We start from the raw sequence: 239,206 nt of genomic DNA, 5'->3' as shown, positions 1-239,206 counted from the left end.
AAAGACAGAATGTAATAATAATAAAGACAACCTCAGGTGTACTTTCCGAGGTTTACAATAATCTAATTCTCATCATGTTCCTATACATAGACATGCAACAGCATAAATGCTGTGGTACAATGTGGCAGCTGTTTGTGAAGGTAAGCTACTGCAAATGCTCCATGTGTTAGAATTATAGTTATATTTTTCCAGTTGGGTCATTTAATCACGTCAAAACAATGCATGAACCTGGTTCTTCATCTTTCCTTAGTGTTCTGTCAACTGTATGTGACACTGACTCTGCATGTGCACCTCATATACTGTATCTGCACATTAAAAAAAACAAAAAAAAACAAACTTCTTTTTAGAAGCTGAAATCACTAAAAATCTGATTAAAACAGTAATTGATGACTCATCGATCACTTGTTGCAGTGCTGGGTGAGTCAGCTAACATCCAATGAAAAAATCCAATGAAATATCAAACTTAGTTTATTTTCATTTATTTGTTTTAAACGGTTGCTGTAATTTCTACAATCTTTTCAGCAAATAGGGCAAAAGGTCTCCGTGTGATCGTGTGTACAGCTCAACACGACGGCCTATAATAATGACTTTTATCACTTAGTACAAAAGGGAACAAAAGGTATATAATATATCAAAACAGCATTCACAATGTCTTGCACATTGATTTAAAAGAAGAAAAAAGCTTCATAATGCTTTTAAATTCAAGTGCTAATGTCATCTGTTAAAAGTCCATACATGTTATAAAAGTGAGTTATTGTTGCGATAACTGCTTTACAAGCTTGTTAAAAAAAACAAGCAAGAAGGATGTTATTATGGCTCCACTGCATTAGTCATTGATATACAGTATATTATTAAACTTGGAAATCATTGGTGTGAATGAAAAAGACAGATTTTTCAACTCTAGCATAACTAAAAAAGCACACGATCCTGAAGCAACTTCTTCATGACTTCTGTTTTCAGATTACTTTTTGGTTAAAAAGACCTCAGAGGCGTCGTCCACACCATCATAACCTTTCTCACGCAACACCACAGCCTTCAGATTGGGATTATGTTCGTCAGCCACAAATCCCAGGAACTTCGATGGGTACAAAGTCGACTCAAACATGTACTTGTCGCATAGTTTTGTCATGTAGAACAAGCCCTTGTGTTGGCATTCTTCAATTTTCTTTGGCAGATCCTGCTGGAAAAACATATGTGGAGTCAATTATTGTTCCCTTCATTTAACCAGGAAAGTCTCATAGATTTGTTCACATGCGCAAAATGTCTTCAGTCCCAAAAGATTTGCTCTGATTGGAATTTACATGCAAAATGAAAGGATCTGATTGTCGTGTGCCGCAAGGTTATTATAGTTAACGAAAACTAAAATAGAAAAAACATTTTCGTTAAAGACGCCATATGTAAGGATGTGGCCAAAAACGGTTACTACACTCAAATTCAAAATACCGAGGTCTTTTAGGTTTAGTTTTCTCCGCCCATTGTGGCTCAGACGTAACTGGCAACCTGTGGTTGCTCGGCAGCTGAGACTCTACTGACTGCAATGATTGGTAGACGGCGGTGGGTGGCGCCACATGCCAAAACATGATTTCAAAACATAAACATATATGATTTGCCTTTCGCAAAATATTTTTTTAAATACTAATATTTTGGCTGTAGATGTTGGTGAGTTCAGTATGTTATATGAACATCATTCCTGTGTCTCTGTGACATATTAGGAGGATTTTATGGCCAGTTGCTTTAGATGTATTTATTTATCTAAACTCAGCATTATTTATGACGCACATTTTTCACTTCGGCTTGCTTTCTTGAAGACTGTTATATTTGATTCAGGGATGGTTGTTTATCTGTCCTCATACATTTTTAAAATGGCTTCTTATACTGGATTTTTTTCTGACCTTTTTGAAGCTTGCACCTGGCTCCATATCACACAAAACTAAACTAACACTAAAACAAATAACTAATAATAATAGACTAAACTATTATAAACTTGGTTTGCATAATGAAGCATAACAAAATAACCCATATGTCACATTTACGTGGATCAGAGTTTTGATAGCACTAAACCAGGAAGTGATTATCTGATCGACTGTCACACCAGCCCGTGGGGGCTGTATTGGATCAGAGTTTTTAGATTGGCATGGTTACATGACTTTTTTTTTTAATTCTGATGACTTCATGTAAACATAGAGATTAGAAACCTCTTTTTTGAGAGTGTCATGACCAAAGTAGGCGGCAGTACATTAAACATGTCAAAAGTCAACATGTGGTTATTACGGTAATGTCACTCGCACTGTTGCAGGAAGCTACAACTACAGTGTTTGTTTTTTTTCTAAATAAAACATTTTGTTTTTCTTCATTTTAAATTGTTAATACACCATTTTAACATGCAGTAAATTGTAAATAACTGTCAGATGTTGAAGTTATTCTGGATAAATGGGCAAAAGCACTTACTCACAGGACATTTTCTAGCCCTTGAAATAAGCAAAAAAGTCCAGGTGGACATTTTAAGGCTTATGTGTTAATGGGTTAATTATTTATAATGATGAAATTCATCCTGAGAAATTTGACTATTACAAAATGACTACCCTACTATTACCATATTAGCCCCATATTGTTACTGTACAGTCATGTTAAATCAGGGGTCACCAACCTTTTTGAGACAGAGAGCTACCTTAAGGGTAAAAAATAATATGGAGGGCTACCATATAATATTTTTTTGTTTGTTTACCATTTAAATGATTAATATTATGCATTCAACTGCATACACATTCATTCCAGTGCTTAATCCTAACGATTACCAGTTTTATAAACAATATCAAAGATATTTCACTTTGTGATCATACGGATACATGCAAGTGAGGTGAAGTGAAGTGAGCCCGCGGGCACCGTATTGGCTGCCTGCTGGCTACCAGGTGCCCGCGGGCACCACGTTGGTGACCCCTGTGTTAAATGTTACCATTTAGCACGCTGCAGCTGTCTGCTCCTCAAAACTGCTTCATTGTCAGGGCTACATTACCATCAACTGTAACTGTCTGTCTCTCACCATTGCCTCCGGATAGACCTCATCGTTGCTCCTGCAGCAGGCCACCATCTTCTTGCTGTCTTTGTTGACGTAGAGCATGACAGGTATCCCCTGCCTTGGCTGCAGGCTGGAGTTGTGGAATAGATGGATGTTGAATTTGCAATCTGAAAAGGGAAATTAAAAGAGAGACTGGTGAATATGGGTATGTAAACTTTTAATTATAAATGATCTTTAGAAAAAGTAAAGCAGCTTTATTGTACATTAAAACAACTTTTTTTTATGGAATTCCTGTTGATTCCTGATGAGAAAAATAAGGTCCCATATACTGTACGTCCAATGGGTTTGCACAGGTACCTGGTTTGCCTTGTACTTACAGCCCCTCACCAGTGGGTGCTGCTGCAGCCCACTCAGCACCTGGTGCTTAACACAAGGATATGCAGTCACAAGCCAACAGGAAAATCAGCCACTGAGTCTGGTACATTCACTTGTGTTTGCTGCCTCAGTACTGAGCACACATCCTGAGTTGTGGAAGGCACTAGAAGCCTTGATAAAAAAGATACATTATTTATTTGGCAGCATATTACCAAGCTGACTCTGCTCATTTGAGGTCAGGTCTTCAAGCTGAAACTCGCCCTCAGCGTTGAGATACAGGAACTTGTTGTCCTTGCAATGGAGGTGATACGTGTACCACTCAGAGGAACTGGCGAAGGCGTCTCCGTCCACTTCTGCCATTTTGAGAGATGCACACGTTGTTATATCGGTCACATCACATTTTCATGATCACTTCCGGGTAAGAGGGACACATAAGAAAGTGAGGTGGCCACAAATCTTTTTAATATGAGAGTGACCTTACCTGTTTCGCCAACTTAAAAGAGAGAAAAAGCACAACAGCACATTAGATATAACTTATTAAAGCATACATATGCAACAGAAATAATATGTACATCCCAGATTGAGGGAATATAAAAGCACTTTTACCACTTAAGTAGAAGGTGTCATTGCGTATACCCAAGAAAGTAACAGGGATGCAGTCACTTGTAGCCATCATGCACAGCTGGTAAAAAAAACACAATAAAATGCATGTATTAGAGACGAGCTGATAAAATACTAAAAATCAGACACAGATATCGGACAGATAAAGATTTAAAAACCCGGAAATCCTACATATCACATGCTTGACTATACCCAGACTTTTAAAACGTAAAAATCAGTATCATAATTTTAGCTAAGTCTTGTTGTGGGCTGTTTATTTCTTCTTTATGGGAGAATAATAGTTGTTACACCATTGGAGAATTATGTCTTTGAAATAGCTTGAAATGATTAGCACAACTTTTAATTCTGTGTTCACACGACGCACATTTTCTGCGCTGCGAGTTTACATACAAAGTCAATGTGCATACGGGGATAGATGAAAATTTGCCGTCGACCAGGCCACGCGACACAACAATCACACGACAATCACTCCAAAGCTCCAGTTGAAAAAAAATTACTTCTGTCTTCTCTTACGGCCAAAATGTGCCGACTTCCGGAATGCACTAAAGTGATCCCGCAGCAAAATAGACACCAATGCCACAGCATGAAAATTTGCCTTTGGCGTCAACGCAGCATAGTTCATAGTTTAAAACACGGGTCTCAGAATCAAAATGATTTGGGGGGCCAGTGAACTTCTAGTCTGGTCAGGAGGGGCGGGCAAAAAAAAAAGTTTTGTGATTAAAAAATTTAACTATATCTTGATAATTCATCACGATGTTGCAATTGCAACAAAATATTTAGGATAATATTGCACTATTTCAAAGTAAAGGTGTGTGTTTTGATTATAGTTATAACTAAACATACGTATTTATGATGAAAAATTAATCTGTAAATAACAAAAATAGACAGAAATAAAATCAATCAAAATATTATTTTAATTAAAACCCTAGACAAGCCTATATATAATTAAATGTTGTAATAATGTGATAAATATAACCCAATGTATTATTATTATCAGGAAATATTGTTCACAGTCAGTTTGGGCCAGTTTTCATACTAATGAGTGAGTTTGAAACCCCTTATTTAAAAGGCGATATCCAATATTGGTGAACAAAAAGTGTTATAGTGCCATCCCCAGTGTGTATATATTGCCAAAATAATAACTTTAAAGGGGTCCTGCTGCACATATATGTGAGTTATGGAGGTCTACTTACATACATTAACTTATTTTTATGGTCAAAAACCTCCTAGTTGCTGTAAACGGGCCGATAGAAATCTGTCTTTTCTGACGCTGTGCTGAGCCACGATATTTCAGACTTTCACACCCAGAAGACAGAGTGTGTGATTGGCCAGCCAGCGTAGAGCCTTCCCAACTGTCTTGTGATTGGCCAATAACCGGAAGTGACACATTCAGCCCACCCGCTCTCAGAAGCACAGCTCCCCCTCTGGAACGGTGGATGCACTGCTCCTCATTATCAAAACATTGTTTTAACAATGTTTAAAAATAGCTTCATCACGACTCCCCACCGCAGTACCTTTTACGACTTTGACCCGGAGTCAGACCCAGAGTCAGAAGACAGTGTCGCTCGTTAAACGTTCTTCTTCTGCGGTTCAATGTATGCAACCTGCTTCTATCAGGGGGAAACCCTGATGGAAGCATCTACATTCACATTACCAGGCTGAAATGACTCACATTTGACATTTTGCGTCGATGTGACTCAGATCCAACCTCTAATTCTGATTTTCTATGACTCATCTATGACACATGATTGGTTTGGTTTGGATTGTCTGTTTCTTTTTGCATGTGTGGTGTCATTAACAATCCCAATAATTGAGAACCAAATAATAATGGAGATTTGGTGGAGCAGAAGTGGAGGTAGACATGCACAGACGGAAAAATGCCTGATGTATTTTGAGGGTCGCTCTCCTGTCGTTACTTGCTAATACAAAAAATAAATAATTAGTGACTCAAAAGCGATATAATATTGCTTGCTCCACTCAAGTGACAGATCAAAGTTGTGAAATCAGCAGTTGTGATGACAGAATCAGAGCGGAGATGAGAAACAGCCTCTGAAACACAAAAGTAGCCTCGAAATGTCCCATTTTTAACCAAGAGTGGACAAAGTTTTAAAAAAAAATCACAAGAGTCTGTTTTAAGTCTGATATGGTTCAGACATATGAAGAGACAATGCTAAGTAGAGCATCTGTGGAGCGCGATGCTCATGTTTTGATTTTATGAGCTGCACTTCCTGTCCTCCCCACTCTGACTGTGCGTGCTAGACTCTGCGTGGCTTCCTGTTCGTTCCCCCCATACACCTCAGCTGTCAATCAGGACTACATAGAGGTTTTGATTTCATGATGTGGCTCAGCAGTTTAACAGCTCAATACTTGTCAGATGGTTGTTCACCTTTGCCTCTGTCACCTCCATGTCTGCCTGCCAATGCATGTGTTCAACAGTTCCATTACCAGATCCAGACGATAGAGCAATCAACTGAATGAGTCATATGATTTATTTAGTATGTCTAGCAACTTGAAGGCATATATCTGGTTTCTTGGGAGTGTGGTTTTATGAGGGACTGACACAAAGTAAACAGTACTAACAGTGGTATGAGGCCCCCTGCAATGAGAACCAGTATAAGACACGGACGCTGCCAGCGACTTCACCATGAAAACAGCTTTAAGCCATTAAAAAAAAAAAAACCTGCTTCAGTCTATGATATTTTTGTTCCCCATTTGCTTTCAGAGTCAACACTTTGAAACGACCAATGGCTCCATTGTCTGTTCTGTAATATTGACAAATCCTAACTCAAAGAAAGTTAGAAGAGATGTATATGCGATATAAAATAATTCCCTTTTTTTGTTTTTTATGAATATTTCTTGTAAGCAGAAGTGGGTATATGGGGTAGGCTGCGGGTGACCAGAGGAAGTTTCAGTTCATGCAAACAATCACAGGTGCTGCTTGTACAGACCTTACATTTTAACACTGTTTTAGAAATTCTATATGAAAAACATATCAACTTGCCAGTACAATATTTAGTATCAGCATTTGTCCAGTACTACTCAAAATCACTGGATCACTCATCAGAAAAAGAACTCCTGTATGGAGTTTGCATGTTCTCCCTGTGTGTGGGGGGGTTTTCTCCCGGTTCTCCGGCTTCCTCCCACAGTCCAAAAACATGCGATATGGGGATTAGGTCAATTTGGTCTATAAATTGACCGTAGGTGTGAATGTGAGAGTAAATGGTTGTTTGTCTCTATATGTGATGTATCGATTAATACTGATATCAGTCGATACTGAAGGCTGTGATACTAGCATTGGACACAAAAAAGTGGCATTGAGTCATCGCCGTGAAAAGATATTGATTATTTAATATAATATAATAATATATAATAAAATGAGCTACAAAGTTTCATATGAGTACACAAACAAATCAGCAATCAGCAGCAGTTTAAGTGTTGGACTCAGTCCAGTGCTTTAAGTGGGCCAGTACACACTGGTACAGACTACTGGCACTTCTCAATTTTAGCCTCTGGCGTACCGGGACTTTTTTACAGCGTACCGGGACTTCTCCTGAGCTCATAGTACACTGTCCTGTTCTATTTCTCTCCCCGGAATTCCACCGGGCACGTTACAGCAGCGGAACGTCAGCGGCGCGGTCGCCATTGCTGATCGCTTCCATTCTAATCAATGTGAGCATTTCCGCCGGCAGCGTCCCAGAAGCGGCTCACCACACTGCATCGCTATCGATAGGAAGCAGTTCTATTTTTGCCATTGCCGTTAGTGTTGTGTTAGTTAGTTGAGCTCAGCAGCGAGCGCGGCGGCCCGGGAGTAGAACTGCCGCGATCTGTGAATCACTCGTGAAGTCGTTCGCCGACACTGTCACTCACTCGTGAATCTTCCTCAAACGACGCCATCCAACGTGCCTCGAGCGGGGACAGACTAGTAACAACTGTCTGCCACTCTCACTCACTCCTGGAGGATGTGATTCGTTCGCGCTGTGACTCACTGACTCACTCATGATTCGCGAACGTACTGACACAGAGAACTGTCACGGAGGAGGACGTGAATCACGTTCGCAGCTCGTGCTGAATCGCGAACACAGAACTGTCACGGATTCACGTCCTCAGCGAAACAGTCTATTGTAGAAGACTTCTACAGAAACAAGTGCCAATTTGGCGTCCTTTTCTCCAAGCTAACGGCTAAGGTTGAGTCAAGCTAAGCCACTTGAAAACAAGTGCACACACACACACACACACACACACACACACACACACACTCGCCCCATTTACAGACTTAGGTACACATAAAGTAATGAGAGGCGAGGAGACAGAAGAGAGACTCACCAATAGCTGCAAGATTTAAAATAATAACACATGTATATGTGCATATTAGTATTATCCTCTATGTGCCTCTATAATAATACAAATACTAAAAATAATAATAATAATTATAATGCTTTTATACTTTTACTTTTTATTTAAAGGTGAAGTAGTTTATAGTGCCATCTAGAGGAGAGGCTGAAATTTACAACAAAGAACTGCTCCTCTGCTCACCCCCTCCCTTCCCTGAGCGCTATGGTATCCTCAGCCGGTCAAATGTCGTCCTCGTCGTCTTTCTCCGTGTCAGCAGATGAGGTTCGTGAGATGAGGGAGAGGGCGAGCTACCGCGGCCGTAGCAGACGAAGCGGAGAGAGTGGAGGCGGGACTTCCGCTACAAGTAAAGAGACGCTTGATTTGTTCTCTCGCGTTTGTCTATACAGGCTCCCGTAGAAACATGACGTCGTGGCAATGCAGTAGCGGCCCGCGACCAAATAATTTTACATGACTTTTTGAAACACTACGAAAATGAAACAAAGAATATTATACAGCGACTAGACAATGCAGGAGCAAATAATATGTATACAAAAGTGGATTTTGGGTTATATAAACCCATAAATACTACACATTGTCCCTTTAAGTATTATTATTTTGTATTATCATTATTATAATGTGTTGATGTTTTGCAATTAAACTGTACTTTTATATCAAAACTTGGGAGGGAGGAGGAGTCTGTCAGGGCAGGGGAGTGTAGTCACTCACTCACTGACCCGCGAAAGTACTGACACACAGAGAACTGGAGAACTGTGGCTGAGGACGTGAATCTCGTTCGCGCTGTCACTCACTCACTCACTGACCCGTGCACGTACTGACACAAACTGAACTGTGGCTGAGGACGTGAATCTCGTTCACGTACCAACTGACACACAGAGAACTGGAGAACTGTGGCTGAGGACACGAATCTCGTTCTCGCTGTCACTCACTCACTGACCCGCTAACGTACTGCACTGAGGGAGGACGACGTGAGTCACTTAGCAGGGCATTGGGCTCCTGCTAAGCACTGAACGATTCGGTGAACGAATCATTTTAATGAACGGATTCTAGGAATTCAGTACACTCAAATGAACTGCCGATCCCATCACTAATTGCCGTTGCTAAAACGCGTCAAGCTCCACCAGACATATTTAGGTTTAAAATAATAGACAGTCATTGTCTACTGCAAGACAAGAGCTAGCGACATATATAAAAGAGTAGAATGTAAAGTTTTGACGTGTAGGGTTGAATAAGGACTGTGATATGGGTTAAACAGGTGTGTTATGAGCTTCTTCACGGGTCAAGGTGTGATAATGACGTTCGTGTCTGCGGTCTTGAGTCATTAAATGGTGGATGTGTGTGTGTTTGTGTGTGGGGTGTGTGTGTGTGTGTGTGTGTGTGTGTGTGTGATGTCGTAATGAACATACCTGTAATCATGCGGACTCTGCTCTGTCCTCACGGATGATGCGTTCACGATCACTCTTGCCTCCACACAAAGTAGAAGTGGCACTGACTGTATATGAGAGCCACTTCGCGGGAGTGTGTGTGTGTGTGTGTGGGGGGGGGGGGGGGGTGCGTTTGTGTGTGTGACAGAGAGAGAGAGAGAGAAAGAGAGAGGCGCGCGTTCACCCACCTTTCCCGCTTCTCCGCTCTTGTGCGCGTGGGTCGGACCCGCGCTTCCCTGTCTGACGTTGCACGGAAGTGAAACTTTGTACACATTTGTAAACAACATTGACTGAAGAAAAGTTTAGTACTAGTAAACAAATTGAAAGAATCCATAATCATTTAAAAGTGACACCAATACAAACTGTCCTTTTACACCTTTGTTGGTATTGCTCAGGACAAGGTGAAACGTCAGCATATTCTCATTGACCATATTTATAAAGACGTTTATATTATATAGACGTATATATATATATATATATGTTTATATTATGGGAGAATTTGGTATTTTGCTTTTATAGAAGTCAAAGTAAAGAGAATATGTACTTCATTATAAATGTATTAATTCTGTTGGCAAAATTCCACATTCATAAATGTAAATTCAATGGTAAAAAAAAAGAAATAATAATGTGTACCTTTTCTCCATGAATTTGTGCATTATATTACTATGATTTCTAGCTCCAACAACAAAAAGGCAGTTAAAAGTCATAATATGGTGCTCCTTTTCTTTCTCTTTTTAATAACTTAAAAAAAGTTGTATATTCTCCTGTATGTTCATTCACTAGCATGTATGTTTCTGTTAGTCACATGTGTATTGTAAACCATCTTTATTGCAAAAAGTCCTGTTTCTTCACTGACTTCCTTCCGCGTGCTATCTTTTAAATGTGGTATTTGCTCTGACAACGAACAAGTTTTTACTCTTTCACTTCCATTTAATTATAAATAATAAAAAAAATTAAAAGTATGAATAAAAAGCAAATATATATGAAAACCAAATCAAGCAGGGTATGTGATCAGAGTGGAGACGAGGAATTTTGACTGGAATGTGTAGAAAATGAAACAAATAAAAAGTAATGAATTAAATCATAATAATTAAGAGTCACCTTTTCTCTCGCTCCATCTTAATCGAATTTCACTATACCAGTGTGTGAAGTATATGTGAGGAAGAGGATGATGATGAGAGAGCAAATGATCTTATGGGATTAAATCTGCCTCCTGTGAAAAGTCTGCATCTGACTTTGATCGACCTATTTACACCACTTTATTTAACGTTGGCGATAATGGTGTCACTTCAAGAGCTCAATATCTTTGAAAGGATTTGGAAAAGACTCTTATATACATAGACTATAATCTAACAACAACTCATTAACTAGGTTTCCATTCAAATGTATCCCTTCTTTGATCAAATTGGCAAAAATGAAAATAAAATGTTTTCATCCACTGCTGTTATGTGAAATTAGGGACTTAGATCACCAAGATAACCAAAACATTAGCAGGTTCACCACAGCAAAATAAGACAATTTAGTTGCTGCTGCCATTATTATAATATTATGGTTTCCTTATCAATCCACAGCAGTGGCTATCAATCAATCAGGATGTCACCCATGAGTAAATGAACTCTCGTTTAACAGCAGTTTCAGAGGCATCGCCTGCAGCCAGGTTCTTAAGAATTAGAATGATTAATATTTGCACACACACACCCATAACTATTACACACCAGTAGTGAACACACACACAAGCCTGGGGCGGGAGCAGTAGCACTTTTCTGCACTGGGGAGCAATGGGGCATTAGGTGCTTTGCTCAGGAGCACCCCGAACCAGTTACAAGCCCAATTCCTAAAACTCATCTCTTTTCATTGACCTTTGACACTGTTTAAGTTGTCGATTATATTTCTGTTTAATTTTTGTTTTATTTATTTTAGCTGTTTGTTTATTTTTTATTATTGTGTTTGGCTGTTGACTGGACAACAGAGCTAGTGCTGACCCTCTTGCTGCTTTTCATGAGCCATATCACCTATTTTATCCCTGGTCTGGTGATTGAATATTCTCTGGCTGCTGCCTTGACACTGGTAAGATAAGCAAACACTAACCTGACAACCTGTTTTACCAGTTTTGTATTTTATTCACATAATGGAGGTGTTGTATTTGTACCCATGTTCTATTATCGCTTTCCTTGTCCAATTCTATATATTTTTTAAATAATTTTGTTTAAAATGTTGTCTCACCATTGCACCATATTCTCTAACCTACATGGTTTAAATGACATAATTAAACATCCTCCCTTGCACAGATGTGTTTTCCTGTGGTTGCTTTATGGCCACAGGTGGTACATGTAGTGCTAGTTATTTTATGGTAAATAACTATTTTTACAGATGGTTAGCAGATTATTAGGTGCATACATTTTGTTTAACATCTGACATGTGACTTAATGGTCATTGTTCTATTAATGTAAAACGCAGAACCTTCAAAATTAGAAAAATGAGAAGTTGTGTTATTTCAAATGTAATTGTTCAGCCCTGTCACTTGTAGGAGAGTCAGGCAGGTGATGACATGACGATGTTAACAGCAACACAAATATTTAGATCAACCAACGCAGATGTTTTCTTCCTGCCCTCTGCCAACACTGTCAGCATCTGCTACTTGTGTAACTAAACCACAACCACATTTTTTTTTTACTTGAAAAGCCAGTGTATGTATTTATCCAGTGGTGTAATTTGCTGATCCAGGTGCACATCTTCACAGTTCTATCTATCTATGAGGAACAAATAAAAAAATGCACTTTGAGTTACACCTAGGTCAATATGAATAACATATTTTCATTTTTAAAAAGAAACCATTTCTACAGCTAATACTGGGCAATATTTTGTTTTAGACACTTTGAGGGGTTTTATTTTGGTCAAAACATATTTTTTTCTTGGGGGGGGGGGGGATCCTGCTTTTACCTTAGATTATATTCAGACTCTGATCTTTTAGTCAGAAAGGATGATGTACCTGATGTCATGTGCTAGATTTTGACACAATTTAAAGGGCTCTGGCTGCAGAGATTGTCTGGTCCAGTTCATTTCTTGGTACAGGTTATTGTCACCTAATTAGCACAAGGCTTGTTATACCAGATATTTGGAAGGGCAGGGGTGAACATTGAAAGGCCACCTGCACACCCGTGGAGCAGGCACCTCTATAGGCAAGCATGTCCAAAGTGCAACCTGGGTCCAAAGACAGCCTGTCCCTGGGGACTGAATTTCAAGTGGACCTCTTTATGGATCTCCACACATTACTGTTTCATTAAGCAAGTTCAAGTTGCATTTTGTAGAAATGTTTGTCACCTTTTAACATGCTGTGTTTTTATGCAAGAAGCAGCTGGTCCTCACATAATGTTTTACCACTCTAGAGGGCACTCATCCCCCCTTTTATAAATGTCAGAGCTGTCACTTCATTGCCTTTCTCTCTCCACCACTGGAAGTGGGAGATTGAGAGCATTGGTCTCATGGTTAGACAACTCAGTGTCAGATTTCACTACCAGACCATACCATGATGCAAATGTCCTCTTTGGAAGTACCTTAGGGCCATAGAAATACATTTATCCTAAGACACAAGTGATTTATATCTAAAATACGTACATTTTTTCAAACCATACTTGAGAGGCCCATAGCTTTGCTTCTGTTATAGTTATAATAACACATTTGGTGTGAAAGTGTACATTTTTGGGGTCAAGGAATCCAATAAAATAGGTTCCAAGACTAAAAAACAATAATGTTCTCCTTACCATGACAACAACTAAGATGATTGCCTAGATGTCACATATAGAGCAGCTCCTGACACCTGATGCATGTATCGGGTTCTGCAAATGTGGTTTACACTAGGGATGCACTGATTGATCGGCCAGTGACCAGAATTGGCCAACTTTCACGTGATCGGCCATGAATGGCGACCGGCCGGTCAGGCAGAGATATGGCGGTCAAATGCACTTGCATGATCAACAGCAACACGCGCTGTGACATGAGCTGGTGCAGGTGGAGAGGCTAACGGGATTAGCAGTTAGCAGAGGCTCCGGATAGCAAGTTAGGTCAGAGAGTCGACATCAAGCCCAGTTTGAGACAGTTCAATGGTCTCTGGAGGCCATCACAACCAACATCAGAGACATGGCTTCCCAGCTGCAGCAGATCCAACTGGCCCTGGTGCCTCCACTCCAGCCTCAACTGCAGCTACAGCCCAACCAGTCCGGTCCATCTGGTAGTCCAGTCCGAGAGCCCCGACTACCAGCCCCTGCACTGTATGCTGGGGAACCAGGAACCTGCAGATCTTTCCTTTCTCAATGTTCGTTGGTGTTCCAGTTGCAGCCCGCCACCTTTCCATCGGACCAGTCCCGGGTTGCATATGTCATAACCCTCTTGACTGGCCGTGCAAGAGAGTGGGGAACTGCGGTTTGGGACTCTCCAGTCTGTCTCAGCTATCAGGCCTTCATAGATGATATGAAGAAAGTCTTTGATCGCTCAGTGCATGGGAGAGAAGCATCACTAAATTACCAAGGTGAAGAACCGCTATCCTCTGCCTCTGATGTCCTCAGCCTTCGAACTGTTGCAAGGAGCCAAGATTTTCACCGTTGGATCTTGGTAGTGCTGACCACCTGGTCAGAATAAGGGAGGGAGATGAGTGGAAGACGGCCTTTAATACTCCCTCCGGTCACTATGAGTACTTAGTCATGCCATTTGGCCTCACCAACTGTCCAGCCGTGTTCCAGGGTCTGATTAATGATGTCCTGAGAGATATGCTCAATAAGTTTGTTTTTGTTTATCTGGATGACATTTAAATTTTTTCCCCGTCTGTTTCCCAGCACTCCCAGCATGTCCGTTGTGTTCTGCAGCACTTTTTGGAGAACCAACTGTTCATCAGAGCGGAGAAGTGTGAGTTTCACAAAGAAACCGTTGCCTTCCTGGGATATGTCATCACGGCAGGAGGGGTACAGATGGATTCCCATAAAGTAAGAGCTGTCACTGACTGGGCGCGTCCACTTTTACCGGTGATTCATTCGCAATTATGGGTCAGTTGCGGCTCCTCTAACCACTCTTACCTCCTCTAGAGGGAAGTTCTCTTGGTCACCAGCTGCCGAAGCAGCATTTAATGACCTGAAGAGCCGTTTCACTTCAGCGCCGATTTTGAGCCAACCTGACCCCTCCCGTCAGTTTATAGTGGAAGTGGACGCCTCGGATGTTGGTGCTAATTACTTGAGTATTTAAAGCCAGTCTTTTCAGTTGATTTTGTCAGATCGTCACTATTTGTACTGCCTGCTACCTGACTGCCACGAAAATGAGACTAGTGTGAGGATATTCTTAGAGCTTCAGAAGTTTGATGTTTTGTTTTCAGTTTTTGACTCCTGTCTGTTTTTTGACCAAGTCTTCCGCCTGCCTGTTTTTTCGGTGAACTTTACCTGAACCTGGACTTTGTTTATCCTGCTGGACTTTTGTTAATAAATACGATTTTCAAGTGATTCCCGTTCTGAGTTGTGACAGAACTACTTTATATAATTTCTAAAAATGTGCATATATAAAAAAAATAATCATAACTTTGACACAAAAACAAATTTTTCAAAGCCTGAATATGTGACCTATAAACACCCAAATAGATTGTTTTTATTCAAAGCTCTCTACTTAGAATTAAGATTAAAAATAAAAAAAAAAGTAAAGTTTTTGGCTGTGTAAGACAAACAATTTGCAAATGTAAAACATAGGCAAAGCAAGTTTATACAACACATTTCAACAACAAGGCATTTGAATGTGCTTTACAATAAAAAGAAAGAGAAATCCAGAAGCATGAAATATATAATGGCATGAAAAAACACAATAAACATATTTAGATAGAGAGGTAAAAGAAAGAAAATAATAATTATAACCGTTATGGCTGAGGTGCTGCAGTGATAATAATTTTATTTTTATTTAAACACAGTGGCGAAACAGATATTTGTTCAGGCTAGATTTAAATGGTAAATGGTCTGCATTTATATCATATTTTTTCTAGTCTTGATGACCACTCAAAGTCACATTCACTCACACTTTCATACAAGCGCACCTATGTGCAGCACATTTTCTATCACTCATCTAGCTAGCTGAGCCGGGAATTGAACCCACAACCTTCAATTTGAAAGACGACTCGCTCTACCACTGTCATCTGCAAGTGAACTGATATAGTAGACCTGAACTCTTCTGGGAGATTCCCGATATTTGGGGCATAAAAACTGAAAATGGCTTCCCCACATTAAGTTCTGGTTCTGAGGACACAGAGCAAACCTGACCCAGATGACCTCAGTGGTCTGGATGGTTCACAGTTAACCAGTAGGTCAGAAATTTATTTTCGGCCATTAAACCATTCTGAACTGGAGTTATGTGTTCCACGTGTTTGGTCTTAGTGAGAACACAGGCAGCAGTGTTCTGAATCAGCTGCTGCTGTCTAATGAAGAACAGCATTACAGTCATCTAATCGACTGCAGATAAAGGCATGGACCGCCATAAGTCCTTTAAGTCTTGATATATTCTTTCTTCTTTTGATGATAGTACGCAGACTTTGTGACTGTTTTACGGTGGCTTTTTAAAGTCAGATCCATGAAAATGGCAACATTTCTTGATTGGTTTTGGGGCTTTAACGGGAGTGACTAAAGGTAAGCCTCAACTCTGACTCTTTCCTGCTTAGCTCCAATGTCACCGTCCCAATCCATGCTCCGCAGTGAGGGCGCTTTCATACGAAGTAGTGTGCAGTGCTCTGGTGCAAGGTGATGGAGTGAGTGTGAAATGATACACAAAGTGATGTGACTGTCCAAAAATCTGCTGTCACACATTAAGGAAAATTTTAACAAAACCTGCAGCATTAACATGAAAGATGTGACCTTGCAGTGACAGACATTATCACTTTATCTCCTTTAAGTGCAGATTGACGACTATCTTATCGGGAAATATACAGTCAGTTCTGTAGGCTTGTCAAACGGTGGTTTATCTGAGTCTGACAGTCACTCATGACCGATAAAGAAACCCATAAAGCCAGTCACTGAAAATTCAAGGGGTCAGGTAGGGTATGGTGAACTTATGACTGACAGATTACACAGCGTTGAAGTAGCATAGTGTGTTTTTGTTTTTTTCTGCCTCACCAAATGTTGCTTCATGAAGCCACATATTGTATTATCAGTAAGGTGAGTGAGGCGTGGCATTCAGTAAATCAATGCCCTGTCTTTTGGTAGCAGATAAGTCCACTACTGTCGTCTGATGTTGAAAGAACTGGTAATCCCAAGTTATGTTATAGATGTTTGTGTCGGTCCCAGCACACTGAGAGAGAGAGATCATGGGTGAAAGTGTGAGAATGATCACATGATGAGAGGAGACAATAACGCACAGTAAAACATGACATACATTAAATATCAGTGCCGGCCAAGCCAGTATAGTTATTGTTATTTACAGTATACCAAACCAGTGCCACTTTTGTAAAATCACAAAATGGCCTAGTATTAAATTGCACTTATCGTATTCAAAGTGAAGCACTAAGTGAGGTTGATACTGAACAGACTATTACACCAATCAGCCCCAATAGTGCAGGGCAGCAGTGGGTAAAAGTATATTTGTTACTTATAATAAAACTAATTTTAAAATGTGCTTTATAAAATAAATCACTCTTATCAAGCGAAAACGACTTTATTTTGAAAGTCAGATGCCACTCGCATCAATGAAGGGAGAAAAAAAACCTTGCACACTCACTGCATTGCTATGAGCAATGAATGTGGGATACTGGAGCGGTCTTTTTGTTTTCATTATATGTCTTTTGGTCTCTTTGAGGCTTTGTTATATTTTGTGAGCATACATGGAGTGCATTATTTATTTTATTTATCTGTTTTTGGATTTTTTTTTTTTATCATTGTCAGCTGTGGTTCAGAGCTTCACATGTATGGCAGGTGTGGGTGGACCCGTGTATTCTATGTTTTACTTCCCTGTTCGGAGGAATAGTCTCCAACTTCCTCTTGGCTTTCAGCCTTCTATATGTCATCTAATCTCAACTGCAGACCTTCATTTTACTTGTCCCCAGTTTGAAATGTTGAGAGGGGTTTTGAGGCTTTTTAAGTTTGGTAATGTTCCAACGTGTAAAATGCTGTCTGCTCTTTGCTCTCTGCTCACACTGCTGGCATCCTGAATGCCGAAGAGCTCACAATTTGTTCTATATTTGAAAGAAAAAAGACGCGGTCCTTATTGAAGAGATAAGCACTCTGTTCCTATTTTTGATCATCAAGTCAGTGCAAAGAAAAAAAAATTACAGATTAGTGAAAGCGTGTGATTTGTGTGAGGGAAAATCAAATCCTTCTGTTGTCAGACCGTCTCCATCTATTCTGTCATTCATTACTATCCAACAGAAAATGGGAACTGGTTTAATTGGTCGTCTGATTCGCTGTCAGTCCTGTGTATCAGATTGTGAGATGTAAAGGTAAAATGGTAACAGGAGGATAAAATAAAATAATATTTTTTCCTCATATTCTTATCAGGAAGTTGGCAAACCCTAAGCTACGAGCTCTGGGTGGTCGGCAATGGTTTGGCGGTAGGTGGCACTGCAAATAAAAACAGAGTTTGCAGCCCTCAAATTTAAATTTAAATTGTGAATAAACTGGCTGCACCGTTGTTATCAGTGAACTTTCCTATCTCTGACATACCATGTCCGTTTTTTATCTAAATACAGTATAATACATCTGATGTTTCAAGCGTGAAACGTCATGAAGATTTGGATTAATCCAGCACCTTTGAGGTGTTTTACGTATATCCATGAGATCTAACAGAAACCCTGTTCTTGTTCACAAAGGTTAAAAATGGAACTTGTAAGTGTTGCAGCCACCTTTGCATGAAAAAAAGAGTCAAAAAGTCAGAGAGAAAAACATGTGTGATTAGCAGTGTAATCTGTCATTGCCATGCTGTATGACCCATTGCATTTTCACTGACTGTCTTTATGGGTTTTTTATCTACTCTGACTGAAGTCAAACAGAGTTCAATTGTGTGTTTATAGTGTGTAACACACAAAAGAAGAGGTGATTCTGAGGTCTGCGAACACAGGACTGTGTCCACAGTGTTCAACGATACAAGTGCAGTGCATAACTTTATTTCACTGTGTTCCAGTCTTGGATTTCATTCATGAAATTGATTTTTTCAACGTATTCTCGTGAAAGGGTTCGTATGGAAAAGTACGAAAAAGTATGTACCCTGTTTTAGCGACAATCCCTTGGTGAACGGATACTATCTTCTGTTCCTCAGTTATTACGAATATTTTTCAGGTCTCTAGGTCGCGTTACCGTTTCTGTTATTGGTAGGGTTAGGGAAAGGGACAGGGTTAGGGCATATAGCGTATCGTCACGTGACCACGAGTCTGTGGTGAAAAATAACGTGCGAAAGCATAAGAAAACACCACCACACACACCACTTTTCTTAGCTTTCAGTATGAACCTTTCAAAGATATATTTCCGGTCATTATGTGCAACAAAATTTCACCCAATCATTTGTTTTGGACAATACTGTGGAAAATGAAAAACAATTATTTTATTATGTTATTTTGTCACTTAGAAATGGGACACCCCTTAAATGCAGACACGTCTTCAGACTGTGGGGGACAGAATAACGCGAAAGCTGCGTCCAGTCTGTCAACTCCAAAAAAGAAGAAGAAGAACAGATTTACGTCACGATTATTTATTACGATCCGTTTGTCAGTCAAGTTATTAGGTTGTCAGTTAGTTATAAGATGATACTCATACAAATACCACGGACATATTCAGCTGACAGTTACTGCACACCACGGCTTATTGAAAAGTAAACGATAGCTAGCGATCGATTGTCCGCATCTGCCGGCTATTTACAAAAGATCGTAAAATAAACGTTACGCAACAATTACGTCAGTAATCCATAATATGGGCATAAACTAAGATAATACAATGGTTTTCATCATTTATATATCTCTATTAATAAAGAAAATACTTAACTTGTTTCGCTGCTTTTGGCACCATCTTTGTGATGTCAAAACACGCAATGCATTCTGGGTAGCCCTTGCTCCCAAGGGTGGTCTTGGAAAATCTCAATATTGAGGGCGATACAGCCCTTAAACTTGCCCCTCAACTTAATTTTTCTGAGAATCAGGACAGCACTTGCACTAGAGGGAGCACGCATTTTTGAGATTGAGGGTTAAGATTGAGGGTTAAGCAAGGAATTGGAATTCACCCATAGAATCTTTTGACTTTTCATTCCATTGCCTGGCAGCGTTTTTTTTACTACATTTCCAGAGAACATGCCAGTACACGTCACATTTGTACACGTCTGTTTGCGCCTCAGGACACCAAGTGTGATCTTTAAACATTAGTCATCCGGTTTGCATTCGTATTTGTGTGTCACTTCAAACCTTAACCTTTTTCTTCATCTGTTTTCAGACAGACGCTCCCTTATGGCCCTTTTCCAGCTGTATGAGAAACTTGTAAAACAGTTGTTTTCAGTGTAACTAATCATTAGAATCACTGAAAAAAGGATATATCAAAAGCTTATATTGATCAGGAAATGACTATCAGTCATATCTACGGTGTTCATTTTAGGACATCCTCAGACTCAGGTGTCAGAAAAACATCTGTCAGACTCAGACAAAACTGCCTCAGCATCAGCAAAACTTGTGTCAGAGTCAGAAAAACTTGTGTCAGAGTCAGAGAAAGTTGAGTCAGAGAAAGTTGAGTCAGACTTAGGAAAAGTTGAGTCAGACTCAGGAAAAGTTGAGTCAGACTCAGAAAACTCAACTTTCTCTGAGTCTGACTCAACTTTCTCTGAGTCTGACTCAACTTTCTCTGAGTCTGACTCAACTTTCTCTGAGTCTGACTCAACTTTTCCTGAGTCTGACTCAACTTTCTCTGAGTCTGACTCAACTTTCTCTGAGTCTGACTCAACTTTTCCTGAGTCTGACTCAACTTTTCCTGAGTCTGACTCAACTTTTCCTGAGACTGACTCAACTTTCTCTGAGTCTGACACATGTTTTTCTGAGTCTGACTCAACTTTTCCTGAGTCTGACTCAACTTACTCTGAGTCTAACTCAACTTTTCCTGAGTCTGACTCAACTTTTCCTGAGTCTGACTCAACTTTTCCTGAGTCTGACTCAACTTTCTCTGAGTCTGACTCAACTTTCTCTGACTCAACTTTCTCTGACTCTGACACAAGTTTTTCTGACTCTGACACAAGTTTTGCTGATGCTGAGGCAGTTTTGTCTGAGTCTGACAGATGTTTTTCTGAGTCTGACACCTGAGTCTGAGGATGTCCTAAAATTAACACCGTACATATCAGTGGAGAAGTCATAATGCAGTCAGAAAAGGACAGCATGTATACAGACACATATGTATTCTCATATAGCTCGGCAGACCTCTTAATGTTTCTTATAATATTTTATAATCACAGTTCAGTTCAGTTCCTCCATCGCTCCAGTTTTAACTTTGTTTTGAGGGCTTTAAGATTAGGTTAGACTGTGTCCACTTATTATGTACAGTCTGTCGCTGACACAGAAATGCAACCATTTGTTGAGAGACTATCTCATAAGCATTGTTTGTGGTGTATTGCCTTGAGAATTTCCCATCATGAGTTGGTTCGGTGAAAAGACAACATCACCTTCCACGCCTGTGTGAGATGTTTGTGGAGCATTTTGCCTGGAGCGCTGCGTGCAAGAACCTTGTGCACTGGGAGAGCAGTGGCTGGGCTTTTCCCTCTATTTTCTGCTTCACATGCATTTAGCATCAGCAAAAATAATCATGATTCTGCAAATAAATACAACAAATCAATAGACAGTGGTGATAGTGCGGCAGCACATTGTGACTCCTGCTGGCATTTCCCACTTGTCTGTGTTTAAGTCAACACTTTGGGGAATTCGGTGATGAGATCATTCTCGAGATGAGGCGATATGGAGCAGATGCCTTGGAGGAAAATCAGAAATACTGTTGTACTGTATATACCAGGGGAAGTGATCAGAATGGAACAAATACAACAAAAAATAATACATGAAATAATAATATTTAGAGTCACCTTATATCTTGCTCCATCTTAACCCTGAGAACACAGAGCATTAGGCTGCTTTTGCATTTTTTTAGGCTGCAATCCATTTCCTTATGTGACAAAACAAAAGAAAGTAAGAAAGAAAGTTTTTTAATTGTTATGTGCTTTAGTCTTCTTGTGCTACAGCGGCCCCATAGGTTTGTCCACTGGACGCCCTCTGCAGCAGTATATGGACATTGGTTTATCATTGATTCAGTAATTAGCTGATTATCTTTTGCAGTTTTCCACCAGCTCTGATTCTTCAGCTCCTGTCACAGTCAGGCACAAAGTGACTCTTTGTACTCCACCATGTCAGAGCAGAGTGTGCATATTTGGGGTCGCTGTGTCCTAAATGTGTCATAGATGGGTGAAAAAAAGAGCTTATATTTGCCGTACAATGAAGTTGTTGTGATGTTGTGGGAAATTCACAAGGACAAGGTCCTGATTTCTTTGCCATCAGACGTCTTTGTTTACATCGACCGAGAGACCCAGAGGTAAGGAATTAGGCTTGTAAAGGTGGCTGGTTCAAATCCTGGGATGGGTCAAGGGCTGGGGTGTCCTTTAGCAAGGCACCCAATTGCCCCATCTTGTACTGTGTGTATAAAGGTTGGGTTGAATGCAGAGGTCAAATTCACAATCACTAATTGGTATGTGTGGGGAAAAAAAACTATTTCATAAGATTCACACAAAAACAACAACATTCACAACCGATTACTGGGGTCACTGTCTAATGGCACACAAAGGCTCCAACACTATACATTCTCTAAATGTGGCTTCCTGAGATTCACTCATGTCCTTATTACTGTGTTTGTTTCCACTTCAGAGCTGTTTCTGTTGGAATTTCCATGAGATACAAATAACTGCCTAAGCTGAGTAAAATACATTTAGTTTGTACCTTCAAGTCAAGTCAAGTCAAGTTTATTTATAAAGCACATTTTAAAAAAACCTCAGTTGAACCAAAGTGCTGCACAGTTATTTGAACACAATACAACCACACACAACACGACAACAAATAAAAAACAATAAAGGAATAGTAAGAGCTTAGTTTAAGACAAAAACTAAAATTAGAATTAAAAACAAAAGTAAAAATAAAATAAATAAAATAGGAAAGCCAAGGATTCTCATCTAGCTGGGACTGAACGCCAGGGTAAAAAGATAGGTTCTATTTCATCCTTACTGACCGCCAGAGGCGGTGCTTAAAGCACTGGATATCTCCACCTCGCGCATGCGCATTTCGAGTACCTAATATCAACATAGTCACTTGTGACCCTCCCCGTGACACCGGGAAGGCTATAACTTCCGGTGTCATCGGAGGCTCAGTTCCTTTAATCTTCTCGCTGCGCATGTACCGTCTTGCACTTTGTGCTGAGAGAAAAAAGGAAAACTTCGTTTACATCTGGCCGCGTGCAGCTTCGCGACGACAGTCGGAGCCGCGGGGAACCCGTCCTCCAGAGGCTGTGGCCAGCCGATCATCTGAAACCTGACGACAGAAGAGAGTAGCAGGTCTGTGTCGGTGTTTGTTGGCGAAGGCAGCGTGTTCGCGCCCTCTCCCAGCGTTCGCTGTCCTCATTGCTCTCAATGTTTGGGTTATCGTTGGTGTGTTAGCCGTTAGCTTGCTCGGTTCTAAAACACCGCTCTGTGTATCTTACTGGGACGGTAGTGTTCTCGCTCCCGCCTCCAGTAACGCTATCATTTATTGTTTCTATTGGCAGCAGCGCTCACGCTCGGCCTGATTGATATGCTTTATCGCCGTAGTTATTGGTGACGGCGGTGTATTCGCTCGCCCGCTCCCAGCGCTCATAGAATTTTGATTTTGCGTTAGCGGTTTAATACTACCGCTTCAATTATTTAATTGGTCTTTACCTTACCGGTGACAGTAGTGTTTTCGCTCCCGCTCCCGGTAACGCTATAATTTGTTATTTCTGCTGGCGGCAGCGTTTGCGCTCCGCCTGTTTCTATACTTTGTCACCTCCGATTGCTGGTGAGGGCAGTGTGTTCGCTCCCGCTCCCAGCGCTTGTAGCGTTATTGATTTTGCAGAAGATTAGCGGTTTAAGACTACCGCTTTGATTATTTATTTGTTCTGTACCTTACCGGTGATAGTGTTTTCGCTCCCGCTCCCGGTAACGCTATAATCTGTCATTTCTGTTTGCGGCAGCGCGTGCGCTCCGCCTGTTTACTGTACTTGTCACCTCCGATTGCTGGTGAAGGCAGTGTGTTCGCTCCCGCTCCCAGTGCTCGTTGCAGATATTGATTTGCGTTAGCGGTGCTAGGCTACCGCGCTATTTATTTATTTGACCATACCGGTGACGGTAGTGTTTTCGTTCCCGCTCCCGGTAACGCTATAACCTAGTTATATTCTGTTGGCGACAGCGTTTGCGTGTCTCCTCCGATTGCCTCTTTGCTGTGGTTTAAAAAAACAACGCAGGCTTCCTTATATCTGTTCATTGTTGCTAGGCAGTGTGTTCGCTCCCATTCCCAGCAACGCTGCTTCGGCTGCCTTCTTGATGGCCCATCCTTGTGTCGCCTGTGCGGCTCCTCTTGTTCCAGAGGACGGTCACGACCACTGCCCTCCTTGCCTCGGTCTCGAGCATTTGAGGGAGGGCCTCACTGAAAGCGCCTGCATGAACTGTGGCCTCCTGCCCTGGGGGCTCAGGGTGGCTAGGGTGGCGGAGATGGAGCGGGCGATGACTGACGACCCTTCCACCTTAACCGGTCTCCCCCCACATCAACCCGACCGTTCTCGGCGTCGGCGTGAGGGAGCTGCGGTGGTAGGTGCCCCCCCCAAGAAAAAGGGGAGGGGCGGGCTGTCCTCCAAGGTGGATGGTTTGGCGGCTGATATGGAGCAGATGAAGTCGCTCCTCCTGGCCCTTCAGCCTGGGACTACTGGGGTGCTGGCTGGGCTACAGCCTGGCCCTCCCTCGGAGAATGTGCCTATGCTTGATGATGCCTTATCACTGGCCGCTTCATCCGGTCTCTTCCATGAGGCTGTTACAGAGGACGATGCCTCCCGCACATTGGGGGAGGCCTCTTGCTCTTCTGTTCAGAGCTCTCTGCAGGGGACAGCAGACACTTCCATGGGGGCCATCATGCGTATGGCTCTTGCTCGCCTACAGCTTGACGTTCCGCAGACTGACTCGGCGCAGGCTAGCGCCTTCTTCAGGCGCAACCCTGCCGTTGAGCCAGCCATTGCCTCCCTCATTTTGGCTCCTGATGAGGCCTTGAGGCCGGATGCCAGATGTCCCCGACCACAGTGCAGGGTCACAGACGACCTTCTTTCGAAGGCCTATGATGCGGCAGCACGTATGGGTCGTATTGGGAACTCCCTCTCCCATCTACTGCTGAGCCTGTCAACCTCTCTGCAACAGGCTCAAGTGGATCCTTCACTGCAGAGTCTAAGCGATGCCTCTTTACAGGCATTCGCTTTCATGTCGAGAGAGTTAGGACGGACAATGTCCACTCTTGTCCAGACTCGCCGCCAGGTTTGGCTTGCTCAGTCGCCCCTGTCTGAATCATGTAGGAAGGTTCTTCGTGCTGTGCCAGTGGAACCAGGGGATCTTTTTGGCCCAGCTGCCTTGGAAGCACTGGAGAGGGCGGCCCAGGCCACGCAGACCAGGCAGCGGCTTTCTGGCCTTTGCAGAAGAGTCTCCACTCCTAGCAGGTCTAGGGGCCCCGCTGCTGTTCCCCGGCAGCACTCTCAGCCACCTGCTGGTGGCCTACGGAGGTCTCAGCGGCCTGCTCAGCGGCTTGCTCAGCAACCTGCTGAAGGGTTTCGGGCCCCTGAGCGCCTGCCGTCTTGGCAGCCTCGTGCGCCGCAGCCTATCCGCCGTCCCCCCAGAGCCTCCGGAGGCCGGGGGGGCAGGCGCTAGGGGTGCGGGGCCGGCCGTCGGATGTTTTTCCCATCAGCAGCTCAGTTACTGGGCTGCCTGTACTTCAGACCCGTGGGTGGTTTCCACCTTGACCCGGGGGTACGAATTGCAGTTCCGACGCCGGCCCCTAGCCTTCGGCCGGGTCAATATGACTGTCGTCAGCGACCCGGCGAAGGCCTTAGCTCTAAGTCAGGAGTTGTCTGCCCTCCTGGCCAAGGGCGCAATCGAACCAGTGGACCCTCTGCTACGTCCCGGGGGGCTCTACTCAAGGTACTTTCTTGTGGCGAAGAAAGATGGCGGATTCCGTCCCATTCTCGACCTGAGGGGACTCAACAGGTTCCTGAAGGTTCTGCCTTTTCATATGCTGACTGTGTCAGACACGCTTCGTGTGGTTGCCAGGGGAGAGTGGTTCACCACTGTCGACCTGAGGGACGCATACTTCCATGTCCCAATTGCATTGCACCACCGGCACTTCCTCAGGTTTGCCTTCCGCGGACAGCATTTTCAGTTCAGGGTACTTCCCTTTGGTCTCTCCCTTTCCCCGAGAGTTTTCACCAGGGTTGTAGCAGCAGCTCTGGCACCCCTGCAGAAGCAGGGCATGAAGGTCCTGCCGTATTTGGACGACTGGCTGGTATGCGCACCGTCCCGACCCCAGGTGGCTCAGGATACAGCCCGGCTAATTATGCACGTGGGCCGGCTGGGCCTGAACGTGAATTTTCAAAAAAGCGGCCTGGACCCATCCCAACGGGTCATATACTTGGGGATGGTTCTGGACTCGGTAGCCATGATGGCCTCTCTGGCACCTCGGCGTGTGGACGATATCCTCCTCCGCCTTCCCCTCTTCAGGGTTGGCAGGATGGTGCCGTTTATTCAGTTCCTCCGGCTCTTGGGAAAGCTGACCGCTGCTTCGTCTGTCGTTCCCTTGGGCTTGCTGTCTCTGCGCCCTCTTCAAATGTGGCTGAACAACCTCCACTTGGACCCGAAGTGGCACGGTTACCGGAAGGTCAGGGTGTCTCAGCGGTGCCTCCTCTCTCTGTCCCCATGGGGACAGAGGGAGTTTCTGTCTATGGGCATACCGATGGGAACTATTCCATCCCGCCGGGAGGTGGTCACAACCGACGCCTGCCTCTCGGGCTGGGGCGCGGTGTGGCAGGGCAGGACTGTCCAGGGTCGGTGGCCGGCCCAGCACCACATGCACATCAATGCACTGGAGCTCCAAGCTGTGCAACTGGCACTCGTTCACTTTCTGCCTCAACTGGAAGGCAAACATGTGCTTGTTCGATCGGACAACAGGTCCACAGTTGCCCAGATCAACCACCAGGGGGGCACCCGGTCTGCACAACTACTCCGGCTATCTCGGAGCCTGTTGACTTGGGCATATCCCCGCCTGGCCAGTTTGCGAGCAGTCTTCATTCCGGGGGAACAGAACCAGGTCGCAGATTTTCTGTCGCGACAAAAGCCCCCACCGGGGGAGTGGCAGCTCCACCCGCAGGTGGTGGAGATGATATGGGGTCTTTTTGGCAGGGCGGAAGTGGACCTCTTCGCCTCGGCGGAGTCGGCACATTGCCCCCTCTGGTTCTCCTGGATGGAGGTGACCAGCCCCCTCGGCCAGGACGCTTTGGCTCACGATTGGCCGCAGAGACCACTGTATGCTTTCCCGCCACTGCCCCTGATTCTTCCTACGCTCCAGCGGGTGCTTTTGCAGGGCCACAGACTCCTTCTGGTGGCCCCCTTTTGGCCAGGGAGACTCTGGTTTCCACTGCTGCGCAGCCTCTGCTGCAGCTCCCCATGGCGCCTCCCCTGCAGGAAGGACCTCCTTTCGCAGCGGCGGGGTCAGATTTGGCATCCGGATCCCGGTCGCCTCCAGCTCTGGGTTTGGCCGCTTCAGGGCCCGACCCTCTACTGAGGGAATGTACTGCGGGAGTCAGGGGTACTATTCTGAACGCCAGGGCCCCATCTACCCGGGTTCAGTATGAGAACAGGTGGAAGCTGTTCTCTGACTGGTGCAGGGATAAGACAGAAGACCCAGTGCGTTGCTCTGTGGCGACTGTTCTTGAGTTTCTGCAGTCTCTGCTGGATCGTGGTCGTTCTCATTCCACTTTGAGAGTCTATACAGCTGCTATTTCTTCCAGACATGAAATGGTCGAGGGTTCTACAGTAGGGTGCCACAGACTGGTGTCCCTCTTCCTTAAAGGGACACTGAGGCTGCGTCCTCCAAGGACCCTGAGGGCTCCAGCATGGGACTTGCCCCTGGTGCTGGAGGCCATGCGGTCACCTCCCTTTGAGCCTCTGACCCAAGTGGAGCTGAAATGGCTTTCTATGAAGGCTACTTTTCTGCTCGCCATTACCTCCGCGAAGAGGGTCGGGGAGTTACATGCCCTGTCAGTGGCTGATACCTGCCTGCGATGGAACCCTGATGGTTCAGGTGTGGTCCTGTGGCCGAATGTGGCGTTCCTGCCCAAGGTGCTTTCACGTACGCATCTCAACCAGCCTATTCAGCTTGCACGCTTTGGCTCCCTGTCTGAGGAGGGTAGGTCGGAGCTGCTATGCCCGGTCCGGGCACTAGAAGCTTATGTTGCTGCTACGGCTAGTATACGGCGGTCGGAGCAGCTGTTTGTGTGTCATAGTGGCCCTAACAGAGGTTGTGCACTTTCCAAACAGAGGCTGTCCCACTGGGTTGTCGATGCCATCATGCAAGCCTTTAAGGCCAGTGGCTGCCCCCCGCCATCCGGGGTGAGGTGCCACTCCACCAGAAGTGTCTCTACATCATGGGCGGCGCTGAGAGGGGTGCCCTTGTAGTCAATCTGTGCTGCGGCATCATGGACGTCGCCTGGCACATTTGCGCGGTTTTATCGTGTCAACGTCGCTGCTCCCCATCCGATGGATGTTATCCTACGTCCGAGCTCTACTGTCTCTGATGAGTGAGGTGGGTGTCGGATTCTTTGTGACCTTGTTGGTATGAGTCATCCAGTGCTTTAAGCACCGCCTCTGGCGGTCAGTAAGGATGAAATAGAACGAAAGTTACGAATGTAACTACGGTTCTATGAATCCTGGATGACCGCCAGAGCGTCCAGTCACTCAGAATCCTTGTGTTCTCGCGAGAAGATTCTGGGAACTGAGCCTCCGATGACACCGGAAGTTATAGCCTTCCCGGTGTCACGGGGAGGGTCACAAGTGACTATGTTGATATTAGGTACTCGAAATGCGCATGCGCGAGGTGGAGATATCCAGTGCTTTAAGCACCGCTTCTGGCGGTCATCCAGGATTCATAGAACCGTAGTTGCATTCGTAACTTTCGTTTTTAGTAGTGTTTTAAAGTGCTCAACAGACTGTGCAGCTCTAACCTGGAAAGGTAGGCTGTTCCACAGGTTGGGTGCCGACACTTTAGGTGACAGGACCTGAAACCAAGTCCACACCTACATCTGTGTGCTTTTTTGTTTGTCATTTCTATGTTTTAAGACAATGTATACTTGTATATGTATATTCTAAAATGTAATATTTTAATCAAATGTATACCTGAAATTAAAACAAAGAAAAAAATAATTTGTTTATTCTAAACAAATAATAATGGTCAATTAAAGGGCTCGTTTGTGACTTTGAAGAGAACAAATACTTGCTTACCAAGTCTGTACTATACCTCAGTATGGAGACGAGAGTCAAGGAAGGCAGCTAGTCTGTCATATAAGGGGCTAGAATTACTTCTCGTAATTTTTATTTATTTATTTATTTATGTGAATATTAGCATTTTGGCTCAATATCTTCCAAGTCATGTGACCTAATGACTGCTGATTGATTGATTGCAGGACCATAGTACTACACTACCTAGTCAGGTCACACCTCTTTTTATTCAATTTTAATACTTCCCATATTTTTTTATATTTTTTTAAAATGTAAATATTAGCATTTTAGCTCAATAAAAATGTCCCATACAGCTTGGATAAGAATTAACATTAAAAATAAGTGCACGTGCATTTGTCTGTGCTACTTTTTTTATAAACACACAAGCCTTTAGAATGACCTGGTTTCCTGCTAGGTCATTAAATGTGGTTAGTCGAAGAACAACCTGTCTGTATGCGAGTACAAGTGTACAACCACGCTCATGTAAAAAATGTTTAGGTTTTTGTAGCCTGAGAATACGCTTCTATCCTCAAACAGGCAGATGATGATGCTATCGATCAGAAAGTGGGACCAATGATGCCAGCGGAGACAAAAGTCTCACCTCATTAAAATCTACATCAGCTTAATTCTAATATCTTAATCACATGCTGTTAAACTGGGAAACTGTCACTTTGCAAAACACTAACACTTTCTGTAACACCAATCTGCCTGACAGTGGCTGGATATATTCACTGCACTCATACACACATTTACAGCTGTATACAAAGGTTGTGCAAAAGTTAAAAACAAAATGAAGTAAAAATATGTTGGTTGCATGTATAGGCCATTCAGTAATCTATCCTTCCTTACACTATGGTGCTAAAAATTCAAGTCAAAATGTATTTCTATGGCACATTTTAAAACAACCTTGGATGAACAAAGTTCTGCACAAACAATACAAATATACAAAATGAGAGTGTATTCTGTCACCGGTCCCAAACCTGGAAAATAAGTGATGTCAGAAGGTGCATTGATCAGAAAATCTATGATAAATCGACAATACCACTGTGGTGACCCTCAATGAGAGCGACTGATAAAACTGTCCATTAAAGATCATTATTTTGAAAGAAAAACACAAAAATTAATATCTATATAATACAAAATTGTGAAAATATATTGACTTTTAATGTGTCGATCAGGATCAGGATCAGGATCAGGATTCCCATAGCCCTTTACAACAAACCCACAGGCTTTACAAAATAAAACTGTTACAGAAACACAACCTTAAAAACAGACGGTAAAAACAAGAGTGGACTCAAAGAATAAAAATGAGTAAAAACAGTGACATAAAGTATATGGACAAAAGTGATCATGATCCTTACGCCAGCAGAGACTGTAATGACGTATTCAAATAAATATACAATACTTGGAGTTGCTCTTCCTTTTGCAGATGTAACAGCTTCCACACTTCTTAGAAGACTTCCCTGAAGTTTTTCTACTGTACATACATTTGAAAATATGTTGTAAAATATTTACACATGCACACAAATATGTGATTATATTACATATATTACATTTTGCATCATATTTTTTACTGGCCGTACACATAAGTGAACACACATGTTCCCATATAAACGTAAATGTACACTTTATGTATAAGGTCCATATTGTTTGGTTGAACCGAAAATGAGCACTGTAGGCTGGAATTTTTTTCGTCTGAAAAAAATAATAAAATTGTAATCCCTGCAACACATGACACACATGTTTCAACAGTGTTTATGGTGTTGTCATAGATAACACTATAAGTGAACAGTTATAAAGCTATATAGATAAGAAAAGAATATTCTGTACTTCCACTTTGAAAGATATGCTTTCATGTCAATTAATGAAAAAAATAATAATAATAATGTTGAACTTGGCCTGTAAGTAATTCTGTAAAGAAAAGAATATTAGATATTACATTTAGTGATGATGAAAACATGCCAGATGTACTCCACTTATGTTCCCTTTTCAAATATCAAACACAACTCATTAAGTGCATTAAACTTAAGTTTATTAAGTTTATAACATCAGGTAAGGGCATGGTTTATTGATGATGATAAAATAAATAATAATACATACCAAAGATACATGCCACATGTCAAACAGAATAAAAAATAACAAACAGAACCATAATGTGTTTTCATGAAGAACATCGCAGATATGAGGCAAAAATTCCCAAATGCTTTAATTCTCCCAGAAATAGAAAATGAAATAAGAAAAAAAAATCCCTCCAAGCAAATCATTCCAGTCTCCCTTTTTTCTTGCTTTTCCCCATCACTGCACATCTGCATGTATCAGTTACCATGACAAAACAATAATTCTGTCAAATTATTTGAATTGATTATCTCTTAATGAATGACCCCCTTTTATAATCTGTTTATGACAAAGTACTTCTTTTTGAAGACTTGCATAAGCAAAAAAAAGCATGGTTTGATTGTGTACTTATCTGACTGGTAGGGGGGCGTGACGCCCAGAGGAACCATATAAAGCAAAGTGTCAGACTCGGAGAAGTCAAGAGTGCAGGCCTTCGACACATCAGCTGCAAACTACTGAGACAAAACTACAGCCATGACCTCCATCATGCATCACCAGGACGACACCACAGGTACATCTGATTATAAAAGAATTCCATATTGCATACATTTCTCTTTAATAATATCATGTTTTGTGGATGAGGATCATGACTATGGTTTGCACATATGTCAACTTTGCATTTTTTTTTTTTTCTTTCCCTGCAGTGCTTAAGAACTCCAAGTCGAGTCAGAACCTCCACCATTTCACAGATGTGCATGGTCTGCCTTGCATCGAGAAGATCGTGAGTTCAGTGGAGGAAATGCCTGAGCCCATCAGCACCAACATCACTGGCACCATCCCACAGTGGATCAACGGGAGCTTCTTGAGAAATGGACCGGGAAAGTTTGAGATTGGAAATCACAGGTGAGTGCTACCCTTCTCCAAATCATTGACCTAAGAGTATTTTATTTTGACATCTATTTATTGAGTTTCAACTGTTTTGAAGAAGTAATGAGGCTATAAATACACTAGAGTGGCAGGAATAATCAGACACCACAGGTGAGACTAATAAGACACAGGTGAAAACAGATCAGAAGACGGGACAGGAAACACAACTCAAGAAGGTACGCACAAAATAAAACAAGAAATGAGGAACAGAACGAAACAAAACAACACACATTTATGGAAATAAATCAAAGGTCTGTGTTAGGATCGTGACAATATTTGCAAAAGCCAGTGATACGATACATTTAGACAACAAATAGACCTCAATTGGATCTTCCTGGCTAAATAAAGGATAAATGAGGATAAAGAGATGATTTAGAATTATTGGTGACACCTCAAAGTTGAAGGGGAAGATTCCCTCTGAAAAGCCTTAGCCATGACTCGTTCCTCCCCACTGTCTGCATTCTCACCAGGTTCAACCACTGGTTTGACGGCATGGCTCTCCTCCACCAGTTCAAAATATGCAACAGTCAGGTGACGTACAAAAGCCGTTTCCTGTCCAGTGACAGCTACCAGGCCAACAAGGAGGGCAACCGCATAGCAGTGTCCGAGTTTGGGACGGTCAACATGCCAGACCCGTGTAAAAACTTCTTCCTGCGCTTCCTGTCGAGATTTGAAATTCCAAGTGAGTTTCTCGTAAATCTTTTTATGCATTAATGAAAAAGTTTTGTTGTTGTGCTTGTGCTGTGTTGTTAACCTCTACGTCGACATGCCTCCTCCTTTTCCAGAGCCCTCAGATAATGCCAATGTGAGCGTTGTGACCTACAAAGGGGATTATTATGTCAGCACGGAAACCAACATTATGCACAAGGTGGATCCTGAGACGCTGGAGACAATTGGAAAGGTAACGTAAAAAAACACAATCTGTCCAAGAATGACATATTTGGTCATAAAAGTAAGTTTTATAAAGTATGTATAATTACCTTTGTGATAAAAAAGAAGGGCATTTCAGGGACATGTGTATTACATTTTCCAATCTTTCCCAAGCTCCTCAAATTAGACATTTTGGAATTTTTCTTTACCTTCTTTAGTAATGTATTGTTGTTCTTTCTCAGTAGTAATTAATGCTTTAATAAAACTACAATCAAAACAGTCTGATGACAACCTTGTCAGATCACATTTTATTCCAGTACAGTAGTTTGGAAATAATGTTTCTGTTTATAGATGACATTTAAACATTTTTTTATACATGACGTTAGTCTTACATTTAACTTGAAACCTGCAGGAACTCAGCAATTATCATCTAATAAGTAACATCAACACCTAGATCTACTCTTTATACTCATACGGTATTTGTTCCTGTTAGGTGAACTGGAGCAAATTCATTGCTGTGAATGGAGCCACTGCACATCCTCACACTGAGCCTGATGGAACAACATACAACATGGGAAATTCCTACACTGTCAAAGGTTTGTTATGAGTCGTCACCTCAAAGTTTCCAGCGCCACTTTCCAATTTCAAGCTGCTCCTCCGAGCCTCATGAATGTGTGTCAACAGGAGCGTACTACAACATCATCCGTGTGCCTCCAACCAAGAAAAAGGCAGAGGAGACACTGGAGGGAGCCACTGTGCTGTGTTCCATTCCCTCAGTGGACAAGAGTAAACCTTCATACTACCACAGCTTTGGTGAGTCAAATAAATACCAAATATGTCAAATAATAAAATGAAAATATGATGTGATTGCAGAATTTCTTCCACTTGTTTGTGTAGGGCCAGGCCTAGCCTTTATGTTGCCCTAAGCTGAATTGGATTTCCCCCCCGTCCCACCACTTTATAGTAACCATTGCTTGACTATATTGCATTAATTACAGTTGTGTTATTTACAACAAACCAGTTTCACTCTTGTTTTTAAACCTTTAGAGGGCAGTACAATCAAGGTTATTTTGCGTTTCCGTTAGCAATAGTACCTACCAAGGTACTTTTTAGTATCTGCTCTGGCGAGGTTCCAACGAGCTGAGTCGAGGGCCGTGTGTGTGAGGATCGGCATCACAAACCCTGTTACTGTATTTCAGTTCAGTGACGGAGAGTTTGCTCTGCTCATGGAGGAAGTACTGAACACATTTTTTTAATGAACTGATTGTAATGATTTAGATACACTGAAAACATCTGCTTTAAAAGTCCCTAGTCACTAGTTTGTTACTGCTTTTGTGATGGAAAACCAACCAAACCGTGTAGAGGCGAGAGCTGGGAAAATGTAGTGGAGACACTGCAAAAGTGTGGTGATACTGAACTTGAATTAAACTAATTAAATAAACCAAAAAATAAACCAAAAACTAAACCAGTTCAATGACTTTGGTTTTTAAAATTTAGAACATATGTGCAAATGTGCACTAAATGAGCAACTCCAAAATAAAACAAAATAACTGAAGCTCAACATAAAAATATCTACATTTCTTTAAGATGGTAAAATGTTTTGGTTTTTTTCTCAGCACACTGATCCCTGGTGATCAGGAAGCCCAAAACAGCCACATGCTTCTGCCTTTGGCACATTATATACAATGTGGTTCTGTACATGTTTTAATTAAGAAAATCAAGAAAAAACTGTTATAAAACTGTTATAAAATAATATATAAATTCTCGCCCCTGTCCAGCCATGTCTGAGAACTATGTGGTGTTTATCGAGCAGCCCATTAAGATGGACCTGGTAAAGATTGTAACGGGGAAGATGAAGGGGAAAAGCATCAGTGATGGCTTTTCCTGGGACCCAACCCTCAACACCATCTTCCACTTGATTCACAAGAAGACGGGAAAGGTAAAGCTCAAACTCTGGACCTGGACTTCTCTATAATACAGTTCTTGAGGTTTGGGTGTAGGTTTCATTCCTCTGTTCACTCCTGTGTTTCAGGTCAGCGCCGTCAAGTATTTGGCCAAACCAATGGCAACCTTCCACCAGATCAACGCGTACGAGGAGGACGGCTTCTTGATCCTGGACATGTGCGCTTCAGACGATGGACAGGTCATCGCTAACTACAACATCCAGAACCTGCGGAAGTCTGGAGAGGCACTTGATGAGGTTAGCAGGTTAAGTTGAGCTCCACATTTCACACTTTAATGACTTTCCTACCAAAACCTTGGTTTAAAGTACATTTAAAAAGCTTATGTTAAAGCTATGACAACCAAACAATTTGTATGTTATACATTTATATAAATGGGTTGTATATGCAATTTCTTCCACCAAAAAGCCCCTCATAAATCTGGACCTTTATTGGCAAGTTTAAAAATATGAAATGAATTACTGCCATATATTTTCCCTATAGCATAATTAATCCATTTAAATATGCATTTATTAATATTTTTAATTGTCCAATCAGCTATAATTCAGAAAAGCTTTATTATCTCTTTTGTGCATACAACATGAAGCACTGCTATGCTTTAGGGCAGGGTTTCTCACTCCTGGTGCTGAGGAGCCACTGTCCTGCATGTTTTAGATGTTTTCCCTGCTCAAACACACCTGATTCAAATGGTCAGCTCGTGAGAAAGCTCTGCTGAAGCCATTTGTTTTAATCAGGTGTGCTGGAGCAGGGAAACACCTAAAACATACAGGACAGTGTCACTCCTAGGACCAGGAGTGACAAACACTGCATTAGGAGTTAGTCCCTTGAACTGCATGCTGCTGCGTGTGAGTGATGCGACTCACTGAATGTGAGTTTACTGAAAATACTCATGCTTCCTCAGGTGTACAACACCATATGCAGAGCGTTCCCACGGCGCTTCGTGCTACCCCTGAAGGTGAACCATCATACACCCAATTACCAGAACCTGAACACCCGCAAACACAGCATGGCCACTTGTATCAGAACTGAGAGGAACAAGGTAAAGACACCAAACATGACTGACGTGTATCTGCATACACACACACACACACACACTGGTTTACATGACTTCAGCGAACATTGCATCGACTTACATTTCCTGGAGACTTACTCTAACCTTAATTACTACTGACCTAATCCTAACCCTGACCCTAACCTCAGCCTAACCTTGTGTCTTCACCTGTCCCCATAAGGAAGACAAGTCCTCATAATGTGACTGTGTAAACAGATTTAGGTCCCCACAACATAAGTAATACTTGTACACACACACACACACACACACACAGTTGTGCCAGGCCCATCAGGGGAAAAGGTGCCAACTCCCACTGATAGCACAAAAGAACATAAAGTTCCTTCAAGGCCGTGGCTTGATAAAATTCTATCACCCACAGAAAGGATATGAAGTGTTGTAAACACAGTTTTGTGTGTATACTGTACATCTTACTGTACATTTTTTCCATATGATAGTATAGTTTCTCACTTCACACACGAATGAACGTAAAATAAGATTATAAAGTTAAACTGCACATGCAATAATCCACACATTTTATTCCGTTTCCTATTTAACACTTATACATCATGTCATGTTTAGTTGTTTGATTCATAAAATATAAGAATATATTGACAAATAGTCAAATTTAAGAAGCCGAAACCGAGTTATTATTGAGTTATTTATTTTATTCATTAATCGCTCAATTGATCAAAAATACTTGGTAATTAATTCAGAAGTTGAGTATAATTGATTGTTGCAGCCGTATAATAAAACATGATTTAAAAACTGTATACCTTATAACAGAATAATTTTTGATGCACACAATTTTTTTTCTTAAGAAGAATTAGAAGTTTTTTTTTTGTTTTTTTTTAAATCTGTCATTTTTGTCATTACTTTATCTTATTATCTGCTTTGGTTTACTGTTTACTGTGCCAAGTTATATTCATTTACTGGCACCATAAACAGGTGCTTCGCTCAGGGAAACACGGATGGTGGTTGGTGGTTATTATTTTTATTGGCTTATCTCAACCTTTCTTGCCGTTATCACATTAACAACCAAACCAACGACACCTGCACATCCTTACAACTTAAATTTAAAAAATGAACTGTACTACTGTGACAGCCTTTGTTCCCCATGGCTCATTTGCCATTTTGCTTTTTTTGTTCCCTGGGTGCAGGTGGTGTGTACCCACGAGGACCTTCACGGGGATGAGCTTCATGAGTACGGTGGTTTGGAGTTCCCTCAGATCAACTACGGTCAATACAACACCCGCCCCTACCGCTACTTCTATGGCTGTGGCTTCAGGCACCTGGTAGGAGACACGCTCATCAAGATGGACCTGCACGGGAAACACATGAAGGTGAGTTCCTGCTGTAAGATAATGACAAAGTTGTCTTTTAATATTGCATGTAATCTTTAACATAAGTTAGTCGTGCAAATTGTTCTCTCTGTTGTGGAAAAATAGAGAAATCCTGCACTTGGGATGAATCGCTATATGATTGTCTTGCGGTATATTGATTATCACAGAATCATCGTACTGTGATCGGTATCGTGGGCCGTGTATTACGTATTGTGAGATTCCCTGCTGTGACTCCCACCCCTAATGCAAATACATTTCCATAAAATTCATATTTAATCTTACTATCAATATTATCACAACCAGAATGAAAATGCTCATAATTTGCTTGAAAATGTAAGACCTTCTGAATGAATTGAAATTGTGTTTTATTTTTCTTCAGGTGTGGGAAAAACCTGGTCTCTATCCCTCTGAGCCAATCTTCGTACCTTCCCCTTATGCCACAGAGGAGGACGACGGTGTCATCCTGTCTGTCGTCATCACTCCAAACAAGGTGAGTCAGATTAAACTTGGACAGACAGATTATTTCTCTGTACCAGAAACAATTAAAAAGCATTGTCACCCTACCCACTTATTTTGGCATGTGAAATCATTGTACTGTACTTAAGATGTACTTTACATTATTTCTATCACCTTTTACTTCACTACCTTTCCCCTAACTATCTAAAATCAGAAGAAGAAGAGTTGATCGTGGTCTGTATTTAGTCTTGATGTGCTGCTTTACACTACAGTTTTCGTACCACAACCTTCCAGTTGAAAGACAACTCGCCCGACCACTGAGCCACCATGGCACCTCACTTTTTTAATACTTTTACTTTTAGTTCTAAACTTAAGTACATTTTATATCAGAAAATGACTTTTGATACTTAAGTACACTAAATGTCATATACTTTAAGACTTTAAGTATATTAAAGTGACTTCAACTTCTACCAGTCATTTTATGATAAGACCTTTACTAAAGTATTCCTTTAAGGTATTTTATAGTAGACTGAAATACATTTCATGCTTTTGTCACAGATGACTCTAGCATATTTTATTTTATTTTTTTTAAATCAGCATTGATACAGGAGGAAGTAACTGTACTGTACCGATGACTATAAACTACTTTGTTTACAGGTTGTTTTTGAATGACAAATACTAAATACATACTGTTTATAGTGTTGCGTCAGTATAGAATATCACTTGAAATGCACACTGCTGGTGACTGGAAATCTTAGACACTAATCTGTTATTATTCTTTCAAGGACAAGAGTACATTCCTCCTGGTTTTGGATGCCAAGACGTTTGAGGAGCTGGGCCGAGCTTCAGTTCCTGTCAACATCCCCTATGGTTTCCACGGGACATTCAAGGCTTCTGCGTAGAGACATGAGAGGATGAGAGATGATGGAAACTCTTCGGAGCTCACACATTCATGCAAAGTGAATATATTGTTTCGTTAATAAGTTTTGCTTGTCTACTTTGTAGCTTTTTTACATGTAGTTTGGCATAGTTTGCTTGGACGGAAATCAAAAATGTAAAAAAAAAAAAAATGTTTGTAGATATAATGTTTTATACTGATGTTGCACTGTGTCACATATTTACACTTACTTACTTAGCAGATGCTTTTGTCCAAAAGTGAGTTCCCACTGAGGAGAAACACTGAGCACAGTGAGACCTTGATGCGTAAGAGTACAAAGTCTGCTCAGTAAATCAACGTGTAGAGGATCTTGTAGCTTGGATCTTAGTGTTGTAGTTTGTATTTTCCGTGTGGTGGCAAAACAAAATGCACTACATGTGCTCATCTTCAAAAGGTGTGTGATTCAATTAGTTTTTTCCCACCACACGGAAACTACAAACTAGAACAGCCTGTGACTGAAGACAAGCAATTGTGACTAAACCAGACACAGCACTACACTATTTAAAGGTCTCGTGTGTAAGAATTGCCATCTAATGGTGAGACTGTGAACTGCAACAAATGCACTATTCCACTGGTCACCCCAACCTTTCCATTGGGAAACACACTAGAACACACTGGAAAGGATGTTGTTGATTTGTATTTTAAGCTCCCATTTCAAAATGTGACTAGTTTGAACACTGAGGCTACCATAGAATGATGGTCTGGCTCTTGCCCAAAGTACATGTAAAGGGCTTATTCTAATGCTACAAAAATCCAACGCCGTATTTCACAGTTATACATTTACACTACACTATACACTTTATTCTATAAAGTCCTCGATAAGAATCGAAGAAAACAGTAGCTGATAATTCATGTCAACAAGAGTAAGAGCTGCATCCACCACATGAGACTGGATTGCACAAAGTTGCTAAAATGGCAATCGATGCACTGGAGCTGGTTCATAAAGGAGACAGGAGAAACAGAGTGGATAACCCTTGACATAAGCCGGGTCACAGGGCCTGGGCCTCAGCAGTTTGCTGGATGGTGTTAATCAGTTGTGGGTCTTGGGGCAGGCAGATTAGAGTGAGCTGCTTTGGTAGATTGGTAGAAAAATTCCCAACATCTATACATGAGGTCAATGTGGAGTTAAAGGACTCTGCAGTATCACTGACCTCACTGAAAAAAAAAGTGAAGGAGGAGCAGACGCAATCACTAAGGTGGAGAAGGTGCAATTTAAACTAATGTGTGTACATACATATAAAACAAGTCCCAGAGGAATAAGCTATGTGAATTTAAACCATCAATTATAAATGGCTTAATGAAAATGTAAGTTTCTTAACTGACATTCATTAAAACTGTAAATATTCTCTGATCTTTTGTGCATTTGTCTCCTCCTTGTGAATCTGTCCACAATCAGTCTTTTCTTTTGTATTGTCAACATTAATGGAACATTTAAGCCCTAATTACATAAACTTTAAACTATAACACTGACTCCACAATCATTATCAAAATGTTTCACAGTTTGGATAGTCACAAACTTGGTGTGTGGACCAACTGTGCCCTCTGCTGGCCACACACTGAACATGACGTTGTTAGGCATTAGTCCTACTCACCTATTTTGATAGGGATATCTTCTTCCATCCGTTTTCCAAAATAACTTTGTGCACACATCATCATTTTCAAAAAAGTTTCAGTTTTTTATACTTTTTATAAACTGAAACTTTTTTGAAAAGGACTCATTATAAGCATATATTATATGCTTATAATAAATATATATATATATATGTATATATTATAAATATGCTGTTGAGAGACATCATAACTACGCCAAGCCTGTGGTCGGGCGGAAGGGTAGGAAGAAGGAGAAAACCATACAAAACAGGTGACGCCGGCGGTGATCCAGGAGTTTTACAGACACGCGAGGGTGATGGTGATGCTATGGATGCGGCCTTCACCATGCAAGAAATGAGAAGGGCTATAGAAACAAACCTGGGTTAACTGCTGGGAAAGATAAAACGTGTTACATAATGTTAAAGCGCTTAGGAGTTCAGGCACAAAGCAAACTATTAGGAATATATAATAAAGTATGGGAAGAGAGAAGACTGCCAGATAGTTGGAAAGAAGCAGTTATTATACCGTTAGTAAAACAAGGAAAAGACCCAACAAATCCAGCAAGTTATAGAACAATTGCGTTAACATCGCATACTGGGAAAATAATGGAAAGGATCATCACAAAGAGAACGACCTTCTTTATAGAAAGTAAAGGATTGTTATCACCTTACCAAAGTGGATTCAGGAAGGGGAGGGGAACAATAGATCCAGTAATCTGTCTTGAAACAGAAGTTAGTAAAGCTCAAGTAAATATAATCCGTCCTAGCAGTGTTCCTTGATGTAGAGAAAGTGTATGATATGGTATGGAAGGAAGGATTAATGATAAAGTTATACAATATATATTTATAAAATGGGCATATCAGGAAGAACTTTCAATTGGAATAAAAAAAACATTTTGTTTGATAGATATATTCATATACAGACTGGAACAACACTTTCTACAAGATGCAATGTTGATAACGGAACTCCTCAGGGCAGTGTGATCAGACCTTTATTGTTTTCTATAATGATTAATGATGTTTTTTTCTGAAATCAGGTATGATACTGGAAAGTCATTCTTTGCAGAGGAGGGGGCCTTATAGAAAAAGGGGGAAAAGTTGAATAGCAATTTAAGGGAAAGTACAGGAAGCAGTTCAAGTGGGTGAACAGTGGTCATACTCTCGGAGATTTAGGTTTTCTGTGGCGAAAACTAATATAATGGTGTTTACTGGAAAGAAGAGGGACTGAAGTGCAAATATATGCGAAATTATATTTCAATATTTGGGGGTTGTATTTGACTCAATGCTAACACGGAGTGATCATATAAATAAAATAGACAAACGGTGTAAGTTGGTTTTAATGGGAGTAAGTAGTTGTGCTCTGAAGAATATATATACTTCCACTATGGAAGTGTAGTATACTGATTTGCAGCAAAAAAATAAATAAGGAAACTAATAGTGAGACAAAATCAAGCACTGAAGTTATGCTGTTGGGCTAAGATACATGCAGATAGCAATGAGTTATTGGGCTAGTCTACAAGGCCATAAGGAAGAAGATCACCCAGCTGCGAAAGACCTTAGAAGGTCACTGAAGCAGGACAGGATTATGGAGGTTACTCAGTAAAGCAGAAGCAAAAACTCTCATGGTTGAATGGCAAAAGCAGTGGGATGCAGAAAACGAAAGGACGTCATCTATACAAAATAAAGTCAAAAGTGGGAGGATTGGAAATAATAATAAGAAACTCCAGAGAGCAAGTAGTGATAACAAGATTGAGATTAGGGCATACAGGGTTAAACAGTGCAATGCACCTTATAGGGAAGCATGTGTCAGGATTATGTGACTGTAATTTAGGAGAGGAAACAGCTGAACATGTCATCTGCCACTGTCAGAAGTATGGAGCGAACAGTACGGAGCTCAGACTACAAACTAATGTCTATGCGCCTGTGCATCACATAACTGTCTGTTTCCCGCCCATCTACGGCAGACACGGTCGGTCCTCCTCAGACAACCAGAGAGCCCAGCGTCCCCTCGTGGGAAGATGGATAAACTCAACAATAAACTATCAAAACTTGACAAACTCAAAACATGAAAATAACATATCAGACATAACAATCAGGCAAAAGCACGTACTGTACAGAGACAAACAAAGACACAGATTGGAATTCCAAGTCACGACCTAATTACTGAAAAAAGTTTCCCAGTGCCTCACATTGACAAACTGTTGTTGTTCCCTCGTTCCCAACAGTCTAATTCAGCATGTATTTTATTGTTTTTTTTATCAATACTGCACAAAAAACTGACTCTGTTCACCATGTTATTTTATACGTTTTCACCAGAATTCAAAAGCCATGAGCAGACAACACACTGACATTTTTTTTATACGCTGTATCATTTGTCAGAAGCTGAAAACCTTGTAAAACAATAAAAATCAGAGACCGCACTCAGACAGTGCACTCCACCACTCAGTTCCCCACAATATCAATATTTCAATTTCAACCACAGTAACATAGACCTATATAATGTACAGTTGTACAATTTTTATTTTCAAAGCAATACTGACGTGTTAACTCCCTTTTTTTTTTTTTTTTTTTTTTTCAATAAACAAAATCCTGATTCCACACCCACATTTGGATCACCACTAAAATCACACAAACACACAAGACAAACAAATGCAGAGTAAAAACACAACCACATAGTGAATGTTTAAGACCCTATTCATAAAATAAGAAAATGTGTGTGATTGCATTCTACATACTTCAGTCCAAACATGTATTGGAACTCAAAAAGAGCTTAAAAATAAAACAAATATCACGACCACATAAGCAACTTGGAGATCCTTTGATATCCATTTGGTATTGGGCTGGTTCATTTATGATGGTAGGCAGCAAAAGGTGAAGATGTCTTCAAAGGCAGTTAGGTGTGTGTGTGGGGGTTATTTTTTGTGCACTTTGTATTTATGCAGATCAGAGTTGTCACCATGTCACTCAAGTCTTGTCACACTTGATGGGGCGGCGATAGAAGCACACAGGCAGCTATTGTGACGGCTGGATATTCCTGAGAACGCTCAGGGAAGGAAGTCGCTGTTGTGCCTTCTTAATCAAGCACTTTTTGTCCATGTGAGGTCCTCAGAAATGTGGGTGCACAGAAACCTTAAAGTTCCTGTGAAAAAATGTCCTAAGAAAACAGTGAATTTGTTTCCTTGTGTCTGTGGCATTGTTAATGATAATTAAGGCCTACATTTTGGACAATCACATTTAAGACATTGAAGGATCTGCTGACACCACGGAAAAAAACAAATATCTTTGTCTGTACACAAGGAAAAAAATAAGTATGCATGTAAAGACTTGTAATGAATTACAAACAGGAAAGAAGAAGAACTACACTTCTGCTGGTCACAGCCCATCCCTCATGTTGTGTGTGTAAGGAGACTCCACAGAGACAGAAGCAGCACGGGCCACATGGCAGCAGGAGCCTCACTTGCATTAGAACACCGCTTGATCCTTTCTGGAGACAGAGAGAGAAAGAGAGAGGGAGAGATGAAGCTTAGGGTTGAGTCATTTACCACATTCTACATGGAGAGCAGCTGGAAAGCCTGTTCATACTTTAACAAGGGTCCACCCCAGTCTAGCTTTCCATGAGTGGAAATAGGAATCACCCTCGCCCTTGTGTTTTCTTGTATTCTTTGAGCGCTGACTTATACATGTGGGGTTACTAGTGGATGTCCTTATAAGCTCAAGCACGTGTCCATGGTTACCATCTTCTTCGCTGTCTCTTTTGGAAGGAACTCCAGGAAATGGGTGGATGATGCATTTTAGGTCAAACCCTAGTGGACCTCTGTGCGAAGCAGACAAGGAGCGTATGACCTGGTCCTTAGTATCAGCTGAACCTAATTTATCGGATCCATTTATAGTCAGAGCTCTGAATGTCCAAGGCCATGGTACATTACTTCAATGGAGACAGTGGAACCGGTAGGCAGTAGTAAAGTGTGCTGATTAAATGCCACCACCAGCACCAGCTGTCAGGTACGGCCACCATGAAGGGGGAGCCTCCATATAACTCTAATTACTCAGGGGGCAGGAACTTGGATTTCCAACTCAGAGCAACCACACATACCCTGAGTTAGGATTTCAAGATGGCTGCCACCATACAAACATTGTTTGTTTTATACCATTAATATCACTGATTTATTCAGGTTACGGTAGCTCAACCTCTGTGTTCAATCTGTCAAAATGACGGACAGGCTTCAGATTTGGAAAAAAAAAAAAGATCCGTTAATGACAGAGAATTCTCGGTTAACACGACACCTGGTCAGGTCTACAGACACATGCGTGATTGTCAGGTAACTTTATGCATGATGGCTATCAGGTGAAGAGAAGTTCAGCAAATAAGATTAAATGTTTTACTGAAACAAATTACCTACCATAGCTTTAATTAATTAATGTAAATTGATTTACAGATGATCAAGGAAGATTTGAAAACGAAAGATCAACAGCTACAAGTTCCTTAAGTTAAATTAAGGAATTAAGGAAAGGATAAAGGAATTCGAATTCAACAGCTATATTTTGTTAGTTGTTTTTTTGTTTTTTGTTTTTTTTTACACTCATGAAATGACTTTGCACCAATTACTTAAAGGGGACATAGTATACCCTATTTCTCCAAGTTAACCTAGTACCCTGGTGTCCTAATGAACCATAGCAGTTCAATCACCCTGCCAAAACAACCCTTTTCAGAACACTCCATTTAGTAGTATCTCTTTAGGTCCACCTTAAAAAAAAAGGCAAAACGAAATTTAAGGGACAGGAAATGACATCAGACACAGAGGCTACTGGGAGCTAAAAGCAATTAGCATTTGGAAAAGTGATCATTTGCAGGCTCTAGCAGGCACATTGCCGTCATATTTAACATGTATCCACTGGACAGATAAATCCTCTGAGGCTGGAAATTTGTGTAGAACTGCGAGACAACAATTCCAGGAATTTAGCACATTGTGACGTCCCAATGAGTACGGAAGACAACATCGCGTGTTTTATCTCCTGTACTTAGGACCACAAAAACATGAGTGAGTCATTTTTTTCACACTTCACACTTTTTCACAATCATAGGGCCTCCAGAGTCCCAAATATAAGGATTGTAATGTTTAAAAAGTTGATTTTGCATAATATGTCCCCTTTAACAAGCAAAAGGAATACTTATACTTTACTTATAGTTCAAGCGCCTTTAAACCTTTCAAGCTAAGGGAAATGGTCAGTGAATTGTAAATGCTCGGCCTCTTTGACGAATGAAACTCAGATAAAGGATTATCTGGACTCAAGCCAGGAGTTTGTTGACTTTAATGCACTTTTTATTCACTAGTCATACATTTTTGCTGGACCGCACTGTGAGGGAGTCAGAGTTTTTCAATGATTTTAAGTGACCAGTCTACTGCACTTACTGTATCAAGTAGAACCACCCTATGTGGGATGTATGTAGGATGTACATACAGCACATGCATGCTTATACATATACAGTACATGTAGGCAACAGGCCAGAAAACAGTGACTCACTACATTATACTGTAATTCTGTATTCCAGCCAAACACATCAGCCCAGCCAGAATAACATTATGTGCATAATTAGATCAGGACAGGAACTGCAGTACATCCTGAATATTAAGTTTGCTTTTCTGTACACTGATGCTTCAAGATGCATCTTTTAAAGTGGAAACATTCTCTCCAGCACATCAGTAGATTGCTAGCTGTTTTTAAAAGAAGCCCATGTGAATGTGAACAACTATTTTGCCACACCTGCTCCGACCTATAGTCCAACTGATACACAGGTGAAGTTGTTCCACATGTGGTATACTGTGCTTAACATACTGTGCTTAAAGGTGCATTATGTAAGAAATATAAAGCAACTGGCCATACAATCCTCCTTAATATGTCACAGAGACTCAGGAATAATGTTCATATAACAAACTGAACTCACCAACAACAACAGTGCAGCCAAAATATTTGCATTAAAAAAATATATTTTTAGTCTTGAAAGGCACCTTCAAATATAATGCATTATTATTATTATTATTATTATTATTATTATTATTATTATTATCATTATTATTATTATTATTATTATTGTTATTATTAATAACAATAATATTAAATAATAATAACTGCAGAGCAACCACAGGTTGCCAGTTACGTCAGAAAACAAACCTAAAAGACCTTGGTATTTTGAATGTTAATGTAGTAACCGTTTTTGTCCACATTCTTACATATGGCACCTTTAACTGTAAATGTTATTGTTATTAATTTGAGCCGGCTCAATGGGCTTCTATGACAAGTCAAAAATGAATGAAGCACAACATGCTGTGCTGTTCCTGCTTCTCTGTTCAGGAATGCAAGTAAATCACTATACTATTTACTATTTGACGTCTTAATCTCTTAAACAGTTAATTTGAAAATTAATGGATAACAATAATAATTATATTTTAGCATTAAAAATATAATTTCGGTGAAAGTGCTTCTACATACTGGTGTATTAACTGGTTAATTGATGGTTTGTGCTGTTAATTTAACAGCAGATGTTTAGATGTGTAATGCATTCACAATAGTCGCATGACTCGGACTCTATGAACTGCCATTTTGGCAGCCTACGATTCCGCAAAAATGAACAAGGCTGGTGCTGAATGACTTTAAATCACAGAGATCGACTGATAAATGCCAAAACTTGATGGACGGAATATTTCTTATCTTTATAATGCCCCGGTGTGCTTTTTTTACGATTTTGGAAACAGCCAGACGAGACATTATTCCAGACCTGCAAATTCCTGACATCTTCAACTATACCAGGGGTGTCAGCTACCGGAGCTCCAGAGGATGCATATAGGGATGCATATTATTTTTTGATCAGCAGGAATACGGTGTATGTATCCGTATTTCATCCTATCACAGCAGAACAAATCTGAACTATCACTTTAACATGAAACACTGCAGACGTTGCATGCTGTATGTAAACTTAACCTTTTCCTTTTTTTATAGAGTAGTTGATGGTGATGTTCTTATCCTCCAACCGATTCTTTCGTTTCAGGGTGCAGTTGTAGCTCGTGATGTTGCCGGCATTCTGCTGAGCATGGTCTGCGATAATAAACTTGCACGTGTGGTCAGAGCGATTAGCCAGTGAATACCCAGTCGAGGTCTTGAACTCGCAGAAAAAGGATGGAGAGCCTGAACAGTTTGGATACTTGCACTCCAACCTTCAATGGATAAAAAAAGTCATGTTACAATTAACTGAATGTGGAAAGGGTTAGATGTGTGTGTTATGAATCAGTTAACTGGATGCTTGAACCTGAGACTTTCATTCTTGGTGATGCAAGCCGTAAAAAGGCCAAAATCCCCTTGTTTTTTGGCAGATGATGAACCTGCAATAAAATGGCACACAGTTACAAACCATATTATAATGTGTTCAGCATTTGTAAGATCCACATCTATAAACCATGCATAGAAGTTGATTCCATGGCAAAGTAAAAGTAGAACTTGCATGTACATAGCTTCAGCTGTTTTAATTATATTTAAAAGCCAAGATGCATTGTGGAGCCCATGCTCTGTTTAACTCTTAAGGCCTTTGCACACTGGACAGGACACATTGCAGATATACAGAATGAATGTCCTCATAGTTTAGATATGAATTATGATGCACCCTCCCATACACATCAAGTGCGATCCAGACATACAAATAAAGTTTGAAGGCGAGGTTTAAAAAAAAAAAACGCTCACGGCCTGTAACCAGACAGCAGCTCAGAGCAAACGACAGTGAAAACTGTCCCCCCATGTACCTGATATACTGCACTTTACATAGGCTACATTGCTCCTACACACTACACACTTTCACAGCTGAGTAAGATATACTGTTTTACAATGGTATTTATATGTATGTAACTTTGTATCAACCACATATGAGTTAAAAAATCGATATTATATTTTTTATTGTATTTTTTGCAATCTTCTTTTTTTTTCACCTGAGCAGTATCCGACCTTTACATCTCACATGTCTCTGTATACGATACACAGGACGAATCGTGAGTGAATCGGACGACCAATTAAAAGTCACGGACTGATGGAGAGGGTCTGACAGCAGCAGGAGGGAGATTTTAAAATCGCACAATCCTCATTAATGAATGTGTCATTTTTCTGCCATGGGTTTGCAATGAATTGATTATCAAAATAAGGAACAAAATCTTTCTTATTTTATGGAACTCTAGTCCCTGTCTCAGAACAGTATATCTTCTGACAGCAGGTAAGCCTCTGTGGGTAATAACCTGATCACAATAGCATCTGATTCAGCATTTCATCCATGTATAAAGAGATTTATTTATTTTATTTTTATTTATTTTTTTATTAAAGTACATGGAAGTTTACAAAAATAAAGCAGTAAAAGTGGACATGAAATGAAAAGGTAAAGATTATTAAGTGATTTGATCCATTTAAATGGATTAAAACTGCTGTAATATGATGTTTTTACATACTTTATGCAGAACACCCAACTGACAATCATTGTTAAGAATGGTTGTCAGTACTAACTTATTCTACCTAATGTCATTCAAAGGCCACACCCACTAACAAACTGATTATTGATTGGCACTGAGCTTGCAGTGGGTGTGGTGTTGACATCAGAGAGCACCATTGCTTCAAACGTTAATGAATGAAATTTACTCTGTTTTATAATTCACATACATTTGATTACTTCCACTATGGATTTGTGAGCATGTCAATCATTCACCATTCTTAACCTTGAGGTCGCTGTCAAGATGAAAATCATCTTTGAATCAATCACTTTTCTTTATCACAGCTTTTTTATATTTTCATTTCATGCTCATTTCAGCTCACATGCATTCATTCATTTGTACCATGTCAGTAGACAGGTATCATGGTCAAGAAAATTGAATTACAATTATGACCAAATTTGCTCCAGCCGATCAGTAAGCAACAAGAGTGTAAGGACTGGGAGTGAATGATGGCCATGCACGAGCAGTAATTGAATCCAGTCTTTCAAATCTACTGATGTGTTCTCCTGATTGATAAGACTGTTCCAGAAGCAGCCGAAGCCACAAAAATGCTTTTAATGTCCTTGTGAGTCAGGAAGCTAGAGCTTTAACCACCAACTGCAGCTCGTATTCACCACCATGAATGACATTATACATTATTACATTTCTTAATCATTATGTTCCTTGAAAGATAAAATCAGCTTCTCTAGCATTTGACTTACCTGTGAAGAAGAGGAGAAGAGACAGTGTGATGTACATTTTCCAGATCCAACTAAAACATGTGACAGATAAAAATCAACAAGGTACATTCACTAAGGAGAAAACAACATCAACATTCAAATATTTCTCTTTTTTTTCCATTATGACAAAAGTAACACATTTCTTTATCTTAAGTGACTAGAGCAAAACACATCATGTTGAAAACATAGTTAACACTTTTCAGTACAGAAGAATAGTCTGAAGACAAAAACATTAAACCATTCAAAGAGAATAAACACAAGAATTTTATTTTATACTTTCTTTTACAGTCTACTAATTGTGTGCCACATGTAAAAGCTTAAACTTAGTGTGCACCTACTATGACTGTGTAAAAACAGGTCTGTACAGTTATTCAAATAAATGTTAAAGTGAAATATATACCGTGAGTGTCTTACCGTTATTCTGCCTTTTTTTTTGCCCTTATCTTCTCTCGAACATGCAACAGCTGAGGACAGAAATCATCAGATTGAGTGTAATGGGTTGGGCTGGGCATTAGGAGAGAGGCAGCTGAAGTAGAGTTTGGTGGGAGGGTTGGGTGGTGGATGGCTTTAAAGTGATAGTTCATGTTTTGTGTGGCTGTGTGACATTATTTAGCACTGATTTCACTGCGTGCACTGCCAGGACAAAAAATTAATAAATCAAAAATCTAATAGACTCACTGAAAACGTGGCTGCCAGATTTCGCCACTTTACAAAAGGCACATTTCATAAAACCTACAACTGTTTACTTCGAAAACATCTATAACAAATGTTAATCACTTACTCTCACCACGAGGTGACCTTTTCTGACTAGGAAATCACTCACTCCCTGCAACAAAGTCAATTAAGAAAATCAATGGTTATACATCAAGGCACATGAGAGTTATTAATCCCCTGTTGCCTTCATTGTTTTTCATGAGTTTGTTCAGATTGAACAAAAGTGACACAAATTAACCAAACAGGGCAGAGTCACATCCCAGCTCATGTGGAGGATAAAGCAGTAGAAGAATGACAGTCATTTTGGTTAAAAACAATCTTTATTTCTACTTTTGATACTGCACGATGTTATTCTAAATGAAGCACACTCACATTTGGTTCACTCTGTATTCTAACTGATTGTTATGTTAATTATTTTTTCTATGTTTGTATTTGAGTTACCAGGCCTAAAGTCCAGTCGTCCCTCCCGGTTTGGCCAAAAGACGTGGATGATAACAAAGTTGTTTTTCTAAATACAGAGGTCCTGAAATTCAATCAAACCAAGACCTGAAATAGCAAACGGGTTTTGTGTTTGTATTGAATAGTTTATAATTATGTGTATTTAGTTTACACTATCATTTTAAAGTGTTCTGATCAGTCCATATATACAGTATGTATGTCCCTCCTTTGTCGGGTCAATTTGTTGAGTTAGTTCTGTTTAGATGACATCTTTTTTTGCAACCAGGTTCTAATTATTTGCACATTTTGTATGTATTAGTAATTTTGAATTTTCTTGGATAGTAAATCATGTGTTCCTTCTTTCTTTGACTGTTGACCTTTTTTGAGATTACATTGTCATACCTCTGCTCTCAGCCCTAAGACCTGGGTCATACTTTGTGTGTATTCAATAGTGTATACACTGTTCTGTTCAAATGAAGAGCAAAGAAGAAGACCATGAGATGAGGTCCACCAGTTACTAAACATAGACTACCCATTGCTCAAAGGATACAAGGACATATAAATGGGGGAAGTATCCACTACTGGAGATTGAGTTTACATGTGCAGAGGACGTTGGTGCCGTTTTTTATTAGGTAAGTCTTTTGTTAAGTGTATAAAATAATTGTTTTCTTGTGTCCCTGCTGGCACCCTCCATGTTTTTGACTACTTCCTGGCACCAGAGGCTTACACAGCGACCTCAGCGCCTCATGTGTTAGTGCCTCTTACATCCATTATCTACCGCTTTATCCTCCACCAGAGGGTTGCGGGGGGTGCTGTGCCTATCTCAGCTGACATTAGGGCGATAGGCGAGGTACACCCTGGACAGTTCGCCAGTCCATCACAGGGACACATATAGAGACAAACAACCATTCACTCTCACTCTCACACCTATGGTGAATTTAGAGTGACCAATTCACCTAATCCCCAAACCTGCATGTTTGTGGACTGTGGGAAACCCACGCACACCCAGGGAGAACACGCAAACTCCTTGCAGAAAGGCCCTTGTTCCGGAACAGGGTTGCTCGAACCCAGGAACCCGGGTCTTCTTGCCGCAAAGGCGAGATCGCTAACCACTACACCAACCGTGGGCCCGTGTGCCTCTTACAACCAAACAAAAAACTTTCACTTTTAACAGTTAACATCTTTGTTGTTTTGAAATGATCCCATGCAGTCTTGACATTTCACTACTAGCGAAATGCCACTTCCTGTTTAAGATATTTTCTTCCAGCATCAAGCCAGCTGTCCAATATTAATTATTCCCAGCACACACAATAGAGGCTTTATGCAAGAAACTTGTTTTTAGCTTGTGCTGTGTTCTCAATGCACAGTGTTTTTTGTCTGATAAATCATTTATAACTTTTCACATATGAAATGTGAGTCCTAGTCATTAGTGCATTAGGACTAATGGATATGAGCTCAATTATACATATCATTTCCTGGAATTTTCCCTACAGAGAAATTGGTTAACAACCACACATTGAAAAGACGAAAATTACACTTGACTGTAACAAAAAGCTTCTCTGATATCATCTGGAAGACGTCGCTTGATTAACAGTGTACCTGCAAAAACAATAAACACATGAACGCACAGTGATGGCCAGAAATCTGCAGATTTTGTGACAGTTATTGATCAGATAAATAGAAAATATTACTCCAACAATGCTTTATTTTTTTGTCAGTGATCTGCAGCATCAGTCAGAGATCCTCCTCCCTGAAGCTTATGTCGTTGGCCATGTTTGTCTGTCTGTTAAAAAGCAGCATAACTGTGGTGATTAAAAAAAAGTAGGTCAAAGATTTTTGCTGTTCTTGCAGACAGTCATTTAAAACCTAGATCAAACTGAGAAAAAATAAAATTAGACTTGAAGGTACAATATGTATTTATGGGTTTATATAACCCAAAATCCACTTTTTTGGAGGGAGGGAGTGAGCAGAGCAGCAGGTCTTTGTTGTAAATTTCAGCCTCTCCTCTAGATGGCACTATAAACTACTTATTTCCCCTTTAATAACCGTCACAGCAATTAAAGAAGTCTGGCGTTGGAAACAAATCTGACACGGAATGGTTGGGCTCAGAGGTCAGGTTGACTCAAATCCTAACACCAGTGCTGTTAGGGAGTACCAACCCAATGGAGTGGAGCTGGGAAATGTTCAGTGGGCTTGACAAAGTATATAATAAAAATCAATCTACAAAAAAGAAAATTAAGATTGATCCTAAATAAAGTTAAACTTAAAGAAATCAAATTTATGCATAAATTGTTGAAAAATAAATATGTTTTTGTTATTTATTCGGCAAATAAACTAAATTCACCTTTTTATACTGTCATAGCCCTGGCTCAGAGAGCAAGACAAAGAGGGAGACCACACATTTTTAAAGTAACTTAAACTGAATTTTATTTATAAATACAACTCCGAAACAACCTAATAACCAAGTCTGTAATCTGTAAAGTCAGTAATGTGTGCAGTGTGGTTTGTAAGTGAGGTGTGGTGAGGATCAAACAAAGTAACACAAACCAAACCCAAAGCAGGTAGCAAGTGGTCAGAGAGAGAGTGTGGCTGAATGAGGAGCCAGCTAAATAACCTCAGCCCAGGCTTCCCAGGTGCATGACATCCAATCATCAGCTCCACCCCTCTACCTGCCACAAGCCTGCAACAGAAAAACCAATGATGACCAGAACAGAGAGAGAGAGAGAGAGAGAGAGAGAGAGAGAGAGAGAGAGAGAGAGAGAGAGGAGGGGTCGTCACAATACCCACATTTGAGCTGGCTCACATGGCTTCTTCTCTGAGAACTCATAAATGAATCAACCATTAAAACAAATTGAACACAACAAATGCAAGTAGATAACTATAATATGAAATAATAATAATTAATCAAGAAATACTAGTGTGCTTTACTATTTTTGTAAAACAGTAAATTACATAACATAAAAAAAAATATTCTGATAATTAACAGTGCAGTTAATTTAGGGCAGCTGTTGCTTTGGATGGTGGTCTAATAATATTGGTTAAGCACTATATATATTTAATTTTAATATTTAATAGAATAAATGTAATAAAGTGAATATAATATTAAAGTCTCGGCTTTTGTCACCCCATACGAACCACTTCAAATTTGAATGATCAAAAGTCACTTGTTTTAAACAACGAGGTTTCAAATCATGTAAAATTCAACAAATTTAGTCTGCACTTAAGTGGGATCCAAAGTCCGTGTTCCTCAGTGTTTGTACAGAATATTATGTAAACACTGGTATCAAACCACTTATTTCACAAACAACAGTTTAACAACATATAGTACACCAGTGGTTCCCAAACTTTTCACAGTCCCGTACCCCTTCAGATATTTGACCTCCAGCCATGCACCCCCTACTCGTGTGCACTCACCACATAAAATCTCTTAAAGTCAATTATTTCTCACCAAACACACACACACACACACACACACACATATAGATGACAATTTCTAAATGTAATCAGCCTGAAAATCATGTTTTCTTTGTTATATTTTTTTGTTATAGTTTCTTTTGTCTCCATGTATCCCCTCCATGACTTTGCATACCCCAGTTTGGGAATCACTGCTGCACACATAATACAGAGCTGGTTGAGTTACAGTCCTGCTCTCTGTCTCCCTCTTCCTCTGTCAGTGGTACTGCAGCCTTACAGCACACAGCAGGAGTATGTCCTTCTTTCTCTTCTTCTTCTTCTCCACTTTATTTTCTCATCTTTAGACATTTTAAATAAATTAGTGACACTTTTCAATGTGTTTTTGCATCCAGGAAAGAAACATTTTCAAAACAAATACACGTCAGCTATAGCAAACCAAGGTCAGTAGTGTAGGAGCAGGTGCAGTTACTGTCGATCCCTGATTAAGCTCACTGTGGTTTTAAAAACAGAACTGCTTTCATTCTTTACTCCAGTTTTTTTGTTCACAGCCTATATTTTTTATTTAATTTGTGAGTGGGAGAAACTCTGCATTTGATTTTATGGAAGCATTTTCCTGCCACACCAGAAAAATGAAACCAGATCAGTATCAATTTATTGTATAAACAATATACACTTCACGTCTTTAATATAATGTGTGATAACAGTTTATTGTTGGCTAAGATTTGAATGGTTGTTAGGTTAAGGTTAGAGTTTGGGCAATAATTGGTTATGGTTATGGTTATGGTTATGTTTATGGTTATAGTTATAGTTAGGAATAATGCTTTGTTGAGGTCAATGCAGTGTCCTAAGAAAAGAAGAAAAATACTTGCTTAAAGGTGTCATATGTAAGAATGTGGCCAAAAATGGTTACTACATTCAAATTCAAAATACTGAGGTCTTTTAGGTTTCGTTTTCTGACGTAACTGGCAACCCGTGGTTGCTTGGCAGCTGAGACTCTACTGACTGCAATGATTGGTAGACGGTGGTAGGTGGCGCCACATGCCAAAATATGATTTCAAAACATAAACATGATTTGCGGTCTGTAAAATATTTTTTTCAATGCAAATATTTTGTCTGTACTGTTGTTGTTGGTGAGTTCAGTTTGTTATATGAACATTATTCCTGAGTCTCTGTGACATATTAGGAGGGTTTTATGGCCAGTTGCTTTAGATTTATTACATAATGCACCTTTAAGATTTGGTAAAGTAATCCAATTATATAAAAAAAAACATCAGAGACAGCCGCAGCAGACATTGTTCTCTGTTTAGTTTTAGCATCATTTAGCATCACCTGTTTTTACTGCGGGGGAAAAAGTTCATATTCTCATCCCTCTTTGCTCAATAATTAACAGTATATTTCAACAGCTGCATAAGTGTGTATACTACAGACGAGCGTGGGTAAAATAAAATATTTGCTTGGTCAGAGGCCATGATTGCAACACACAGGGGGTGATTTTTTTCTTTCCCCAGTGTACATGAACATTCACTGGAAGGGCTATCTGTCTGCAATGTGTTTTACTACTTACCTTTTATTTAAATTAAGCCATAAGTGCAACCAGACCTGACCCTTTTCAAACCTTACTCTATATTGGTCAGACACTGGCTGATTCTTGTGGACACAAACCAGTCCACTTAAAAACCACGTGGAATACTTAATAATATTAAGTACTAAGTAGGATAGTGTATGATGTATATTATACATCATAGAAAAAGCGGTTGTATGTTTTCTAAAGCGGTTGTATGTTTTCTGTGTGAATAAAATCATATGCCAATACATAGTGTGGGGGTGTTAATCAGAAATCACATCTGTTTCTTCATGTGTTTGTCATCCATCAGCAAAGTTTGAGGACTTAATCAGCCCACACAGGTTTACTTACTGCAAAGTCAACTTTGGCCTTAGTGATCAGGTTAGGAGCTGTTTGCATGACAAAATCAAACATCCATTTCAGGGTAAAAGGGCAATGTAGCAGCTACTGTAAGCACAATATCCCCCAACTGACTCAGCATCATGTTCCCATGTTAAAGACTGTAATCGCAGCCTTGTCTCCGTGGAGGAACTGTGCAGAACAATTGCTTAACATCTCTGTGAGGAAGAAACTGTACATTTTAGGATCGCTAGATACAGATACTGTAGCCCCCACCACACCTTAAATTCCTCATACAGGTCAGGCAGGCGGAATGTCGAGAGAAACAGGTCTTGATAAACAAGCTGCCAATACTAGTTTTTTTAGTTTCTACTGTGGAGGAAAAGATAACACTTAACATCAACATAAACTGTGAATCAGTGGAGACTGTAAAAGTTCATCTTATCCAAAAGCTGGCATAAAACGTATCTCCTTAATGTAAATATTTAACATTCTGAATCCAAACCATTCCAAAAAATCTTGGTTAAACAAGTGGGTTAGCCCACTCAATGATTGACTTACAAAATGCCTGCAAATCAAATCAAACAAATGATGAAAGAGTGAGTGGGCATGTGTCACAGTGTGGGTGTGTGCATGTGAGGGTTGGGGGGGGGCGGGGGATTGTGTGTCTATATCAAGGCCATTTAACAGATGCTGACTCTGAGGATCATCTCATTCAGTCATGGGTCGTCCTGGGAGTCAGATTTGGACATGGACACTGTGTGTCCTCTTCAGCTGGATGTGTGTCGCTCAAGTGCTGGGAGGACCGTAAGTTTGCCTACTGTAGCCTACTGTGTGATATAATAACAATAATGTAGTGTGTGTGTGTGTGTGTTGTGTTTATTTTAAAAACTGGTTTAAAGATTGTGCTGTTTTAAACTGCTCACTGTGTATGTGCGTTCCATCTGTGTGTGCAGGCAGTACATGGTGGCCGTCCCTGCAGTCCTTGAGGCTGGAGCTGAAACCAAATTCTGTGCGAGCCTCCTTCAGCCCAACGAGACTCTGACCATGACGGTCAAGCTCGAGTATGGCGAGACAAAGGAAAAGATTTTCAACAAATCATCCAGCACAGAGTTTCATGAATGCATTAACTTTAAGGTCAGCTTTTTTCAAGCCCTCTATTCAGATAATATGTGTTGTTTGAAAACTACTGAAACAATAAAATTATCTTTAAAAAAATAAGATTAATGAGAATATAGGATAGTGTTACTGTACTGAAACTGAGTAGAAGAGATGGGAGAAATGTGAGCTGTCTCTCTGTCTCTCAGCTGAAATGACTGATTACTGTCATTTATAGATACAAACAATATTCAGTACTTTTATTTTTGTTAGTAGACTATAATGCGTACGAAACTGATGTCGTTCAGAGCTATTCTATGGTAAAGCATTCATTAGACTGGATTTATTCAATGTAACTATCAGTTTTTTGACTCTCCCAATGGCTCAAAATATGTTTCTCTTGAAGGTTCCTTTACTGCCGAATGACAAGGTGTTTCAGTTTGTGGTGCTGTTGCAAGGAAACACTTATTTCTCAAAGGAAATCAGAAAAGTCATGGTCAAATCCTTTCAGCCAATGACATTCATCCAAACAGATAAACCACTCTACCTCCCAGGACAAACAGGTAATTTTGAGCCAGTAATCCACGTTTGGTTTTCTATTATCGTTTCATAAATGGCTTTTCCCTTATTTTACAAACTACTGGTGAAAACTCCATGATGTCATGTTATATATTAGGACATTGTCAGGATAGTTGAATATTTGGCTCCAGAAAAATAACTGCAGCTATATCTTCAAGCTGCTCAATGATGACGCCAAGCTACACATAGTTAGCTTGAATAGCAGGATTTGATGATTAGCACATTCTGGACGTATTGCTACCGTATGTATATGTAAAACCCACTGCTAACACAAATACATGTTCCCTTAAAATAGTTTTTTCTTCATGTTTACCATTATTTTATTTTATTTATTTTATTTTTAGGGCTGGGCTGTGAACAGAGTGCTAATTGCTAATAGCCAGTGTGTATTTCCTAATATCATTGCTCCAATGTCTGGACAAAATTTTATTTCACATTTCTGTTATCACCAGTTCTTTACAATTCAGCCTTGTAAAATGTCAGGAGACTCAAGTTTTTTTTTTAAAGATAAGTATCATAGATTTTGAAACATAAGCCTTTAGCATACACAAATCCCCTATTTACGTAATCAACAAAATATAGTACCGGTATATCTTTTGACCAACCACTACACTTGTTGCTGTGACAGCTTGACTAAAACGATGAAAGACAGCTGTACTTATTCAAAAGTTAATGTTTGATTATCCTTTTGTAAGTTGAAGGATTTTTTATTTATTTATTTGTTTTTTTAAATGTGCTGACTGGTTTACAGCACTTTGTCCCTGCAAAAAGCAAGGTCTCAGGGCAAGACAATCTAACACCTCATTGGTTTAGAATCAATGAACATGCACAAAGTATCATTCTTTTATTTTCTTTTTTAATTGTTCAGTGGTAATTAATTAATTGTATTTGTTAATTTGCGCTTATGTTTAATCAACTTTTTTAACTGTTGAATTGGCATATTTTAGAAGACCATGATGGGTGTACACAGTGTATAATCTCACACACTTCCTTTATCTAATCTGTAGGTTTAATGGGCTTTAATGTATTTGAAGTGATCGCCTCATGAATTTATCTCTCTCTAATTTCTCAGTGCATTTCCGAGTCGTTACACTGGACACCAAGTTCATGCCAGTCAGTCGTGTGGTGAGTGTTTGAATTGTCTCTACTGTGTGACAAGGGTGCAGGTTTTACCTTGCCCAGCTGAGTTAAACAGGAGTTATGTAACGAGGTGATTGACATTAGAGATCAATATGTGTTTGCTCTTTAGCCCGAGTTACTCAGTCTATCAGTCACCTCCTGATGAGGAGTCAATAGAACAACCCAGGGCTCTGTTTGCTGAATGTATAGACCTGTAGACCTTTAACACGTGTTTCCAATATGTTTACTTTCTGTTGACAAAGTGATAACTATAAAACTAACATTAAGTAGCACAGGCACACAATGGAAATGTTAATTTATTTACACAATACTAAATTTAAGTGATTATCTTGGGCCCTGTGTTAGATAGCTATTGGTTAACACACTGCTCATACATGTTGTGATAAAAGTCAGGATTATGAAAACATGATATAAACCAACTTGTTCTTCACAAAAGTCTCTCTCTTTCTCTTGCAGTATGATGTGATCGAAATTGAGGTAAGATAGATAAGATTTGTGATATTAAACAATATTAAACTGTATTGTGCATGTATACCTACTAAAAACATCAAGTGCCTTATGAGCTAGTGTCTTAAAGCGTACTGGTGACAAAGGTATGTACAATTGTAAGAAACAAACGTTTTCAAAAGTAAGAAACAATTGTAAATGCAGTTACATGCTGAAAAGACAGATGCATATACATTTCTTTGACACAGAGTCAATTGTAAACTGAATCTAAATTCATCACCCAAATGTCTGCAGTTTGTTTTTGTGTATTTATAAACACATGTCCCATTAATGTATTTTATTAAACAGGATGCTCATGATAACAGGATTGCACAGTGGATCAATAATACATCCAGTGGAAAAATACTGCAGCTTTCATACTCACTGAATTCTGAGGCCCGTGAAGGAGAGTACCAAGTTATCGTGACTGATGGTAACGAAAAGAAAAATCACTATTTCACTGTGGAGAAATACGGTAAATTAAACTATTCTTTTTTTTTTTTTACTTTGCATCCCATTTCCACTTATTTTTAATGCAACAAGAATGTTTAACAGCTCTATTTCCCCACAGTGTTGCCTAAATTCGATGTGAAAGTAAATACATCTGATAAAGTAAATATTCTTCAGGAAGAAATGGAAGCCGAAGTATGTGCAAAGTAAGTCAGATCTTGTGCTTGGAAAATGACGCCCTAAAAACTTAAAACTGAAATAGATGCAGTTTAATAAGAATCTTTTCAACAACATTGTGATGTTTTGTTTTGTTTTCCTTCATCAGATATACATACGGACAGCCAGTGCCAGGCAGTGTTAGCATTTCTGTGTGCCGACTTCTTAATCGCTATTATGGTTCATACCACAGTGACCCACAGGAAGCCCTTGACATCAAGCAACCCTGCTACACGGAGATAAAGGAGGTACCGTTGTTATATTGACAGGGTCCTTTCTCTGCAGAAACAAAGGAGAATGTACAAAAACCTTTGAATACTTTAAATACACTGAACATTTTCATGGACTTGTCAGTGCAGCAACACTTAACAGAATAATTTTATTTCATAGTAGCTGTATTGTTCCCCTCAACGTTTAAGCCATAAACATTGCCTTGACAACCTCTTTTCAAGTAATGGGTCATTATTTTCATTCATTAAATTTCTAGAGCACTTTTCAAGAGACCTTTACAAATGACCCATTATTAATTTACACATTCTCACTGGTGGTGGTAAGCTACGTGTAGCCACAGCCACTCTGGAAGCCAATGATGGCGCCAAACAGCCCCTCCGACCACCACAATCATTCATACAAACATTCATTTCGAACTGTGAGAGGAAGCCGAAAAAAACCCACTGTCACACGGGGAGAACATGCAAACTCCCTGCAGAAAAGCCCTCGTTCCAACTGGAGCTCGAAGTTGTTCCAACCGGGGTTTGAACCCTGCAAAGGCAAGAGTGCTAACTGCTACACCAACCGTGGGCCCCTGTTGTCAGGAATCATGAGACACCTTGGTCCTTTGGTCCTTTTCAGCACTTTTCTAGGCTTGATGACCACTCAAAGCTGCTTTACACTAAAGTTTTTGCATTCATACCCATTCACAAGCTGCCGTCACAGCTGTAAGGAGCAACATCAGTTTATGTGTGTTGCCTGAGGACACAGGCATGTAGACAAACTGGGATACCATGTTCCATGTGTGTGAGGAATGTGTGACATTTGAACTGTAAATACTAAGAATATAAGAATATGCTATAATTTTGATTAATATTATATAAACTTATTTTACAATGTCTTCGTCTAATCTTACATTTTTGCTCTTTATAGACTGACAAGAAAGGCTGTGCCACTTTTACCATCAAAATGTCGAATTTCAAAAAACTTCATCAGAAGGTGCTGCAAGATGTCCTGGACCTGACTGCTGTAGTAGAAGAGGAAGGCACAGGCAAGACAGATTATATACTGTATTAATTACAATATAATTTTGCACGTATTATTGTAACATGGAGGCTTCTTTTATAGGCATTAAATTCACACAAAGGAAGAGAGCTGGCATTACATACGTTATTGGAACACTGTCCTTTATTGACACACCCAAGATTTATGAAAAAGGAACAAATGTGGAGGGGAAGGTAAGTACAAAATGATGTCATCGCTTCTTCATGGTCATTCTTCACAAAGCGATGTCTTCTCACTAACATAACTGTGTGCTTTCAACAGATTAAAGCGCTCCACTACAATGATACGCCCATCTCTAACCTGGATGTCTACCTGTTCAGGGGGGAGAGGTGGTCAGCAGAACTCCTTCAGAATCTCACCACTGACAATGACGGTGTCGTCACTTTTTCATTTAGCACAGCTAACCTCACTGGGGACATCAAACTTCACGTAAGTCACAAAAAAAAGCCCAATTCCATTTCTCATTTTACCTCTGCCCTTTGCCACTTGACATAATGTTGACCTTTAATGTGTGGGAGTTGTATACCTCAACATTTTATTTGTCCGCCACTCTTCCACCTTAATCACATTTATAATTTTTCTTCCCTCCATTCTAGGTTAGCAATGAACCCACACTGGGCTACGCTGGTTACAGAATCCCGCAATATGGAGCAAATGAGCATGTGGTGTCTATGATCCAAGTGTCCTCTCCGGACACCAAACCAGTCAGCTCCCTGCAGGTGCAGGGTAAGGCTGAATCACTTTCTTGTAACAAAGAAGAAAACATCACCATCAAATACACAGTCGTAGGAGAGAAACAGGGCTCTGCGATGCTGATGTACCTGGTGAGTGATGATTCTCAGCTTAGCCCTCGCTCTTTTTCATTTTATTGACTATCTTTGGCAAATCATTAAAATATGTGTCTCTCTGTCCTGAGCTCACTGAACTTACTGAAAGGGACCTTTTTGCAGAGTTGACATAGAAGAACAGCCAATACAAATGCCTGCTCTTGCTAAACTGCCCTGTGATTGGTCAGATGATCTTGTCACTCTATGAACCGCCCTGTAAACTGAGTGGTCATCTGAGTTGTTAGTTGTGAAGCTATAAACAGAGTCCAAAGGTTTAATTCTCTCTCAGATCACTTTAATTACACTATGATAAACGGTTTTATTGATGAATGAAATCTTGGGTACTGTACCTTTAACCTGGTGAAGCTAGGAGCATGTTGAACAAAGCTGATTTGTTGTTCAACAAAAAGGTTAATTCTTTAGGTTAACTGGCACGGTGAATAGATCATAAACATTGTTGTACCTTCATGTTTATTAAAATCAGGTTTTATTTTTGACACATACATACTCTTCTTCTTCTTCTTCTTTTTCCCCTCTTATATTCTTTAGGTATTATCAAAAGGAGCCATAGTGATGCAAGGATTTAAACAGGTTGATATTCAAGATCAAACAGGTGAGAAAAGACTGGATGAAAAGACAATTTGAAGTTCGGAGAATGATGAGCATGTTCAAAACATATTTGAACCATTGTTTTAGTGAGTGATATATGGAGGCATGATGGGAATGATATGTGGCATGTTCTTGTAGTGACTGAGGGTGAAGTTTCCTTCAAGCTGAATGTGGAACCAGAAATGGCTCCACAAGTCCAGGTCTTGGCTTACATCGTCCTCCCCAGTGAGACTGTGATCGCCCACAGTGCTGACTTCTCCACAGAGAAATGCTTCCGTCTCAAGGTCAGTATGAAGGAAATGCATTAGGCATAAGCTGTAAACAGATACTCAATTGTGCTTTGCAAGAACACCAACTGATCATCACGATGTGTGGAATTTGTTGGCACAAGCATAATCCTGACTGGCAAACTGACCATAGCGTGCATTTCATGTTATGAAGCAGAAGGACTTCAAAAAGTAATGGATTAATTGATTGTTAAAGGTGCATTACGTAATAAATCTAAAGCAACTGGCCATAAAATCCTCCTAATATGTCACAGAGACTCAGTAATAATGTTCATATAACAAACTGAACACACCAACAACAGTACTGTACAACAGTACAGCAAAAATATTCGCATAAAAAAAATCTTTTGCTGACCGCAAATCATATTTATGTTTTGAAGTCATGTTTTGGCACGTGGTGCCACCTACCGCCGTCTACCAATCATTGCAGTCAGTAGAGTTTCAGTTGCCAAGCAACCACGGGTTGCCAGTTACATCTGAGCTACAATGATGGAGAAAACGAAACCTAAAAGACCTCTGTATTTTGAATTTGAGTGTAGGTTTTGGCCACATTCTTACATATGGCGCTTTTAATAGATAACTTAATTGCCAGCTATTTTGATTCATCACTTTAAGTATTATTTTGGATTATTTTTTTCAAACCAAAGTTTGATCAAGGCTTAAGATCTGGGTCTCCATGGTGGGATGTGTGTTTTCTGTGTGTGTCAGGTGTCACTGGAGTTTTCGCCATCCTCAGCAGTCCCAGGAGAGGAGACCAACATGAAGATAACAGCTCTGCGGGACTCCTTGTGTGGCATCAGTGCTATTGACCAGAGCGTCCTAATCAAGAAGCCAGGAAAGACTCTGGATGCAAACAAGGTAACTTTTATTCGACCTCCCATTAACCAGCTTTAAGTCCCTCTGAGATTAAGAACCACTTTTTCAAGAGCAACCTGTCAGCTGAAAGTAACAAATAATTAAATAGGTCAACTTCATGACTAGTTCAACTGAAAACAGAGCCATCTTAGTGAATCTGCATTGAGTTCTTTACTTCACTTTGGCTCAAGTTCTTCTGCAGCTTATTCCATGCTGTAGGTGCATAATATGTACTACAGAAGTCCTTTTTCCAGTTACTGTGCAGATGTTTGGAACAAAAAGTAAAAGATACTTTTGAGAATGCAGAGATTGTTTTTCAGTATTAGGGCTGGCCCAAGGCATAAGGGAACTAAGTGCATGCTTGTGGCCCCCTGGCCGAATAGCGTGTGGAGAAAAAATGTTTTAACGTATTAAAAAAACAATCTAGATATCTTTAGATATATTTAAATATCTAAGTGTTTTGCGTAAGTTATTTGGTTTTATATTGGAGGAGAAGATTGCTCGTTTAGTGCACATTTGCACAAATGAATACTAAGACACTTGTGTCATTTTACTGCCCTCTATTGTGAAAAAAAAACAGTGACACTGGTTTGGTGTAAATAACTAATAATTAATATATATATATTTAATGCAATTTAAAGTGTTACATTTGTATCAGTAAGGGTCAAGTATTTGGAATTTCAAAGATGTGAACCCTATTTTTCTTCACAGATATTTGATTTGTTGCCATCCAGAGGTTATGTTCCACATGAGGTTTCGGATTCAGTGCCATGTTTGAATGTGAGACCAAGAAGATACATTTTGCCACATCCTGGTAACAAAGATGATGCTCATACAGTTTTTCAGGTACTTCTTGCACAATGACTCATTAGCTGTTATGAACTGAATCAGTTTCTATGGTTGTACTGAATGTTTTTTGTATTATCTAGAATGCAGGAATGAAGGTTGCAACAAACTTGTTTGTTAGAATGCCTTCATGCCTCACGTTTAGAGGAAGAGAATACCACGAGGGCAGCTATGGTAGCTATAGTTATTCTTTTGTTTGTGCCTTGTGCTAAGTTTCCAGAAATAAAACATTTCATCGTGTGTATCTGCTTCTGATCTGGAACCCTCTGGGTTCTTTTTGTTCACAGGTTACAGAATGTATGACAGTCCTGTTGCTGTAGCAATGAATAGAATGGAAGCCGTGCCCGGTGTCGGTGCAGGTTTTGGAGGATCCCATGGTGATGCTGCACCAATAGAGACCGTACGCACTTTCTTCCCTGAAACTTGGATATGGGACCTGGTGGAAATCGGGTGAGATTCTTTGAATAAATGAATTAATAAATGGAGAGAAATTATATTTCTTGGCCAGATTACGTTTGTCCATGTTGCAAACTCCAGACATCAGAAACATAAACATTTTGGAGCAAGATTGTTTCAGCTGCCACAACATCTAATCAGTCTCCCATTGGGATTGATGAGATACATGGGCCTTTTTGCATGATCATTTCTGCAATCAGATTTAGTCTCTACAACAATTTGTTCAATGAGGGACCATTTTTTCCCCGCTCACAGTGTGTCTGCACGTGTCTCTGTGTATCTGTTAATCCAGAGAATCTGGAACAAAGGACGTGTCCCTCACTGTCCCAGACACCATCACCACCTGGGAGACGGAGGCTTTTTGTTTGTCCCCCCAGGGCTTCGGCTTGGCTCCACGTAAAGAAATCACTGTCTTCCAGCCCTTCTTCCTTGAACTCACCCTGCCCTACTCCATCATCCGAGGGGAGCATTTTGAACTCAAGGCAACTGTCTTCAACTACCTGTCCAGTTGCATCATGGTAATGAGAGTTTTTACATACGGATGACTAGCAGGTGTAATGTTCATTTTCTTTGTGTGCATACATTTGCTTGTTAGCTCCTAATGCATTCTTGAGGCTGAAGGAACATTTTACAGGGATTTAGTCACGAACCAAAGAACTAAATTAAAAATTTAATTTAGATCTGACACTGCCGATAACCTTTGGAAATGGTATAATGATTAGTCCAAACACACATTACACAGAACATTTTTGAAAGATTTTTGTTTTCATTTCTGAGGAAAATGTTTGCCTGATGCTCTTCTAGAACTTCAAGAATTACACTTCCATGCACTTTTTAACACTCAAATAAACACAACCAATAATTTACTTCAGATAATTTGAAATGTTTATGCCTGTCACAAATCAATCTGCATAATAAAAATGGAACCTTTCTACCCCAGACAATGACCTCTGTTGTTGTGGGCTGGGCCTTTGACGAGAGGGAGGACAGGAAGGAGTGGGATGTATCAGTATTTATGTACAAGCCTTCTGCTGTTAGCTTTTTCACACTTCCAGTCTTTAAAAGGTCAAGCTTATAAGAAATATATTTTTCTTTCAGTGGACAATATGTTTTAGTTCAAATCCCATACATCTCCAAAAAAATAATATTCAGTGATTTTGACCCATAAGCATTTTGTTTTTCCTACTATTTTTTTTTTTTTACAAATTTTAGACCAACAAGTTGTTTACTTTTGACATACACCTCCAACCACTCAGTATACTGTTGTTTTTCTTGAACAGGTCAGTGTCACACCAAAGCCGTCCATAGATTACACCCTCACCCCACTGTCTGGTGACCAGTACTCATCTTGTTTGTGTGGCAATGAGCGTAAGACCTTCATGTGGACCATGGCTCCTTCAGCTTTAGGTGAGTACTGAAGTTTTTGTCAGCACAAATATGGAGGAACTGCTGTCCCTGCCTCCACAGAAGAACTCTCAGTAAATTCAATGAAATGCATTCAAGTTTCAAGCAGTGCTGTATGCACTTTGTTCTCAGGGGTTATGAATGTGTCAGTGACTGCTGAAGCGGTGGCATCCCACATCTCATGTGACAATAGCATTGTGAGCGTGCCAGACAGAGGGCGTATCGACGTGGTCACTCGATCTCTCATAGTAAAGGTTTGTGTCTTTTAAACAACAAAACAAAGCCTCTATCTATTGATGTTTTTGTATCTAATATGAGAGGAAAACTCTGAAATTGTCATCCCTAATCTCTTGCACCCTCAGGCAGAGGGAGTTGAGATGTCCAAGATCCACAACTTGCTGCTGTGTCCTAAAGGTAAGAAAGAAACAGTTGCATGTTAATCTATCTTCTTCTTTGTTCGTCCATCAGGGTTGATGATGACTATGGCATGTCTCAGTTTTGTGGGTTTTGGTGGGTGTGCAGGTGACTATGAAGGCCAAGCTGAGCCCGGAATACTCTTTGGCACATTGGACAGGTCAGAAAGGATGTAGAGCCCTGAGGTGCAGGCACAGTGTCTTTCTTGGCAGACTTGTGCTGCTGCCTCTTCAACACAGCACAGGATTGTTTCCTGCTCTCACTGAGGACTGCACCTTGTTGCACCATTCTTCCTCTTCCAGGCAGATCAGTCCTCAGATGTTCCCAGTGTTTGAGGTTGATATCAAAGCTCTGCAAAGAAGACTTCAGAGTATCCATGTAGTGCTTTTTCGGTCCACCTTATGCTCTTTTGCCATACTTCAGTTCACCAAAGAAGCCGTGTCTTTGTAAGCAGGGTGGGGAGGCTGGGCATCTTGGACCTGCTGAGGACTTCAGTGTAAGGAATTCTGTCCTGCCACTTGATCCTCAGCAGTTTCCTCAGGCAGCTCAGGTGGAGGTGGTTCAGCTTCCTGGCATGACACTGGTAGACTGTCCAGGTCTCGCATCCATACAGAAGGGTTGGTATTACCACAGCTTGGTAGACCTTCAGTTTTGTCTCCTGTTGGATGCCATTTCTTGCTCACACCCGAGTCATGCAGGTGTACATAGGCTGCACTGGCCTTGGCAATCCTGATGTTGATCTCATCATCTATCAGCACAGCATTAGACAGAGTGCTTCCCAAATAAGAAATCTTGTCAGCGGCTGAGAGCTTTTGGTTTTCACAAAGATGATTGGCTCAGTGTAGGTTTTCCAGGAGCAGGTTGGTACAGGACTTCAGTCTTCTTGGTGCTGATTGTTAGGTCAAAGTTGTGACGCTGAGGAGAAGCGGTCCATACTGGCCTGCAGTTCATTTGAACCGGCAACCAGAGCACAGTCATCAGCAAACAACAGCTCACGGCCAGTGACTCCACTTTGGTTTTGGCTTGCAGCCTACGCAGATTGAATAAACCCCCATCAAAACAGTGCTTGACACTAATGCCAGTGTTGTTGTTCTAGCAGAAGTCTTGCAGCATTGCAGAAAACACCATGCTGAAGAGCGTTGCTGCAAGTACACAGCCTTGTATCACCCCGTTTGTGCCATCATGGAGTTTGCGCACTATGGTGATTGACTTGTCTGGACACCAGTGCTTGGCCATGATCTTCCATAGACCTTCTCTGCTGACTGTGTCAAATGCTTTTGTTAGGTCTACAAATGAAATATAGCGATCACCATACCATTTCCGTGTATGGTGATCCCATGCAAGGATTTTTTACTTCTCTGTAAGGAGCGTTGTTCCATCTGCACTCAGGAGAGGTGAAGTTCCAGAGTGTTGTGGACTATAGACCTGCTTGAGTGCATCATAGAAGCATTTGATTTTTCTGCTGTCAGCATAGAATTTAATCTTTATATTTACTTCCATGGTCATTGTGGGATGTTTACCAAGTTTTTAATGCAAAATTGTCGTAATCGTTCACATGCCGCAGTCAGTCATTTGTCTTTTGGCTGTTAGTTGCTCAGACCGCCTGTTTGTGGAGTTCTGGCCCCTGATTACTGATCTACTTTAAGAGCCAGAGACAGAGAGACTCATGTAACCTACATCATTGACGTGTATTTTAATTTCACTGATTGTATGTATTTCACTGGCAGCTGCTTTGTAATAAACATATTCGAACTGATTATTCTTGCCAGTCAGAAGTCCTTATCCACTGTTTGTTCCTTCGATCTAAATGATGTGTGTTTAATGCTGACATTGCCTCTAGTTTCCTCCTCTGAGATGTTTGTTCTCTGTCTCTTACACAGAAGAGGCTTTGACAGAGGAAGTAGAAATACAGCTCCCTGAGAATGTGATCGATGGATCTGCCCGAGCTTCAGTATCAGTCCTGGGTAAGTATTTCAATATACTTGCATGACCACAACAACTTAACACTCCTTGTAGATATACCACTGTTCAAAAGTTTGGAGTCTCCTATACACTTTTTTTGTGTTTTCCATTAAAACTCACACTTTTATTCATCAAAAGAGTTGCAAAATGAATAGAAAATATAGTTAAGACATTGACAAGATTAGAAATAATGATTTTCATTCAAAATAGTAATTTTGCCCTTCAAACTTTGTGAAACTTTCGTCAAAAACCAGCAAAACTACGAAACATAATTGTGCAAGGATTTTCAAGGGTTTTCTAATCATCGAATAGTCTTCTAACTAGCAAACACAATGTGCCATTAGAACACTGGGGAGATGATTGCTGCAAATGGGCCTCTATACACCTACGTACATGTTCCATTAAAAACCAGACGTTTGCAGTTTGAATAGTCATTTACCACATTAACAATGTATAGAGTGTATTTATGATTAATATAATGTTATATTCATTGAAAAAAGTTACTTTTCTTAAAAAAATAAGGACATTTCTAAGTGACCCCAAATTTTTGAACAGTATTGTATGTTGATGAATCATTTATCCAATAGATTAGAAATTAAATGTCGGGTCAATTACATTTTGTTTTTGTGCAGGTGACATCCTGGGTAGAGCCCTGAAAAACTTGGACGGTCTGCTGCGGATGCCGTATGGATGTGGGGAGCAGAACATGGCGCTCCTGTCCCCTAACATCTACATCCTGCAATACCTGAAAAACACAGAGCAGCTGACCCCAGCCATCTTGGAAAAGTCTACCAACTTCCTGACCAGTGGTGAGCCTCTGAACAAATGAGTGGTGCATGGCTGAAACAATGGCTGTTAAATGACAACATACCAGAGGAGGTCTGGGGATACGTCCCTGTGTCATATTTGGCTGGAGACATTCCTTGCATTCCTTTTTTACTTCATTTCAGTTATCTCTCTACTGTCTGCTGTCTAATAAAACCCAAAATGTTGCCAGTACAAAGCTGAAACACTTAACTTTTGTCAGAATGACAAGAATTTCCTTTAATTTGCAGTAATTTCTCACCCTCTATTGTGTTTCCTTGTGTTCTTTGAGCACTGAGTTTTAAATGTGTGGGTACTGGCGGAATGTCTCATATAACCTCGGGCAAGTTTCAATGGTTGCCTATCAAATCTGAATATTAAACCTGTGTTTCTTTTGTGTTACAGGCTATCAGAGGCAGCTGAACTACCAACATCATGATGGTGCTTATAGCACATTTGGATCAGGACCAGGAAACACTTGGTGAGAAAAATATTGATCTGTGAGCTGCATGGAATTATTGTATGTAGGTTTGTAAGGAAAAGTATAAAGTTATATAGCACATTGTTGTTCACAAAAAAAAAACTCACTCAGCAGTGAGTTGATGATGTAATTTTACTTGGAAGTACACTGCTGACAGTATGTTTCACATAATTAAAAAGTAAGCAAGTTCGACTTTATTATGCATTAAAGCTAGGAGCTGTAAATACATCTTATCTGAATCCCAATCAAATTCATGATATATAGAACTAGGGTCTGTAAATCTGGAAAAGCTAGCAACCCTACCAAGGCATCCCACCTTCACCCACTGGCTAACAAATCTCTGGTCTATGCTACTCCATCATGATGGTTATAAGGAAGTGAACAACAAATTAGTTGCAGAAGGACCTTATGGACAATAGCTTTTCGTGCACTAATTAGCCAAAATGTTGTCAATATCATGTAGACTATCATGACCTTTTGTCAAACATTGTTTTGTCTTCAGGCTGACTGCTTTTGTGATGAGGTCCTTATCCAAGGCAAAGTCGTTCATCTTCATCGACCCAAAGAATATTGAAGCACCTCGTTCTTGGCTGGAGAATAACCAACGGGGAAATGGATGTTTTGTGCAATCAGGGAAACTTTTTAACAACAGAATGAAGGTACACTGAAGGTGTGACTGATGACGATTGCAACTGAGGAAAATTCGACGTCTTATCATTCAAAGCTCAGCTCTATCTTATGCTCATTAGTAACAAGTGGGTATTGTTGCAGGTACAATGTAATAATGTGAATGTCAATGATGGTTTCTCTCTACAGGGTGGTGTGTCTGATGAAGTGACGCTCACTGCTTACATCACTGCTTCTCTGTTGGAGATGAACGTTTCCGTTGATGTGAGTAAACACCTCCACAAAAAAACTTCTACTCTCACTAGCTGCTTCATACGTACACTGAAGTCTCTGGAGAGAATGTCTTGGGTGGAGTGGCAGGATGTGTGAATCCAGAACTTCTCCTGCTGTGGTGAATGATTCTCACTCACAAGGATTCACCAGAAGCCTTAAGATTTGAAAGGCACCAATTTGAGGTTTTGCAAATTGAGTATATTTTTCCATCCAGCAGTGGCTATCCAATATATTAGGATTTATATTCTTCTGACTATATCAGACAGTGTTTGATTTTATATAAGTTATCATATTCAAATCCTGATTTCATGTATTACCAGGCTGACTATTTATGAATTTATGATAAAATATGCCTTCTTTTCATCTGTCACAGACTGAAATGGTGAATAAGAGTCTGTCCTGCCTCAAAGGGTCTGTCAATGATCACAGCAACACATACACTGCAGCTCTGATGGCCTACGTCTTCACCCTGGCAGGAGACATGGACACCCGTGCTGACCTTCTGCACCAACTCGACTTAGTTGCAGTCAAAAAAGGTGAGTATTCATTCACGGTTCAAAATTAAATCTTCCTGGCTTTATTCACTGTAAATGCAGCTCACCTTGTGCGCTTCTCCTTGTGCTTTTGTGAATGTTTTAGGCGGTTTCCTCCACTGGACTCAGACAGCAACGGACACATCAGCCTCTCTGTCTGTGGAGATCAGCTCATACGTCCTGCTGGCCAAACTCAGTGCCTCCCCCACTGCTGAAGATCTGGGCTATGGCGCTGGCATCGTCAGATGGCTGACGACCCAGCAGAACCATTACGGAGGCTTCTCGTCCACGCAGGTACAGGCAAAACTGCATAATATTCCATTAGCTTTCTAATCATTTAATTGACTGCACTTTCTCACTGTGACTCAATCACTCATCTGGTTATTGCCTCTGCTTCACTGGTGTATGCTACTCCATCATGATGGTTATAAGGAAGGGAACCTTCTGGAAGGACCTTATGGACAATAGCAACAGACAATATAATCTTTCTATAGTAATCAATAAGTAATTGGGACATAAGGGCAGGTGAATTTTCCACTTCCACTACCATGCTGTTACTGCACTGGAATGTAAAGTGTTACTGTTTAATGTACATTTGACAACTTAGTTTACTCAGTTGTTTACCTTCTCATAAAAAATCTGTTTTCCCTTATCCAAATGTGCCCTACTGTGAGTCAAATCACGCGTTTTGCATCACAGTAGGGCACATTTTGAAAATGGAAAACAGATTTTTTTACAACTCAGTGAAAAACTGAGGGAGGGAAGAACATTTTCTAAAAAATACTACTGCTATTCTAGCAATACAAAGCCACATTCAAATCGGTGAAGTATCCCTTTAAATCAAAAGGGGCATCATAACTCCACCATCAGGCTTGGTGGCCCCAGTGGGTGGGAGGCTGGCTGAGTCCAATTTTCAGATTCCTGCTGTAGATGAGAACAGCTTACGTCAGAATAAATGTCTGTATACAAATGTTTAAAGAAATCTACTGAATCAATAAGTCTGTTTAACCTGCGTGTGTGTTGTAGGACACAGTGGTGGCTCTCCAGGCTCTCTCTCTTTACTCCAGTCTGGTGTTCAGTCCAGACGGCTCCAGCACAGTGAATGTCCACGGCCCCAGTGGTCAGCTGTCGTTTGATGTGAACCAGAACAACAAACTGCTTTACCAGGAGAATACACTGCAGGATATGACAGGAAAGTACAAAGTGGAGGTGAAGGGCAGCACGTGTGCTTCCATTCAGGTCAGTCAACGATGGCACTCTAAAACAGTCAGTATGTCATGCACAATTAAGTCAAGCTATGGTTATGGTCCTTGAAGGCAAACACTATTCGGGCATCAATGTATTGTCTGAAGTTGTTCCCATTCGCTACACTAGGTGGTTGGTGTTCGGTAGTTTGCTGGAGATGGGATTTACGGCTCAAAAGACTGACTCATTTTTATCTTTATTTATTTTTAAGAAGCCAGCCTGGTGGCAACTCATTTTTAAATGAGATGGAATGCTTGATTTGCATCAGTATCATTCAAACTTAATGATACTTAATGAATATTTCATTGTTTTAATTATTCTGAAATATTCTGAAATTTGGATTATAATTTCATTAGGCATGTGTGGACTAGATTTTAATGTCTGCATTCATTGTAAACACCCCATAAGGTGGCGCCATATCACTCCACTTTTACAGTGACATCATTATTCTGGATTTATCCTAATGTGTTATGTGTGTAAATAAAGCATTCTTAACTTATGTTATTCTTATTCATATGTTCCTGCATATTTTCTTTCCTATTTCAGTTGATTGATAGAGGCTCTTGAGATTTGTGTTCACTTTTTTTCGATGAATAAATCTTCCCTTGTCAATTTGTTTCCTAGATTTCTCTCCACTACAACATTCCAACTCCTAAACAACCCGCTGCCCTCAGTGTTTCAGTCATCAACAACTGCACAAGCAGCAACAGACGAAAACTTGTTCTAGAGCTAACGTCTCTGTAAGTAGTTCTTCAAGTTACAGTAGTGTTAACTGTTAGAGCAGCAGCACTTATACTGTACACAATTAAAATGAATTCAGGTTGTTTGAAGTGTGACTGTTTGACGCACTGACACAAAGTCAGTTCTGACCTCAACTCATCTGTTGTGGCCAGAACCGTTTTGAGACACATGCTCAAACATGGCCAAATTGACAAAATAACACAGTAAGGTCTGTGCCTTCTTACATCTATTAAGAATAACTAAGTTTTATTTCACTGTGAGACAGCGTTTTCTGTCTAGAAACTGAAGTTTTTAAACCACTCACTCTCCTACACCAAAGTCTACACTGAAGTAGCAAAATGACACATTTGAACTTACTGATGGAGGCAAAAGTGACAGATCAACAACGCTTGGATGCTGTGATGTAAAATTTATCAAAATTGATTTTGTGCATGGAGATTACAAAGGGACACACTTCTGTTTCTAGATGGAAATGGTTGTTTCACAGCACACTCATGTTTAAGATGCTAGGCTGGAATCAGTTTTTCTTTGTGTTCCCTCTGGCAGCGATATTCATATTCAGTGAGAGTGAGTCCCTGTGTTTCTAGCTGTGTCCTGGTGCAGGGGGTGCACACAGTACAGTCAGAATATCTGTGTCAGTGCTTAGAACACATTGGATTTTCCCTTTAACAACATGGCATGGTCGTATTCAAACCTTTAAAAGGATAGTTCACTCAAAAATCTTCACTTAGACTCCATTCATCCCAATGCTGATGGAGGAGTGGGGGAAATCTCCCAATCCACAAAAACATGTAATATAAGGTGCACCCCAAACCAATGCAATCCAAGTAAATTGAGATGACTTCTTCAAACATAAATGTTCATAAAATGCCCCCTGTGGTGTCACACGCATGTGTCGGAAACCCCAACAATTAAATTCAGCACACAATGGCTTCACACCATATTTTTGGCCTAACTGTCCACTTTAGCCTCCTAACCAGGAACCTGGTGCATGTTCTTGGACACACAGCACACAAGCTCTCACATAAGATAAGTGAGAAATTGTGATAGCTGCACACCTGTGTTTATGTTTTTCTATGCAAGTGGAACTTGTTATAGCCACAAGACAGAGAGAGAGCTGCATGCTGATCTTAGTAAGGCGATAATGAGTGAACTATTCCTTTAAAATCACAACAACAACAAAACACAGTGCAGACTGATATGTTTATCTAACAATGTACTGTATCTGTGGTAAAGGATTCTAACTCTCTCAGTCGTAAAAATACTTTGAAATATTCCAAAGTAAAAATGTGAAGAACAAGGTGAAAGTGTGAAATGTGATGGTTCTGTTGCAGCTATCAAGGACCAGAGCCCACCACAAACATGGTCATCCTGGATATCAAAATGCTGTCTGGTTTTGTTCCTGACCCAGTGTCTTTGACAGAGGTGAGTGACTAAAGAATCTTCAATCTCAACAGAAATAGACAAGTAAATACATAAGCTGTTGATGGGCGACCTGACTGATTATCATCATACCTCCCACAGCTCAAACGAGCCTTGCTTGTGGATCGTGTTGAACAGAAGGAGGATCATGTTTTGGTCTATTTAGAAGAGGTGAGAGGGCATTCACCATGAGGAATAGTTGAGGATTTTTTTTTTTTTTTAACTTATTGTGTCATTTGACTTTTTAATTTTTACCAATAGCTGCCAAAGAATATTTCCATCCACCACACATTGAGCATCATAAAGGAGCAACAAGTGGACAATCTGAAGCCAGCCGTGGTCCATATCTATGACTACTACCAACCAAGTAAGACGCACACAACACACACAACACAGGACTTACCATAATATTATATTTTTATATATTCCTGTTCCTTTTTTCTTTCAGGTGACAAGGCTGAAGCAGAATACACCAACCTTTGTGTTCCAGGTAACATTTAAAGCAATAATGCATATAGGAGCAGTGACTGCTCCTATATGTTTCTCTTCAGTTTCTATAACACTGAAAATAAACACCAGTGCCATCACACAAGCCATAACAAGAAAAGAGAAGTCATTAAGTGAAATTTGACAATCCTGTGGCCTTATGTTGAGTTCACACCAAACACATTTGCAAATTACATCACCAGGCACAAATTTTACAAACACAAACACAAACGCAAAATGTATGCAGGGTTCTCAAAATATGTTAAATATCAAATTCAAGGACTTCCCAGGATCAAATCCCTCAAATTCAAGGACTGAATGTGCTGAAACAGCTTAAGATGGTAGAGCTGCTAGAATTTGGTCTCTCTTGCATAACATTACTCGCTCATTGTTCTACATGGAATCTCACGTCGAACAACAATACCGCCAGTAATTATGACTGGACGTTTGTTCTGAGTAGGCCCAGTCTATGTACATCAAACAATGCAGGGTGCATGAAACAGTAGGTGGCGTCGTAACAAACAAGGGAGACATTGACCTAAATATCAACTTAACTTTCTTGCACAAAATTCAAGCACATTTAATGACACAGGCACGTGATTTTCAACAACTTTCAATTGCCTTGAATACAAGCGTTACCTATCCAGAAATTACTCCTAAAAGTAGCATGAAAAGCCACTTTTTGTCTAGTGTGAACGCACCATAAAGCAAATGAGCATCTTCTGTGCTATAAATCACCACCTGAATTTTTATTTGTAATTCTTTCTTTTGCAGCTTGAAGAGCGAAGATGTTGTTTCCGTCTTCAGTAAATGCTTTTTTTACAGGCCTGCAATAATAAAATAAGGACACATTTTCTTTGTTCCTTGTAAGGCATAATGTGTGTGTTTGATTCAAGTACAGATTTACTCTCTTCTCTCAATCTTATGTGACTGAGATGAAACGTGTGCATCATGGAGAATAAAAGATTTGATTTGAATGTTCCTCCTAAAACGTGCTCTCGTATTCTTCCTTGTATGGTCTATTTGGTTGTTTTATATGGTTTCATTGTTATTTTATGTGTTTTATTTCAAACATTTATATTTATTCACAGCCATTCATTTCAGCACAGCCACCAGGAGCAATTTAGGGTTCTGCCCTGGTACTTCACATTAGCACATCACATCAGAATAGACGGAAGACAAATCACATGGTTTGTTACAAAAAACAAAGTTATGCATTTGTAACCTGTTTGTATAACAAGCATCAAAGCTTTAAGAGTTAGATAATACGACTCAGCAATAAGTGTATAGGAACACAGAACAAATACCGTGGTATAATTATTACCTGTGTATTTTTCATTTGCTACATAAATGCTCAATTGAAACTGTAGTGAAAGTCACATGTGTCTTTAAACACTGATGAATGTATGAGTGCATTAGAAACACCATGTTGGTCTGTCTGTGAACCACAGAAGAGGAATTATAAAGTCATTGGTGACCCTCTTACTTTCCCTCAGGCGCAAATTAAATTAACTTATTTTTTTGTCTGTCTGGTGGATTGACATGATTTTCACGGTTTGTCCCCTTTGGCGATTGCAATAACTTCAGTGTCCCTGTGGTTTTTCATCTGGAGACATTATCAGGTTCAAATTAATGAATGACCAAACACCTGCAGCCTCAGCTGTGCTTAGGGGTCATTAGCATAGCAACATGCTAAACTAAGTGATCACCATGATTAACATTACACCCAGACATCAATATGTTGCGTCTCAGCAGAGTCTGACTGAACTGCAGCTGTCGACTGTTGCTGACAAATCTCTGTCGGCAGAGATTAGAGGCTGAATGAGTTCTCCTTAAACCAGGGATGAATGAGTGTAAGTGGATTCTGATCTGCAAATGAAAGAAGATTGTGTATTGGCCAGAATTAACCCCAGGATTTGTCAATATAAATGATGTAACACAAAACAAAAGACTGGGGGGTAGCTAACATATTGTATGTTTATGGTTCTTGCTCAATAAAACCTTCCAGTATAATGTAAATCAAGTGATCTGAGCAGGAGAACAAAACTTCATAAGGCACTTCTGAAAGAGAGAGAGCTCCTAATGGAACATTCTACCCAGCCCAGGTCACATCAGGTCATCAAGTGACAACCAGTCATGATGTCACCCATAATAACCTGGAGTCCCATTTTGAAGAGGCCAGAATTTCAATTTCATGATGAGGTTCTATTTCCATACTTCTCTTTTCTCCACAGCCATTCACATCTATGCTTAATTTAAAGCAGAGTTCTCAAACTTCAAATCCTCCTAATATGTCACAGAGACTCAGGAATAATGTTTATATAACAAACTGAACTCACCAACAACAACAGCACAGCCAAAAAAAAATATTTTGCAGACTGCAAATCATGTTTATGTTTTGAAATCATGTTTTGGCATGTGGCGCCACCTACTGCCGTCTACCAATCATTGCAGTCAGTAGAGTCTCAGCTGCTGAGCAACCACGGGTTGCCAGTTACGTCAGAAAACGAAACTTAAATGTATGGATTTGCATGTAGTAACCGTTTTTGGCCACATTCTTACATATGACACCTTTAAACTTTTTTTTTTTTTTTAATAGATAAATCCAGTGTTCTTTATTTTCAGCTTCTTTAAAGTGAATATGTTATGATTTCTTTGCTCCATATAACAATGATAAATAAAAACTGATCAACATTTTAAAAAAATAAAAATAAAAATAAAAAATAAAAAACAACTCAAAAAGAGTCCAAAACTGAGTCTTACAATTAAGATATTATGCATTTCTGTGCTAATCTAGTAAAGGGGTACTATTAGTATTTCGTGACAAAGTGTGTTGCTTTGCAAACTGCTCGCTCTCAGTGCCGAAGTCCACAGAAAAGAAAATCAATGATTTTGCACCACAGCACACAAGAGTTGTTAGCCCACTACTGTCTCCATCAGTGACTTCAAACGTGTTCTTTCTTTTTTTTGACATTCTTCAGTGTTTGAAATGATAAACCTAAATACATTATTACTGATTGGATTTTGGTACAGGAGAGTGGGTGGTTTCCAGTCAAAAAAGGTGATCTAATGGTGAGACAAATAATAGCCCTGCCTTCTTAAAGATAGGTGGAAAAACTGTGGAAAAAACTGTTTGGATTGGATGGAGATTTTAAAGGCCTGTCCATTCCACAGCTGACTGACATTTTTCATTTTTGTGATGATGGTGTGAAGAGGATTTTAAGCAATACAGTAAAACTTGCTCCAGAAAATGATCTCCCACCCTTTATCACAGTGATGTCAGTGCAGTCACTTTAAGATTTGCAGCCTTTTCAAATTGATTCTGCATATCTGGGTCAAATCTGACCGATGACAGATTGGTCTCTCTTGCTCTGTTTCTGTTGTTTGCAGCTGATTAAGGCAACAAGTATGAACTCAACTAAATGTAGAAGTATAGTGAGGTATGATGCAGCCTGATCCTGTATGGTTTATCTGTCTAGTGTCATGAGGGATGGGACTCCTGACACTAGACAGATCACTCTATGTCATCGATTGTTTGCAATTAACCTATTGAATCAAGCACAAATCCAGCTGAAGTCACTGGGAAGTTGTCAGTATGAGTCACAGGCCACTTCTTTTGCGGAGGTAGGTGAGTAGATCCAACCTGACCCAGGTGACCCTCCCTCTGTCTACACTGCTGCCTGTTATCCCTGTCCTCGAGGACAGCAGTGCACAAACACTGGACATATGTGGGTGTTGTACTTTGTGTTGTGACCTGTCATCTTTGTTTAAGTATGACCACAAGGTCCACCCACGTTTGTTTACTAAAAGATAATCCACTTCAAACTGAGTCAGCTATTTATATGAAATCAGTCACCTTCACAGATTAAACGGTTAAAGTTTAAAGGTTTTAAAAGTTCAAATTAATGTGTGATTTTGTCAAAGCAAAGTGACAGTATAGACCCAGTCTATTCGAATGGCATATTGTTGTTTGTTCATGTATCTTACACCATGCTGCCCTCTGCTGGAACCAGCTTCCAGTGAATATTAAACAGCCTCAACTGATAAAATCCTGTACTTAACTGACCTATTCCTTGTTGTATAATGTATAGTTTATATCTTGTATCCCATTGACCTGCTCTATTTCTTATTTTTTTATAACGTGTTTGTATTTTTGATGTTACTCTGTTTACATGCTTCCATTCTTTAAAATTGTATGTGTGTGTGTGTTTGCTTTTTATACTCTTAATATTTGTGTAATACACACTGAATAACCCTTGAATGTTTTTCTGTGGAAAGGACCTTGCAAAAGTGATTATTTTATGCACTGCTGAGTCAAATATCTGGTAGTTCCATACTTCAGCCACTAGAGGGCTCTGGAGTGATGGCTGAAATGCTATGCTTTACTTTACAGAGCACGTGACGAGATAAATGTTGTTGTTAATGTTTTTGTGACCACATTTATTTTTCGCTAGTCATTTTCCCCCATTTATATTTATGGGGAATAATGTAACCAGCCAAACAGTTAAGTAAAAAAAAAAAAAGACGCAGTATGAATATGTAAACACACCAGCATTGATATAATTCTTTATTTATGAATAAATACACATGTATTTTATCTTTGTGCATAATAAAATCTAAATCGAATGTAAAAAAAATAAGCATAAAACAAAGCATGACAAATCATGACCATCGCCATCATCTCACTATGACATCGTGACTACTTGCTAAAGGGGACCGTCAATTTAGGAGTGTATTTTTAAATATAGTTTATTCAAGCGATATGGTGTAGGTAAAAAAAATATACACGTAACGTAAAATGAAAAATACCTACCAAAACAAATATATTTTTAAAGGGAAAATCGTTTCCGGCTATCAGGCAACGTCACTTCCGGGATGTAGGGGGTGAGCAAAATGACAGCTGGTTGTTTTCATCAACAAGGGGATTTTGAAGTAGACATTGAAGGTATGTATGACGACGAGCTGCGGGTCATTTCGTTCTACAACGTTCTTTCATAAAGTGCTGTCAGTCGCTGAGTGTTTTCATGTCGTTTTTGTCTGTAATTTTTTTCTGAGCGTCCATCAAGCTGCTGATGCTGCTGATGCTGATGCTGATGGGGGTCACAGTCTCATTCTGCTCGGCTGTCAACAACAGGCACTTTGCACTTGAAATTCCCACACCGTTCTTAGCCGGAAATATAATGGTGGGAAAGTGCTGTTGTTCATGTTTTAATTAAGAAAAAACAAACTCCATTCACAAATGTGACAATTCTGTGGTTTCTACGTCTTATCAGTCGGTATAGTCCGTGACAGGGCCACAATGAGAATTTAACCTGATGAGCGAGGATTAAACATTAGTTCGGCTTAAGTCTCATAAACGAAACAGCACGTGTAATAGTAAAAGATCCATTTTATCATGCGTCAGTGTTGTTGCCACGATGGGGGACCGTATTCGGTAAGACACGCTTAAAAGTTTAATGTTTGTCTAAATAAGTTTGTGGAAACTGTTTATGCCGAATTGAGAATACACTTTGTGTGAATCTGATATTCTCGTGGTCTGTATACGACTCGACGTATTTGTTCACTGACAAGCCAGGAGTTTTATAAATTACCAGATTTTTCAAGGATGTTTGGCGTAATTGACCGCCCATAAATCAGCTGAATCGCATGAATGTCGCTTTGTAGGTGCCTGATGTGTAATATGAATCTACCAGTTTATATCCCTTACGAATCAATATAAAACTGTTTTGTAATTTGAGATTTAGTGGGAAATCACATTTAAATGTTCAACTTTAAATCATATTGGATAAAGCCTAAATCACAAGGATATAGTATTTAATTCTCTTGCATCAAATTTTACAAACTTTATAATATGTTCACCCAAAAATAATAATTGTTCAATTTGGCCCAGTTCCTCAGGGAGTCTGGCACAGAGCAAAACAGATATAACCTTTGTTGTACAGTCTCCTCTGTATGTATGTTGTCTATGGTTTGAAGAAAGTGTGACTCACTGCTAAGCAATGTGCACATTTTCATTCTGCTGACTACAGCAAAAACCAACCTTTGACCTTGTTTGTTCTCCAGCATCATGTGGTAAACGCCTCTTGAGACCTTCCTGTCCTGGGCACCACGCACCAAATCCTGACAACTGACCAAAGAGGAGGCAGCAGTGTCTGTCAGCCCCACCAGCCACTCTGGAGTAAGACAATACTTACTGTATATGTATATGTTCATAGATAGCCTGTCCCACATAGACAGCTTTGTGTTGTGTAAAAGTAATGTCATATATGTTTAAAGTGTGCTTGAAATTAATGGGTAAATTCAGTGCACATGTGTCAGTAGATAGAAATCATAGTAGTACATGTAGTATGGACATGGGCACTAAAAGGGTAGTTCAGGTTGTGCGAGACAGTGACACAGTCTGAGTGACGTGCTCTTTGTGAAAACATGACAAAATGGAAAACACATTTTTGCAATTTCAAAAGGCTCACAAAATAAATAAAGTCTATGCCTGCTAATGTCTCATACAGACTGTGAGATTTCAGATTTCAATCGTATAAGATCATTATAAATCACACTGTGGGACATGGATACGAACTTGCAAACAATATGTTTTCCACTTTAGGAAAACCAGACCACTCCAGACAAGGCTGTATGATGTTGAGATACAATAACAAACCTATTCTTCAGACATTGTGATGATGTTACAATCTACTATCTACTGACTAGCCAATGAAAACCTCAAATGACCTAGAAATCACACTCAAATACAGTGGAGGTAACATCTCTCATCGGAGTGTGAATCATCTTCTTCTGCCATTTTCCAACGGCACATGATTATGATGTTGCTAACATGCGTCATCATGGCAGCTGACATTTTATGCCAGTCTGCATGTATGCCACACAGTGTGATTTATAACCATCTTGACTGCTGAACTCTTGAGGTTGTCACTGAAATTTTTACTTTTATTCTTAATAAATTACACATATATTAAATTAATGTTTAACATTTGGAAATAGCTTGTTTTAAGATCATCCATCCATTATCTACCGCTTTATCCTCCAGCGGGGGGTACTGTGCCTATCTCAGCTGACATAGGGCAATAGGAGGGGTACACCTTGGACAGTTCACCAGTCCATCGCAGGGACACATAGAGACAGATTTACTCACACTCTCACACCGATGGTCAATTTAGAGTGACCAATTAACCTAATCCCCAAATCTGCATGTTTTTGGACTGTGGGAGGAAACCGGAGAACCCGGAGAAAACCCACACACACACGAGGAGAACATGCAAACTCCTTGCTGAAAGGCCCTTGTTCCAACAGGGCCTTGAAGTTGTTTTAAGATAATATTTCATGTTAATATTAAAATAGTCAGCAACAATATATTCTGCGCAAATTTGCTCTTTATTTTGACAATTTGGTCACGAATAAGGGTGGATCAAAAATGTCGATTTGGTGATATATTGTTGTCCTTCCAAGTGTAAAAAACGATAATCGATAAATTAAGGTGGTCTGAAGTAAACAGTCCCTGACAGTTTTACTCGCTGGGCGTCGCTACTTGATGTCTTCTCGCAGTAGTGCTGCTCAGATGAACAAGGGCCTTTCAGCAAGGAGTTTGCATGTTCTCCTCTGGCTTCCTCCCACATTCCAAAAACATGCAGATTTGGGGATTAGGTGAATTGGTCACTCTAAATTGACTTTTGGAATGAGGGAAACTTGGGAGGAAGTTACCTGGATGAAGAAGAGAGTTTACAGCATGATAACGGTGGAGATAGCTACGTTAAGAGATGCTCTATCTACATTCAATATATAGATGTTATGCACTTTATTCTCTGTTGTGAATAAATAGAGAAATCCTGCACCTATCACTATATGATTGTTTTGCAATATCACAGAATGGCTGTATCATGATATTATCGGTATCGTTATGAATATCATACATATATCACATATCATGAATGCTTGTCATTGTTAAAAAAGTACGTCCTGTTTTTGAAAAAGGTATTTGGATTAGAAGTGAAATATAGTATTAATGTGGACGTAATCTGAGTGGGGCGTGTTCTGGTTTCTTTGACAGGCCCCCAGTGAAACAGGAGACAGTGAGCAGTGACAGGGGTCACATCAAGGGAAGCGTCTCTTCAGGTAGGACGCTCTGTGTCAAACATGTGTGTGGCTAATCTTAAACAGGACTCTGGCTGGACACACATCTGTATTTGGTTTGTCTTGTGTCTGTGTGTGAAATGGAGTGGCGTGTTAATGGCTCATAGCACGATTAATTATTATGAAGAGTAACAGATTGCTTTCAGGCATCACCACAGTTTACTGCGGCCCGTTTTTGTCAAATCAGTTACTGTAACCAGATCCTTTTATTATTATTTTTTTCTGCCATAACCACTACATAATTTATGCTTCCCTGCAGCACACTCCAGAGTCAGGCTCTGCCCCACCATCCTTTTAACACACGACACAGACACTTCATCATTTTAATTATGGCATCTTAATTATAGCAAGTTTGCAATATTGTTGTGTTTTTTTAAGTTCAGCTTAATGATCAGCCTTCTTCAGGAATATTTAGACTCTGTGGTTTGCTGATGGAGAGCTGAGGACACCTCCTTGTGCGTCTCCTGCTTCCATTACCACTTTGCCATAAAACAGAGACACATTAGATGTCAGACTGGACAGTGTCAAGAGGATTATTTTGTTTTACTGCTTTGTTCACCTTGGAACAGTAATGTGTGCATGGATGATTGTAGCGACCAAGTCCTGTACTGTGGTGCTACTGATGATATCAGCAATTCATTTTCTGCCCATGTCCACTTATTTGTCCATTTCCATGAAACAAGCTTCTTTCTATTTCCATTAAACAAATCTAAAAATTAAACTTAAACCCGAGCACATGTAGAAAACTGTTTGCCTTGCATAAAATGACAGGTGACCTCAAATAGCCCAGCATGAACCCAGGCTGGTGTCAGCCTCAGGCAGAACATTAGAAATAAAATACAACCCCCTCGTGTTTGAGGGAAAATCTCACAAATAAAAATGAGACATGGCTCCTATAATTGATGTTGTCGGATTTGTAGACAAGAAGCGAAGACTGTTAAATTATTTAGTCATATAGTCTTTGTGCTTATTTAATTAAAGGGATAGTTCCAGTGTTTTTTTTTGTCTCCTTATTTGACATACTAAGCATGTCCCCCGCACCAACACACATGTTGGAAAAACAAATTCTAGCCACTTAACTTAAAGAATCCCATAATAGAATTCTGCCTGCTAATTAGAGCTGCAATTAACAGTTATTATAAAATCTGTCGATAATTTTCTTGATTAATCGTTTGGTCCATAAAATGTTGATCAGTGTTTCTCAAACCTGGGAATGATGATGTTCTCTCGTGTCTTGTTTTGTCCACAAACCAAAATGATTCCGTTTGAATGATTTCCTTGTTATGTGGAGCAAAGAAACAAAGAAAATATTCATATTTAAGAAGCTAAAACAATCAGAAATCTTGTTTTAATAATGAAAAAAAGCTGATTAAACTGATTAATCGATTAACAAAATAGTTGACGATTACTTTAGTAATCGATTAATTGTTTTAGCTGAACTGTTAATGCCTCCTACAGACTCAGGGTATCTGCAGGGTTTTAAAAAGTCTTAAATCCAATTTGAATTTAAGGCCTTAAAATGTCTTAAATTCTCCTAAAATCTCATAAAAGGTCTTAAATACAATTTTGAAAGGACAATTTATCGAGCACCAATAGTTAGTGTGCTGTGTGCGCATTGCAGTGTGTTACAGCTTAGCATAGCAGCGGAGAAAACTTATTGAAAGCCCACATCTGAGCTGAATTGCTTGCATAAGATGAGTAAGTGCAAGTTCTGCGATTTGTGGCTCCAATTTTCCTTTCGTGTCTTTTGTACTTTTTTGCCAGTATGTACTTGAAATGAGTCTTTATTTTATTTAATTATATTCATTATGGTCTTAAAAAAGTCTTAAAAAGTCTTAAATTTGACTTACCTGCAGAGACCCTGAGACTGTGAGATTTCAGCAATCTTATGTAATCTACACCTGCCTAAATTTACAGTATCTTATATCTAATATGTTCACCACATTATCTCACTGTTAGATAGCCTTTTCTGACTGGAAACTGAAGTTTGTGTCCCTCTATAAACTGCTCACTCCCTGCACCAAAGAGAAAATCACACCTGTTGCCTCAATCATGAAGTTCAAATGTGTAATTTCTTTAATTCTGTGTTTTAAATATTTTGTATGGATTGACCAAAGTGACAGAAAATGACTACACTGTCTCCTGACAGCTCCTGTCTCTATGTGAGAAAAAAAATGATCTATGAACTTTGGTGAGGGAGAGGACACTGTTCACAAAGTTGTGTTTTTTTTCACTGTGAATTGCACTGGTCTTGGTTGTTGCATGGTTGAGGCTCTTGTATGTTCTCGCAGCTTATCACTGTGTCTGTCTCTTTCCAATCTGTGGGATTAGCTGAGGCGGAGGCTGCTCAGCGGCACGGAGCCATGGAGCCACTGGAGGATAAATACGGTCGTTCCTTTGTGGAGGTGATGAGTGAAAAGTACAGCCCAGAGAACTTCCCATACCGCAGAGGACCTGGTATGGGTGTGGTGGTTGTGCCCACTGCAGGTCCTCAAGGTTCTCCCATGAAAGGTGAGCTGGAGATTGAAAAATAGTCCTTCATTTGTAAAGGGTCGCAGCTTGTTACATGTCCAGTGAACTCAAAAAGTATTCAGCCCCCGACACTTTTCACTCTCTGATGGTTTTAAGTTAAAGACCAGATTAAATGTGGTCGTTGACACTGACCAACTTCACTGTACTTTATGGGCCCCCAGTGCACTACCGTCACAGGGAACACAACTGCCAGTGGAATCACAAGAAAAACATTTGTTTCCACTTGACAGAAGCCTCACCTAATAAGATCTACTCTAGTGTAAGTCTACAGTATCTGAAGAACATGTTAGCCACTTTATCTTTAGCCTTTTCCAACTAAAGCTATGTCCAAAGTCGTCATTTACTTGCTGGTGGGGACACAGGAGCTGTCTATTGCTACTTAATTTGGTGTCACTTGGGTAAATCTGATGAAGGATAAGGGTTAGAGTAGATCAACAACGTCTGTGTGCCGTGACGTTAAGTTGCAGATTTCTCCTTGGCCTTTCAGTCAGTGGCCGCTGGTAACTCGCGCACACCCCCAATTTCCAGCTGTGTAAAACTTTAATATACTATATAGATATAAGGTTTTATTCTGTTTTACTATAGTGTCTTCCTGTTGTCATATCCTAAAGGAGGTTTTAGCTCTTATTTTGGCCTTTGGCATTGGCACATTTGATTTTAAGGCAATATTGCTCTTATTTAAACCCATTTAATCCCCCTCTTTTTTCAGTGTGACTAATCCATATTCATTCCTCTGTCCTCTTCTCCCCCTTCAGATCGTCTGAACCTACCCAGTGTGCTGGTGTTGAACGGCTGCGGCATCAGCAGGGCAGGCGACCGGTCGGAGATTGCTGCTTTCTGTGCCCATGTCATGGAGCTGGACTTGTCCCATAACAAGCTACAGGACTGGCATGAGGTGGAGTTGCTGGGCTTATTACAGTTAATTTGCATTAAATGATTAAATTATGATTCAATTATTTTTTTTTTATCATTTAATGGAAATTGTCGATAGTAAGTAAGAGGATAAAAAACCACCACTCTCATCCTGTAAGTGATAGCAGGTAAATGCTCCAGAGGAAGAAACGTAGCACAGGCTTTTTCATTTGTGATGATGAGATAAAAAATACCATTGAGCAGGAACACAGTTGTTCATGTGGTTTTGTCTAAATTAAAGGATAGTCCAGGTATTTTGAAGTATGGGTATATGAGGTACCAATTCATAATCTGTGCTGAGTGTGCTGTGTAATCAGTGCAGAGACTCTGATGCTTGCTCTCAGTGGGCACACAAGAAAAAAAAAGGATTTTAGCCTCCTAAGAAAAGGCTCGCCAAATTACATCTATGCTTTGCCTTTGACTGGAAACTCAAGTTTTATCTACCACACCAAAGTCCATAGAGAAACTCTTAGAGATTTTACATTCTGATGTTCAGGAGTTGTTGATCCACTGCTGCCTCCATCAGTAAATCCATAAATGATTTTGGGACTTTTGTGTTCAAAATTCGTGCCACTTAGGCAAATTTGGAGGTTTTTTTATTTGGAGATAATTTACTTCAGTGGCATGAACTTAGCAAAAAAGGCCGCAGCAGTCCAGCAGCAGAGTTTTTTCAATGGACATTGGTGCAGGAGATTGGGCCAGTCAGAACATGCTCTTTAAAGCTGCAAAAAAATGCTTGTTACTGCACATATAAACTTTCATTTAATTTTCTTTGTGCCACCACTGGCAGCCATGTTTTCAGTGAGAGCCAGCCTCTCTGGCTCAAGCTGGTTCTTAACACAAGGTGTGAGAGCTATGTGTCAGTACCTCATACAACCACACCTTAAAAAAAACAGAATTATTAAACCTCCTGGATTGACATTAAAGTAAAGTATAAAGGCACATTATTGTTGTCTCTGGTTTTCAGATCAGTAAAATAGTGTCCAGCATTCCAAACCTGGTGTTCCTGAACCTGAGCTCCAACCCTCTGGCAGGAATGACCCTGGAGCCACGGTGCGCTGAAGCCTTTTCCCGGGTGCGACGCCTCGTCCTCAACAACACCCAAGTATCCTGGGACACTGTGCTGCTGCTCACGAGGGAGATACCTGAGTAAGAACACTCACACATAGTCAGTTGACTTAAAGGGTTAGATGAGGTCTTTTGAAGTGTGGTTGCATGAGGCACTGACACATATTATTGAAAACATGGCTCCCAGTGGGGACGCAAGGAACAACAGATTTTAGCCACTTAACTAAAGACTCACTTAATAACATTGTGTTGAAATGAGAGGTCGGAACTGGGAGAGACGAAACCTCATTGTTGACCACGTACCTGAGAGAAAAAAACAGGGCAAAACAGTACTATGTCTACGACTGATTTACTGTGAATCAAATACAACAGAAGTGCAGTTTATAGTAAATGTAACATTGGAGCGATCTTGGTGAGGTAGCTGCGACTTTCTCAGTCAAGTTGGAAATGCTGACTTCCCACTACAACTGGAATGCACCATAAAATCCACACTGACCTTATGTCTGTAAAATGACTGTAAGTCAGCCTTATCACGTTTTTTGTAGTGTGGTTGTATGAGTTATTGACATAATCATTGCTGACTGAGCTGTGCGCCACCCCAAGGGTGTGAATTATTAAAATGAAAAACTATAATGATAGCTGTATACAATGTTCATGATTAATTCAGTTGGAGAGAGGTGAGTAGGTGTCCAACCTGTGAACGTGTGTGTGTGTGTGTTTTTACCTGTCCCATCCTTTTAAAGGTCCACTTGAACAATGTTCTAATGGTGAGAATGTGAATTGTAAACACAGAATTCCTCCACTCAAAGGTCCATCCATCCAGGTCCATTTTTTTGAGCATGCTAACAAACTATGGTAGCCTTCACATACCAGAAAGTATGGTTTGTCCATTTGGGCTACTGTAGAAACATGGTGGCAAAAGATGGCAGCCTCCATAGAACCTAAAGTACATATAAAATGTAATTACACACTTACTTGTGAGTAGTATATTCAGTGTATGCCAATAAACCCTCGTAAATGTTGCACACCATAGGGCTGAAACCATTACTCAATTAATTAATTATTAATCAATTAATCTTCAACTATTTTGATAACACTGGTCAACATTGTTTAAGTTTTTTTTAGCTCATTCAGGATCATTTTGATGTGCTGAATCCAAAAATCACATTGGTTTTGCTCAATCAGGTCAACTTTCTGAACAAAGCTACATATTTTTATTTTTGTTTTACGTCATATGATGCGAAATTCTTTTATATTTCTTACAATAAACACATTCTGAAGATTTTGCATGTGCCAACTCATGACTAATTGTTTTTTTCTAATATAAATTACAAGTGAATGAAATGGCTTTGACTAGAAGAAAATGTTTTCTCCTAAAACTTTTTTTGGATGAGAAATATTAACGAAAATCAACTGATAATGTCACAAAAATGTTATCAATTAGTCAGAAGATCGGATTTTTCTAAATCATATTAGCATAGAAACCTGACCTGATTGAGAAAAATTGATGTAATTTTTGGATTCAGCGGTGCAAAATGGTCCTAATTGAAGAGAAAAGACATAGACATTACTTTTTTTTGTAACACAGTGTAATCGTTTTAATCGATAAATAATATTTAATATTTAATTTAATTATTCTTCAGATTTGTCTGCTTTTTAATGTGAATATTTTCTGGTTGCTTTGCTCCATATAACAACAAAGTCATTAAAACTGAATAATTTGGTCTGTGAACAAAAGAAGACATTTAAGAACATCGTCATTTCCAGGTTTGACAAACACTGATCAACATTTTTCAACATTTTTCAACATTTTATGACATTTTATGGACCAAATGTTTACTTGATTAATCGAGAAAATAATTGTCAGATTAATGGATTCTGAAAGTAATTGTTGCAGCCTGAGCTTTAAAATCAAAATGTTATTATTATATCTATATTATGTCCATATATAAACATCGGGGTCCCAGTCTGATAAATGTTTCCATTTACATATCACAAATGCAGCAGGACATTTTCTAGGACACTGGAGGATTTCCCAGTTTCTCCTGCTTCTTTCTCACATGAGCTCACTCGGATTTTATCCAGGGATTAGACTGGAGAGCCTCGGTGAACAGTTTCCATTTGCATTCACACATATGGCCCCTCAGACATTCTCCAGAGAATGCACAGACTTTAGCGCATGTCTGAAAGCAGCTATAAAGTACCAAGTCCAAGATAATAGCCGCAGAGACTAAAGGAGAAAACCACAATGACAAAAGTGCTTCTGAAAAACACGTAAACCAATTTCATTGTGTAAAAAAAAATAAAGCTTGTTATTCAAGCTACATTCACATTACGCCCTTTTCATTGAAAAGCTTGTTTATTCTGGTCCAGACACACCCAAAGTCCACAGTAACCTGATATTTTTGAGCAGTTTGGAAATACTGGCTGCATTTTAGTATCAACAGGCAGAAACAGGGATTTTTGGAAATGGAGATGCACTTATTCACATTCATTTCCTGACTGGTTCTGTTTTTGGCTTGATTTGGATGTAAATACCCTCAAATTAAAGCTGAAAGTGTGCAGTTAAAGCACACCTTGTTCGATTCATTTGTAATCCATTGTAGTGGTGTATAAAGCCAAAAAGAAGAGAATTGGGTCGATGTCCCAATATTTATGGACCTGACTGTATGCCATGGTCACATGACCTGCATTTTAGGGTGTGTTGTATGGACGCAGGAAAATACTTGCAGGAAAATACTTGCAGGAAAATATGTTTACATGAGGCGAAATGTAAAATTGTGTTTATTGTGTGTTTTGGAAGAGCTGTAACTAACGATTAATTTTTCCTAATCAATTCATCTGTCAATTATTTTCTCGATTAATCGGTTAATTGTTCCTATTTGGTCCATTAAAATGTCAGAACATTTTTGAAAGAAAGTTGTTTGGTGTTTCTCAAAACCTCGAAATTGTAATATTCTCTCATGTCATGTTTTGTCCACAAACCAAGTGTTAAGTTAAGTTTATTTTTTACATGGCACAAAGAAAGAGGAAAATATTTGTATTTAAAAAGCTGGGGAAAAAATCATGGAGCTTATTTTCAAACTGATTCATCGATTATCTAAATAGGTGATGAGAGGGGCAAGCGACCCTGGTTCGAATCCCGCACCAAGTGGTCTTTCCTGCCTCTCTGCCTCCCAGTTCCTGTCTCTCTTCACTGTGCTGTCCATTAAAGGCAAAAAGCACCCCAAAAAATATTTAAAAAATAGGTGATGAGAGTGGTGCTGAAGTGTAACTCATCTTTTTCCATTTGTCAAACACAACATATTTTGTGTTTTTCAAAAGCCAACGTGTGTGGAGAGGATTATTTTGAAAGTTGAAGGAGGAAATCCTCTGTTTTCAAAATGCCCACCTACATGGAGACAAGAATGTCTACCATGGTGCGGTGGAGGAGCCACCCTGCATAAAGGATTGTCCTCATTGTCCTCCGAAGGTCGAGCCTACATCACACCCTTCATCTGCTCCTTCTGAACTCTGCTCTGTTGTCCTGTAGTCTGGAGGAGTTGTTCCTGTGCCTTAATGAGTACAGCAGTGTGAGTGCCTCCAGCGTGGCCTGCCCGAACCTGCACCTGCTTCACATCACCGACAACAGCCTCCAGGACTGGGCCGAGGTCCGCAAGTTTGGCTCCATGTTCCCCAGCTTAGACACTCTGGTCATGGCCAATAACAACCTGGCATCCATTCAGGACAACAAAGATATCCTCCATCGGCTTTTCCCCAAACTACGCACCATTAACCTGAACAACTCAGGTCAGGCTCTTTGTGTGTTGTTATTTAAGAGTCTTATGATGTATTTTCAGTCTGAAATGTTCCAGATTTGTCAGGACACATGACAGCATCCCAAATTATAGAGTCACTATTAGAGATGACTTTAAAACAGCTATTAAATTTAGCACCAGAAAGTAAGTCACTGTTTCTAGAGGCTTTGTTTTATAGCAACACATTCTTCTCCTGGACAACCTTTATCTCAGGTTTAGTATCTATTTTGGGCTGCATCCGTGGAGAATCTATTTTTTACTCTTTTAGATGAAAAAAAAAAACGATAACAAAAGACACTGAAAATTACATCAACGCTTTATTTTTGCCATATCTTTTTCACTCAAGGAAAAGAAAAACATCCTTCTTGTAAGTAATTTAGTCTCGGATAATTTTATCTAAAAAAAACATCTTCTGCCCACTGACTGACAAAATGATTCATGGATTATTTACTGAAGATGCGACATAATAAGGCAGCAGTGATTGCATGATAGGATTAAATGTCCAATGTGAAAACAGAGTAGGGTTTATTCAGCAGAAATGAAATTGTTTTTGTATTTGTGTATAATCACATGAAAATTATTTCTTCTTATTACTTATCTCATTACACATCATTTAGGCAATGACCTTGCTTTATGGCTTGGTTGTCAGTGCTGTACACAGTCCCTGCACTGGGAACCAGCTTGAGACATAAAAAACATGAAATTAATTCAAAGCAAGTTCATAAAAACGTGTCTTGAGCTGTTTCTTGAAAACTATGAACAGAAGATTGGTTGTTTAATTTGTAGTTGGAGTGTGTTATACATTTTTAGTGCTTGTCTATGTGTGTGTTTGTCAGGTCTAAACCAATGGGAAGACATTGAGAAGTTGAACTTCTTCCCCAAGTTGGTGGAGGTGCGACTGCAGGGCATTCCCTTATTGCAGACCTACACCAACGCAGAGCGACGGAGCCTCATGATCGCACAGTGAGTCCCATGATCACTGAACACAGCCTAAGTCAACAAAGCCTCACATATGTGTTGTTTATTTACATTATGTACAGTATGCAGTACTGGAAAACCACAGAAAATGCCTCTGGTAAAAGTTATCTATTAGAAAACTTCAGTAAATGTTTTCTTTTTAACTCACTGATTCTACATTGGAAACAACTGCTTTACAAGTCATCACTAGTTTGTGTATGTCGCATATAAAACAAAGTCACAGCAGTTTCATGCAGCTGTGCTGTGATGACCCCCTTGAAGAGGTACTATAGTAATGGAAAACCAACCAAACCGTGTAGAGTCGAGCCGAAGCGATGCAAGGCAAGGCGGTACTATGTAGTGGAACCACACTGGCGTGATGCTACACCTGTATCAATAATTAGTCAAGCACCGCCGACTCCGAGGTGGTGGTGGTGCGGTGCCCCAGATCAGATTCTTCTCGGGGCCCATAAAGGCTTGGGTTGGCACTGGTATCTACATTGAAACCTGTTTGTACTTCTACATTATTAATGACCTCAGACTAGCTTTTCCAAATTAGATTTTCTGTCAATGGTCCCAACATTGTAAGGCCATTAGCACCATAACAAAGATGTGTTTAGAGTAAAATTAAAGTTATTACAAATACTAGTACAGTGCCCATAGGAAGTATGTATTTCTATAGTTAGAGCTGAAGAAGATTTTTCAGTTATGGTAATGCATGATAAGGAACGTAAAGGCTAACATAATACAAACACTGTGCAACCTCATTAGACACAACGCAAAACAAATACACCTTGTAAAGAAATTCCAGTGTGGCTGACAGTCACAAAACAGCTTGCCAAGGTTTGCCAAGTTAGCCGCAAAATAGTAGCCTGCTAATGCTAAATAAATAGGTGCTCGCGTATTGGTGAATGGGCACCGACTTCATCTTTTCAGTATAACACCATGTTCTGCGTTGAACCGTGTGAAAATGTCTCAGTGAGGACAGTCTCTTCACTTCCATCTCCCCGCTCCAGACAGCGCAGCTGCTGCTGATGAGCCACTGCCTGCCTGATGTAGCGTGATAAATCAGCGAAATTGCGGCAAGGATAAATCAGCAAAAATTTAAATTACTCCAAAAACACCATTGGGCCATGCTCAACCCATATCCAAAATCTTAGGTGGATTGGACTGACGGTCAGCGATATATTCCCGTCACTGACACACAGACACAACTTGCTTTATAGATAGATAAAAACTGTATGTGCTCTTCCTCAGCCTTCCTGCAATATCACTACTAAACGGTAGTGTTGTGACTGACAGTGAAAGAGAAGATGCTGAGAGGTTTTTCATCCGATATTATTTAGACTATCCAGAAGAGGAGCTGCCATACAGGTACACTACACACATAGTTGTTTTTGTTGTTGTTGTTGTTGTTGTTTTGCATGTATGTGTGTGTGCTTTTAAGACTGACAGCACAAACTACGTTCTCCTCTGTACCTTCACAGATATCATTCTCTGGTAACTAAATATGGGCGATTGGAACCACTTGCTGAGATTGACCTGCGACCTCGCTGTCGTGCCCAGGTGGAAGTTCATTGTGAAGGAAAAGTGGAAAAGGTGTGTTTAGCACTGATGGAGCTATTGCTCTGATCTATCTGCTCTCACTACTGATAAACTGGTGCAGCAACGGAATCTTCAGCATTGGTGTCAACAGATACAATATTATCCAGTTGACATTAATGATATGCATAGGCGTTTTATATATTTACAGTTTATGAAGTTAAACAGAAGTTATTCTGCGAATAAACTCGCTGTTTGTAGCATTTAATTAGAAAAGAATCAAAAAATGCTGTGGACTAATATCAGCCATTCTCATGGGCCGAAGGCAGTTGCCTAGTTTTCCAACCCTGTTGCAGCAATGTACTGTAACACAGTTAAGCTGTGGAGATAAATATTCTCATTCTGTCAACTGCTACGTCCAAGTAACCTACCACTGTCAAAGACCCCCATCAAGCACATCATGGTAAAGGATAAATATACCTTTATACACTCTTCCAGTGGAGAAACAAGGAATAACTGATTTTAGCCACTGAACAAAAGGCTCCCCTTATACAATATTTGCTTAAGTCTTATGTATCTTAAGAATATTTATTACCTCTAGTCTTCATATCAGCGTTAGACAGCCTTTCCTGAGTGAAAACCTTGCACAAAGTCACTAGAGAAAATTAGTATTTTACATCATGGGCATAGGAGTTGTTGAACCTCTGCTGCCTTATTTTGTGATTTTGTTGTTTGAAATCCTTTGTTTTGGATTTGTCCAATTGACTTAAAACCAAATGAGGAAGCAGTAGACCAGCATCTTCTGTGTTCCTGCAAACTAAAAATTCTAATTTTCTCCATTGATTTTGGTGCATGAGAGGGGAAGATTTACAAACCTGTCTTTTAGTCAGAAAACGTTGTCTGATGGCAAGATCAAGTGCTTTATATATAAGATGTTTTAATATTGTAAGACACTGACTATGTGTCACAAAACAAAAAAACTTAAATATCTCTTTAATGTTGTCCACTTGTGATAGACTCCCTCAGGACAGATGTTTTACAAGGCGTGAACACTGTCTATAGGTTTCAGGACAACGGGGTTGATGTTGGTTTAGTCTAATTCATTGAAAGGTCTGCATGATGCCGTATTCACCTTTCTTATTCACTGATCACTTCTCATTTAATATTCCTACATTGAAAATAGTGAAATGAAATCATGTAAAGTGATGTTTGCATTTTACCATTTGCACAGTTATCAGCTACTCTTACAGCCTTTGAATTAATCACGCCATTTTATGTGGCCCGCGAGTGATTCATTGGTGTTAAAAATCTGTGTTAAAATAGGTCTATGCTGCTTTAAGGTATGCATAAACTACATTTCCCACAATGCATGGCGATTGCATTACCCACAAAGTGACGGCACTGCCACTCGTCGCAGTGTATCATTGGATGCATCATGCGAAGAGTGAAATTGAATAAGTAAAAAAATACAGAAAGTTATTTAGCAATATGTTTCGGAGTAGTTACCTTTATTTTACATTATATTTGTTTACATTTAGTTACATTTATTCTGTATGACAGAGGGTAACCATTATGCTGACGTGGCCCTCAGTGAAAATTAGTTTGACACCCCTGGTTTAATGTCTCAGACGTAGTAACCCTTTCTGCTTGTGTCAGCTGAGCATCCGTCTGGACCAGACAGTGGCCGAGCTAAAGAAGCAGATGACAACGGTGGTCCAGCTGTCCACCAACAGCATGAGGCTCTACTACATCGACAAGTTCAGCGCCTTCGGTCCAGAAGAATTGAAGTACAACACCCGGGCTCTCCACTCCTACAGCATCCAAGACGGTGATGAAATTCTGGTGGTACCCAAGAGCAAATGAATGGTGGATGACAAACTGGCCGATTAGAGTGACTCCTTAATAGATTGATTCATCGGATTATTTGTTTACTTGCCAATTGGCATTGCCGAAATTGAGGGAAAAAAATGCGTCAGGAGCAGAACCAGCGCCCCCGTTTGGAATGGAAAGAAAGTTAAAAGTTAAAGGTTATGTGAAAACAATCACAGAGACTGAACAGTGGTGCCACTGTGAGGCTGTAGTTGGAAAAGCCACCAGTCCAGAGAGTATTGTGTCTTTATTTCAGCTTTACATGAGGGCGTCCACTGGACCAAGTGCACAAATCTGTCCCGTGGAGAACAAGGCCGAGAGAGCCAAACACACAGTCAGCTAGCAGCTTCAGCTGTACCAGCAAAGCTTCACTGCAGCTCTGTCTCATAGTACATGGCATGTACCATAGCAACATGGACAAGTAACCAACACCACCGGTTTGCCCACTCATCACAAAAGCTACTATTATTAGTGATGAGGCAGCGGCACTGCTGTTTTCATTTGCACCTTTACAGCAGCCACAAAATCAGGAAGAGCAATGTCTGTTTAAGACCTGCCCAAAAGTGTTTAGTTGTTAGTCAGTGTTTAAACTATTTATTTTACACTTTCTCTGGATAATTAACAAGATTAGATGTTGGCACATCACCTTTTGAGCACTTGTGAAAAAAAAAAAATCCTTATATGTACCCCTCCAGGCACAAAATACTCCGCTTTACATAACTTTTAACATTACAACTTGTGCTTCCACATTAGTCACAAAATCATTTCGTATGAACATGTGTACAAGTGTAGCTGAAATTAAAGGCAAGCACTGAGGAAAAGCGCCACCTTATGCAGGTAATAATAAGCCTAAACTGAACTTTGTATATCACTCACTCTCCAGCGAGAAAATGTGGACACAGGAGCTGCTATTTTAGTGGTTCATTCTTACTTTATGTCACTTTGGTGAATCTGATTTCATTCATATAAAGTCACCAAAATAGCACATTTGTACTTACAGGTGGAGGCAGCAGTGGATCAAAATCTCCTGTGTGCTGTGATGTTAAATCACTGATTTTCTCTATGGACTTTGGTGCGGGAGAATGAGCGGTTTACAAAGCGTCAGTAATGGTTTGTGTTAGTACTTCATATACAGTTACTACACTGCAAAACTATCCCTGTAGCACACATTAAGATCAAATACAATTAAAGAAAAGTCTATTTATTCTAAAATCTAAGGAAAGAGTATTCCAGAGTTACAGCCATAGACACAGAAGGTGACCTTGATATAGACACATATAGTAGATAATTAATTAAAAAGCTTTATGCGAAAATGGCTTCAGGAGTGCAATGATCATTATCTATAAGTACTGTATAATGTTTCTCTGAACATTAATGTTTTCTTCTTAATCACAGACCAACATACCCACACAGGTCTTGTGCTGCCCCCTACAGGCTTTATCTGTAAGGTATTGTGAGGAAAGAAGTAACACACACACACACACACTATTATACCGAAGACAATCTCTATAATAAGTTTATCGTCTACATTTAAAAAAAATATATGCTTCAGTCAGTGTGGCTTCACTTGACTCGTAGTGTTTTTTTGTGTGTTTGTGTTTCTCAACATTTTAATGTTACTTATAATATTTTAACATTCTCAACATGGTTCCTCTAATTTAGGTGCGATAATTCCCCATGTTATATGGCTTTAATAGTTTCTGATTATTATAATTATTGTTCTTTTATTAATGATATGTGGGGTTTATTCTGTACTTACTCTTTCTTTTGTGAGTTGTATTTTTGTGATATTTCTATAATTATTTGCTGATGGTCTTATTTGGTGGGCATTTAAATGCTAATCAGGCTTAAAAATAGTACAGTAATTGTCCCTAATGAGATATTGATCTCAATGTAGTGCATCTTTAAAGAAGCTTTACAACTTGTGTTACAAACTAGAACAGTGGGGGTGTAACAGATGTGGGCATTGACCACGGGTTATCTATCCAGATGCTTTTCTGGAAAATTAGGTTAAAGTGATGAGTGTTTCGTTTAGTTTTGGATTGAAAATTATAATACAGTGGACAATGCAATGTGGACAATGTAGGCGGTCTATCAAAATTATCAATTTGCATTTTTGTATATTTGGCCATGTCGCAGAACACTGCAACAACGTTTGGTTGCAATATGTAACTTCGACTGCCACTAAATCCTACACACTGAAATTTGGCCTTTTACAATAGTACAAGAGTCATTTTCTGGAGGGCACTCTTAACCTGCAGACTATCCTTGTGTTATTATTCTACCATAGCAGTTTATGTCCCACAAACAAGTTTATTTGGCATCTCACACATCTCAGACTTCACCAAAGATGACTCATTGGCTCGTTACTGTCTTAATGTGGAGTGTATGCCAGTGTGTATTGATTTTAACATGCAGCATCCACCTTGTATAAGAGGAGCAACGTTGTTAGATGTTGGATTCTATTGCTTTTTCCTATAGCAAGCAACATAATAGTATGGGATTCCTGATACAGTATTGCAGTAAAGGAAAGGGCTGAGTCATCAAGCCACAAAGTTAAAGTGATAGTTCAGGTTGTTTGGGGTTGTATGAGGTTCGGACACGTAGTCAGCACTGACTGTGATCAGCATTCACCCTGTGCTGGGAATCAGTTTGACATCTGGACTATTCCTCTCACTTTGCTCTTTGCTCTTTTCTTTTTTTTTGTACTTCTTTGTAAACCACATACTCTCTTCATCAAGGCCCAGAGACAAAATCTGTGATTTTACATCATGGTACACAAGAGTTGTTGATTCACTGCTGCCTCCATCAGGATGTGTTATTTTTGAGACTTGTAGTATTAAAATGACCCTGTTTGTGGTTTTGGCTGCCCCCACAGTCCCTCTTAGCTATATATATATATGAATATATAAATATAGATTTTTCTCTCAACTTTGGTGCAGGACAATGAGCGGTTTACAAACATTAGCTTCCAGTATGTTAAGGCTGACCTGTGTCGAGATAAAGCAGCATATACGACATCATGGAATGTAGATTATTATCAGGTGAACCATCCGTGTCCTTGCTGGCAGCCGTGTTTCAGTGAGAGTTAGCATCCCCGTCTCATCCTGGTTCTCAGTGCAGAGGACATGCCGGGGGAAGCACACAGAGCAGTCAGTATCAAACTGTTCGTGTCAGTACCTCATACAACCACACCTCAAAAAACCTGAACTATCTCTTTAAGTCATCACATCAAGTGGTTGTTTGTGTTTGCTGCAGCTTTTGTGTGTTCACTATTGATAGAAAACAGTGTTTTTACCTTTCAGAAGTATTATATATATCTCTATAATATCTAACTGTCACAACTCTTCTAACACTGTTATTATTTATTATTTTAAACACTACTGCTGTACTTGAACATGTGATATATATATATATACAGTATATGTGTGTATATACACATAGTTATGAGTCTAAAAAAGACTGAGTTACTGTCTAACAGTTCCTTAACCATTTTATCCCAGTAGTGCTGAATACATGTTAGCGTAGCATGAAAAAGAGCCATATCAAACCCGGCAGAGCTGTGCTGCCAGGCACCGACATCCAAACTCTGAAGTGTTGAGCTGCAGCATGAGTGTTGAGGTGTGTTTGCAGTGAGTGTGTGCACTATGGTCAAAGGTGTGCATGTTAGACGTGTTTGCGTGTTCACTCTACCTGCTTAGATTTATGGAATAATGTACTCGACTTGATAGAGGTTTGAAATTAAGACAGAGGTGAGATATTTAAGTGTTAATTTATTGAAATCATCCTGATGATTTTTTGTCTTTTTGAGCGCATATGTTATGTATTGTGTTTCTTGCAACTTGCTACAAGCCAAAAACATCAGCAAAGTTATTTTACATCCCTAAAATCTAATCTAATCTATGTTGTATTCTGGCTAACCTTTGGTTAACTTCCTTCCCATTACTGCCAGTTACATTCCATCCACTTTACAACACCTCATGAACATGTTTGGTGATGGACGACAAACAGCCTAACCTCACAGTTCAGTAATGCAAGAATATTACTGACAGCAGCTTTATTGTCAGGTTTTACATGGGTTCGGGTGTTTTGATGAGATTTGATGGACAAATTGTAATTGATCCAAATATTTGACAACAAAAAAACAGATTATTTGGGGGGAGGGACTTCAATTCTGCACGAATACTCCGTTAACAGCTAATGGTCATGTGCTGTGTGTTTGTTCCTTCTGTTTTGTATTTTGTTGTGTTGGTCCACAGCTGTACGGGTCAGCTAAAAAATACAGGTTGCTCAGCTAAAGCCTGAGCAGTAAGTCTCAGCTCAGCTGTGAGGCCTTTTTCAAGCTCATCAGTCAGCAACCCTTCAGGGAGACGTGCATTTCTTTAGAGGCAGAGGTAATAATTCCACCAGCAGCGAAAACCACAAGAACATGTGCGTCTAGATTGAGCCAATAATGTCTGTCCCTGTTGAAAGTGCTTGATGTCACTGTCGCTCTAATTGTTTTCTTTTATGGAGATGGTTGTGACAGGTGAAAAGGTAGTAAAAATGAAGTCATAATTCTAAATAACCTCTCACATCAGTGATGAACTGCCTGTTCGTTCAACAAAAGTGAAACAGTCATTCTGTTTAGATCCGGGCTCTCCTGCTGAAATAGAGTGAACTATACCCGACACTGAAATGCTTCATAATGTCTTTGTTATGCTAAAGCTGCAGTACGCAGGATTTACTTGTTATTTTGAATAGCCAGGTTTTTTTTTCTGAGGTCCTTTGTTTAGATGAATACAGACAGACTCACTCATTGTATACATGACAGATGACCTTGTGATGCCTGAAAATATGTGTTTCACTTGATTCATGCTCTTGGTCACACTCCGTATGTTTCCATGCACAGTCAGGTCCAGCCGATGCTTACTGTCCTTGTCTCAGCATACAAGCACTAATGGGGAATCGACATATTGAATGAAGTGTGCCTTCATCTGCTCCACTAGGGGGCATTAACTTGTTAGTATTAGGTGTCTTCCATTTGAGCTTACAGAATGCCAGAAAGCTCAGGCCAACTTCAGTCCAAGTTGGTCCAATACATACACCAGACTGCTCTGTTAAATATTGTGATTTTAGAAACGTCCTTAGTAAAGAGGATTTATAACTGATATACAGTGACTACACTTTCTGACCAATCAGTGGCAGGCAGTCTGTTGACATCACATTTTAGTAGTAGTTTAACATATTAAAGAAATCAGTCATTTAACTGGTTTACTTGTTTACTTCAAGTTCAGTATCACTACACTGAATGCTTCACTTTGCATATGGAGGTGTAAATTAATTAGTGCTGGGTGCGTTAACGACGTCAACGTTAACGCGTGACGTCATGTTTACCTAACTCAAATTTTTGAAATGATTCTCTAAATTAACGCTAAACTTTAAAAAAAAAAGAGGCCCACATACACAGTACACAGGTACACTGGTTATTTGTAGCGCTGCTCTTTTCGTTTAATAAACTGACCGCTCCAGTTCGACTGTAGGCGCACTAACGGTGTTAAACGAGCTAATTCAGCTAACGGAGCTTACTGGTAACTGGTGCCTGGTGTCACACACGTCTTTTCTGCGTTAACGTGCATTTACGTTCGTTAACCTAAAATTAACACACACATGGCCACAAAAAAATGTAATGCTTAAAAAAAATAACAGCAGTGACACTGGTTTGGTGTAAATAACACAACTTCAATTAATGCAATTTAAAGCAGTAAAGTTGACTCTGAGGGGGGGGGGGGGTTTGGTCAGTGCTGCTTAGGGTAATGGTAGTAGTAGTAGTAGTAGTAGTAGTAGTAATATTAATAATAATAGTTTGACTCTGACTTGCACCTGGGTGGGATAATCTAAAAAGAAATTATTTAATACAGTTTTAGTCTACTAAAACTGATTTGGTCAGGCTACAGTAACTAATGTTCCAAAGACATGTAAACATTCTGACTGGTGTTGGCTGGTTGTTAGCTCTAGCATTAGCCTCCGGCGAGAACTCACTGGTTGTTTACTCGTAGTACTTGTGCGAGTTATGGGATTTAACACCAATGAGCATGGTTGTGCAAGTAACATCACATTGTTTTCAGTTGTGAGGCTGTAAAAAGAGTCCAGAGGAGGCGCTAAGGTTTTTCTCTCTCCCAGATCACCTGAAGTACATTTTGCGTAAAAGGTTATGACGGAAGTTACTGCCCAAAGAAATCCTGCCTACTGCTCCTTTAAACACTGCTAAGTATATGTGTTTGATTCTGCTAATGCCAGACTTCTGGTAGCTGTAGAACAATGCATCCTGCTTGAATGGAAACCTGAGAATCTAAATAGATTGAGCTATTCTGGATTATTCCGTTAATACGCTGCTTGAGTCATCATCATCTGCCTGTTAAAGTGGTGCACCAGAGCTCAGGGGAACTAAGAAGGATATATTTGTCTTTACTATACAGCAAATGTGATAATAATGTATAGGTTTGGGTTGAATGAAATGTGCAGGATGCCCCTGCTCAGACCCATGAATCAGTATTTCAGCTCATCACATCACTCATCTACTGTATGTAACTGAAAGCATTATCAGATTTGTAGGACGCTGTATGAAGCATTAAATGGAGCAGAGTGAGTCATCCATACTTATGTTGTTGTACGTAAAGAAAGATGTGTCACGGACTGGTAATAAAAGGAAGTCTCCCTTCTCTGTGTGTGTGTGAATCTTTCAATAACAGCAGCAGCTGGAAGAAGCAGGTCAGGAGTCCGCACGTGTTTCATGGTGGCAGGAAGTGATATACCGCAGTATGAGTTCATGATTTATTCACTTTGATGCAGACGCTCATATACATGCATGAATGACTACATGAGTGCTGGAACTGAAAAACATTCTTTTTAAGGAGAGTCAAAACCAATCACATTGAACATAGTAATAAGTGAACACTACCATATGTCAGAAATTAAAAATGTATACTTTTTTGATTTATTGCTCAGGTAAAAGAGAACAAACGTGTTTGCTTTGTAGTAGTAGTTTAAAATATGTTCTCTGAATGCACAACCGTACAGCAGATAGGCTACAGCACACCGTGTGAGTGTTTATCAAAGTAATGTTTATGCAAATATTACTTAAATTTGGTTAACACATAAAAGAGTTAAGATCATTCAAATTTTTGAAAACAATTTGCTTACTTTAATTGAATGAACTTAATTAAGGTGTTACCAAGTTAAGTAATATTTTTGTTTGTCATTGCAAAAACACACGTAACTGATTTGGTATCAGGCACGTCATTTTCCATTACTTCATAGTACCTCCTCAACATGGAGGTAGTCATCATAGCACAGCTGCTCGAAATTGCCATGACATCGTTTTATATGCAACACAAACAGTTGTTTTCAGTGTACTGAATCATTAGAAACAGTTCATTAAAAAGATTTGTTCACAGAATCGTTCAGTACTTCCTGCATGACCGGAGCACACACAGTCTCTGAACTGGACGGGTTGTGAAATAACGCTAAATACACCAGACTCCAGAAATGTTGACATTTTAGAAATGTCCTTGCTAAATGTTTGAGATTAACATGTTTTCAGGATTTTGAAGTCATTTCAACTGATCTACAGTTTGGCATTGTTTGGCATCATGCTCATGACTCTCCCAGTGCCGACAGTCAGTGGCCGGCGGTCTGTTGGCGTAATATTTTAGTAACGGCTCAGCTCGCTTGGAACCCCATTAGAACAGGTACCAAAACAAAGCACCAGGTACTATCACTAATGGAAAAGCAAAAGAAAAAAGTGAGAGACAAGTCATGCAAGAACTGTCTAATGAAAAAGTGCCATAATGGTTAGTGGAACAAACTCCTCCACTCCCCTCTGCCTGTCACAAGCACATCAGGGATCTATGGTGACCTTCGTGCGTGGTTTGTCCTTTCGGGCTGCTGTAGAAACATGGGTGCACAAGATGAGAGCTTTCATAAAGCAAGGTCCTTGTCTTATAAAAAGGTTTAGTCTGAGGCTATAAAACTATTGTTGAAAGTTTGTTGTATGTTGAATTTCTGCCAATAAACTCTCCTAAATGGTAAACAATGTACATGTGAAAAGGAGCAAAAATAAGTATTTTATGACATGATATTTAGCAGGATTTTATGATAACCCATAGGTCATATCATCAAGCCTTATACTGTAGATAGAAACAGTTTATCAGTCTGATTGCCCGTGCTTTGATGGACATGAAGCTTAAATAGTTCATCAAATCAGTGTATTTGTATTGTGCTAAGTCAGAGTATACATTATTATGAGGTACTTGGTGTGCTGGGTGATACAGTATGGCTGCTGTTTCGATGCAGGATGAGGAGTATGTTTTCCAGATAAGGCAGATATGTGATGGTGATTTCCTCTGCAGTGATCATGACTCTTTGCATTGATATTAGAAAGACTGCTGGTGTTAAAGCGCATGACTACAAACACCATCTTTGGGGAAAACGTGTTATGTTTTCCCACCGGGGATGAACGTAGCATTTCTTTCTTTTTTTCAATGAAAGACGGCTCTGATGTTTACGCTCATCACCGTGGCGACGGTGTGGGAGGTGGCCCGCTGCTGTGGCTGCTGACGCTCACAGACTGTTATGGACCAATCAGAGCTGAGCTCCTTCTGCCGGACCGACGTCACCGTTAAAGCGAAAAGGACCGTTATTAGGTTGCTGAAACTCTACAACTGCAGGAGGACAGAAGAAATGGCTCGACTCCAGCGTGTTGGTTGGAATTAACGTCTACTAAAGCTAGTGGAGGTTAAAACCTCCTGACGAAAATGATTCTGAGCTCTTCAGAGGAGCTGAAGTGATGGTGTAGACAGCAGCTCAGAGCAGCCACAGAGACGTTTGTGGGGGCGTTTCTCAGTCCGGTTGAATCGGGGTTGAGCTCCGACTGTGGGGTGAGTGAATGCAGCTACCCTACCTTACACCACCATCACACTAATGTTGCTGCTGTCTCCTGTGTACACTCATGTGCAAGCAAAAGTACCTTCTACCTGTCAGTCTCTGGTAATATTTAGGCTTTATGTTTGTTTGTCGGGAATAAAACTCCCATTAACAAACGCAATTTAACACATTTTATGAGTCACTGTGAGCCTCTAACATGTTCTGCATGGATGTGACAGCGGAGAAGCTCTTTCATTTCAGTTTAAAGACACAAACATGACATAAACCTGCACTACGTGTGTTCTGGTCAGTCTAAAGTGATTCTTTCGAAATAACTATCACATTTTGTCGTCTATAAAGTGGAAAAAATGTGTTCTGGAAGCTGTGGATGTTCGTTTTATGCCGCTTCACACGTAGTGTGTATGAGAAGTGATTACATTTTCTTTACACTACAGTTTGACAGGGTGGTCAGTGAACACACCGGCGGTGTTCTGCCTACACACACACACACACACACACACACACACACACACACACACGGGGAGAGTTAGCCGAGTTAGCTAGTTGACTAAACGATGCGGGACGGCCATTGTGGTTACACTGGCCAAATTATTAATTAACGATGCAGTAACTTTGTAATTCGCGACGAGTCTGCTTAAAAGACCTCTGAGTTGTGGTTTGTGATTAAGTTTTCGCCTGTTTTAATGTCCTCCACCTCCTCCGCCCCCTTCTCTAACAATACCCGGTTAAACTGGCTTCACTACCACTCGGCTGTCGAGCTCTGAGTGGTTATCTAATCACCTGTGCACTGACCATAGACATGTACTATACGTAAACGCCGCATTGGCTGCTCCGGCCCATTGAAGCGATACGTCAACATCGCCGTCATATTGGTCCGGGCAAATCGAGAATACAATCAAACTGAAACAAAGTAGGAGTCGTACTTTTCCGAGATAATTTTATATGTTATATGTTATATAATTGTGTATATATATATATATATAGGGTCATTCAACATATATATATTGATCAAATCAAATTGCAATGAAAGCTGAACAGCAGTATACGTTTTACATGAGAAATACTGTATTGTGAACTACACTATAATAAAGTATATAAATAACTATCATTGTAGGCCTACTGAATGGTACAGTTGTGTAACAGCATAGGTGTGTTATAAATCAGGGGTGTCAAACTCATTTTCACTGAGGGCCACATCAGCATAATGGTTACCCTCAAAGGGCCAGATGTAACTGTCATACAGAATAAATGTAACTAAAAAGTGACCAAAAATAATGTAAAATAAAAGTAACAACTCCATAACATTGCTAAATAACTTTCTGTATTTATTACTTATTCAACAAATATGATGCATTATAGATGTAACCCGGTCCGCGATGGTCATGCCATCACTTTGCGGGTAACGCAATTGCCATGCATTGTGGAAAATGTAGTTTATGCTCAATGCATGCCTTAAAGCAGCATAGACCTATTTTAACACCGTTTTTTAATACCAATTAATCACTCGCAGGCCAAATGAAATGAGGTGGCGGGCCACATCTGGCCCCCAGGCCTTGAGTTTGACATATGTGTTATAAATTATATAAGTGTATACTAAATATACACTAGCTTATACTAGATTATACACTCTTTTTTCAATTAATATAACATTACATTAATCAGAAATACACTTTATACATTGTGAATGTGGTAAAGGACTATTCTAGCTGCAAACTTCTGGTTTGTACATAGGTGTATAGAGGCCCATTACCAGCAACCGTCTCTCCAGTGTTCTAATACACATTGTGTACATTGTGTTTGCTAATCGCGTTAGAAGGCTATTCTATTGGATGATTAGAAAACCCTTGTGCAATTATTTTAGCACAGCTGAAAACAGTTTTGCTGCAACCTTTGAAGGGCTAAATCAGGATTTCTAATCTTGTCAATCTATTGACTATATTTTCTAATCATTTGGCAACTCATTTGAATAAAAGTGTGAGTTTTAATGGAAAACTTGGAAAAATTGTATAGGTGACCCCAAACTTTTGAGGCTGGTGGTGGGGGGAGGGGGTTCAGAGACACACACAAACACAGAGTCAGGTTGTCATGACTTCAGAGACCATTAAAATGACTTACATTAATTTCCTGGAGACTTAGTCTGACCTTAACCAAAAGGAAGACAGCAGCAGCCTGTGTGCTAGTATCATCCCATCATCTCCTCTCAGTGTCATGTAATGCTACACCTCTCACAGAGAGCGTCCACCACAGCACAAGGCCTGTCTTTTTCCATTATCTGGCACACATACCTCAGCTGTTTTACCGCGCAAGCAAGTCCTTGGTTGAATGTGATAATTTACTGTTAATCCACGTCTCTTGCATTGCAACTACATGATGTAATAAGTGCACAATTAAATCTCTGTCAGAATTTAAACAACTGGAATATGTAATTAGTGCCATTCAGTTTCTCACTTTCTCGATACAAACTACACAGTAACAAAGCTGTAGACCTACAGCGTATGAGGAACTATTTATTTTTGAAACATTCCCCTATTTCTCGAGGTTTATGTTTATTTGTATTAAAAAAAAAAGACAGAGAGAGAATGAATCTGGATTTGCACCACCATCAAAATTAAATAATTTCTAACCTACTGTACAGAAAAAAATAAACTGTCCAGTATTAATCAGTGACAACATTATTGGCAGAACCATTTATTTTGTCTCATTCAAGCTGTGAAGATGAAATGTACCTGAACCCACAAACGACTTATTAAAATGACTGTGTGGAGGTAACTGTAAGGTTGTAAAGCAAAAAGGTTAATTATTAACCATCAGATATTCGCCTGTGAGCCACAACATTAAAGAGACAACAAATAAATGTCATGTCTCCAATGGTTCCTGTTTGATCCCTGTGATACAGACACAGCAGTGGACACAGATACCTTATGTCAAAGCTGCTGTTGTGTTGTGTCATTATTAACGGGCATGCATGTAGATATTCCATGAACGTTATTTTCTGCAGTGTTTTTTGGATACTGGCAAAGAGATAGCGTAGTGAAAGCTTATAAGAGATCAATACAAAAATGGAAAGTGTCTTTTTTGTCACCATTGCACTGTGGAATATATTTTAACAGCATTACACATTTCAGCCAAAAAGTTGTCTATTGCAGCTTTTAAGTCAGTAACCTGTTTTAATATTGGGGCTGATCCGTGTACAATATACATTACCGTGTCACTGTTTCTAGGGCAGGGTGATTAGTCACTATAATGACTTAATGTGGATTAATGGTTTGGTACAAATTGTTTTTAATGAAAACACAGTGAGTGTGTGCCATTTGTAGCCTTATCAATAACATTTTGAAATGTGAAAGAACCTTAGACAAAACGTTTTTATACACAAGAGGCTTTTATTGATTTGAAAAATATAAAGTTTAATTTAAAAAAATGTAAAGGTCCCTAGGCCCATTGTTTTGAAGCTAGTAGAAAGCTGAAAAGTTACATTATTTTTTTTTTTTATTTTATTACATACACATATTTCCAATAACAGAGCCTGTCATTCTGTATACAAGCCTATTGCAAGTGTTGTGCCCGGGTGCACTTCAACCACAAAGAACATTTTCATGTTAACAGTTAAAATAAATGCAATATTGTTGTGAAAAATTACTTTTGTCATTTGTATCATGTGCCTTTCAGAGGGAAACAATAATATAACAAGTAGTAAAACCCTAATTTGAGTTTGGTGTAAAAACAAAAAGTGAGATTTTATTTTCAGGCCATATCGCTAGCCCTAACTGTTACCAGAGGACATCGGTTGTCTGCAGATTGAATTGTGGTAATTTTTTCAGACTTGAATTTCTGTGAAGACCGTCTTCTGGCTACAACAGTACCCAGCTTGGCTTATAAAAAGCCTTAATGCTGGTCCTTTAAGAACCAATTGGAACGCCACAGAGTGTTGAGTGACCTGCAGAGGTCAGAGGCGTCTGCTATATTTACCAGCTCTGTAACTTGATCTGTGGCATTCTGGTTCGCTGTGCTCATACTATCCTCTCACTCTCTGGGGCCACAGCCTCCCAAGTAGAACCCCATTGCTTTCTGTATTCTGTCTGTTGGCCTGGTCATTCAGAACACAACAAGGGTGAGCCTCTTTGCAAACCAAGCTAACCACTGCTCTTCCTCCTCTCTCTTCTTCTAGGTACCTGCTTGTCAGCTGAATATGTGTGGTGTAGGCTGTTTGCTGTTGACAGACATTCTGGATTTTTCTAGCATGAGTGGAAAGACTGAGATGAGCGTTCTCGTTTTAGGGCCTGACATCAGTTGGTATGCATTTATAGTGATGATATAATCAGAAGCAGCCGTGTGTGACGTTCCAAAACATGAGATTTGGCCATTGATGAAGATGGAGTCAGCTGTTTACCTGAGCTTATTTTTTTCCAGGCAGCTTCTCCAGATTTGATAATACAAGTAGCTGAAGGATACATCATCAATCTTTTATGGTGGGACATCTGTAGAATCTGTAGAATGTGTGTACAAGTGCCTTGAATGGTCACTTCATGATGGACACGTCTGTTGAAATGACAGAGCATGGAGACACTACCTTGTGTTATCTTTGTGAATTTATAGATCAGCCGTCAGTCTGGAAGTTCTCAATTTGATATCTGTTGGATATCTGCAACAATTAAAGGATGTTTCAATGAATGATCTATTTGTTAATTAATTCCCATGTATTTGAGAAGTAAAAAAATGGTTATTCTTTTAAAATAAAAAGCAAGCTCTCAAATTTTTAAGCCTATTAAATTATAAGATATTCTGGCTTTCTTTGTGTATAGTAAAGGAATCAGAATAGAAGTTTCTTAGGTTGTGGACAAAATAAGACATGCTTCTTCTCTTTCCTCTGCTATTTGTTTGTTGCACTTGAGAAGCATAACTGTGATATTTTGTTTCTGCTTTCCTTTCCATGGCACATTTTACAGAGGGTGATATTGGACACTGTGTTGAGTGGACTGTACTGTATATAGTATTCTATTGTTTTCTGTCTGGTATTATCACACGTTTTCTAATTGACAACTCTCTGTAAACCAAATTACATACCTACATACATTCACTTTCTCGGTTTTTGCATTGTGGTTTCCAATGTATTGAATGGAATCACAGAGAGTATGTTTGTGTGTTTCAGCAGGAGTCATCAGTGCCACACAGCCTGCACGTGTGAGTGTACACTGTCGGGTAGCAGGAGAACGATGAGCTGCTCCAGACCCCTCACAGTCTGGAGGGACTGACGCACAGCTACAAATACCGCAGGTAACTACTTGTCATGCACTCGATATGCATTCCTCTTGTTACAAATGTGGGCAATATTAATATATATGTCTCACAACAGCATAGAGAGTCGACCTTAAACGTCTTAAATATCACATATCATTCAGTTATTATAATGGTCAGTTGCTTGTTAGTTTGCACATAATTGGTATACATTGAGACTATGGCACAGATTAAAGGTGCCATATGTAAGAATGTGGCCAAAAACGGTGACTACATTCAAATTCAAAATACCAAGGTCTTTTAGGTTTCGTTTTCTGACGTAACTGGCAACCTGTGGTCACACGGCAGCTGAGACTCTACTGACTGCAATGATTGCTAGAGGGCCGTAGGTGGCGCCACATGCTAAAACATGATTTCAAAACATAAACATGATTTGCAGTCTGCAAAATATTTCTTTTAATGCAAATATTTTGGCTGTACTGTTGTTGGTGAGTTCAGTTTGTTATATGAACATTATTCGTGAGTCTCTGTGACATATTAGGAGGATTTTATGGCCAGATGCTTTAGATTTATTACATAATGCACCTTTAAGTTTGGTTTGGCAAGGTGTTATCAACATATATTCACTACATTAAACAACAAAGGACACCTTCAGTGCAGTAGACAAATCTGTCTGATGGATTTTGGGAAAACAAATAAGGTGGGAATACATACAAAAAAATCAAGAAAAGTCAGAGAGAACAAATGGACTTTGAGCTGCTTTATGCTGTGATTTGGTTTCTCGGAAACTTTGGAGGACAACAACCTTTAGTTAAATTCAGAAGCTTCATTTTTTGATTTCAGCTTTGACTTTGGAGCTACTCTGATGATCTCAGATGTCTTCCACTTGTTAGAAAGCACAACAACAATTCCTTCATATACAGAGGTGCCTGACTATGTAGGGCATTGTGTTGTATTTGGAGTAAAATCTTCTAAACTAGTCGCTGCAGTTGAAATAGACCTGCTGTAGTGGCACAGTTTGATGTGATAAAAGCATGGTTGACTTTTTCCATCCACAGTGTTTAGACAAGGGATTTACATTGTGATTTAGCTGGAAAAAGCAGGACTAAGCAAAGGTTTTCATTTTTTGGTCCTTGTGTCTGCCAGTAAAGATTACTATATAGTGTTTTTGCTATAAAAGAGGGACAAGAGCTTTCATATAAATTGCCTGGCCAAGGGAGCGTATGTATACAGAAAAAGCACTGCTGAGAAAATGCATAATTAATAAGGAAAATATCTAGTTCTACATGAAAGCCCTTGAAAATAACATCATATTGTTACACATAAAATTCAAGTGGCTTGATGTTTGGATGATTGACTCACGACTGTGCTTGAATTTTAATTGTGTAAGCTAACTGACCGAGACAAAACTTCACATGAGAAATAAAATGAACATACTTTTTTTAAAGGATGAAGACAACAGGTGAAGTTGAAGAGTTAGCGCTTGTTGTGGCAGCAAATGAGTCAGGTGTCCTCAGCAAAAAATTGTACAGTTTCAATAACAATATCGATAGATGAAGGTATCAATTAAGCAGTACCAGTATTGGTATCAGTAAACATAGATGTGCTACAGAGCTATAGATCGTATAGACCTATAGATAGTTACTCAGAAAGATACTAGCATTTTACAATTCAAAAGTAAAGTTGGAATAAATATATCACAAACATCTTCAGCAGCACCTTGTCCAGATGCTTATTGATTCTTCAGTTCTCACCAATTAGGTACCAGAACTATTTATTATCAGTTCTTGGTACTCATCTCTAATAATAATTGACAGCATGCAGTTCTACCTGACACACATTATGTGTCTATCCAGTCTGTGGCCAGCATTGTCCAAATCAACAAGAGAACCACAGAACACTCTTGAATGACAATGTCATTTATGTCTGACCAAAAGAAGAATTGTCTGTCATAAAAAGACTGGAATTCATCACATATATGTTAGAGAATCTATAGACATCGGTTGTGTTGTGACATCTCAGTATATATATAGAACTAGTGGTGATTGACTTTAAGAATGTTGAAAAGTGAAACTATTCTACACAGAAGTCTCTACTTCTTTGTTATTAATGCATCTCTCAGCATCACTCAGAGGAATCGCTGAGATTGATAGATGTTTTTAAATAAAAATGAGCCTAATTTACCAGATGATTACCTCAATGAATTAAGTGTAAAAAAAAACAACTAATCTTTTCTTCTCAGTTGAAAACCTTGAATGGAGCCTTTTTGTTGTAGAGAGTAAAATACCAGTCATGCTCAAGGATGGAAAATGTGTTGACTAAGCTGCCACAGTTAGATCCTTGGAGCTATGACAGGCAACACTGAAAGCATCAGGACAAGAAAATTGAAGCTCTTAAACCAAGCTTTACTCTACCTTACATTACTTTACTGTATTTGCCTTTTCTTGTGTGTTGTAATGAATATAAATAATTATTTTCAATATAAATCAGGGTGGCAATGATTAATCAATTCTGCTGAATAGTTCCTAGCTTATTCATCTTTTCACAATTATCTGCTTTTCATAGATGAAACAAATGATCGATTATTGACAATTGTGCAATTAGTCAAATGGTAATCAACCTCTAAATCAAGTATTTTGATAATTCACTTGTTTTTGTTTGTTTTTTCTCACCTCTTGAATGGGAATATTTTCTGCTTCCTTTTTTATGAGAGTAAACCAAATATCTTTGATGTTTGATGGACCAAACAATGAATCGATCAATCTAGAAAATAGTGAACAGTTGGATGAAAATAATGGTTAGCTGTAGAGCTGAGCTCTGTGAAACTATGGCTTGTCAGAATAAGTCATTAAGCCTTGCTTCAATCTGCTCAGCAACTAGTGGTCTCAGGCAGAGGGGGGGACAGAGGCGTCTGTGTGGCCTCACAGGCATCATTCATCTCTTATCTGCTCACATTTCAGAGTATATATAGCTGACTGTAAGCCAGAGCCAAACCCAGCACAGCCCATAGACCTCTCTCACCATGAGAGCAACACTCTGTCTACATTGTTAGTTATCGTGTTGGTAAGTGTTAATTTATGCTGATATAGCTGTTCTGATTTACACTGATGTGACTTAAAAATCTTTTAAACTGAATCACAGTGCCTCTTAGCCGTACTGACTCAGCTAATAATTTACCATGATATGATAAACCTCCTACACACAGACGCACATACCCTCACTCTAAATGACCACAGAGCCTCAGTGCTGGTGTAACATTCATGTGATGTCATTCTGCAGCGTGGTGGCTGTGGCATCCATGCGTCATCACCACACATTCTTCTAAATGGTAAAGACCCTGGAGGACACTATGGACTGTAAAGGATGTGACTCACTGACTAAGGATCTCTCACTACCACTTTTATATGTCTGATTTCATGACCTTGAATTTCTACCGATACTGATATCAGCAGGAAAAAAAATGCTATTTCATAAACACCGCTCTCACTCACAAACTTATCACAGGATTTCTTAAAGCATGCCGTCTTTCTTTATTTAAACATTTATATCAAGGATTTATAGATCATATCAGATTTTACTTTTTCTTTCTGCAATGTCCAATCCAGTGAGATTGCCTAGTATCAGATCATTACAGATACCAAGTACAAATAGGCATAAATAATTTGATTACTTGTATTTTGTTTGATTATAAAAAGTCTATCAGTTAATGTAACTATTTGTTATTCAAAATGATACATTGTTTATTTGCAGAAGTGATATAATTTAAGAGGTTTCTTAAATGCATCTTGAAGTCACTACTCCTCTCAGTTCAACATTTACCGGGGTCTTTGAGTGCATCTCTTTATCTGCTGGCTCAACATGCTGGGAACCCTGCATTGCTTTAACTAGCTCTCATGCAATAGACTTTAGAATGATTGACACATTTGAATATTCGACAAATACCCCCAAATTCAAACATCATAATATGATGTTTGAATTTGGGGTTATTTGTCGAATATTCAAATTTGCTTGGAATGGAGTCATTTTGGCTTAGTCCTATCACTGACCGATTAGAATGATGCAAATGATGCAACTGAGGAACTTTGCAGAAACATGCAGTATTGTAACAATCCCAATTTCAAGTAACTCACAATATCTGAAAACATATTTATACAATAATAATAAAACACACCACTACTTTGTATTTTTGCAACTTTTTGCACTAATTATATGTAATTTTATTTGTAGAGCACTTGCACAAGATTTGCAGAGACACTTAAAATTAAAAAAAAAAAAACATTCTAAAATTTTAAGAAATGTTTATACTGTAGACACATTTTTAAAGCAGTTTGAAATGGGTGAGGTTTAAGGGTGGCTATGGAGAAAGATCTGTCACCCCAGGTTCAGTGCCTGGTTCTGAGTGGTGGAGAAAGGAGGTTGGAGGCTGTGAGAAGGAGTGTGTTAGTAAAGCAGGAGAAGCTTGAGGAGAATGACTTTGAATTGTGTGAGTCCTGGGACAGGGGGCGAGTGGAGATTGTTGAGGCCAGGGGTGATGTGTATGTCTTCTTTTCACTGTGTTTTGAGTTAAATTCTTCTACCACCAACAGCTATAGGGAAGCTTTGGTACTTGTAGTTAGTACTGGGTGATATGGCCAAATATGTTTTCACGATAGAAAAAGTTTAAAATCAATCGATATTGACTGTTACCTTGTTATTTTGGTTTTAAGACAGAAACTCACTCACTTTTTTACACAAATCTAAGGCAAAACTTTTAATAGCAATTATGTGTTGTGTCTCAAAATGCACAGTGCATAGACAACATATCAATAAATATTGGACCTTTGTCATATTGACATAAAAAGCAACAACATTTTCTTATGAAACATTTTTGAATTATTGTCCATCCTTACTTCTAGTCACTAGTGTTGCTCTTGAATCCAGTTCCAGGTAATGAAAGAGAGCTTCTTAGTAGGTTTTTATCTTGTTTTTCTAAGACCTGTCCACTAAGTGAAACTTCATCTCTCCAGCTCTTTGCCAAGGATGGGCTGCAGTCAGCTGCTACTTTCTCCTCTTCTCCTCTCATGCACTCACCCTTGCCATTCTGTTGACAGCGCTCTTAATACAGATTTAGGAGAAGTTTGCCAGACAAACCAGCTCATTCATGGCAGTGGAATGTTGTATTTCTACACTGACATATTTGCACTGTCTTTTTGGGTGCTGACCTTTCATATTTGAATATATCTGATCTCATTCTATCATCCTTCAGCAGCACAAAGGCTTGTTGAGCAGGGTTTTTATTAATTTCCTTGGTGGTTGTTGGTAGTAATTTGAATAATATGGAATGTGTTCTGGTGCAAAAATTTGTTATGTGTCAGTTGCAAGCAAACTAATGGAGCTTGTTGCCATGGTAGCTATGGTAACTGCTGGTTGGTACAACATCAGGGTAGGCTTAAAATGCAGAATAGCCAGTAGTGCATTTTGTGTGTGTGGTACATTCTTGTGTCTGTTTGTTGTTTCCGTGGAGACAGCGCCTCTCAGAAGTGACATCCATAGTTTGCTGTCACCTTAAATCCTATGTGTCGGCGTTGTTGTGTGGTGGTGTTACTCCCACGGGTTTGATTCGCAGTTTGCACTTCATTTTCAGCAGCTCGCCCACCGGACGAGCCCAAGCTTGTTGCACACAACTGCCCTGGGTCTCTGGCTGTGAGAATTCAGAGAGGTGCACACAGGAGGCAGAAGAGGCACAGGTTCAACCGAGGCCAAAGAGTTCAAAGACATACAATATAGTTCACTGTTAACTGAGAGTTGTAGCAAAATTTATGGAACCCAAAATACATGCAAGGTTACCGGAGAGCTCCATTGCATTGCATTTATTTTATATATATTATTTCATGCATAGAAGTAAATATTACTTTATTTGAAAACCAAGGAATAGTTTGAGTTTTTGGGTTTTTTATATGATGTATTGACACACAGACCCCATTTAGCACTGTTGTTAACATCCATTCTACGTGACATGATCACGTGTGGGCAGTGCTAAGTACAGATCTAAACTCTCAATCCGCCTTTAATGCATTTTCAGATAAGATCACAAAAACACATTCAGAGATGGTTTGAGGAAGCATGTGGCCACGTTCCTGAGCATGTAATCGATCCTCAAGTTGGATTAGAAACTGCCTCCACATTTGACGTCTTCTTACCTGCTGCAGTTTCACAGTATATTTTGCACTTCTCAGTACCCATGTATTAATTTATGTGTAGCCAGCATGCACCCCAATATAAACACTACTTACATAAACACTGTTTCACTCAGCAACATATATTTTCTATTATTCTCTCCCTCTTTACCTGTCACTGGCATAAACACATGCACACATACATTGACATCAGCCACATCAGTTCAATCAGACTAGTTAAAAACATAATTTTGTTCTCATTAACACACATGACACCAGTGTATATTTGAATAAAGGGGCGGAAGCCAGATCTCATGTGGTCATGGAAGATTGAGCTGCATTTTAATGCCAGGTGTGAGCATTTGTATTTAATGATGTCTGCATGTGGTTATGCATGAGGACAGATATTAACAAATAATTCAGACCGTGGCCATGGTCAGCACTGACCAGGGTGCACCCCCTGCGTTGGCAACATGATTGAGAAATGATTGTCAATGTCAAAGTCAGTCAACACATGTCCACCTAAGTCTATATCTTAAAAGTACCTCTGCCACTTTAACTCCCTGCCTTTTCTGATGAAAATTATATTAATAATATTTCATAATATTTACTTTTAATGATTTTTTCCAAATAATATAAGAATACAGTCTTTAGCATTCTTAAATGTCTACAGTAAATATGTGTTCAATGTGTTCTTAATCACATCCAGAACATACAGGAATCAATAAGAAATAACTGATTATAAAGAAAACAGCTTGACTGGAACCCTGGGATTCAAGTAAAATGCTGAGAAACCAGGGGTTTTTACATTATGTGTTTGCAGGTTTGCAGCCAACGATGAAATCATTGCTTGTCAGTACCGTCATCCTCCAGTAAGGGGAGCTACAATGCAGAAAGCTACCAATTCAAGCTTCAGTGTTTAATATGATGTTACTGACCATCCCTGGTCTTAAATATAACAATGTTGAGGATTAATTGTTTTAATGAGGTCATATTCTGGGTTTGGTAACTAACAGAGGTGATGGTGGAGACAGTAAATCCAGACCTTGGCTTTGTCCATGTTTTCTTGTTGCCATGTGCACCACAGTGCCAGAACCAAAATAACTATCCAAACACTTCTCCTGCCAGATTATCGAATCAAACCTGGTGCATTCATGGGTCCTGTGTTTAGCTGACTTAAAGCAGAATCTTGGCTGTGTTAGCCTGCGCTGGCTTAGCAGTACTCAAATGGATGGCCGCAGCCACCTGGCCCGGCTTCAGCGTAGTTTGGCCAGCAGTGTGTGTTTGCTTGTCTCCAGCATGGTGCCTGTCTGCGTACTTTAGATCCCTATGATGAATTATTGATTTGACTGTGGTCACAGGGGGAGAAAGAGAGAGAGCGAGAGATAGAGTGAGAGAGATGGACAGAGGGAGAAAGCAATAGAGACACAAAAGGAGGGGAAATTACACTGAAGAGAATTGGGTGTTCTTGGCGAGAAGTTGAACAGCTGAGGAGGAGAAACAGAGGGAGCATGTAGAGCAATACGAGAGAGAGAGAAAGATTAAGAAACAGGAGCCTCTCCTGCTAAACTCAACACGGATCAGCAACACCAGATACTTTTATTTATTCAAATGGTGCCATAACCAGAGCATCTCTACCACAGGAACACGCTGTGCTGCTTGCACTTAGCTGGACTTGTCCAATGCAGCTGTGGAAGATGCATGTAGAAGGAGATAAGGGAATTTGAGATTTGAGTTGACTAAACAACACAGAGATTCTGTTTATTTACCTCCTTGAATTGAGGACAGCATAGGAGCATCAGGGAGGAGATCAAAGAGAAGACGATGGTGTGCCTTCCGCTAACATGACATCACACATTAATGCATCAACAAACATGTCAGCTAGTGCTGATTATGTCACTGAAGATCTGACTCCAGCTGGAAAGTGTATCATGCTCATCAGAGTTACGTGACACACACACACAAAACCTTTGCGCTATCCTTTTAAGGACATGTATTGACTTCCATTTATTTGGACAGCTGAAGCAAAGCGCTATCCCTGACCTTAACCATGACCAGTGAATGAAATGACCAAAACCTGGTCTCCATGAGGACTCCTGGTCCTGACAAGGTCAGTCTTTATGTCAGAAAAGGTCAGAAAGAGAGAGAGAGCGTTAACTGATCATGCAAGCAGTATAATGCAAAGGACCTACACATGTATGTAAGAAATGTAAAATCACTGTAATATGTCATCAGAGATGAAGGAAACATGTTAAAATTAGCTTCACTGATAACAATAGTACAACCAATATAATAGTGAATTTACAGCCTGAAAATTCTGTCCATTTTGTAACTTCAAACTACCTTCCAACCTTGAGTCTGTATGGAGGAGGGAGGGCGAGACAATGCCCTGAAATATGTTTTATTTGGATTGCAGTTCCCGTTTTTAACTCTGTTAGCATATCTTAAATATTGCCCCTCACTACAGAACAGTAGTACAATCAGTGCCAATATTATAACAATACCTTTACATCTAAATCCACTTTAAGTCCATGAGGATACAAAAAGTTGAGTCTAATTCACAGTGTCTAGTAGTGCAATCAGGTTTTAGGGTTTGATGATTTTAATCACAGTCTTGGTACAAACTGATCATTTAATAGGTATTTAACTTGATCTTAGTCTAATGGAATCGTTACATGGCACCTTTGTCACATGGGATAAAATCTATTTGGAGCAAGGACCAGCAATCGTCCTCCAATTAGTCACTGGAAGAATCATAAAAGACCAAAGACATAGACAGTAATGCATGTGGGAGTGTTGCTGTTAATGTTGATGTGCATATTTTTAAATAGTTTAATGAGGGTCAGAAACAATCTTATTCTGAAATGTATGTTTTCTGCTCAATTATGTACCACAGTAGTGAGACATAAACGTGTAATGTTCATACTTATAGATGATATGAATAATGGACGTTGTTGGAAGTAGATTTTCTTGTTTGTAATAATTGTTTTTTTTACGTGTAGTACGATGACATACTAACACATAGTCAGTGCTGACTGTGATATGTGTGCCTCCTGTGCCAAGTCCCAGCTTGAAAAACAGACACTCACTCACTCACTCACTGACAAAACATGGCTGCCAGTGGTGACACAAGGACCTAAATCTTAAGTCTAGCATATCTCAAGAATGGAGTCACAGCTTTATCTTACTGTTAGAGGGCTTTTTCAGATTGGAAACTGAAGCTTGTCTCTCTTTGTATAGAGGTAAAATACTATTACAGACTGATATCGGTATTGATATATTAGTATTGCACCAAAGGTCGTACACTTTTAAAAATAAGGGTTCCAAAAGGGTCCTTCTACCTGGAACCATTTGCTTCTGAAAAACCCTTTCCTGAATAAAATAAAACCCAAAAGGGTTCTCCTATGAGGACAAGCCGAAGAACCTTATATGGTTCAACTTTTATTTCTAAGTGTAGAAAAAAATCTGTGATTTTAGTATGAATGAATTACTCAAGTCTCTTTTTCTTTCTTTTCTTTTTCACTTTTTCAGTCGATGCAGTCTTCCAGAGGCTCTGCCTCCCCGTGGCTGAGAAACCAGCAGCAGCATGTCCCGCGTCTCCTCCACAGCCAAGCGATACGCTGGGCCGTCCTACACCAGTCACTATAGCTCCTACAGCTCCTCCCTGACACCGGGCCTCAGCTCATACAGTGACCGCGACAGACTCTCCACCTACAGGTCTCCCACCTCCTCTTCCTCAGGTTACTCCTCTAGCTATCTCAGCAGCTCTGTTGCCCGCAGCCGCAATTACAGCACCTCCTCAGACCCTGACTGCGACCGTGGTCGAACCATCCCGCGCACCGACATCCTCGGAAGCAGCAACAGCAGCAGCCGTCGGAGCGAGAGCCTCAGCAGAACCCCCATCAAGACCTATGGAGGGTCAGGTCTGAGTGGGGGATCGACCTACACTGGTTACAGCTCCTACTCTTCGTCCTCGGCCCACAACAGCTACCTCGCCCCTTCACCGGTGGCCTCCAGCATTTCACTCAGCCGACGAAGATCTGTATCTCAGAGTGACTTGAGCAGGGATCTGGCCTCTTTGGGCTTCAGCGACGCCTCCACTTCCTCCACCCCGTCCTCTTCCGCCAGTGCCCTGCAGAGCTACCGTAGTCGAACCAGCAATGTGGCTGACTCGTATGTCACAAGCTCACGCCCAAGCTACTCAGGCTTGTCGCGGAGCTCTACTCAGGAGGCCCTCTCACGAAGCTCCACCCAGGAGGCCTTCAGCAGCAGCAGCAGCAGCAGAGCATTCAGCTCCTCTACATGGGGGCCGAGCAGTAATGGGCTATCCGACTCACCCAGCAGGGACTCCACGGTAAGAAAATATCCTCTGTTCTTGCACATGCTTGCTGGTAACTTAAATGCTTTTAATTGGGGAGGGGTGTGTTGCTGCAGAGGGGATCAGCATCAAAGAGTAAAGCTGAATGCAATCAGACATGTCGTCCTCACCACTGAGTCTCACCAGTCACACACCCTGCATGATAAAATCCCATGGTGCTTTGTGACCCTAAAAAGTACTGTTTCTTACCAAGTGAGGGCACTATTGCTTAAATGAATTTCTGTGCTGGAAATGGACAATGATGTCGAGTTGTATAATAAAATGCCAGACAGGATTCATTCCTTCACATGCTTTTACCTTGTGCTGTTATAATGTTTGACCTATTCAGTATTGCTTTATTTTTAAATTTAATTTGTATAGTCATTTGCAGACTGTGGGTTATTATTTGGGATGGCACCGTACCACTTTTTTGTGTCTGATACAATACCACTATTACAACTTTGAATTTCTACCAAAAGTGATATCCGTCCATTTAAAAACATAACGTTCAGGCTTGTCTTACATCTATATCACTAGATGTTGATTTCTGGAATCTGTCCTCAAAGAATGTTCCCTGGGCATTTACTTCAATTTAGGGTTTATGGATCATATAAAATGTAAATGTTTTCTTTTTCCGATATGCATTCCAGTGATTTTGACCACAATCGGAGTAGTACTGAGTATTGTATAGGCTCACATCTTGTCCGGATCGATTTCCCGATTCATATCAATCATCACTTGAAATATCCAATATCTATTCATAAAAGATTGATCTTTAAATGACAAATATCACAACATTATCGCAGATAAGTAAGCATAAGCATGAGTCTGCAGATGTATTTTTTAGTGTGCCATCTACGGTGTAGAACCATAGATGCTTCCACACAACACTTTTCAGAAGAATTTTGTTTGTCCACTCACAAGGACAATGTAGATTGTCTCTGCAAAGTGCAAACTATCACTGTTGTCTTCTTCTTCTGATGAGCAAAGAAGGCATGGATGCAGGCCAAGCAGTGCTCACAGCATCCTCTGCCAGACAACTTGGTAAATATAGCACTTCAAACTGTCTGAGGTAGTAGGCTGTACATTACATGTGGTCATATTAAATAGACAGTTCATTAATGTAACTATTCAAAATGTTTAAGCACAAATGTTTTGATGATTTGCAAGGTAACAATTTGCAGCATGGGAAACTGAAACATCACTAAATGAATCAATATTGAATTAAATCAAATTGGAACTTGAATCAAATAGGGAAAAAAGCAGCAATACCTAACACTAATGCCTAGTTATTATCGGTTGTACGTAAGTCATTCTTTTCTTATGTGATGAGCATGGACACCTGACCCTTTTCTAACCCAGCAATTAGTGAGCTCTCATGCCGCTGTAGGAGCTATATGGCTACACTGAGCCGGGTCAGCAGACCACAAGCCTCATCCCTAAGCTCAGTATCAATGACCTGTGCTTCGTCTATGCCAGAAAGCATAACTGACCCACATCCCGCTCAGATTAGGCCTGATTGACTGTTCACATGAGTGGAGGAGGGTGCAGTTAATAATGGGGAGGAGAAAGAGTGGGATAGAGGCTTAGCTTGGTTTTGTTGTAAATCTTTAGAGGAAAGCTTATTCTGTGCATTTTAAATAAACCTGTAATTTATGAAAACTTAATCCTCTACAATATTTGTATTATTATATTACACAAGTCAAATACGGTTCTTTTGCATTAACTGTTCTGCTGTTAGCTTTAACTAGTTAATCACAATTGATTAAGAGCCAACCTTTAAGATTTATCTTTTATAATGACATTAATCATCGTCATGGGGCTGACGATCACTGTGTCGTGTATGCTGGAATACAATGCGACATCAGAAAAAAGACAGAGCATCAATCACATAGTGAGGAAGTGAAATAAATAAATAAATGAATGCTGCTGCAGCGAGATGGTGAGAAATAATTCTGCTGCTTCTCTGTGTCACAGAATCACCCTGTCTCTATCAGTTTTGACTGACTGCAGACATTAAAGACATCATCTTGGAATCAGTGGAGGAAATAAATAGCCAGAATTTGGTTAGATAAGAGCATGTTGACCAACCAACTCAAGAATATATACTATATGCTGTACTTGCATATGGAGTCAGGAAGGTTTAACAGTATTAGCTAGCCATCACTGTTGTGTATTTATTACTGTACAGTAGCTATATTAAGTCACTATTACAGGTTCTAGTAAACCACATTCTCCTGCTTAGTTCATACAAGTCCACATTCACTATACTCGAATCAAAATTGTTTTGTTTTGCTAAAAAGAAAAAAAACATGCATTTGAAAGGGCATATATGTGAAACAAAGTGAGACTGTTTGTTATTCCACTGCATTGTGGACCACATGCTAATCATGAATACAGTTGGCTCACAAGCTGGAAGCACCTGGTGCCTGAAAGTCCTGGTCAATACAAAAACACATCATGTAAGGAGACAATGTAAAGACAGTTTCTCTCCTAATGCAGCGGAACTGGCAGGTTTGAACTCGACTTTTGATTTTCTTTCTATCTATCAAGCAATCAACACGTATCAAACATGCACACCCTGAGAAGAACAGCCTATTTTTACTCCTAATTAAACCCCAGGCCAATGGTACCCCTGGAACGTTTAATCTGCTGCTCTCCCCAGGGCTGCACGTCAACACTGGTTAAGCTCCAAACACCGTGAGCGTTATATTACCTTACTATTTTAATGCTCAGAATTTCTCAGTTGAAGGGAGACAGCTAACATAAGTGATGATTATGTGACATTGGTGAATTATTCTGTAGTGCACTGTAGTGCATATTATACTGTTCGTCGAAATGTCTGTCCAATATCATCCAACGTTTGAGAGAAGGATACTTCAGGTTTTTTGAAGTGTGGTTATGTGAGATACTGATTCATGGTCAGTCAATTGTGCACATCCCCTGGTCCAAAACTTAAATGTAACTGCCAGCTGGTACACAAGGAAACATATATTTTAGCCACCTAGTAAAAGGATCACATAATAAAATCTATGTCTGCTTAACTCTGATATCTTAAGCATATGTTCACTGCTGAATCGCACTGTTAGCCTTTTCTGAATTTAAAAATAACTATTGGGGCTTTTCCTTTATAGAGTTCTAGTACTACTCGGCTTGACTCGACTCTACTCAGGATATTACCTGGTACCTGGAGCTTTTTTTTGGTACCTGGTCTGGTGAGGTCCTGCATGTATGTGTGTGTTTGTGTCATGTTTAAAACAGTGCCAAGGTAATTTCATCCTAACCATGATACCAAACGAGTAGAGAAGAGTTGAGTATAGCCAAGTCGTGCCAGAACTGTATCATGTAAAAGTCTTAATGTCAGTAACTTAAACAATCACATTCATAAGAGACTCATAATTAGTTGTTTGACACAAAAACACATTTTCATTTTGTTAATTGAATGATCATCACTGTCTTACTGTAGGTAATGGCAGAGTTATCCTTGAAAGAGAGTCATCAGCCAATGAAGCCATTTCCCCTGCCAGAGTCCAGCTGACCTGGCTGCAGGCACTCAGTTAATGCTAGTGTTAGCCTTCTCATTTTGTTGTCATGTAAACATTTAATGTATCAATCAGACCTAATGAAAAAGAAATACATTTCACTGCAATAGTTTGATTGATATACAGTTCGAATAGCAAATGTGATGATCGGTTTTAAGTCCAAGATGTTTGTCTCTATGTGTGTTTGTTAATCTGAACTGAATGTCCCTGTGTACTGGGTGTGTACTGTACCATGTGGACTGTACCTAATGTCTGACCCATTTTGGGAGGGAAATGTCAAGACCCATCTCATGACTGATGAGTGTCACAATGACAGCTACTGTGACCACTTAGTGACCTCTCCTCGTGTCATATTAGGTCAGCCATGATCCTTAGGCGACAAAAAGGAGTGGGGCCCTGTTTTCTTCACATTGAAGGCTTTATACAGTGAATTATTAGCTGTCATTCAAGATAAATAAGTCATATTAACAAGTGACAAGATATTACAAATTGCAATACAATTAAATGGGCTGCAAAATATGTGTATTTTCTGCAAAACTGTTTCAGCAATGTTAACTCATGTGTCATCCATCATGTGAATTAGTTTCTCATTCATAAAATTATATGTTGCCCTTTGTTTCCTCACTTTGAATTCTGTTCAGTTTTCCCCAGAAGTATTGTAAACAGTTTGCACTCACATAATCAGATTTAATAGCATTCATTCAGCTGTTTGTCTCTGCCTTAACTTGAAACTGTCAAACAGAGGTACATCTTGGAGACAGCCGGATAGGCAATATAGGCTATGCCAAATATACAACAAAACATTTTCCATTAAAACAATATGATATAGATAAAGCACTTAGTGATGTGTTTACTTCATGAGTATAAATATTCCAAAAGCAGTTTTCAACCCACAATCCAGCTGTCTGTTCAATGGTTATGTTTAGTGTACAAACAATTACAAAATATATTCATCTACTCCAGGCTGATCAACCTCCTACTCCACAGTCACTTTCTGTTTTCTTATTAAAAATCACCACCTCCTTATTTGTCTTCAAATTGCCATGGACTTCAACACAGGACATGTACAGTACATGTACTGTTTCAAATTACAAATATATAAGCTTCCTTTTTAGATTTTTCTCCCACATTATTCACATTGCAATGCTTTTGGTGCTCTAACTGTTCCAGTTTACCAGTATAAAACATTTAAAAAATAACTTTAAATGATAGTTTTTGAAGAGTAGTTGATGAATAACTAATTCTGACTGCACTGTATGCACACCCTGTGCCAAGAACCAGCTTGAGACACGGATGCTTACTTTCTGAACACATGGTTGCCAGCAGGGATAAAGTAGAAAAGATTTTAGGCATTGATCCAATCCTCAACTAATTAAATCTATGCTAGCTTAAGTCTATGATATCTAAAGAAACTCACTCACTCTCCTGTAGCACATGAGTCCATAGAGAAAATCTGTTTTTAGCTCATGGGGACACAGGAGTTGCTGCTCTGCTGCTGCCTCATTTAATACATTTGTTTTCCTAATGAACATCCAAAGAAAAGATTTCACGCACAGAACCCCAAACATTTGAGCTACATGGTGGTTTGAGCAGTGGATCAGCGACTCCTGTGTGCCATGTTGGAAAATGGCTAACTTTCATTATGCACTTATTTGCAAGCCTGTTTCTAGTCAAAAAAGGCTGAATATGTGTCAATACCTCATCCAACCATATTTCAAAGAAACCTAGACTATCCCTTGAAATGAATACCCTCTCTTATCTTGTTGGTACATGAGTGTTTAAACTTTCGCAGAGCAGTGTTGAAATCTGTTGGCGAAGCAAGGTGAACCCAATCCTGATAGAATAGTTTCTCAGAAGCTTACAGCACAAAAATAGCAGCTGCTGGTGCCTCATGGTCCTGTTCGTCTTGTGCCATGTTTATGAGTAAGACAAGCTGGTTAACATGACTCTCGTCAGAATCATCATCCTTGTTTTTCCTGCCTCTCATGTAATTCACATTATATCAGAACAGGTAAAAAACAAACAAACTAAGAAGACCATAGTTGTTTTTTATTGTGTGTTTTTCTACTCCTGTGCCACCTGTGCATGAAATAAAATATAGTGATAACAATGGTTACTATTTTTAATATTTTGCATTTGGCTCTCTTTAAATCAACCGTTGATGATTCAGTTGATAAAATGTCATTGAGCTCTGTCCCAAGTTTTAATAGAGTAAGGATTGTGACATTAATGCTAATGGCTAATAAAAGTGAGTTCACTTCTAAGCATTAAGCCGCAAATTACTCATCTCATGACTAAAATAGAGCAGGTGAAGGAGAAATGAGTGTGTTCACCCGTGTCTTTAGTTCCCACACATGCCGAACTGACTGAGTCAAATCTGAAAAGTTATTTGACCCCAGGCGTGAATGGTGGTTAAACAGATTCTCACTGTTGAAAAACCATTTAAACCAAGGATTAAGCAGGTTATTTGACCAGATTGAATTAAGTAACGATGGAATCATTTCTCCAGCTTTATTGTACGGAAGATTGTTACTGTGGCCTGGGTCACCTATGTTGCTTTGTCGAGCATGCATGAAGGCAAACATTTCTACAATATTTATTTAGTTTTGGTCAATGTTCCCAACAGTTGTGATAACATTGTAGTCAATAAAACAATTGCTGAGATCTCACAATTGCTCAGGATAAGGCAGGAAACTCAACCAGTAGATTATCTCTATAGAGTTCTCTATTAAATTCCTTGTGAAAGTCTATCCTGTTTTTAAGACAACACTACAGTTATTGACACACTCTTTGACCTTTTACATACACCACTGTTTCCCTCACTTTCTAATATGGGGAAGATAGTTTAGCAATCACACAATCAGTCCTGACAGGAGTAAATTTGATCTAATTTACAGCCATATCTGTATCACCTAATAGCATTTGAATAGGTAAACAAATCATTTCCAAGAGGTGTTTAGTAAATGAATGAAAAAGAAATGTATTATGCAGGTTATCTTAAAGAAATAGACATACAGTATATCTTAACAAAATCACTGACCTACACTATGCACCATCAACTGAAAGGCTTCTAGACGAAGTCCGGTGTAACGTGACCTAGATTTTTTTTAAACTGTGAGAAACTTCCACTCACACATTTTAATCTGTAAACAAACAGCCAGTGAAGGGAGAAAACAAAATGTCTTGTTTTGCCTGAAATAATTCTGCTAGGGATTTATGTCTAGACATTTTGCTGTGCGTGGCTCTCAGCTGGTTAGACAGCTTATGGTTTCATAAAACAAAAACATTAATCTGCACCCTCAATCTGCACTGAATTATAGCCAAATGCAAGTTTCTTGACCGGTGTAAGGGGCAGGCTGGGACCGCACTGAATGGGTGAGTGTCACGTAATGTCTTGTTGTTGTTTTTTTTAGTTAGGCCCACATGTTCAGATGGAAGCAGCCACACAAGCTGCGTGAGGTGTGTGTCATAAGAGTGAGCCATGCAACTCTTCGTGAGAATAGCACCCTCATCTATTTTTACACCACTAGCTACGCGTGGTTCACAGCAAAATGATCTCTCACAACAGTTCCCGTTGGCTATATCTGCCACATATGTCGCAAAGACAACATGGCTTGTACCTGTTTCACAGTAAAAGCACACAGTTTCGGTTTCCTGAATGTTTAAATGTATATTATTCATGATACACACCTGATTTAAAGCAGTACCATCTCAGCATGAGTTGAACACCAAATATAACGGCAGGTGTGAACAATGTGCGAGAGATGCAGCAGATCAGTGACACAAGAAAGAAAGAATAGGATATTTTCATAATTGTTTAATCTGACGATTATTTTCTCGATTAATGGAATACTTCCTTGGTCTGTAAAATGTCAGAAAATGAAAAAGAAAATGTTGATGTGTGGTTTTAATGATTTCTTTGTCAAATGGAGTAAAGAAGCTGAACAATTAGAAAGCTTGTTTTGATTATTGAAAAAACATTCAAACTGATTCATCAATTATCAAAATAGTTGATGATTAATATAGTAATCAATTAAAAATTGATTAATTAAAATAATTGTTATAATAAATAATAATAATAAATAATTGACAGCTATTTTAACATTGTGAAGTTTTTTTCAAGTATACTATCAAGTAGCTGGCTCGCCCAAATTCTTTTTAGTCGTGACAGTGTTTACCATGTGAGCATGGATTACTTTGACCCTTTGACCTTTCCCCTGCTGCTCCTCGTATCTCCTCCTCCATAATCCATGTCTCTTGTTCTGTTTTAGGGGGTAAACAAACATTTGGATTAGATGATTGATTGGGTTGATTGATTGTTGTGTTTTGTTGTGGCGGGCCATCACAGGGACATATGTCCAACAGGAACACTGATAAAACCACACACTATCAGAGTGGCAAGAATGTATCGCTAAATGGAGCTTGACACAGTTCTGCATAATCAATAATGACATCATCTTAATGCTAGACCAGTAGTGGGCAGCAAGGGTTAACTGAACTCGATCAAAACAATTAAAGTCAATTCATATTATTTCAGATCTTATTTGAATTATATACAGAACTGTGCAGAAATCTTAAGCCACCATTAGATTTGTTGTTTTAGCAATGCTATAACAACAATAGATGATAATTATTTCTATTTCACTTTACTGGAACATATCCAGAAAATATGTGTGCTGGTTTTTTTGTTTGTTTTTGTTTTTTGTTTTTTGTTTTTAAAAAAAGAATCATTTTTCAGAAGAAAAAAATCCTCTACAGGTGTCATTAAACGTGACACAACAGGCAAGAATGCAACAGACAGCAATGGAGGACATCCATCAGCTTTTTTTTCCTGCTTGGTTTGTGGCTGTTTGTCTTTGTATGAAAATAGAATGTGGGCGCTTGCCTTGACTTCCGTGGAATATTTACACCGTACACCAAATGGTACGATATGGTGCTATACCATTTTACTCTGGTACCCTAAGTAAAGGGTGCCAAAGAATAAAAATACGTAATATCCTGTACTAAACCGTTCCATTTAGTAAAAACACCGCTTTACAAAAACAATTCCAAAAACCTGAACTATTTGTTTCAGTGTTCTGTGTTGTAGTGATTAGGTTTGTGGTAAAATAGGGTCATTTTTATTAACCTGGCTTTGGCAGCTGACCTAGTTTATTTCATCAATGTAATGTTTTAGTTGGGTGGCAGATGCTATTATTAGAACTCTACTTTTAGGCCAGCCAAGAAATCATGTAAGATCTGGTCTTTTGTTCTTCATATACCTTGTAATCAAGGGTTTCTGTTATATTGCAGAACTATTCACCCACTTATTCACAGTGAGTCTAGCCAACAGCTTAGGAGTCTTTTTTGGCCACTTTTGGTGACCATCCAAAGCTCATTATTATAGCTGAGGGCTGATGAAGAATATAAATGAATAAATTAAATGGTGTGCTTTGTAGGTCAGTCTTTCCCTCACCCCCACACTCTGATACAGTTACTGCACTTCTCCAAGCAAAGCCGAATCACGCAGTATTTTTCCATATCCATGATGGAAAAGTTTGCTTTATAGATTAGTAATATGCAGTTAAAATTGGCGTCATATTAATAATCTTAACTCAAGATTAATTTGATAGCTTTTAAAATACTTGTCATGGCCTTCATCAATGAAGGGAGTTTCTTGGTTATGGATATCACTTGACATAACCTATAACTTCTGCTGTGATACTAAACTACCACGTCATGCTCCTTGTGTTGCAATGCGTAAGCTGAGGGAAAGGATGTGAGGTTAAAGGCCGGCTGCATACTGCTGTTCTAAAAACAATGGGAAATTGGTGGCTTAACCCATTGATTTGTCCTGCTTCCACTCTGATACCCAACTGAATTAAATTGACTGTGATTTACTGTATATATTTCTCATAGTTCGCTGTTTTCTCCAGAATTATATCATTAGAATGCTTATGGTTTTAGGTTGTTTCATCACAAAAATGCATTACAACACAATGTCCAATAGATTGATCAGCTTGTTAAAAAAAGCTACAAATGACACACCTTCCCTTTCACATTCTCATTAAACACAAATCCTCTGAAAGCACTCATGCAAATTAATTGTTAATTGATCAAATATACTTATACTATCACCTAGCCCTAGAACAAATATAGGCTCTCTTTCTGTAGTTCAACAGCTAAAAACCCAGATTTATACCAAGATTCCACACGATGAATTAGTCAACTCGTCTATTTGACTAAAAAAGGTCTGTCGGGTATGCTAACAGGTTGCTTATTTTGCCAGGTTTAATGATTTTGTACACAAGATTTCATAATGTTCTGGAACAGTGACACAGAAAGTTCCATTCTGTTCTGGACAACACACCCACACACCGCGCTCTCCTTCATACTCCAAAGGAGATCCAGGCTTTACAGAATACTTTGTTCTTCATAGGTACATGTGCAAGACTAATTTTTTACATTGCCCTTCAAAGCAACATGTACCAAGGTTAAATTTAAACACCACAACGAAAAGCTTGTCATTTAGTCATTTAGCATAGGGAGTAGAGCAGCTCTCCCTTGGTGATTGTAATCTGACGTCTCATAAGATTGTTCAGAGACTGCTTTTGTCCCATTTTTATACTAAACTGCTCAAACACTGACTTGCTGCTCCTTCTCATGTTGCAGTTTTCCACCTCAAGGCTCTAGACACTCATGCACACACACACACAATGCTCCCAGGCTGTTTGTTGTGTACACACTCATGAGCTTGGGTCATGAGTTTATTGGTGTGGACATGTTGAAAGTCTGTGACTCCAAGTGCGAGTTCAACATGTTGCCCATTTGGTATTTTGGTTGATCCTGAACTTTGCTAATTGTAAGTGGGAAGTGAAGCACAGGACATTGTGTTATCTTTGTTATCAGTTAAGGGGCAAGCTCAGAGCAGATTTTCAAATTAAGATCAAAATGTCCCAGCATTTCCAAGATTGAAATCAAGTATCTTTTTCAGTCGCTCAAAACAGGACTCAACTGTCGTTGTTGTTGTTGTGTTATTTGATTATAAGTTTGATGACACACTTTAAAGTTGTCAAATCAGAAGTCATTTGTCTTAATTTAAGGTACAGTTTCAAAATATTGGCTCTGTGTATTTTTGCTGTTGACTTTCACACTCTAGGCTGCAGCACGTAGACCTACTTTAACAAAAAGGAAAAAAATCCACCTGAAGAACACAGGTATTCTTAATTCAGATAGTAGGTTTATATCCTCCTCCTTTTTAAACTGAACTGGAGGGATAATAAATGAATACTGTCATGAAATTAGTGAACCTTCTTTTCTCAAAAATGAAATAGGCCTAAGAGAACAATTTTTAGATTAAACTAAATTCTCTTCAACTTTCGAGTCCATGCAGATTAAAACTAAGTTTAGCTATCAGACCACGTCATGTGAAGTTACCTTACGCTCATCTCTCCCTGTGAATTCACTGCTGTGATTGGCTAGGCATTGTCACAGTAGCTGCGGTTTACAGATACTGTAATTGGTCAAAATTTCCTGGACCTCTGGTGCCACAAAGGCCTAAAAAGTTGTGCAAGTTAAAATACAAACACTCCATCAGAACAAGGAAATGATCAATAGTTTGGAGTAATGTGCCCTGCATCTGAATGTAGATCACAGTCTGCCATTTAGTGACATCTGCTAGACCTTTGACTGTGACCAGTCCATGTCACAGTCAAAGCCAAAGCCAGTCAAATCCCTGGGATGGACAGGCCATTTGTCCAGATGCACGTAGTTAGCAGCTTTCCTTGTGTACTAATAACAATAAGGGTAATTATAATTTCTCTCCCCCTATAAATAACCGTTCTATTCTGGGCTGTGTGAAATGCTGAAATATAGCCTCCATTCACTAAAAACAGACACAGCAACACATTGCCACATATCCCTCTGGCTCAGCCACATACAATCACCTGTGTGTGTGATGCAACACCGGAATGGTTTCCAAAAAAAAATGTTTTCAGGCCTAACAATAATTAAAAGTTGCAGTCTGAAGAAGTGTCATACTGACAAAGATGTTTAGTTGCTTCAGTACACGTTTGGATTTTCCGAAAACAAATAAGTAATTTGCACATCTGTTTCAAGAGAGACAGTGGTAATAGGATTCAAACCTAAAAACATTTTGTGATTCTGTGTAAACATAATATATATGAATAGCATCACATTTGTGAATTTTTTATCTCTTTAACAAGTGGGAGGGTTTTTTGGCCAGAAAGAAGTTTAAATCCACAATGAACTGTTTTTTCAACTTTCAGTCAAGAGCTAAATCAATATATAATTAAAAATATGTTATTTATTGTGATATGTGGATATACTTAGCTGTTTAAAGTTGTCTCCTGCGTCACTCAAAGGACAACAATGTTTAAAAACATAGCATAACCATTTGTGACAGAAACAGGTCTGAATTGGGGCTGCAGTCTAAACAAGTCTTAGTCGCCCAACAATGTAGAAGAGACTGCAACTGCGTGTCACAGTTGTAATTATAGATCATAACCATTAAATCTGATCTTTACTGAATCAGAGTTGAATCAATGTAGCCTTTGAGGCAAAGGGTCAGATTGTAGTGAGAGTCACATCCCATGTTGTCACATCCACTCTGTCACCCATCCATTAACATGCTGTTACATTTGCATTTAGCGGTGTTAAGTCGTGGCCTGGAGCATCAGCAGTTGAGTTTTGTGTCAGGATCATGATGCAGATGAGGAGAGTCTCCTTGGACAAAAGCATTAGTCCTTCACGTTTGTCATAGCTCCGTGGGGAAGGAAGGATGGACTGTGACGTCGACAGCGCTGCTGGAGGCGGTCGGTGACGTTTATGGAGGAGTTGACTTTTTTTTTACCCGAGCCAAAGGAGGCGGACCATCACTCCTGTTAAACGGATTGAGAGGATACGGCCAATGCCATTGACAAACCTTCTCTAATGACTGAACAGACGCTGCTTACAGTTGATCTCGTAGTGGACATTTGTTATTTTAGGTCGTAGTGTTTATGCAGGGACAGCCACAGGTTCTCAGCTGCTCGTCGTGATTCGTGACGTCGGCACCGTTATATGTGAATGAATGAATTCATGCACAAACGGAGTAAATTCCTGCAGTTATAGAAAACGTTATAACAACCGAGGAGATACAACAACCGAGGAGCGCGTTCAGAACCGCCGCCGTCGGCTTGAGTAAACTCGCACAGGTACAGTCGGCTTTCTCCGTCCTCCTCCTCCTCCAGCATGCCGAGCATGCGACAGTCTTACACCGTGACAGTACCTGAGGAGCCGCCGACCGCAGCTTTCCCCTTCCTGAAGCAGGAGATGCGGAGAAAGGGCAGCATGTCTGGCTCCGTGCTGGTGTCAACTTTCGTGGGGCTTCTGATAAACCAAGCTAAGGTAAGACGCAAGCAGGGGCGGCTATATCTGTCTGGAAGGCAACGACACACCAAACCCCATTCAAAAATCTCCCCATTTAAGCTTCACCCCCCCTCTGTTTAGATACACTGCATTATTACCGCGTTATTATCAGACCTCTGACGCTCACAGGGCGCTCTGTGAATGACGGCTATTAATGAATCGAGGCAAATTCGTGTTACACAGAAAGCCGGTGTGTGTGTGTGCGTGTGTGTGTGACAGAGAGATAGAGAGAGAGAGGGGGGGGGGGGGAGCATGTGGTGTCCATTATCTAATCTGAGCAACACACAGTTTTTCAGTTTTCATTTGAATTCAATTTTCATTTTTATTTTACTGATGATTTATTGACTATATATTGTCTTTTGAATATATAGTGGAGACTCCAAATTGACCGTAGGTGAGAGAGTGAATGGCTGTTTGTCTATATATGTGTGGCCCTGGGATGGACAGGCCATTTGTCCAAGGTGTACCCCACCTTTCACCCTATGTCAGCATGGAATTGGCATCAGTGCCCCCCACGACCCTCATTTGGAGGATAAAGCAGTAGAAGATGAGTGAGAGCGAGTGCGTGAATATATAGTGGATATTGTTTACATTTGTTGCCATTTGGAGTGGATCTATCTATCTATCTATCTATCTATCTATCTATCTATCTATCTATCTATCTATCTATCTATCTATCTATCTATCTATCTATAGATGTGCAGGCAGCAAGGAGATTGTGTTGTCACTGTAAAGAGGACGCCTCTGTTTATGCTGCTGATGTAAGGGCATGTTATGTATTTAGTGAAATATGATGGCAGTTGAACACTGAAGTGAGTCATTTACAGAGGTAGCCTGTAAGCTGCTCTCTTAAGCCGCTGTACTCTGCTGTACCAGGATCAGCAGGCCCACACTGGCAGGTCACTGGTTATATAACCACCATTTTAATCCCCCTCCCCACATACAGTTACAGCTGCTCTTACTACACTGCTCTTATGTATACATGTGTAGGCCTCCATGGGAATGCATAAACAGAAAACCCAATCTGACAGGTCCTTGGTCATGCACACACTGGTATATCTACAGTGTATATGTTGCATATAGTCACGACCACATTACAGATAAATAGGTATGTGCACAAAACATTGTGCTTTTAACCCACCAATGAATTAGGCCAGTAGTGCTCTCATTTTCCAATATAACAAAAGTTTAATACTACTGGACGTACAAACTAAACATTGCGACATGGCGTAAAGTTATTGAAACAGTGGCATTGTGAAAGCATGTCATAATCAAGCTAAATGTGGTCCAACAATAGAGTGGGACAGTATATTGATCTAAAAACATTTTGTGATTCTGTGTAAACATAATATCTATGAATATCTTGCATCACATTTGTGAAATTTTTATCTCTTTAACAAGTGGGAGGGTTTTTTTGGCCAGAAGTTTAAATTCACAATGAACTGTTTTTTTCAACTTTCAGTCAAGAGCTAAATCTATATATAATTAAAAATATGTTATTTATTGTGATGAGTGGATATACTTAGTGAACGTTTTACGACACTTTGGGTGAAGTCTGAGGCGAATCTCTCTGTCTTGAAGAAAGGATGAACTACTTTATGTTTTATAGACTAGTAAGTAATGTTTTAATTACTCTAATGACTAATTAACTAATTCAAAAACTAATCAGACGTTTAAAATGCATTGAAAACAACCATTCATTTGAAAAAAGAGAACTAATTGTTTTCTCTATCAAAGGCGGAAAACACCTCAGCTCTAAGTCTGACTATTGACTAACATTTGACAAGCCTAAATAATTACATCTCTCTTTGAAACACATTGCTCTACTGATTACCTGTGTTGTTTTTATGGTTCAGTTCGTTAATAGCAGTTATAATTGACCTCCTTACTCATGCACAGCATCCTGTGTTTAATAAAATATCATACCTGAGCTGTGCCTTCCAGAGATGTGAGGTTGACCTTATTGATTTTGCAGCCAAAGACAAATATTACCAGCATGTGGTGTTTGGTGGTGAGGGTTCATTTTAGAGTCAGACTAAACCACATTTGTTTTCACTTCAGTGGGAATGACTTGGCTGTAGATCTTTCACAGGGATATCATGTGTGGAATTGTGAGGTGTGTGCACTTTGGTACGCAATACTACGCAGTTATCCAGTGTGATCGTCCACTGGAGTCCACTCGGCACAGGCTTCAAAAAAACTGTTAGTCAGTTGAAGTATCAGTTCGGCCATGGAGAGGTATTTATTTTCCTGTAATACCTTATTCCCATTTAAATGCAGGTTTACATCACCCAACTAGCTCTGATTGGCATTAGAGGAACAAAAAACCCAGGTGAACACATTATTTTCTTCTTCGTCTGCTTTATTTTAGGCAGTGATGTGAATTCGGGCATCGTTTCTCACGCAACCCTCGCTCGTTGTCCAGCCCTTAACATAGACTTGAATGTTTGTAGCGTATTTCTGTGACATGTACCAACCAGTGAAGTGTGAAGATGAACAGGAGGAGTGTTATATAAGAAGCCAGTTAATTTCTCAGTGACTACATGCTCTCTCGCTGTTGTCTAAACAATGCTGGGTCTCAGCGTGAGACTCCTGTTTGGTGAAGACAGCATGTGAGGTTGCTTTGCTCTAGTGAAAAGCAACTAGAGCCCAGTATACGGGATCGTAGGCTATATTTATTTGAGTTTCTCAGAAAGACAAACTTTCTGCTCAGTAAGAGGATCTCACTGTTTACTTGTTTGCATCCTCACTGCGTGTGTGCGTGTGTGAATGTGTGTGCGTAAGTGAGAGGGAGAGTGACAGAGAGGTGAGCTGAGGCTTCACCTGACTGGACACTGGCCCTACGAACTCTGATGTCTCATCTGTGCTGTGTAAACTCGGAGAATTGCTCCATCAGGTGCCAACACCGATTTTTCACTCACTCAGAAATGAATGTGCTAGTGAACCTGTCACGTTTGCTCACATTGGGGAGAAATTCCGTAGTAGCCAAAGACATAAGTCAGAGAGAGGGAGTGAGGGAGTGTTTGTTTATGATGGTCTGCCAAACTAAAGGAGACAGGTCAGAACAGACTGTTCTGCAGCTCTCAGGCCGCTCTGCCAGCCAATCGGCAGTGGGCATTCTGCACTGCCAGGTGCACCCAGGCATCCTGCTGCTGGTAGTGTGAAGTGTCGTTTACAGCCCTAGAGACACAGAGCCGAGCAGAGCAGGAGGGATATATTGTTGCTTGTTATTGCTTTGATTTGAGCACAGCTCTGCCAATACTGCAATTACATATCAGTCACCAACATTGATTTTGATTTAGCATGTTGTGCTCCCTAAATGATTGCATGCGGCCCACCACTTAATACCATTTTATAAAGAAAACATGGCCCGCTAACTCCTCTTCTGTCAAACACAGCACATACTGTATGTCACAAGACATTCAACCTTAATTTAAATATATATGCTTTTTTTTCTCCTCTTGACCAGACTAGATGCTCATTGGTCCCCAGGTCATTTGAGTTTGACACCCTTGGTATAAAAGTTGTTTCATGAATGTATGACAACACTGATATGACAGCATATACTTTTAAAAATATATTTAAATCAGCCAGGTCACCTTGAATAACACAAACAGCATTCTGACAAATGAAATACCTGTACATACCTCCTAAAAACTACATAACTCCAAAAAAATCAAACACAATATGTGAATTTTGCATATGATGTAAATACTTCACTACAGACAGACAACATGATGTATAGAGAGATGTCATGTGACCAGGGCTCAAGTGAGAACTGCTGGTAAACACAACAGTCCAAATGTCCTATCAACAATCTAAGTTGTTAAAAAGAGGTAAAGGACTGCATGTGACTGATTAGTATTGGGAGAAACTCAACACTGTGATCAGAATGGGACATTAATAAGTGTCTCTATTAAGAACTCTTTTTAGGGCTGTTTATTGCTTTTATCTAGGTGTACCTAATAAACTGCCACCTGATACTATGTCAACCAGGGATTTTCCTCATATGATTGATGGCATTTTAGCCAGTTTATTAGCTTGTTGTGGTTAGGGATGTCATGGTTAACGGTGTAACGGTAAACCGCGATGAAAAAAATTGACGATAATAATTACCGTCTTCATTTAAAAAAAAAATATTATCTCGGTGAATAACCGCGCCCGCGGTGTAGGCACCGTGAGCCATTCCAGCGTCTCCGTCTGCTGAAGTTGCCACGCAGGCGCACTCTGTAGCCTACAACCTGATGTTCAAACTTTATCGAAGCTGGAATCATGGCCGAAGGAGGAGACGACAGCCCTCAGGACATATACGTATATGAAAACTCACCCATAACAGCATAGCGCGGCGCTGGCGACACGTCATCATCTCAGACAACTACCGTGTGTGTCCTGCTCTCTTTCAGCCGCTGAATAATCCATTTGTTTGTTGTTTTTGTGACGATTAAGTCTGCTAACACGTTAGCATAAAGATCGCTAGCTTAAAATGCTAACAGTCTACACACCAGCAGTCTCTGTGCTTTCTCTGTCATTGTGAAGATGTTCAGCCACAGACAATTATTGTCCTGTTCTCCTTGTCTTCCTTTGTCAAACAAAGCTTTTGTTGATGACTGCTTTGATGACAATCACGCTTTAATTTCGCGCACACACACACACACACACTGCACACATAAGCACAGGAAAGTTCCAGGCACTATCTCTCCCCTCTCTCTCCCTCTCTCTGCGTGCATATTTATTAGCCATGTGTATTCTCCGTGATCGTCAGCTGATTGGCTGAAAAAGCAACAAAAGCTCTGGAATGTGAGCTCACCACACCCAAACTAGGAGCGATTCACAGCGATAAAACAACCTTAATTCAAACACGTTTATGGTTTTAAGACCCACAATACTGTGTCAATAATGTTAACATGATAGTACAGCTGCAGCGCCCATCGCCAGCATATTCAAAAAGCATAGCTTTGAGGACTATCAATGCTTTCTGAACATATTCACACACCTTTAAAAAAATACCGCGATAATACCGAAAACGCGATCATTTTGGTCACAATAACCGTGAGGTTCAATTTTCATACCGTGACACCCCTAGTTGTGGTCTATCTTGCAAATCAATAAGCAATTACATCAGAGAGGGTTTTTCCTTTTTTTTCTTTTTAATGAGGTGTGCTGAAATAGATTTCTGTGTTAGGTTATGAGTTTGAGATGCTAGACCATCAACATTATTATCTACTCCTTTATCCATTATTGTGTAAAACACCATAGAGTTCCAAAAAGCACAGTGTCTCACCACACATATGGAGAAGATAAAGTAATATAAGATTATATGTTTCTTTACTAATGTCATTTAAAATAATAATCATGAACAGAAAACCAATTGAAACCCATTAAGGAGAAACATGCATGTAAAACACTGTTCATTTCTTTGACCAAACGAATTACGCAGATGTTTACAACACTCTTGCACGCTCATTTATACTTTGGTACAAAAGTTCCTTGGGGGTTTTATTAGACTGTGTCCCTTGTGCACTGAGAGCTTGTTATTGCCTACCTCCTGAGTCCTGTCCCTTGCCCAGTCTCTACCAGAGTAAGATTACTAGCAGGATGTAGGTGAGTGAGTGCAGTGTTGTGGGTTGTTTGAGGTCATCTGTTTCTATATAAAAAAAAAAAAAGATCTATTCAGTTCAAGCTGGAAGAAGCTTTTTTTATTATTATTTCAGGATGAATATCATCCACACACATACTTGCAACAGCAATAAAAGGTACAACATGGATATTTTCATTTAAACCATCATTTTTAAGAATTGCCATAGTTTTATGATGGAACTACAATTTTCTTTACACATTTCATAATAAAATAAAAGAGCTCTAACTTAAAGCTGCAGTAGTGTTTGGATTCTCTGTATGCTTCAATTGAAATTGAAATTACTTTAAAATAAAAAAAATGTAATATTTTAAAGCACCACAGGTTTAAACCTAATTTATTCTCCAACAAGCAGCACATTTAAATGTGTCAAATGTTACAGGAACTAGTAGGTGCTGGACACGTTCATCTCATGTGGCTCACAAGTAGAATGTTCTTGGAAGGTGGACACTGTCGTGTTTTGTTTTTCAGTATGATCGATCGTCACCCTCTTCAACTGTCCGACCACAATACATTTCTCCCTGTTGCTTTATCGATTGTTTTAACCAACATCCAATTCTTTCACCACCTCCATGTCTTTCACTCTTGTTGTCGGCTCAGTAAAAGCAAATCCAACATGTCCTTACAGCAACAACTTTTTACTCTTAATACAGTATTTGCAATTTTTCTTTTAGACATTTTGAGTAGAAATTTACGGTTTAAAAATGCATGCTTTACAAAAATAGCATAAAACAGCACATAGGATAATAATAAATAGAACAATTAGATCAATGCCTTTGCAAATAGCTGATTTCTTTGTTTCAAAACTAAATATCTTTATTGTATACAGAGGTAGACTGAATTAGTAGCCAATTATGCATTTCTGTAATAAATGGTAAAAATAATTGGCTGATTTTAAGTTGATTTTTGTTTTATTATTATTATTATTATTATTATTATTATTATTAATAATAATAATAATAATAATAAAAATGCACATAATTTGTATTAAATTATTAAATGAGAGAAGTTTTTGGTTCGTTTTTTATACAGAAGGAAGTTTTCTTTACCGTGTTACCGGTCTATCTTTTCTTTTTAGATGGAAGGAAAAGAAAAACAAAAAGGGAAAATCATCACTAGCATCATGTCTCAACCATCAGCATCAGTATCGGCTACAGACAAAACATTATCATTCACTGTCTAATGTGAGAGCATTGTGATGTGACTGATAAGGTCCTGCTGATCATGTGACAGCACCTGTGGTGTATTTGACCTCTAGCAGTAGCTCCATGGAGTGATATTTTATGAGTGGGCTCTGAGTCTGTTTATATTCTGCACACAAACACATTCAGGCCAAACGCACACATCCCTTCACGTTCTCCTGCTGATCGAGAACTGACAGTGGTAACACGTGAGGAAACAAAGGAAAGTTAGATGAATGTAAACCAGTGTTTTGTGCAGATCCAATATAAGGCAGTAGCAGCTGTGGTGCATGAGCATCGTTGTACAAAGACTGGAGAGTGAAATAGAACAGCTCTGTACATCAGTGAATTCTTCTGTCAGCCTGTTTATTTGTCTCTACAATAGTATTCAGCCCTAAGTCAAACCAATTAAATATAAAAATAGTTGGCAGTGAATTTAGTTCAGCATTAAACGCATAGATACTGTACTTTCTTAAACTATATAGATATTAAAAATACAATTAAAACCCCGTAGTCATTGAAAACTTTTTTTTGTTAATTTGCTGATCAATATCAGCTGATGTACGATGACAAATCAAAGCATGTCGGGCATTTGTTACGCTGGAATCCTTTTGATAATGTGTGACGTAAACACGCATGTCAGACAGTTTTATCTCCCTGCTTCGGGCCAAAGGTCGTCAAGTGATGAGACGAGCATTTGTCCTTGGAGCAATTCTGATAGTAGCCTGCTGTCGTCGTTCTCTGTTTTAATATTAAATCACAGTGGAAAGCACTGCAGGGTTCAGGGATTGTTTACATGTTCTTACCTCCTCACCTTGCTTTGACCCACTTCCTCTGCTCCCACAGCAGCAGCAGGTCTCCGTCTTTGAATTAACTCAGCACTCTGGATGGACAGGTTTTATTTCCCCCACGCTGGACACAGGCCAAAGAGACATTGCTGCTGTCTCTTTACCCCGTGCCTTATAGAGGCAGTTTAACTGGGCCTCAGGAAAGCTTTTTAATGTGGTCTCTGTGTTCATGATGCTTTTTTTCTCTTAAAGGAGTGTAGGGTTTCAGAAAGTACCTCTTCAGACATTACAGCTCCCATAGAGTGGTCCTATCGCACATATATGTGAATTATGGAGAGTTATGGAGAGTTATGGAGGTCTACTTACATACACAAACTTGTTTTAATGGTCAAAAACCTCCTAGTTGCTGCAAACCAGCCGATCGAAATCTCTCCTCCTTGAAGACAGAACTACATTGTGATTGGCCAGCCAACGAGAGCTTTCTCAACTGTCTTGTGATTGGCCAGGTACCTGGAAGTGACCTAATTAGCATGTCAGCTCTCAGAAGCACAGCTCCCCCTCTGGAATGGTGGATGTACTGCTACTCATTATCAAAACATTGTTTGTATTCCCGTTTATGCCTTTGACCCACAGTCGGACACAGAGTCAGAAGACACTGTTGCAAGTGAAACACCTCGTTCTTCTTCTTCTTCTGCGGTTCAATTTACGCAACCGGATGTGCCTGGACTAGTGCACGGAGCAGGAGGATCTGCTGTTCAGGAGACGGGATCCTTACGTCACGATTCCAGGCTTTCTCAGACCGTTTGTAGAGCCTTAGAATACAATAAAACTCAGCGTTCTCAGCAGTGGTGGCACTGTTTTTTTTGAAACTTTAGGGCTTCATTAACGAGGTAATGGCTCAGATGTACACCATTAGTTGGTACTTCCAGTCTATGGGAGCTTTAATAAAGGATTGATACAAAGTTATCCCCTGTTGTCCACTCACATGCAACAACTGGGAACATGAGGAGTGGATGTATGCTCACTCATGTGACTGTTTCCATGTCCGTCCCTTAATTTCTTCCCCATTCCCCAACAAGCATCTTTTTATCTCTTCTGCTTTAGTTTTGATACATTGTGAATTGAAAATTAGATGGAGGATCATGGTTCGTGAATGCGTCATGATGTAGTTGAACTGAATTAAAAAAACAGTACAGTACAGTATTATTATATTGTTAAATGCTCCAGTGGGATGATCCAACAGCTTCATTCCTGCTCTACTGCAAAAGTTCAAGTATCCTGGCTCATGACTAGGCCTGCAACATATATTTTGATAATAAACTGTGATTTTGGCTGTGAAGATGCTTTGGTTTCTTCATTCCTCTATGACAGTAAACTGAATATCTTTTGTTTGTGGAAAAAAACAGGCATTGACGTCATTTTGAGGTTTGAGAAACATGAATAATGAATAATGAATGTTTTCACCGTTTTCTGACATTATATGGACCAAAAAAGTAGAGGTTGACTGATATGTTTTATTCTATCGCCAGTGCTGATGGTGGTTTTCAATTTTTCTGCTCATATATTTAACTATATAACTGGCCATTTGATAAATTATAATTGGCCAATGCAATGATGATTTTTAAAAGAATAAATATAGGTCCAAATGATATATCAGTCTAACTCAAACAAGTAATGATTAATTGAGAAAACGGTAGGTTTTAGTTTAGTTTTAGTTTAAAACAATGTTATTAACCTAGAGTTCAGCACCGACACATGTGATGTATCAATGGGTATCATTTAAAAGGGATCCTGTGGGTGTTTGGTTTAATTTACCGGTTCATTTGGACACAGTGGGAAAGTGGGTGGAAAAAAATTTGGAAACAGTGTCTCTCTGGAGCATGTGATAGTGCAGTCACGAGATCTCACTGCACACACACATAGAAGAAGATTATTGGTAGTGGCGTGAGAATGATCTGACTTGGACTGCTAATGCTGTTTCTGCTGCTGCCAAATGCTTTTTTTAGTGTAACAGTATACATACTGGAATTCAGAGCAAGTGAAACACAGTGTGTCCCACAGATATTAGGACTGAATTATCAAATTCAAATTGCAAATTTATTCCTAATAATGTATATAAAATATAATAATTAATAATGTTTTTTGAGGGATAATATTATTATTGTGAAAGTGTCATGCAGACTGAATATTGTATATATGTTGTTATATACAGTATTATATATGTTTTATATATAATATTTGAATATATTGTGAATATTGAACCTTGCATTGAAAAAGTAACGCTAATGCGATCGCAGTCACAAGCTTGAAATTAGTTTCAGGTATGTATATTTATTATTTTTTTCTAAAATGTACAATGAAAAATGAAACATTTAACTTACAGCATTTCCAATGTGAAAACGAGAAGTGATTCAGCCCTAATTTAAAGCTTCTGGAAACATGGTTTTAGCCGCAAGCTCACAAAACAGAATTTCCCGAGTGTGATTTTCTCTGAAATGGAGAGCATGAGATTATTACGCTGTCTCTTTTCAGCTCATTCACAGCCTCGCTCTCTGAACTCACACACACACACACACACACTGAGTCACACACACAGACATAATCTCTGCACCACGCTCCAGCCCGTCACTGTGGCGTCACCACGTCCTCTGCCTTTCCATTCTGCAAAATATAAGAATAGTGTTGCTATGGAGATGGAGCAGGGATGTTGTTTCGTCGAATTGACGTCCACCAGGCTGGCCGGAGGAGCAGCCAATTGCGAGTGAACAAGCGGGTATAAAGTAAATGCAAAGCTGCTATTTTGGGGATCAAATGTGGCATTTACTCTGCAGAGCAAAGTCACAATCTAGTACAGCAATGTGTGTGTGTGTGTGAGAGAGAGAGAGAAGATTTATACCCTGCATTCTGACACAAAGAACTCATCACTGATATGGTGTTGCTGCAGTGTGTGTGTTTGTTGTGGTGAAGAAAGTGCATAGGAATCCACAGAAAGGAGGATTGAGATAAGCCGTGGCTAATTACAGTAGAACTGTACATTTCTTTCAGCCTCCACCACCATGTGCTGCACTCACTCTCTCATTCTGCTGAATTAGAGACAGATGGCAGAGGTTATTTATATAAGAGCAAAATGCCCTTCCTGTATAACTAGATAAGCCACAGGGTAACGTCATCAATTAACAGATGTAGGGTTGCAACTTACAATTATTTTAATCGATTATTCAATTCAGTATCACAATATCAGAATTTGTTGAAAAAATGTCGAGAGGTTTTTTCCCAAACGGAATAATGATGTTCTAAAAAGTCTTAATGTGCAGACAAATCCAAATTATTCAGTTTTAAAAAATAGTTAATTAAAGAATTTAGTAATCGGTTAATAATTGACTGATAGCAACCTCCCCTCAATAAGAACTATTTTCATTAATCTATAGCAATGCCTATTTGAAGTGTATAGGTGACCACATTGACAGCATGGTTGGAAAGACTGTAACCTCTGTTTGGTTTGATTGACACCTGTGTCTCTTGTTCCTGGAGCCACCAAAGTGTCTCGAAACAGTTGAGGACTCTCATTGACAAACAGCAGGCTATTAAGTCACAAACTGACTGGTGAATACAGTAAAGCATATTAACTGGTGGGAATAATAATAATAATAATAATAATAATAATAATAATAATAAAAAGTCACAAAAGAAAAATTAATCCATGCTCAAGTTTAAAAAAGAAAACCATTCAAACAACAACAAATCTGTTTGCTCATCTTTTAGAATGTTCTTCCTTCCAAACAAGTTATTCAGTGTAGAGCTCTGTTTCCAGCATGGTGTCTTGTGCTAATGTTTTAAATGTTGTCATCACAGAGGGCAACTCCCTTTGGTCAGTGAAGTGCCCAGACTGTCACTTTATGGCTTTACTGCTTATGTAAATGAATCCATGCAGCCTTTCTAACTGCAGTGCTTGCCAGGTCACATCTGCGGTGAAGCTGCTGACCCCATGACTATGAGTATGCATGGGTCGTGTAAAAAAATAAAACCAGAGTATGTTGATTTGATGTCTATTTATAGTCAAATGTTGGAGTCTGAGCGTAGCACCACTTTTTATGTTGGCTACAGTTGAATGCCCCTTTTCGGTCAGTCTGTTTGGGGAAGTTTAGTTGTGTGATCTATTAAAAAGTATTCATTATTCAATCATTAGACAGCCTCTGACTGAATACTCAAGTTTGTAAACCGCTCACTCTCCCACACCAAAGTCCTTAGAGAAAATCAGCATTTTTAGCTCACAGGGAACACAGGAGCTGCTGGTCTACTTCTGCCTTGACAGACAGTAGGGGATCAACAACTCCTGTGTGCCATGATATAAAATCGTTGGTTTTCTTTATGAACTTTGGTGCAGGTGAGTGACTGGTTTACAAAGTGACACAAACTTCAGTTTACAATTAATAAAGGTTATCTGAAAGGATAAAGCAGCATACATACTTAAGATACAGTACACATTATGAGGTTATAGTAGACTAATGAGCCTTTTGTTAAGTGGCTGAAATCTGTTTTCCCTTGTGTCCCCATGTTTTCAGTGAGAGTACACATCCATGCCTCATACTGGTTCTCGTTGCCCTGACAGTGTGTTGGTTAGTATCACATACACCCACAATTATAATCCCTTGAAAAACTAATTGTAAAAACCGTCACGTTCTCTTTTACATGCTCGAGATTGTTGAATCCAGTGAGCACCTAAATGGTTGCTGCTCTTGTGTGGTCTTAAATTGGATCAGGCCAATTTTCATGGTGGTCCGGATACAAAGTTCACTCTCAGTGAACACGCTTTAGCTTCAGTACAGGTGAGGGTAACAGGGAGCTAACAGGGAGGTAAGATAGGTTTCAACGGCCAGAGAGATCAGGTGACAGATGTGACGCTACTGGACCTGCAGAAATACTCTCAGCCTAGAAAATACAGCTCATGTTACCAGGTTGTTGGTTTCTCTAACTAGTGATCCTGTTTGGGCTTTTCTTTCGGTTTCTTACTCAAAATTGTTGCACAGTCTTGTAATTGTTATTATTATTTAAATATATTTTATTGTTCCTTGTGTAATTCAATGAGTGAGAAAATTGCGGTTGTCTGATCTGGCAATTATTGCAACACTGCCAAGAAATGGATGATGACACTGTGTTCTGTGGTCTATGGGATGATGTGAACAAGAAATTAACTTTGGCATGACTTGCTTCTTAAAGCATGTGCTGCCTCTGCTTCTTAGTCAAGGGCACAAGTGCGTTCCTTCTCCACCCCCACATTCTTTGTTATTCCTTCCTCTTGGCTACTTAATTATATAACCACTCTCAACTTATGTAATGAAATTCAAACATACCAAGTGATGACATAAGTTCTGCAAAGCACTTTGTAAACCACTTGGACTTGGAAACCATAATGATATGCAGTGCCATCTGTTGCATAGCACAGTGTCTCTTTCTTGCACTGAGACTTTCCAACATTGAAGCAACAGTGTCGAAAAGCCTCAAAGGTACAATGTTAATCTAATGCCACTGATCAGTTCTTTGCAATCGGGGAGTGATTATCAAGAGACAAGCCAACTGTGAGATAACAAAAACAAGTTCCTCTCTGCAGATAATACTTACAGTACCAGGAAAGAAAAAAACTTGAGGCTGACACATCACACACATTCCACTGTAGTGTAAAAAGGTCATATGTTTATCATAAACCCTGGAGGCTGATTCTCTGTCTTCCTGAGGATGTTATTAATATACAAGCCCATCCTGGAAAACCTCTGCAGCATCAGTTGTGATGTACACCACAAGCCTGGGGTTTTTAGAGGACAGCTCAATACGAGGAAAAAGACAACAATCAAGTGTGTAACTATGGTAACTGAAGAGGGATAAATATATTCAACCACTGGTCGTGTCAACTTCATGAGAGACTGCAGCACAAAGTTAAATACCTTTTTTATTACTCTTCAATAACCACAAACACACAGCATTCTTTAGGGGAAGTATTTCAAATACTTAAAACTGCAATGTATAACCTCCAAATATGAACAAATGTCAATTAGATTCAAACTATTGTCAGGTGTATTCACACTGCTGATTAAACCTGTGAGCTCGACACAACTCGCTCTGTTTCTCAGAAAAGTACCGTATTTTCCGGACTATATTTGCCCATTTTTAGTAGTTTGGCTGCAAATTATAAAGTGTGCAGCCGAATAAGTGAGCGAAAAACTTGTCAGGAACTGGTGAAAAGCAGAGGTAACTCTTACGTCTATGGAAAAACTCAAAAAAGGCTAATCGTAGGCTGAAAGCACAATGGCCAGAACTGGAGAGACAAGTCCACAAATTCCAGCGTCCTGCTGGAATGCAACTTATAGATGTTTTTTTTCTATTTGTGACGTATATTTTGACAGATGCGACTAATACTCCGGTGGGACATATTGTCCAGAAAACATGGTAATGGTTAGATCTTGAGTCACCCAGCGAAATTCTTGCGCTGATAGTATTGCTTGACAAAGCCAAATTTCACGGGAAAGTACACAGCATTACTAAGACCAAACAGGCAGAATAATATCAACAACAATAACAACAAAATCACCAGAAGTTACATTACGTTACGTTATCTTAATTAACGATGTAAGCAGTGTTGTTTATGCAACACTATGCATCTGCCTTTGATCTAGGTTGCCGTGGCTACTGTGGTAAAGACAGTTCACAAGTGACTCCATAAAGAATTAATGGGTAAAAAAGTTTAGAAATTGTATATAAATATATATACATATATATATATATGTATATATATATATAAAGTTATATATATATATTAAAAGTTATAAATGGCAGCCTCTTGGCTCATCAGCTGAAGGCAAAAACAGCATTGAATCAAATTACTCAGAAAACAGGCGAATCAGGCTCAATAACCTCAGACCTGTACAGAATAAATAACACTTTTAGATCATTCTTTTCCCAACTGCATGCCTCAGAGTCCCTCGCAGATGAAAACCAACTAAATAACTTTTTTTTTAAATTGGACTTACCTAAAGTGTCACCCGAGGACAATTTAAGACTAGACGCCACTTTGGCTCTCAGAAATCAAAGAGGCGATACAATCAATGAACAGTGGTAATTCCCCAGGTCCCGACGGATATCTGGTCGAGTTCTGTAAAAAAATCTCAGATCATTTAGCTCCTCTACTACACAAAAGGTTTAACCACTCAGACATTGTATCCCATAAATGGGAGAATTCAATTTTTCCCAGTTTCTGAGTTTTGTTGAAAGTCTAATGAGTTTCGTGCATGTTCAGGTCCCCAAAAATGCACTTCTTTGTATTATTTTTTTTATTCATGCAAAAATGCACTTCCTGAGGAATAACAGTATAGCCTTCAGTACTTCGGCGCTAAATAGATGTTCCTTTCCTTTCATCTGAGAGTTGTCCCGGGGTGGTTTGGAAAACCTACTACTGCAGAAGTAGTCAAAGGACTGAGAGAAAAATCATCACTATTTGGACTTTGATGTCACTGAGTTCAAAAACTCTGTTCTCACTGATTTATTTAAGGTCAAATGTTATAAACAGAAGTGATGTTGCAAGGCTCCATGTCTCGCGGAAGAGACAAACACTGCAGCGCATGATTCAAGGACCTAGTACTGTATGTGAAATAACTTGTTTTGTAAATGTATCTTTTGTGTAATATGTTTTTATTTGTGTTTGAATTTAAATGATGAGTTTGTGTTTTGGTTCTATTATAAGAGTGTGTTCTTTCTGTTGCAGAATTCTAAGAGTGCCCAGGGACTGGTGGGACTAAAGAACCTAGGAAACACTGTAAGTACAGCAGCTGTATGCATGTGATGTTATCAAAATGTCATGTCACCATTATGATGAACAAGTTATCATGGATCGTCAAGACTTTAAATGGCTTAAAAACACAGTGAGGAAACAGATGAAGTCATGTTGCAAAAACAATTATTCACAAATGTCACAAATTGTGCAATGTTCAAAAAAACATTACATACCATAAACACACTTTTCTTTGTTTTGGGATGGAGCTATGACCAAAGCCATTAAGGGAGTGTGTGAGGAATTGGATGAATCGATTCAAAACATTTGCTGCTTTGACCAAAATAAATATGATTCGACTCTGGCCCTAAAAAATGCTGAAATCACTTAACCTTACATTTTGGTAAGGGGGGGGGGGAGAATCTGAATATGAAGTAAGATCATTGTAAATGATTCTGTGATAATCGTGATGATATAGCATCACGTTACGATATCTGTCTAACTGAAAAAAACTAAACATCAAATAGTGCATAAAGTCTATGTATTGAATGTGGATGGATCATCTCTTAACGTAGCTTTCTCTGCCATTATCCCGCTGTAAACTCCCTCTTCTTCAGCCAGGTAACTTCTGCCCAAGTTTCCCCCTTAATTTTGTGCAGCACCACCACGAGGAGCCATCAAGTAGGAACGCCCAGCAAGTGAAACTGACAGGGACTATTTACTTTACCTCGCCTTAATTTAATAATGAAAATATCAATATTTGCCCTTCATGATTATAATGGAAATGAGTTAAGTGTTAGTGGTGTTTATCTCCATTTTGTGGGGGGAAAAGTGTATATCCATCCCTCAGCAGGAGCACACAAATCATAAATCTTCTTCTGCATAGAATCAAACGTATTGTGATTCTCTTTTCTTGCCAGTGGAGAGCAATGCTCACAGTGAGCTCCCTAAATCCAACCAGTGTTGGACAGACAGTACTTTGTGAGAGAAGGTCCAGCAGTGTCAGTGTCAGTGTCTGTGTGTGTGTGTGTGTGTGTGTGTGTGTGTGTGTGTGTGTGTGTGTGTGTGTGTGTGTGTGTGTGTGTGTGTGTGTGCGTGTGTGTGTGTGTGTGTGCATGCATACACTCACCCTAATCAGAGAGCTCTGAACTATGGACCTGTGAGGACCCGCTCACTGACTCTCTCAGATCTCTGTGAACTCACCAAAATTCACGTGCTCAGTGTGGACATGTGTTATGAGCAGTGTGCACACGTGATATTTCTCCCTTAAATGATGTAACAAAAACAGATCTGTAGACGGTTGTTTCAGATGTATACCTGACACATGATAACTCCGTTTTTGGAACTAAAGGAAACACACAGGGCATCTCAAAGACCCTCCCCTCTACGAAATGCATTAAACCAAACCACAGATTAAACTAATAATAGACTTTAATATTTGCCTTTTGTGTGTTGTACAGAAAGAAGCCAAGTCACTGACACACTAGCTTTTGTTTCCACTTAATTAATTTATTAATGTTTCTGCTGCTACCAATTAACTGTCTGTGTTTCTTTTTTGACGCACAAGTGTGCTTCATGGTTCATACATTGTATTACATTTCTTTTCTATTCCTATATTTTTTTTATTGAATAAAGTGTCTGTTAGTGTCCAGTCTGTATGCTATGCTTAGATTCATATATCTTTGTATCCTGACATAGAGACTAAATACTGGCAAGGAAGCAAATCAACTGTAAAGTCCATAATGTTGAACTATTCCTTTATTAAATTGAGCTACAGCAAAGAGAGTAAATAATTATGGCTACAAGCAGGTCTGGTGTGTAACACGATTTGAAATAATGCACAGTGAATATATAACTGTGCAAAATTGATTTACTTAAAGAAGTGTTAAATCTAATCCTCTCTTTTCCAGCATTTGAGATAGAATGAGATGTTTTTTTTCCATGTGTAATTAAAGTGGGAGTGGAACTGATGTTGTTGTTTTCCCTTGGCAGTGTTTCATGAACAGTATCCTGCAGTGTCTCAGCAACACACACAACCTGCGAGACTACTGCCTGCACAACGCGCACCGCAGAGACCTTAACAACAACAGCCGCACCAACACAGCCCTTATGGAAGGTGAGCGACACTGGCCCCTAGAGTCCAAAAAGACACAGTCCTCACAGCTGCTACCCTCATTCACGCTCTATCACTGGATTAAATGTGTACATGAAAACAGTCAGAAGAGGGAATGAGACAGGGGATTTCTTTGTCTTGTATGTATTTGGGCATAAAAATGTGACTCAAAAGAGTAAAGTGAAGGTGCACGCTCATATCACCATCAAACCTGATACAGCTGTAGAATTAGTTCTCGTCTCAGTGAGTTACTCATGCTTGTTTTCCTGCTAACAGAATTTGCCAAGCTGATACAGACCATGTGGACGTCGTCGAGCAGTGAGGCAGTCAGCCCATCTGAGTTCAAAACTCAGATCCAGAGATACGCTCCCAGATTCGTGGGATACAAGTATGTTTTTGTCACTCTTCATGAAGTGCTGTTACACGTGCTGTGTTTTTTTTTTTTGGTTGTTTACAGAACATAGGTGAGACTGAATGATTGTTTTTCTGTGCCTGTGTATCCTGCAGCCAACAGGATGCTCAGGAGTTCCTGCGTTTCCTCCTGGATGGCCTGCACAACGAAGTCAACAGGGTCACTGTCAGGCCGAGAGGCAGTGTGGAGGACTTTGACCACTTGCCGTGAGTAATCTTTCTCACAGACTGTGTGTGTTAACCTCATAAATAAAATGTAAATAGTGGACATAATATCTGGGTCTGGAACGTAAACCAATGTGGAAGTGCCTGAAACTTGTATTATCTTGAAAGAACATCAGGGGGCGACTCTGCTGGTTCAAAAATAGGTCTAGTTTGTATGTAAGACTAAAAAAGCTTACCTTTTGCATGACATCCAATTTATGGTTCTATAGAGTCAATTAGAACATGTGTAAACCATGAGACGTATTGTGGCGTTGACACTGTCAATGTGAGCTTAATATTTGTTGTCACTAATACCATCTTGTAAGCTTTTTAGAAACTGGTTTGGCACTGGTTTGAATGTAAGTCAATGAGAAAATGAGCCAACTTCACACTTGATTTTTAACGTCAGTTCTTCTGACATTCTCCTGAGGCGTTTAGGTTCTACATGACTAGTTATAGGTCATATTTAATACAGCATAATATCCATTTACCAGTCAAATGGTGGGCGTGAAGTGGACATGGTGCTTTAAAAACCACAGTTCACAAACTATTAGGGTTTCGTCACAGTGTGTTTCCTCTTGGTCCAAATGTTTTGATAAGAAAAGTTGCCAGGATCATTAGACCTGATGTATTTCACCAAACAAGCAAAATGTTATAGAAATAAAATTGACTTACTTTACTTAACCAAAAAAATTATAAGTGTGTGGATGGGCTTTTCAAGCAAAGATGCTATTTGGATATTCTAGTGAAAGTGATGCATATTGAGCTAAGAGGAGCAAGTAATTATATGCATTCAAAGACCCCTGTAAATATAGACACTTCTATGGGATTTAGAGCATGTTGAGCATAAAGAGGAGCAGTGTCAAGGTGCATTCAAGAAACCTCTTACATTTGCACTGCATGCCACTGACTACACACTTTGTGCTGTGATAATAGATGATATAGATCTTTATAGTATTATTACGAATTGCACATTAACTGACTTTTTATAATCAAACAAATAATCAAATATTCATACACATGCCTATTTCAGACTAGGTCTCCTTGTTAGTTGTACTCATAAGGTCTCTTGGAATGAGACAAGGTCAACATGAATCATTAAGTCTTCCTCATTAAGCTTTAATTTAAAGCTCAGTGAGACCGTTTCAGCTCCTGTGTTGTGTTGTTGCGTCTCTGGGGTCCAGATCAGCTTAATGCTCCAAATCTTCTTGGATCTAACAGCGGCGTGTTTAAGGGTCACGGTTAATCTGTGACAATTATCTGCTTTGTCCTCAAAACAGGTTGTGTCTGCCGAAATGCTACAAAAATAATGTTTCTGAAAATGTGTGTCAGGGTCAAACTGTAATACCAAATTCTCTCAGAGCCATAATAATGGCTGAATTTGTGCCTTTTTTTTGTCTTGGTTATAGCTCTGTCTTGTGTTTGTCAATAGAATGTAAACAGAGTTTCACGTTTCATCTGTCGTCTGTGTTCAGGGATGAAGAGAAAGGGAAGAAGATGTGGAGTAAATACCTGGAGAGAGAAGACAGTAAAATAGTTGGTAAGTGCCTTCTGTTAGAACTGAAACAGGCAAATTAACACTTTCCTTTCATGGCCCCTGGTACTGGAATGACCTTCAGATTAAACTCAAACTTGAGGCCTTTTTTCCTCTGAAGGATTTTAAATGTAGTTAGCAGGAGTTGCAGCTAGCTGCTTCAATTAACTGATGAACGGCCTTATGCTTTGTTTTACTGTAGTTTACTGTAGCTGTGATTGTTTAAGTACAGTTCTTACTTGTACAATAGATTTTAATATCAGTGTGACTTTCTACCGGAATAAAGATTTGAATTGAAATATTATACAAGCTACAAAGTATAGTTTTGTTTTTGTTCTTGGTTTCTTTACTGAAACAAAATCTAGAGAATAATATAGAATGTCTTCAGCTGTTCAGAATAAGGAAAAGTGCAGTATTGTCTGGGTTGCTGCAGTTACATGTTCTGTATGTGTCACTGATATGCATTTAATGTCATGTTTGCTGCTCTGTCAGATCTGTTTGTAGGACAGCTGAAGAGCTCTCTGACCTGTAGCCACTGTGGGTTCTGCTCCACTGTCTTCGACCCATTCTGGGATCTCTCTCTACCGATTGCCAAGGTTAGGAACGACACACACACACACACACAATGGCACAGCATTCTTAGTATTCCTTATTCCTTAGCCCATACCTTACCTTAACCATCGCAACTAAATACATAATCCTAAAACCAAGTCTTAATCTTCAAGAAATCCTTTTAAAGTTGTGAGAATGAGCCAAAATGTCCTCACAAGGTCACAATGTCCTCACAGCCTACTAGACACAGACACACATACACAGAGAAGTAACAAGGGCACGTTGGTCACTATTACATAACATGTTTCAGAAGGTGGTGCAGAGGTGACTGTGTGTGGTTTCTGTCTGTATGTGCTCTACCTTATAAAGATTGTCCATATCGTGTAACACAAGCTTCCTGATCTCCCCTCTGTTTCTGTGTCTGCATGTGCTTTGTTCTGTGTGTGTGTGTGTGTGGTTGCTTGTGTGCATGCTAATGTGACTGCATATGTGTTTGTGTTCAGAAGGGCTATGGTGAAGTGAGTCTGATGGACTGCATGCGGCTCTTCACCAAAGAAGACGTCCTCGATGGGGATGAGAAACCGGTAAGTGTCAACTCCGACAACTAGTGGGACGATGTGTTTGGTTTTTGGTCATTATTTATTTGCTTTCCCCTTCAAATTATTTACTTAATTACTTATTTAAATTATTTTGGTCCCATTAGTTTTCAGTACCATTGTTGTGCAAAGGCTTTAGGGTGAACACAAAGCTATGGTCCGTGTTATGTTACTTGCTTGCACAAGTACAGCAAGTAGCAACAGCAGGCTACGACACACGAGGCCACGAGGCTAATGCTAAATCTAGCTGAATCAGTTGACAGACAAATTGTATTTTGGGCTGCAATGGTTAATTGATTGTAATTTATTCAAAACCAACCTCTCAGACCTTTGAGTTGCTTAAATGTGAATATCATCTGGTTTCTTTGCTCCGTATTACAAATAAACCATTAAAACTAAATTGTTGGTGTGTGTGAACAAAATGAGACGTTTGAGAACGTCATCAATCTCAGGTTTGGGAAACATGGTCAAAATTGTTCAATATTTTCTAACATTTTATGGACAAAATCCATTCATAGAGATAATAATCAACAGATGAACCGATCATGAAAATAGTTTGTAGTTGCAGCCCTTATTCGAACCTACATCAAATCGTACTGGCCTTCACAACATCATGATCAGTGGTGTATATTCTATATTTTAACTTGAAAGGCTGCAACGTTCATGTGATTCCCGTCACGTGCCAAATTTGCACCGACTTGCATCTTTGCTATGTCTCACATTCCCACCTAGTTTTGAGTATCCATTATTTATGGACTCTGCCCCTAGTGGTCAACAAATATCATTGTGTACAGATTGATATCGACACCACTGCAGCATTTGCAAATTTTTCTCAGTTTTTGGAATATTATATGGGCACAAATCTGTCTATGTGGAAGCAAGGTGTTTAGTACGTCAACTTTTGTTTAGGTAAAAACTTGTCATTCTGCCTTTTTTGTTTGTTCTTATAGATTAGCCTCAAAAAAGCAGAAACGGTTTGATCTTACAGGAGCTACAGTTTTATTTATATATATATATATATATATATATATATATTGTGAAAAGTGACTGAACCATCTGTGTGTTTCCTCCACAGACATGCTACAGGTGTAAAACTCGTAGGAGATGCACCAAGAAGTTCACAATACAGAAGTTTCCCAAGATCTTAGTGCTGCGTATCCTTTTCTTCTGGTCATCAGTGTCACTCACACTCAGGTGTTATATAAGGCATTTACTGCTCAAATTACATGCTCTTAGATACAGCAGTGGGCTGAAGATAGTACATTAGCGCAAATAGTGCATTTCATAGTTTTCTGCCGGATGATAAAAAATGTCAGCCTCATGAATAATAAGAGGGAACATTACATAGTGTGGTTTGCGAACCGTTTGTAGAAATGTCACCTCACATAAACAGCCATATAGAGTAGTATATACAGTGAATAAATGATTCACTGTTTGTGCATGGGCTCTTCAGTGCTGTTTCTACAACCATACATTTTCAGATGAAAACAAGCATTTAAATCTGCATCTAACGGTTATGAGCAGCTACATTGTGCAGCTAAGAAGAAAATAAAAGACGCGCCGTCAATATCACTCATTTTACTTCTTTTATCACTTCCTTTCACTCTGGCCTTCAAAACAAGAGCACTGACTTTGCCTGCAACAACTTCCTAGATACATTTTTTGCACTTGGCAAATAAAAATATATGAATATATAATAAAAAGTCATATTTCAAGTGAAACTAAAACTGAATGTTAACACCTCATCACATCTCAGGACATGATTGTGTGTCATAATTTTCAAAGATCACCGTTCTGCTCAACCAGATCTTATAATCTTAAAAAAAGAAGATTAAGTGTCGATGTAGAAGGTATGCTCATACAGTGAATGGAGATTCCAGCCAGTTGTCTTGTGTATTTTTACATTTATGTAAGGAAAGCTATTGGGAATCTGCTCCTTGACTCCCCCTACTGTTTAGACCTGAAACGCTTCTCTGAGGCACGAAGAACCAGCAAACTTTCCACATTTGTTAACTTCCCCATGAAGGATCTTGACCTGCGGGAGTTTGCCTCTGAAAACAGCAGTAAGTCTACACACACACACACACACACACACACACACACACACACACACACACACACACACACACACACACACTAATAGCATTATGATTTAACAATAATAATAATAGCAAACATAGAGCGTTTCATTGGAACAGTGAAAAAAGATAGTGATCATTGTGACTTTTTTCATTCACAACCTTCAAAACCAGTCATTGCATTTACTGTTTGATTATATTTGACTTAGTCAAGACATAAAAATATGTTAAGAATTCATTATTTTAAAACAGATGAGAAGCTCCTACCCTGTTTTAATGAAGTTTCTGATTAGTGCATGTATATAACAATATGTACAGTAGTGTCAACGCTGTTCATCTCTGCCTTAACAAGAGCTAAGAAAGTGTAAGAGATGTTTGTCATTTTTAAATCCTTATACAGATATTAGCATATATCAGTAGATTTAGTTTACATGGATAAGACTTTGATGAGTGGTGGGATATTTTTGAGTTTCACCAAATAATTGCAGAATTTTTCTAGCGTTTAACCTTAGAATTATTAAATAACACATAAGTATATCCATTCAACATAATATTAAATGTTACAGAAATGGCTGTAAAGAAACACAAAGCTCAAATGTGCTGTTATTAGGTCATAGGTCATTTAATGTGTTAGTTAATTCAGCGAGGCTTTCTGTGAACGACCTCTGAGAGCGTCAGATCAGAGAGTCTATACTGTCGTCGTAAAAAATCCAGTATCTGTGAATCTAAATGCTGTCTGTGTGTCTCTGCTGTTGCAGTAAACGCAGTGTACAACCTGTATGCAGTGTCTAACCACTCAGGCACCACCATGGGCGGTCACTACACAGCTTACTGTCGCAATCCCAACTCGGGAGAATGGTACACCTTTAATGACTCCAGGTATGTGTGAGCGCTCCTCCGAAACAGTACACAGTCATTAATGATGCTTGACGCTTGACTCATGTTTGAATTTCATAATGATGGAGACTGTCATTGTTATCGTGTCATAAAAACATGAAATGACTTCCATTATCCTCAGTGCCAGCTGTTCATGCAAATTCAGCAAACACATTATTCTGTAATGCACTTTGTGTATAGTATAGTTTATTTACAGCATATTGTCACTCCCCTTTCAGAAGCACAAACATCTCAAAAAGTCTATCTTATCTAAACTTACACTACATTTTACACTCGGTGTATACAGTATACATTCTGTTTGTATTTAAACTCTCTCTCTGTGTCTCTTTTCAGAGTAACGCCAATGTCCTCCAGCCAAGTGCGCAGCAGTGACGCCTACGTCTTGTTCTACGAGCTGGCTTCCTCCTCGCGGATGTGAAGATGTGAAGCCTCCTGGAGGACGGCGAGCCTCAGCACCACTCGGACTGATGGACGAACGTATGGATGGGTGGAAAAACAAAAAGTGTTGCTGGAGTCAGGCCGATTTTGGACTTGTATTTGGACATATCACACATATACAGTATATTTACACACATGAAGACACACTACGTTTTCTCCGACAGAGCCAGAGGAGTGCAGCTCTCTCTCTCTTTCTCCCTCTCTCTGTCTCTGTCTTTACTCTTGTGTTTTGCTGGCTCTGAGTGGAGGTGTGTGTTTAAACCGTGTGCGTGTTGTGTGTATGTGTGTGTAAGGGTGCGAGGCTGACACGGGGCAATAATCCCACTCAAGCACCGAGCAGATGGTGCCTCTGTCTCCATCTCAGAAGTCCCTCTCTATGCAGTGCAAACCAAACTCTCCTGACCGCGCCTTTGCTTCTCCTTCTTTCTTTTTTTTTGTCTTTTAGTCTTGATCTTCTCGTTTGCCTCCAACCGTTAACACTGACTCTTTTTAATGTTTTTGTGGGGGGGGGATATTAGGCCAGCACACAGAGAATCACGACATCATCACCACTTTGGACTGTGAATAAACCTGTGCATAGAGGAGCTCACAGCTGCTTGGTTTTCTCCACTTTCCCCTTCCACTGCACAACAACACTCCCATGTCTCTGCTTGCATCTTCTCCACTCCCCGTCTCCGTCAGTGGTTGGGAGGCGAGCGCCACTGTGAGCGTGACATGTCTCAGAGGATGACCCTCTACCTTGTGCTTTATTTTCATTTGTTTCTCCCACGTGTGGCTGCTACTGACGTTTAAAAAAAAAAAAAAAAGTGCTGTGAATGGATGAGTGGACAGTCCAGCGCCGAGCCGAGCCGAGCCGAGCCGCTAACGGCTAATGAGATAGACGACAAATAACGGTAACAACCCTCGCTGTCAGTATGAGGTCTTTTCTTCCTCTCTTGTTTCATGCCATTGAACAACATGGAAAGAATGTTTTAAAGAAGAAGACAAAAAAGAAACACTATATCTGTATATTTTTATATTCCGATGCAATATAGAGAATGTACTATTATTCAATGGTGCTGAAAATGACCCGTAACTGTTTTCAGTTGGTTTATCAACCAGGTTTCAAGAGAGAAAAAAAAGTTATTATTTATGCTTACAGGTGATTATGTGATGAGTCACACTTTGTAACAGTGGCAGTACACATGAGCATACATATACACATATATAAGTATATGTATATTTATGTATGCTCATGTATATATATTAAAATTAAGTCAACAAAACTTCTCAGTGTTTGTCTGTTTTTGGCTTCACAGAGTCAGCACTGTGGTGTGGACTTGTGTGATTGTTGTAGAACTGCAGCAGCGCCTAGTGGACAGGTGAGGGGTAGCAGGTGTGCACTTATTGCCTCCAACAGATCCTGTTCTCAGATAAAGGATGCTGCTTTTACCTCATATCTGTTACTAGGACCAAACAGAAACAGAATAACAACATCAACAACAAAGATCCTTCATACTGCAGCTTTAGGTCCAAAACTTCTCAGGGCCTTTACTGCAAGTAACACAATTTTGACAGTTCACAAATCTCTCTTATCAGCTTAACACACTTTTTTTTTTTTTTTTTTCTTTCTTTTTTATGGATGGCTCAGTAATCACCGCACAAGTGCAGTGGTCTGTCCTATATCCTACTGCTCTATTATCCCAGCATGGCCTATTTCTGTGGTCAGTGCTCTGTGGCCCCCACAGCGTCACGACATGTTGCCATGAAAAGGTCCAGCAGCCTGAGAGCTGTAGAGGTCGTCATCGCTCTGGAGGCTCCTAACATCGCAATAAAGGATCCAGTCAGTCAGAACAAAGCCCTTGAATAAAAAGTCGGACATCTTACATTATATATACATGTGTATTTATATATATATATATATGTATATATATATATATATATATAAATATATATTAATATATCATAAGCAAACGTTGGGGCTGTTGGGGGCCCCAATAGTGTGTGGGAAAAAAACAGTTTAATTCAAATTCAGTATAACCACACTTCGTGCTTCACTTGAATATAAAGGTGCAAATGAATACTAGGCCACTCTTTTGATTTTACTAATGTTTAGAATATGATATAAAACTAGCAAATATTGCATTTTCGCCAGATCTGTCCTCCATACCAAGTTTCATGCACCAGAGTTTTTATGCATGTTAACCCCCTCAAAAACAACCAGAAAATCACAGCTATTATAATAACAATAATAATAATAATAATAATAATAATAATAAAAATAATAATAATAATAATATTCAATTCAAGATATTCAAGAGGTTTATTGTCATATGTTCAGTTAAGACAGACGTCACACTGCACAATTCAAATTCTTACTATCAATATGTTCCTCGCATTAATTTGTACCAGTATCTGTTCCGGCCCCTGCCATTCGTGGCCTGAGCCCTAATAAAAATAATAATAGGGCATAGGGCCCCGTAAAGGGTTGGGCCGCCACTGGAGAGACAACATACACATGAATATAAAAACGTGACGTCACAGTGGACATGTAAAATGTTTTTTTTGATGAGAAAAACCACATAATATACAGATATTTCTGTCATTTTTAGCTATTAAACGTTTGAACAACTCCCTGTGAAAAACGTCACCACTGACGGACAGCTGAGTGGTGATTGGTGGAGTGACGCTCGCTCAGTACTGCGCAGACTCAGTAGGCAGCAGCAGGTGGCAGCGGGTGTTTTGTTCGTCTCAGCGAAGAAAAGACGCATTCGTCGGGAGTCATGTTGCCAGTGTTGTTTCTGTGTGGTGCTGTGCTGTTCCCAGGACTTTTCTACACTTTCAGGAAAGTACTGAAATCAAGTGTGACGCACTGGAGCGATGGCGACGTGGTTTCTATCAGCGAGAGGTCAGCAGTTCCGCTTCAGCGTCACCAAACTCCCTTAAGATATGAGGCGTTTTCATACTCAATTCACTGTCTTGTTTTATAATTGAAGTGCAGTGCAAACATATCTTAATTATTTTGAGTTATTATGAAGAGTTGGTTCATTCGGCGCTGATACAAAAGGGCAAGGAGTCCGTTTTCTTGTTCGACATAGTCATGTAATGACGGATTGACAGTTGGATTTAAGATGGATTTTTACTTAGTTGTTTTGTAAAATGCCAATCGAAAGCGTCTTAAAGTGGACTAATAACGTTTACTAATAACTTGTTTATCTTGTTTATCTTGTTTGTGCCATGTTCTCGTTGTGTGACATTTTGACGACTGTCTCCATGACAGGCTGGTTTCTGCCTTTCATGCTTCTTTGGCTACAGCTGCAGGAGCTGTAGTGGTGACGTCATGTCGTGACGTCATGACGGACAGGTAGGACACAAATAGGATGTATTAAATCATTTTAATTGCAACCTTTTTACTTATCATATTCTAAAACATACTGTTTGCATATCAACGAGAATAAAGTTTTTAGTTTTTTGCTTAAAACCATGTCGTCAGTGTGACGACGAGGAAAAACTCAATTTAGCTGCTTTACAACAGACTCCTCTAATCAAATCTATGTTTGCTTAAGTCTGCGATATCTTAATAATATGTTTTATCTCTGTGTTCGATAGCTTTTCCATCAGGAAACTGAAGTTTGGGCTCACTCTTCCTCACCAAAGTCTATTAGCTTAGCTAGCTGTTTTGTGGCAGACAGTAACAACAGCTAGATGCGCTAATGCTAAAGCAAAAATGAAAACATTTGCGTTGTGCCTAATGAGGTTGCACAGTGTTTGTATTATGTTAGCCCTATGCTAATGCTAATCGTAGCCTCGCTAGCCTAGCTTACCATTGGAAACAGGTTTGCCAAGTTAGCCGCATAGTAGTAACATGCTAATGCAGATGTAGCATTCAGTAGGTGAGCCTTTTGTTATGTGGCTTTGAATTTGCAAAGCATAGAAATTAAAGGATGTACGAGATGAGCGATAAATAAAAAAAAGATACAATCAGTATGAATGCTTTCTGTCTCTCCCTACAGTCACTGGCTGGTCAATGGCTTTGTCGTGTTTGGAGCTCCATACATGGCCTACGACATCTATGCCATGTATCTGACCCACTTCTATACTCGGAGGCTCAAACATGATGACGGTGCACACAGGAGTCACTCTCTGCAGACTGTCAGAAGTTTCCTGCTCAAAGACTGGATGCTGGTCCTGCACCACCTGACTCTGCTCACTGTTTTCCTGCCCATCGTTCTGGTAAAAACTGATCACTGTGGACAACAAACTTGTTTTTATATCTTACATAACATAGACATAACATAGACATAATACATCCCCTAACCCCTTACCCTAACCTTAACCATAACCATGTACAGACTCACACACACTGACTATAGTCGCTCTTGTCTATTGACAGTTCTTCAGAAGAGGGCTGGGCGACTTCTTTGTCGGCTGCTTGTTGATCACAGAGTTCAGCACTCCCTTCATCTCTTTGGGAAAAATCCTTATCCAGGTAAACATCCACCTCATTATTGACCTCCGCCAGGATCTGTCTGTCTGTCTGTTAGCAAGATAACTCGAAAAGTCACGGACGGATTTAGCTGAAATTTTCAGGAAATGTCCGAAATGGGACCAGGAACAAGTGATTACATTTTGGCTGTGATATGTAGACGCTTTCACTGGTTGCAACACTCGCTCTCTGACCATAATGTTATCGCTGGTTGCAACTCTCGCTGTCTGACCCAGGCGCGCTGGCAGGGTGTATTTTGTAGGCACTGAGCTGCCTTGGTGGAGGTCTGTGCTCTCTGAGTGCTTTTCTAGTTGTACAATATTTTATCTGTTTTAACAACTTAACCACACTAGTATGATCTTAATAAAGAAGACATTTAAATGAAAGACATTAAAATATGTCTAATAAAACTTGATGTCTGCAGAAGAGGTCAAATGACATGGGGGAGGAAGGGTGGCTTAAATTTAAATAATATGCCATCATGATACTGCAATAACAATATTTGTGACTGCATTTCGCAGACATTTTTATTGTTATTATTTTTAAGTATTTCATTGCCTGGTGTGAGCTTTAATGTCCTTTATACTATGTTATATGTTATTCTGTACAGCACTGTGGTTGCTGTACAAAACAATACATTTGGATTGGATTGTAGGATTTCAAAATAAAAGTGTCTATTTTAATTTACAATATTTAGTCCACAATTAAAAACAACAACAACATATTTACAATGCAAGATGAATCTATTAATTAAAGAAAAACAACTCATTATAACCTGAAATAGATTGGAGGGCCACAAGTTTGAGACCACTATTGCGATTCACTAGTTGCCTTATTTCAAATAACTATTGGAAACTATTAATTGCTCGGCCGTAATTTGAATGCAAAAATAATGCAAATACATGAACATGAAGTTATGAATTGTATGTAAAATATTAATAATACTTTTTAACTGGTAAATAACATGGAGCAGTCCAAAATATCAATTATTCTTCATTGAGATAGAATAGATTTGATCTCCTCTCCAATTCACCGGACTGGACTTTTCAAGTATGTGGACTGTGGGAGGATGCTGATGAATCGGGAGAAAAAAAATCCAGACTAAGTGGGATTTGAAACACAGCCTGTCTCCTGGGAAGCATCAGTGTTCTAACCACTCAGTGCTGCTCGCTCAGAGCATCTCTGTTGACCTCTTATTTGTCTCCTGACCTCCAGCTGGGCCTGGACAACTCCACACTGCACAGAATCAACGGCGTCATCGTCCTTCTGAGCTTCTTCACATGTCGGATCTTGGTTTTTCCCTTCATGTACTGGATGTACGGTCGACAGTTTGGGATTCCTCTGCACAGAGTTGCCTTCACTCTGCCACTGCACTGCAATTTGGGTAATCTGGTGATCCTGGCTCCACAGGTGTACTGGTTCATTCTGCTGCTGAAGAAAGCCAACAGACTGTACCAGAGACAGAAGAGGGGGACAAGAGACGCAGACAAAGATGGGAAGAAGACAAACTAAAGGGTTCACCTGGTTCCAAGCATAACCAGGCGATCATTTTGATAGTTATATGCATGAAATATGTATATACTGTCAACTGTGGTTGTAACATTAGTTGTTTAATAATTCTTGAAAAATGTACTTGTTACTAACATTTGACATTGTCCATACAATAGTTTTATTTAACACTGAGCTTTTAAGTGTTCTGACCATGTTACAGTGCCTTTTTTCCTTAAAAATCTTACCTTTTAAAAGTACATTATAGCTTTTAAAATTAAATATTTGACTTATTTTTTTCTCAATATGTACCTTTTCCGCCGAAGGTCATACAGGGAAGTATCAGCAGTTACACTACACCCTTATGTAGCGTTACTGTGAATTTCTTGTATGAATGTTTTCGCCTTTATTTCCTCTGAAGTGTCAGTAGTTACTATGTAACAAACCCTGATGCAGTAAAATACAGGTGATGCTTCACTATATTTCAGAGGATACTTTAGTAAGTCATTAGCCATGTTATTTGCCTTTGGACAGTTAGAATTTTGAATATAAGACTGTTACAAAGCAGAATAGTTGGTTTCTGATTTGTTTTGATCTGAAATGTGACATTTAGAGATTTTGTGTCAATTTGAACAGATGTTTTTTTTTACAGTCAATACTGAGAGATTAAACACTTACAAATAAGCACTCTGACTCTCATTTGCTTATTTTTCAGGGTTTCTTTGCAGCATAAGCAGTTGTTGCAGATTAGAACTGGAATAGCAATATTTTCACCTTAGGGCTGTTTACATGCAGCTGTTGATGGATTGATTAAACAAAAATAATGAAAAAACATTAATCAGGACAACTGTTCATACTGTAGGTTAGGGGTGTGCGATATATATTTCGTCATTATCTTAATTGTTTTAACAATGTGTGAAATCACAATATCAATATCATTTTGTAAGAACCAATCCAAACACGCCTTTTCGAGAAGCCACACACTCACTGCATGATCAAGCCTTGTACGCTTCACAACAGCAACAAACCAAACCAACGTGTCTGCATGTATGGCTGAAGTTAAACATGAGTGACCAAACAGCGCTACACAAACTTCCAGCCTCAGAGGATTTATCTGTCCAGTGGATACATGTTATATATGACGGCAATGTGCCTGCTAGAGCCTGCAAATTATCACTTTTCCAAATGCTAACTGCTGTTAGCTCCCAGTAGCCTCTGTGGCTGATGTCATTTCCTGTCCCATAATACGAGTCCTTTAATAGCTAAACGTGGATCATCCTCACTAGAATGGAGGTGGTTTGGCTTTGAAAACACTGATGTTGCTCAGAAGACGCTACTCTGCACCACTAATTTGCTACAGAATATGAAGAATATGAAAATGGATAATACTTAACCCTTTAACAGTTCAACTTCTGTAGAAACGTATAAGACAACATTTGCTGTGAAATTGTGTCTTTTTATTCATTCAGATTCCAAACACAAGACTTTGCTGTAACTCCATTATCTGAGCCCAGTGAGATCAACTGAAATTACATCCTTGATTTAGTAACAAATGTGTGAAAATACAGAGTGCGATGTATATGCATCTGAACTCTGATTCCCAGTCTCAATCAGTGTGCATCGGATGTCACGAGCTGAGCGATCTTCTGCTGCAGCACATCCTTCATCTCCTGGTTTTCCAGGTTGTCTGTGATGGTGGAGAAGAAGTGTCGCGTGTTGTCGCTCTCCAGCACGTTGCTGCTGTCGGGGAAGGCAACCATGATGGCTTTGTAGTGGCTGAGGATCTCCAAACTGGACAGAAAGAGCGGTTCACTCTGGCCACCCGGCATCATCACCTGAGAGGAGGACAGGTCATCACTGAGACTTTAATCCAGTACATTACATAAACTACTGCTGTTACCTACATATGCGCACCAGTATATTGCCATACAATTAAAAAAAAGACTCTAGAGCTATCATAGAATATAGGGTGGATATGAATTTGTACCTGGATATGCTGGACGTGGCAGAAGAGCTGGCTGAGAACAAAAAGGACTTCCTGGCTAGGAAGCGTCTCATCCTTCTCTTCCATGTGTGACTCTTTGGTGTCGTCTGCTTCCATCACAGAGTCTTCAGTCTCCGTAGCAGCTTTGACTGAAGTGCAGGGAAGTTTAGCGTCTGTTTTAGGAGTCGTTGAAGCAGAGACCATCCGAGCTCCAGCTGAGGGGAGAGGCAGATTGGCTCTTACCGAGCTCAGCACGTCCCTCACAGCATGAGCGTACAACCTGCCAACATGTGCCCAGCCCTCTGCTGACAGCCAGTGTGAGCAGCTGGACCCACAGAGCAGCTGCAGGGCTCTCAACAGGAGCACTGACAGGCGGAGCTCACATGAAAACCTCCTCAGGTCCAGGAGGGGCAGATAGTCCACGTACTCCAGTGAGAAGGGAACGTGGAGGCGTCCGGAGGTGATGAGCTCCCTCAGCATCCCCAGCAGCCTGGACCACTGGGACACAGAGCACCAGGGCAGAGTCTGGGTCAGCGCCACTAGCAGGCCTTTGCTAAACATGCCGACATGGTCCAGCCGGCGCTGGTCCAGAGAGAGGCAGGACAACATGGTGCTTCTCAGGGAGTCCGATATAGAGCAGCACTCCATCCAGGCCAAAAGACCGGTGCCCTGGCCGTACTGAGGAAGGTCCAACCCACTCCACTCCTGCAGAGAAGAGGGCACACAATGGCGCAAAGCTAACTTAAGGGGATAATTCAGGCTTTGTACAGTGTTGTTACATGAGGTCCTGACACATACTCAGTGCTAAATGAGCTGTTTGTGACCCTGGGACTAGGAACATGAACAGCGTGGACAAAATAGGAAAAAACAGATATTAGCCATTTAACAAAAGGCCAAATAAAATCTACACCATGCAACTTTATCTCACCATAAGCGGCATTTTCTGACTGGAAATCCACTTCATACACCATTGACTCTCTGCACCAAATTGAATTGAGAAAATCTAAGATTTTCAATCATGACAAACCATGATTGAAATGGTGATGGCGTACACCCTGGACAGTTCACCAGTCCACCACAGGGCCACATAAAGAGACAAACAACCATTCACTCACACTCTCACACCTCCGGTCAATTTAGAGTGACCAATTCACCTAATCCCCAAATCTGCATGTTTTTGGACTGTGGGAGGAAACCGGAGAACCCGTAGAAAACCCATGCATCATGGCAAACAGGACGTGTATCCAATGATGCCTCCATAAGTAAATTGTATTATTATTGTTATTGTTATGTATAATGTATAAGACTCTGGTGTATGAAATCCCTTGTTCTGTATTTTCTCAATGGACTTTGGTGCAGGAGAGTGAGCAGTTTACAAACTTCTGTTTCCAGTTGGAAAAATGCTGGAAACTGATATTTGATATTGTAGACTTAAGCAGCAAGTGTACATTTTATGTTGCTAGCCTTTTATTAAAAGGCTAAAATCTGTTTCTCCTTGTGTCCCCACTGGCAGCCATGTTGGTACTGAGACACTGGTTGTCATGGAGGAGGGCAGTAGAGGGTATGCACTATCATTTCAACAGCCACAGGTGTGGTGGTTAAAAATATGTACGTGTTTACATGAAAACGTATCAAGGTTTGTCATTAGAGTCATACAATCAGAAGATTTAGACTTCACAAAACTGTAAATCATAAAAACATATCCAGATTTCTGAAACAGGATGTACCAAGAAAGAAACACTGAATCAGACACATATAGGATTTTACCTGCTCGGGAAGATTGGACACAGTCAGCAGCGATGAGGGAACTTCATTTTTGAAGTGTTCTCCCCACACAGGCTTCAGGTGGAACCTAACTGTCCAATCCAGTCCCTCCATCTTGTTGTAGAGCCAGAAAAGAGCTCTCGACCATGAGTCCGGAGCTGCTGCCACCTCTGCACCAACCACCTGCCCCAGAGTGGACAGCACAGACTCCAGCAGCTCCTTGTTGTCCATGGACAAATGGTTGACAGCACCCTCTGTTGTCTGCTCCCAAAAGCTACAAGAGATTTAGATAGAAGGCAGGTCAGAGTTATAACTTGACTTTAAGGGATTCCCTAAAATAACTGAATAAAAACAACAGTATAATAACAGGTTGGTATTTTAATTAAGAACAGTTAAACAGACCTAAGGGCCTGGTCATGCAGCTGGGCGAGCACATAAAGCAGGGGAAAGGGAGAGCAGTTCAACACCCAGTGAGGAGAAGAAGCCTGATCCTGGATGTCCACGCAAAGAGCAGTGTGGAGAAGTTTCACACTCACTTCGTTGTCAAACAAACCGTCACCTGAAGGAAATAAAGAGAAAGGCTTGGAATTATTTTGTGTGTGAATAATTTTCTACCTCACATAATAAAACACATAATGTAAAGATACATTTTGACTAAGGATTTACTAAAGCAGCACAACCTATTGTTTTTAGACTGGTTTAGACTGCATTCTTCTCCGTCTTTATTGTTTTAATATCGCTCTCCTCTCGCAGCATTCATGCACACGTACACATTGCCCTGTCTCTTAATACTGGTAGGGACAATCTGGCTTTCAGCAAATATTGGTGGGGATTTGTAACCAAACCTACGCCGTTGCTTACAATAACAATCAGAGCCATTTATTGGTGAAAACAAGTACTTTTTACTCATACTTTTTGAAATAAAAAGTGGCCTGCATGATTACACTGCAGCCATTGCCACGTCACAGCTGCCGCCCAAAGTGATCTACCGGACCACTTATAAAACTGTTTGTAAGCGCTATTCATGTATACACCCACATTTATAGACATACAAACAAAGCCAAACAAAACGTGACAATTTCAGAGATACGGTCACTAATGTCTTATTGTTCCAGTAGTCTTGTGTCATTAATAGCTGCACAAAAAAAATCACTGGACACTCACCCACAGTGGAGAGGTTCGGCAGGACAAAGAAGTTGACGACCTCCTGAGGTGGCAGGAAGCATTGTCCTTCTCCCTCCACTGGCATCATCAGCAGACCCACAAATTTGAGGAACTGCTCTATTTCACTTCCCAACAATGATTTGTTCTTGATCGTCTCCCGCAGACACCTGCACAGCAGACTGCCACAATTCTGAAAAGGCTTTGTTTTCTCCATATTTTCCTTCTTAATTTCTGCTTTGCTACATTCACTTCCATCTTTCTGTCCTCTGAGTCCAGGCAGCTGCTGGAGGATCTTTGCCATCAGAGAGAACGCCCCCTTGTTGAAAATAGCTGAATGACAACAAGACCTCAAAGTGGCTTGTGGATTCTGAAAGGCCACTCTGGCGACCAAAGAGGCAGCTGTATTCAGATTTCCCTGCGATGCTGCTGTTGACGCTCCTCCTCCTTGGATGATGCAGTTGAAGGCCATGTTGAGCTCCTGCTCAAACCCTTCAGTGACAGCAGAGGGAACAGCATGGCCAAAAAAACCTCTGGGAGACAAACACAACATGGCTGCCAACGACTTATTCTTATCTTCTAAAGACAGTGCTGAGAAAATGTCTGCAGTGGCTTTCATCAGTTTCCTGCACTGGCTCACATTTGAGCTCTCATGGAGTTTACTCATGAGGGTGGAGGTGAGGAGGATCAGTGTATCATGCTGCTGGAAAGCTGCTTGGTTCTTTTCCAGACAGTCCAACCAGTGCTCATCACAGGAGGCCCAGTTCTTCTCACTGGCAAACAACACAGCAAACTTCTGATAGTCTTTCAGGCGGTGACTAATGATCATCATAGAAAGCTTTGCATCGGCCTCAGACGTCGTCTGTATAGTGGGGAAAGCCAGTGACTTTAGCAAATTTCTGAGTTTATCCATCTCAGTCTCATGGACATCTATTGGAGTTGTAGTTTCAGACAAGCCTGCTTTCTCTAGCAGTCTCCGGACACTTTGTTCTAATCTAAACGCAGAGTAACTCAAATTTGCACCATCACCCAGTTTCAGGAGGCCGCTGTTCAGCCAGAACTGAGTGAGGTCTGTTATAATATTCAAAGCTTCTCCAAGTTTCATCTTGTTGGACTGAAACTGAGATGGTGTCTGAGAGGCACAGAAGTCTCTCTGAACATCCTGAATAAGTTCAGGGCTCAGTTTCTCATCGTTCTTTTGTCTGACACTGACAGCTTTAGACAACAAGTGCATCATCTCGTTGTTTGGAATGATGACCTCTTGGTTTATTAGCAAAGCTGTGTAAAGAGAATCAAGGCAGATTGAAAGAGCATCAAGACAGACATCTGTTGAGACTATGTGGTCTTTTATGTCTTTAAGTGCACAAAGCAGAATCTGCAGGACGTCAGTGTTTGGCAATGATGCTAGCTGATCTTCTGCTTCTAGTTTTAATCTCTTAGCAGCCTGAGGAGGAGACAAACTGATGGACTCAGAGGACAGACGAGCAAACTCCTTGGCAAACATCGCCTCTGTGCTTTCTTCTCCTCCTGATTTCTGTTCTTTTCTGCACTTCCACAGTTCCCACCACACCTCCAGAAACAGTCGCACATCCTCCTCTCTCGTAGGGCTGCTTTTCACATGTTGCGACAGCCTTTCAAGTTCAACATAGATCTGAGATCGGGGAAGACTCAGAAGCAAATGTGCAAAATCGTTTGCAGCCGACACTGATCTAACTAGCTCCATCAGGACAACATAGTTGACGTCAGGGAGGCAGTTTTGGAGAGGGAAGAAAGGGTTCTCCCTCCATGATGCGTCAACATCTTTTTCATCCTTTCCACACAACAGCTTCAACCACAGAACAGCGACTATCTTCTTTTTCGAGAGGTTGGAATGACTGCTGCCTTTGTCCTGCCCGCAGATTTCTGCGACTGCCCTCACGACTGGATGTCCCACCCTGCTCCAGTCAGCCTTTTGAAGAGAGGACAGGGATGAGGGCAGACTCAGTTTGTTAGCCAGGAGGAAAGCTCCCTGAAGAACCGCTGAATCTGAAAGCATAACCGAACAGACACACACTCAGGAAAGGAGCAAGGAATGCTCAAACAGTCATCAAGGTGGAAAACACTATTGGTGCTTACAATATGTCCTAGAATAGAGTCCTAGTACATATGTTGTTCCTCATTGATAACTCGCTTCACTGTCACTCTGTGGGGTGAAGTGATAATCTCAACATTAATCAGTGATAATCGTTCTGACCATACCTGAGCAGCCAACGTATTTTAATTTCTTATAATTTACATTTGACTTAATGGTAAATGGTTTTGTATTTATATAGCGCTTTTCCAGTCTTGATGACCACTCAAAGCTGCTTTACACTACAGTTCCCATTCACCCATTCACTCACAGTTTCATACGTTTTTTCTATCACTCATCTTTCATACGCTGGCGGCACAGCCGTCAGGAGCAACGTGGGGTTAAGTGTCTTGCCCAAGGACACATCACACAAGACTCGCTCTCCCACTGAGCCACCGTCGCCCAGTTGAAATTAAAACAAATCTGTGCATCGCCGTGTTTTCTATAAAATATAAAGAGGTGTTTTCAGTATTACATTACAAGAAAAGTTAATGTTACCTTTGTCCATCGTTAAAGTCCTAGGTTAGCTGTTGAACAGCGCGAGGCGAGGGTCCTCCGCTTGTTTTAGTCCAATAAATCACCCGTGCTTCACATATACGGTCATTTACACATATCTGTCATATATAGTTATAAACTGTGATTTATAGTGATGTACAGTCGTACACAGCAGCAACAGTAAACTTTAGCATGACAGCATGTCGACAGCTTCGTATACAGCGCATCCGCTGTTCCGCGTCAACGCAGAAGAAGAATAAAAAGACAGCAGTCCTGCTGCTACCAGGTGCCTGGCTTTTGTCACAGCGCCTCCCCGGGATACACAGAGTACTGAAGGCTTGCTGTATTATGCCGCCGTGAAAACGAAAGTAAACACAGTTGTTCGCTCCTTGTTGAATATTCGGTTAACTACGTCATATTTACAGCAACAACGTTCCTACTTATCAGTGAGAGATACACGCTGAAGTCTGTACGATGTAGATGTTCGGGAAGTATACGGTGCAAAAAGTGTTTATTTATTGTTCATAATATACTTGAAAAAAAACACATTTAGCTTGTTCCAGCTTGAACGTATCCGCTCATCACGTGAAAGTAGCACCAGGCGAACATGATATTTCCGCCTAAATGAAAACGAAAGTGTAGATTTAACTGAACAACTGCTGCTGCTGCTGCTGCCTGGTGAACGATCATGGGTTTGATCTTTAATACACTAATAGGCTTGTATCTATGTGCAGGTAAGTTATGTAATACGTCTTTTTTTTTTATTCACGTTTTAAAGTGACATGAATGAATGGACTTCTGTAATATACGTGTTATACTTAGCCATTCTTTGCTACAATCATCTCTGTACTGTACTACATTATTCTACTACACTACACTGTCCTGTTCTATTTTGTACTGTTGTTCCATACTATACTGCACTTAACTATATAATGTACTACATTGTACTAGTGTTACATACTATACTGCACTGAACCCTATACTGTACTACATGATACTACTGTACTAGTGTCACACACTTAATATACTACATTAATCTAGTGTGGTGTTCTAACTATACTAATATACTAGATTATACCAGTGTTCCATGCCATACTACACGTGTTACATACTATACTGCACTGAACCCTATATTGGACTACATTACACTACTATAGTGTCACACATTTTAGTTTCTAAAATATACTACATTATACGACTGTAGTATACTACACTACTCTACACTGTGAGGTACACAAAGTGATGTAAGGGGTACTCGAAGACAAAAGAAGAAATCCAAAACATGATCTGCAGAAAACCTGATTACATTTAGGAACTGGTATACAAATAGGCATTATAAATACAGTCAAATTCAACAAAACACTGCAGTAGATGTGTTTAAAGTGAGAAATAATGCACTCAAGAGCGATGGAGTAGGGGTACATGACCGGAGGTCAAACATCTGAAGGGGTATGGGACTGTGAAAAGTTTGGGAACCACTGCTGTACTACATTATACTAGTGTTCCATACTATACTGCACGTAACTCTACGTTGTTCTACACTATACTACTGTACTTTGGTGTCACACACTCTATATGGTGGTTAAATAAAGTCTTGTCATACAGTCCACTAAACTAAGAGGTTGCCGACCACACTGATTTGCTCTGTGTCTTGCAGGTGTCCTGTGCACAGATCAGATGTCATGGCTGCCATGTCAGTTCATCGATGAGATGGTGCGTATTAATGAAGAGGGTCATGTTGACACTCAGCGCATACACAGAGAGGCTATGCTGCAGTTTGGGAAAAAAGAAGACGCTCCTGTTAACCCACATGCTATCACTTTCCTTGTCACTGGTAAGAGTCGGAACATGTCGTGTAAAGAAGGCTGAGAATTGAGGATGTTGAGGATGTTCTGTTGTTTTCTCTTTGTGTTCCAGGATCTAAGTTGGACCTGCGGCGTTATGCTGAGGGAGTGGAGGCAGAGCAGTTGGAGTGTGAGGTGCGTAGGTACAGCACACACGGCATCCATGTCCGCTGGCCTGTCAAGGGGACACAAGAGTACAGCCGCTGGTACAGCTGCACCCTCAAACACGCAAAAGGCCTGTTCACCATCGAAGGCTTTCTCAGACAGTCAACTGGCCAAACTCCCTCTGGAGAGCAGGACTACCGCAGCTGGCCTGCCATCGTGGACAGAGAGATACTCACAACAACAGGTAAAGAAGTGGGTTTCCTTCAGCCTCTTTTTATGCACATTTTTACTTTGTGCAACCTGAATAGAAACAGAGCACAGAGGAACACAACCTCACCCACCACTGACTTGTCTTCCTCTTAAAAATAAATTATAAAATGATGGAGTGCCTAGCAGCAAGTCAGTGACATGAAGTCACCCTCGGAAGAACTTTATGAATAATTCATATTCCCATCTTATCTCTCTTCTGAATTTGCGCCACCTTCTGCTTATCTTGGTAAACTAACTCCCAATATTTGCTTAAGAGAAGTGGAAAAAAATAGCATTTTCTTGTACCAAATACTTGAAAATTGAGAAAATTTTCTCTGTTTTAATTCATTATCATGTCACTAAATGATGTCTTATTCGTCTCTTTCTCTCTTCACATGTGTGTCCACAGTGGCCATGGTCATTAAAACACAGACTCCGTCATTGAAAGTAGGTCTGCTATCCCAACCAAAGCTTCACTGCCAGTTTGCTCTGGACCACAAAGCACCAGACGTCACTGTGGAGTGGCACTCGCAGAAACGCGGGGAGAGAGTCGCACTATTCAGCTATCACAGCCGCTCAGGCCAGACAAAGGGCAGTGGGGTTGGGCTGAAGAAACTTGCAGACGGTGACGCTTCCTTGACTCTCCCTTTGACCAAGATGAGCAGTGAGGGGACCTACGTTTGTTCAGTGACGGTGAATCCACTGTTCTTCAAAATGGATATAAATCTGCACATGGAAGGTGAGAGAGAGAGTCACAGAAAGGATCATGGTATACATGTATAAAATGCTCATAAGGAAAATGTAAATATATGACTTTTCGTAGGAGGTTTGAGGTAAGATAGTACATTTTAAGCCAGTGTGGTATCTGAGTCCCAGGCTCAACTGATAATTATTGATCCTCTTTAAAAGGTTCTTTTTGACAGTGCCTGATGTAAGGGTGCTGACCACACCTCTGCAACAACGACTGGCCTTAGACAGACGCTTGCTCTCATTGAAAACATGTCTCCCAGCAGAGACACAAGGAAAAACTGATTGTTGCCACTGAACAAAAGGTTCACCTAATACATTTTATGTCAGTTTAAGGTTAACTATATCTCAAGATCATGCCATAAATCTCACAACGTTCCTTGCTGGCAACTGAAGTTTTTCTCATTTTGCAAACCTTCCACTCCCGACACCAACGTCCACAGGGAAAATCCACCAGGAAGTTCAAATGTGTTATTTTGTGACTTAAGTGTTTCACAACTTTCAACACAAACTTACCAAACAAGGCAGCATAAGAAGAACAGATCTTGTGTCCCTGCATGCTAAATAACACTGATTTTCCCTTTTGAATTGGATGCAGGAGAGTGAGCCTTTAACACACTTCAGTTTCCAATCAGATAAAAAAAGCATACTCTTACAATACTGTAGACAAAAGTAGAAGTAGATTGTGAACCCCTGTGTCTTAAGCTGGTCTCTGGTTCTTTTGTTTGATAAATCTCTCAGAAATATAATTTCAAATTGCTGAAACAGCTTTGAAAATACATTTTATTTGACACAATCTTCTCCTCAGAGCAACCCCGTGTCTCCATCAATGTTGGACCCGCTCTCCTCCTGCAGAAGGGCGAGGAGCAGAAGGTTGTCTGTGCAGCAGAGGGCTATTACCCTCTGGACGTGGAGATAGTTTGGTACGAGCAGGACCCAGCTGTGTCAGGCCAGAGGGTTGGAGCGCCTCTGCCCAAACAGCTCGACAACGTCCTGATGTCAAGCCACAAACACGACCTGGACATGACCTACTCCCTGTCGGCTTTCTTCTACCTCGAGACGTCGCACAGGGTTCCTGGGAAAAGAGAGTTCACCTGCAGGGTCTCTCATCGGTCCCTGCGAGTGCCAATCAAAAAGAGCTTCATCCTGACCATTGAAGGTGAAAAGCTAAGTCAGAGATATTGAGTTGTAGTACCATGAGCTACCACAGTGTGGCAGCTGAGGAGCACTATTGACACCAGACATCTCTCTGTTCTCTGTCTGTTGTCCTCAGAGCCAAGCAACTGGCAGTTTAACCTTGTTGTTGGTGCCACCATGATTACACTGCTGGGAATTGTTTGTGTAATGCTACAGTACCTGCACTCAGGTGGGTGTATTTTTTTTTTTATAATGAGGAATGTGTACGGTACTATTAATGAGTTTCTAAGAAACAATATTTGAAATATTTCAGGTGTTTTTTAAGTGTGTTTGTATGAGATACAAGACATCAGGTTCACTCTCACTGAAAACATGGCTGCCATCAGGGACAAAAGTTAAAACACTTCAAATTCTCAACTAATCAAACATTTGCCCACTTAAGTCAGTGGTTTCTTAAGAATAAATAACAGTTTTTTTTACACTAAGCACTACACTGCGCAATATGTTTACCTTGCATGGACACAGGAACTGTTGGTCTACTTCTGTCTCATGTGATAAGTTACTTGCAGCCCTACTCTGGTCAGATAAGCAGCATTATTTGTGTTAGGGTGAATTTAAAGCAGAACTTTGCAAGTCTGTGGACTGCTTTTAATTCTACAGAGCTCCTTTACTGCATAGTTCTACTTTAAGTGCTTATGTCCATGAAAGTAATCCTCTTCTATTTTTTCCACAGTGAGAAAGAAATCAGGGCAGGTAAGATAATCTGAAAACAGACAAAGTCATGTTCTTAACCAAATAGGTGTTAAGTTTACCTCTCTCCCTCTCCCTCTCCCTCTCTCTCCCTCTGAGCAGAGAAAACCTTACTGAGAATCCTCAGTGGCCTGAAGACAGTGAATGCAGATGGGCTCAGTCTCTCCTCCTTCATTCAAGTTTCATTTCTGAATGACATGAATGTTTGGACTGTGTTTCTTTTAAAGGTGAACAGTGGTTTCTATGAAACAGTTGTTTTGAATTCCACTTGGGTTTAATTCGTTTTCAGTTTGAAGTAAGTCTTTGGTCGTTAGTGGAGTATGATGATGCACTGCCTAGTTTTGACTAGTAGTAATTGAGTGTCACTCTTTTTATAAAGTGATTCTGTCATGCTCACCCACAGACAGAAATGACATTCACACTGCAGGTTTTATTCAGTTCAGGTCACCTACAGGTGGCAGCATTGTCTTAAATTGCAATGAAATAAATACTCAGTGATTCCCAAACTGAGATACTTGTACCCCAGAGGTACAAAGTGATGTAGGAGGTAAAAACAAGACACAGACAGCATACAGAGACATTTCTTTTTCAAGTGCACAGGAGTAGGGGAGTACATGGCTGAAGAGCAAATGTCTGAAGCAGATAGTTTGGTAACCACTGCTCTAAAGCAATGAAGACAAAATCTACATCAATGTAAAGAATTTGATATTCAAAATGTATGTATTTAAAAAAATTAAATCAGCATGTAAATATTTTTTTTTATGAATATTTTTATTAGATCTGAAGGAAGCATGTAATGTAACACCTATCTGTATTTTTATTAAGCCTCCATATACCAATGTAACTCTGGGTACTGGGTTATGCGTATGCTACACTGTGTTGTTGAGACTAGGTATTGAGGGAGGTGTGCACCATAGTGGATATTTGGCTGGGAAGTTGTCCTAGGGAGGGTTTTCTTATATTGGGATGAGGCTGTTCAACTGTGTGGTAAGGAAGGGGAGTTCAGCAAATGATTGTGTTGTAATATGATGAGACTGTTTGTATATCGTTTTGGCAAAATGTGGCTGAATAATTACCTCTTGGTGTAAAACTGTCTGTAAACTGTCCAATTGTGTGAGATATCTTTTTCACATATACACAAATAATAAAAACAGCTACAGGTTAAAGTGTCAAGTTTTTAGTGAGGCCTACTCTTACACTTGAACAATAGCAAGACCCTGGCTCTCTTAAAACTGGAGTGCAACCATAATTAATGTTGCTGGTAAACACCTGCGTGTATGCTACTATTTTGGAAAATATCTTTTGTGGGAAAAATGTTCTATTGTTAACCGATTCAAAGTTTGCTAATACATAAGTCCGACTTATAGTGACATCATTTCAGTACTAATGTCACTAATACAGTCAGTATCCATCTGTTTCATCTTTATAACTGACAAAGACAGTGAACGCACCTTATCGCCTCTACAGATCACGTGGGACTTTAACTCGATAGCCTATTGGTCAACACGTGATTAGCGCCCCAATCAAATCAAACTATTTTTGCCGCACCGCCCACTAATCAGCGACAGTTGTCCTTGACCCGGAGAATCTAAAACCGTGTGGACTCACTTCAAACACTGACTTTAAATGTTGAAGGTATCGGCTTAAACGTGGGCGATGTTAAAACAGCAAAGGTAAGACATGTATTAGGTACAAACATTTTTTGTATGGCTGCCAGTTCAGTGACGGCTTTTTTCACCATGCACTGCTTCTGTTGTTAGCATGAAGCTAAAGTAGCAGTGTCCGAACAAAACCCATTGATATACCGAGGTTAGCATGCACAAATAAAAAAACAACAACGTAGTAATTATATCCTTCCCTCAGTCCAAGTGTTTTGGAAAATCTAAGCCATTGGTTGATTTTCCCTGACTCTTTCTGTTTCTAACCCTAATTTAAAGCCTTATATGGATAATAATGACAGCTTTGAACTTTGTTATAAAATAAATATGACTCTACGACACACAAATCGTTGTACGACAAGACAAAAATTTAGCCTGCGGTACAAAATGGCATATATCGGTGGTAGCCTACTCTTCAGCTTTGCGTGCATGAATGGTGTCTTTGTTTTTATGACATGCTGGTTTAGTTAGTGTTGGAGTTGAGCTGGAGGTGAAAAAGTCTTAATGCGCATTAAGTAGAGTACATTGTGTCTTCAAATTGAAATGTACTGAACTCACAGGTCACAACAGACACTATAGTTGGTTCACATCAGCCTTTTTTTTACTAAGAATTGCACAGTATGACTTTTTGATATTTGATACAGATATCACGAACTCGAGTGTCTATCGAAAGCAGTCTGATATAGTAACTTTTGACATTTCATTAAGAGATGCACTGAAAATTCGGCCACTGAAACATTTCAGCCGAAAATGGCCGGTTTTTGGCCGAAAGACATTTGTGCTGTAGCCATTTCAAACCTTTTCAATGACATAATTCTTCAACTGTGTAAAAAATATATATTATTCTCCCTTAAAGAAGAAATACGCTGCCCACAACACAACTCAGTTAAAATTCGTTTTGATAATTTTTGTTCTTACATTTTTCCAGTGTTTTACAGTGCATCGTCGTGAAGCATGTGATGCATACATTACGATTTTTGGTTTGACATGCTTACCTTAGGATATTTGATCCAGTGATTTTGACCAATACAGATAAATACTGGATATTAGCCCATCCCTACTTTTTATATGCACATTTTAGGTAAATGCAAAAAAGTGAAATGGATTTATAATATGTTCTTGTCATGTGATGGAAACGTCACCCTAGCATAAGCATTTCACTGCACTGGAAAAATGGAAGACATTGTGGAGAAGAGGCGGTATGTGTGGTATGATTTTGTGAAAGAAGCAAATATTAGTATATGGGAAGCAGCTTTCTTTTTAAATTATTTCTTCCTATTTGTTTATTGTGTGTATGAAACTGTTGAAATTAGAGACAAGTTAATCCGATACATAATTAGAATAATTTGCTTTTACAGAATAGCAATACCAATAGAGATCTGATGTTGATGGTCAATATGATTGTTTCAGACAAACTTAGAGCTGCTCTTCTGTTTCTGTCACAGCAATAACCTATTTGTTTTTTTTAGTGTTAACTAATATCTTTTGGCTTGACTACTGGATTCAGAGTTTCTTGGGTGTAATTATTGGAGCTTTGATCAATATTGCTCTTGAATTGAACATCACAATGGAATGTTTTGTGTAATTCATTTTATTTGCGTTGCTCTCTCAGTAGTCCACACCCAACTGTGTATACCCACAGGAAACATCAAAGTTTCTTGTTTGTTGACCTCTGGAAATCTTCTGTTGTTTTAGTGTCAGCGTCTATTTGGCCTTCTCATCAGAACCCAACCTGGTTCTTGCGGAGCAAATTTGACCTGCACTTCTTGTGTGTGTCAGCCATGAGTCTTGAAGCGATGAGGAGGAACTCAGATCTGTCCACAGCGAGGACAACTTAGCAGGTCACTTAGGTCTGAGTCCATTTACAGGGATAAACAGAGTTTTTCTGCGAATGATTCCAGATGTGTGTTGGTGTGTGCGCTACCAGCGCCCTCTGCCCTAAGGGGTGTGTGTTTGTGTGTGGCCAAGGTTTGATCACAAATGTTCAGAGTAGACAAAAGCAGTAAAGGGCAGATTTAAAACTGTCTCAAAGGCACAGAGGGCAGGAAAGAGAATGAGTTATAAAGTAGGAGAAAAAAAAACGTCAAATTAAATTGAAGGAACAGATGTAACGTCTGACGTCCTTTGAAGAAATGCCTCGACTAAACAGAAGAGAGGAAAAAAGGCAGCCATAAAAATTCACAGGCAGCAACCCAACATACCCCTGTAGTCAGACACGCTAATTATCAGTTCCAACATCAACACTGCTGGTTGCCTACAGAGATACCATCATCATTTTAAAATAAGTTGCTATTGCAGCATTTTAAGATACTGTGGTGAAATTGCCACAAATATCTGAAAATATCTGGTGGGTTGATGATAGAGACTGTAAAATGCAATGTAGAGGCCAAGAAGTGTAACATGATGTGGATCCATACTATACAACTTTGTCACACCGTGAGGCCCACTCTCACTGTTGCCTTTGTCATTGATTATAGACTAACACAAGTTAATTCCTGAGAATAAGTGCAGACTTGCTTGCGTTCAGCATGACCCTGCACTATGTAAACATCCAAAATAGCCTCACAGTTTGGCATATGACCTGGCCAAACCAAGAGCTAGGACCATAGGATATTGGAAAAATTAAATTTGTGATTTTATGTCTTTCAGCTTATGATACATCAGATGACTTATTTACATAAGTCATGGAATTAACTGTCAATTTTAATAAACCAACCGAAACATAAACAATCTTTTTCTTTGTCATTTTGAAATGTTCTTACTTTATTCAAATTCAAAGATATGCACATACACTTTTAAATAAATGCCTGATTCATACATTACAATGTATACAATCACAGAAACATAGACATCGTAAATAAAATCGGAGAAAGGTGGGATTATGACATCATCATTTTCCTGATGTAGCGCAATGGTCGTCTACACTAAAATGCAAAGGTGGCACTTTGAGATTTTCCCACTTGGGGGAAACCTGACTTCTCACGACACATAATTTAGCAGCACATTACAACAGTAGGCAGATTCCATGCCACACAGACCATGTGACTGTCCTTGAGAGGGAAAGTAATGTGGGAATAGTGAATACTATATTTAACATGAAAACTAACTAAACTATTTAAAAATAATAAAAGAGGCAGAAATCTTGGCCAGTTGAGTGGAAAATCTGTCTATGAGAATTTGTGGGACTGGTAGGGTCCTAAATGGAGGTTTACAATTACACTGTAAATTCCTGCTGGGAAAAAAACAATCTTTATTATCTTTGTAATGAATAAAAAATTAAGGAAAAGATCACTGCCCTGGGTGAAACGGCAACAATGGATTAACAACAGGATCTGTTACAAATAGGGGTGTCACAGTCTCGATTGTAAATCAAATATCGATCGAATCAACGTCACAATTTCTCACAATTATCATTTTTAAATAGCAATGTAACCAAATCTAAGTCATGCAGGGTTAGATTTAGGGAAAAAATGAAAATAGAGTCAGATATCATAGTAACATAAAGGATCTATGGATGGATGGATGTCACAGCTGAACACAGGACTCAGGCTTTAAAGCTGAACTCCTTACCAGATTAGCTAATAGGGATGATACATAGTAAGGGCTGCTTTCTGTTTGAATCTGTCCCGGGCCGTAAATAATACAATATATATCTGAAACTGTGTGCCGTACAAAATCTTTCTTTTCCTTCAGGTAGACAGATATTGTGATGTATCGCCATTAGAGCTGGGACGACTAGTCGTGCGATTTTCCCCCTTCCCCTCCCTGAAATGTTCGTTTATCAAGCAGTCACAGTAGATAAAGTACCAAAGATAAATGCTACGTTAGACAGTTGTTGTCTAGTTATTGATTCCGTTCAATAGAGTCACACAGACAGACATGCATGCGCACACACGCATACACACACACGCACACTCTAATCGTAAAATTAGTGGACTAATTGAAAAAATTATCGCTATATTAATCTTTTGACAAATAATCGTTTGGGACAGCTCTAATCACTATATGATTGTCTGTATTGATTTTGAAATAATTGTTTTATTGTAATATTATTGGTATTGTGGACCATGACTTGCTATGAGGTACCCTATGATTTATATGCAATATACAATTCTTGATGAAGTGGTAAAATTGTGACTGAGGATCATCTATATTTCTTCTGCAAGGTCTGAAGGTACACTGGTAACGAATACACTGGTTAACTGAAACTGGGGTCAAGAGAGAGAAGAGAATATACCATATTGTGTGTGCGTGTGTGTTTCACAAAAGGAGCCTGTGACCAAACGGCTGGCCACACACTTAACTACTGCACACATAATGAAAACTCCATGTAAAACAAGCGGAAAATTCTGCTTGTGAGTGAGGTTTAATTTCTCTGTGGCTCCTCCTCTCCCTCATCTCTTCTCCTTGTTCCTCCTCACCACAAATGCTTGACTTTCATTTCTTTATATATATTCTCTCTTGAACTTGGCTCTTAAAAGACCCAAAACACATATTAGAAAACAACAAATAACTATACAAGTATATCGTATAGTAATGCCTTGCATTGATGCAGAGGACGACATCACACCTTTTACTTAAGAAGTATGTGTCCATAATTTAAATGTGGAAAATAAAGTTGTGATTCATACATCAAATTAATATCTTGGAAATGGTTGCTTATGCTGTTCAAAATACTAGATAGTACAAACATCGTAATAAAATAGTCTGAAATGTTATATTGTGCATTACACTCCTGATTTATATTGTGACTTGGCTCACCATGGTTTATCGTCTTTAAAAAAGCGGGTCTGCATATATACAGTTCAGGAAACACTGGCATATTGGACCTTTGAGAGCACACAGGCTCCTGTGATCTTTGAATAATAAACAGCAGTCATGGCTGTCTGGTGGTCTGGCTCTCCTCTCCTGAGCTGTTGTGACAGATTGGGAATAACACCTGACTGATTTCCAACACAAAAGGTGTTTAGAAAAGCAAAGCAGCTAATTTCCATCACTGTTCTCAGTGACTGACCTCTGCTCACTCGGCTTATATGGAGCCGTTCGGGGGCCATGAGCTCATGCACACAGTTTGTGGCCTGGCTGATGACATGCTGCTGTCTGCCAGCAGCTATGGACGCACTGAGTTTTCATGTTGAAACAACACAGTTACATAAGTGTGTAAGAGAGAGCAAGTGAAATGTGATTAATATGCCGCTGCAAACCAATGAAAGTCATACCGTAATAGCAGCTGTGTCATTGTTCAGCTATGCACCGAGCGTCGTGAAAATATCTGAAGGAAATAACCTCATTGGTTCTCAGGGAAACATTTTGATTGTGTTTCTGGGAAGCTGCTGCCAACAAACAGCGTGCACATGTGTTTGTTCAACGCTGTCAAAGCAGTTAGTGGAGTGGTGGAGTGAAGATCTGGCAACCCATTGAGCAACACATGGAGATGTGATTGAGAAAAATAGTTCCGAGACTGACGTAGAGTATTTATAACTTTGATTTCTCTCTCTGTTTGTGTTTACATGGAGACTAAAGGGCAATAACTGTAACTGAGAGTGGTCTTGTGAGATTGAAGTGCGAGAGTATCCTTCTCCCCCGGTGGAGCTTTAAATGACTGTGTTGCCATACCTCTGTAATGGGGTTTCTACCTAGAGCTGAGTGGGTCGCACGCACACCCATACCCCTTCAGAGCCACTCACAGGTGTCCTGACACAAGCATCTCTTGGGCAGACTCTTGATTCTGAAAACAAACCAGTAAGGCCCCCTTGAATTAGTATATCTCAATGTTGTTGACTTGCGTCATTGCTGTGTAGTTGTACAAGTTGTCTGTCAGGGTTCTGCCTCATTAGGGGGCCATGTTTTGGTCTCCATGGGGACTACTGGTCCTGATAAGGTCAGTGTTTCTGCCAGAAAAGGTCACTAAAGAGGTAACAAATACAGGAACACATGCAGTGAGTTGGATGATGGAGAGGATCCATAGCAACCACACTCTGGAGTGGTGTTTGCTGCTGTCAATACAGTGACTGATTGATGGCTGTCTACCTCCATGCAACCAGTGTGTTCCACATTAAAACAGTACAAATCCATGCCAAGATAATCCTGATGAAATCATTATTAGTGTTTTATTTTTCAGACTTCACCAAGCTTCTTTCCACAAAACACATTTTACAATGGTTTTCACACCGAGTAGAACATGACAACTGAACTTGAACTGTGTGAAATCCGTGGAATGCCCATTAAAGTTGTCAAGCAGAGTATGCACACTGAAGGAACAGGGCTAACATGTACTTGTAAAGCAAATTTATATTGAATGTAAACAAGCCTTTTAGAAACAATTTAACCACTATTTTTCTACTATCACATCTCTTAAAGTAATGAATCCACGGAGACTCATCACCAGACTCCCTTCAGCTTTATGGGGCTTTTTAACTTTATTCAGCTCAGATTTTTGTTTTTACAGCTCACTGTTGGGTCTCTCACTGCTCTCATTAGTGTTCCTTCCAGATATGTCTCTTATAAAACCAACACAGGTGGAAGTCTTAATGATTTAAAACCTCATTGTTCATTTCAGGTGAAACATTTGTAGCCAAATTATAGCATCACTAAAACGATGAGTAGATGCATCCAAAAAGTTGTGTTCAGTTCATTCCAAAACCGTTCTGTATAAGAACTGCTGTGGATCACTGCTATATGCTGGCCTGCTGATACCTGTTTATTTTGGACCTTGTAATGTATTCAGTTTATTGTGTTGTGATTAATGTGACTAGTGAGAGTGTGTTGAAATTCTCTGCAGAGCAATTCACAATTTTAGGAGATCAGTGTTTCTCACAGCATTGCGTGGTGTGGTGAAAACATCAACATCCTATACCTCTATTCCTTCATGTGAGAAATGAATTTCAAATACTTGCGAATAGAGTTGCACGATACCCACGGTACACCGTAACGGTTCCTTCGATACTAGAAATTCTACACGACGGTAATTAGAGCTGTCAGTTATACGCGTTAATGCGAATCCATTTTAACGGCGTCAATTTTTTTATCGCGCGATTAACGCTCTTTTTGTCCGAGCAAACTTTGTAGTTTTTTTCCCATGCTGTTGCCTCAACTAGTAACGTTAGAACAAGTACAACACCACACTGGATCTAGCTAGACTGGAAACAAAACAACAGACACACTGTGCGCGCCGAACCAAAGAGTATTCAGCTCGCGTAAGTAAAGAGTAAACGTTCTGCTTTGAGTGGATGGTGAGCGATGTGCGCTTCTCTGTATGCAGAGTGACAGAGATATTCACCTGCGGCTCGCTAATGATAACACACAGGTACGTCTCGTACCTCCAACAGCACACATACACAGCTCCTCACACACACACACACAAGTTACACACACCAGGTTTAGCCTGTAACATAGATTAGTTTGTCTCTCAGGGTGGTTCAGTCTGTAGAATAAGATGTGTAATAATAATTAATCTATAATTAGATTTTGGCTTGGACATATAATATTGTGTCGTGAAATTGCAATAAGCTGTATTGCAATTTAGATAAATTTCAATTAATTGTTCAGCCCTACACTACAGTATATGCCAAAAAATGCAAATAACATTTACACAAAGCAAGCCAATCCATTCCAAAAGTAACAGTTGGAATTATTTTGGCTTTAAACAAGGCACAGACGGTTGGCAGGCGCTGCCACCAAGCTATAGGAACACATCCAACCTCATTAAACACCGGCAGTGTCTCACCCAGATTTATATGTGGAATATCAGGTAGGCATGCCCTGTTTATTTTCTCTTTGGCTAATATTAGGCTATATGCTCCGTTTACAGGCTGAGGAATGAAGAATTAAAGGATGTCGAAGTATAAAGCACATAGAAAATGCATAAAAATATAGTTTTTGGACGTCAGCGCTCTTGCCTTTGCAGTAAGAAGCCCTGGGTTCAAGCCCCGGTTGGAACAAGGGCATTTCTGCATGGAGTTTGCATGTTCTCCTCGTGTGTGCGTGGGTTTTCACCGGTTTTCCCGGCTTCCTCCCACAGTCATGCAGAAACATGCAGATTTGGGGATTATTATTATCACATATGTGAATATATATTCTGATGTCCAGGAAAAGCCGATGGATCTATACTGAGAGGTGATCTAAAGTATCACTGAGTTATTTAGATTCTACATCTCAACTGTCAGAGATTCAGGAGGAGGAAAAAAAAATTCTTAATGATGATGCTGTATGTTCCAACCACATGGTAAACCTTGCTGAAAGCCGGATTAGGCTCAGTTTTATTTTGAAATGGGGAGGCCAGATGCATGTGTGGGGTTACATGTTACAGTCAGAGCAGTTTCCCAACAGCCTAATACAGGAAAAGTCAGCAGGACACATTCTCAGACTGTTAAACAGCAAGAAGGGACTTTCAGAAATACAGTTGTTTAGTTCTCTGTGTCTGCATCTTTGGACATGTGTCTTATAAACACACTATCTCTCTCACAGACACAAACACACATGTGTGTGCCTGATTTATTGGCTTTTCAGGGCTCTGATAAAACTTGTCTTAAATGACCTCATCTGTGCTGCAAGATGGGATAGACAGACACTGACTGTCTCTGTGTAAAGTGTGTGTGTGTGTGTGTGTGTGCTCTTGTTTTGGTTGATTAGAAATGGCACAACTCATTGTCATGACATAATAAATCAGTGGTTGATGCAGCCAACATGTTCGTTTCATTCCTCAACCTCCTCCACTGTTCTTTCCTGTTTGTGTTGTTTTTACGTCCAAGTACCCATCAACATATGGTTCCTCTTCTCTTTTTTTCATGATCGTTGTTTGTATTTCAAATCAGCACATTTCCACTTTCTCCAGAAGGAGCATTTTCAGATCTGCTGCTTCAGCTCTGTTGTATTATTTCCACACAGTACACCCCTAGTGTTCGTTGCAAGAAAATACATTAGTTGTATCTACCGTCCACATCCAATAGAAGTAATTTCGCAACGGTATCAGACCACACAGGAGGTCATACATGCTTGCATTTCCACTGCATTTTGTTTTGTTGGAAGTTAAGAATGTTCTTTTTGTTTTAATGTGCAAATGTTCTTTTTTTAAATTGCTTTCAACCTGCAATCAAATTCATAAAAGTAGTAACATGGAGGATAAAACACAAAACGGAGTCATGAGATGTCAATGGAGGGGAATCCCAAGGGAAACAAAAACTCTATCAGGTATTCAGCATATTGTGTTCACGTTTCATTCATTCATTCATTCATTCATTCATTCATTCATTCATTTCTGCAGCTTATCGTTTAAGAGTCCCTGGCGGAAATGGAGCCAATCCAAGAGGCAGGGTTCATCCTGACAGGTCACCAGCCTGTTGATGGATTATTCAGACTGAAACATGTCAGGTGAGAACCCCTAACACAAAATATGTGTTATATCTTTATGCATTGACTGAGTTACACATTCCTGGTCAGGGTATATGAGCAGAACCAAGTGGAAAGATTGTTGCAGGAGTGTAGAGCAACAATTTAACCAAAAAGAAACAAATCATCACGATTTCACTCACATCATGAGTGTGAAACACTAATGATACATACTGTATATGTATTCAGTTACTCTTTTATTTTGATGCCAGCCTTCAGGTTCGGCTAAATTTAAAATACAATGCTGATTATGTTCCTTTTTTTTAGAGCGAGTAGTGAGCAATTTCATTGGAGTTGGGTAATAAAAAGAAATTGCGTCTGCAGTAGAAGCCTTGGAAGCTCTGCTCACATGCTCTGTTCCTGTTGAAATGTGATGTTAAGCTTTGGTTGAGTTTAGGCAAAGGTAAAAAAAAACTAAAAAAAACTATAATTCAACGGACATTTCTTAAACGTGTCTTTCTTTTTTAGAAAAAATAGTATTACCTAATAGGATTTATAGCATTTTCAAACTGCTGTGCGTCATTAATCCATTTTTTTTACTCTTCACTTGACTTCTGAGTCACATTTCATGTCTCCCACACATAAACCAGCACATTAACCACGAATGCAGCCCCATGAGCTGCTTAAAGACAGGGTGAGGAAAATATAGTACAGGCTCAATTGCAACAGTTACGTAATTTATAATGTATGCTTGTGCTAATGTATGAAATATGGACACTGCGGTGTCAAACACTCTGTAGTCCCAACTATACGTTATGATGCTCTAAGATTTTGTTGTGCAGACATTAGGACTGCTTTGTCATTTAAGTCGGACACAAAAGTCTCCAGCAAACAGTTAGCTTAGCCAAGTGCATATTCCTGTTGGATAACTTTGTAACTTTGGGGGGAATAAATCCGTTGGTTTGATCATCATTAAAACAGAAGATAAAGGACTATCACTGAGAGACTGTCAGACTCATAGATTTACAGTCTGCTGGGCGGCCACTTTTCAAGTAATTCATACCAGAAGTGAGCTGTCAAAGCAAATATGCATCTGAACTTTGATATTTTCTTTTTGAAATATCGAAAGGACCAATTTTGTTGTGCATAGGTGTTTTTTTGTTATTATTCAGCCTCTGTTTTGCATCTGTGAATAGCAACGATACTTTTATGCTGTGTCCTTTATTCGAAATCAGGCTCAGTCAAGCAAAACTATCAGACCTCAGGGAGCATGTTTACAGCAGCAGCGCAGTGGTGGGTGCAAAAAGTGTAATTGTATCTGTATCGTGCTTAATTGCCACATTTTGAGAGGAAAATTCACTTCTGCAACTTTTCTTTGTGATTTCAGTCATACTCCAGTTTGTTTGCGGTCATCTCACTTTACTAGCACAATGTTGCTTTTGCTTCCGTCTTTCTTGAAATAAAATAAATCACTTCCTGTATGCAGTGCGGGAAAGTTGCTGGTTAACATGAGATCTAAACTAGCACTGAACTATTTTGAATACACCTGTGACTGAAATTGTAATATGATTCATGATATCAGAAGGATTGGTAATTTTTACATAATTCTCATTTTAATTTGACTGAATCATGTCTTCAGATATTCTTAACATGATTACACAACAGTCCTCCAGGCACGCTGAGCTTGTTCACATTTGTATACTGTATGTTCTGTTCTATTCCCCATTTTAAGTTGAGCCATAAATCAGAGAGCAGCAGCCTGCAGAAGACAGCAGGTCAGAGAAGGGTTCATCCAGGAGTATTCAAACTTCCAGTGTTTACGGATCTCACCATGACACACTGGATTATGTTACTCCTCATAGGGATACGAAGTGATGTGACTCAATGTCACTTATCATGTCTGGGCGAGTGCAGAGTTCAGCTCATGAAAACAACTGCAGTGTTTTATGTTCAAATCTGGCGAAACACTTAGATAAACTCTAACAGCTGTGTAGTAGTGCATGTGTCATAAAATACATTAAAACCAAATGAAATGAGGGTTACACTCACGTAACAGGCACTTAGTGGCGTCAGTATGCTTCACTTGTTTAGCCGGTTACCTGGACAACACTCACTAAGGAAATGTTATTTAATCATTTTTATGTTTAGCTGTCTTTGTAATAAGCAGGTAGTGGACAGTAAAGAGGTGGCACACTGTGATTTATAGCTTGAGCCAGGCCTGAGGAGTTTGGGATACACATGTGAGAAAAATATAGTGACAGAGAAAGAGACAGCTGCAGCAGCTACGAATATTAATCTTTTCACCACAGAGGAATATCAGAGATTTCAATATAATGGATTGTTTTATGGTTTCAGTGATAATTCATGTTTTGATGTGAGTGTGACTGCATCAAGTACTGACACATCTGTACTGTGAAAGAGTTTGCTACTATATCTCATTGTTGTTGTTTTTTTGTTGGGCAGCAGTGGCAGCATCTGAGCGCCATGATTTAAAACCAGTAAAATTTCTCCATTAACTTTAGTTAGACAATTGAGTGACATAAACTTGGAAACAATAGTTGAGAAAACACACTCACCTGAAACATGTCATGTGATCTGATGCATTTTGGGCACTTTATGTACTCTAGAGGTTTGTTCCGAGTCATCTGATTGGGTGTTCATATTTTACTTCAAAGCCAAAGCTCAGAGTTGGTTCCTGACACCATGTCATATAGAATATAACCTTTGCCTTTCTTAAATGTGATAATTTTTTCTTTGTTGTTTCTTTGCCCCATAGAACTACGAATAATGTTGGTATCTCGGTAGAAAATGGATGGATGGACAAAACAGGACATTTGAGACCATCAACATTTTACAACTTTTTATGGGCCAAACAACTAATCGATTAATGGAGAAAATAATCTACAGATTAATTCATTATGAAAATTATCGTTTGTTTAACTGTTGGTCTCAACCTTAAGATCAGCTGTCGATAAAATCCCAACCCATGAAGCCCTTGTGTCCTTGGCAATTCTCCTGTGTTTGCTGACCTTTTCACACACAGTAGATGCTGCTCTGCTACTGACCACAACAAATGATGTTGTCTTTCCAAACTTTAGCTCTGAAGGAAAACAGCTCAGCTTGATGGATGCTCTCTAATAGCACCAACTAATAAGCTCATGTATGTGTGAGTATGTGTGTTTGTGCGTGTCTGACTCCAGGGCCTGAAAGAGGAAAGGATGATGTAATGCTGCATCAGTGACTGGGTGCCTACTTAGGGACTGATCTGCTAATGTTGTGAGATCTGATACAGTTGACGTGTGTGTGTGTGCATGCGTGTGCGTTTGTCTAAACTGTGGTGAAAAGAACAATTGATGGATATGACTAAGATGTTTTTGGCTGGGTCTGGGTGAATGACATCATCTTGAATTTACACACATGTACACACTGTATGTGTTCAAAGTTGCTTGCTGATTGAGCACTGTGGCTCCTGGGAAATGCTTGTTTGTATGTGTGTGTGTGTGTTAGTGGTTTGTTGTCTGGTCAGTGACAACACTGTAGCAGGTGTGTGTTAAAAACGGTAAATGTTTGTTAAATATTTTTTCAAATTTCTGGCATCGCCCACTGAGCAGCGTGTGTGTGTGTGTGTGTGTGACTGTGTGTGTGTGCATTTTAGTGACTCTTATCCATACGTACTTCATTTCCCATTTCTTGTGGTCATGTCCTAACAGCAGCTCCCTGTATCCTCTCTGCTGTTGACATTAGAGGCATGTCCACTTCCACTCTCTTCTAATCCTGACACTGTCCCACAGAAGACACCCCGTCCAGACTCATTCACTGTATGTCTCCCTCAGTCTGTTCTCTGTCTCTGATAACTTCCTGCTCTCTGGGGAGAAGTAGCTTTTTCTCACAGATTTTTCCAGCAACAAACCTATTAGAAGTGCATTTCATCCTGCCATATTTCATGATAGGGCACAGCTCTCTCTGTTTGAACACACTCATCTAATGTAAGGCAGAAATGAACTAATTGGCACACAGCTGTCTCAGTTTGTTTACTTTTAATAACAATAATAATTCTAATGTTTCTGTTATTTCACTGGTAAAATTAATTATGAGTGGCTTTTGAGTAGGGATGCAAGATATTATCTGCATGATATGATTATATATAGATATTGGCTTTAAAATATATAATTGGATATTGACTAACACACCAAGATCCCTCGATATGACTGACCAAAGCAGTTGGCTGTATAGGCTGCTCCTTCCTTGACACACACACATATATATATATATATATATATATATATATATATATATATATATATATATATATATATATACATACATCTGTTGTGACATGAGTATGCAAAATATTATATTAATTTCAATACAGATGAGACCAAGTGACCTTTGCAGTTGGGCGCAGTGAATAATGTTTATATATTGTATATTTAATTTTCCTTTATTTAACAAGGTAAAAAACTCATTGAGATATAAAACCGCTTTACCAAGAGTGACCTGGCCAAGACGGCAGCACAAACGCAGAATAATTACACCAAACACACAAGACGCAAGTAAAATATGATCACTACAGGAGAACAAGGGTGGGAGTTCACGATCACACAGTGCAATCACAAGAGCCAATTGAACAAATTTTTCTGGCTTTTATAATTTACTTGAATTATGCTCTGGGGGAATTCAAGCCCCCCCCCCTTCAATTTTGTATTTGTATGAAGTGAACTTTCTCATTGAGATGTGAACTGGCACAGCACTGTAAGCATTTATAGAATGAACAGCAAAATAAAGCTGCAGATGACACAAAGATCTATTGGGAAGAAAGTCAAGTGTACAGCAGCTGCAGCAGACACCCAAAACACTTAGTTACTAGGCAACACAATAGTTTTTGATGCTCTCCCCTGATTTACAGTCTTGGTCGGACCTGTGTCAACGTTACTCTATTGCACTCCTCTCCTCTAAGTACAGCTTCTCTGCTCTTTCATTCTCACTGTGATATATAACCTGCCCACTCAGATTAATGGAATATGACAGGTGTATTTGATTTAAGGCACTTGCCATATGATGTGGTGGTGCATAAAATCAGAAGATGGTTTGGCTCTTTTTTGTTCGTTGCACACACGCATACAGACGCACTTAGTTATAACTTATGTTATTTTATAATTAGTTATATAACTGTTTTACTCTGTATTGATTTTGACTAATTTCCATGTTGCCCATATCACAACTCTGCTTGAAGTTAGTGAAAATTGTGCTATTCAAAAGTACAGGAACGTGCGTGTTTGTGTGTGCTTGTGTTAGGGTTAGCCTAATTAAGAGTTGTAGCTAATCGCTCCTTTTTAGCTCATCAGCAGCAGTCCACAGTTGCTCAGTGTGAATATTTAAAGATACAATACTGTCCTGATGCAACGACACACAACCTGAGTCAGCGATGAGTCAACCACCCCAGACAATCGCTGACCAGAGCTTGGTGACGGCATGACACGTGTGCGCACCGGCCGGCTATTGACAAAAGATTGTAAAATAAAAATAATATACAGCCCTTAAACTTGCCCCTCAACTAAATTTTTTTGAGAATCGGGACAGCACTTGCACTAGCGGGAGTGCGCATTTTTGAGATTGAGGGTTAAGATTGAGGGTTAAGCAAGGAATTGGAATTCACTGGACCTGATAACTTTTGTATCTTAAAAGGTCTAAAATGACTGTATCGGACTGATATAGCTGACATTAGCTTCTTGAGTTTGTGGTATCTGTATTGGTATCAGGCACGAAAAAGTGATCTCGTGCTATCCCAAGTATTAGTTTGACAAAATATGATAAGCGTGAAGCAACAGTGAAATGGGAGAACAGGGGAGATTTCCACTGTCATTTCTTCATACATATAGTTGGATATTGGATGTGAACAACATGGTTCCATAACACTGCACTTTTAAGATGTGTGTGAATATTCCACAGCATTATTTAGTTCTATTTTATAGTGTAATCTGTTCAAAAAGTTACACTTTAAGTTATTATGTTCCATGGTAGCATGTTCAAATGAATCATGACAATTGTTTTTGTTTTTTTATATATACTTCTATTTTATCGTGATTCGTTTTTGTATTTTTAATTGGATGTTAACTGATTGTATTTCTATGTTAAAATTTTCTATTAAAGAGAAAAGATGCAAAAATATATATCTTTCTGTATGTTGAAAAGTGGTTTAAAAAATTGAAATCGGAATCGGCTAAAATCGGTATCGGCAGGTCAAACTTCTTGAAAAATCGGAATTGGCCCCAAAAATGGCAATTTCGTGCATCCCTAATAAAAATTGTACCTCTGGAATCTGTGGATTATCCACTGTCCAGTCGACACATGTTTTTTTTGTTTACATAATCACGCTCCGGTGCCGCTTTTCAATGTGTGCGCTGTAATGTTCTTTTCTCGCTCCTGCTGGTTTAATCCATCGGTGTTTTAACTGTGTTTCCTGAACATAAAAATGGTTTATATGAGCTTTTAGCTGAGTTTCTGACCTTTCTGTGGGTATGCAGCATGTCTTACCGGGGGCAACCGTGAAGAAGAGGTTAAAGTGATATTTATTTCAATTTCATACCACGCCCTTCTTTTAAGTATTCACAGCGTGGGTCAACAGACACGTCTGATAAAAAGAACCCTGGATCTGAGCGATCCTTGGGAAATCTGCAACAGAAAGCTTTTTATTACTGGGTTCAGTTACTGTACAGTTACAGTTTAATCCACACACGGTGGTCATAGAAAGACTCCATAGGTCATGTTCCATAATTTCATCCACATTTCTTGTTAAAATAAATGTAATAAAGTCCTCTTGAGTTGAGACAGCAGAGTGATTAATTTGAAACAGACCTGTGCAGAGCAGAGGCTTCTTTGTGTGTTTGAAGGCCAAAGAAGTTACAATGCTGTGAAAATAAATCAATGTTGACTTTTAAAGTGTTTCCATACATGTTATTGCTGACATAGATGGTTCTACTTCCTCTCACCTCAAGCTGCTCTCTCTAATCCCCCCAAAAATGTCTATCAGACACACCTTGTCCTCCAGTGCTCTGCCTGGATCGGCTCACAGCTCAAATTTGTATCGTATCTCCGCCTCCTCCCTCACCTCCAGAGACTCGGAGAAAGTATTCAGACAACTTAGATTCTTGTTCACATGATATTATGCTTTATATGGGTACACTTTCCATTGTGCCTTGCTGACTCAAGAAACCACCAGCAACTACAACACAGAGTTTATTAAAAACAAGAAGTATGTCTGCTGGCAGTCTGGCTGTTAGTGATTTACAGAGAATCCCCTGTAACTGGGACAGTCCGGCCTTTAATATTGAAACCTTTGGAGTAGGACCAATCCCCTCACAATATCCAACTATACACACACATACACACATCTTTTAGTCAACCATGTACACCTGCAGCCCATCACACACTCATACAAGCAGAGCAAGACAATTACAAGGGAAGTAGAACTCTCAGGTCCAAAAGTCAATTATCCAAAATGATCAAGAGAATAACACATTTTTATACATTTCTGTAAGTTCATTAAAAAACAATTTAAACTAGATTATGGATGTGCTCCGACCCTTGATTCACTATTCTTCAGCCCCTTTGGGAGCAGTTAGTCTCTACCTGCTTTGGTCTTATGGGTTCAGGCAGTTTCCCAATTGTCCTGGCAGGTCTGCTCATTCTCTATTGGATGGAAAGTGTCTGTGAAGTGTCCTCCTCTGGTCTCTTCTGTGGATTATCTTGGCTGTCTGAGATTTGTCTGGGGCACATAAGGACATAGACTTGTCCTGAAGCCACTCCAGCACTTTCTTGGCTGCACTCTGGAGCTGGTTTTCCTCTGGATCCTGTTCTCTCCCTCTGTGTTTCACTGTTCTTCCTTCCCTAAGTTCCAACCAGTCTCACCTGTCCTTGCCACTGAGATGCACCTTCATAACCTTATCAGGCCTGAGGCACACTGGATGCGTGACCAGTGTGTTTGCATCGCAGAACATCTTGCTTTCCGTTTAGGCAACCATTGGATTAGAGCAGTGGTTCTCAACCTTTTTGAGTCGCGACCCCAAATTTAACATGCACGGCTGTCCGCGACCCCGCCCCCCCGCCATCCACACACACACACACACCGGTGTGAACGCATGATGGGTATGATGGATAAAGCACTGTACGTGGTGCTGAAACAACGCCGGATCAATACACCGTTGGCTATGTCGCATTTACATATCAGACAAGCACTTACACACTTCAGCTATTTGTTTTTATTTAGAAACATTTTTGGATTTTTGGAAAAACATACAGCAGCATCAAGAGGGTAACTTTTCACGCGAGTAATAGACCGACAATTGTCGCTACATCCCATCGTATTGCTGGTAGTTGAGCCGGTTAAGATGTAAACAAATAACACAAACTTTCTTTTTCTTTTTAATGAAATGAAACGATAACTAGGGATGGGAATTACACGGCATTTTGAGAGTTGACTGTCTAGGTTTAGTGTCAAATTTTGTCTAGTTTTTTTTTGCGGGGGTGGAAACTATTCTTCACTGTACTAATTAATTTTAAGCTCAAAAATATGGCTGTACTGTCCAATATTGACCATCAAAGCAGTGCTAATAAAAATGAGGGGCAAAAAAGTAAAAACTCTCCGCTGTCACGGATGTATCTCCAGATGGCGGTCAGGTGGTGAAAAGCTGGTGTATCCAGTGTACTTTTTCGGACCAACCGCTCGTTGTCATTCTAACGCCTGATCGGACGCTACATTAATTTTGATTTTAAAAAAAAAAAATGTTATTATATTTCTTTTAAATATTTTTCCAAAAATGATTTGGTGACCCCCAGAAATCATCTCGCGACCTCAATTGGGGTCGGGACCCCAAGGTTGAGAATGGCTGGATTAGAGAAGCTGACGTGTTTCTTCTTGAAAATTAAGCTCTTGTCTGTTTTGCCTGGCTTGTCCCATATGTCATAACAATAAAATAGTTATGACATATTTGTATATATAAATGTATAAATTAGCTTAGTCTGAAGTGAAATGTAAAGGTTATTTTGGTTTAAATATAGATTATTTTTGTACAAGATGAACATGACATCTGTAGCACATTCTGTAAATTAATTTAGACAATTAACACAGGTATATATGAACTATTCTTTGATCAATTCTAAATATCAGGAACTACCTTCATGCTGTGTCTTTCATTGTAGAGCTCAAAACAGGTGAAACTGTTGGCAAACTAACTCAGCAAAACAACAAACGCATAGGCAACATTACCAATTTAGCAACACTTTCTGAACTAGTTCCGAGTAAGGGCAATGAATCAGTTGTTTTTCTTTTCAAAAATGAAAAAAATTGCAGAAATCCACAGTTGACACTGGCATTAGCTGGACTTAACCAGATTTCTCAAATCCCATGGTGTATGCCCAGCTTTGGCCGTAAGGCTTGACTGAATTTAAGGGGATCTATTGGACTTTGTAGAGGTATGCGTTGGTTTTAAAAACAATTGAAAAGTGACGAGAGAAAGCATGATTGCTTGGCATGCATTCACATTTGTATGGCAACAGAAAAAAAAACATTCAATTGCACAAACTCGGACTACTTGGTGGGCTTATTCTCTGAAGCTGCTTTGCAGTCGATTCTAATCTCAAACAAAAACCTTTTGATTTCTCTCTCACTCACATATGCATTTCATTAAAGTTGGGTCTTGAAGTGTCGATGACATCATGACTTGGCTGCCGTCCCTGTGGCCCTGTTTGAACATGACAAGTTCCCATGGAAACAATGCGGGGACAGAGACATGATGTTTTGGGGTGAAATGTGATGTCTGTTAACACATAGACAGGAACGAACTGTGCTGTATGTCAGCAGACTGGGATCAAAGCCAGCAGGTCGCCTGTTCATCAGCCTGGAGACTCGTATAACATTCAACGTTCTGCTGGCGTCATCTCCTGAGCATCTCACTGGTCGTTTACAGGCAGAAATATCAGAGTCAACTTGTGCTGAATTTACAGAGTGTAAGTTGCAGACTGATATATAGAGGGGTGACCTACTGGGTTGCCTTGGCAAAGTGCTGAGAGAAATGGCCATAAAACTTATTTTTTTTACCCTTTTACAAAGTTCAAGTCCTTCCATGCAACGCTGTCAGGAATATATATGCAACATCTCCATTTTAGGGGATCATATTCTCCACAGAGTAGTGTGAAAACCAGGTGGATATGTAGCAAAAGTGTTGCATTTTACAACAAACGTATATTAGTGTCATTGTAGCCTAAGTCAGTGAAAAACCCTCAACATTTTTACAGTTTTTATAGGCATCAGAAGATCACTTTACAAAACTGTTGTGAACAGTTTGTCCAGTCCTAGGTGTATTATTTTATATGCAAGTGATGTTGATGAATGTAGTTTCTCTGGATGAATTCAGAGCCCTGTTTTTAATGTCTGCATCTAGCAGTGTGTGTGTACCCCTTTAGATAGATGTAGGAGGATGTGGACGATGATAGAGAAGCCATTAAACTAAACCAAGGAGGTATGTGGTTAAGTTTCCTAAGTTATACAGTTTCATTACGTCCATACTACCGTTCCTATAATTAACAACCTAATTAGAAACATTTCATTCCCTAATGACCATCTGTCACACATTATTCTGTTTAGTATTGCACTCAATTCTCCTTTTAATGTTACCAGCTGTTACTGAAGCCAAAAAATGTGTTGAAATGAAAACCACTGATAATCTCTGTGAAAAGCCAGAAGGGGCAGAGACCATGTTGGTGAGCTCTTCCTCCCTGCTATTAATAACATGCATTTGTATCTTTATTTATAAACACAGATTTGTGTAGCTGTATCTTGTGAATGTAAATTTTGTGAATGTAAATTTAATTAATTTAATTTAATTTAATTTAATTTAATTAAAACAACTTTTTAAAGTATAATTTTAAGCTTGTGGGGACATGAGTGCTGCTGGTCTACTGCTGCCTTTTCAGTAACTTTTTATCACGATGCCCTCCACCAAGCTTTTAATCAATTTTCAGTTAAAACGGTCTGTCTAATGGCAAATAAACACATTTTTAAGATATCTGAGATTTGGGCTGTAAAATATTTTATTGGGTGAATCTTCTGCTAAGTGACTAAAAACACCTTTTTCATGTGCTACCACTGTCAGTAGCACACTTCATAAAACCTAAATACAGATATTTACATTTTGGAGCACAAGTGCTGATGAAATATGAATAATGGGCATAAAAGTGTACTTCTTACACTAAAGGAGAAGAGTAATGGCCTTCCTTTTACTTTTACTATGTTGACGTTTCATAATGTATCATGCAGTCATCATGTTTTCCCAGAGTTGTGAGTATGTCCATTACCTCACAATGTGTCATCCATTTCACCAGTTGTGTTTGTCTGTCACACAGTTGGGACTTCTTGTGCAACATTCCGTGCACCAGAAGGCACTTATCACAACCACTGGTCTGTGTTTGGACTGATTACATCTGTTTAGATTTGTGTCGGTGTTGTAATGTTCATACACACACAGGTAGAGACAGGCCAACAGTACCTCCATAATGAGCATGGAAGCGAATCAGACTACAACAGAAACTGATGACGGATGTTGCTTGGAAGTTAACGGCAGTATTAACAGGAAATACACTCAACAAAAATATAAACTCACAAAGAAAAACTTTTAGTTATTGTTATGTGACAAAACAGACTAACTATCCAAAAATAACAGTACAACTTTATCAATAAAGTGGTTTTAATTTGCGAGCATTAGGATCAATTTCAAAACAAAAGTCCTGGAGTAATGGCAGGAAGAACACAATGGGGGTTGATGATCCAAGTTCACAAACTTCAATAACGTGTGTCCACCATTAGCCTCACGCAGAGTGGTACACCGGCCACGCATGGACATCACCAGGTTGTCGATCGTGGCCTGGTGGATGTTGTTCCATTCCTCCTGCAGAGCCACTTGAAGTTGGCGGCCGTTCTGGGGAACTGGAACCCGCTGGTGGACACGCCTATCCAGAACATCCCAAAGGTGTTCAATAGGTGACATATCTGGTGAATACAGTGTCATTCAGTTGTGTTGCCACAGCTGTAACACTCAACCCAGCACTCGGAATGCCAATTCGGCCAGCTCCCTTATGGTTTGTGACATCTGCGGCATATTGACAAGTGACAAAAGTCCACATTTTGGTGTGCCCTTTTATTGACCAGACCATAAGGAGTGTCTGTGTACTGGTCATGCAATTAGATTTAATATTTTTGTTGAGTGTATATATATATAACATACACAAAACATGCAATAACATATTTTCAGTTGTTTTTTTCATTGACGGCAAATTAGCAAATACTGTGTAATTGAACTTATTTTTTTGTTTTTGCTCACATATATACATTTTATTAGCTGTATTTTTGTATGTTAACGAATGACGATTTCCTACATAATGGGAGAGTGGTTGCTGCTTGAGATGTGGAACAAAATCCTGCTGTACTTTCATAGGCTACTTAAATTGTTTGGATTAAGTGTAATGGGATGAAAGCAGTAGAGTTTAAGGTGAGTTGAGGCATTATGGGTGACTGTAATGCTAACAAGCTCACACTTTTATGTCACCAGAAACAGAAATGTACATCAACTGTTCTGACTTGTCAACATGCAGTGGCTCTGCACAGCTATAACTGCAGCTCTCTACTGATATTAGCAGGCTATCAAGCTACTTCTGTGATACCATTGTAATAACACAAAAGTCAGTTACATATAATTTTGTGGCAACTAGTCGTGAAGTCAGCAACCAGGCTCCAGGATACATTTTTATAACAATGGATTTTTCCCATATTCCAATCATCTCTTACAAATAAGAATGCAACAAGATGAAACAAAGCATGAACAGCAGGGCATTATTCTGCAACAAAAATTCTTAACTGGTAGTCTTCATTTTACAGTCCAACATAATATTGCGAGAACTTGTTCAATTCAAGCACATCTGTCAAGATATGACGTATGTAGTTTGGCAGCGAATGTTGTTGGAGGTGAAGAGCTTTGCATAAGCAGGCGCTCTGTGCTCGCAGTGCCCGGCAAAGAGCAGCATTACCTCAGCCTGTCCTATTTAAATTATCCGCTGGCTCAGAACTTGAAATAAAACTGTGTGTGTGAGTGCATGGTTGTCTCTTTATGTTGGCCTTGCGACCTGTCCAGGGTGTAACCTGCCGTTTGCCTATGTCAGGATACGCACCAGTAGCCCCGCAACCGTGGACGATACAGATGAATGAAGATGACAATAGATGACAATGAATGGATATGTCCATCTCCATTCATTGTTTGCTGCTGGTACATGTGTATGTGTATATACTGTATATATATCTCAGTAAGGAAGTTGCAATTACCTCCTTGTCATCTTCTCTCTGGCTTGTGCAGTGTTTTCTTTGACAGGTGTGATATATCTTACTTAATAAATAAAATGAGATTGCCAAGTGACCAAATTTGCACTTAATCAGTTAAGGCAACTTCTCTGCTCAGAGGAAGGAGCATTATTCTTACAAGTGTCTCTGCCGTATCAACAAATAGTTTTAGTGGTTGATGACCAGATGAGAAGCAAAAAGTGTGTGATCTCTTCTCGTCAGTAATCACACTGGACATTTACAGCCTCAACTCTGCACAGAGGGAGCCAGAGTCGGGGAAGTAAAACAGATGTGGTCAATGTCAAAACAATGAAAAAAGGCTCAACTTGGATTATTGGAAGCTTTACGGGAGGGGGAGGGGGTTGTATTGTTGTGATGAGAGATCAGTATTTCATTTCATACTGCTCTGATTCATGCAGGTCATACCACTTTACTTACTGACTCACTCTTACTGGAAAGCAATGTTTCTTTCTGAAAGTGGGGTCTGAGGACCCACATTCAGCTGACAGGGACTTTCAGGTTGCCTTGAGCAAAATGAGGAATAGTTTCACTTAACTGTAATCAAGTCTAATCCAATTTTAATACTATGAGTCACATAGATGAATCATGTTTTTTTTTCTCAACACATACAGTGCATGTGATCACAAAGTACTGATTTCTCACTCCAGCTTTAATTGATTTTGTTCACTAAGATATCACTTTACGAAGCTGATATGATGAACATGTTAGCAAGAAAATGTCTGATTACTCCCCCAGCAGACATAGGCAACATCAGCATTTATCTGGTGTCTGGATTCCATCCGCTCAATGGATTAAGGTCCACTGTTGTTGTTAGTCATGCATTTTCTCACAGTTGTCTCAACAGCGTATCAGTACACATTATAGTTCCAGTCCTGTACGACATTTAACTCCTTTGTTGTCATGACTGCAGGTGAATTAATGCTGCATTTGGTCAGATGCATAAATACGGCTCAGGTTTTTTTTTAGTTCTTATCAGACTTTCTAACAAGAACACACTGTTCCTCAGTCCCTGAAAGTTACAAATGTAGATTTTCTGGGGTTTTTTGTTTACTTTCCTCAGTTTTAATTTGGGAAAGGTTGTCTAAAACATAACGTAAACTCATCCAACCTATCCAAGTATTATGCACATTTTGCTCTTAAAACTAATGAAAACACTAATTTTAAAAACATCCTTTGCCTTGGGGAAACACTGCCAAGTATCATGTGCTTCCATGTTTCAGACCAGCAATGGCGGGCTAAACTGTGACAAAATACAACGCATTCCCTCTCATAATCATTCCCTCTATAACCTGTTTGCTAACTAATAGCTGCTGTCTCTTTTATTCCAGACAACTCTAGTTATTGATTACTATTTAGACTTGAACATGATTTCAATAATAGTGCAGGGAGAGCTGGCATTTTTGTAGAATTAGACTGAATGCCTTTTGTAGCAAAATAATAGTCTAGTTCTCACATTGTGCTGATATGGTAAAAATGTTGTTATGAAAAGTAGACAAGGATTTGAGAGTGGCAAGTATGAAGTTGTAAAAAGAAATCTCAATCTCACAGTGAAGGTATTCTCTCTGACACCTCCTGCTATTTATGTTGGCAGATGACTCAATTATGTTCTAACATGATCTGCTTGAATGTTGTAGCTGTCAGCCAAAGCTAACAGTCATTTCTGACACCCTGAATTAAAGGATGACTATTTTAGATGACTTATAGGAAACTTGCTTGACAGATGCAGTGCCTTAGTGTTTTCAAGATATGCTGTTCAGGAGGTTCAGCTTGACAGTATTTTCAGCAAAGCAGTGTCATGATAAAGCAAGAAATATATGTACAGATTCTGGATACTCCTGCCTTTCACAACAGCATTTCAAGATCCATAAATTCAGGCTTTTGAACAACTGCTATGAAAACTCTGGGACAGTGTTTTGGTCTGGTTGGGCAGAAATTGAGATCTTCGAAAACACTGATATAGTTACCCATATTTGCTCTCTGTTTGGCATCGTAAGTCAACTCTCAGCTTCTCTCAAACTAAAGTAAGGATTTTTGAATCTGGTTGAACTTGGTAAAAATTGTATTTATGAAAAAATAGAGTGCCATCCTAAATTGTACAAAGTAAGGTTTAAAGGGATTTTCATCACTGCCAAAAAATTAAGCAGCCGAAGAAGAAATTAATATATTCATAATGGCTGGAGCCACAGTTAATAAAAACCTGTATGCACTGCAGAGTTATTTGATCCAGGAGTGAAAGCTGGATTAAATCTGAGATTACATTTTTTTTTTCTTTGATCAGTGGCAAACAACTATGGGGACAAAACGTATATCTTCCTATTACAATGACACAAAGGTTTTCAGGTGTTACTTCTTCCACAAAACAAAAGCTGTATAGATAGATAGTATAGATGCAGCCAAAGTAACTGGACATTTTTAAGATCCTCAGATAATAAATGACCCTGTTACCTCTGACCAACAATGCAGTTTGTTGCTGCACTCTCATAAGCCTTAAGGTGTGCGTCTTTTTGAGGGTTTTAGGGTTAGGATTGAGTTAGGGTTAGGCATTTAGTTGTGATGGTTAAGGTAAGGGTCAAGGGAATTATTAACTCATTCTTTGTTGTAAATTGATCTATATTTTGTTTTCTTTAATGTTAATAAGCATACAATGTTATGCAGAGGTGTACTTATAACAATTTTATAGACAAATAGGCACCAATTTACACAGTTGCATTATAGGCACTTGTCTTCCTTATTGGGACAATTACTACATTTTAAGGTGAAGACATGTACGGTTGGGATAAGTTGTACGTTGTATGGAAGGTTAAGGTTTGACCAGTATTTGTTATGGTTAAGGTGAAAGTAAGTCTCCAGGAAATGAATGTGAGTCAATGTAATGTCATGAAAACCAGACTATGTGTGTGTATCCCCCACTTCATCATCTACCAACTCTCCCTTTTCTCTCACTTTCATGCGCACACACACACACATGCTGAGACTGTTGACAGTAAGCAGAAGGGTGGAATGTTGTAGTATTTGCATGAGTCTGTCTGGACACACACACACGTGCTGGTTTTGCATTCTTTGTGTGGACCCTCGTAGACCTAAATTTTATTCCCTAAGCCCCTTACCCTGACCCTAACCATAAGTAACCTAATTCTAACCCTAACCCTAAAACCAGGTCTTAATCCTCAAAAAGCCCATTAAAGTTTTGTGGACCAGCCAAAATATCCCCACAAGGTCAAAATGTCTTCACAAAGATAGTTTTGCTTGACAATTGGTCCATACAGTGTGCACACACACACACACACACACACACACACACACACACACTTGCTATCTAGTGTGGAATGTTTGCTCTGTTGGGGTCCTGTTACAAGGGGGAGGGTGATGCTTGTCTTTCTGTCTGTCCTGTCCAAATATCAAACACAGTAACAATAGAACAGAACCAAAAAATGTAAAGAGTACATTTTGAAAAATGATGGAAACCATACTTAATGTAACCCTTCTACTGGCATACAGTATCTATGTACAGTAACATAATTGTACATCTGTGTCATGTATATTAAGTTGTATCTCGTATAAATGCAAATAAAGGCTGAAGACAACCCGGAAGTAAGAACATAATAGCTGCTAAGAGGAGACTCCCCTGGTTGCATAAAAAGTCGAACGGATGTCTATGGTAAAATTAGCTCTATGTCGTCTCTATTTTTTTTAGTTATTAAATCCGGGATTTGAAGGTCTTAAATGAGTAATGAGTTCCTGATATGTTGTGGAAGGGAATTCCAGAAGGTAGGGGCAGCAGAAGGCTTGTTCTCTCGATGTTCAGTGCTAGGTTCTAGTGATGGGGGTCAGGAGGTTGGAGTCAGCAGATCAGGAATGGTAGTGGAGAAGGTCAGTGGGCATAGGAGTTTGTACTGGAAATGTTATTGGACAGGGAGCAAGTGAAACTGTTGGGAGGACGGAGGTAATGTGGTAATGGAGAATGCTATTACAGTAGTCAAGTCTATCACTAAACATGTCAAGGATTTGATATAGTTAAGGAAAAGTTAATGGTCTCTGTTGGTCTCTGATGGAAGACGTTTAAATTTTGAGTTCAGATTTTTATGGGTGATGTCATGACCGGTAGCCATTTGGATAAAATGCCAAATATATGTAATGTATACAGTATGTACACAACTTCTCTCACACACATGGCTAAACTAGTGAAACTTTTGTTTCGCACCTCATTGTTTATGATCATATTCCATAGTGCAGCTTTAAAATCGTGTTTTCTATTTGCTATTTTTTATTCTTGTGTTTGTACTGTACATGCAATGTACGTGCCTTACTACTCAGGTGTTGACTTTATTTTCTTATAGCAGGGTGTCTAGTAGTGTCTGCAGTGTCTGGAAAATAAACCACTCTGTTTCTTATGGTATTTATTTTTGCGTTTCAGTTTAAACTGAATCTGTACGTGACGGACAGAAAAGGAGGAGGAAGATGTGCGGTACAAACTGGAACAGGAGAAGTAAGTGAAGGCTCACGTTTTTACACAGTGTCCTCAAGGATGTAAAAGCTACACGGCCTGCCTCTTTCCCCTCCCCTCTTTTAACATTTACTACTCTTTCCGTGTTGTTTCCCCACTCCACCACTAACACCACCCTCCTCCTTTTTATCCCTCCCTTTCTCCTCCCTCTTCGGTGCCAGAGGAGAGAAGCGATGAACCTGAGACTTTAAAACAAACCAGAGAGTCGGCAGCAGTGGAGAGCAGAGCTCACACACACACACACACACACACACACACACACACACACACAGAATGCACACAGCTGTTCAGTGCTGAGGGGAACTGTGCGACGCTGGTGAGGCAGAGCTGAGGTAGGCTTGTTGCAGCTGTGCGTGAAGATTACTTCACCACTGTGTTTTAATAACAGTAACATAAATATGAAACACGTTTGACTCAAAGGGATGTTGGATTTCTTTCTATTCTAACAACGAAAAAAGGGCAGAGAGCGAAGTGTGGTAGAATATGTCAGAGCACTCGTGTTTGAATGAGTTTTGTGGGGTTTTTGTAGATTCTGGATGAAATAATGTCTTACTTTGTTTTTACTGTCACTGTTTGCTTACTTTGTTTGTGCATTTCCTTGCAGAATTTAAAGCACTCTTCTTCTTTTTTTTTTTACAGTTTGACAGTTGCTCACAAGCTAAATGTTGAGTTGTGTCTCTCTTGTGCTTCAGACTGAAGACAAAGTGAGACATCTGCACCTGAGAAGCAGAGCCCACTGAATAAGCAGGAGCAGCCTGGGACATCCAGGAGTAGTGTGGATAACAGACCAGACCTTTGCCCCCTCCTGCAAACTTTCACCTCCCAACCCCCTTCATCTAAACCCTCAGCTCACTGACTGAGGCTTCACACTCTCCATTGTCCAGAGGATCTCACTTAGAGACTCCCATAACTGAGCAGCCGTGTAGTTCGGTGTTGACAGTGGTACCAATGGAAGCACCAACCTTTGCTGAGATAGGAGACCTGTGTCACCCACGCTCTTCTTCTCCAGAGGGAGAAACTGTGTGTGCAGCTCTAGCCCGTTATGAGAACACTCTCAGGGATGCCATCAGGGAGATCCACTTGGATGTCAGCGCTTTTAAGTTTGGTATGGAGCGTCGTCTGGAGGAGACGGCCAACCTGAGCGGGCCTCTTGGACGAGCAGTGGCCCTGCTCCAGCAGGAGAACCGGCAGCTTAGGAGTCAGCTGGAAGTTCTGACCCAACAGGTGGAGCTCCTGAGTGGCGTCACATGTAACAGGAGCACCTTGATCAACAACAACAACAACCATAATCACAGTCTGAATAACAAGAATCACCTAGGTGACATTCAGGAGAACCATCAGGAGATTAAAGAGGTGGTCTATGGGAAGGGTGAGGCCCACACTCAGAGCCAGGCTCACCTCCACATCCAGCCCTGTGCTCTGGGGAGTCCAGCCCAGACCTTCAGCGGCCTCAGCAGTCAGCCAAGCCCCACATCCCCCCCTGTCACCTTCTCATCCTCCCCCAGTTCCAGCAGTCCTCCTGCTGGCTCCAGAGTTTCCTCCATGGTGACAGGCCCAGTGTCCAGCAGCAGCCCGTCCACTGCCCGCTTTTCCAGCCGTGCTACATTTGCTGTGTCCAGCAAGACTAACGTGAGTACCGCATGTTGTTAGAAAAGACATGGTTTCCCAGCCTTGTTTTTCCAAAGTAACCTCACATAACTGTCAAACTACCTGTAATTTTCCAACAGATATTATACTGAATTTTATATATATAAAAAAGATATATATTTTCAATTTCAAATTAGAAATGTTCTTCTACCTAGTGGGGACTACAGCCATCCCACGGTTTTGATTACCTGTGCTTGGAAATACTTTTTTTGCCTGGACTGTCACACTTACAAGCTCTTGGCAAATTTGCACTGAACCACCACCACCACACAAGTCTGTTGCCAGATACTTTGTAACATAGATGGAAAAATAATATACAATGTCAGAGGACATAATCCAATAATTGCTATATAATTTTCTAGTTTGGGCAAGGGATCCTGCTGTAAAGAAGCAGGATGAAGCTGTTTGTGTTGTGGCAGTGCGGATGTGTCATACATGGCCCAGGCTGTGTCACTGTGTTGCACAACAGGAGGTTTGAGGATTTATGTAGTACAGTAATGCAAGTTTACTCCTGGGAGGTGTGGCCAGTGCAGTCGTGTGGTTTGAATCAAATATTCTTAATCGCTGTTGTGAAATGTGGTTATTTTTGTTGGTCAATGTTTGCGTATATCTCATGTTATTCCTTATATTATTATTCATTATATTATTCCTATTACATTTACTATGAGTCATGTGAGTCGTGAGTTGACTTTTTGCGCTGCCAGTCCTGTGATGCCTCTTCTACTGCTTCACTTGGATGGCGCCAACAGGTGAGTCCATAGATTTGTTATGTATTTTCTCATCCACGGTGAATGACTTGAAATGCTTCCACATTTTCAGATGCTTTGTTGTCATGATTGTCTAGAGGAACGTTTAGCTTTCTTGAATCCCCCATTTCCACAGCAAAACTTCAGCCTGTGTGATGGGCTTCTAGGCTGTATATTTTGAACTCTAAAGATGCTGCCTGGATTGGCTGATTGCATTGGCAATGTGGTAAACCCTCCACAACATTTCAAACTTTTTGAGCATCTTACCCTCTGATGGAGAAAGGTGGAGATTGAGGTGGTGGTGGCAAAACTTTGCCAGTGGCAGTGATGTGAGGCAGCATCGACGTAACAAAAAATGTGTTATTTAAATGGGCCACCTTAGTGTGAGTGGCAGTGATTGGAGCATTAGTGATAGACTGCAGTTAGTTGGCTCCTCATCGATTACCGCTGGAATGTGTGACTACCATGTCATGTATGAACTTACGAAAGGCCTCTTTCAGTTTCACTTTGTTAATCACAGAACGTAAATCCTTGCTGTTACTTTTCAACAACTGCTAAGGAAAGAATCAGCTTCCTGTTTATACCGTGTTCATGCAAAGTGTGCCTAAATCATCACAACGTATACATTTTCAAGTGTGTAAATATAAATGTGGATTGCATCTGATAGTGAGCTAAAACACTCATCTGGACACATTGTTTGTGTCCAGCAATTTTAAACAGTTTGGATGTCTGTCAAGGTTATCAGTCCATCAGTTAATTGTGTCTTCAAGAGTTGACTGGAATTAATTGAGTTTAGTTAAACTCAATGAATTCAAGCAAGTCCAGCTATAATCAGCCATATACAGTATATTTACTGGCCCATTTGGATGCTGCTCGTGGAAATATGTCCTCTGAGATTAAGTCATCTTGGATATATTGAGTCAATGTTTACATCATTTTGTAGTTTGATTTGTTTTCTTTTAATTGTCTTGCATCTGAAGAGAAGAAAACAAGAATGTCCTGGCTTCCAGTGCATCCACACTGCATCATTCATAGTTGTTGATGAGCGTGCAGTTTTCCTGGCCTCCTTGATGAGTGCATTGGTTTTTCAGAGCAGAAAGCAAATGATGTCATGTCAGAATTTCCATTGTTAAAAGAGTGCACCGCAGCTGAAGATGATTTGCTTTTGTGCAAAAGTCCTTAAATATGTGGCACTTGAGGTGGCAAGAGTGAAAGTAAATGCAAACCAGTTTGCATCTTTTTTTTCAAAACATTTTTTTAGACAAAAATGCCAGTGCTATCTTTTCTTTCAGACTTGGTTTACTTCTCTTTGAACACATGGGGCTGCATGAAGCAAGCAGCAGATTGACTGCAGATGCAGTCCATCACTGTCCAAATTTATACTGTGCTCCATCTACAATTACATCAGGGGTCAAAATGTGAAGGTTTAAACACCTCGTGCAGACGGCTGTATTGTTTTGAAAGCATATCTGTTCTGTCAGATGTGACTGAGATGGATGATGTGTTGTACTCTATGGGGCCAACCTACTTGTTCGAAAGATTATCACACATGCATACATATATGTAAAAATGCAGATATGCAAACAGGGACACGCACACGTTATGCAAATAGTTCTACGTCTTTTGCCTGTCATTACCAAACTATGTGGTTGGATAGAACAGAGGAATGTTATCTTGAGTGAAATCATGTGGTTGTAGCTTGACAACACAAGGGGACTTTTGTTTGTGTATCTGCCATGGCAGATCCCCCACTGTCAGCCCAACAAGCACACACACACACACACTGTGGCAGTAACACACATATCAGATCAAAGTATTGTGAATGAACAACATTGACATGCGAACTGCAGTTCACTCTTCCTGCTACATCATCCTCACATCTGTCAGAGAGAGACGTGAGGAACATTCAGTCCATGCAGTTCAGTTGGCTGTTCAAACAAGTCTGATTATAGTTACACACACACGTACACAGCTGGCATTCTTAAAGGGATTGTTCATGTTTTTCTCAGATGTGGTTGTATGATGTACAGACACATTATCAGTGCTGTCGGAGCTGCTTGCACCCCCCTGCGCTAAGAACCAATCTCTCTCTCTCCTTCTTGCTGAAAACATGACCCAATAGAAATATATGCCCACTTGAATATAGGTTATTTTAAGAATATGCTAATGCTTCTTTATTTCGCTATCAGATAGTGTTTTCCATCTGGAGGCTGATGTTTATGTTGCTTCGCAAACCACTAAACCCGCACACCAGTCCATATAGAGCAAAGTTGTTGTTGATCCACCGCTGCCTTCATCAGTAAGCTCAGTTGTATTGTTTTTAATTTTAATTCTTTGTTTATATGTATTGAAGTGACACAAACTTACCAAAAGCAGCAGTAGACCAGCAGCTCCTGTTTCCTTGTGAGCTTAAAAAAAAAAAAAAAATCTCTGTAGAATTGCAGGAGAATGAGGAATTTAACGTTTTTCCTCACAAAAAAACCTGTCTAATATTGAAATAAAGTGACAGACAGTATACAGATACATACATGTACATATATAGGATGTCAGTACCTATTACAACAACACTTTAAATAAAAAAAGAGCTGAACTGTCACTTTAATGGCTTGAATCCAAACTGAAATGAGTCTTCCAGCCTGCTCTCCAGCTGTTACTGTGCATCGTCACTCTGACCTGCCAAACCGTCACAAGAACACACACACACACACACACACCTGCACGTACGCACACACCTCCAAAACACACCTGTAGTAGCTTATGCCAGCACTTATTGTTCCTGCTGCAGGTATCAGTCTGAACTCTGTCTTCTGTCTCTCAGTCTGATTCCTGTCTCCTTTGTGAGATTTTTGACATCGGCTGAGATTAGAATTGTATATTTTGTGTGAATAGACTTGCCTCCTATATTCTCATTCTGCCTTGTTGAGACCACAATTATTATGTTGAGATATCTGAGAAGCTCGGTCATACTGTACTGGCTCTGTTCCACTTGTCTGATTCAGCACATTGGAATCTGCATAAAAATACATGAATGGAAACCCAGCTGTTTGTGTAATAGTGTGTGTCTGTTTGTATATGTGGTGTTTTTCCATCTGGAAGGTTTTTGGGGTTTGTAAAGAGGCTGCTTTCTATCCTCTAATGGTTGTGGGCAACAGGAATTAGTCAAGATTAGGATTAGGACAGACCTAAGCCTCCTCAACAAAGTCTCCTCGTCCTCTGTCTCGCCCCCTTACACCTCTTTACATACTTTCTCCCTCTCTTGCACACATCTCCAAACATCCAGACATCACCGTTGTTGCCTTTTACGGCCCCAAAGCAGCATCTCAATGGGCCATTGTGTGGGTTCTTGTGCTTCATTGGCAGTACATTGAGTGTGGAGGGATTAGAGAATCAACCTCCCTCCGCTCTTCTTCCTCCATCTCATTCCTCTCTCTCCCTGCCTCACCTGCCATTCTTCATTCACATTTCACATAAAAAGGCATATACTTGGTTTCAATTGCAGATATGACTATACTTAATGTCATCAAGAAAAGTTTAATCAAAAAAGTCAAAGTAACAAAAAAGAAACTATTGCTCCATGGAGGGGCAATAATTGAACAATACATAAATCCATACATGGCAATGAAGATCTTCAAAAAATAATAATTCATTATTATCATTATCAATATCATTATTGTAATATCTTCTCATCTTTGCTGTTGTCTTTGCTTACTCAAATATCACAGTTTCTCTTTCTTACTCAAAGATACAGTCCTAATCCCCACCTGTACCTATTTAACTACAGGGCTTGAGACTGCATTCTTCTGTGCGTGTGTGCGAGTGTGTTCATTAGCCGATGAACAGATCAGATTAACACTGTCAGGTCAGAGGGTCATCTACTGTTTTCTATCAACACACAGAAACTGGGTGCGCTTGATTTATGGCCTAAAAGTCACAGCACTTGCATCACATGTTATTTAAGAGCTGCTTTGTGGAGATGGAAAGGTTGAATTATGATGTTTTTTTTCTTACTTGGCCTTAAATGGTAGTTCCTATTGACGTCATCCGACTTTTGACTAAATGGTGCTACATGCTGCATATGAAAGCTGCATTGGGCATTTGCAGCATAAGCAGTTTAATCAATATATTGTAGCCTAATCTTGGCTAAATTGATCAGATATGATCGATGCAGTGGAATATCAATGTATTCCTCATTCACAGGCCCAAAGCACACTACTTACTAGGGTTATTGAGGCCACACACCTTGTATGCACTGTGCACTTCGCCATCATTCTAGAAATCTGAACTACTGAAGCTACACTATTGAGCCCAAGGACTACATAACATCAAGTAATTTTTGATGATGTTATGTGGTAGGTATATGATCTACAGTATGGTGTTAAAGTGTAACTACAGATTTAGTTGTGACATGAATCCAGATGAAAATACAGAAGTGTCTTTATCTCCCTTGATTTACATTAAGCTGAATGTTTATTATTGATCAATAACGGCAAATTCTATCCCACCTTCTATTACCAGCGAATGATATCCTTCTGTCCACACTCGACAGTGAAAGCAGTAGATGAAGTTTTCTTGCATGAAGGATTTATTGGAAATGTGGTTTTAATTTGGAGAAGCATCTGCTCCATGGCAGAAGCTGCCCACTGTCTCCACCCTTGTCCTATATTTAAAGTAATTACATCAAGCCATTATAGTTTATGTGTCTGTCATAATATATGGATCCAACGGAGCCATGTTTCGTAGTATTTGTGCTGCCAGTCGATGCTGTGATCTTTAGAATTGTGTCAGCGTAGATTCCATCAGGTTACACTCCTCCAGATATTATGCACTCACTGGCTCCATCTCCCCCTGACGTTACACAACTCGACTGTGATGCTATCTGTTTTCTTATCTGCACACACACACATACTCGCACACTCATGAGCAGCAGACCACTGGGACATGTAGCCTGCAGTGTTTTAGTTTAGTCACAGTCTGAGAACGGGCTGATGGATAGATTGTGTGGTCAGAGCAGTTAAAAAGTACCGATTCCAGTCCAAACGGAATTGTCCAAGCCAGGAATGAGACAGAAGACGGAGTATATGCTTTTTGTTATCCATCACTGTGTTAATATTTACAATTTCAACGTATCCTAAAAGCTCAGTGTGGAAGAATTGGTGACATCCAGTGGTGAGACTGCAGATTTTAACAACCAGACTCTTCAGCTTACTCCTAGTTGTCCCAAGGACACACTGCCATATACTAGCCGGCATGTCCGTTTGGGCTTGTGTAGAACAAGGCCATTGCCTGAAGTACATAAAAAAAAAGGTTTACTCCGAGTTTACAAAAACCAAAGAGTTTTTATTTCAAAGTGTTTATACCCTTACACAAACATACGCAATGCTTGTACATTCATTTCCTGCCAATGACCCCTCCTAAATGTTCCACACTGGACCATTAAATCAGTTTGTATCATTTTGCCGTACCTCATTACAAAGTAATCTTTATAATCTTGTTTGTGCAAGTGTCTCAGTGAAATTGATTAGTTGCCTATGTGTGACGAGTGGTCTGTTAAACATATCGAGGTTGTTTGAATGCTCCTTTGACAAATCTTATAAACTTAAGTCACACGCGATTAGTAAAGGTTAAAATAGATTTTGACTCACGGAGAAAACTGAAAGCAGAGCACAGCTTAAGGGCAAGTGTGTTTTCTGTGTGTACCCTTATATTTATTACCTCTTTAGGACCTTTTTTGGCATAAACACTGACCTTGGAGACCAAAACCTGGTCCTAATGAGGCAGAAACTTACGAGGAACAGGTTACATTTAGGGCTATGATTTGAACTGTGGTTAGGTTAAGGTTAGCTAAGGCATTGACTGGGCTATGGTTAAGGTTTGGGATAAGGCAGCAAGGCCTTAAAAGGATAGCTGCGAATTCCTTGTGTGTGTGTATGTTTGTGTGTGTGTGCGCGCGTGCGTACACATGCTGGGGGGTTTAACAGAGGTATGCAGCCACTCCCTGGTTACCCCTGACTCTTTTAATGACTTCCAGACAATAGTCCATGTTCCCGTCATCATCTCTGTGGAAACAGGTTAATAACTGACTGGCTGATGGGACCCTCCTCACCCCCCCTCACCCTTGCTACCCTCTGGAACCAGTAAGCCTTACTGGAACAACTCTGGGAGTCAACTTTAAGGTCACCTCTTCAGCTATGTTAGCTCAGTCCGCCTGGGAATATGGCACAAATTTCATTTAGCAGCACTCAGGTCCAGTGTTTTTGGAATAATGCCTGGAAGGCACTTAAAGGAAAATCGTTTTTTAAAGGTTGGGTGACACTGTGCGGGGTCATGGCTGAGAGAGCAGGGGTTTCTGACGTTTTCAGGTTTTGTCAGACATTAAGTCTCCCACCACAGGAGAGTGAGTCAAATATAACTGCTGCTCTGGGCATTCAGGAGCTCAGGAGACGTAGCATCGTGGTCCACAGTTAATTTATGTGCCTGTCAGTCACTGTGAGGATGAAATTCAAAATGTTAACGCTACATAGGTTAGATGATAGAGTGTTGGGGCTGAGCAAAGGGCCAGAGAAGCATTCCCACTGAGCATACAGCACAGCCTGTTTTCACAAAGGCATTCAGCTGTAACAGCATACGGTGAGGGAGAAGTGGAAAACAACCATATAACAAAAGAAATAGTTTAGTAATACATTAGATTAAACACAGATGGGGGATTCAACAGAAGAATGATAGTTGTATTGTCGGTGTGCAGTATCTTCAGTATGTAGACTTATGATTACTACTCCACCTCATCTATGCTGCCTTATCAATCACATTCCACCAGATCTCAAAACGAATGTGACTGGTTTTAGTAAACCAAAAGATTTTTTTTATTATTATCACAGTTCAAAAATGCATCACTTGTGGTTTCTGCGTGGATGAACTGAAGCTTGCTTCCCCTTTGTCAAAGAGGGAATCCAGTGTGCGAATGAAATGCTGTGCAGTTTCTATACCAGTGTTTTCATGCGTTTTATTGCAGGGCAGAGAGTAACCACATTACAAGCAGGCCATGACGTCAGCAGACTGGGTCCTGTGTGTGTGTGAGATAATGTAAAAAGTGGTAGTTCAGGTTTCTTATAGTGTGGTTATGAGGTAGTGAAACCTATTCTGGAGTCGCCCCCCGGCACTAAGAATCAGCTTGATACATGGACACTTGTTCTTGCTGAAAACATGGCTGCCAGTAAGCACACTACACGCTTTTACTTGCCTTTTTTTCAACTGTAAATTTAAGTTTGTAAACTACTTACTTTCCCACACCAAAGTCTATAGAGAAAATCACAGATTTTTGCTTGTGAAGACACAAATGTTGGTTGTCTACTGCTGTCATGTTTGGTAAGGTCATCTCACTGAGATAAATCTGAAAGAATGATATATAACGCCAAAATCATAAAATGGCACATTTGAGCTTTGTGACAGATGCAGCTGTGGATCAGCAACTCCTGTGTGCTGTGATGTAAAACAGCTGAATTTCTCCAGAGACTATGACTTTAGAAAACTGACACAAACTTTTGTTTCGTCACAAATGGCTGTCTAACGGCAAGAAAAGGCAACAAATGTATCGTTAATTTTCTAACATATACAATGTGTTAAGAGGAGAACATTGCTTTGTAGTGAGTTTAAGTTCAAGTACTGTATGTTTAGCATTTGATAAAAAATGTTGCTTATAGTTGATTATAAATGTGAATTTTAACTCACTACATGAGAAACAGATTTTTCTTTTGGTGTAACCCTTGCTCATATTGGGCAGAGATGTCTAGTTTAAAGGTACAGTCAACTGTTTGTTAGACAGGGGAATCATGGCTGAGGTGATCCAGATTCTCTTTTCTTGCTGACCTCTTGCCTACCAACAGAGAGCATATCAACCCCCCATCCTGTCCTCCCCTACGTCACTGTTTTACTGCTAGTAAGGAAGGAAGAGGAGGGGAAGACAGGGGAGTCACTCTCTATTGTTGCCATATGTTGGTGCTAGACGTAAGTAAAGTTGTGAAAAATGATATTTTCCCCTCAGCTAACAGGGCTAATATTACATAGAGACGAGACAATTTTGTACATGTGAAAAAATTCAAATTCACCAAATAAGGAAATATTCAAGTTTTATTATATACTGTATGTGTAAACATGTATATATTATTTTCTTCATGTTGGGTCATGTTGACAGCAGCTTTGTATCAGGAGGTACAAACGGTTGTCCTCTAACCGCAAGGTTGGTGGTTCAAACCCCAGCTCCTCCTGCTCACACAGACAATGAATTCCGTAGTGCTGAATGACTTGTGAAAAGCCATTTTTATAAATATAGACCATTTACATTATGGTTATGGGCTCATTCCAAGTGGCAACCACCATGGCGTCACTTACTGGTTTGTGAACTGCTGTTTTTGAAGTCTTGAGTTAAGTATTTTTGGCCAGCACCGTATTGGTTTGTTGAAGCTATAATTAACCATACTTGGAAGAGGAGGGGGTGGAGATTTACTGAAAGCTTGTCCACTGCATGTCCACCTGTAACAAGCCACTTATTTAAAGTAGTAAACTGTCAATCTCATGGTGTCCATGCTACAATACACGCTGTAGTTTATGGGCTCTTTGACGCTAAATGGGACCATGCTGTATAAGAAAATATGATACTAGTGCTTGAGACCCTGAAGACCCTCCCACTGGTGCTCCCATAAAACCGTAGACCCTGAAATTTGATGACATCACCTGATGCTTGAGTGTGACAGTTTGCAAGGGCTTAAAGTGATAGTGACTTTATGCTCCACATTTGTCAAGTTTCCAACTCTTAATTCTATGTTGTTTTTTTACTTTCTGTTGACTTAGAGTGATGAGGAGTCATTTAGTTTCAAAGTTGGTTTCAGAACTAAACCTTCACTGACTGACCATGAATGGTCCTCACAGTCTGTGAGGGCAGACAATGGGTCTGGGCAAATCTCTTTGCAAATAGACACACTTTTTATATCCAGTCCCTGTGCCTAAAGTTCATCCCTATAGGTCTACAGAAATGTTACCTTTGTTCAAGCTGTTAAATAAGGCTGTATTTTACAAGATCCCAAACAGAACATTGGCTCGATATACAGTATATTGTTTGCAAAAGTAACTATTTTGGCCTGAAGCTATAATGGGAAAAACCTCAGCAAGTGTCAAAAATAGCGAGTCTTTGTCCTCTGAGGAGATTTAATGTCAATTTATTCTGTAATTTTAGTTGCTCTTCACCAAAGAAGACATCCCACTCTATTGTCCCTGGCACCAGTGAGATAGAAACTATGCTGTAACTCTCAGTATAAACAGGAAACATGTATGAGCTCCTCCTTTTTAAACCATAACTACACATTGTTACACAGCTGGAAAAGGAGAAACATGAACTAACACTTGATTTTAAGATGTTAGCAGAGCAGCACATGTAAAATCATGTCCTGTTACCAGCCAAGACTGTACACATACTGTACATACTATGTTTATGGAGAAAACCTTTCCCTGTTCACTGGCTCTCACCTGCAATTAGTTTGTTTGATATCTTCTCACTTCAAAGACTTTGGATATTTTCCACACTTTACCCAAAGTGGTATTCCCTGAAATGTTTAGAGCTGAGAAATTGCAGTTTGTGTGAATGTATTTGAAGAACAGGTGGTCTGAGCATGTCTTTCTACCTCTGAGAGGATTCTTCTTTAGGCTCTGGAGAGGAAATTACAGAGCATGAGTCCTGTCACTGACTGTGAACTTCTGGTAGCTTAGCACAAAGACACATGAATACAAATGCATGTTTCTCTACTCACATTTATGCTCAGTGTGTTGAGTGTGCAAGGTCTGTCGGTGTCAGTCGCTGTTTTCAGACATGAACTCCAGAGAACATGCTTTTGAGGATCCAGGTGAGGGGGAGTAAACTAGCGTTGGCATGTGTAGGACACTGGGTTATTGAGAGTTTTGCCTGTTGCGTTCTCACGTGAGCTCACAATATTTGACTAGGGAGCTCAGCTGGCAGGAGAATCCTAAGAGGATTTCTGGATAGATTTTTGCAGACATTGCATTTTCACTTAGTCTCTTCAGACTACCTGTTGAATGTCTGGAAAGGAGATGTCAGTGATTAATTGTTTCTGAACTGCCATTAAGTTAAGACATATTATTCAAAATCAACTTTTTGATCATTTTAATACTTTTATATATTTAAGGGGAATATAAGGGGACACAAAAGTGTAAATGACACTCATGTTTGTGTGGTCTGCCTCAGTCTGAGCACAGGAGATAAAACACATGATGTTGACTTCTGCGCTCATTGTGACGTCACAATGAGACATTCCTGTAATTGTTGTCTTGCGGAGCGCCGCTTTGTCCCTAAAAAACGTGTTCTACACAAACTTCCAGCCTCAGAGGAGCTGTGGTGCTTGATCCTTAAGGTATTTTGACCGAAGCATGTCACAGACATGTTCATTAGGACACCAGGGAACTAGGTTAATTTGGAGAAATGGGGTATAATGTCTATTAACTGATTATGAATTAATTGTTTATTTAACTGGAAAATTCCATGGCAACGTTTTGATTGTGCCTGCTTCTTGGTGCCAGTGTCGTCAGGTGCAGATCTTGTAAAAAATCATGAGCAATGGTTAGTGTAATAATGCTGTGAAACTACAGCAGGTCTGATGATGTTCGCTGAGGAGTCAATAGTGTCCTCAAACCACCTTCTAATGTGGTCATTGTGATCTGAGGACACATTCGGGACACATTAAGTCATTAGGTTTGACTCCGCAGGTTGGCCCAGCAACATGTGTGTGTCCTGGGAAAATCCTTTGCAGGCTATTGTGTTTTTTTTGTTAATATATCACAAATGTACAACATTTTATATTCTAACGGAGACAAAGACACACGGATGGTTTTGTTAATGATGACAGTGAAGGCTTGTTATTGTTATACTGTGTGTGATATCTACTTTAGTGAAAATGAGTATTAAAGTTAGGAACCATCACACACACAGTATAGGCAATCACTGGTGAGCTGCCAGCCAGTCTCCATTGTTCTAGTGTCCTCATCCTCCAGCACCCAAAGGCCATGTGAAGCTCAAATGTCTTCCAAACAGAGAAAGAGAGAGGGGAGGGGGGTAAACACAGACCGAGGGCCTGAGACCAAGTTATAAGATTGAGCAATAAAAGAGAAGGCAACACAGAGACTTCTATATATCCTCATCCTACTAGTTGAATTTTCATTGAAATAAATACTGTTAATAAATCAACTAATGTTTTTCAGTTAGTAAACAAATCAACAAGTAGCATTATACATAAAAAATGGACTCCAGATAAAAGTTATATCATTAAAGTGAATCAGAAGGTGTCACACAGCTAAGCATAATGACATAAAGACTGCAACTTTAATTTTAAAGCTTTCTTATGAGCAGTAAGAATGTTTGCACAAGCAGAGAGACCTCTTCAAATATACACCACCCTCTCTGTCCCTCCAGCAGCCGACCCATTCCATCCACACCTCACCATCACCCCAACCTCCTACAAAGACTCAAATAAATGTGTCAGTGATGAAAATGCCTCTGACAGCTAAACACTGACCTCTGACTAAACAAATGACATACCGTTTACCCAGCACCATCATACCTCCTGCTGTTTGGACACAGAGGTCACCCGGGCCACATCCACCACGCAGTAATGTGGGATTTGCAAAGTTTCATTAATGTTACTTCACCAAATTTCCGCTGAGGACCGAACAGTAACTGCCTGTAAATATAAACAAAACAAATCATTTTCAAATGAGTTCACGAAATGTCAATCAAGTCCATCAGCTGCACACGACTCTTTGTTTTTCCCTGTATAGCAGCGCTAAGATCTCATGTTGCCTGGTAGAAGCCATGGCAGAGAGAGGGAACAGCAACATTGCTCTAATGAAGCAAGACAGCTGTAAACACTTTGAAAAAGAAGCACCATGAAAAGATTTTCAAATTTTACTGCCCAAAAAACCCAGTCATTCAGCAGTTTGAAAGGATAAACGCCTCTTGTCCCCGCCTGCTGTTGTATACACACAGTCAGGTCTGATAGTATTAAAGGAGTCATATTATACCCTATTTCTCCAAGTTAACCTAGTTCCCTGGTGTCCTAATGAACATGTCTGTGACATGCTTTGGTCAAAATAAGGATGAAGCACCACAGCAGTTCAATCACCCTGCCAAAACAGCCCTGTTCAGAACACTCTGTTTAGTAGAATCTCTTTAGGTCCACCTTAAAAAAAGAGAGGGGGGAAAAAAAAGTAAAATTAAACTTAAGGGACAGGAAATTACATCAGCCACAGAGGCTACTGGGAGCTAACAGCAGTTAGCATTTGGAAAAGTGATCATTTGCAGGCTCTAGCAGACACATTGCCATCAATATAACCTTTCACGGCCTTCCGGTTTTTCGTATATCGTTGCCCTCGCCAGCACTCTCACATATTTTACAGACTAAGTGGAGCTCCGCGAGACAACAATTCCAGGAATTTAGTGCATTGTGACGTTCCAATGAGCGCGGAAGACAACAATTGCATGTTTTATCTCCTGTATTTAGACTGAGGAGGACCACAAAAACATGAGTGAGTCATCTTTTTTCACACTTTGCCGACTGATAGGACCTCCAGAGTCCCAAATATAAGGATTTTAATGATCAGAAAAGTTCATTTTGCATTATATGTCCCCTTTAATACAGAGCTTCACAGATGAAGCATATTGCATACAGATAATGTTTCATTGTTTCGGTTCACGAAGACTAAGCGGAAGCAGAATAATAACATCAACGACAAAAATCACCAAAGGTTTCACACTGCAGCTTTAAATTAATCACACTTAGCTTGAAGCTAACTCCCGGTAAAGTAAACTGTGATATGGAACAATACAACAATTGTTCATTTCTCATTTTCTGAATGTAAAGAAAAAAAACTGTACAAAAAAGCTGTACATCATGCAGGGATGTCTGGACATTCTCCTCAAAGTGTCAAAATGTCTACTTATGTTGTTCTGGACATTTTCCAGATGTTTTTCTAACAGCGCCCTTAGTTAGATATCTACAAAATCACCAAATGAGCCCATGTGAGAATACAGCAGGAAAACCTGAGGGCTGAGTGGGCTGCATGCTTGACCCAGGTGCTTCTCCTCACCTGGATGTTCTGGAACTCTTCCTGCTGTTGTGAACTGTCTGACCCAAACAGTCTCATGCTGCATTCTTCATCTGTGAAATGGCCAGACCCAATTTACCAGACATTTTCACATTTGTGAACCGTTTTATTGAGGTTTTTACTTTATGATTTGGTTTTCTTTACCTCATAGTAATGAGTATTTCATTTTGCCAAAATACATTTGAGTGAAGAAGTAGAGTGAGCTTTTATTTGTGTTTTCTCTCTATGTCTCTGACTTCTTTCGCTAATTTCATCCAAACACTTTCTCACAAACTTGATTACATGACTCAAATGAAGGAAGAAATGGAAGCTTCTGTCTCTCTGTTATGAGACTATTATGGCTTGTTCCTCTTCCATATATCACAGTAAGACAATCACAGCTGCTGAGAGTGGACCAGACGAAGCGACTGGACAACCCCCTCTCAGCTTCAGCGCTGCTTGACTTACAAGAAGTCAGGAACATATTAGGCTGATAAATTTAAACGCAACTCCAGGGTTCCTGACAGCTCAGCGTGGTCTATTCTAGTGTCATCGTGTTGTGATGCTGTCCACATTTAGCCTCTTATCAGTAGTTACACTTAAACACAGTGTCTGTAGTACAGTGACTGAGATAGTGCAGGTGTCACTCATAGGTTGAGGTGATAATATCAGTAAATTTGAGTCCTAATTTACAGGGATACAGGGTTTCATCCTGACTTTGACACTTGGCTCAGGTCTTGATTTTTGGGATGACAGTCTGAGTCAAATATATACGACTGCTTATTTAAGATGACGTTAATCCAGTGGCTATTTCAAGTAAAAGTCCCTATTTACTTGCGTAAGGAGGTTTCACTCTTACCAGGCAGTCATAATCTCAATCATCGCACAAATGGCTTTGGTTTAAATGCACAGTGCAGTTTTTTTGAAGCACTGCTGTGTGAGGCGATGGCACGTAGTGAGCAGGAACACAAGGAAGAGCATATATTAGCCATTCAACAAAATGCCCCTTAATAAAATCATCACCTGCTCAAGTGTAAACCATCTTGAGAATGTGTTCACCACCATTACACATTCGTTTCCAACGTTAAACTGCAGTTTATAAATAACTGCACCCAAGTCCTGAGAGAAAATCATAATTCTTAGCTTGCAAGTTCTCAGGATCTTTCTGTTTACTGCTGCCTCATTTATTTAATAAATTTAACAATGCATGTAAACTCGCTGGTGGAGGCCAGCGTTGGATGGACAACTTCTGTGAGCTGTGGTACAAAGTCACAGATTTTCTCTCTGGACTTTTGTGCAGGGAGTGAAATGACTCAAACTTAAATTTATAGTTGAAAACGTTTGACTAACAGTGAGCTAAAGTGGCAAACATATTCTCAAGATATCATAGAGTTAAACAGCCTTTTGTTAAGAGGCTAAAATCTTTTCTCCCTTGTGTCCTCACTGGCAGTGGCTCAAACTAATGTGCTATGTGTACATTAGGTCTGCATTGAAATGATTCAGTTTTAATAATTTCTTTGGTATATGGCGCATATATAAGACGCTGAAAGATCAGAGAGCTTGTTTTAATTATTGAAAACAATACTTGTATCGATTAATCAATTAGCAATGTTAATTTAGTAATCAATCAATAATGAATGAATTGTTGCAGCCCTTGAGGACATTCATGTGTCTTTTATGTTGTGACACATGGCGTTATTGTATGATTTTGTACAACCAGAGAGATATTTTTAGACATTTTGTTGCCTTTTTTAAGAGAGGACAGGTAAGCATGAAAGGTGGAGAAATCTAGAGAGAGCAGCTCCAACAAATATCAGTCCTTTTTTGTCAAAATCACTGAATTCGATACAGGGGGGGAAATGTTAAATCAGATATGATCCAAAATCCTGCAAATCTGCCACACTGCAGTGTTCATGTCTATGGGGTGCTGTTTGTAGACTCTTAGAAATAAGGGTTCCAAAAGTGTCCTTCTACAAAGGCTGAGGTTCTACCTGGAACCATTTGCTTCTGAAAAACAAGGGTTCTTGGTAACACTAATGGTTCCAGTAAGAACCATTTTGATCCAGAGAACCCTTTAAAACCCCTTTCCTGAATAAAGGGTTTTAAAGGGGTTCCAGGTGGAACCTTTATAAAAAGGATCTACCTGGTGCCAAAAAGGGTTCTCTTATGAGGACAAGCTGAAGAACCTTATATGGTCCTACTTAGCACTTTTATATCTAAGAGCGTACAGCGGCTCATGCTGAACATAAATGCAACATTTTTTTACATATTTAACTTCAAACAATGTTCAAAAAAGTGGTGTGAAGTTTTGAAAGTCACTTTTTAACACATTTACAACAATATGTGTTAACTTAGAAATGTATTAAATAGTTAAATCTAAATATTAGATCTTACATGTTAAATCTAAATGCATCAGTGGTGTTGACTTATTTTAAGATAAAGGAAGAAAGAAAGAAAAAAGTGTAATTTTCTTTGTGAAAATATGTTAATTAAAAGCTGTAGTGGCATGTTTTAACAGTCATGCTGTTTATTTCTGCCCCTTATGGAAGATGGATGTTTGTTACATGGTTGAAGAATTCTGTTATTGAAATGGCTGGTTATGGTTATGTGGTGTAAATGCATCAGCACAGCTGTGTTACTAACTGTTGGAAAAGTGGTATTGAGCTTTTCCTACACAGGAAACTCACTTGACCACATGACCACATCAAGGTTGTGGTCATCTCCCCCATTTCCGTAAAACACCAGAAGCTGGTGGTAAAAATGCGTTGATGACGTTGATGTGCAAATCTGTAGGCATGTAAATAAGTAACAATGGCAACATGTGGTGTTTGCAGTAAGGTTGTGAACATTTGTTTTCCATTCCGCTGATAAAGTGATCGTAAAAGCACACATTTGAGACATAGACACATGGTAGGAAAGTGAATGAAGGGACAGATGAAAAGATTTTTTAATTTTGGTCATAGTGAGAAAACAGGCTGAGGTTCTTCTAAGGGTCAACTCGATGTTAAAGCTGTAGTAGGTAGGATCACTGGAGAAGTAGTTGAGTTTCAGGTTGTTGCAATCTGTTTTGGGTTGGCTGACTGAAGGAAATCCATCATTTGAACCAAAGAGATGAGAGAGAATATGTGTTTGTTCTTAAATTGAAGATGGAACATCCCTGCTAATCAGATTAGTGACTATGTTGGTCCACACATTGACAGATTACACAATATCAGGCTTTAGACTTTGCGTTTTCTTTGGTGTGTCGTAAAACCATGCCTTTAATTGTACCTGTAAGACAGGAGATGTGTTGTGTTTGCTCTTGCTGTCTGACAGTAAACCGTAACAGACGGTGACAATCCTTCAAACAACACGTCACTTCAGCCTGTGCACAGTTGGTCCAAAAGATATCATTTATTCATGTTGATGTGCATTCTCATGTAGTTCTTCCACCAGTAAATGTGTCTTTGTGCGTGTCTGTTAAAAGGAAATACGTGACACCAGTGACGCACGTATCATGCTCTGAGTTCCCTTGTCGGTACTGTACCATGTCAAGTGTGTACCAGTTTGTTCTGCCAGAAAACAAGACCTCGAGATACCAGAGAGTTTACAGGAACCTCAGCAGCTCTGCTATCATGTTTCCCCCTCTGACCCACAGATGATACGAGAACTTAATCCAGAGACACCCCCACACGCACACACAGTCAGACATTCTGAAATGTGTCTCCCTCCTCCTGCTGGATGTCCAGCTGTTTCCACCTCACTTTCTTGTCCCGCTGTGCCATTTCTCATCAGGCAGCACACACGTGTTCCCATCTGCCTTCCACCTTTCATACGTTTTGTTCTGAAGAACTAAAGGAGTGTCTTTGTCATCACTCCTCCATGAAATGAACTCCTACTCACCCACAATTTTCTCCCTCTCCCAGCCATTTCAAGTAAAGAACGGCATAAGTGTGTGTGTGTAGTGTGATAGTATTAGGTTTCTGTCTTTGTTTGGTTAGTTTCACTTTTGTTTGTCCAGGTTTTCAGATTTCCATCTTTGAAATTTTTGTGCCTCGACCAAAAACAATGGAGGTAAATGAAAAGGTATATTCATGACGCTGTGAAATTTGATGGTGGGAACATAAACAGCTCTTCTCTGAAACACTGTTCGTCTTAAAGCTCCCATAGAGTGGTCCTATCACATATCTATGTGAGTTATGGAAGTCTACTTACATACGTTAACTTGTTTTTATGGTCAAAAACCTCCTAGTTGCTGTAAATGAGCCGATCTCTCCTCACTGAAGCTCTCGTCAGTTGGGCTGCTTCAGACCGAAATCTCATTCCCAGAAGACAGACTGTGTTGAGATTGGCCAGCCAGTGAGGGCTTTCCCAACTGTCTTGTGATTGGCCAATACCTGGAAATGGTATTGGGAGCTTTGAGATCCAGTGTGGATTATCAAGGCTAACCAGGACAGTATTTATGTTGTTTTTTAAACTCTGTGAACAAATAATCCATAAATAATTCACCTTAGTTATAGTGATCTCAGGGCATAAATCTCAGAGGCAAATGACTCAAATAAAACCATACCACTGTATATTTTTGTCAATAAAGTTTGCTTAAATTATACACCACCAAATCACAACATATATCCACTTTATTAACTTTTGTGTAAGACCTTAACAGTAACAGACAATATTATATCAGACAGGACACAGAACAGCCAACACGGCATGATAATAGTGAAGCAGCTTCTTTATAAAGTAGATCCTTTTTCTACAGAGTCTTGTATGCAGATTATGTCACGTTAGATTATAAACCATATTATTCTCCCACTAGCCTCACATTCTGGAAGCACAATCTATTCTATGCAAAATCAAGAAGTAGCATTATTTACTGTATACCCCATATATTTACACATTATTTACATAAATAATACCAAAGGATCAGCTTTACAAATTAAATCCTTTGTCTATGAAGAAAATGTTGTATGTATCATCTATTATAAAATGTAAATATGCCTCCTCATTTTTTTTCTTTCGCTGTATCCGTCTATGTTCATTTTGTGGTTTTTGAGCAGATGCTTCAGTTTTACTCCCAAACATGCTGAGTTTATCTAAACACAGAGTTGGTGAATCAGATGCATCATTGGTGAAATGATGTTCTGAGACAAACACAGTGTAGAAACCGACCTTGTGTGTTTAGTTCCAGTGTGACAGCCAAGTCTGAAACACAACCAGCTGTTCATTTGTTAGTTGTGACACAAAGTGCAGCGGATCTCCTACTCGGCTGCCTGAGGGTGTGCTCTGCTGCTTAAAAGCCTGTTTCAAGGTTTTATGAGCACAACACAAACACAATGTGATGTGTGACCTCAGCAAAATGTGCACAGTTATCAGTGCTGCACTATTGACCCGAGGAGTGTTGCTCTGTGCCAAAACAGCTATCAACACACCGTGCTCCATCTATGTGTCTGACAGGGCCACATGGAAAGTGGCAGCGGTGTGCATTAAAGAGTTTGAGATAGAAGTATCTGCTCAGGCAACCATTAGCTATTTCCATGCAGCTGATTGTGTTTGGAGAGAGGGAAGTGAGCCTCAGCCGAATCTGCTCTGGTCACACATTCAGGAAATAGACAGGGTCACATGGATGCTAATGATGTTTGACATTATAACCTGATCTCAGTCATTTTTGCAGTGGTGCTGCCAGATCAGTGCACAGATTTTGGCTGCTTTCCTCATCACTGAGCATGTCAGTGACAGCAGTGCCTGGTTTACAACAAAGACTTCCCAGTTCTTATCACGGGGAGGATAGAACAGAACACTCTGGTGCCTCTCACACCTACACTGCTTCTCTGAGGTCCATGCCGTCACACGTCTGACATTCTAGCGAGCTGAGTCGTTCTTCTCTGATTTGTTGGTTTGTTTTGTTTTGTCTGAAGTCGTGTCAAAAAAGCCCATATGTTGGTGAAAAGATCTGAAAAGAGTAAAAAAAAAAAAAAAAAAAGATCAAACGGTGATTAAATAAGCACAAGACATCTGGGTTTGCTTTGCTTAAAACAAAGAAACATGATTCAACTATTTGCCTTTGATTTAAACATAAAAACATTGACACTTAAGCACAAAATGTTAAAATGTACATTTTTATGTCCCTGTGGCAAAAAATACAACACATCAATAGCTGAAGGATTATTTAACCTGGTTCACAGTCTGACTTTTATAACTTTTTTCCAGCTTAAAGGGATCACTCTGGCCACACTGTTGACACTTGCACTCACTCAAAACATCGCTGCCAGCGAGGGCATAATGAGAAACAGATTTTAGCCAACTAACCCAAGATTCACCTAATATAGTAACTAAGGAATATGTTTACCATGAAGCAGCCTTTTCTAATGCTCATTCCAAAAATAATGCAGTTAGAAAATTGCAGACTTCAGTTTCATTACCCAAATGTTCAGCCCCAACAATTGCACTTCATAAAACCTTCAAACTGTGTTTTGTATGTAAACATCTCCCAGAAACTCTTCTTTTCCTCTCCGGTTGAGGTCCATAATGACATCATGCTCCTTTTTAAAAACAGTGACAGGTGTTGGAGTGCTGTTGTTAACTTTATGACTGTGTGTGTTTCAGAGCATTGAGCGAGAAGAACCAATCGAAGTGGACCCCACCCCAACACATGCTGGCCTGGAGAACGGACACGCTACCACAACAGGTAACCACATTATAACTGTGACACACTCACTTTACACTCTCCTCACAGCAGGAACACTAAGGTTCCTGCTGTACAAATGAGGAGTGCTCAGCCTGTGAAAACAGTTACAGTGTAATGTCCTCTGGTCTCGTGTGACTGTAAATCTTCAACAGAAAGCCTGTGTTTCAGACCTGAGGTGACTGGATTTGAAAAGACTTTGTTGTAGCGTCAGACAGGGAGGAGCTAACAAGGCTGCATCTGAGTTTGAATGACATCACTTCAGAGTTGACTGTGTTCCATTACAAATCTCAGGTTTGGATTATTTCAGGGGTGGAGGAGGGGGGGTTCTATAGCAAGGTATTGCTCACAATAACAACACACACAACACTGTGTTTTGGTGCATTCAAGCATAGTCCTATCATGTCCACAGACATAAGCTGGATAGTCCTGTGTGTATGTCTGGTTTAATGAGACAGAACACGTCATTTAACAGTTTATATCACGACAGCTTTCATCGCTGCTTAGCAGACCAGCCATCTTGGATTTGGGGGTTGGGGAAATGTGACATCAGTGGACTTTCCGGAAAATATGCACTAGGAAGTTTCCACTTCTCAATACAAATGGAACACATCATTACAAAAACCTGCTGTTTAGTTGAATTATGTGCCCAGAGCATCAGAAACATATTAGGGCCTGAATGTCATGTTTGCAATCTCTTTGTTCTCGTCCATCTTTAGAGACATTTAATGCAAAATCTCTGGATTATTTGTGGAATTTAAGCAGCTTGTTTAAATTTCAATTTCAATTCAAGGCTTGTTTTAAATCATAGCTTATGCAGTATATACATTATTTGCATATTGCTTTACACAATAAACAGATATTAGTGTCATTAATGTCCAACTTTCATATAGGCTGAATACTATATAACTCTCCTTTTTGCTCTGTTTTGAGAAAACTAGATATTAAATGCTCCTCTCTGATTACCAGCTCACTTACTAAAGTTGCCATTTTGGGTTTTATATGTTGTGTAGCCTATAATAAAGATAAAAAGATATTTATAACCAGTTTCTAAAAAGTGGAAAGCTTAGATGACATTTTCTGTGGAGTTGTTACCATGGCTAACCTATTTTACTTCACATACTGCATATTGCATATTGCTCTGGTTCACTTTCAATATGAAAGCAGTGATTTGTGCAGCTTTGAGAAGTTCCGATAAAGTGATCATTCTGCATCTGTGTGTCCAACTAGAACATTCAATGTTGGTTCACGGCGAGATCTCTCCACCCACCGACTCTCCACATGAGCACACGGCTCCTGTCGCCATGCGGATGCCCCACCTCCCCATCACCGCCACAACTAAGACAGCAGACGTAAAGGGCTCTCCTAACTCTCCCAGCAGTCCTGTTGGTTCCCGGTCCTCCCCTGTCTCTGAGGCCTTATCTCCAGGTCAAACAATGATGACCATCAACCAGCCCCAAACCATAGAAGAGTCTCAAGTTCAGTCTGGTAGCTGACTGTCTCAATTATTTTTTTCTTTCTATTTAACATGAATGCAGCATCAATAAGGTTATGTGTAAAAATATCTTTTTTATCTGTCTTTGCTGTTAGTATCTTCTATGAAGACATGGACTCCTACACCTATCAGAACTATGGGATCTCCCCGCCTTCAGGGTGAGCCATGCTTTCACATATGTACATTCTGTCTGAGACTGAAACATCATGAATGTGATTTACTCTCAATGTTTGTCCTTTTGTAGAGAAGACAAATTCAGCCCCTGCCAAGTCCGTGACCTACTCAGCCTTACAGCAGCATGATAGGTAAGGTGATTGAGGAAAGGGAAAAGACCCACTTAGGTTACATTTATTGTGATTGTTGTGTGTTGTTTTGTTTATATTAAGTTGTTTTTATTGTTTAAACTGCGTTATGAGGACATTCATGTGCACATGAGTCCAAGACAAATTTCCCTATGTAACAATAAAATATATATTGATTGATAGATTGGCATTTTGACGCAAATCAAAAAAAATTTAATCCGATGGCTGATAGATTTATTTATTTAAAATTTCAGTCAACTTTATAAAAGATGCTGCTGACCCTGGGAACCCTGCACTTGTTTTTGTTTGAACTTAAAACAAAGATAAGTGAAAGATAAAATAACATTTCAGTTATATTGACATTTTTGAAAACTTTATTTACTGTAGAAAACTTCACTGGAATGTTCTCCATCATCCTTTCCCCCAGAAAAATATCCTCAGATGGTGACGGAGAGTAGGCCCGTCTTCCTTGCATACCTAAGTCATAGCAGCAGTGGCTCTAGTGGCAAATTTAAATGCCAGTCTGTGTGGCGACAACACCCTCCTCCTTCACAGCTTCTTTTAAGAGAAAATATATAAATATGTAGACTGAGAGCCATGTCAGGACACGTCATATACTCCATTTCATTAGTCCGTCTTACCCCTCTGTGCTTCCGTCCTCTAGAGATGGAGATATAAGCAGTGACGTGTCCTATGGGCAGATAGGAGAGAGAAGGCGGGAACTGGTGAGGTCGCAGACTCTGCCTCGTAACATCGGTGCTCAGGCTCGTCGATCGATCTTTGAAAGGCTCGACTCTGAAGCAAGTAACAGGTAAATGCTGCAGTCAGGTAACATGATGGAGCAAATGATAGATTAAAAAATTTGTCTTTGTTGACTTCTTTCTTCCATCTCCTCCTGTACAGTCGTCCAAAACCAGTGGAGTCCAAACCCAAACTGAAGCGGTCTCAGAGTTTTGGGGTGTCCAGCGCTAGCAGCATCAAACAGATTCTTCTGGAGTGGTGTCGCTCCAAGACCATAGGCTACCAGGTAAAATCAAAGTCACTGTCAACTATCGACTCATAACTCCAATAGTCATTCCAAACATTACATTCTATATAGATTTAGCAAGTGTTAGACAGCCTCTTACAATTGGAAACTGGAGTTTGAAAACCCGCTCTCCTGCACCATAGTCCATAGAGAAAATCACCGTTTTAGCTCTCTGATACAAAACATTTGCTGGTCTATTTCTGCCTTATTTATTAAGTTTGTGTCACTTAGGTAAAGCTGAACAAAGATTTCAAACACAAATCAGGCAGTTGGATGCAACAGAGGATCAACAACTGTGTGAGCAGGCGTAGATTTTATTCACTAAACCTTCTCTGAAGTGGCTAAAATCTGTTTTTCATTGCTTTCCACTGGCAGTTATGTTTTTTAATGAAAGCGAGCGTGCCTTTGTTTCACTGGTTCTTGGAGCATCGAGCCCTGACGGTGTAGTCAGCATTCATTATGTGTCGGCTCCTCCTAAAACCACACTTCAAAAACCTGAAGGATCATTTAGCATAAGTCTGTTCATATTACAGAACGTTGGATCAGAGGAAGATACTTCAAAGCTTTAAAGTGCTTTAGTCCATTTACTACATATTGCATAAATATTTCACTTCTGACTGATATGTTCCATTACAGATCATAGTCAGTCACCTTTTAAAAGGTGTTTTACTTTGTGTCAGACTGACTAGTCCTTACACCAAAGAATAAAAATTAACTGCCAGAGACATGCTTTAAGTCCAGCTGTTAGTCCTTTTGTTTTCAACTCACTCTGGTTGATGTTCCTGTGCAGTCATGTCATAATAATATTACTCTGACAAAAAAAAAAAGATGAATACAGAAAATCTATTAAAAATGCTGATATATCGCTATATGATTGTATTGATTATCACATAATCGCAGTATCTTGATGTTATTGGTATCGTGGACCATGTATTGTATCGTATCGCGACGTACCCTGTGATTGTCACCCCTAGTAGATACTGGTTTGAACGTTATTCTACACAGTGGTTTTGAATTTGGAATAACACGGTATTTTTGTGTCATAATTCCTGTCATTGTTTTTCCAAGAAAAGCCGTTCTGGGGGAGAAGAGAAAACATAGTCTTAGCGAGACTTCGAGCACATGGGGCCAATACAAACATGCAGATGGCGTTATGTTTACATTGTCATCTTACTGTGCACTTTCACCTTTATAAAGTTTGAGACACATAATTGAATACGTCATCCTTACATCATTGTCACATTAGGGCTAAACCATAATCAGAATTGAGACATATAATGTGAGTCCAACTGTTCAAAAATAATAATAATAACTATGTAAGGATGGCACTTCCTAATATCTATAGTATGTTAAACATGTTTAATTGGAATAGAACTTAATTAACATAAATTGCAGCCTTTATGATTTGATAATTATATTGTTTCACATAATACATTTCAAACCCTATGTCACATTTACTCTAATTTGTAATAACCTTACACAAACAATCATGTAAACATGTTCTAGCTGCTTGGACATGTCACTGTGATCCATGGTTTTATTTCAACTCCACCATGAAAGCATAAAAACTATACTGCCTCAATTTTTCTTTGGGTAAAAGAATAATGAGCTGTCAACATGAGAATAGATGGATTTTCTTACCTTTGGGCAGAGCCAGACTGTTTCCCCATGTTTCTATATCATCCTCATGCTTTTTTCCTCCTGGCTCCAGCTCTGCAGGTCTACGTGCTGCACCGTCATGAATGTGGTATCAATTTCCTCGTCTGTAACTCTTAGACAGACGGTGAATCCATTTTCCCATTTTCTTCTCAATAATTGCACAGATACAGCCGATTGTTTAACGTGAGAGTCAATGTGCCAAATTTAGCAAAAGTGTGGCATTTCAAAACAAAATTTAAAGCTTGCATTAAAAAAGTGGCCTGCAGTAATTAGGCGTTTACAAACTTTGTTGTAAATGGGCGCAAAGTATTGTTGTGAAGTTAGTTGTGTGCGTGTGAGTGTGTTTGTACTTACCTTTTCTGGCATAAACTCTGACCTTGTCAGCACCAGTCTTCCACATGGAGACCAAAACCTGGTCCTAATGAGAACCATCAGAACCTTGTTTCTAAAGAACTGTTTAAGTTGGGGCTGAGATTTGAATTATGGTTCAGTTAAGGTTAGTGTTGGGCTTCAGCTGGTTATGGTGAAGATTAGGGATGATGTGCGCAAACGTGTGGGTGTGGGTGTGTGTGTGTGTGTGTGTGTGAGTTCAGGGCTGAGGTAGTTTAGGTCATGAGTGACTCCTCTGACATATTACTGCTCTCTGGTACCATTTTCTTCCACAGCACTCTGTGCCAGCTGCTCCATGTGGCTCTAATTATGACCAGAGTCAGGCAAAACTCTTATTAACTGACAGCAATAAACATTCACTCACACACACGAGAGAAAGAGAGAGATGCTCGTCCAATGACTTGACATGCTGCATTTCATTCAAGGCAAACTGGAGACTAATGAACGGCAGCCTTAAAATTACATGAGTTCAAAAGCATGTAAAAGCAGAGGAGGAGAGGAAAGTCTGCTTTATCCATCATGATTATAGACTAGACTTTAACCCGGATGTTGACCAGTTTTACAGGTCATGTTCTTTTATACCTCTGCAAGTCTCTGAAATGACACTCAAGGAATCACATGTGCCACACCATCATCAAATGTTTTTGGTTTTTTTATGTGTGTGTGTGTGTCTCTGCAGAACATTGATATCCAGAACTTCTCGTCCACCTGGAGTGATGGGATGGCTTTCTGTGCCTTGGTCCACTCCTTCTTCCCCACTGAGTTTGACTACACCTCTCTGTCGCCCTCCAACCGTAAAGACAACTTTGAGTTAGCCTTTCAGACTGCAGAGTGAGTCAAGATGATCAATTTTATAGTATGTTAACAGTGCTTTAAGGAGGGGTTTTTGTTTCAAAGTCACTTCCTTCAAAGAAAATAAAAGCCTTATGCTGCTCTTCACTGTTTCTGTAAATCATAACAAGTGTTATGAGTAAAACATCTTCAGTAAGAAAATAAATATTTCAATTTGTGGCACCTGCTTCTGACTGAGAAATAGTCCTGCACAATACACTTCATTGATTTCTGTACGGATCAAACAAATGACTCAGGATGTGTTAAGTCAATAATTGGGTTTTAGAAGCAGTGTGAGCTGCCACGTTAGCCGTTTCCCATCTTTCCTCTACAGTGAGTTCATTGCATGCCGTCTTTACCTTAATTTACAGCTGAAAATGATTTGAAGTGGTATTAAGAGTTTTGCCACTTGCCATTTTGCCAAAAACATCAAACTGTGCAACAGCATTAGAGATACTTGAGGTCCTTGACATTTGCTGAATGAGCCTTAAGGGATTTAAAGACCTTTACTGCATCAACAATAAAAGTTGTGACTTTATTGTGGGCAAATCATTCTTAATTTGTTTTCTTTTGTGCATTTATTTTATAGTCCTGTGTAAAGCTTCTATTTTTCTCTCCATGAAACAACACAAGACATTGTCTAAGGCTGCGTCTGCTTCTTCACGTCTGTTTCACCATGCTGTGTTCTTTAAGGTGTTTGCTGTGAATTCCTTTTTTTCCTAGACTGCATATCTTCACAGAGCTGCATGCTAAAGATCACATGTTGGACATACACACGCTGTATGTATGTTTTAAGTTAGGCTAAAATAACTGAAAGACAATATTCACTTCACAATCTTTTTTTTACCTGTGGTGACCCAGACTTGAAACTTTAAAACCATATATGAATATTCTTAAACTGATTTTTTTAAATATATATATATACATATACATACATATACATATATATATATATATATATATATATATATATATATATACATATACATATATGTATATATGTATATATATATATATACATATACATATATGTATATATGTATATATATATATATACATATACATATATACATATATGTATATATGTGTATATATATATATACATACATATATATACATACATATATACATATTAACAATTCAATTTCAGTTTCAATTTCAATAATTTGCCATACATAACTTGTGTTTCTTTGCGTCTGCAGACTGAAGGCCGGCTGTGACCGGCTGATCGAGGTGGATGACATGATGATAATGGGCCGTAAACCAGACCCCATGTGTGTCTTCACCTACGTCCAGTCCCTCTACAACCACCTGCGCAAGTTTGAGTGAAGCTCAGACACCAGGGATCAGTTTGTCTCAGTGTTTCACTCATTGACCTTTTCCCGCCTCCAGCAGCAGCAGCAGATTCACTCAGCTGAGTGCACCTTCAGAGCAGACTCATGAGCACTTTGAAATAAAAGTATGCTGCTCTCTGGTGGTGGATAAGTGAACAACTTTCAAACTGATGCAGGAAACACACACTGATTGGACATCATCCAGTGATGTTAATGCTAATGACACAAACACACACCAGGGCTGCTTGTCAATATTAGAGTTTTTTTTAAGTATGCGTGTGTGTTTGTAGCTGTTATGTATTAGTCAAGAAGCTGAAAATGTTGCTGCGTCTTTATTATAATCACTAAATATTATCCTCTCACACTGCACCTCCAGAATGGATGTTTCACAAATGTCACTGAAGGCATTTTTTTTTTTTTAAATAGACACTTGACTATGACTTATCTCATAATAAGACAAAACACACTGTAGAATATCTTATTCAAATAATTGTAGAAAACTGAAGTCATTATTCCTGAGTGATGTTTACGTCCACACGTTCTTTTTACTGAAATGGATTTGAGATAAGGAGATAAAATCAATAAATGTGCTGTTTGACAAATAAATGTAGTTATTGTTTTCATTACTGGGAATACATACATTACATACTGACTGCAATGTCACTGCAAATCAATTTAAAATGATTCAACTAACTAAAATGTTTTCACGCAACCCTAAACCCTATGTCACTTAAGTTGCATAATTTCGTTTTCTAATTTTAAAGATAGTTTAAGTTTTAACAGCTGCTGCTCTTGTACTTCAGATCGAAGAGGTGTCTGATCCTGGTCTTGTTGTTCACCAATAGCTGGAGGAGTCTGGAGGCATCACCAAGATGGCTGTTTGTGTTTGTTTTTCCTTCAGAGTCAGAGCTGTTTTACTTCTTGACCTCATGTTTCAATATATTAAGAGATTAAACTAATAATATAATCAACCAGAGCCATGAATTCTATATTTAAAAACAGACGGAGAAATAAAATTCATTTGAACACATTTATTTTCAACAATAACAATAATAAAAACAAGCAAAAAGCTAGTTTGGGTTAAGCAGTGTTCTGTGGGTAGTAGGAGGGTGTGAAGGCTTTAAAGAGTTTCTCAGAGAAAGGAGGAAATGCAGGAGACTCTCGCTGAAGAACGAGGGGAGCTGAAGTGGAGGTGGGTGCCAGGGAGAATTGGGGATAGTAGGAGGGACAAATGAGGATAGGTCTGTTGAGAGACTCTGTCTTCATCTGCTCCATGGTCGGCCCCTTGGTACAAAGCTTGTGCAGCAGAGAGATCTGGTGGTTTGCCTCTCTCTCCTTCACCCTCCATTCTTCCTCCAGGTGTTGCCAATCCTCAGCGTCAGTCCAGGTCCAGGCCTCAGGACTGTGTCTCAGGTCCAGGGATGGCCATGACTCCAGAAACTCCTGTTCAGCCTTCGGTTGTGCCTCACTGCACTTGACTTCCTCCTCTCTCTGGAAGAGCTCAGTCAGGCAGGTGACGTAACAAGACTGCTGTTTCCTATCTTCATTACTCAGCAGGTCCAACATCTGCTTCAGTTGGACATTCATGGCTATAGTCCTTCTGCAGTTCTTCCACTTGCTGTCTCAGAGACTGTTTTTGTTCTCTGTAAGTCGCTGGATCTCGTATCAAAGGCAGTGGACTGTGTCTTGTAGAATATAGATATCGCTTGTGTCTATATTCACAGGTAAAAGTCACTGAAGAGCTGTTTGTTGCAGCCTTTCTTATATAGTCTGTACATGATGACGTATTAAAGCCAAAAAGGAAAGACCTTTGTGACGTCAATGCATCAAAGCCAAAATCAGCCAATCACAGGCGAGTGTTTATGTGCGTGCGGGGTTGGCATTAACGGTTAACTTTAAAAACTAATAATGAATTAAATCTATCTGAACTGTAATATGTGTTTAACTTAGCATAACATGCTAAATGGTTCCTGGCACAACAGCTAAACTTTGCACAAACCGATGCTAACAGGTACATTTGACATCGCCTTAAATGAGCATAAACCTATTTCTGCACAAACGGACACAGATTAAACGACTGCTAACAGGTAAACAAACGTACGAACAAAACATAAACAAACGTACCTGTTTTACAGCGCAACCAACATGCTAACAAGTACCTGCTACTACAGTTAGCGCAAAACTAAACACGAACGCTTCACTAGAAAATGTCTCTCAAACACAGTCACGCCCGCCGCCGATTAGAATCTGTATCGCCTCTATTCTTGCACTTACGGTAAATCCTCAAAATCCCCCTCACTGTCAAAGTGCAGCAGGACAAACGGATCCTTTCCTCAATTTAAAAAAAAATCATTAAAATTATTCCTTAAGAGGTGTGTTAATATTTTCAATGGATCCTTGTTCAGATCCGAGTGAGTGTGGTTAACCACAGGAAGTTGAGCTGCAATCTGCTCTTGCATTACCTGAATATACTGTGTCAGAACCACCTGTGTGAGCAGAACAATGGCAAATAGCTGTGTGTGATGGTCACACAGTTACAGTCAAAAGAAACAGGATTGTGATGAACACGTCTGAGGAAGTCAGAAAATGTACCAAAGTAGCAAAATCACGGACAACACCAAAAGCATAACTAGAGTCAGTGTAAATAGTGCCAGATTTCCCTGCAGCTATTTTTACATGCTTCAGTCAATGCAACCAGTTCTGCTGCTTGCACAGAAAGGTGAGGAGGCAAGGGAGCAGATCATTTCAACACTTCATTTGGAGAGTAAACCCAACTTGATTTTGTCCACGCTGCACCATCTACAAACAGAACTAAGTCAGGGATAGTAAGTGGCGTCTCCTACAGATCTTGTCGAGGAGTGCAAACCTATAGGATGCCTGGCGCCTTGATATCTAGGGAGGGAACCGCGAAAGGTGCCTAGTTTGTGTCTTATCCTAAGCTACGGCTGTTTATATTGAACACCAGGGTCTGGTTATAAGAATGTGAGTAATGAAACTTGATGTTGGCTGAAGATTAGAATTTTCTCCCACAATCATCCCCTTTTATTGATACCCACAACCAATAAACTAATTATATCTATCAACCCCAGAATGACAATTTTTCAATAAAAGACAATACATAATCAAATGTTACCATTTAACATGTAATGTTAAGTGGAATTTAACATTAACATTAAAATTAATGTTAATTAATTTTAATGTTATTATTAACATTAAAATAATGTTAATAATATTATTTTAACATTATTATAACATGGTAGTAACATGTTATAATAATAACATGTTAACATGGTACATGTTGTACCATGTTATTATTATAACATGGTAGTAACATGTAATTACATGTTACTACCATGTAATTTAACATGGTAGTTACCTCTACCATATGACTAATGAATTCTGCTTTCCAGGCCAGCAAGGACATATCAGAGACAAACACCTGTGCACTATATATATATATAATATTGAGATTTTAGAGTCCTTTTAGAGCTGTTTTACTTTTTGACCTCATGTTTCAATATATTAAGAGATTAAACTAATGATATAATCAATCAGAGCCTTGAATTCTGTATTGAAAAAACACGGAGAGAGAAATAAAATTCATTTGAACACATTTATTAACAACAATAACAATAATAAAAACAAGCAAAAGGCTAGTTTGGCTTAAGCAGTGTTCTGTGGGTAGTAGGAGGGTGTGAAGGCTTTAAAGAGTTTCTCAGAGAAAGGAGGAAATGCAGGAGACTCTCGCTGAAGAACGAGGGGAGCTGAAGTGGAGGTGGGTGCCAGGGAGAATTGGGGATAGTAGGAGGGACGAATGAGGACAGGTCTGTTGAGAGACTCTGTCTTCATCTGCTCCATGGTCGGCCCCTTGGTACAAAGCTTGTGCAGCAGAGAGATCTGGTGGTTTGCCTCTCTCTCCTTCATCCTCCATTCTTCCTCCAGGTGCTGCCAATCCTCAGCCTCAGTCCAGGTCCAGGCCTCAGGACTGTGTCTCAGGTACAGGGATGGCCATGACTCCAGAAACTGCTGTTCAGCCTTCGGTTGTGCCTCACTGCACTTGACTTCCTCCTCTCTCTGGAAGAGCTCAGTCAGGCAGGTGACGTAACAAGACTGCTGTTTCCTCTCTTCATTACTCAGCAGGTCCAACATATGCTTCAGTTGGACATTCATGGCTATAGTCCTTCTGCAGTTCTTCCACTTGCTGTCTCAGAGACTGTTTTTGTTCTCTGTAAGTCGCTGGATCTCGTATCAAAGGCAGTGGACTGTGTCTTGTAGAATATAGATATCGCTTGTGTCTATATTCACAGGTAAATGTCACTGAAGAGCTGTTTGTTGCAGCCTTTCTTATATAGTCTGTACATGATGACGTATTAAAGCCAAAAAAGAAAGACCTTTGTGACGTCAATGCATCAAA

The 239,206-nt window shown here is 39.7% G+C and overlaps 9 protein-coding genes across 13 annotated transcripts; 7 read left to right on the top strand and 2 right to left on the bottom strand.

The window, feature by feature from the left end:
* Window positions 1–31,914: 31,914 nt before the first annotated feature.
* LOC310925003 (carotenoid-cleaving dioxygenase, mitochondrial-like) lies at window positions 31,915–38,887 on the top strand (the record flags this gene model as incomplete). The annotated part of the gene is made up of 12 exons (XM_083886870.1): window positions 31,915–31,951; window positions 32,085–32,283; window positions 32,778–32,989; window positions 33,093–33,208; window positions 33,671–33,773; window positions 33,862–33,990; window positions 34,956–35,116; window positions 35,210–35,377; window positions 36,040–36,177; window positions 37,347–37,529; window positions 37,909–38,019; window positions 38,771–38,887. 12 exons carry the CDS (start codon window positions 31,915–31,917, stop codon window positions 38,885–38,887), a joined length of 1,674 nt encoding a protein of 557 aa, XP_083742996.1.
* Window positions 38,888–42,797: 3,910 nt separating this feature from the next.
* Window positions 42,798–50,231, bottom strand: LOC310924430 (uncharacterized protein). Its single transcript, XM_083886158.1, has 5 exons — window positions 50,164–50,231; window positions 49,732–49,781; window positions 47,815–47,887; window positions 47,490–47,722; window positions 42,798–43,995 (listed from the first exon to the last, which is right to left on the bottom strand). The coding sequence occupies exons 2-5, from the start codon at window positions 49,766–49,768 to the stop codon at window positions 43,898–43,900; spliced, it is 441 nt and encodes a 146-aa protein (XP_083742284.1). The 5' UTR covers window positions 49,769–49,781; window positions 50,164–50,231; the 3' UTR covers window positions 42,798–43,897.
* A 6,703-nt stretch (window positions 50,232–56,934) lies between these two features.
* LOC310925002 (alpha-2-macroglobulin-like) lies at window positions 56,935–76,630 on the top strand. Its single transcript, XM_083886869.1, has 36 exons — window positions 56,935–57,025; window positions 57,175–57,355; window positions 57,723–57,879; window positions 58,968–59,020; window positions 59,492–59,512; window positions 59,831–59,996; window positions 60,093–60,177; window positions 60,297–60,435; window positions 61,331–61,448; window positions 61,526–61,635; window positions 61,724–61,891; window positions 62,059–62,286; window positions 62,839–62,902; window positions 63,037–63,182; window positions 63,894–64,043; window positions 64,752–64,886; window positions 64,970–65,060; window positions 65,174–65,336; window positions 65,635–65,860; window positions 66,623–66,749; window positions 66,879–67,000; window positions 67,109–67,160; window positions 69,041–69,124; window positions 69,755–69,931; window positions 70,332–70,407; window positions 70,910–71,066; window positions 71,224–71,298; window positions 71,681–71,843; window positions 71,947–72,134; window positions 72,867–73,079; window positions 73,710–73,825; window positions 75,161–75,251; window positions 75,351–75,419; window positions 75,510–75,615; window positions 75,697–75,738; window positions 76,509–76,630. Exons 1-36 carry the CDS (start codon window positions 56,940–56,942, stop codon window positions 76,511–76,513), a joined length of 4,350 nt encoding a protein of 1,449 aa, XP_083742995.1. The 5' UTR covers window positions 56,935–56,939; the 3' UTR covers window positions 76,514–76,630.
* Window positions 76,631–80,793: 4,163 nt separating this feature from the next.
* tbcela (tubulin folding cofactor E-like a) lies at window positions 80,794–97,304 on the top strand. The gene is made up of 11 exons (XM_083887366.1): window positions 80,794–80,917; window positions 81,798–81,912; window positions 83,797–83,861; window positions 86,211–86,390; window positions 87,167–87,306; window positions 88,291–88,472; window positions 91,924–92,180; window positions 93,025–93,151; window positions 94,403–94,519; window positions 94,633–94,744; window positions 96,344–97,304. The coding sequence occupies exons 4-11, from the start codon at window positions 86,243–86,245 to the stop codon at window positions 96,548–96,550; spliced, it is 1,290 nt and encodes a 429-aa protein (XP_083743492.1). The 5' UTR covers window positions 80,794–80,917; window positions 81,798–81,912; window positions 83,797–83,861; window positions 86,211–86,242; the 3' UTR covers window positions 96,551–97,304.
* A 7,951-nt stretch (window positions 97,305–105,255) lies between these two features.
* usp2a (ubiquitin specific peptidase 2a) lies at window positions 105,256–159,203 on the top strand. 4 transcript variants are annotated; one of them, XM_083886518.1, is made up of 14 exons: window positions 105,256–105,474; window positions 110,634–110,755; window positions 120,403–121,225; window positions 149,536–149,586; window positions 151,534–151,657; window positions 151,931–152,042; window positions 152,162–152,272; window positions 153,745–153,809; window positions 154,296–154,399; window positions 154,859–154,939; window positions 156,027–156,105; window positions 156,910–157,014; window positions 157,788–157,908; window positions 158,260–159,203. In XM_083886518.1, the coding sequence occupies exons 3-14, from the start codon at window positions 120,458–120,460 to the stop codon at window positions 158,342–158,344; spliced, it is 1,806 nt and encodes a 601-aa protein (XP_083742644.1). In that variant the 5' UTR covers window positions 105,256–105,474; window positions 110,634–110,755; window positions 120,403–120,457; the 3' UTR covers window positions 158,345–159,203. The 4 variants fall into 4 exon arrangements, with proteins under 4 accessions (XP_083742644.1, XP_083742645.1, XP_083742643.1 ...); XM_083886519.1 differs by having other exon boundaries at window positions 110,631–110,755; XM_083886517.1 differs by lacking the exon at window positions 105,256–105,474 and adding an exon at window positions 109,484–109,592.
* A 1,923-nt stretch (window positions 159,204–161,126) lies between these two features.
* On the top strand, window positions 161,127–164,341 carry LOC310925001 (TLC domain-containing protein 3A-like; the record flags this gene model as incomplete). Its single annotated transcript, XM_083886868.1, has 5 exons — window positions 161,127–161,251; window positions 161,624–161,707; window positions 162,357–162,576; window positions 162,737–162,832; window positions 164,045–164,341. 5 exons carry the CDS (start codon window positions 161,127–161,129, stop codon window positions 164,339–164,341), a joined length of 822 nt encoding a protein of 273 aa, XP_083742994.1.
* A 1,586-nt stretch (window positions 164,342–165,927) lies between these two features.
* gemin4 (gem (nuclear organelle) associated protein 4) lies at window positions 165,928–171,261 on the bottom strand (the record flags this gene model as incomplete). The annotated part of the gene is made up of 5 exons (XM_083886672.1): window positions 165,928–166,152; window positions 166,305–167,006; window positions 168,069–168,339; window positions 168,468–168,624; window positions 169,230–171,261. The coding sequence occupies 5 exons, from the start codon at window positions 171,259–171,261 to the stop codon at window positions 165,928–165,930; spliced, it is 3,387 nt and encodes a 1,128-aa protein (XP_083742798.1).
* A 1,218-nt stretch (window positions 171,262–172,479) lies between these two features.
* Window positions 172,480–177,680, top strand: LOC310925422 (tapasin-related protein-like). The gene is made up of 8 exons (XM_083887371.1): window positions 172,480–172,565; window positions 173,489–173,665; window positions 173,749–174,024; window positions 174,439–174,768; window positions 175,585–175,935; window positions 176,050–176,142; window positions 176,647–176,666; window positions 176,766–177,680. The coding sequence occupies exons 1-8, from the start codon at window positions 172,520–172,522 to the stop codon at window positions 176,778–176,780; spliced, it is 1,308 nt and encodes a 435-aa protein (XP_083743497.1). The 5' UTR covers window positions 172,480–172,519; the 3' UTR covers window positions 176,781–177,680.
* Window positions 177,681–205,780: 28,100 nt separating this feature from the next.
* On the top strand, window positions 205,781–235,324 carry smtnl (smoothelin, like). 2 transcript variants are annotated; one of them, XM_083886807.1, is made up of 10 exons: window positions 205,781–205,889; window positions 206,250–207,186; window positions 227,676–227,757; window positions 228,985–229,242; window positions 229,345–229,407; window positions 229,494–229,554; window positions 230,216–230,362; window positions 230,455–230,578; window positions 233,307–233,458; window positions 234,661–235,324. In XM_083886807.1, the coding sequence occupies exons 2-10, from the start codon at window positions 206,506–206,508 to the stop codon at window positions 234,785–234,787; spliced, it is 1,695 nt and encodes a 564-aa protein (XP_083742933.1). In that variant the 5' UTR covers window positions 205,781–205,889; window positions 206,250–206,505; the 3' UTR covers window positions 234,788–235,324. The 2 variants fall into 2 exon arrangements, with proteins under 2 accessions (XP_083742933.1, XP_083742932.1); XM_083886806.1 differs by having other exon boundaries at window positions 205,815–205,889; window positions 206,197–207,186.
* Window positions 235,325–239,206: the final 3,882 nt, after the last annotated feature.

This window comes from Microchirus variegatus (genome assembly GCF_963457635.1).
Source record: "Microchirus variegatus genome assembly, chromosome: 3".
Classification (NCBI taxonomy): domain Eukaryota; kingdom Metazoa; phylum Chordata; class Actinopteri; order Pleuronectiformes; family Soleidae; genus Microchirus; species Microchirus variegatus.
Note: the sequence above shows the minus strand (reverse complement) of the source record. Positions and strands in the feature narration are given on the sequence as shown.

Bases quoted from the DNA above. Each gene is read 5' to 3' on its own strand.
- usp2a (XM_083886518.1), top strand. From the start codon at position 120,458: ATGTCCCGCGTCTCCTCCACAGCCAAGCGATACGCTGGGCCGTCCTAC. The intron at 152,043-152,161 runs GTATGTTTTTGT...TGTATCCTGCAG, and splicing joins CCCAGATTCGTGGGATACAA to CCAACAGGATGCTCAGGAGT. The intron at 154,400-154,858 runs GTTAGGAACGAC...GTTTGTGTTCAG, and splicing joins TCTCTCTACCGATTGCCAAG to AAGGGCTATGGTGAAGTGAG.
- LOC310924430 (XM_083886158.1), bottom strand. From the start codon at position 49,768: ATGTACATCACACTGTCTCTTCTCCTCTTCTTCACAG. The intron at 47,888-49,731 runs GTAAGTCAAATG...ATTTTATTGCAG, and splicing joins TCTTCTCCTCTTCTTCACAG to GTTCATCATCTGCCAAAAAA. The intron at 43,996-47,489 runs GTTAAGTTTACA...CTCTGTCTCCAG, and splicing joins CTCTATAAAAAAAGGAAAAG to AAAGGATCAAGCGGTGTTCT.
- LOC310925422 (XM_083887371.1), top strand. From the start codon at position 172,520: ATGGGTTTGATCTTTAATACACTAATAGGCTTGTATCTATGTGCAG. The intron at 174,025-174,438 runs GTAAAGAAGTGG...GTGTGTCCACAG, and splicing joins AGAGATACTCACAACAACAG to TGGCCATGGTCATTAAAACA. The intron at 174,769-175,584 runs GTGAGAGAGAGA...TCTTCTCCTCAG, and splicing joins TATAAATCTGCACATGGAAG to AGCAACCCCGTGTCTCCATC.
- tbcela (XM_083887366.1), top strand. From the start codon at position 86,243: ATGGAGCCACTGGAGGATAAATACGGTCGTTCCTTTGTGGAGGTGATG. The intron at 87,307-88,290 runs GTGGAGTTGCTG...TCTGGTTTTCAG, and splicing joins AGCTACAGGACTGGCATGAG to ATCAGTAAAATAGTGTCCAG. The intron at 93,152-94,402 runs GTGAGTCCCATG...GCTCTTCCTCAG, and splicing joins CGGAGCCTCATGATCGCACA to CCTTCCTGCAATATCACTAC.
- smtnl (XM_083886807.1), top strand. From the start codon at position 206,506: ATGGAAGCACCAACCTTTGCTGAGATAGGAGACCTGTGTCACCCACGC. The intron at 207,187-227,675 runs GTGAGTACCGCA...TGTGTGTTTCAG, and splicing joins CTGTGTCCAGCAAGACTAAC to AGCATTGAGCGAGAAGAACC. The intron at 227,758-228,984 runs GTAACCACATTA...GTGTCCAACTAG, and splicing joins CGGACACGCTACCACAACAG to AACATTCAATGTTGGTTCAC.
- LOC310925002 (XM_083886869.1), top strand. From the start codon at position 56,940: ATGGGTCGTCCTGGGAGTCAGATTTGGACATGGACACTGTGTGTCCTC. The intron at 62,903-63,036 runs GTGAGAAAAGAC...ATGTTCTTGTAG, and splicing joins TGATATTCAAGATCAAACAG to TGACTGAGGGTGAAGTTTCC. The intron at 64,044-64,751 runs GTAACTTTTATT...TTTTCTTCACAG, and splicing joins AGACTCTGGATGCAAACAAG to ATATTTGATTTGTTGCCATC.